General features: G+C 39.3%; 12 protein-coding genes and 1 long non-coding RNA gene across 34 annotated transcripts; 6 read left to right on the forward strand and 7 right to left on the reverse strand.

Annotated features, from left to right (window-relative positions):
• Window positions 1-1,155: 1,155 nt before the first annotated feature.
• Window positions 1,156-6,415, reverse strand: si:dkey-191g9.7 (uncharacterized). The gene is made up of 2 exons (XM_067527726.1): window positions 5,799-6,415; window positions 1,156-3,769 (listed from the first exon to the last, which is right to left on the reverse strand). Exon 2 carries the CDS (start codon window positions 3,759-3,761, stop codon window positions 2,274-2,276), a length of 1,488 nt encoding a protein of 495 aa, XP_067383827.1. The 5' UTR covers window positions 3,762-3,769; window positions 5,799-6,415; the 3' UTR covers window positions 1,156-2,273.
• An 8,343-nt stretch (window positions 6,416-14,758) lies between these two features.
• Window positions 14,759-20,149, reverse strand: LOC137139904 (MAD2L1-binding protein-like). 5 transcript variants are annotated; one of them, XM_067527826.1, is made up of 4 exons: window positions 19,675-20,149; window positions 19,498-19,536; window positions 15,734-16,002; window positions 14,759-15,629 (listed from the first exon to the last, which is right to left on the reverse strand). In XM_067527826.1, exons 3-4 carry the CDS (start codon window positions 15,947-15,949, stop codon window positions 15,102-15,104), a joined length of 744 nt encoding a protein of 247 aa, XP_067383927.1. In that variant the 5' UTR covers window positions 15,950-16,002; window positions 19,498-19,536; window positions 19,675-20,149; the 3' UTR covers window positions 14,759-15,101. The 5 variants fall into 5 exon arrangements, with proteins under 5 accessions (XP_067383927.1, XP_067383899.1, XP_067383918.1 ...); XM_067527798.1 differs by having other exon boundaries at window positions 19,468-19,536; XM_067527817.1 differs by having other exon boundaries at window positions 19,464-19,536.
• A 1,090-nt stretch (window positions 20,150-21,239) lies between these two features.
• ndst2a (N-deacetylase/N-sulfotransferase (heparan glucosaminyl) 2a) lies at window positions 21,240-57,977 on the reverse strand. Of its 5 annotated transcripts, none has more exons than XM_067527757.1 (16): window positions 57,956-57,977; window positions 43,860-43,912; window positions 36,339-36,388; window positions 34,154-35,788; window positions 32,077-32,164; window positions 30,438-30,592; window positions 29,862-30,047; window positions 27,815-27,943; window positions 26,748-26,930; window positions 26,211-26,307; window positions 25,997-26,120; window positions 25,077-25,251; window positions 24,803-24,973; window positions 23,166-23,275; window positions 22,937-23,039; window positions 21,240-22,223 (listed from the first exon to the last, which is right to left on the reverse strand). In XM_067527757.1, the coding sequence occupies exons 4-16, from the start codon at window positions 35,213-35,215 to the stop codon at window positions 22,098-22,100; spliced, it is 2,709 nt and encodes a 902-aa protein (XP_067383858.1). In that variant the 5' UTR covers window positions 35,216-35,788; window positions 36,339-36,388; window positions 43,860-43,912; window positions 57,956-57,977; the 3' UTR covers window positions 21,240-22,097. The 5 variants fall into 5 exon arrangements, with proteins under 5 accessions (XP_067383858.1, XP_067383839.1, XP_067383848.1 ...); XM_067527738.1 differs by lacking the exon at window positions 57,956-57,977 and adding an exon at window positions 57,661-57,949; XM_067527747.1 differs by lacking the exon at window positions 57,956-57,977 and adding an exon at window positions 48,192-48,267.
• Window positions 57,978-62,901: 4,924 nt separating this feature from the next.
• On the reverse strand, window positions 62,902-101,563 carry zswim8 (zinc finger, SWIM-type containing 8). Of its 6 annotated transcripts, XM_067527872.1 has the most exons (29): window positions 100,636-101,562; window positions 99,872-100,286; window positions 88,378-88,531; window positions 86,630-86,724; window positions 85,522-85,694; window positions 83,024-83,131; window positions 82,799-82,880; window positions 81,920-82,040; window positions 81,448-81,649; window positions 79,006-79,181; window positions 78,066-78,844; window positions 77,530-77,954; window positions 76,395-76,526; window positions 75,997-76,176; window positions 75,610-75,793; window positions 75,246-75,353; window positions 74,230-74,354; window positions 73,693-74,011; window positions 73,289-73,444; window positions 70,322-70,544; window positions 69,759-70,048; window positions 69,386-69,609; window positions 68,468-68,530; window positions 67,418-67,915; window positions 66,841-67,018; window positions 66,542-66,715; window positions 66,324-66,443; window positions 65,710-65,888; window positions 62,902-63,826 (listed from the first exon to the last, which is right to left on the reverse strand). In XM_067527872.1, the coding sequence occupies exons 2-29, from the start codon at window positions 100,047-100,049 to the stop codon at window positions 63,623-63,625; spliced, it is 5,850 nt and encodes a 1,949-aa protein (XP_067383973.1). In that variant the 5' UTR covers window positions 100,050-100,286; window positions 100,636-101,562; the 3' UTR covers window positions 62,902-63,622. The 6 variants fall into 6 exon arrangements, with proteins under 6 accessions (XP_067383973.1, XP_067383949.1, XP_067383941.1 ...); XM_067527848.1 differs by having other exon boundaries at window positions 75,246-75,344; window positions 77,530-78,844; XM_067527840.1 differs by having other exon boundaries at window positions 77,530-78,844.
• LOC137139953 (uncharacterized) lies at window positions 101,554-106,571 on the forward strand. The gene is made up of 3 exons (XR_010916412.1): window positions 101,554-101,693; window positions 102,564-102,675; window positions 106,443-106,571. It is a non-coding gene; the product is annotated as an uncharacterized lncRNA (long non-coding RNA).
• Window positions 102,908-122,780, reverse strand: si:ch211-51a6.2 (neurotrypsin). Its single transcript, XM_067527898.1, has 14 exons — window positions 122,524-122,780; window positions 118,814-118,853; window positions 115,656-115,898; window positions 115,181-115,319; window positions 113,281-113,459; window positions 112,659-112,806; window positions 111,018-111,193; window positions 110,408-110,549; window positions 109,622-109,836; window positions 109,389-109,530; window positions 108,560-108,838; window positions 108,121-108,243; window positions 106,883-107,163; window positions 102,908-106,717 (listed from the first exon to the last, which is right to left on the reverse strand). The coding sequence occupies exons 1-14, from the start codon at window positions 122,593-122,595 to the stop codon at window positions 106,398-106,400; spliced, it is 2,499 nt and encodes an 832-aa protein (XP_067383999.1). The 5' UTR covers window positions 122,596-122,780; the 3' UTR covers window positions 102,908-106,397.
• A 3,613-nt stretch (window positions 122,781-126,393) lies between these two features.
• Window positions 126,394-128,439, reverse strand: chchd1 (coiled-coil-helix-coiled-coil-helix domain containing 1). The gene is made up of 3 exons (XM_067527920.1): window positions 128,123-128,439; window positions 126,964-127,082; window positions 126,394-126,879 (listed from the first exon to the last, which is right to left on the reverse strand). Exons 1-3 carry the CDS (start codon window positions 128,259-128,261, stop codon window positions 126,769-126,771), a joined length of 369 nt encoding a protein of 122 aa, XP_067384021.1. The 5' UTR covers window positions 128,262-128,439; the 3' UTR covers window positions 126,394-126,768.
• A 15,921-nt stretch (window positions 128,440-144,360) lies between these two features.
• Window positions 144,361-160,990, forward strand: si:dkey-191g9.5 (rap1 GTPase-GDP dissociation stimulator 1-B). Of its 6 annotated transcripts, XR_010916413.1 has the most exons (15): window positions 144,361-144,618; window positions 147,772-147,876; window positions 148,753-148,875; window positions 149,199-149,324; window positions 149,537-149,665; window positions 150,214-150,339; window positions 150,602-150,745; window positions 150,881-151,012; window positions 151,621-151,755; window positions 152,072-152,197; window positions 152,500-152,639; window positions 152,779-152,905; window positions 154,165-154,293; window positions 154,776-155,890; window positions 158,427-158,563. XR_010916413.1 is itself a non-coding variant. In XM_067527946.1 (14 exons), the coding sequence occupies exons 1-14, from the start codon at window positions 144,606-144,608 to the stop codon at window positions 158,552-158,554; spliced, it is 1,626 nt and encodes a 541-aa protein (XP_067384047.1). In that variant the 5' UTR covers window positions 144,362-144,605; the 3' UTR covers window positions 158,555-160,990. The 6 variants fall into 6 exon arrangements, 5 of the variants coding, with proteins under 5 accessions (XP_067384073.1, XP_067384047.1, XP_067384064.1 ...); XM_067527946.1 differs by lacking the exon at window positions 154,776-155,890 and having other exon boundaries at window positions 144,362-144,618; window positions 148,753-148,818; window positions 158,427-160,990; XM_067527933.1 differs by lacking the exon at window positions 154,776-155,890 and having other exon boundaries at window positions 144,363-144,618; window positions 158,427-160,990.
• Window positions 160,991-162,326: 1,336 nt separating this feature from the next.
• Window positions 162,327-173,037, forward strand: galm (galactose mutarotase). Of its 2 annotated transcripts, none has more exons than XM_067527996.1 (9): window positions 162,327-162,474; window positions 162,854-163,047; window positions 163,369-163,523; window positions 166,192-166,305; window positions 166,462-166,554; window positions 167,528-167,609; window positions 169,959-170,109; window positions 170,411-170,585; window positions 170,712-173,037. In XM_067527996.1, exons 2-9 carry the CDS (start codon window positions 162,861-162,863, stop codon window positions 170,787-170,789), a joined length of 1,035 nt encoding a protein of 344 aa, XP_067384097.1. In that variant the 5' UTR covers window positions 162,327-162,474; window positions 162,854-162,860; the 3' UTR covers window positions 170,790-173,037. The 2 variants fall into 2 exon arrangements, with proteins under 2 accessions (XP_067384097.1, XP_067384088.1); XM_067527987.1 differs by lacking the exon at window positions 162,327-162,474 and adding an exon at window positions 162,492-162,734.
• Window positions 173,038-178,251: 5,214 nt separating this feature from the next.
• LOC137140002 (heterogeneous nuclear ribonucleoprotein L-like) lies at window positions 178,252-231,656 on the forward strand. Of its 2 annotated transcripts, XM_067528007.1 has the most exons (14): window positions 178,252-178,718; window positions 205,559-205,677; window positions 207,657-207,766; window positions 207,855-207,982; window positions 208,533-208,618; window positions 208,716-208,812; window positions 215,528-215,600; window positions 222,659-222,730; window positions 223,223-223,440; window positions 224,199-224,320; window positions 224,613-224,814; window positions 226,062-226,119; window positions 226,356-226,454; window positions 228,740-231,656. In XM_067528007.1, the coding sequence occupies exons 1-14, from the start codon at window positions 178,491-178,493 to the stop codon at window positions 228,793-228,795; spliced, it is 1,668 nt and encodes a 555-aa protein (XP_067384108.1). In that variant the 5' UTR covers window positions 178,252-178,490; the 3' UTR covers window positions 228,796-231,656. The 2 variants fall into 2 exon arrangements, with proteins under 2 accessions (XP_067384108.1, XP_067384115.1); XM_067528014.1 differs by lacking the exon at window positions 226,062-226,119.
• Window positions 231,657-232,467: 811 nt separating this feature from the next.
• Window positions 232,468-238,636, forward strand: cdk1 (cyclin dependent kinase 1). Its single transcript, XM_067528040.1, has 8 exons — window positions 232,468-232,596; window positions 233,107-233,149; window positions 233,388-233,544; window positions 234,066-234,189; window positions 234,993-235,163; window positions 235,283-235,446; window positions 235,863-236,004; window positions 237,986-238,636. The coding sequence occupies exons 2-8, from the start codon at window positions 233,113-233,115 to the stop codon at window positions 238,100-238,102; spliced, it is 912 nt and encodes a 303-aa protein (XP_067384141.1). The 5' UTR covers window positions 232,468-232,596; window positions 233,107-233,112; the 3' UTR covers window positions 238,103-238,636.
• Window positions 238,637-240,395: 1,759 nt separating this feature from the next.
• Window positions 240,396-249,792, reverse strand: ctu2 (cytosolic thiouridylase subunit 2 homolog (S. pombe)). The gene is made up of 16 exons (XM_067528027.1): window positions 249,417-249,792; window positions 248,663-248,737; window positions 246,959-247,037; window positions 246,737-246,796; window positions 245,633-245,693; window positions 245,410-245,519; window positions 245,019-245,260; window positions 244,732-244,867; window positions 244,505-244,636; window positions 243,492-243,583; window positions 243,299-243,396; window positions 242,897-242,986; window positions 242,455-242,563; window positions 241,082-241,148; window positions 240,805-240,863; window positions 240,396-240,611 (listed from the first exon to the last, which is right to left on the reverse strand). The coding sequence occupies exons 1-16, from the start codon at window positions 249,470-249,472 to the stop codon at window positions 240,551-240,553; spliced, it is 1,527 nt and encodes a 508-aa protein (XP_067384128.1). The 5' UTR covers window positions 249,473-249,792; the 3' UTR covers window positions 240,396-240,550.
• Window positions 249,793-251,599: 1,807 nt separating this feature from the next.
• On the forward strand, window positions 251,600-262,617 carry LOC137140061 (E3 ubiquitin-protein ligase RNF166). 2 transcript variants are annotated; one of them, XR_010916423.1, is made up of 7 exons: window positions 251,600-252,090; window positions 256,539-256,695; window positions 257,657-257,769; window positions 258,258-258,372; window positions 259,482-259,589; window positions 260,365-260,819; window positions 261,838-262,617. XR_010916423.1 is itself a non-coding variant. In XM_067528138.1 (6 exons), exons 1-6 carry the CDS (start codon window positions 251,900-251,902, stop codon window positions 260,428-260,430), a joined length of 750 nt encoding a protein of 249 aa, XP_067384239.1. In that variant the 5' UTR covers window positions 251,600-251,899; the 3' UTR covers window positions 260,431-262,617. The 2 variants fall into 2 exon arrangements, 1 of the variants encoding a protein (XP_067384239.1); XM_067528138.1 differs by having other exon boundaries at window positions 260,365-262,617.
• The last annotated feature ends 5,839 nt before the right edge of the window (window positions 262,618-268,456 follow it).

Below are 268,456 nucleotides of genomic sequence, written 5' to 3' on the forward strand. Positions count from 1 at the left end.
TGCAAGGTGCTCACCTAACCCACCAGGAGCAACTTGGGGTTCAGTGTCTTGCTTAAGGACACTTCGACATGTAGCCAGGAACAGGGATCGAGCCACTGGCTCTGTGGTCCATGGACGACGGACTGCCTTACCAACTCTTTCTGATCTGCTTTATTTGGGTGCATGTTTCAGGTTATTTCTGTTTTTAGTCTGCCCTGTGATATGAACTTCTGACTATTAATTTGTATACAACCTGGTATTGGTGCCCTTCTTTAGGTTAGTGTTTTAACCGGTTTTGCATCTGCTCTTTTGTCTGTGCCCTGCAGTTCTTGGTTATCCGCACCCAGGCTCAAGTTCAGCTGCTTTATTCTACTCCTGCCTTGAGTTTAGTTTTTCCCAACATTTGTATTATTTTAAGGGCAAGTGTTTATTTTTTTAATAAATCTGATTAAATCTCACACTCCCATTCTTTGGATTGCCTGCCTTGCCCACACCATTAACTAGTTTATGTATTTGTACATTCTGAGCTTTACATTCCAGCTAGTGTTATTTCCCTTAGTCATGTGATGTCTGGATTTTTTTTTCCTCTCTAGCTTCATGTTTTCTTTTGTTTTTCTATAGTCCTTTTTACGATTCTAGAGTCTGTCTGCTTCACCCTTGTAAAGTTATTTTTGTAGCCGTTTCTAGATTCTAGTTTAGTCCCTATAAGGAGTTTTTTATTTTGTCATTTCCCTAGGGTCTCATATCACATTCCCCCTCAATGTCTTTGTTGAGTCTGTCCTTATACAGTTGATGCCTCCCATGACTCAGACTCATTGCACAGACCTGGTACCAGTGCAGAGATATTCACTTACAATCAGTCAGAAAAGGTCAATTACTTCTGGTTGACTGGTAAGTTTCCTATTTACTGTAATTTAATAGGACTAAAATAACCCCTAAGTAACTATAGGGCTGGAGTGGACAGATTTAGAATATCAGGTTAATATTCAGTTTAAATTTCCCAAAGCTGTATAATGTGGCCATAAGGAGAAACGTGCAAAGATGAAAGAAAGATATGCTAAATCTGTAGAGTTGAGCCTAAATCATGTTTCTGAAAATCAGTCCTGTGTAATTATAAAAATGTGTCCATCACTCACTCATTAAAAGACTATAATCTTGTTTTTATTGTAAGAACAGATACAGTATTTATCCTGGAGCCGTCAAGATCTGGCAAATGACTAATCTATGTTTATTGATGAAGATGAGCTCATTCTACTTTTACTTTTCATGTAGCATTATCAAAGAACTTTCAGGCAATTTAGGCAATATCATGCCACTGAGTTGCAATTTAATGTTTAATATCAGCGCATAGTTATGGCTTGTAGGTCACATACTACCTACTGGCATAGCTATTATGAGTGAGATGCTTGGAAAGTGTAAACTTGTGGTAGTAATTTTTACATGTACCAAAATGAATTTGGGAGGGTAATTTAGACTTTAATGTTATTGTGCCTAAACATGTAAAATGATATTGTGATGCATAATTTTATTGGACAATAGCCTTCTGGGTTTGCCATCACAAACGACCAAAGCGACTTACTTCATGTGCAGCGGGTACCTAATATCTATGGTGCTGATAACAACAGAAAGCTGCAATAACATCTGAAAATTTCAGTGCAAACTATTAAATTTCAGAGGAGACTGTGTATGAATGATTTGCTGTTGATTTGATGAATATTTATAAAAAAAACTCTGTGCCAGTACCAAACATTCCATAGGGGCTCACGGAGGGGAAGCTGGTGTTGGGCCCAATCACTGGAAAAGGGTTGAGGTGAGGAGTCATTTTATTGACATTTTACATCTATGTTTTTTTCACGGTGTTACATTTTTTTTTTTCACTTCACACATTTGTAGCTTTACAAGGGTTCTTGTTAGTGCAGGACTGCTGTAAGAGATTGCTTTGCACTAGTGGATGTGCTGTGTGCAGCTTTAGGATCTGTATGGAGTAGCGCTCTGAGAACACTGGCAGTGACAGCTGGATTCATGTTTTCAACCATTGAAATACTGAACCATAGACAACACATGATGGAATAAAAATCTGTTATTAGCATTTGATTTGTTTCATTTTCTGCACTTTTCTTTTGATGCACATTTTTTATAATTATAACACATTGTTTCTTATGACCCTTTTAGATGGCCACAAATTTTCCTTAGTTCTTCTGGTCATTATTATTTGTGGCTGAGGCTTTGAGTAGCCACAGTGGCTACTGAACACAGTGTTCAGGTTCTGTCCCTTGTACTAGTTGGCTTTTCAGTCAGTCGACAGCTGTTGTGGTGCGAGCGCAGCAGGCTGGGGTTCGGATGGAGCCCATTATCCTGCTCCTCCTTCTCGGACAGCTGGGGTTCCCACTCTGATGGGAGGTGTTGGTGTTCTGGCGTGACACTTTGGCTGTGCGGCTTGCTGTCTCCTTGATCTGCAGCTCCAGGTGTCTTTGAATAGCAAGACCCAGCTCCTCAGGGTCCACTGAGGCCCCATACACTTCCCATGTCATCCCTTCTGCATCCCACTTCACCTCCTTCACTGGGGACTTGGGAGCACCGCCAGGTTTCTTGTCTCCATCGCTGTCAGTATTAGTTTGGGCCCAGGACATCTCCTCTGCTAGACAGATCTGAGGATACACATGAGGTGTGTCACTTTGTCCAGTCTGCACACCTACATCCCTCAGCTCTTTGTGGGCTGTCATCGTCCCCATGTCCCGGGTTGTGGTTCCGACATGGACGACAGGACTGCTGCAGCACTCACCTCCACTAAAGTGTTTCGGAGTTTGCTGCCCAGCAGTAGGCAATGAGCTCATCAAACAGCCGCTGAGGTTGCAGCATCGCAGCAGGTGTTTGCCATCCAGGCCTGTCTCACTGACAGAGGAGATGAGCCGAGGCAGGGTGAGGTGGTTGGTCGCTGTAGAAGGTGCCACTGGCTCTACACCTGCCAGGCGTGGCAGCAGCTGGGACGGGGCTGGAATGGGCTGGGGATGGCAGTAAGCAGCAAATGTGTCTTCAAAGTTGGCATGATGGAAGTAGGACCCATAGCAGAGTAGCTTGTCACATTTAACAGGAAGAAATTGCTTTTGTTCCCCACCCTCTGGTTTAACTGCTCTCTTGGGGGACAAGCTACAGAGGCACCTGCTCTGAGGCTGCTGTGCTCCACTGTCTCCACTGCTGGCCCCACAGCACACAGTGGTTAAAATGTTGCACTGCTGCAGCTGCATGGGTTGCTTGCAGGCTAACATGGAGTGACCCTCAGCCTCTTGAATGCTCTTATCTCCTTCATGGTGAGCAAGTCCGTAAGCCTCGCTGTCAGAAGCGTGGGTGTGCACTTCCTGTTTACTTAAAGGTGAGATGTCTGAGTGACTCCTATGAGCAGGCCTTATACTCTGCGCAGTCCTGCCACACTGAGACAGGCCATCGGTGGCATTCATGACTGGCTTGTGGTAATCTGATGTCTCAACCAGACTCTGGGAGCAGTTTGAAGACTTGCAGGGTGCACAGTGTTCAGATGAGCTTTGTGTCTTTTCACCAGCGTCTCCCCGAGCCCCCTGACTGCTGCAGTTCACTTCTTTGGTAGGTGGAGATGTTGAATGCTCTTGACAGATCTCAGCGACAGCCTCTTTTGGCCCCGTTTGGCCTCCAGTCACTGTGGAGGTTTTAGGGGGGTCAAAGTGTGACTGAGCAGTGAGGGTAGACTCCAAAGAAACTGTTTTGCCCAGTGGGAGCAGCTCTAACACATGACACCCAGCCTCCTCCATGGAAAACCCTTAAAAAGAGAGAAAAACATAGACTGTGTATGTTTCACAATCAATCACCTCAGAGACAACAAACACAGAACACAGATAATCTTGTAAAGAGACAGGTATTTATTTGCAGGCTGTAAACAGGCTATGTGACAAGCTGAATTTCACTTTACACCTTGTAAAGTAGTTTAATAATACAATATTTTATATCCCAAGACGTTTTGTGTGGTTACTGTATAAACATTAATACTGATATGTCATCTAATGATGACCCTTTATATTATACATTACATATACTAGAACCAGTCTCACACAATCAGTAAAAACTATAAACTGATCTTTCTGCTAAATATGAACTCTACTCTTATGCCTCCAAGACTGCTAATAAGCCAACAGTGCATTTACACAACTTTATTTCACAGGTTAAATTGTAAAAAAACTAATCCAATTACAGTTAATGGACATAGATATGATCATTTATAATGAGGGTATATAATCAGATCCAGCGCTGCAAATTAAGATAAGCAGTGAATCTTTATTGGACATCTGCATTCATGTCATTTAATGGACTTTCTTGCCCAAATCAGTTTCATTTTACGAAAAAAACACAATAGTAATCAAGTGTTTGTTAGTGTATTTTAATAGTGATAACTGCCAAACAAAAAACTCCTCCTTTTAAACCACAATGATGCTAACTGCAAAATCTGTAAGGCATAACGTGCAGGTGGTTCAATCAGATCTTCAGGATAAAAACAAGGCAGCGTCACAGAAGAGAGAGCCCAAAAGTTATAACGAGCAGTTATTCACATAACCGGTCGAGGCAGATGGCCGTCCACCCTGAGCCTGGTTCTGCTGGAGGTTTCTTCCGTTAAAGGGAGTTTTTCCTCTCCACTGTTGCCTATGGCTTGCTCCAGGGGGAATTGTTGGGTTCTCTTTATATATCTTTATAATCTTGACTTTATTCTGCAAAGTGCCCTGAGATGACTTTGTTGTGAATTGGCGCTATATAAATAAAGTTGAATTGAATTGAATTGAACATAAGTGAACAAAATCATAACCCATCACCAAAGTCATGGGTCACCATCAAATTTCATCTATGGTGACAACTTCTGGCCCAAGACATTATGAATGTTGTTAATATCTCTGTAAAATATCTAAATGTTGATGTATTTGTTTATTGCAGTTAGTTCTTCAGAAAATCTGATTATTTAAATATATTTGATGTTGGAAGGGTAAATGACATTGGAAATTAACTCAACTTTATTTCCACTGACGTTTGTATAAATTGAATTGCAATACTTCTAACTTGTTCCTTTTTAAAAAAAATTAAATGTTCCAAAGCAGACTACTGGATTGTGTGTGTATTTATGCTAAGCTAGGCTAACTGCATGCAGCTCTGTACATTCAGGTCATGTGGGCATTCATGTTGTAGTCCAACATGTAGGTTGCTATGTGATTATTTGAACTTACTAATAATAATAATGGACATATATGAGAAGTGCTAAGAAAAGCAGGATTGTGTGGCTTTAAATGTGGCTCCCAGAATGGGATTGTAAAAATAGCTGCTGGGTGCTGATGATCATGTGGAGAGCTGACTGGGTCCACGTTACATCAGGAGAACGTGGGGCATATTCAAGTGCCATGAATGGAGTCAGAGGAATCAAATGGCAACAAGTCAGTGTTTGTTAACAGTGGCAGGTCTAATGGGGTCTTCCTGCACCCATTGTCTCTGACACTTCAATCATGGTTTTAGGATCTTTCTTTAAAACACGTGGAACCATCATAATTTGAACTTCGTAGCTGCAAATTTGGACTGACAGAAATCTGGCATGTGTAGATAACAGGCGAGGTTCTGACTCATTTAAGGAAGCAACGTGAAATGTCTCTTGGTGCTACAAGACTTTCTGGTGACACTCCTTTGTACCTCTTACCACAATCACATCCACATCCCTGAACAGCACACACACTCTCAGGCGCATCATGAATTGCATTTCAACTTGGTGTGTTGCTCAGGAGTAAAGAGGATTTGAACATTTTCATCCAGCTGCTTACCTTTCCAGTGATCTCCTCGCTGATCAGGCTCTACCCTCCCCTTCTTTCCTCTCCCTTTAGGATGGATCGGGTGATGGGCACAGTTCCTTAGAAAGCCTCCATGCTACTTCTCCTCCTCCTCACATCCACAGGTGACCTCTCCCTCTCTCTTTATCTTTAACTCCGCTCCATTCACTCTGCTGCCTGCCTGCCTACTCCTCTCTCTTCCTCCTTTGTCTCAGCAAACCTCCCTCCCAGCTTTGCACAAGATGGAGGAGACCTTAAGATAATCCTCTCCTACATCTGATTACAAATGTGAGGATGCAATCTTCAAATCCCTGCTCTTTAATGGAGATTCGAGCCGGTTAGCGGTCAGCTTATCCAGCTGTGGTGGGAGACGGATGGAGGGGGAGGGGGAATGATAATGAGAGGAGATAGTCAGGCAACCAGCGTCATTGTTGCTCCACCTGGGATGAGGGGAGCAGAGCTGTTGCATGAATGAGTATGTCCACAGCAGAGAAAATAAAGGGAACATCCCCTGTTCCTTCTTCTACGACTCCTTTTTTCCACTCCTTGGTTACTGTTTTACACTCATCTTCACTCTCTTGCTCAAGTACCCTCCCACCACCACCAGCCCACTCGCCATCACTATCACAGTTGCTATGGCAACAGCAATACTCAATGGGCCTGTGTGTTTTCCTCTTTAGGCACAGCAAGAAGACAGACAGCCATAACATATCAGCTGTGGACTGGGTTGACTCTGCACATGCACTCATGGATTCCTTACATCGATCAAACTGTGGACGACACAAGTGTTCGCCTACATTTCTGTGAAGTCACAGACTGGTTTGTGAGGAAGCGTTATGAAGCCTATCACCAGATGCTAAACTCGAGCAGAGACATAGTTGTGTTTCAATTTCTCTTTATTGCCTTAGAATTCGTATTCTGAGTTCAGAGCCACTTTTAAATTATAGAAAGTGAGAGAGGTTTTCTTGGATCAGAATTTTGTGCCCATTAGATGAGCAGTAGCTTCAGCCTTGTTCCTTATCGTGTGAAGGATAAGAAAATCTCAGCTGAAATCTTTTTACGGCATCATTCAGTTCTAATATGCAAATATATAATAATATAATATATTTTTTAGAGTTCAAATTGTATTTATTTGCATGTATAAATCTGCTTGTTACAGAGAAACTGGTTTGTAGTTTATGCAAAACTACAATCATTGTGGTTGTGGTTGAAGATAAATTGTGAGAAGGCTTAGTAACACTTGCAGAATGCACATGGTTAACATGTGTGTTAATTGCACAGAAAGGAAATAATCTATTACAGTTTATACTGTAAGATCCTGGTAATACCACAGAAAGAGATAAGGCCTCATTTACAGCAAATTTTCATTTTACGTACTGAGCAAAGTGCAAGAATGTCTGTAACAATGTACTCAGTACTGAACTGTACAGTGAGACAGGAGGAGTCTGTTACCAGGTATGTTTAGAGTAAATTATTAACTCATTGTAGCCATGATCAATAACTATGCAAGGAAAGTAATTTATTTAAAAGTACTATTCTAATTTCTAGATAGTAAATAATTAAAATTGGACTGTGACCAACATAAACCTTGGATAACTACAGTTGTCACTTTAAATGACGCTGTCACTTTATTCTAGCTATTTATTTTTTTTATTTATTCATTACCTACAACATTCTATAATTTTTTTCATGTAATTCCCAGGGAACTACTCAGTAATTTGTAGTCTGTAAATTAAAGGGTTTAACTCTACCATGCAAAGAAAAAAAACATATATAAACAAATGACGGAAACCCTGCACCCTTCTCTGAGCCTGAGCTCCATTAAGAAAGACAGCGATGAAGTGGAAAACTGTCGTACAGTGCATCCAGAAAGTAATCCCAGCGCTTATCTTTTTCCACATTTTGTTTGTTACAGCCTTATTTCAAAATGTATTAAATTCCACAAACAACGCCCCATAATGACAACATGAAAGAAGTTTGTTTAAAATCTTTGCAACTGTATTAAAAAAAAAAAAAAAAAAAAAAAAATCACATTTACATAAGTATTCACCCCCTTTGCTTAATACTTTGTTGAAGCACCTTTAGCAACACTTACAGCCTCAAGTTATTTTGAGTATGATGCTACTTGGCATACAATTTTCCCTCTCAAGCTCCATCAGGTTGGCTGGGGAGCGCCGGTGCACACTCATTTTCAGATCTCTCCAGAGTCAGACCAGATTCAAAGTCTGGGCTCTGGCTGCTCTGGAAGCTCTGGAACATGTTTTCTCTGTACATTGCTGCATTTATCTTTCATTCAATCCTGACTAATCTCCTTGTTTCTGCTGCTTAAAAAAATCCCCACAGCATGATGCTTCCACCACCATCTTTTACAGTAGGGATGGTATTGGCCAGGTGGTGAGCGGGACCTGGTTTCCTCCAGACACAACACTTGGCATTTAGGGCAAAGAGTTTAATCTTTCTTTCATTAGACCAGAGAATTTTGTTTCTCATGGTCTGAGAGTCCTTTAGGTGGGCTGTCATGTGACTTTAACTAAGAGCTGGTTTCCATCTGGTCACTCTACCATGGAGGCCTGATTGGTGGAGTGCTGCAGAGATGGTTGTTCTTTTGAAAGGTTCTTCTTTCTCCACAGAGAAATGCTGGAGCTCTTTTAGAGTGACCTGATCACCTCCCTGACTAAGGCCCTTCTCTCCTGATTGCACAGTTTGGACGGCCGGGCGGCCCGGAAGAGACCTGGTGTTTTCCAACTTTCTCAATTTACGTATGATGGAGGCCGATGTGCTCATTGGGACCATTAATTCTGCGGAAATGTTTCTGCACCCTTCCCCAGATTTGTGCCTCGATACAATTATGTCTCGGAGGTCTACAGACAATTAGTTGGATTTCATGGCTGAGTTTGTGCTTTGAAATGCAATGTCAACTTTGGGACCTTTATATCGACAGGTGTATGCTTTTCCTAATCACCTCTAATCAACTGAATTTCCCAAAGGTGGACTGATCAGTGGAAACAGGATGTAGCAGAGCTCAATTTTGGGTGTCATGGCAAAGGTCATGAATACTTATGTAGATGCTAAATAAATTTACAAAGATTTCAAGCCAACTTCTTTCATCTTGTCATTATGGGGTATTGTTAGTAGAATTGTGAGGAAAATTGTATCCCTTTTGGAATAAGGCTGTAACATAACAAAATGTTGAAAAGGTTAAGTGCTAGGAATATTTTCTGGATGCACTGTATGATCTGGCAAATCAGTATCTGAAATTCTGTTTGCAAATCATGCACGCTGTGTCCACTAGACAAAAGAGGAGAGGAACCATTTGACGTGTTAACAATGGACACTTGGACAAATGGAGAAATGTCATAATGCACACAGCTCCTTTGATGCTGAATGATAAATTGAGGATTTGGAGCAATATGGTGCCATCCAGATGACTGTTTTCCAGCGAAGGTCTTCACAGTACATTCAGCCAAACTACATTGTGCATGTATTACAACAGCACGGCTCAGTAGCAAAGACGTCTAATAAGTTAGATTTACATACAACTGCACACAAAACATGTACTGTAGCACACAATCCACCCATCCATTGTTGGAACTGCTTATCCTGTTCACAATGGGGCTGGAGTCTGTGATGGAAAATCAAGTATGATTCAATGATTTCATTTTACTCTTAGCATTTTACCTAGTTATAATGGGAACTTGTACTCACTGTCCTTTTGAACTGTTGTTCAAACTTTGTCTCATATACATGTTTTGTTTTGAAGTGTTTGCAGAACAGCTCCAAGGTCAGTTATTGTCTAACAGCAGACCATCCCACACTGGTGACCCATAGTGACCCATAATCACTCCATGCTCACAGGGGCTTATCAAAGTGCTGAAGAGGGAAAAGGTTACCATAAAAGGAGAAAAGGGGCTGGGAGCAGTAGCCTGAGGGCGGAGAATGTTCTGTCCACCAACAGAAAGATATAAAACTAATGTATGAAGTTTAGAACTGCATAGGATGGAGACTTGAAACTCTGTCAATGTGCTTCTCTCTTGCAAGATAATAAAACCCTAAAAGACGTCCTGGATGTTGAAGCTTCTTTACTGATTACACTTGAGGTGTCTAAGACCAGAAATTGTCTTTTTTTTTCATGACATTTTGGCGTGCAGGATTTGAAAGTGGTCACCGAAGGAGCCAGAGTGAACGGTGGTTTGCATGCATCCCGGAAAAGACAACAAACTCCAGTCTCGACCTCCCCTGAAAGAATCAGTGTAGAGAAGGTGAACTGAACACAGCGGCTCCTATGGTGACTGCCGCCAGATTCACGAACTAAAAATAAAAACTGTTCAACATGGATACTGGGGGAGTTGTAAAGATGTTCCTAAATTAATTTTGTTGAGCTCAAGTTGCCATTCTTCGTTGAATTAATCTGAATAATCGGGCGACTGTTAATCAATTGGAGAGTATAAAGGACATTGACAGCTAAGATTAATTTGCTCAGCAACTCCTAGTTAGCTGGGGAGTATAAAGGTCAACAGTCAAGTTGGATGAAGGGGCCAACAAATAAAGCTAGTGTATTGGGAGCTTTAAAAAGATACCCTCACCCTCGTACAGATATCTGCGTTGAAGGCCATGCACAGACTTCCATGGGAAACCAGGGAAGTAAGGGGTCTTGGACCCTGCAGGGTCTGATTTTTTACATTATGAAAACCAAGTATGGTGACTTATATTAGGGGAAAAAGGCACCAAGTGAATTCTTAGTCTCTATTTGCCTTGTCTAACTTGTCTGAGATTGTCATTCTCAAGACCCGGTCACAGGTTATTACAGGGCAGAGTAGTTTAACAGAGAAGAGTCACTGTTCATTTGAACAGGACGGGTCCAAAAGTAGAATTACCAGTTTTGGCATTGCCTTACTGGAAGTATGGCAGGAAGTGCGGACACTCAGACTGAGCGCTAGGAATTGAGTGACAGTGAGAGAATGGAGAAAAGAGAGGGCAAACAGACAGCAGAGAAAATAGTTGATAACTCCAAATGTAAAGTTTATGAAAATGTATGGTGACAAAAGTCTTAAATGTTTGATAAGTATTTTGGCTTTCTTCAGGGAGGTTGCTTGAATAAAAATAAGCTAACAAAATTAGAGGAAAAATTGTTAAATCATGTGGTTGTCTGCCCACACGGGGACATCTCCAGGTTGCACCAAGTTCTTAGGTGATTAACACATAAAAGGGAAAAGCTGGAGGTAACAGCCTGGGGAGGGGGTAAAGAGTATGCTGCCCAGCCACAGGAGGATATAAAATCATGTTTGACATGTTAAGACTTTAGAACTCCACTGGATGGGGACTTGAGTCTGTAAGTGCACTTCTCTCTTGCAAGAAAATAAAACCCTGGAGAGAAAGTATAAGGGCAACATCCAAGTTGGACGCAAGGAGCCAACAAATAGCGCAAGTTTGTCATTCTCAAGACCCAGTCACAGGTTATTACAGGGCTGAGTAGTTCACAGAGAAAATTCGCTGTCCGTTTGAACGGGACAGTTCCCAAGGTAGAATTAGGGGCTTTGGCATTGCCTTAATGGAAGTGTGGCAAGAAATGCGCACACTAGGACTAAGCCCTAAGAACAGAGTGACAGTGAGAGAATGGAGGACAAGAGAAAATAATGAATTATTCCAAATGTTGAGATTATGACAAGTATGGTGACAAAAGAAATGTTTAAAAATTTGGACTGAGGATTTTGGCTTCCCTCGAGGAGGTTCCTTTAGTAAAAACCAAATTGTTAAAAGAAACATTGTTAAGAAAAGAAAAGAAACTGAAGTTTAAAAAGAGTGTGTCACAGAAAGATATACAGAGGTGTGACTTGCATAAAGATGTTTGAGTATGTAGAAAATAGGAAGTAGAGAATAGAAAAGGAGTAAAAGAAAGGAAGTAGGGGCACAAAACATATTGATAGAGGTGCAAGTAGAAAGAAGATGTTTAGCTCAAGGTGCGGATTTTGTAGCTCATTGAAGAACGAAGTAAGATGAAGATGGAAACAGTAAAGAGTCTAGGTTCTAGATGTGTTTTTGAACTATTCACAAATCTGGAGCACTCTGAACAAAGAGAGTTCAAGGAATCTGATAATGATCATATTCTTTAACATAATAATGTTGTTGCATAGCTTGATATAAACGTTTATCTAACACTGACTTAGTTTCAGCAGGAACCTTGAATGTGGATGCTGTAGCTAAGAAAGCTGCACAACAGGAAGTGACACATACACACACTCACATGTTGAATAGACACAGAAGTTTGATCATCGCTTACTGCTATGAAATGGTTTTCTATTGCAGAAGATAGGGAACTTTGGAAAAAGAGGTAACATATTCCAAAATGAATTTTTGATCTCTGCGTTCGTAGAAACTTATGAAGTTGATACACAGGTTAAACAATTTAATAAAGCAACAATAGTTCACCAAAGAGTGTATATTATATGCACAGAAATATTCTCAGTACTGAGATATTGTCTTCTGTTATGACTGACATGTAGTCATATACAAACTAAGGTTTCTTCAGTTGTTTTAAGTAATATGAGACTAAAACCAGAAATTTAGGTTGGGGATTCTCCAAATTTTGGGAATAGGAAATTTCTGACATCCATTACTGTGAAAATGACACGTTGCAGTAATGCCAGACGTTGTCTTCTGCTTTGTTTCAAATACATGAGCAGGTGAAGGACATTCTTCCTATTCCAGCTGAAGATGATGTCTAGGAGGTGGAACGGAACCTTCTAAATGATGCACACAAACCACAAAGCAGTGAAAGACATGGGTACACGCCACCCACTGTAAGAAGGTGCCAGAGCCTGTGGATGACTTCTCTCCGACTGTGCATGACACTCACTGGAGGGCAGGAGCTTTGAGGGAATCGGGGAGCCAGGAGAACACTCAGTAATTTACTCACACTTATGGTTCAAGGAGGATGAGTGCGATTGGGTGAGCCTTCACTCTGAGTCCCCAAGCCGTGGAGAAGGAGATAATTGAGTGAAAGTGAAGCAACAGTGGAGAAGAGATTAAACTTTTCGTGTACAACTTAATACTGTGGAAGTGCCACAGTACACTAGTCGCATGAAACATGCCCTTAATGAATTTCATAGCCAAAAGAGTGACAAATTCATCTTGTGTGATGTGTGCAGCTGCCAGACCTTTTTCAGCTGGCAGTTCCAGTGCCCTTCAACAGCTCACAATGTTACAACCAACTATTACGTTCAAATGTATTCCAGGACGAAGAGAACAAATGTTACAACACGTGACTGGTGTGATTGGGAGATGCTTCATGCGGCTGCACAATTAGACCTGGCAGAACAGGATGGACCTAGACATGCTCCTTGCTGAAGGTGTTTGTGTGATGTTTGGAGACTCATGTTGTACTTTCACTCCTAATAACACTGCCCCTGATGGAAGTATCACCAGAGCTCTAGAGGGTCTCAGGTCTCTCAGGAAAAAGCTTGTCCTAAACTCTGGTGTAAATACTGGTTGGACTGATTGGATTGACCAGGTGTTTGGTAAATGGAAACCTTTTATACTGTCTCTGCTAACGTCTATGCTTGCTGTGCTAGCAATCCTTGTATTTTGCGGATGTTCTACTATCCCATGTATAACAGGTCTAATCACGCCAGCTACAGAAAGTTGCTGAGTCATCAGATTGCGTTTACTGACATAAAATGTGTTGAGAAGAGTATTCTCCTCCTACAATCAGATGTTAATTCATATACAGATTCTAGTGATGAAGATCCCTGTATATAAATATGCTTGAAGTCTTTCCTACTTTATGCTTAGCTCTATATCCCAGTGATGTTTATGTCACGCAAAAACAGCAATGCTAGAATTTCTAATACGACATTATGATGATGTATATTGAATCTCTGTGAATTTGTACATCTGATGTTTACCGTTTTATGTCTTATGATTAAATTGTAATCAAAAGGGGGGAATTGTGATGTAAAATCAGTTGGTGCATGCTCCTTGCTAAGAAAGAAGGTGTTTGTGTGATGTTTGGAGACTCATGTTGTACTTTCATTCCTAATAATACTGCACCTGATGGAAGTGTCACCAGAGCCCTAGAGGGTCTTCCTTTGCATGACACTCTGGTGTGGTGACTGGTTGGATTGACTTGATTTCTGCATTTTACAGGTGTTGTCTCATCCCATGTGTAAGAGGTTTAATTATGTGAATCACAAAGTGCTATGACTCATCAGATGATGTTGACCTGTACACAGATTCTAGGGATGAAGATCACTATGTGTAAATATGCTATATAGTTTCTAATCTCTGTTTAGCTCTGTACCTCAGTGATGTCTATGTTACACAAAAACAGCGCCTGGATTTCGAATACATTATAAGGATGTACATTGAATCTTTATGAATTTGTACATCTGATGTACAAATGTACATTAACTTTATTCTGTAAAGTGCCCTGAGATTACTTGTCAAGTGGCGCTATATAAATAAAGTTGAATTGATTACTTCTGTTGTGTTTCTTGTGATTAAAATGTAAAGGAGGGAATTTACTTTTTATTTATTCTTGTAATGACCAAAATTTTTAATTTTGTTTTTTCTTTCTTAGGACAGCTATTTATGTGCCCACTGGACTGGCAGCCTTCCCTGCAGAGCTGATGCACTGCCCTAAATCATGGACACACATTAGGTACAGAAACATCTGCTCCTACTCTTTCATTGCTGTGGTCACTTTGCAGCATTTGAGGAGCCCCAGCTTCTAGCAAGCGCTATTTTTCAGTTTGTCAAAAAAGTGGATAAGTTGCTGTTTGGTGCTTTCTCAAACAGGTTCCAGCTAACACTTTATTTATTCAGTTATTGTTTTGGTTTTATTATTGAGCTTGTGTGATTTTGATTAATCATTCCAAACTGGACACATACAAATATCCCTATGATTGTGATCCCTTACACACTACTATAATCCATTTACCCACAAAACTGAGGCACTCAATCATAAACACAAGTTTAATAAATGTTGTAAACAGATGAAACTGGCACTCAACAGTATCTACAGATTGAGTTAAAAACAATGTAATGCATCAATCCTTTCAAGTTATGTTCATTAAAAATATATTGCACAATTATTATGTGTGGTGTTCTGTGTGTTTCTTTATACACTTGTGATGCAAAAAAGATTTAAAACTACACTATATATTAAAACAGATCAAGAACAAACAAAAAAGGATACTCATAATTCATTAAATATATAGAGCTCAGTACAGAATCCACTTTAGACAATTAAAAAAAATAAATAAATAAAAAAAAGAAAACATCAGACTGGACATTTCTGGGTCAGTTCTTGAAGCCCTTAATAGTTATGGGTGCCTGGAACCACACATAATCCTGCCAGTCTGAGCACTCTGCTCTTGGCTCCTTACTTGCACTGGGATCAGTAGACAGATTAATAATTTGCTTCATTACATGAGGTGGCACTTTAAATTGTAGTTTAGGGCGGAACCAACCTACATTGCAATACCTGTGAGCCAGCACTAAGACTGTGGTGGGCATTATACAAACAGGTCCGTTGTCAGACAAAAGATCTGCCACAAAAAGTGTGCGGAAAAGTTGCCGTAAACACGATGATACGCGTAGAGACTCATCACCACCAGCCAAAACCAAATTTTCCATGTTGATCTCATACAGTTCTTTTGGCAGGACAAGGGAGCCACCCATTAGCACCAACATACGGGGAACCCTGCTAAGACAAAATATCACCTCGAGCTGCCGCAGCACCTCCTCTATATCTTGAAGGGTCTGCTGACACTTCCACCAGTCCATGTCTGGAGACTGCACTGGTCTTCGACTCACTATGCTTTTATCCTGAAAAGCAATCCACCCCCATATTATAACATATTATATGTTAATTCATCTCAGATCTACATTTCTTCATTTATGAACACTGGATGAGCGACTTTTCTATTCACCTGCATTGAAGCTTGCTGCTTCTTCTGGGAGTACACCAGCTGGTCATACGTCATTGGTAGCTGCTGTCTCTGGTAGAGAATGCATTTGAGGAGCTCACTTACAAAGCAGCAGCAGCCTTCCTGAGTTACAGTGCCAGAGAAGACCACATTTACACGGCCCTCTTCCTGTGCTCTTCTCACCACCTCAGCGTCACTGACCATTGTGTGACTAGTCATATTGGAATCTTCCTGACGTCTCGGACTAGAAGTGTCCCCTTCTTGGGAATTATCTGTCCAAATAAGCAACAGAATGTCATTAGGGTGAGCAGTGTATCTGTCCTCTCCTTTTAGCGTGTTAATCAAATCTAGCAAGACCAGTGATCTAATGAAGCCATTATCCCCATTTAAAGTTTGCATAATGCTTAGCCTTTAGAAGTATAGTAGAGTGTTATAAGAGATTATATAGAAGTACAGTATTCTTACAAAAGTGGTGCTAATACGGGAAACTTTATCTAATTCCGGGGTGAATGTTTTGTAGTTGAAAGATAAGCACAGACTCTGAATTCAATTAAGTCAGCAAGTAATTGGAGCATGTGATTGAAAAGAACTAAAGTATGAAAACAGCTGATTAAGTGTTGATGACCTTTTGATTAGGCTAATAGTTTATTAATATTCCTGGTGAAATGAGGTGGAGACTTAAAGTATAAATATGTACCTAAGTACAAAACTTCAGTAAATATGCTTTTCACAGCTGCTGCTCCTCGGTATCACGAATGCCTTAAATAACGTTGTTGAGGCGATGGTTTAACAATTATTCACTAAAGATATCGTTGTATGACGAACATTGTACATGTATTGTATTTGTTTCTCAACTTAGAAGCTATCGGATGGCTAATTACATAGCACTCGCTTCTCAAAGTATGGCTACATCCACAGTACACGGTAAGTAACCGTGTGCCTCCACAGCTACACACTGAACCTTTCACCTTTACCTTGTTATCGTCCTCACTATGTTGTATTCAGTCCTTTTGCTTCAGTTACTGTCTCTCTTGTATTTCACGTCTGACCCTTTCGATATCGGAGCTGAACTGCACCTACTCGTAAAACCGACCGTTGGTATACATCGTTTCCTTGACAACTGGTCAACGTATAAGGGCAAACATCAAAGCCACTGACGTCACTAATGACATCACCAGTACCCCAATACGTAGCCTGGATGATGTGAAGGTATATGTAGAAACTTCTAGACACATAGATTATGAGCAAAGTTGTGGCCTGTCTTAACAACAATCTCAGAAATTTGCTTCCCACTGTCAATATGAAATATAAAGTTTAGGTGCTTGGCCAGGATCAGCCCACTGTTTTTGTCGCACCTGTGTTTTTGCTTTAACGCTGGACTGGATGTTCATCCACACTAATTATTCATAATACACTCATAAATGTTTCTGTTTGAGCAGCACATGTTTACATGTGTGCTTTCTGAACCTCTCTAGGATTTGACAGCCTTGCAGTTGAATTTACCTGACGTGTTTCGTGTGATTAAAATGTAATCAAAAGGAGGGAATTGTGATGGAAAATCAAGTACTAATAATACTGGGGGAGTTGTAAAGAAGTTCCTAAATTAATTTTGTTGAGCTCAAGTTGCCATTCTTCGTTGAATTAATCTGAATAATCGGGCGGCTGTTAATCAATTGGAGAGTATAAAGGACATCGAAAGCTAAGATTAATTGAAATTTAGTATGTGGAGTTTTTACTATGACAACTGATGTTTGGGCCCCGTGACCGCTATAAACCCAAACCTCCCTTTCAGGCACTACAGACTGCACCACGGCTGCCCCAGAAACATCCCTCTTCTAGTTAGCAGGGACCTTGATGGGCTTCTTTGCCTGAGGCTCTTGCAGAACCTAGGATCACCACTGCCTGCCTATGAGAGACCTCGGACTTACCAACCACTTCCCGAGTTTGTTTAAGGAATTTAAACAAACTAAAATGTTGATAAAGGAAAACCTCAAACATCAACAGTGTTGTTTTTTTTGCCTTCCTCTACATATTTGTTTGTTTTATATATTACTTGTGCATTTCAGAATTAAAAACAGTTTACTAGTGAAATTTCAGCCTGAATTTAGACACACACTGTGCATATTTACTGAGCTGCCCAGACCTTCTCTCCGAGAGCAGTTTTACTGTATAGGCGACAGTGAGAAACCTTTGGAGGAACACAATTTGAAACACTGCATGTTGCACGACACGTATTAGGGCAAAACAGTGCGTGTGGCCAATGGAGGACTGGTGGCGTTATCCAAACAGCACTTGTCTCTTGCTTTTCTCTGTGCCCATTGACTGAATCTGCCAATTAACATGGCCAAAAATACTTTGCACCCATGACATTCTGTCAGAAAATGCAACCCTTCTTTGAGAAAATTGTTCCGAATGCAAATGTTTTGGTATTCGCGTTCTTTTTGTTTGCAATAGAAAAACATTAAAACACAAAAGCAAAGTCAAACTTGATAAAAATTCACACAGATCTCAAAGATGAACCAGACAAAATTATTGGCACCTTGTCAAAATTCTAAGAAATAATTTCTTGGAGCATGTGTGATTCCCCTGTACTTTGTATTTAGACACACCTGTGGTCAGTAACAGGTGTGGGCAATATAGTAATAAGTTAAAATGGAGAAAAGCTTACTCAACCTTTGTGATGTGTGTCACACTGAGCATGGAAAAAGGAAAGACGTGTAAAGAGGTGTTTATGGATTTGAGAGAAATTGTAAAAAACATGGACAGTCTCACAGCTATAAGTCCCTCTCCAGAGATCTTAATGTTCCTGTGTCCACTGTTATCAAGAGGTTTACAGACCTAGGCACTGTAGCCACTTTCCTGGACGTGGACAGAAGAGCAAAATTAATGACAAATTACAACAAAGGATTGTTCGAAAACCTTGATTAACTTCCAAACAAATTTAAGTTGATCTGCAGACACAGGGTACAACAGTGTCAGCTCGCACTACCCAACGCCATCTGAATGAAAAGGGCTGCTATGGTAGGAGACCCAGGAGGAAACCACTGCTGACACAAAACCACAATCCTTCTGGGAGATGGTACTTTGGACAGATGAGACAGTTTTGAGGTTGCTTTGCTGCTTCCGGCACTGGATGCCTCAACTGTGTGAACATTATCATGAAGTCTGATGATTACCAAAACATTTTGGGGCGCAACATAGTGGCCAGTGTCAGAAAGCTGCGTCTCATGGGTCTTCCAGCAGGACAATGACCTGAAACACACTTCAAAAAGCAGGCTATTCATGGCTACAGGAGGCGATTGATTTCAATTATTTTTTTCCAAAGAGGATGCTACCAAATATTAAGTTAAGGGTGCCAATCTTTTTTTGGGTTCTGTGTGGAATTTTATCAGATTTGACTTTTCTTCTGTTTTTTTGGTGTTGTGTTGTTCCAGTGCAAATAAAAGATGGCAACTGCAAAAGCAGGTTGCATTTTCTGACAGAATTGCAAGGGTGCTGATATTTTTTTATGGCTGTATGTAAATATATCAGTATTTGAAGCATTTTTCACGACCCATTTTTGTGACAGGCCTCTGTGAACATGTGTTTCGTGTGTGGGTGTCTAACAGCTGTGCAGATTAAGACAAAGATTATCTTGGAGCCGCTCCGTGCGTTTCTGTAAAATGTTATTTGATTTCAGTCCATGTTTGTTTTTGGTGATGCAAAAGACCTCATAGAGCTGATTTATACAAACCCACAAATGGACATTTAGCAGGCTGTTGACTGACCACAAGAAGGAGCAGTTTTACACACACCAACCTAAATGCCTGTAAATAGAAAATAAGTAACAGCAGTGTCAACATATAGAAATTGCAGATGTGTTGCATTTTTTTCCCTTTCATTTGTCATTTACAAATATTTGAATTAATAAACACACATACGTAAAAAAATAAATAAATACTTACCAGCGTAGATGTTGAGAACAGCACAAGGCTGCAGGTGCCAAAACACTACTTCACCTAGGGTTTCTCAACCCTTCCTCTTTGTAATCCCCACTGAAGCCCGTTCATGTTCAGTGGCATTAATCACAGTCCATTGTGGACTCCACTTAACGTTCTTTTGTGAAATCCATTTTCTGTTCAACTGCATGTGGTTTAGATGACTTTTCTAAAGCTTGACAGTACATTCACATAAACAGCATTAGGGTGAGTGACATATAAAAACACACTATAACCATCATTTTGAACCTCTCTATGTGTTTATTAGAGATCCAGTGTCTGCCTTATTGACATTTATACAAAACAAACAGAAACAAGACAGCAGCTTCTGATTTGTCTCTGTACTGGCTCTTATGTCTGTTCTCTCTGTCCTCCGATGGAGAGAAGTGCAAATGTGCGGATGTTGTGTGTTTAGCTTTCTTTGTTGGACACATGGTGGGCTTTTCACTTTTCTCTGGGTGAAGCACTCTGACTCCAACCCCCCCCCCCAGTAAATCAGACAAAATGGTGACAACACTTTCTGAATGATGACAACACAAAAGCACATATAGACCAAATAATGCTGTTATTATTCTTCTGTTCAAGAGTTCACTAGTTTTTAATAAGTCAGTTCTATTTAGTTTTCCATGATTCTGAAAGGGCCTTTGCACAATTTCAAATGTCAGATGATCTCACCAGTGTTATCTCATTAGGTTTCAAAGAGAAATGTAAAGATAGAATTTTCTGTTTTACCTTGACCCACAGTGGTGACTAACGTGCGATTCACAAACTCCACTAAAGGTGGTACAAATTTGTAGCAGTTTCTTTGTGCACCAGACTGTAAGTAAAGACAAGAACATGTCCTGTACAACAGTTATGTACTAAACTGTAATATTTTGACACAGAATTGTAACATCAGTCTTTGCCTGTATCTTTGTGGAATAGTGTACCACATTTCTCAGCCCTTCAGCCAATTTTGCCCAGTGACCATTTGTGGTACTGCAATGAAAAATTCACCTGTTGACTGCGAAGCATTTTCTCCTTTGACTATAATGTGAAATACTGACAGGACACCTCCAACAATAAACAAGGTTGGTTCAAACTCTTTTTAATACAAATTTTTAATTTACAGAGCTTTAAATCTGTAAAACCTTTCCACTGCTCAGAGAAGTAACTTTTAGTTATACTGTCAAGTCTACGTGCAAAGATGGGGCTGGGGCAAAAACATGAGTGGGCTTGTGCACTTGACTGAGTATCCAGGTGTTCTAATACATGCACAGTTCCTTTATTTTACAGCAGCATCCTGTGTGCTGCTGTAGAGACTGGTCCACAGTTCTGCCCACAGTGTGAACAAAAGTGTGAACACATGGATAATGGCTCTTGAAACTCTGTATGTTATACACAGCTGAAGTTAAACTTGAAGTTTGACATTCTGGTATGGGAGTATGAAATCTTATAGAGGATAAGATATGTATCAATTTCAGTAATCTGGTTTAAAAAAAAAAAAAAAAAAAGTCCTTTAACACAACCTTTAAACTATGTGGTTCGCTACATTTGCTTCAAAGCAATCTTGGGGACTTGGCTGCCATGGAAACTGTGTGTCATCATTCAGAAATAATTTTTATTATAATAAGCTGCTTATTGACAGGATGTTAGTGTGGTGCCCAGGCTTAAAACCAACCTGGGCTTTAGCCAGGTGTCAAATTTAAACACATGATATTTACACTGACCTGTCATCATATTAAATACATTTAAAATGTCTGTCACTGCAGTACAAAGACAGGAAAAATGAACCCCAGTGGCTGGCTGTTGTGTGCATGTGTCTAACAGAGAACTCTGGACCATATCCTGCTCTGTGTTGCCTGTAATCTCTGCTTCAGGCTGCTGGCCATTCAGTTTCCCACCTTCCCCCCCGAATGAAATTGGACTGCTTCACAAAGATTTTTGTGGGGAGATAAGATGTGTGTGCTTCTTGTGTTTGTGTGTTCGTGCAGTGTAGTCCTGTATCCAGTCATACACATCGGCACCCTCTCTTCCTGTGAGTTTCTCCTCTCAAGTTAAGGCGGTCTGACCCGTTCAGACTTGTGTGTACAGTGCCATCCTGCCACCCCACCCCCGTCCAATACACACTGATAGATGATGAAGGCTTGCCCAGTGCTCGTGGGCAACAAATCAGGAGTCCGCTGGGTTCATACTTTAACAGGTACCAACACATTTAGATATCATGTCATCTTCAGTTTGCCATGGAACAAGAGCACCAATAACATCAGCTAAAAGCTCGTAGCTCTTTTAGTGTGTGCTGCTGTTGATTCCAGATTAGGTAGTCCAATCTAATCCAGAGCCAAGTTTGGCTCATCCACAGACTACCATCTGGGCCTCTCTGTGTTGCGCACGCCAGTCCGCTTGTAGCCTCAGCTCCAGCTGGTGCTCTGGAGTTCTAGGCGGAGCCAGGATGGCAGTGGTTGGCCCAACCGATTCAGCAGACGAAGTAGCTCCATGTTGTGCTCTCGGTAGTACTCTGTCAGAAAGGCACGTGACTGCATGTGCACAAGTACACACCCACACCCACACACACACACACACACACACACACACACGAAAGGTCAGTAATCAGGAGAAGTAGATATAATAAATCATGTTTTCATTGCTATAATATTCTGTCTACAAAAAAATTTTATTTTAAAGAATAACTGTTTGAAACTGTTTTTATTGTTAATCTCTGTGGCTCTTGGACTTTACCATGTGGGTTTCTACTTGTTCATTCAGAACACCTTGGAAATATGTGGCTTCAGCTGCTCTCTGTAGTTTTTAAATGAGCTGTTACTCCATCAGAAGATAAGTGCATTTGTAGAACTATTTTTAACTGGGGATTATACATTTTTATTACTCTACTGCTGTAGGCACATAGTGTGGCTTAGACCAGGTCAATAATACTTGTATATTTTATTACAAATCCTATTTTCCAAAAACACACAGTGTAGTAAGTGTAAATAAATAGAGAATGCAGCTCAAAGACTGGCTTATCACACTACACAGGTTTATGACTTCACCAATATCCAATTCTCAATGTTTTGCTGCCAATACCAAAATTGTATTTGTAAGCTAGTGATGACACTGTGCTTTAAAATTTTAGCTATTAATTTGGAGAAATTGAAGTTAGTATTGCTGAAACAACTGAAGCCTGAAAAGAGGTTGCACATGCTACTCACAAAGTAAATCATAGTAACGACAATGCGAGGTGTACATGTACCTCAGGAGTCATCTCTGGGTACTTTCTGCCTTTACTCTTCCCCAGACATTTGGCTCGACCTCCTTCCATCCGCTGACACCAGAAACCTTTGCTGTCATCGTAGCTGTAGACACATCATTTCACAGCACAATAAAACACATGTTGCACATGCAATATGGAAACACTTTGCAAGGTGTATTTATACACCGTACATAATTGTGCTTGAAAACTCTGTGAGTGAGTTACTAACATTAGAGCCTGGGTGTAGTTAAAGACTGGAGTGATACTGAGAAATCTCTGGATCCCGTCCATCACCAGTGCTGGGTTGGTCCGCAGCAGGGCTCCATCCACAATGTGAAGCTAAAACATATACATTCGTACACACACACACACACACACACGAGAATGAGAAGGGTAGAGAGGAAACAAAATAGGTAGGGCTTATGTAGCCCTTCATAACTTCAGGGTTGTGAAAATGTACTTATCAATATTTTTTATTAACCGGCCTCTGAAAAATTACCTCAGGTAATCATGTTTAACACAGTTTGACGTTTCATAAGCATTTCTTACCCAAAAAAAAGAAACAAATTTAGTATCAGTTCAGCAGCATCCCAGGTTGGAATCTGGATCAGGACCTTTTCTGCATGTCATGCCCTCTCTCTCCCTTTATGTTTCCTTGTGTGTTCTTCACATGCAGTCATTGATTAAAAGCAAAAATGCCAAAATCTAAAAGATTCAATTTAATCCAAAACTGTGTTCTGAAACATTTAAAATGTGGGTGATCTAATACATAAGTTGTTGTATGTTGTTTAATGCATAAAGGTTTAAATGCCATGAAATGAAAGCTAATATTCCAACATTTTATCTCATAATCAATCTTTTGATCTTACATTCAAATGTCTCCTCCAGTCTACAACAGAAACCAAAAAAATGGCCTTGACAATACGTTTTGGGAGGACTGTATAATAAACTGACACCAAACTGGAACTGGGGTTTAAAGCACTACAGAACCAACATTCTAACGGATCCCTGCCCAGTTTCACCTGTGTTAAGTGTCTCTTTTCTCATATTAGCAGTCTGTGAGTCTGCTTGTGAGCAAGACAGAGGGACAGAGGCAAGAAAAGGCATCTTTCTGACTGACAACCCAACATTATTGGAAAACCATAAATCTCATGCAGGATAAGCAACAACAATTGGCAATGTTTTTTAATCTTATTTATTTGGGTTTTTTTTTTTTTATGTTTTTCCTAGCACCTGCAGGGGTGTGGAAAGTCTGAAAGCTCACACTGACAAGAAGACTTTTTAAAGAGATGTTTTTGGGCACAAGGGGAGAAAAAAAATAGACTTGAAACAGTAAAGTGTTCGTTTGTGTTTTCAGGGGTGGTACATATTTAACGTGCATACCTGATAATCAATGTTTAATACAATGAAAATCTATATGCTTTGTGTAATGTCAGACATGAAAAATGTGTGTAAAAATACTTTCTATGTGATTTGGTTGTAAGTTTTATTTTGATAAAAGCTTTTACATTTAGCATACAAAATTATGGGTCAGCAGTTGGATCCCTGTTTATCAGTCTATGTGTCAATGGTTTCCTGGGCAAGACAATGAACCCAAGTTTCTCTAAAAATTTTAAGACATTTGCATTAAAAGCCTCTGTTAAATTGTGAAAGTTTACACACACAGTTGAACTTCAAATGAGAATTGTAGCACTTTTTTGTCATGTAAAGTACTACTAATAATACAACATTAATAAACCATTTTCCATTCATCTCTTATAATTGACACATTGTATAAAATATTTGGATGGACAGCACTTGTTGGCCATGAAAGTGATGAAGAATGTCTGGATTATACCAGTGTCCCATTGCAGCAGTGGGTCTTACCTGGTTTGGCTGGTAATATTGTAGCCAGTGCCCCAGGTGAGTAGCATAAACTCCAGGATTAAGGCAGCGTCTCTGAAGGGCTAGCAAGTCTTTGGGGGCAGAGGGGACCGCTGTCACCACTTCATGGAAAGTGTTGTTGAGGGCTGCAGGGTCCTGGTGGGCCCTCTGGTGCTGTAGTCACCAATCAAGTTTAACATTAAAGCTAGTTTTACTACGAAACAAAAGTTAAAAAATCTATATAGTTTGAATTTGCAGATTGGTTATTGTTTCTCACCTGGTACCAGGAGTAAGCCCTGTCAGATGGGTTAATGAGCACTGCCAAGATTTTAGCTCTGGGCAGCAGGGCAGCAGTTCTCTTTGGAGCTACCTCTGTGTCAAAGTAGTTGGCACTTTTTTCAAACATGAAATCTGTGCTGACATTGGAAGGGAATGGGAAGAAGTCCATGTACCTGCAAACACCGGGAAAAAAGAAAGAACAAAAAGTACTGATTACATCATGCCTAAAAGATGTGAGTACGATCCCCAAATCATTTAATTTTTTTGTGGTTTGATTGTTATAATTGAGATGATTTGTGACACGTGGCAAAATCTTTTTTTATGACAGAGTAAAAACACATCTCTACAAAGTGATCAACACCAAGTAGAAATATATATGAAATATATGATTGAAGAGTAGGTTCTGACACAGTGAAGTCAGAATGTAGTTAAGTTGGAGCCTGCTCTCTGCCATTTTCCAGTTAATCCATTTTTTCATTTACTTGTGAATACTTTTGATGAGTCACATGTAGGTTTATTCCCGATTTAGTGTTCGGGCAAAATACCTACGTCTAACTGCAAACAGATATCCCTCTACCACAGCTCAGGAAGGCAACACAAAGAAGGCACTGTAACAAAACATCTAGAACTTTGAACCATGGATTTTGTACTCTGTCTTTTACAGTGTAGCTGTGTTAAAACACAGCTAGTATGAGGAGGACAAAGGAACTACTATTAACATCAATGTACATGTGAGAATTTTATTAGGATACACCTGAGGGTTAAAGAAAATCTGAAAATATTATTTAACCTGAATTAATCTCAGGAAGACACATTTTAAATAGCAGAAAACACAACAACAGCTGTGTTCTGAGTGTGACTAAGCATCAGGGATATTGTTAAGACCATGTACTTTGTGTGTGGTAATCCAGTCTTTACCAGTCAATCCCGTTGTTGTAATTTCCCCCACTGAAGAACTGAATCTCCTCAAAGGTATTGGGACTGGGGAAGGAGCAGGTGATTGCTGGGTGGAGGCTCAGGAATGAATGAAGTGCTGTAGTGCCTTTGAGTAAAGAAAATATATTTTATTGAACAGAATTACTATATAAAGAGAAATATACATTTTTAAATGCAAGTAGAAAAAGGGCGGCACCTGTTTTCTGTGGTCCAATGACGAGGAACTTAGGGAGTCGGTCACAAGTCTTTTCTTTAGACCAAATGTCTTTGTGCCGTTTATCGTGACAAGGATTCTGAAAAATTATTGAGTTTATGACATGAAACAAACACATTTAACACTCATTTCAATATTTTAATCCTGAACGTGGTCAGACACTTAAAAGACATCTCCCTAAAGCTCTTAATATAAAAGGCAGCTAAAGAGAAAAAATATTTTAAATAAAATCAAAACTAAACAAAACTGTAGTTTCTGCTTTCAACAGGAGAGACAATATTTTGGCTTCTGGTTAAGTTAATAAATAATTATGATGTAAATAACATCTGACTAAGAAGATTTAGTTCAAACCAATTTTATAACTATTGTTTTAAAAAATTTAATTTTTCGCTTTCTTCATTAAAAAAATTAAAATAAATAAATAAATAAACAAATAAACAAATCAATCAATCAATCAATCAATCAATCAATCAATCAATCAATCACAAAATGAGATGTGAAATGAATCCATCAACCCACCTGCCAGAGTGGGTCCCTCTCCTCAGGGAATATCTGGAAGTACTTCTCAGCGAGCTGAACCGGGGGCAAGGTCTGCAGCTGGAGGTTGGTCCAACACTGTACAAACTTCACCAAAGACTCAAAGGTGTACAGACCCAGACGGTCATTGCCATAGTTAGACAGGTGAGTCATGAAGATACTGATCTGGAATGAGAGGGAACAATGTACAAAGAAGTTAAGAAGCCGCTGTCCTAAAGCTTAAACCAGTAGGACATGCCAAGTCTAAATCAGAATAGGTAATGACCAAAAACAAGTTCAATGTGATGAACAAAAGAGTAATGTCGTTTATCTAGATTAACAACAAATGAAGAAACTGAGCAGCATCATCTAAATAAACGTCTTGTTCAAAAACATATAGAGGCCGCTCACAGCATGAGGAAAAACATGACAAAAGACTATATTCGATGCCCCCTTGTTTAGCATTTATAAGCATGATTGCACAATTTTTAAAAGTGGTTAAGCAGAACTGTTGTTTAGTTTTTGTATCTCGAATCAGTTACTGAATTTGCCAGTTGAGTTCTCTTTAGGTTTACTGTTTATGTTATGAGACTTACTGAAACTAGGAATTAAAATCAACAAAAAGAACAAAACAAAACAATTGACCAGAGTGTTAAGTGGCATCCTTAATGTTCACAACCTGCAGCTACAACCCGACGATGAGATCAGATGGTTTAAGCAGGGAATACGTCTCACTCTTTCATTTATTTAGATGAGTTACAGAGTGATTGCCTCATACCTCTAATAGACAATCTTTGATCTCATTTTTACCTTCCTGGTACTAAAGTGTTTTACACTGCTTGTCATTCTCAATCACACACACTCACACACCAATGAGGGAGCTGCTATACAGCTGGCCTACACTCACTGGGAGCAAGAAAGGTGGGGTTCAGTGTCTTGCTCAAGGACATTTTGACATGTGACTGAAGGAACCAGGAATCAGACATTACATAATATGAATTACAGCTAAAAATAATCTCATACTCTCATAATCTCAATCGTACATTTCTATCCAACAAGGGGGTTCTTACCGGGTTTAGGAGGACAGTGAGGAAGAGCTCCCCTCCTCTGATGCTCTTGTCTAGCTCTTTTGAGCCTCCTGGGTATTCGTTATAGAAGATTGTATGGGTAAACAGACCACAGGTCTGCCTGGGCAACACCTATAACACACAAGAAGATCATCCGTGTTAGACATGTTTATTCATTTGTGCATATGTGGTCTCTCTCTTATTAAATGAATTGTAACTCTTATCACTACTTCTGTATTAGATCAGGACACAACAGCAGAGACAATGTACACTTCTAAATCCCCAACAGCCCTAAGTGTTTTAAATTTTTCAATAAAACGAAACGACAGTATGTCTATGCAAGTAATGCACAAGGATTAAACGACTAGATTTTAAGATTTTGCAGGTATAAAACTTAAAAGAGTTGCCGTTCGTTGAAAATTAGATTTGATACAGAAAAAACAGATCCTACTCCAAACACAACAGATTCACACTAAAAAATGCATCCCTTAGAAACAACCTACAACAGGAAAGAAAAAGTTTAAAAACACCTACACATTTTTGTAAAAATTTTTTTTATATGAAATGTAAATGCATCACAAAAAAACCCCATCAAAAGAGAAAAAAATAAAAAATGAAGTAAGGTTTATTTATAAGTACTTAATAACTGCCTGACCAAGCTGTAGCACTTTATTGATCAGTTTGTGTGTGGATGCTCTTAAATTGATACTCTATGTTCATCCCAGATGTTAAAACATATTGAAATAAGTTCATGTTCAGTAAACTAATAACATTTGTTTATTTGTAAGATGTTTTCCTCAATAGTGTGACCTGTCATTTTCACTTTAAATTAGACGTGAAAATTGCCAAACAAAAGCAGCTTTCCTCAGAAACCTGTTTGTATTGAGAAATGAAGGTTATTCTCTACAATATATATTCAAGGTTTCTTTCAAAAGGTGTAAACTATAACCTTTAGAGCCGTGCTGCAACTGGATCCAACCAGGACAGAAGACACAGTTGAATGACCCTCGTAAGTAGTTGTCTTCTTGGGCAGATGTGCGCTAATTGGTTGTACCATTGAACAGCAGAGAAACCAGTGTGCACAGACACTGTGTGTAGGAGACTCATGTCAACTGGCCTCATGGGCAACTTGCTCCCCATGGCTTTGGTTTAGAGTGTAAATATACAATAATGCCTTTAAACTACTGTCTGCCTTCCATATTTTAAAATACTTCTCTTCTTCTGGCTGAAAAATGGTTACATCATTAGGAGTTAAGATAATATAATCTGGGAGAGCTGTGGAAAATCAGATTGAACATGATTACAAGCTCCATAGTGTGAGCAATGAGATGACATTATCTGAACTGAAGATTCTGCCACTATAGTTTTACTCCACTACAATTCAGAAGAAAATGTGCTTTTATACGTCATTTGTTTTACTGAGTTACTAATTACTTCAGGTAATTAAAAACATAATTAACAAATGCTGACTTATTATAATGAGCAGCTGTTGGCACAAAGTGACAAACCAGCTGAGGTATCACAGATCTTGGAATATATTTGGTAATCTAAATGACTTTTCATATTTGAATGTTAGTATTTGCACTTTTATTTCACTGTTGGATGTGAGGCTTTCTATCACATCTGGTATATTTGTAGTTTACCTCCACAGTTGAGCAGTAAATATAAAAGCCGCCATAATCACTACCAGTTCCACCCACTGGGAGATGCTGCAGGACAATGAGTTTATTCTTTGTGCAAAAAAGACTTAATCTGCAATCTAGTCTGTGCACCCTACCGAATGTGTAGGTTTATCTCCACCTACCTAAGTACTATGAATTTGTATTTATTATGTGATATGGTACAGTGTTTGAAGTTTATGTGCTGTCCTGCTGACACAGAACTGAGCCGTGTATCTATGGAATTTGTTTTTAGTACAGCAGAGACTTTGTGTGATGATTTAAGCAAAGTCATGTTTTATTATTCAGCTCACTGTTGAGTTTTGTGAAGAAGCATTTTACCAAGGAAAATGTACTGCAACGCAAGCACCAATAAACAACCATCAGCTAACCTGGATCCCATTGTGGATAAAGCCACGGCGGTATCGAGCTGGCCTCAGATGGGGATATTCCTCTGTGCTGGTCACCTTGATCCCCCACACAGACTTCCAGGCCTCATAGAGCTGGCTGTGAACTGGGTAAACCCCAGAGTGGTGTGGAGCTACTGCATAGCCCATATCTGTTGGGATGCCATGCTCCTGCAGGGAGCAAGATGTGGAGAGAGAACTGAATAAAGGGAAATGCGTAGGTAGCAGAAAAAGGCCAGAGAGGTAAAGAAGCAGATACCACTCATATACAGGCGTACAGTACTACATAAATACCAGAAACTAACTAACTGTCACTTTACCATTGCTGTGTCTATTAATGTCTTTACCACAACATCGACATGAGAAAAGAGAGGTTCTTACACTAGCTCTACAGTGCCATGCATTACTACTTTTTTATCCACACTGCAATCCTTTTGCTGCACACTTCTGTTGACTAATACAGCCACAATGCTACATCTATCCATTCTCTCCAGCCATCCATGGTAATAGACACGTCACATAGCTACACACTGACGCTGATCATGTCCTAATGCTGCTAACCTGAGCAAAGATCTTGTTGAGCCTCATCTGCTCAGCCAAGACGCTGACATTGTGAAAAAGGTGAGGCTGCATATGGCTCCACATGTGAGGAAACCACCAGAAGTCCATCCTGTGTTGAAGTAGCATGTCATCTCCCTGATCCTCCTCGTCAGTACCTGTGAACACACACACACACACACACACACACACACACAAAGTAGAAACCCAATTAATGTGGCCTGAACCACACTATACACAGTTAGAAGCCTTCTGTGATCTGTCAAGTTCCAGTTTTTTGTGACTTTGAGCATTATGCCCTGAAAGAAACCTGTCAGGCAATAAAAAATGTACCGAAAAGACAGCTATTACCTAATCAGTTAAGGTGCTGAGTGTCAGCTATGATTAGACTGAGGTGTAAATGCGAATGAAGGAAAAAAAAAATTGTTAAAAGCTACACTATGTAATCCTTTTCATTTTTTAGTAGAAATATGCTCTAAAATATATTTTTTTGTGGCTGCTACCTAAGGCCACTTTGAACCAGACTGACTGAACTGCCAGACAGCAATGCAGAGGCATTAGCCTTGTTTCAGAGGAACCTAGCTGCGCCTGGAAAGCGTATCAAAGCAGTCGGCAGATTATAGAGACAGTGACAAATTGTTGCTGTCAAGACTCCAACAGCGTTTACAGGCTTGATAGAAGTCACAGAAAAACCTACATCCTGATTTATTAAAATGCAGATAATGATTTAATAAAATGTTATCAGTCACCAATTCATTGGTCATGTACTCAATCTAAAGATGTTTTAATAATGTAATTCAGTTTGATACAGTAGACCATTATCATCCTATAAAGACAAGATGATATGTTTAAACAAGTTATTTAGCAGCTAGTTATTATTGATTTGTTAAGGGATAGATCTAACTGTAGCTATGGGGTCTGTAAGACTATTGACATCAAATGCTCCGAACTGCACACAAGTTTAGTTTTTATTCTTTGATACACTTTTTTACAACAAGGAGGTTTTCTATATTTTTAAAACCCTTTTCCAGAGCCTTGAAAAAACCCAAAATCAAAAGGCAGAAACATTTTTGGGTCATGTGACAAGTGAGGGCTGGCTGATCATGAACACTTAACTTCTTAAGTTTTTCAGGGAGCCTTGTCCTTTTAACAAATCAGAGAAGGCCACAGTCAGGCACAGGGGCTAACAGCTGTCAGTCAATTCTGGTCTACTACCCCTCTTGCACTGAGGCTTTAAGCTTTTATTAGCTCCAGGAAGACTGGGTGATGTCATTGATATTTTTAGGTTTTGTGTGGCAAACACTTGTTGGAAATGTCTATCTGCTGCTGCTCACAGAGGAATGTGATTAGTTATTTAGCCTTATGTATATTGTTCCACTGGGCAAATCTAGTAATAAAAACTCATGTAATATTATTATTGCTCTGGTTTAAATGGATCATTTGTACTAGAGCTGCACAATTATAGGCTTGGTTGGATAGGTTTCTTCAGACACTGTTTAAATTCAACATGTTTTACTTTTAACACAACAATTGATAAAGACTGTTGTGTCAAAGGTGAAGCAACAGATGATGACCCTCAAATGTAGAAAGAATGCTACCAAAGGAAAATTGTCTTGGTTCAGTTATATAATATATAGCTTACCTGTGTGATAGAACTTTCCAGAAAATCCCAAGTTGAAGGTGAAATTAGGAACCAGTCCTCTCAGCTTGTTTTGAGTGTTTAGCAATGCCTGTAACCGGACGGAAAAGGTACAATTTCAGTTATCCCATGATTTCTTTCAAGATTTAGATTATAATTACTATTCAAAAGCATGACACACCCAACCTATAGCTTAGATGTTACAACTCTGAAATGTAAACTAAAAAACACTTATGAATATGTTCAGAAATATGTACCTAAAAATACAGGACATGATTTAAAAAAACAAACAAACAAAAAAAAAACACTTCAAGGCATCTCCTCAACAAACATTTCTTTAGTGACGACTTATTTCCCATAGCTTCGCAAAAACCAACATAAGCATATAATGCGTGAGTGGCAGTGCAGATTCATCACAAGACAAGTCAGTTATATTTATACCTATGGGATACTTTGTTTCCAATTGATCTGGCCTGGGTCACTCGACAATGGGAGCAATTCTTTCTGCCTAGTGTTGGTGTAGGCATCATACTTCATAGTGCCACAATTTGTCAGATCATTTTTAATTGCAGCAATTAATTTAAAAGGCTTACAGACAAGCTACCAGAGTGACATACAGCTCGCACTTGCCTGATTAAATATCCTTACATTTTATAGTATGAGTCATGGTTTCCTACATCACTCTCTTTCTCACTCTCTCTCTCTCTCACACACACACACACACACACACACACACACACACAGTTTTGCAAAACTAATGGTCAAAGTTAAATTCTGGCGGAGACTTAAACTTGCTCTCTACTGGTTGCCATTAAAGTTCCTTAATTTTGTAGTATGACATAGTGAAATAAGTGGTTGACAAAAGAGCTTCACTACTCAGCTGTAATGAAGCTGTAGTAAGTATGGTTTATATAGTTTGGACACTTGAAAGAGAAAGCAAATACATTTAGGACAATTAAAGAAATAAAACTGTTGTAACATAGTAATGCAGCTACTTTTGGTTAGCTAGTTGTACCACATTGATCATTATCTTGTTGGTTTCAGTGTAAAACACATCTAAATTCAACACACACGAAAAAGAGACAGCAGTGTTTTCTGTCACTATACAGATAAAAATCTGTGCATCAGGCTTCCAAAATATGACTGTGGATTAGAAATTAGGTTAGTCTTCTGCTGCATGTATATGTGGATTTCGGGTAACACGCTTTCTTAAGTGCATGTAGATGCTGTTCCCCATTTAGCTGAGAAAACTGATTTCTTCCTGTACCATGGTTATTTGAGTGCATGTAAACATAGGAGAGTGGATTAATTTAGAGTCTCATACCATTGCTAGCTTAAAGTGGCACATATAGCTTTTGAGTCCATAGGAGTGATCTGTATGGACTAAACACTGGCACGGTTAGTTAGTTGCACCCTGTGGGTGCAGGCCAGCTGCAAAGAAGATACCCCCATTGGTGGGCAAGTATGTTTGATTGTGAGTGTTAATGAGTAAAATGAAAAGCAGTGTGAAGCATTTTGTAGAAAAGCGCTATGCAAGAGCCCTCATTTCACTCATCTGGACACATCAGAGTTGATCCTTTAGCTACGTTCAGTGTGTCAGATAAACACAACCTGAACGTCTTTTACAACAACATGAATATATGTCTATGTCTCACAATAAAATATCAGTCCCTCTAGGATTTTTAAGCAATTAATTAACACCGGGGATTATTTAAGTATTTCTGATTTGATCGATTTAGTGATCATTGAAGCCTAAAATTCCTGATAACTTTTAAAAGAATTGTAATATATGTTTTAAATTTTTAACTATAGTTTAAATTGCAAGGCCGTGCAGAAATTATGGTGGACTGGATGAATTAACTATTGCCATTACAAAATGCAAATTACTGGAGGACTGACTTATTTATTGTGAGAGACTATAAAGTTGACTACTACTACTACTACTACTACTACTACTACTACTACTACTACTACTACTACTACTACTACTACTACTACTACTACTACTACTACTACTACTACTACTACTACTACTACTACTACTACTACTACTACTACTACTACTACTACACTGACTTACCTCCACATCTGAAACCTTCATACGGGTTCCCTCTTTGCCAACAAATATATCATCCACATCCACCAGCATGTAGCGGTCCAATGACAAACACAGTCTCTTCCCTGTCAGGTAGGCAATGGCATCAACAAACACCAGCTTGTGAAGCCAGTAGTTGAGGTTATTTCCAAAGAGAACTCTCTGAATGCCATCATGGAGCCCCAAATCCTGGACTACTGTAGCATGAAGGGTCCGCAGAGGGCTGGGTCCAAAATGTGACAGTGCCTCAGAGGACTTAGTGCTGGCAAGTAGTACTGGTTCATAGGTAGAATGATTGGACTGGAAAATAGTCCAGTCATCACCCGGTAAAGGGCCCTGCTCCACCTGGTTGGGCTTGGTGATGTACAGTAGAGGAGCATTGGGGTTAATACGATAGTCCCTGAGTCCCAGGTGTGAGTGTAGAAAGAGTGGGAAACCTTTTAGCTGTGCACTGAGAAGGGAGTTTTCATTAGTTTTAAAGAAGCCAATGACACCTACTCCATATTCAGTACAGTACTTATCCAGCAGGTCGCGGTTCCATGCGTCCAGATTAACGTATTTTAACACATTTTCATAGATGATCAGTGTGTAGCGTCCACGGTTACGTTCCGTCAATGTGGGCATATCGCCTTTACCAGGAGCAATCTCTGTATGGTAGTGGAAGCGGCTAGACTCTAATATAGCTACAATCTCCTGGCCAAGCTGGGAGTAGATGCTCTCTACAAACACCAGAACCACAGGCTCTGTCTTTGAATTGTCCACTGCTTTCACCTGCCGCAGTCGGCCCTGGCGCAAGGGAAGAAAAAGTGGTGCCCTCTGCACAGCTGCAGCCCCTGTGCTAACTCCTGGTGACATCCCCCCTCCTTCACCACAGTCACTGAAGGGCAATGGGGGGGCTTCCTTGATTTTTGGGCTGTTGGAGACATAATAAGCTAGGAAGGCCATTGACAGCAAGCAGAAGATGATCAGTGCCAGAATGAGGCGGTGAAGCTCCAGCTGGCGGACTCCTCGCAATAGCTTCAACATGCCTGAGCCTGCACCTACCATGGCGGTGGAGGGGATAGGCAGGCCTGGACAGCAAGCAGCAATGCTGAACAGCAAAGGAGAGCAGAGAGGTGGAGTTGGGATAAGAGAAGGGGAAAGCAGAGGAGGAAGATCGAGCAGTAGATACTGGCACTGAGCTCTGCTGTGGAAAAGCCATTTACACTAGGTCACCATGGCCAGCATTATCCATTACCTGCTTTACACTTTGAGCTCTGCAGTGCAAAAAACACTCAGATAAATGAGTGTAAAGAGGAAAGGACAGATGATTATTTGAAGGATGGAATGTCAGATACCAGGGGACTGAAGTTGGAAAAATAGGCGGATTAAAAGCGCCAATACAGTTAGTCTTGGAGGACCAGTTGGGGCCTGAATATCTGGTCTAAACTTCAACTGCAGCAGTCTGCTTCTTGATCTGTTCTTTCTTTCAAACAGATTTGCAGGGGTCTTTATGTGGACATGTCCCTTTCTAGATGGCTGTGTGGCCTCTCAGCAGTGGGTATGTCTGTGCAGGTAGTCTGTGCCTTGGGGTAAAACCCCTTCAGGCCATCTAGTCTAAACATCCCAGAAATAAGACACCTAGAGGACAAGGACAGAAGACAGTAGGGATAAGTGTAATGTGACGGGAGAAAGTAAGGACAAGAATGGGAGAAAAAAATAACTTTTAAATCAGTATTCCTTTCCTAGCTTTTCTAAACAATTGAAATGTATAATTCTTATACAGCAGTGATTGAAAAAGATACTTTGAGAATGTCGTCTGTTAAATAATTCAACTAAAGGAAAGCATTTTTTCTTTGTAGAAAACTGATTGTGATTATTAGACTATATCTAGTCTCTAAGTCCCCAAACAGGCTTTAATTTACTTACACGTTTCTGATTATGTCTCCTGAAAATTCTAAGACAATTCTCAGAGAACTAAGCCCAGAAGCACATATTAACAGTATTTGCCGTATTTGTTTATTACTGTGGTCAAGGAATTGTCCTGTGTTTTAATAAATTAATCGCTTCCTGGAGGACTGAGACAAATAACTTCCTGTGGTGCATAAAAACTCTGAGTATGTTCAGTAGAGAGATGCGTCAGCTCAGGTGGGCTGCAATTCCATAAAGCATGTGTCGGGTTTTGTCTCACCTGGAAAAACCTTGCAGATGTTAAAATCTTCGTATCCAAAGTTGAAAGACCTTGCAGGAGACAGAAAGAAAAATGAAAAGGAGAGAAGGAGAAAAAGAGAAATATAAACCTTTACTAAACTGTATTCGTTAATATAATAACAAGGCTTTTTATTTTGAAGAGCAAAATTTATACAGGTAAAGCAATACATACACTTTCAATATGGTCTGGGGAAATTATATTATTAGCTCTTTTGGAATAATGTAAAAATGCCTGAATTGCAAATTTTAGACTGAGTCTTCCTCTGCTGTCACTCAAATGCCAACACCAGCAGTTTTTTTTCTGAATTACTGACAATAAAGGAAGCCATTGCCTTTTCCTTGGAGATGCCTGCACCTGCACAATTTTGCCAATCAACAAGCTTGAATAATGTTTTTTCAGGGAGTCTAAAATAATAAAATAAATGAAAACCCTTTTTCTCTTTTCTATCGTAAAAGAATTTCAAGCCCAATATGTAGTTACATTGATTGGTTGTTGTTGTACAGCTGCGCCTAGTGTTATTCTTGCCCCATTTATTTCAGACGACAGTGCTTCAGTTCTTGTATGGACCCAGAAATGAACAGAATGAAACATACAACTCATGGACAAACAAATGCAAAGGAGTAAAGCTAATGAGCCATACAATGAAGTTGTGGGAAAGGGGAATAGATGCTGGGCTAAGGGCAGAGGTGAGCATTTGTCATCAGCAATGGTTTCATGCCTAGAAAGAGTACGCTGCATTTAGTCATTTAGCAGACGCTTTTATCCAAAGCAATTTACAAGTAAGGTACAAGGCAAGCAAAAATCTAAATCAAGGAGAAAACATCAAAGCACAGTTTTATCAGTGTTTACATTTTATGAGATACAAGTGCAAGAAAGAGCAGAAAGGAAGTTTTTTTTTTTTTTTTTTTTTTTTTAATAATAGAAAAAATTTAAATTGGGAGCGAGTTTGCTGAGCATGCAGAGTTGGTAGCTCATTACACCATTGTGGAATCACTGAGCTGAAGTTTTGCTTGATGTCTTCTGTGCTGTGCTGGGACCACCAGACCTCATTTATTGGCAGAATGCAGTGGACGCAGTGGCAGGGATTGTAAACCCAAATGAGCGAGTTGAGGTAAGCAGAAGCTGTTGAGACAATCACCCTATAAGCGAGAGACAGAGCTTTGAACCTTATGTGACCAGCTAAAGGAAACCTCTGAAAATGAGGCGTGCTGCCGTATTTTGAGGGTTTGATTGTGCATACCATTAACAGGGCATTGCAGTAATCAAGATAAGATATGACCAGAGCCTGTAAAATGAGTTGGGTTGTATATTCTGTGAGGTAGGGTCTGATCTTTCTGATGTTGTAGAGGGCAAATCTGCATGCTCTGAGGGTATGTGTTCATTAAAGCTCAATTGGTCATTGATGATGACCCCAAGATTTCCTGCTGATGCTCTGATGGTCTGGCTGGAAAGACAAGAACTCTCTTGGAAAGGTTGAGCTGAAGATGTGTCTCTTTCATCCAGACAGAGATGTCTGAGAGACAGAAATGTTTGATGAGACAGTGGAGTCGTCTAGTGAAAAGGATAGGAAGAGCTGTGTGAGATCAGCATAGCAGTGATAGGAAAGGCCATGTGAGTGGATGATAGAACCCAGGGATGTGGTATAGATGGAAAAAAACAAGGAGGACCAAGAACTGAACCCTGCAGCACACCAGTAGAGAGGCTATGAGCGTGAGAAACATGCCCCTGCCAGGATACCTTTAAGGTTCATCCCGATAGGTAAGTGCGAAGCCAGGCTATAGCTAATCTAGAGATGCCCAAGATATAGAGTGTGAACAAGAGGATCTGATGGTCAACAGTGTATCAGGCTGCAAAGAGATCGAGAAGGACAGAAGACTGACCTGCGGCTTTTGCAGCTCGAAGAGATTCCACGACAGTCAGAAGTGCCATTTCTGTGAAGTGACTCCTCTTGAAGCCAGACTGGTTCACATCGAGGAGGTTGTTCTTGGAAAGAAAGTCTGAAAGTTGCGTGAAGACTGCTCATTCCATTGTCTTGGCCAGAAATGGAAGAAGAGAGATGGGTCTGTAACTCTCCACAAGGCAGGGATAAAGAGAAGGCATCTTAAGCAGTGGGGTAATCTGCGCCTGCTTGAATGAGGTCGGAAAAGTGCCTTTTGTGAGATGTTTTGATGATTCATGTAATAGCTGGCATTAATGCAGGTGCAACTGTTTGAAGGAAAGTGGAAGGGATCGGATCCAGAGAGCAGGTGGTCAGATGGTTAGAGAGGAGCAGGGTGCATAGGTCTTTCTCAATCAGAGTTGAAAATAAGGAGAGCGATGCAGCGTTGGAAGAAGTTAGCAGGATGTCATCATCTGGAGGAGGATAGTGTAAGCCATCACGGATCCAGCCGGTGATCCACGGATTAGAAGCTGAGGAACGAGCAAGTCTAGAAGATATGGGGCAGAGACTATATACACAATAACAGTGTATTGCAGAGGCTGTCCATGGCTGCATCTGTATCGTGGCGGAGGACTCAGAGGTGGAGGTGGGCCTCCAGCAAAGATCAGCTCTGTGCCCCTACTTGTTTGCTCTGGTGATGGACAGGCTGACAGATGAGATTAAACAGGAACCTCCATGGACTATGATGTTCGCAAATGACATTATGATCTGTACTGAGTGCAAGGAGCAGGTGGAGGAAAATAAAGAGAGGGAGGTTTGCTCTGGAAAGCAGATGAATTAAGGTTAGCCACAGCAAGACACAATTTGTGTATAAATGAGAGGGACCCAAGTGGAACTGGCAGGTTCCTTTAGAGCAAAAGTGGGTGTGGAAAAGAGGTGAAGAGGCGTGTGCAAGCAGCTTGGAACGGGTGGAGAAAGGTGCTAGGTGTGTTTTGTAATGAAAATAAATAATATCAGTGAGTATGAAAGGAAAGGTGTTCAAGACAGTGGTGAGAGCAGCGATGTTGTTCGGCTTAGAGACAGTGGCACTGAAGAAAAGACAGGAGAGCAGCTAGAGGTAGCAGAGCTTAAGATGGTTCTCTTAAGATTAGGTTCTCTTTGGGAGTGATGAGGATGGATAGTGTCCTGAACGAGTACAACAGGGGGACAGCTCATGTTAGAGGTTTTGTAAATAAAGTCAGAGAAGCCATACTGATGTTCAGAGGAGAAACTGAATATATTGGTATAAAGACAATGAGGTGTTTTTTTTAGGTTTTATTGGTGTTCTTAATATTCTTGTTTTTTTGTTCAGTGCTAAAGCTAATGTTAGCTTTACTGTAACATTATAAGGGATACATTAATTATATAGCAAATACAACACGAAATAGTAAATTGTCTTCACTTAAAGTGCTTTTCACCCATTTTCATTCACAATCGCACAGACAGACATACACACACACAGTTGCTATGCAGCTGGCCAACACTCACCAGGAGCAACTAAGTTGTGGTTCAGTGTCTTGCTCATGGACACTTCAACATGTGACCGGAAAAGCCAGGGGTCGAACAAACAACTGTGGGATGGATGGACAGACGTCCACTCTGCACCAAAGTTGCCCCTTACTAGCCTTCATTTATTAAAAAAAAAACAAAAAAACAAAAAAACAAGGCCTCCTCATTTGTCCCACTTTGTAATGTTTCGGTCTGAAAATACAATTTAGTTTCGCTGTGGTTGTCTGTCATGTTGAATGTAGCTGATTTGGTCAGATACCACCCAGATTTTCCCATTTCACTTGGGGGTTACCAAGAGGGTTGTTTCTATTGCTTGCTACAAAAAGCAATAATTGCATATAGTTTAGTGTTTAGCAGTGATGTCCATTTGTATACAAATATGTAAGTATATACTTGGCTGGCTTCTCCCCTATTGCTATTTGTTTTTGACTATTTTGAATTACAACAGTAGTTATTAGAGAATATTACTAAATATTAATAATCAATATTATACAATAATTTTATACAAACAATGCCTAAAAACTCATTATTTAGTGTTTCAAAAAAAGGTTCTAACCTCTTCCCAAACATCTCAGTTTTAACATCTGATATGTTGTTTATGTTCTACTGTGAATAAAATATGGGTTGATGAGATTTGCAAATCACGGCATTCTGTTTTTATTTATGTTTTCACATCCTTCCAACTTTTTTGGAATTGAGGTTGTACACCGATTAATAGAAAGATCTCTACAAAGATCTGAAAAACATAAAAAGAAAAAAGTGATTAGAAAACTACTAGTTCCCTTAAGGTCAGCATTTTGTTTATCATATTATTTAAAACCATTTGTGCGTAAGCTTTGGCTGAATGCTTGGGGTCATGGATTTCCCTATATTTAGTTGCATTCAGTTAGCCTTCTTGCATACTCAAGCCCAGATTTTTGAATAATATGCTAATACCTATAAAACCTTAACTGGTTAAGGACCCAGGCAACAGTTGTTGTGTGTACAGTCTTTCCCATCTCAGGTGTTAAAGTTTTTACCTTTTTCAGACTAATCATAAGTGTCTTAGCAGACATTTTCTATTAATCAGTGTCAAAAAGCCAAATTAAATTGACCAGTATTCAATGTGGTAAAAACAAATAGATGGTGAGAACTTCAGAGGGTGTTGATTAATTTAAATACATTAAAAATAATTAATATTGAACTTGACATATAAGCAAAACTCTAATTTTCTATTTTTATCAATTCTAAATAAACATTAAAAGCAGCAGTGCTATAGGGTACATTGCTTGCTAGGGTCTCACCCCAAATACTTGTTTGAGTCAAAGCAAGTATTGGGGTGGTTACTGCAGAGCTGAATAATAATTATGTCCAGCCTTGGTATGTAAGAAGATTCTCTCCCACACAGCTTCCACACACTACCTACAAGACCAAGTAGTGTGTTTTAATACACACTCTGCTATTCCCCATCTGAGGCCTGTGAGTGCTGCATAATGAAATGCCAGTTGGAGACAGACAGATGGGTTGAAGGTGAGATAGATGAGGGGGAGGAACAGATAATAAATGGAGTGCATGAGGCTGGAGGAGCAGTGTGGTCATAATGAGCATCTGCTGTTTAATGGATTATTGACTAGAGCTGAACACTCCTCAGGGATCCACAAAGAACAGCCTGAAGAAGCAACACTGGGAAACCAGCACAAAACTAGCAGAGTGGACATGAATACCCAGACTTTTACGGCACCAGGCCATTAGTTACAGCAGAATCAATTGTGGTGCTGACCAAAATGGGTAGATTGTATGGAGAGAATTATGTCTTTTTAAATGGGTTGCACCCTGGTGGCTTAATGGTGACATGCCACATTACAATAAAATTTTGGGTTCACGTCGCACTGGTGACCATAGCTTCATGTCTTCTCCTTTTTTATGGGTAGCTCTTTGCCTAGCATTACAAAATTAATGCCAAAAAATATATATATTATAACACTGGTTATCTGCCCATCAGTTTCAGACAATACTGTATGTTTGTTTTAAGAGTGGAAAAAAAACCAAACAGATCTGAAAATCAAGATGTCAGAAGGAAATTAGTTACAGTGCTTAAGTGGTCTTCACCACGTCAGCTTCATCTCTGCATGCAGTCAAAGTTTCAGCTTTAAATGGGGAGTCAGAGCTTTGAACATTGCATTGGCTTCCAGTAGCTGCCTGCGTAGAGTTTTAAACAGTGGGGTCACGTGTTCTTTTTAGCTGATCAAAATGAGACCTGCTGCTGCATTTTAGATCAGCTGGAAGGCTTTGCAGAACAAGCTTTGATGACTATGGGGCCACACAGAGAGCTACACATCCTACACTTATCTGACAGTAATGAGATACATGTTATAAAGGTTGACGTTCATTGGCCAAGTGTCAGGTGGTGCAGAAAAACCTAAGTTGGAGCAGTATTAAGTGTACTGTACTAAAAGGGCTTAAAAATTATATTATTTATTTAGTTATTTATAACAATCTTATAAAATGTTTAAAAACTAAGAATTATTTAATTATCCACTGTGGTTAAGATCATTATCTCTGCATAACTTAAAAAAAAACCCTACTCTTATTTAATCACTTATTTGATGTATCTCTAGTGAGGATTTATGGAAGCCAAAAACGACTACAGATGCAGAATCTTTTTATGCTATTTTAGGGATAATAGGATACTTCTGTCCATTTCTCGGGAAAACAAATCAGTTTTATCACGATAACATAGCACAGCATTATCAAAATTGTGGCTTCCATAGATAACAACTAACGCCTAATCCTTCAAAGTCTGTGTCAGAAATAAATTGTAATTTTGCTATGGTTCAACAGTCAATATAGACCATTTAATTTTCCACATTAATGTGTACATGTTTTACTGTAGTTTGTAAGATATTAAGTCTCCTAAGATAAACAGCACTCCCCTGGTCTTTTTTCAGTCTCCCACATAACTATGGTGCATAAAGAACAGCACGGGCCAGGTCCAACTTAAAGGGCAATTCTCATTCTGACACTTCTTATTCACCCATTCGCACTCACAATCACAATCACACGCACACTCATACACCGATGGGGGAGCTGCTGTGCAGCTGGCCAACACTCACCGGGAGCAACTAAGTTGACGTTCAGTGTCTTGCTCAAGGAGATTTCGATATGTGACTGGAGGAGCCGGGGAAAGAACCAACAACTGCAAGATTGGTGGACAACCGCTCTACCTTCCTGCACCAAATTCACTTGCGTAAGTGCAAGCGAATACCCAAAAGGTGCCTTAACTGTAAGCTGAGAAAATAATTCTCTCTGCATATCAAAATAATTTGTGATCAAAATGTCTGTAAACCATTACCAGAATAAATCATCAATTGCTGAAAAACAAGAACTGCAAAGTAGGCTGTGGAAGCATGAAGACAAAAACAAATTTAAAATAAAAATGCCCTTTTAGTTAGACCTAGTACCCGGTGCTCTTTTCAGCCACGACATTGCCTGTGTGCACATGATGAATAGTATGAATAGTGCAGCTCTCTTTTTAGCATCTGTAGGCTTTAGGTACTGTGGTCATAAGAGGGTAGCTGTCAACTAGGGAAATACTAAGTCACAGCATGGGAGGACAGCTGATAGGATATCCAAAGAATAAAGGCAAAGGATTCAGGACAAATCTATGTTTAACGATCCACTGATACCAGTATCGGATATCAAGTTTGATATTAGGTTTGTGTACTTCTGCTCAAAAAAATTACACAAATGCACTGATATCACTTTATAGCAACATTATGTTAGCATCGCATAAATTAAGCAGATCGGAGGAGGAGGAGAAATTTGAACAGTTTAATAGATTCATTTAATAGATATTTAAAGAAGAAAACTAACAAGCTGGAAGCGCATTCCAAACGTTCCAAGACACATCACTTTTTGACTGCATAGTTTGTGGATACATTACTTTAGATCAACACATGAACAAATCATGCACACAACTGTTATTTATGAACCACAATGTATGATTAGAGCAACATACGGTGTTTGGCCCTGTTCATGTCAGCAAACTATGTAAAAAAAAAATTAAAATAAAACACCAAAGTGCATTGACTCACTTGGATCGACCTTCCCTCCACTGTCATGAGATCTTCAACATTTCTGGGAACATCTGAAAAAGGAAAAGGACACACCACATTGAAGAACCAGTAGGAAAAACTGTTTTTTTCTGAGGGCTGTGAAAAAGTAAGTCAACAGTAAGCAATTGGCCAATGTCAGACTTTCAGTTAGTGTCTGTCTCTAGTCTGACCTCTATTGGCAGCTTTTCAGCTAATTCAGCATTTTTGAATTACTGCCTATGAAAAAGACCACTCAGTTTAGCAAATCAGTCCTCTTGCATGACCTGACCTTATACAGTCATGGCCAACAATATTGGCACCCTTGGAATTTTGTCAGAAAATGCTATCCTTCTCTCAGAACTATGTTGTTGTTGCAAACGTTTTGGTACTCACGATTATTATTATTTTTTTGTTGTTTGCATTGGGATACCTTCCAATACATTGGAATTGGAAGAAAAGTAAAATCTGGTACAATTCCACACTGAACCAAAAAAAGGAACAGGACAATACTTAATATTTGGCGCCCCCTTTAGAACAAATAACTGAAATCAATCGCTTCCTGTAACCATGAATGAGTTTCTTACACCTCTCCACTGGAATTATGAACCACTCTTCTTTTGCAAACTGCTCTAGGTCATTCAGATTTGAAGGATGCCTTCTCCCAAATGTTGTTTCGAGATCTCTCCACAGGTGTTCTATGGGATTCAAATCTGGACTCATTGTTAGCTATGGAGTGCTTTTTGAAGTGTGTTTAGGGTCATTGTCCTGCTGGAAGACCTATGATCTGTGGTGGAAACGCAGCTTTCTGACACTGGCTACTACATTGCGCCACAAAATTTTTTGGTAATCATCAGACTTCATGATAACGTTCACACAGTCAAGGCATCCAGTGCCAGAAACAACAAAGCACCCCAAAACATCTTTTGGGGTTGCTGTGTCCCGCTTTTGGGGAAGCAGGACACAGAGGACAGAAGAGAGTAGACAGGAGTACAGGGAGATGCAGTGTAAGGTGAAGGTAGAGGTGGCAATGGCCAAACAAAGAGCATATGAGGACTTGTATGCTAGGTTGGACACTAAAGAGGGAGAGGTGGATTTGTACATGTTGGCCAGACAAAGAGATACAGATGGTAAGGATGTGCAGCAGGTTAGGGTGATTAAAGATAAGGATGGAAAGGACAGCTGCCAGGAGTGTGATGAGAGTTGATGATTGAGCAAAATAAAAGGGATGGAAGAGTAGAAGAGGTGACTGGTGTGGAGCAAGAAGTTGCAAAGTAAGAGTGAAGTGAGAAGGGCATTGAAGAGAATGAAGAGTGTAAAGGCAGTTGGTCCTGATGATATAGTTGTGGAGGTATGGAAGTGTCTAGAAGAAGTGGCAGTAGAGTTTCTGACTAGTTTGTAATAGGATCTTGAGAGATAATAAGAGAGTGGGAGGATGCCCAAGGAATGGAGGAGAAGTGTACTGGTGCCCATTTTTAAGAATAATGGAGAGGAGGAATAAGGCTGATGAGTCATACAATGAAGTTGTGGGATAGAGTAGTGGAAGCTCGGCTAAGGTCAGAGGTGAGCATTTGTGAGCAGCCATATGGTTTCCTGCCTAAAAGAGTTCAACAGATGGAGAAGTACAGAGAGGGTCATAGTGAGTTGCATTGTGTCTTCGTAGATTTAGAGAAAGCGTATGACAGGGTGCAGAGAGAGGAGCTGTGGTATTGTATGAGGACGTCTGGAGCGGCAGAGAAGTATGTTAGAGTGGTGCAGGACATGTATGAGAGCTGTAAGACAGTGGTGAGGTGCTGTACGTGTGACAGAGGAGTTCAAGGTGGAGGTGGGTCTGCATCAAGGATCGGCTTTGAGCCCCTTCTTGTTTGCTCTGGAGATCGACAGGCTGACAGATGAGGTTAGACAGGAATCCTCGGGGATTATGATGTTTGCAGATGACATTGTGATTTGCAGTGAGAGCAGGGACCAGGTGGAGGAAAATCTAGAGATGGAGGTCTGCTCTGGAAAACAGAGGAATGAAGCTTGGCTGCATCAAGACAGAATACATGTGTGTCAATGAGAGGGACCCAGGTGGAACAGTGAGGTTACAGGGAGCAGAGGTGAAGAAGGTGTAGGACTTTAAGTACTTAGGGTCAACGGTTCAGAGCAACGTAGTGTGGAAAAGAGGCGAGTGCAAGCAGGTTGGAAAGGGTGGTTAAAAAAAGTGTCAGACGTGTTGTGTGATAAAAGAGTATCAGCGAGAAATAAAGGACAGTGGCACTGAAGAAAAGACAGGAGGCAGAGCTGGAAGTAGCAGAGAGTTTCTCTTTGGGAGTGACGAGGATGGGCAGGATCAGGAACAAGAACATCAGAGGGACAGCTCATGTTAGATGTTTTGGAGATAAAGTGAGAGAAGCCAGATTGAGGTGGTTTGGACATGTTTAGATGGCCTCAGGGGTAAGGTCACTCCTGACCACATCCTAGAACCGCCACTGCTAATTTATCCTTCCTCAGTCATGTAAGTTTCATGTTAGTAATAATGCTGCCGATAGCAATATATTTAAGTAACAAAACTAAGAACTTCCTTTAAAGAAAAGTTCAACATGACAGAAACTCTTCAGAGGAAGTTACATGCTGAAAATAAAAATGTAATGTCAGCTCTTAACACACACATCCAATCTGTTTGCCACACAGAAAAACCTTTACGCCTGTAAGACTATGGTAAGATCACAACGTTACACAAGATTATTTAATTATAGTAATTAATTACAGCTGTGCACAAGAAGTGCACCTCTCCTGTCAATCTGGAAACAAACTCTGATGCCATTTGTTACAAGTGAGGAAAATACAGTATATTATTATTTTGACTTAGTAAGTCATTATTTTAGTAGTAGTAATAGTATTTCATTCTGACAACATCCTGACCTTTTTTTATTCTTAAAAAAAAAAAAAAAAAAAAAAAAAAAAAAAAAAAAAAAAAAAAAAAAAAAACACCTCAGGATGTGGTCAGAATTCCATATATACACAGACAGACAACCATTCAGACTCACACCAGTGAGCAATTTAATCTGTGAGGAGGAAACTCAAAGGAAACCCACGCAAGCACAGGGAACATGCAAACTTCACATAGAAAGGCAGCAGCCAGCCAGGGATTCGAAATTGGAACCTTCTAGCTGTGATGCAGCAGAGCTGACCACTGCACCACCATGCTGCCCTATGAACAACAATGTGGATTTATGATACATTAATTATTACTTAGCATTACTGGATGCTTTCTGCAACAGCAATAATCATCTGTGTGAAACAGATGTATACAGTTACATAGATTAAACAATGCTTTAATGCAAAGATTTAGCACCAATATATTTTAGCAATCGGTTAACTCAAGTTTTTTGAGGAATCTTTCAGACCTTTTATGTAGCTGAAGCCAACACCTACACCTCCATAGGGTAACCCTTACCAATTTTCACACGTTGCATTATACACGTAGGTTTGTGTAATCTGCATTCAAAAATGTATATATGACCATGTTAAGATCTCAAATTCTGAGAAGTCACTGTACAAATCAAGAAATGGTTTAACTAAAGATCCACTAAAGATCTAACTCTAAAATTCCTGGAATAAATTAGAACTTTGCAAGTGTTGATGGGCAATTGTTTCTCTCTTATTACTACATGAGACTGAGCTATCTGGTATATTATCTCATTTTACTCTGACATAACGCAGATCTTTAAATGTTTATTTAAATCCATGAAGGTTCACTGTCATCCAGATGTAGTAATCTGGAGGCTGAGTCCTGTAAAATGGACTTTCTTCTTCTTGGCTGGAAATGTTTCGCAACTCATCCTAGTAACTTCTTCGTCTGACTGAAGGCTTTGGAAACATTTTGCTTCTCATCCAAGTAGCTTCTTCATTCTGACTGAAGAGGATATTCTGTGAGTCAGACTCTGCATTTGAAAAGTAACTAAAGCTGTCTAACGAAAGAGTACAATATTTCCTCAAGTTGAGTGAAATGGAAATACTTCAAAACTGTAGTTAAGTGTTTCAGCTGATTTGTGTGCTTAGTTCCATCACTGCAAAACACAAAGGCTTTAATGTGTGGAAGAACAGATGTTCAAAACAGTGTGTATGGAAACCCGCTGAGAGAGGAACTGCCTAAAATGTATTCTAGTGGAAGCATAAAATAACCTGCTGAAATTAATTTACAAAAATTATATTTCTAAGCAGAAAAATTTTAATACAATTCCAAAATTATTATAAATCATTAATTATTTTAATTTGTCATATATTAAAATCATTAAAATTTACTACAACAAATAGTTATCTATGCTGTAAAAAAAAAAAGTGATCCCCTACCCAACGAGTAGAGTGGATATGTAGGTATACTCTGCTTCCTGAGCAGCTGAAACAATTTTCTGTAAGTAATGGACATTCCTGATATCCTAAAAAACAAAAAAGAATAGAGGACAAAATAGAGATCATATAATGAAGAGGAACTGCTACTCCTACTCAACAGGGCAACTTGAGATTTTGAACTTCCTCTTAAAAATATCATTATATAAAAGCTATTCTAAAATAACTTACTTCATTATTTTCAAGTTAAAACAACAACCAAAGCACCAGTTTCATAAAATGAGAGAAAACATTCTTCCAAACTGCACCAACAAGACATCACACAGTGCAGTTAGGAAAATAAAAAGCAAATGGTTTGCACTTATATATTGCTTTTCTAGCTATTGGCACCCAAAGCGCGTTATACTGCTTCTCATTTATTCATTTGCACTCACTCACACACACACACACACACACACACACACACACACAGAGGAGTTGCTATGCAGCTGGCCAACACTCACCAGGAGCAACCAAGGTGGGGTTCAGTGTCTTGCTCAAGGACACTACAACATGTGACTAGAGAAGCCGGGGATCAAACCACGACTCCTGGATTGGTGGACGACCGCTCTACCTTCTTGCACCACAGTCAAAGAAGAAGGAGGAGAAAAACATGACAGTGCAGCAAATAAACTTGACAGAATGCAGTGTTTCCCATACATTAGTACAAGCATGGCGGCCAGCTATGCCAACGAGACCCCCCCTCCATGCTTACATGATAGGCACATTTTTTTTTAAATTATATCTAGTTATTGGACATTAATAACCAAGACGATTCTTTTTAATCTTTTTAATGTCTCGCAGGTAAGTACGAAGGGATGCGAGAGCTGTTATTAATATATTAATGTGCCCAAATTTCAATGCCTGTCCTACATCCACTTTTTTATTTGAAGAATGAGAACTAGCTGTTCCAAAGAGATACGTTGTTGACTTACTAAAGGTCATCTGATTTATCTGTTGCTCTCCTTAAACACACCATTTCATTGTCCACTCCTCTCCAGCTCAGTGAGAGCCAGAGTAGTGGTGAAGTGACTTGAGCCCCTTTCAGACATGCACTGGAACTCAGACATTTTCCAGAATTTCTGTGTGGTGGGTGTATGTACGAACGCAAATGCACAAGTCTGTTGCCCCTGACATTACTCGAATTTTACCCAGCCCCCAGGGCAAAGTCCAGATTATCTCCAAACAAGCTCATTTGTAAATAGAGGTCGTAATACTTCATTATGAGAATTTACTATGTGTGAATGGCGAATGGTGTTGATGGCAACCATTTCCTGCAACTGCCAAGAGACCAGACAAATACAAACACCAGAAGGTGAAGAATTCATTAATTCAACCCCACAACAATGTCGAACTGGAAGGACAATGAAATTTGTGAATTTCTGTCGGTACAGGCAGAACTGGAAATTGTCAAAATATACAAGGAACGGCATGAGATTCTGTGGTATTCCACAGCTTTGCTTTTGCGTCAGTTCTGCCCAAAGTCTTTTCTGATTGTTAAATGGTAAATGGTCTGCAATTCTATAGCGCTTTTCTAGCCCTTAGCACTCAAAGCGCTTTACACTGTTACTTTCTAAAATATGAACAAACATGGTCACAAATCCAGACAACCCTGCAGGAAGGGTTTGTATGAGCACAACTGAAGTGCACATTTCTCATCAGCTCCTCCATGGCCTCTTTGGTCTGCAGGTGTGTGTATGCACATGACCTGAAACTGGATTCCTGTGATGTTTACAATGCAGAGAAGGGCCATTAGGTCTGACTGTGTGATTTTGTGCTGTTAAACCAAGTCCACACATAAACAAAAATAAATTATATTGTTTAAGCTTGAACCTAATGTATCAGACTACCCATGGTAAGTTCCAGTTTGTTAGTCTCATAAATGTATTTTTCCAAAGCAATATTCATGAAAAAGGCATGGTTATAAATGTTCATAACTGGCCGGATTGACAGGAACTCTCTTTCTGGGATGTATATGTCATTAGCATAAAAAGCCTGTTAGAAGAGGAACATCCCAGAAGGCTTTATTTGAGGTCGCCAGTGAGACATACAGGAGAAATTGTTTGCATGCAATAAACACATCTTATTAATATTCACTTTTTTACTTGGCCCTAACATGGAATTTACCAATCAAAGGTGCTGCATGAGAAATAAATACCACTTTTTTTGTGTGTAAGCACACAAAACCTCTATTATCCTCTTGCCATCAGGCCTGAAAAATTTCTAGGGAAAACACTGTAATGCATTAAATTAACATGACAGACTGCGTTTTTGGCAGCCTAAGATGGCCTCCCCGTGTGATCCAAAAAAAAGTCTTGTAGAAGAAGAATTGGTTAAGGCCAGTGTAGCACAACTGATCACAAAACTTCCACTAATAATGTCACTCTAACATGAGGTTTAAAATGTACAGCTTCCCAAAGCTGGGGAGATTTCTGAGAAAACAGTTATACTGGGGGAAAAGGGCTGAGTAAAGCCTCTCTCACAAACTATTTGTTGCAGCCTACCTGTCTTGTCTTAACACGTTCTAACACACCTTCTGTCCCACTACACCCTCCAGCTACACAGTTCTCAGACACCCTGATAACGCCCTGAAACCAATGTTTCAGTAGAAACACACACAGCAACAGCTTACCAACAGCTGAAATCAGATCCAACTACAAAAAAATAAAACAAAAATAAAAAAATGTTATCACATTCTGATTGAACTACACCTAAAGACAATGTTACATTCTGACTGGCAGAAAAGTGTGCAATATATCAGAGAAGCTCCAATGCCCTTGCTTCTCATATGAAAGTAGAAAAACAGTATTTATCATTTATAAAGAATACTAAAACACACTGCCAACAGGTTATTTCTTGACCTAATACAAGGTGCTATGTCCTAAGATGAAATCTTTACTTTTATCTATTCACTTTTTGATCTTAAACTCAAATGTCTTCACTGTACATCAAAAATAAATTAATTGCCCTTGATGTTCCAATACTTTTGCAGGGGACTGTATGTAGAGGTGGTGTTACAGAACCTTTGCTGTGATTTTGTCTATGGCAATCTTTAGGTTAACTGTCACAAGAGGGCAAGCCTGCTCACGTCATCAGTGAGATGGAAGGCTGAACAGCGTTTGTAACAAACCCCAATAACTGACAGCTCATAAAGAGATCAGTGAGTGAAGACCTATTTTGTGCCCTAAACTGGAAAAACTGCACAAAACTGGGGAGTAGATCATATCCATCATGCCCAATCAAAAACCCAGGGTTCCATGAATGTAATTTTTCATATTATAGGGCTGTGATATTAACAAAATTTCATATTGAGACAGTTAATTTCATTTCAATTTTAGATATCACAACAGTGCATATTATCTGTTGATTAAATAACCAGTCAAGAAGGATGACAAAAACAACAATACAGACTTGGCAATAGGTACTTGATCAGATTTGGTTATTTTTCTCCTTAAAATCCTAGTGCAAATGTTACACATGACAGTAAAAAGTCTGCAGCTTTTCAGTAAAAAGCTATATCCCTGCACTGTGTGATTAGGTAAAGCAGCTGGCTGACACAGTAACATTATGGTGCCTACTGTTTACCGTAGCTACAAACTTGTTTGTTTTGGTTTATGCGGCTTTGACTGATTTTGTAATTGTCAAAAACACCAGTGGTTGGAGACGTTTTACTTATGTATTAAAAAGTACCATAGTGTAGAAAAATAGAATTAGGATCAAATTATACTTAAAGCAGCCTACACTGATACATTTTCACTCAAAATAGTTTTATTAGTTTAAACACTTTTGTATCTTTGTTTGTATCACAAATTACCTAAGTACCTAAAGATGCTTTTTTTTAAGCACATTTGAGAACAAAATAAGTGTAAATCAACTTTGCATATTAAAGTTTACTTCAATCTGCAGCATTCTACTGATTCGTTATTGCACAAATGCAAGTCCTCGCAGGCCTTCTGCAGTACTATCCAAAGGTCTGCTGTGCTGGTTGCCTTCCCGAACTCTTTGGTCCTACTCCGACGCCTGCTTGATGGGGTTCAAATCTGGTGCTTAAGCTTACCATGCCATCATTAATAGTGTTACAGCCGCTACTTTCTTCTCCAGATAATTCTTACACAACCAGGAAGAACATTTTGTGAGCATCCCCATTTGAATTTCTGGAAAAAGTGATCAGCAGAATCCCACAGATGTATCAGAAAGTTAGTTCGGAAACTGAAGAGTAAGATGCGAATTTGGTTTGACCGTTATTCTTTGTTCAAATATGCTTAAACTTAAATTAGTAAGTGCTGCATTTGTCATCTTTTAATTGAATAAAACTATGAAAAGATAATAGAAATACAAAAGTCTGTAGCGGTTTCTAAACTTTTTCTTTCCAGTGTATATTCTGATTTCTGTTTCTGACCTTTTACTCACAAGACAGGTGTTATCCCTGACCAATGACTCAGTTTCTGTCATCGGGTGACTGTAAAGCTCTGCTAAACTACAGAGTAGGAGGAAGCTCAAACCCTTGGGAACATACATAATAAATGCTGTCTATCACGAAATACCCCTCTGGCCTCTAAAAAGAGCAGAATTGACTCAAATGCTGGTCTGAGCTAAATCGCAACTTTACACAATTTATTGAATGTAAATTAAATGAAAGTCTGTTTGGTCACATAATATTTTCCAGGCGCTTAAGTTTACCCATCTGTGCCCAGTCTTTGTCCGACTTTTGTTTCCAACTCAAGAGCGTGTAAACCATGTTTTGTTTTTAATGGCAGCGCTAAAAAAAGAAATTGTACCAGGAGGTTTACAACATTTTGCCATTTATCTAAACTTCAACTGTATTTTCTTTTTCACTTTGCTGTAGTATGTAATTATTTAATGTCATTTTCTATAATCAGATTTCACTTGAGAGACATTAATACTAAGGCAATAAAGCACACAAACGGGCTTTGGCAGTGTCACACAGTGTGTCACTGCAAGTGATCTGGTTGAGAGATACACCAGCACATGGGGAGAAGACTCCTCACATCCAGAAACACAAGGAAATATGGCCAAACATATGAACACAACTGATTATTCTGCATATGGTCCCACACGTATATTTACCAACATAAACATGTATTTGTTACAACAGATACATGAAACAACAGTTGTTTCCCACTTAACTGACTAGTGAACTTGATCCAAATACTGGAGGTCCTGATTCAAAGATATTAACATTGTTTTAAATTTATAATGAATAAAAATAGTAATTGTAGGAAAAACACCTTTAATCCCGGTTACTTAGAGAAATCAACTGTCAGGTAACTGGGGAACAGTATTTACATGCACTTAAGAAACTTGTGTTTTAATGCAGCAGCAGAGCAATCTGATTTCTTCTCCTGACTTTTTTTGGAAGCCTGGCACAACTAACTGTAAAGTGACAGAAAGCACTGCTTTTGTACTTTTCTTTCCTTCTTTCTTTCTGATTGTGTTGATGTTTTAACACAGTGACAGTGCAGAGGGAGAGACAGCAAAAGAGAGAAGAGAGAGACCCACAACTGAACAACCCTTGCAGTGGAAAGCAGCCCATTTAGACGTCTAAAAGGCACTTGTGTTTTTGTCTGTCAGACTTTTGACAGACTCGGTTTTAAAAACGAAGTAGCATTATTCCTGTAATAATCCTTCACTCAGCTACTTCTTTCTGTCTGCAGCTTTTTGTTAAGAAAACTGGTTTCCCTAATCACCTGCACTGATTTTGGAAACCAGCTTTCTGGTTTACATGGTAGTTTTCTATTCTGAGAAAGACGATTGTGACCTGGTTACTTGTCCATGTAAATGCACTTTATATCAAAGAGTGAATTATTTTCTCTCACAATCTTTGTAGCAGACAGAGAGCACTTCAACCACTTAATCACTGAATTAATGCTCATCTGTGGCAGCTAAAATGACCTGTTGCTGACAATGTTTGTCTTTTTTAACAAATAAGTGCTGTGATCAGCTACTGGCTGAATATTCTGTACACTGCCAGTCCCTAATAATAAACAGCAGCAGCGATCAGCAATTTTATGCATCTACACCACAATTCAAACTTTTGTATGCACAAAACTACTTACATTTGTTTATTGTGATATGTGTAATAATTTACCTTATTTTGGCCTGACACCTATCAGTTACAAATACCATTTGCTGTATTCTAATAGGGTAAATGTGCAGCAGCGATGACACGTATACAGCACAGGTAAATTTATGTTTCAAAAATGATTCCTCAGTTCATCATTGTTATTGTGTGATGTTTTTCTTTAGTAAAAAAATGATTTAATTGCTGTGCCCTTTGTTAGCCATTTAATTTCTATAGCAGTTTGTTATGTGTAAATCCTTTTAGAAACAGATAAAGCTGCTCATCTAGTATTTAAATAAGTTTTTATTTTAATTTCATAAGCCAAAAGTTTACAATTGCATTTTTGCAGCTAAAGTTGTGTCTTTTTACTGTATAACATAATAAGTGTATATTATGTATAACATAACTAAGGTATTCAACATTTTACAGTTTCAGAATACACACATCTTGTTTGTTTGCAGTGATCTGTAAAACCAGTTGGCTTGTGTTTTTAAAATTTAATTTGAAACTTTTGAATCTGAAACGTGAATTTCTCAAAGATGTTTAACCCTAATTATTTCCTTTTCAAATCCAGAAATTTTTATATTGTTGGCAAAGAATTCAAGTAGTTCCACTTTCCACAGGACAGGGTTTTAATAGCCTCACTGGCATATGCCACCATCTCCCTGTGAAAACCACCCCAGGAGTCTCCCTCTTAATTGTGCTGGGCTATCTCAGACATCAATGAAAACCTCTCCGAACAGAAGTGGGCCTGGGCCTACAGCTCAGAACTAAATGGGGTCTCCACTCACCAGTCAGTCATCACAAATGGGAAATCATTTTTTTTTGTAGACACCTCATTGCCAAAGTGCCACTTGAGGTTTTACTCATCACTAGAATTCTACCGGGAAACCAATCATTAGAGTCAAAACAGCTACTTTATAATATACTCAGAAAATACCAACAGACACCTTCATGCTAAGCAGAAAGCATGGTGGTGATTTAAGAAAGTATTTGTGGTCATGCCACATGAATTGATTTTCGAATGAACCAATTTCTTTTTTTTTAATGAATCAAAATTGCAGTCCTTATAATTACTGCCCAAACTGATGTGAGTCACTATAATTCCACTGGAGATGCTGCATGTGTGCAGTTTACTGACAACAATGCAAAGAAAGGTCAAATTGGAGCATGTGGGCCAACATTTGGTAAAAATAGAGGGATCACAACGTTTGGGGTGAAAAAAATTTTGAACCCAGTAAAGCAGTGTATCTAAGGGATGTGTTGATAAATGATTATTGACAACTAACCAATAGAGAATAGACACAATCCAATGTTCAATGTAAAAAAAAATAAAAATAAAAATAAGCATCACAAATCAAACAGAGTAACAATTATTAGGTTCTGAACTGAAATGAATCTGAGATAATGTTAATGTCAAGCCCTATTGATATTTTAACAACTACTGGCCAGACTGGCATGGAATTTATTCCAATAGTCATTATTCACAGTGAATAATTCCCAATGATTTTGGTAAAGCGGGTGACTTTTCCCAGTGCTGTTATCATGTTATATTTTCCCAAAGGCCAATAATAAGTCTATGACAAAGTATCTGTAAATGAGCAAATGGGAATAATATTGATTTTTTTTTGTTGTTCTTGAACAAAAGGCTGTACTAAGATGCATGCAAGTTCTCTCAAATTTCTGACAAAATCCCAGATCATGTCAAATCCCTAAAATAATGTTAAAGTTTTTAAGGTTTTCCATTTAGACCTTAGACAGCACTACATTTTACCACACACATACACAGTGTGTGTTCACACGTGCATACATGCGTGTGCATGCACTTCAGGTACCAGTAAGGTGATAAAACATAATTTCGAAGTTCAGTTTGAAACAAAACTTTATCCTTTCCCAAAGGCAAACTCCAGAATTATGCTCGTCACGTTCAAAATAATCCAACAGGACTATTGCTTGAATATGGGGGACTGAATATATTGGTTGTAAGAAAATGTTTCACAGCTATATTCAGAAGCTTTTGTCACAGGCAGAAATTTGCTATGTCGCAAAGTTAAAACATGCACATCCAAATGCATCAGGTAATTGTAAAATCTACACACCACTTGCTGAGTATAGGCGCATCCCAACATAACAGTTTGAGTTTTACTTTTTTTGCATATTGTCTCTTCTTTTGTATCTGTACTTCTCTGTCTAGCTGGTTAAATGTCTTTGAAGGTAACAGTAAATTAAGTTTCCATACGAGCAAAGATCAGAATTCAACCCTGGTTGGGCAGGGGGGTTGCCTGACTGACAAACAATCCAGAATAATCCTCACTAGGCAAGCAAAGTTCACTGGCACACAGGACAAATTTGGCCATAATGGCAATTTAAATGAGGTAACATTTGATCAAACATAGTTTCAAGCCAAGTATATACTGTCAGTACACAACTCAATCATACTTCATCCTGCCTGGATGTAGAGAAGATGATGCTAATAGAGTTTTTTTCTGATCCACAAAACAGCTTTTATTTTGAGGGATCATTTCACATAAAATAAATTTTCAGTTATTTTACAATAATACACTATAATTACATCTGGCTTCATTTAGTGATTGTTTTCACTAAACAGCTGTGCAGAGTTGTAAACCAAAGCTAAACAACCAGTCTCTGTAAGATCTGAGATCTAGAGCTATATATATATATATATATAATATTGTGTGAAAAAAGAAGCAATATAGCAGTGACTGTAGTGGGAAACTACAGATCAAAAATCCAACCTGGAGCCCGAAACCCGAACAAACAGCCTCCAAACTAAATAACATTAGAAACCAAAACACCATCTCAGATTTACAATTTAATTGATAAAAACATACTGATCCATACGTTAAACCCAACCCTGCATCGTAAAAGCACATGCACATCTTCCAGCCATCATACCAAAGTGATGGTGCAGAAAAAAACAATACCTGAAATTAAGCACAAAAGAAACTAGGCGAAACTTTATTCCGACCACTAGCAGCCCGGCGTGAATTCCAGCTAGCATGCTAACTGCTAGCTCTACGGCAACTCTGTGTCGTTAATGTTAGCATGCTAATGCGAGCTTTTGGTGGTTCTGGGCAATATATTTCAATCTGTACGTATGAACAAACCCCTTAACTAAACTTTCTTCGCATTCCACCCACTCTATAATGCTGAAGATGTCCATGTTGTCCATCCGTTAAGAAAGAATCTCCGGTCAAAGCCAGTCTGGTAACCACTGGGATAACGCTACAGCTATCCTAGCTAACGAGGATGCAACAGCTACTCAGAGAGCGGTTTCACCATTGAGACAGTTTCATATCAAACGTGATTTGAAAGTGCATTTGCTCTTACCAGTACCAGCTCCGAACAGCCAGCAATCCGACAAAATCAAGCATTACAAGCCTCAGTACATAAGAGTTAAAGTGAACTTCAGCGCGTCGCTATTCATTCCGCCATCTTGGTTTGCTGAAACCGTGGACTCAACCAAATCTGGAAGACCGGAGAGGGTTTACAATTTAACCCCCAAATTATTTGTCTAACGTTTGTTGTCGCAGGTCAAAGTCCAAAAGGAAAACTGTGGATTCCCTGCTGTAAGGGAAAACTTTAAGGAACGACTGTAGTTATGTTGCTGCACATCTTCTCTTACCTCTTACTACTGATGTATAACCCTTAAAGGCATTACGAGGTTTGAAGTTCAAACCTCGCGTGTTTTTGAAACCTTTCAAATATGAAGAAAAACGATTGTTTAACCAAATCTGAATGATCATTAAAAGGAAAAACCAATAAACCATACAAATGACAGTCCTCTGCTTATGTTAATTATTTTGAGTCATAAATGATAAATATGAGGATATCACTTATCAGTTTATAGGTAGATCCAACTTGTCCAATATGTTAGGTAAAAATGTCAAAAAAAAAAAGACAAAAATCTTCTACATAGAGATGCAAAACATCAAAAAAAGAGGTGAAAAATTATCATTGCAATATATGAAAAAGAACTACAAAAATACACAGGACTACAAAGAGGCAAACATGACCACTTAAGAGTCACAAAATTAACATAAAGAAGTTGTTTGTACTTTTGTTGTGTCTGTTTATAGTCTGAACTCATATTATTGGCTGAGTGGAAATTAGCTTATTCTAACATTTGGGAGGGACATGCATGATCAATTTAGGAGCATTCCTGCTTGAATTTCTGGAAAAACTGATTAGTAGAATCAGTTATTGCTGCAAGTAAAGTCTGGCATACAAATTGCAATTGATCATTATTCTCAAATATGCCTACAATTTAAAATTTGTTTATTTTTGTAATCCCTTTCAATGAATACAATGAATAAAATAAAAAATACAAAAATAATAATAAAACAGTAAAACTACAAACCTTAATCTTGCATCATAATATGACAACTAATTATTTTTGTCTGTAGAGACTAAAGTGCTGAGGCAGCGTAGGGGGTGCAAAGTTCACAGTGAAGTCCTGGATCTACATGCAGCTGCTGTCTCTAAGGTACATGGTTCTCCAATCACAGAATTTGACTGCTGCTCGTTAACACTGGCCTTGCTCCCTGGAACCCATTAAACTGCCTCATGCTCAGATTAATGTGACTGATTCTCACAGAAATACTGAAGTGATAATGCATCCATCAGCTGCACAGCTAGAGCTAGAAGCCCTGCTGTGCATGACAGTCTAACTTAGAAGTATGCAAGAATTGTTCTGTGGGCTGGAGGCTTGGAGGTGACAGGTACTGTAGTTGTTGACATGACGTGTTGAAACTGATAGAAATGTTATTGGTAATGTTAAAGTCCATCTACATGTCTGACTTAGTTGGACAGACAGTGTTATCTAATGTAAAGAGAGGGAGCAGAGGGAGAACATTCTTAGGTCCTCAAACGCACTTGGTTGTAAAACAGGGAACTTGAACTCGTTACACTCACTATCCACTGGACATCAAAGTTTTCGACTTGAAGACATTTTATGTTTAATTAGACATCCTACTGTGTACTTTTACTGTACTGTTAATTCCAAGTGTAGCTTTCTGAATGTCCTGATTGTGGAAGCTGAGAATGAGACCAAAACACGATCTCTGATTGTTCTAATTTCTTCTATTTGCTTTCTGCCTCATCCACCACCTATGACGCATGATCCTCTTCCACTTCTATTCTTTCCCTCCATTGCTGACTTCCCAAACCAGCTCACATGTCACTTGCATTTTGAGCGGGTTTTTATCCCACTTGTTTATGAGCTTCAACCCCAATCACAGACTGGTCGTTTGTGTGTACCAGGGATCATTCTGTCAAAACACTACACACAATTCACACAACCCCACATACTCAAGTAGCGGAACACCTCAGATAATTTGCTAAATAAAAAACAAGAAATTAGATCAGGTGACCCGATACAACATGAGACAGATTTCCATTAAATCTAAGCTACATGATGACCTAATCAAAAAGCCAAGGTTGCTAGAGATATGAAGCTAAGTACATTTACACTGTCATTTACCAATACATTCTAACCCATTCCCTAGCTGTAATGGCATAATAACAACCTAATCATAACTGACACACTTGCTCTGTGATGAGTTAAGGGATTTCACTGTAAAACTAAATGGATTGTTCGGGAGGCCTAAACCTACAGTATACAGTCAGCCAAGTGAAATAGGCTGAACTCTACACACACACAGGTGTTTTTTTATTTGGGTAAGATCTATCCTGTGTGTGTTCCTCTGCAAATCGAAAGGAATTCTCTAAACAATAAATAAATGGAAAACACTCAGGAAGACATCAGTTCAATGAACAATTGGTTGCCCCTAGACACAGTAAGCTAGTGAATTCATGTTCTTCTTCAACACATTATTAAACATTTTCTTAAAACCCGTATTTTTGACTAATCAGCAAGTTTTTCCACTTACTTTATATAATATGAGCCATGTTAAAGTGTTTAATTAATAGATACGAAATGTTTGGTGGAAATTCCTTGGATGTGTCTGGTTTCTCATCTTTGTTCTCAAATTGCTTCTACATCTCTACTTCCTCGGTGCCGACGGCCCCCCTTTCCTGCTGCGTGGTTGGGGAGTGCAGAAAATTCTCATCTTGGCTGCAAATGCTTTAAGCATTCTTAATGTATGCTTCGCCACAGCACTGACTCTGATTGGAGGAATAATTCTATTTACAGGCTTTTCAGAGGCTTCAAGAATGGAGGTGGCAGAATTTATAATTTCTTTCATCTTGACATTCAGTTTTATCAGTTCTTGTCCGCTGAAACATAGGACATCCATAGCTTCAACAAAGTCTGAATAAAGTTCCCAATTTTGGACTGAAATATTTGAACTACTATTAATTATACCTTAAGTATCATTAATAGCTTGATTTTTAACTATTACATACACTCAATGGCCACTTTATTAGGATTACCTGTACAATCTAATGCAATTCAATACAATGTCTCTGCCATGAATTCTACTTTTACACTGTTACATCACTTTTTAATTTGAAACTGTCAGAAAAGTGAAAATTAGGGGCGGATGTAGCTCAGTTGGTATTGCAGTATTCCACAGACCACAGGGTCAGTGGTTTGATCCCCAGTCCCGGCTACATGTTGAAGTATCCTTGGGCAAGACACTGAATCCCAAGTTGCTCCCGTTCTTAGACATACGGAAATATGGAAAACATTTGAAGTGACCAGTGTGATGTGAAGACGGCCTGGTGATATGCTAAGTGATCCTGCTGCTCCCTCTTGTGGTCACTGCTTTGAGCATGCCTGCAGACAGCCTCAGGACCAGAATGTGGTTTGACTTCTTGACCTCTGTGGAAAACAAATTTAGACCTCCTACTGAAGCCCACACATCACAGCAGGTTAGTGTTTTGAATTAGCTTTATTAAGTAAAACTCTACACTTTTAGTATTGCTTTTATCTTTTTTTTCCTTTTCACTCTAAATTAGAACATTTTGCAGTCAGCACATATAGAACTTTTCCATCAAGCTACACTTTGAGGAGTACAAAAATATCGCAGTACATTTTCTGCTAAGTCACCTTCACCTGGGAGGTCCAGAGCCATAGCAGCTGCCTAGACAGATGGAACATCAACATGTCTTAAAGTAACAGCACCATGGTCTATTAGCTAACCTTGCTGACTAAACACTCTCCTGTGTGATTTCTGACAGGTGTCGATGAGCGTTTGGACTCCTCATACAACTCAGTGAAGCAGGGGTTTCCCCTACCACACCAGTGTCTTATTCCAGAGCTAATGTGTTTCAAAGTCATGGTCTCTGAAGGTGTTAAGACTAGTGAGCTGCCCTGTCCCCTGTAATACGTTCTACAGAGCAGTCACTGTAGCTGCAGTGACTGCTCTGTACAAAGTGAATTCTGGGACACTTGAGATCTCAAAGAGCCTCCGAATTGATGCAGATGCAGTGAATATATAATTACACATTTACAGTTTTGAAATGTGAGCTTTGAAGATGTCCAAACAACAACACAGCCACTGGCTTCTCCTTAGTGTGATTGTCCTACATGCTCACCATTTAAAATAAACATTTGCCAAAGTAACCATCTTTTCTCACTTGTAAAACCAAACCATAATCACAAGCTATAAAGCTATAGAGGAATACCCTCATCTGAGATTGTCAGAAGAGTGTCAATGTTAGCAGTTGGGACAAAATGGAGGGGCTCTTGGCCGCATCTAAACCAAGGGCCATTAAACTAGTATTTAACTAGTATCTAGTATTTGTTGCACCAGAGTAATGACCTAAAAACATAACCGGTAAGGTAAGCATTGCAGCATGTTTTGGTTTTACAAGAAGAGTGAAGACTGATCAGTATAGCTAATGTACCACCTGTAATGTCTGGTTTGCTCTACTGTGTCCAATAAAGAGCACAGCACTGCACTGCAGAGCCTCCAAATGGACACAAGGACACAAAAAATGTGTTCCACAGCCATAAGAAAATGTTCTGAGATCCAGAAATGCTTTTCAAGGTTCTGGTACTTTTCTTCTTCAGGAACTATGCCTGGGGTAAAGGTCCCTTGTCTGCATTGTGACTTGCAATTCCACAGCAGGTCAAAAGCCTCATGAAGATTAAGCCAGTTGCTGCCAGCTGACGTATCAAAAGCACAATGGTTGTTGAGTTTTTCCCGTCACTGTATTTTATGTATGTAAAACCAATGCAGTTACAAATAAACTTTGTGCAGTAAATCCCCACTCAGTGATACTGGGTGCTGCATGCCCTTTTCCAATAGTTCCCGTACCCACAGAAAGCACTACTCCCTTACCAGATACTTTGAGGGTAGAAGTTTGGCCCTGGAACAAAATATGTTCCTCTGGTCGAAACGTGGGTAAAAGGAACTATGTTCCTGGTCCCTGGAAAAGCTCCTGTGGTGGAAATGATTCATGAGTCACCTTTAGAGGCTCAGAAAAAATAGATATCAAACATGTAAAATGATACCCAGCTCTACTCACAAGACATAACAAAAGACTGATCCAGCTATTCTGACATTGAGTAAGGTGGAAGAGGACTTTTTAGCTGTACCTGGCCCAGCAGCGCTTATATGGACTCTGGTTTCAGTCTGGAGCTGTGTTTTGTCACAATAACAGCACCTTCAACACTTTTATTTCCGTCCCATTCTGATCTGCATACATGTCATATTCTATACAAAGTATCAAAAAAGCATAAACAAAATGGTGAAAAATCCTCACCTGTACTGATAATGTTATTCCTTTAACTTCTCTCATTGCAAATCTATTTCTTCTCCCAAATTTCAAAAATTCAGAGCTTTTGCTGAACGAGGCTGCCCAGCACCTACCACTGAGGGCAGGAATGCTGCAGCATGAATAACTCTCACTTAGTGGTTTTATTCAAAATAAAACTAAGAAACACTGGAAATGAAGGGAGGATGGAAGGTCAGAGATCCCCGTCAATGTCTTCAGTTAGGGGAAATGGAAGAGACGAGTTAGATGCAGAAAAGGAGTACACTTTAATTCCACAGTTACACAAACAGGAGCCATGATAAAACAAGAATGAGGAGTCAGTCTAAAAGGTAGGAGAGGAAGGAGGTGACCTGGCTTCTCCTAGAAGCTCTGCCTGGACGAACACATAAAAAAATGGAAGTCTCTGTCGGGCATGGTTACGGGAGCTGATCGTACTGCCGGTGTGTTGTGTTTCACAATCCACACAGCAAGTAGCCGGATCCCTAACAGAACCAAACAGCGTGAATGCGGCTGGCCCAGTGTAGTGGCAGTAGCAATGCTGGAGGCAGAGTGAGTGCTGGATGGGACTCCTCAAGCTGGGCCCAGCCGCCCTCCCGCAGGCTACTGCTCAGGGGGAAAAAGTTGCCATCTCTAGGGAGATGCGCTGCCAAAGCTCCTTGGTCTGCTTGCCTCTCTTCAGGTTCTGTAGCACATCATTAAATTGCATCATACCCACGGGCGTCAAGCAGAAAGCACCTCGAGCACTGCGGATGATGTTGACAAAGTCATCATAGTCAGCAGGCGTCAGGTGGATGAGCCGGTGGTGGATGTACTGCAGAGAAAGAGAGGACAGTATGAGTCTTAAAGCAGCCAAACATTTACATTGACAACAGACATTAAACATTAGACATCAGACAATAAAGTCAATAAAGATGTATTCGCCCATTCATTCAAGGTGCAAACTATGGGTGTTGGTATGGGTAATGGAGGTTATTATAAATATCTTGAAACAGAGCAAATATAAATTTGACTCAATAAATCCTAATGAGATTAAACAGGGGGCTTCTGAATGTGTCACACAAATTCTGTTCCTGCCCTCCATGAAATAAGCATGTACATGAACTAGACTTTAGGAATAAACCAGCATGTAAATTGCTTGCTTTGTTACAGGTTCTACCAGTTGAGTAACAATGCCCCCATTAGCCATTCTAATGTGGCTTTGATGGAAATTGATCAAATTATGACAAGAATTATTTCTGCTTTTACATAACCCTGTCTTTACTAATGTAATTCCCACTTCACTTGCTTTGGCAAGACCTCCATGAATCCCCTAGAGGTGGTTCAAAATCCTGCAGCCAAACTCCTGACAAAAGTCTTTCAAAAGGCCTCATGTCACACATTCTGATTTCTTTATCCAATTGCTTATCCTGTTAAGGGTTTTGAGGATGCTGCAAACTTTCCTAGCTGTGATTGGGCAAATGTCAGGGTTAGAGTCAACACAGGAATATGACGATAAAAAAAACTGCGTAAATTGAAGAACAAAGCATAGCAGGTCTCCAAAAAGTGATTCTACCAAAATTTAAAGTTTGACCACGTGGCGGAAAATCTTGCAAATGGTAAAATTTGACAGTGAAGCAGGCTTTGAATAACCACCCAAAAGACAGATGCTACCTGCAGGCATCTTTGCACCTGTTGGTGCGTCCAGTAAAAAAATATACAACAATACAACAATATATAAAAAGTGCAAAATAGTTTAAGCAAGATGTATTTGGATCATTTAGCATTAAATCCTTTATTTGCAGAATTATTAACTATTATTAAAAAAGGTCATGTAGGAAGATGGTAAATGGTCTGCACTTATATATAGCGCTTTTCTACCTATTGGCACTCAAAGCGTATTAGACTCTTTCTCATTCACCCATTCGCACTCACAATCACAAAAACACTCACACACCGATGGGGGAGCTGCTATGCAGCTGACCAACACTCACCGGGAGCAACTAAGTTGGGGTTCAGTGTCTTGCTCAAGGACACTTCGACATGTGACCAGAGGAGCCGGGGATCAAACCAGCAACTGGGGGATTGGTGGATGACCGCTCTACCTTCCTGCTCCACAGTCACCACTAGAATTCAGTCCACCCCACCCACGATAGACAGGCTTCCAGTCTATCTCAGGGCCAGCACAGAGAGACATACACAGACAGACAACCATTCACACTCACATTCACACCTACAGGCAAATTAGAGTCAGTAACCTAACATGCATGTCCTTGGACTGCGGGAGGAAAACCAGAAAAAGCCAGGGTTGACATTTAAAACAGACCCACTTGCTTAGATGTGCTTTTGTATACAGTTTAGCACTTCTTAGCATGTTTTAGAGTATGTTGAGTGACCTGTGGTTCTGCTGACTGGATACTGTACAATCCCATACTGTTACTGTGGGCCAGACGGCCACCAAAATGTCAATATGCACAAAATTCTGACTACTCACAGCTCTAAAGTAAGACATCTGTGCAGAGTAGTTCTGGTGGGTCAGAAAAAGTGTGTAATGCAAAGACGTCATGTGAAAAACCTGAGTGTGACAGAACACCTATTCAGGCCAACCACACATGACTCAACTCCTGGGAAGCTGGAATTATAGTTTTACTAATAATTGTCCATCTACCCCAGTGTGAATGCAGGTCGAGCTGCAGCATGGGTTGAGCTCTGTGGTACCTGCAGGTAGGCCTGTTGGCAGCGCTGGACTAGCTGGTGGAAAGCAGGTGTTCGAAGGTGAGCGTGGATGTGTGCAGGGTTCAGCCTCTGCAGAGCCTCCATGATGATCTCCTGCAGGACGAATGGACTGAGGACACCTTTTGCTGCTCCAACACAGAACTGATACACATAATTGACTCCTGATAGGATGGACAGGCAAAAAGAAGAAGGAGGAGGAACATGATGTGATATGTGACTACATAAAAGAGGGTGTACTTTCTATTTGCCAGTTCAGATTTAAATTGAGATTTAAGAAAAATTCTTAAGTGTGTCAATACAAAGAACAACCAACTTTAGTTTTGCTTCAGTGGGGTGGAAAAGAAAATTACAGAAAAGTTCTCTATGTGTACTGTATGTGGGCTTTGCTTCATTGTCATTAGTTTGGTGAAGGTGACTTCCTCTGATTTAAATAGATTCAAGGAATCCTGCTGTGTATTGTCAGCCTCCACCATTAAAATGTTACTTACTCACCCTATTATGTACTCTCATCAAGTTAGCCAGATCAGCCATACTCAGTTATGTACCAGGTGGTTCCAAATTCCATAATCGATGTATGTATGTATGTGCAGGCTCACCTAGCCTTGCAGCCAGTCCCAGCAGCCATTTGACATCCTCAGTGTAAGGTGGGCTCCTGGAGAAGTTGTTGGGATGGTCATTGTGAGCCCTCCTGCCTAGCATTTCCAATGCCAACATCCCTTCAGAGAAACAACAAAGATCACATTTGTTTAGTTAAGCTGCTGAACTATCTGCACAGGGGTTAAAGGAAAATCTAATACAAGGTCAGACTCCTCACCAACTCTGTAGGCAGAATGCAGATAGTGCAAGCCCTGCTGACTGATTGGTTGGCTGTGCTGCTCATCCTCTGCTGGGAAAGGAGTGTTGACTAATGAGCCAGGTTGGGAGGACAGGGAGGGCAGAGTTGCTCCCTGTATGGCCTGGATTGTGGGGCCCGAGTGGACGCTGCCAACTGTAAAGAATGACAAGCACAGCCTACTGTTTAGACTAATGCACATTAACCTATGCCATGGTACTAGAACATTAAAATTTGGTGTGTTTAGTCACAGACAACAGACACTATCACACAGTCCTGACCTGCTACAGTTGTGCTGAGGGGCAAACCAGTCTCTGTATGGTAAGGATGGACGGTGATCTGAGTCATGGATGGTACAGGAACACCAGGAAAAGTCACAGCTGTGGCTGCCATAGGTGGCTGTGGGCCAGCAGCCACTGAGAAAGGGTACTGGGCTCCAATAAAAGCTGGGTGCATTCCCTGAGGACACACACACACACACTCACAGATTGAGTGAGCTGCACTCATAAAAATATGTTTAAATAAAGTGTGAGAATATTTGTGTAGCACAAACTAACAGATATAAAGATTCATCAGTGGAGTGTACGTCCACGTCGCCCACTGACTCTGACCTTTTTCTTTTACTGACAAAAACATTATTAAACTGTCATAGTTGGACGTTCTGTGGATACAGTTTCTTTCGTGTGAGGATTTCTGTTATATTATACTAAATTGAATCAGCTTGGGTCTCAATTGACTGACTGTTGGTCAGACTAGACAACTGAAGATGTATCAGTGAGAAAGTCGCTTAGCTACTTCTATATAAAAATAAAATTCCACAAAAACAAAAATGGTGTTAGTATAAAGCAGAGTTCTGACCTGTGGATATGCAGCACCAGACACTGGAAAGACAGTGGGTCGGGGAACATGCTGCAAAGGGTGTCCCAAGTACTGGGGGGTGCAGACGGTGGGGAGGTGGGCCTGAATGGTGGTGTAGGGGTGGAGGCCCTGGCTGTGAGGGTGAGCCATGGCCTGCCCAGGTATGGCGTGGGACTGATAAATGGTGGAGCCCACAGAGATGACAGGTACAACGGCTGCTGCAGTGACTGAGGCTGTCACTGCTGCCACCCCTGGAGTCTCCATGTTGGCTCCACTTTCAAGAACACCACAGCTAGACTCTGGGGGCCTCCTGCCTGAACCTCCGTTGGCTCCACAACGGCCAGAGGTCTCCCGCTGCTGACCTGAGCCACCACCCACTGACTGCTCATACAACCAGTACCACTGGTGAGCCACCTCAAACAGAACCTCAGGGTACACACCTCCACCCTTGGCTGCTTCCTCTACTGCCATGCAGGCCTTCTCCAGCATCATATTGTCCTGAAGGGAGAGAATGTATAATGAGTGAAGAGGAGATCACTATGGATCATTTATTTACTGCAGTAAATCCTATGTAGTCTTCTTCACTAGTGTCTTTATCAGCAGGTTTCTGAAAGCTAAACATCTCCACCAAGTACCAGATATATACTATTTCCTGACCCTCAGATACAAGTACCTGTCAGAGATACACACTGAATTCTTAGCAATTTTCTAATTTTTATTCCCAAATAAGAATAGGGTTTCATACTAATTTTTACAGTATCAATGCATTGGTACCAGCTGTACTTTCTCCTTCCCTTTTAGTCAACAGCTTGACTTTTTGACCAGACTGTAACTACTTTCCTACAAGTTAGTCACCAATATTTCTCAGAAAAAGTTACTTTATGTAGCTGTGCAAATTTAGAAGTCTGCTGAAGCTGACACAGCCACGTTTCAGTTAATAGGAAAATATACTGACTATGGTCAGAAGTAAATTAACTTAGATGCTGTTGAGCTTAATGCATCGCAAACTTTTCACTGCAAAAGCACCTACAAATAAAACATTTTTAGCACCTTCTTCCAATTTGCAGAGGGCTGCCTGGCACCGCCTGGATGTCTCCAAGGGGAGCCTGGCCCCTACTTAGAAAACCATGTCAGTATTCTAATATTAACTTTACTTAATATCTGAGATTAGAAAATTACAGAGATAATTGTTATTTTTAAAACAACTGATTTAAAGGAAATAAAAAGTATTAAAATAAAAGTAGAGACAAGCTATAGAGAATTGACCTGCAACACAACACAATCACAGCTTTTTTTACAAGGTGCACAAAGAAACTATGAGGCGAGCTCAAAAGTGGCTAAAAATCAGGGCTGTGCACAGCCTTGTTATTTTAATCATTTAATAAAATTTAAATCATTTAGGCCATCGACTTTGTTGTTTTCCCCCTGAATATTGTTTTTTTTTTTGGGCAGTATGGTGCTGGAGTGGTTAGTACTGTGGCGTCACAACTAGAAAGTCCCCACATTGAATCCCCAGCCGGTGCAGGCCTTTCTGTATGGAGTTTTCGTGTTCTCTCTGCGCACTATGAGGGATTACTCCAGGGACCCCAACTTCCTCCCACACTCCAACAACATGCATGTTAGGTTAATTAGTGACTCTAAATTGCCAGTAGGTGTGAATGGTTATCTGTCTGTGTTGTCCCTATTATAGACTGGTGACCTCTCCTGTTTGTTACTCAACCAATGACAGCTGGGATACGCTCCAGCCCCCCTGCAACCTTGAACACGATAAGTGTATAAGATAATGGATGGATTGATGGATCGATGTCAGAATTGAGATATTATTAATATAATTTAATGTATTTAATGAAGTTAGAAATTCCAGTATTAAGACATTTCTACAGAGTACTAACAAACACAGCTGTAATCCAGTTAACAACAGTCTGCTTGATCAGTTAGCTGTAAAAAAATCCAAAGTACCAACAGTACCTGCTCTTTGCACTGCACCAGGGCTCTCTGGATTTCATTGGGATTAAGGGCATGAGCATGAGGCAAGCAACTCAGGGCCAGCTCTGCTGCTGCCCGAACCATGTTGGGGTCCCGAGCCCGTGACGCTCGGTCTGCCAGGGACGCCACCTCTGGGGGGGTAAGATGACCATCCCAACACTCCACCAAAATGTTAAGGGCAGCGCTGCCTATCTCCATGGCCTGGCCTGAAAGATGGAGGGACAATAAAGTTAAGTAGGTAGGTGAAGAGGTGATGGCAGGAAAGCCAAAACAAACAACCCCCCCCCACAACACACACAATTAGAAAATGTGAGTATTCTTGGTTTTCTTCTTTCCCACATACACTCCTGCTCACCCGTGATCCAAGACACATGGGAGGAGTAGGTCCTAGACAGCCAGTTGGGTGAGACAAAGTTGTGGAGGCCAAGAGCATACAAGCCAATCTCAAAGGCACACAAGTGTAGGTTTCTGTGGGGCCCCTGGTGGCCCCCACTGGCTGAGGGCTGGGTGAAAATGGAGGTGGAGGAGTTCCCTCCAGCTTTGATCAGCACTGTCTTGGCCAGCTCAAAGTAAAAATGGGCTGCTGCCTCTGATGGCTGGTTGGGCACATGAGGGGCGTGGCACTCTGGTCGCCGTCCCTTGTACCTGAAACAGGGATATGTGAGATTTGTTAATCTGCCACGTTAGGATAGTAAATGCTCACCTGTAAGTTAAAACCTATTTTACAAATCAAATTAAACTGAGTTCCATCCAGCAGATCCATTCCATCCAGCTGATAACTGTTGAACTGTTGTCAACCTTTTTTTGAATACATTTTTAAAATGTCATGCATTAATATAAGTGGCCATCTTAGTGATCGAGCAATTCTTTTTTCAAATTTTTTTTTATTTATTGGTGACTTGAGGAGTGTGCGTTTACCTGCTGGTGTCAGTGCTCTTTGCTCTGGCCCCTCCCCCAGCCCTGCGAGAGCCACTGGAGGAGGAGGAGCCCAGTGAATCAGATGAAGAACTGCTGATGCTGTCACTGTCCTGGCCCCGCCCCCACGATGTGGCTGCCCAACCACCCCGCAGGGGTCTCCGGCTGAGGGTGGGGGAACTGTCTGATGTGGTCTCAGGGGCACTGCTGTCAATACTTGCCATGCCTGTCACATCAGATAAAACTTCACTGTTACAAGTTTGACTTCTGACGTGGTTGTTTCATTACATTGTTTCATCATATTTTTGGCTACGACCTCTATGTACCATTTCAGAAATACTAAATACATCAATTAGCCACAACATTAATACCAATTTGTGGTTTTAATATAAAACTATTTTATATTTTTTTTTTATAAAAATATGAACTAATAAATTATGCCATTATAGGTTAACCACCTATCAGCACATCACATGCTTAAAATTCAGTGCCTTGCAAAGTTATTCATACCCCTTGAAATTTTCCACATTTTGTCACAATACAACCACAAACGGTAATGTATTTTATTGTGATAGACCAAAACAAAGTGGTACATAATTGTGAAGCAAAAGGCAACTGATAAATGGTTTTCAAAATGTTTTACAAATTAATATCTGAAAAGTGTGGCGTACATTTGTATTCAGCCCCCCAGTCGATACCTTTGTAGAACCACCTTTTGCTGCAATGACAGCTGCATGTCTTTTGGGGTATGTCTCTTCCAGCTTTGTACATCTAAAGAGTGAAGTTTTTGCCTATTCTTCTTTAAAAATAGCTCAAGCTCTATTCTGATTTGAAAGAACAGCATCTGAACAGCAATTTTCAAGTCTTGCCACAGATTCTCAATTGGATTTATGTCTGGGCTTTGGGTCATTCTAAAACAGGAATATGCTTTGCTCTATGCCATTCCATTGTAGCTCTTGCTGTAGGGTCATTGTCTTGCTGCAAGGTGAAACTCCTCCCCATTCTTAAGTGTTTTGCAGATTCTATCACGGTTTCTTCTCAGATTGCCCTGTATTTGGCTCCATCCCATCAACTCACTTCACATTCATTTGCCACTTTGTGTTGTCCATCACATAAAATCACAATACAATTAATTTACATTTGTGGTTATAATGTGACGAAATGTAAAACGTTCAAGGGGTTTGAATACTTTTGCAAGATGCTGTATGCTCTGCTTTTACTAAAAGTGATATTTGACTCTTTATTACTTACTTTACATGTTTTGCCATAATTACCATTATCAACTTACTTAAAAATACATATGTTTTGTACGTTGAGTAAAATGTAGTAGTTAATCTGGTTAGTATTTGTACTTAAGTAAAAATCTGAAGTAGTAATTCTAGTGGAGTTTCCAGTTTAGAAATAACATTATTAAAACCACCAGCAGTATTGTTGTGGCTAATCTGTATATATTACCCTATATACAATTAAAAAAAAATCGTCATTGCCTGCTTGATAATGTGAGTTTACATTTCCTTTTAAAAGAATTACAAGGGAAATTTTAAATCCAATGATATGAGAATTTCTGCTTTTATTTGAAGCGATTCAAACCTGGATCTATTTAACAACATAGAACATAATGTAAGAATTTTTTATCATTTGTCCCACGTTATCCTTAATAAAGGATATAAGGAATAAAGGATCAACTGGGTAATGTGTGTCCTATGAGATCGATTATTCAATACATGCCACTAAATGACTACTCTTTGTGTTAGCCTTGGCTTTTATCTGTGAATACTGTACTTTTTGTTAAAAAACATAAATCAAGAAATTTTGAATCGGAGAAAAGAAGGTAAACAAAACAAACAAACAAAAAAATAGGAGATGTTGTACTAACACTGGTCATAGCCAAGACAATTTGTCTTGACAAGAAAGGTAATCACTGGTTTACTGGCCAATATACACAGGACCCATTAGCAAAAGAAAACCGGTAATCATGGAAGCAGTGTTAGAGCTGCGAAGAAAAACCCAAAAACAACAGTCAGTGACTTCACCTACAAAATCAAATGAAGTAGAGTGAATGTATGACAATCCACTATTTGAAAAGAGAGCAGAAATGCAGAGGCCATAATCACAATATACAAAGCTCTCATTAGCAGTAAAGGTTGCTTGACATTTTCTGCATTCCCTTGGTCTTTGGATGGACAGGAAATGGAATTTGTAGAGATGTACAGAAATTAGCTAAAGATTTTCCAGAAAAAATTTTATGGAATGATGAGAACAAACATACAATTTTACCAAGGAGGGGAAGGTCAAAGTGTGGAGAATAAAAGAATTTGGTCATAATCCAAACTATAAATTAATCTGTAAATTAGGATGGAGGTGGTGTCATGGCTTGTGCTGCATGGCTGGTGCTGCATGGCTGCTTCTGGAACAGGTTTACTGACCTTTGTTGATGATGATAACTCATAATGGTAACAGCAGAATGAATACAGAGGTGCACACAAATGTTTTGTCTGTTAAAATACTCAGCCCAACAGAACAAGTATTTTAGCAGCTAAAGCGAAAATTAAAAGTGGAAAGCCCACAAAACAACAAAAGGCTGCAGTAGAAGCTTGGAAAAGTAAATCAAAACAGAAAACATATAATTTGGTGATGCCACTTAGTCACAGGCTTAATATAGTCACTGCAAACAAATGATTTGCAACAAAATATTAAGTTATTTTGTTCTGGTTTACCTTAAACTTAACCATCTGTTCTTAAAGCTTTGGTCATTTAATATTTGGGTCATCTTATACCAAAGGTGTTAAAACATCTGATCTGGGTAAATCTGGGTTGAAACACCATGAAATGAAAGCTGGAATTCTGTATTTTCATCTCACAGCCATCTTTTGATTTTAAACTCAAATAGATTCCCTGAACAAGGGTAAGTACTGGTTCTAATGAATTTACAGATCAATAAAAACATAAATGTATTGCTAAAATGTGTACCGGTGTGCTTTTTCTTCTGCCGAACAGGTGAGCCCCAGCAGCGTTGGCTGTACCCACAGCGTGCCCCCAGCGCTAGCCGACTGGGCACTGTGGCCTCCAGCTTATATGGAGCAGCTTCATTCTGCTGGTCAGTTGATGAAGAAGGGCCATCTGACACTAGCAGACAGTGACAGGACAGAAAAGGTATAAAAATCTGGGTCAAATATTACACCATTACAAAACAGTGATCTCGTAACTGACTCTATGGTTTCAAAGAGTAAACATGCATCTTAGGGAATCTTTTTCCATTACATATTCACTATACATTAATAACAGCTATTTTAAAGCAGGTAACTGCTGTACATGCTTTACAACATACAAAACATAGCACAGAGATGGGGGTCGCGGGGGAGGGGGGTTCTTACCATGCTCTCTGGTGTCAGCAGTATTCTCCTCTGTACTGTTCTGCACTGGGTTCAGTTCAGTCTGATGAGCCACCAATTCACCAGTCAGTGCGACAGCAGGGGAAGTAGTGGATGAAGAGCCTGCCACTGTAGTCACAGATGAAGATGAGGGGGCATGTTTGGAGACACCCCCTGTGGCCCCGCTAATCCCACTGTGGCTGGTGGCAGTGTGTTTGGATGGGCTGCGCTGGCTGCCACCTGCTGGCTTGCTGGAGTAAAAAGAGCTGAGAGTCTGGGGCTTGTGGGTCTGACTCTCTCTGTCCAACAACTTATCCAGTATCTTGAGATGGGAGAAGGTAAACATAGGATAGAAATAACACAGGTTGGAAGAGAGACTAATGAAAACAATATAGAAAGTCTGTCAGAGAAGGAGAAACATCTGTTCCAAAACTACTATACATATCTGGAAACTCACCCAAGTAGCTCCTTCAGTCTCACTAAAGGAAAAAAGAAAAAGTTGCCATTTTCTTATCTAATGATTGAAGAAGAGATGGGTACCTTCTTGAGCTTGCTCTGGTCATCTTTATAGGTGATCATGAGAGCCAGAGCCAGGTCACCCTTCACCCGTCTAGTTCCTTCACAGAGCAAAGGATGCTCAGCCTCACTGACGGTGGTCTTCATACCTGCAGTAACACAGTGGGTAGAGCCAATGAGAAGCATTATATCAAGGAGGAGAGACAGCACAGACAGAGACAAGGGAGGTGACAAAAGGGGGGAGAAGAGGGATGAAGAAACGGAGTGAGTAAGTAAGTACATTTTATTTTAAAAGCAAAATTTTAGATCAGACTTCACTAAGTGTATCATAATTTAAAAAAATAAAATACAAACAAAAAAACACAACAGGAACTGGATATCAATAGAGACTATCACTATTCAAAGGCAAGTTCAAATAGACATGTCTTTAGATGCTTTTTAAAAATGTCTACCAGGTTCAGCTATTAAGTCCACGAAAGAGAATTTCATAGTCTCCTTTATATTGACTCTGGACAAAGGATCAGCCAACAAAGCCTGAACAGAGGAACTTAGTGACAGAAGGTTACAGTAGATCTCTAATGTACACAGGTGTCTGACCAGAACTCTAAAAGTAACGACAAGAATCTTAAATTGAATTCCGAATATCACTGGGAGCCAGTGTAAAGAGATCAGAAGCAGCTACTAAGATGAGACCACAGATCTTAATTAAATGAAAAAAACAAAAACATAAATGAGTCAACTCTTTGAGAAACCAAAGGCTTTTCTGCATCTTTTTAATAATTATTAAATTAGAAATTAAATAAAATCAGCCATCCAGTTTTTCAACCCATTAACACAGTCATCTAGAATATATAGTTTTGCCATACTTTTAAAGATTAAAAACATGCCTAATTTAAATATAATAATTTAAAACTCATTTGTTTAAGTAGAACCATGTACAACGCAAAACCTTCATAACTAAAAACGCACATAAATGGTCATCAACTGAAATCGATAAAGGGAGAATTTAATCCAGGAGAAAATGAAGGACAGATATTTACCAAGTGCAGCAACAGCAGCCTCAAAGCCCAGCTCTTCGTCACCAGGCATCTCATTGTTACGGTTGCGACTTGGTGGACGAGAACCTGTTGGGGACACAACTGCACAAACAATATTGAGAAAAAGGGAAAGGGATGTTAATTCTTGACGTTCCCATTTAAATCTCAAATTAGATCAGTGGCACCAGCATTAAATCCTAAAATAAGAGTCATTCTGAGTTGTCAGCCAGTATACTCCGAAAAATGGCAAAAAGTGGCAACTACTGTCCTCAATATCCATAAAGAAAAGTACTGATTTCAAAACGTATTACTAGACAACAAAAAATCTTTACTTAAACATGGCGATCAAAAAAATATTGGTGTTTACCTGGGGTACACAGCACATCAAAGATGAAGCTGGCTAACATGAGAGGAAGCACGGGCCTGTAGTCACAGAAGTTTCCATCTCTGAGCTGCTCAGCTCTCTCTCTGATAGTTGACATCTCCACCAAGCCCAGGGGAATCTTCTTCAACAGAGCCACCACCTCTGACTCCTGGTATGCAAGCTTCACCTAGTCAGTCCACACACAGTCAGTTTCTGTAGATGTTCTCCACATTCTAAAAATATGTATGCTTATTACTTAGACACTATGGAGTTTATACAAGGAAAAGGAGAAAATCCTAAAATGACATTTCCCTGCATTTCACCTTATATGATTTTTCAAGTACCTGTGCATACAAATTGTGCATGTATGTTTGTGTGAGAGTGAGACACCTCCAGAGCTTTGGTAGATGCTGGTGGTCTCTGAAGTTCCAGGGAAAACATGCCAGTGCTGAAGGCTAGGTTGTGGAGCTCCAGTCGTTCACTGAGGACAGTAAGGAGGAATGCAGCTTTTGACAGCGTGTTAGTGGCTACCTGTGTCTGACGGCTCGTTGATACCTTGCTCTTCTTACCCTAAATTCAGGAACCATGTAAATAACATCAGGATGTTAGACTATATTTTATTGAAAAGAAGATTAATACCCGTTCCTTCTTAAGTTTATACTCTTTACACATTAGTGCAAAAACAATGGTAATTTAGGGTGTAAAAAGCTAATTCAGACTGCGCAACAGAAAAACAAAAAAGTCAGGGGATACAGGAGAACGCATCGAACATTTGACTCCTGAGCTACCTTTGTCTGGGGCTGCTCCACTTTCAGGTCTGGAGGGTTGGCTAAGAGGTCTTTGGCCAACTCCACGGCCAGCCGACACGCCTCATTACTGTAGCCATGAGCGTAGAGAGCCTCAGCACATGCAAATAGCACCTGCACACACAGCAACAGTATTTTGTTCCAAAACAGTCCAATCTTAAGTTACTTTTTGCCCCAATATTGTTTAGTAGAGATATGGTTCATATTTTGTCTTAATATGGAGAGGTGGTATCAATGCCTCCCATGAAAACAAGCTCACAGCAGAGCATTAGTAGCAGTGCAGACAAATGTCCTTCTAAAGATCGTTGAGGCAATGAGAGAGGGTCAAATCCTGTGCTTATCATGCCGATGTGATACATCTATTAGATACTACAGGCTTTGACAAAGCATTGAAAAACACTGGGTGAATTCATTTCAAGTCTCATATTGGAGCTTTAAGTCCCATATTCTGTTTATTTTTGGAACATTTTTGTATTGTAAATTTTGTCAATCCTTTCTATTACCTAAAGTAACATTTTTACACCTGACCTTCGTTGTAAAGAAATTGTAAACAATTCAATTCATTGCATTGAACTCAATTATTTAAAACACTTGACAAAATGAAAGCACTCTAAATCCAAACTGGCACATTCACATTGCCAGTGTTTTGGACCAAGTTTCAATCACTGCAGTGACTGCAGGCCTCACTTGTTAATTGTACCAAAGAATGCTTGGACATGTAAGCAAGAAGATCAGATGTCCTATATTCTATATCAGTCTGGATTGTACCAGTAATGAATGTTAGTAATACAGATGCATTATGTATTATGCAGATGCTTGTTCTGTTGGTAGGCTCATGCGAGATACCCAAGAAATGGCATTTATGGTAACACATGATTGTCCATGTGTATTTGCATATATCACACATTTTTGTCATTACAATATGGCACAGTCCTAGTGTGGAAACATGGAAAAATGTCTGCATAATGGATAATGTGAACTAATAGAGTCAGCTGACAGGACACAGTACCCTACATATAATTTCATTCAAATGCAAAGTTTAAGTATGAGTTTGATTTATTCGACTCATGACATCCCTAGCTGTGAACAATGCAACAATATTTTCTCCTCTCTTTACCTCCATGCGCCCTTCCTGCTCCAGCGGTTTGATCCCTGCAAAGACATCTGGCTCCTCCTCCTGGTGGTTGTCAGTCAGCTGTCTGTCTGCTCCCTCCTCTGAGGGAGCACTCAGGTAGTATGCCTGATAGTCATCCTCGCCCACAGCTTCTCCTCCTTCTCCTGCAGATCCAACTGCTGCCTCTGCTCCTTGGTTAGGTGGTCCAGCCGCAACTGCTGCTCCAGAAGACAACACCTCTCTATCGCCCCGCAGTGGTTTGCCACATGTCTGAGTGGCACCTGATCTTGCTGTAGGGGCGGAGGTGGAAGGTTGGTTGCTGCCAGGTGAGTCTACATCTCCATCTCTCTTCTGGCTAGAATCACCCTCTAACTCCGCTTCCATTTTCTCTGGAGTGCATGGCATGTCCATAAGAACCAGCACCCTCTCTTTGGGAGGGAAGCAAGGCGGAACAGGTTCTGATACAGGAAGTGCAGCCGAGGAATGATTGACACGCTTTGTTTCAAACATTTTGCTCCCTCCACTGCCACTGTACTTACGTGAGTCTCGGAGTAGTGGACTTGGGGAGGGCAGCATCTCTGGTGGTGGGGGAAGAAACTCAAAAGTGTTGCTGGCCTCAGCCCCCAAAGCCAGACTGCAGCCATCATCCAAGCTAAGCTCAGCCAGGTCTGGCTCCAGGGAGCTGTCCTCACTGCTCGTCCGCCGCTTAGCACTGGCATGTTTACCACTTCCTAACCCTCCACTTCCTCCTGGACCTCCTACAGATGCCCCTTTCCCACTTCCCTGTGTCAGCTTCAGCTTTCCTCCAGAGGAAGAGCCTGGCCCTTTGTACATGCACTTACCTCCTCCATCTTCAAGGGACAGGGAGACACTCCCCCCCACACGGACCAGCATCCCCCCCCCACCACTGATTGTCAGACCCTTTCTTTTAGTCAGAATGGTCTCCTTGGGTCGCACTGCCACCTCCTGTTGCAGAGAGTGACCATTTCCTTTTCCTTTATAATCTCCCCCAGCTCCACCTTCAGCTCTCCCTCCTCCCCCTGGTTCAGGTGATTCCCCAGCCATTCCTGCAGCAGCTTTGACTCCTCTTTGGTGCTGTACTGCCCGGGACCAGCAGAATGTAGCACTCTTCTTGTCAGCACTGCAGTAGGTAATGCCATCGAGCGGGTAGGCCACCTCCCAGTTGAAGAAGCAGGACTCCACAGCAGGTTTGAAGCCCTGAAACAATTTATCCAGGGACTTGCGATGTTGTCCGCGTTTCACTATCTCTATAACTTTCAGATGCCACTGCTTCAGCTGGCCTGCCAGTTCCAGACGCCTGAAAAAGAGGATACACAGTCCTTACTGTACTACCCAATTTGTATTTACAACTATCTTAAATGCGTTGTGAAATGCAATCATATGTAAAGTTCCCATGGGATTTATTATACTTCATTACCAAATACTGTGACAGTACATGTTTTTTGTCAGTGGTCTGACCTGCATGGGCTCATGGTGGGGTCAAGCACTGCCAGCCTCCAGAGCACCACCATCTCATCACACATGCTGGCACAGGCATGAGCCGCCACCTCCGACTGGCCATTGCTGCGCCCTGTGTGACCACTGGCACTGCTGTGGGAAGCTGATGTCCGAACACTGTACCACCAGCTAATGATCTGAACACAAAGGTAGATGACTTAGTAAGAGGTGAGTGTGTGAGACATTGAGGGTAGCATGCAGTAAACAGCAGAATAAGTACCCAAACTTTCAATATTAAAAGGTTCACATTTTAGGGGTGGGGAACATAAATCATCCAGTTATCCATACTCAAGTTTATAATGAGCTCTGATTTGGGCCAGATCAATAGGTAACACAGATCTTTGTCACTTATTTGTTTCTATTAATTATTTGACCCTTTTCTTTGATATATTTCTCAACATTGAAAGCTTGTTTTCAGTTTATAGCACAAATGTGAAATCTGTTGATAAATATTTTCTCATTTCTCAAAGTTAAATATCAGCTGCCAACATTTACTTTTCGACTGTTACTAACTAAAGGGTTTTTAAGTAAATAGTCAGAAGTCAGATTTTTTGAAGCAGATCTCTCCTGAGTAACACGTAATAAAGCATGAAAATTTAAGATTTCTACAAAAACCTCTATGAGGCACATGTTTAAACAAATCTGGACTAGACTTGTTCAATCACGTTTTCAAAAGCTTCTACTTCAAAAGCAGTGAAAACACTTTGTGTTTCTCAGTAACTCAGTCAGATCGATGCCCAGACGCATCACATTCTTAGTGACATACATTTCGGAACATGTACTTAGTATTCTAACTTGACTTAAGTATTTAAGGGTTTACTCAAATTGACTTGTAGTGGAGAATCATTAAATACAACGGAATAATGGCGAAAAGGTTAGGCAAGAGCAAAAATGATTCAGAATGCAGGGTATACCATCAAGAGGTGGTGGCGGTATTCCAAGAATACAATCTGCGAAACTATGAAACCTGTCACAAAGACAAGTATGATAACTTGCAAGGCCAAATGTGAGCAGACAAACTCTCAAAGCTAAAAAGTGGACTGTTAGTTCAGAAGAATACATTTGTTCGCCAAGCTCAGCTGAACCAGTCATCCGTTCAGGCCAACATTCTGGTTGCTCAACTGATAGCAAGCAGCGGTAAACTTTTCACTGATGGAGAGTATGTCAAGAAATGTTTGAATGCTGTCGCGAAAGAAATGTGTCCTGAGAAGAAAGAAGTCTTTAATGCCGTGAGTCTGTCGGCGAGTACAATCACCAGACACATTGAAGATATTGGGGGTAATGTATATGCCCAGCTCCAGCAGAAGACGAAAAACACAGCGCAGCTGCTCATTTTTATTCGTGGAGTTAGTGCAAACTTTGAGATGTGCGAGGAGCTGGCAGCCCTCCAAAGTCTCAAAGGGACTACAACGGGGGAGGATATTTTCGGCAAAGTATGCCAAACCATGAAAGAGTTGGACCTGGACTGCTCAAAGCTTGCCAGCATCACGACTGACGGGGCTCCTAGTATGGTGGGCGCATCTCGGGGTCCAATAAGAAGCATGAACCAGGAGATGGAAGAACGGGGTCTCACCGCTGCACTGCAAAGGCAGTGGACTTGTAGCCGACTTGTAGCCTTTGCAGCACAGTGCTTGCTGATGAATTACCATCAAGCACTGTGCTGCAAAGTGTTGAAGTGGGATTCTGTCATGAAGGTTGTGGTGTCATGCATAAAATTCATCAGAGCAAAGGGACTTAAACACAGGCAGTTCCAACAATTCCTGTCTGAACTGGAGTCTGCACACGGTGATGTGCTGTACTACACAGAGGTCCGATGGTTGAGCCGGGGCAGAGTTTTGAGGGGTTTTTACGAGCTGCTACCCGAAATTAACGCATTTCTTCATTCAAAAGACAAAACGGTCCCAGAGCTGATCGACCCAGAATGGAAATGGCACCTCGCATTTTTAACAGACGTGACAGAAATGCTGAACAGCCTTACCTTCCAGGGGAAACTCATTTGCGACATATATTCTCACATAAAAGCACAAACTTGCGCTGCTTTTGGAACAAGTGAAAAAGCACAACTTCATCCATCTCCCTACTACCCAAAACCTCTCTGCAGAGAACCCAGCGATCCCGTTCCCAGCTGAAAAGTGTGTGGAAGCACTCAAAATGCTGAAGGAGGAATTCGGTTATTAATTTCATTAATAGTGTTATTATTTTTTTCCTGACTTTTTTCTGTGAAGATCCCGAAAAGGGTTATTAATATTTGGTTATGTGTGGCTTTCTAGAAAACAATAAATGTTTACGTTTAGGTACCCCTGCGATCGTCACACAAACTGACCCCGGCCCCCATCAGAGAAGGGAAAAGTTATGTGCCCCTCACAGGAAAAAGTTTAGGGACCCCCGATCTAGAGGGTGTACCTGTTCATAGGTGAGGCACTGCTCAGTGAGAATTTCAAGCAGAGGGGCTGCGTTGCTGTCTCGCCTCTTGAACATCTCCCTGACGATAGACAGAAGGTTCCAGATGCCTTCTGGCTCTCTGCCCCTCAGAGGTCGCAGCAGACAGGCCCACTCAGCAGCGGCTGGGGGCTCAGTGGACGACAGGTACATGGAGTTTACGTCACTGTGAACAACAGAGAAAACTCATGAAGAAAGACAATAAAGAAAAGCTAGTAAAAGTAAAACTGAGGTAAAGTAAAACTATATTGTGCTAATTAAAATAAAGAAATATGTATATATTGTAATATGTATATCGGCATATCTATGGTTTGTGGAGCTGAACACTAGGATGGAGAGCAAGAGGGTAAAGAAAAGTGTTTGCGTAGAGGACAGAAGTTTGGAATTGAAGGCTAAAGCCTTTGAGAAATGTGTTAGTGACAGACAGGCAGTGTACCTGAAGACAACTGGTGAAGGCCCACAGAACTTGTGCAAAGTCTTTTTGATGTTGTCACTGAGGGTCGACTCATCTAAATACCAGGTGCTCTGGTCAGATGCTGAGGGACCAGCTGTCGGGTCTACACACAAACACACACACAAGTTTAGAAATTGGCATTTTTATTTAGGGATTATCCTGCGACACAGTACAGCAGTTGGATAAACTGTAGAGGATGCTGTTAGTTGTGCTATTCTCACTACTGGAAACGTTTTTACGACTGAAACCGGGAAACATCTTTTCTGTGTGCATAAGTGTATAAGAGCCAGGCTGTGTGCCTAACCTCTCCCTCTCCTATGCACTGCCCTCTCTTCTCACTAAGGCTTTCTGTGCTAGACCATCAGCCACCCTGGGATCACTCTCTTTTCTCTCTCCTAACTTGTTAGAGCCTCATTCTAGATCATTTGGATGTGGATCTTTGTCCTTCTTGAATCTGAGTTACTCCCTACCATTACCCCTCCTGTGTGGTTATTTATGTTCTCATTTTGATTTTATCACATGATTGCAGGGTCTTAGGACAGGGGGTGTCAAACAGTGTACAGCCTTTAAAGCTATTGGGCTATATAAATAAAACTTAATATAGATTCATTAGATATAGAAATATTTTCATTTCTTCAATTACAGAATTTGTATGCATGTAAACGTATATGGATAATGAGTCTTGTCCAAACAATCACTGTCATCTAGCTGTAGAAAGAGGTCATAAACGAGGATGACCTCAACACAGATTTCAGATAAGAGTTTGAATTAAACTATCAAAAATCAGTATATAATATGACAGGTCAATAACATTGTCTCACCGTGTGTTAGGAATAATCTGTGTCATAACTACTACTGTACCTGGAGCTCCACACACTGTGTTTATGGCAGTAGACTGAGAGGACAGCAGTTCATCCAGTAACCGCTGGGCTGTTGGTAAGATCTGGAGGTACAAAACTGAATTATTACTAAACTTGCTTTGCTAGATAAATGACATATCCATAAAAAATGTATACACTTGTATGTTTCTTAGCAGTTGGTTAGTTAGTAGAGAACAAGAACTACGGTTCATGGCACAAACATTACCTGTTGGGGCAGCTCACTGATGAGGTACTGGGCAAACTTTTGGAGCTGGTCCCTCTGGAGCCTGGACAAAGACTCAGAAACTGGAGCCCTTAGACACACAGCAGATGCCTAGACACACAAACACACAAAAATAAGATTAATCTTAGGGATCGACTGTGGGAAGGGTGAGCAGCACCAAGTTCCTGGGTGTGCACATCACAAGACCTCTCTTGGACCGACAACACTGCAGCACTGGCCAAAAAAATAAATAATAAAATCACAGCAGCGTCTATACTTCCTCCGCAAACTGAGAAGAGCCACAGCTCTGCCTTCAGTCATGTACACCTTCTACAGAGGCACCATTCAGAGCATTCTAACGAGCTGCATCACTGTGTGGTATGGGGCCTGCAACGCCTCCTGTCGGAAGACTCTACAACGCATAGCGAGAGCAGCTGAGAAGATCATCGGTGTCTCTCTCCCATCCCCCAAGGACATTTATGGAACCCGCCTCACCCGCAAAGCCCTCTGCATTGCAGGTGATCCCACTCACCCGTCACATAGCTTCTTCAGTCTGCTGCCATCAGGAAGGAGACTATGGAGCCTACAGGCAAGGACCAGCAGGTTGAAGGACAGCTTCATTCATCAGGCTGTCAGGAAGGTGAACTCGCTTTTGAACTAAAATCTTTTTACCTGCACTGTTGTACAGTTGTACACTACACTGGTTGCACTCCATCTGTCATGTGCCTTGTGCCACTTTATTTGACCTAATTTTACTTTATTTTTATTATCATTACTTTTTACATGACCTTACTGTATTTTATATTTCATTTGATCGAAATTTTTAGGCTCTACTGTTAGTATTATCTGTATGCACCATGGGTCCGAGAGTAGAACAATTTCAATTCTCTGTATGTATGTACTGTACATGTGGAAGAACCGACAATAAAACTTGACTTGACTTGACTTTAGGTCTGTGCGTATTATTTGAAACAGTAAGTTAAATGCTCTGAAGTACATCATAATCTGTGTACTACACTATATCCCAGGGTCCGGTTAGCTAAAGGGGCAACCTGATTTTACTGTCCATTATAACAACATTATTATTATTATTATTAACAGGATATTATTTAATACAAATTAAAGATAAATACATTCCCATTTCAAAAGGGACAGGTCTTAATTTTTACTAAAACGGTTTGCATGCAGCAAAATCAGATATGCAAATAACACTGGTGAATAAATATGTTCAAAAGATTTGCGTCCCGAAAAAACTTGCTGTGATTATGATAAACTCTATGAAGCTGAATGTAATTTCAGAAGGACTGCCTCATGTAGGAATCCTGAGAAATAAGAAATTACATTTTAATCATTAACATGTTTATTAATGTGTTATGTTATATATAATGGATATTTTTCTATTGGATATTGGCAAGGCATTTGTAGTGTCGCAAACCCTACTATGACAACTACAACAGCAAATCTGTAACTGGGTTAGGCCTAGTTTTTATGTTGTGAGTTACCTTTACACCTTGCAGTAGCATAGCATACACCCAGCATGTCAAACCTGTGCAAGTTCCACATTATGCAACCACTTCTGTCTGCATGTCTGGACATATGAATTACACAAATCATCACACAACACAATCAAAATTTTGTAAACCTGAATTAAGACAAAATAATACAAAAACAGAAGACAAAAAAGGTGATAGGTCAAATTAAACCCAATTTTGTGATTAGCAGCTCAAAATCTATAAGATATACACAGTGTTCCTAAAGCAAATTCTTTGTTGTTCAATGTATAATTTAAAATGAACTCAATTTCTGAGTTCATGCAGAGATTTCCACTAAAGAATGATATCTGTTTTTAAAGCTGCGCTGCTTGCGGGCCTGAAAATCATGACCATTCAATATTGGTTTTCCTTACCTGACCTGTAGCTAATCGGCCTCATTAGCTGTGTGATTTTCCACTAGATGTTTGTTAGCATTACCCAACTTTTTCAGTTTTCTGTCCAAACGTTTTTGAAATGTGCAAATGTTTTCAAAACAATAACATTTCTCAGTTTCAGCGTTTGATGTTGCCCTTACACTATTTACAATTAAATATAGGTTTTACATTTGCAAATCACTGTTTTTCTTATGCAGCTTCCCAGCTTATACAAAATAGGGTTGCATCTTAATTTGTCTGAACAAGACAGCAAAACCTCATGCTACATAATTTATATTAGTGATATATTAAAAAAATTAATTTTGTGTAGATATTTACAAGACTGACTAATGATGTCATCTAATGTCAGACTAATCATCGTGTCTCCATACATTCCTCAGCATCTAATGATATTGATGTTGTCCCCGATACACACTTTTATCCAAAGCAACTTAGAAGTAAGCAATACACATCAAGAGCAGTTGATGGATGGCTGCTCTATCAATGGAACCAAAGGTGCTGATAAAATGAGATGATTGGATTTGATAAATATATAGTATAAGTCAAAACAATACCTCAGTATAGACAAACTTACATTGTGGATCCTGAAGAGACAGAGGGCCACCACATGGGCACACCATTTGGCCCCAGCTCCACATGTGCAGCTGCAGGAAGTGATGCGGCAGCGATCAAACATGACCGCCACATTGTAGGCCCCCTTGGACTGACTGGTCTGGCTGGACACTACTGTAGCACTGAGATGGAAGCCTAGTAGGAGACAGGAAGCCACAGAGATTGACAAATACAATAGACAACATAATAGGTAGAGGTTTGACAAAGAAACAAAAACACTTTGAGTCTGTATATTTAATTATTGGTAATTTCTTACCATAAGTTGAATTAAAGTCTAGATCAGGGATGTCAAACTCAAATTCACAGTGGGCCAAAATATAAAACTGACATAAAGTCATGGACCGAATTGAACATTTATTGAAAAATTAACTACAACTGATATGTAATGTTCAACCTTTTTCATATGGAAACAAACTTTAGTTTTGCTTGAACACAGGATTTGGAACAACCAGAGCTTGATATTACAAACACATATTAAATTTGAAATAAAAGACACATCAGTGGTGTTCATTTCTTATTTAAATAAATAAAATAAATTATGTCTCTCACTGTATCAAGTTCCTTTTTGAAGTGGATCTTTTTCAAAACCAACAAGAAAACAACCAAAATTTATAATTTAATTCAATAAAAATCCAACTTTTCGACTATTAACAGTTCATGCAAAGAAAAAGAGCATAAAGAAAGATGGATTGAAGGTGTTCATCACTGAGTCGACTCCTGCGAGGTGTTTTGTTCAACTTCATAATAGAGAACAGTTGCTCACATAGATATGCGCTGCCGAACATAGAGAGCATTTGAGCAGCTTGGGTAGGTAATTGGGGCATTGTTTCGGGGAGGAAACATGGAAACTGTGCAGCACCAACCGAGTCATACTTTGATTTGAGCGTGTCACAAGCCAGCTGTAATGCACATTTGATATGATCTCGTGGGCCAAATTTGGCCTGAGTTTGACATATGTGGTCTAGATGATTAGCATTAGCTAAAAAAAATGTAAACACTTATATTGTAAAACAGGACTGAAATCTGTCTCTCTAGGCCTATGTATGTGTAAGAGTGATGAGGCAACCCACCAATCTGTAAGGGGTCTTTAACAGCTCTGATCCTGTAGAGCTGCTCTCCACGTTGGAATTCATCTGGACTACCATTAGCAAGACAGGAATATAACCTGCAGGAAGTACAGAGACAGATGGAGGGACATAAACCACAGACAATGGATAGGATAGGAAAGACAGGGGAAAAGTAAGTCAAAGGAAATTATTTTTCTTCAAAAATATAAGATGATGAATAGCCTTGTTCTACCTTTAGCTCTCTGAAACATCAACATTCTAAGCATTTCAAAGCCATGTACACTTTTAAAAACAGGTTCCTGTTTAGCAAAAGACTCATCTGAAAAAACAAACAAAAAAAACACCACTGTAAATATTAGCATTAGAATATCTCAGTTTTATGAAATAAAAAAGAATAATAATTTTAGTGTTTTTTTTTAAGTTCATTCTTCCAAATGTTAGAAGATAAACCTAATTGTATTTGTTAAAGAATTCACACATATTAGGACTGGAGCAGCAGATTGTGATTCAATAAATTCAGAAAATCCTAACTTTGCCTCTTGCATCATAGTTGACATTTAGACACTATAAATATAATACATGTAGAAATATTTACTACAGCTACAATCCAAACATTAAGAACCTCATGTAGATCTACATGTTGACACTAACATCTCCGTTTGGAGATTCAAAATTGGTTTCATGCACAGTATTGCAAAAAGAATAAAAGATCAGTACTGATGGCTTTACAGGAAAAGTTCTGACAATGGGTGTAGCCCCAAGGCTGTGTGGTAAATGATAAATGGTTTTCTACCCTATTATAACCCAAAGCACTTTACAGTTGTTTCTCATTCACCTATTCACTCACTCACTCACTCACTAACTGACTAACTGTCTCACACACACCCACACACCACTTAATCTATTATTAACTATGTAAACAATATTATTACTCCAACACAGACTTAACTCACTGTTATGCAAATATTACAACTTTTTATGTTAAAGAGTATAGTCTCTCCTTATTGGTCTTTAGACATCTCTTTGGAACCACAAGCTTGTATTAAATGGCTGATTCTGCAAAATGGTACTTTTACCAAATTTGCATCCCTCAGCCAATGATACACATAATATGGCTGAAATTGTTCGATCTATAAATATCTGAAATTCCTGGAAATTGGGTTAGATAGCTATGTCTGTTAAACCTCATGTGGAACAACTGGCACATGATCTGAAGATGTGCCCTTTGTTTCATTACGTGACATAAATAGCCTACTCATTCTAAATCTACTCATCATAGTAAATAATAAAGATCATATAAAAATATTTACTTATTTTAAACCATTCTAGAATGAAACTTTGTTTACAGGCTGAAGCGGTTACTGAACTAGCAAAGAAAGCGTCGGAAGCCAAAGCATGATATTGACTGACATGGTAGAGTAACATTTGTAAATGGTTTAATACAAATATGAGTCTGCACTAGAAGGGTTATGCAGGGATAATTGGAAACCATGGCTGGCTCTTAAAGACAGGAAAAGTCAATACAACCTAAACTACAAGCTAACCATAGCATGTGCGGACTGTATGTTATCCATGTTGCAAGACATGTCTCCTCCGTCAGCATTATGACAAAAATCAATTTTTAATATTTATTGATTTAGAATCAGAGACATGAATTCTAATGCTAATGTGAATGGATTTTTTCACCCTCCCCTAACCAACATACCACTAATCAGAGGTGAAGAAAAAAAAAATCTAGCTATCATTCTCACCTGATGTCCTCCTCATTTTCTGGGAAGCTCCAGTAGGCGATTCGAAGCTGGAGCTGTTCTGGCACAGGGGGGTAAACCTTCTCCACGACCTCAAATGGGATGTGGAACGCTACCTGCTTGGCTGATAACTCCACCAGAGGAATAACCTGACCATCTGAGGAGTAGGAAAAGAATTGGATCAGTCAGCCAAAAAGCAGAATACTTAAGTTATCATGTACATTTACTGTATGTTCATTAATTTAGTGTCATTTTTAAAGCTGTAGAATGAATGAGCTTCGTTAACCTGACAGGAAAAATTAAAACGGTAATAAACAGTATTTCATCATCTCTGCTTCACACGTTTGGTCTGGGACAGCTCTTAAGCTCTTATTATTATTATCAGTGATGGCTAAGTCAGGGCGCAAAACTCTTTTTGCAATTTTCCCAAAACATTTCAAAATCCTACTTTTACCTGTCCCAGATATAATAATAACAGTCCTAAACTAAGTACCATTTTATTTTTTTTTACATAAAAGAAAAATGTCTAATATGTAGTTTTTAAGCCTGCATAATCAGTTACTCACCATGAAAGTTCTGCTACTTATTCCCTGTTCTTGTCTAAATAAAAACTCTACAATATGATCAATTTCAGTGTCATCACTATTTGGTTAATACCTGCATCACAGCAAAACTGCACTGTAAATTTCACCCCTTTGATTGACATAGAATTTTTAAATAAACATTGGTTCGGGGTGACTGTGGTGCACCTATCCCACAGTTGTTGGTTCGATCTCTAGCTCCTCTGGTCACATGTTGAAGTGTCCTTGACCAGGACACTGAACCTCAAGTTAGTTTCTCCCGGTGAGTGTAGGCCAGCTGTGTGTGATTGTGAGTGTGAATGGTTGAATGTAAAGCGCTTTGAGTGCCAATAGGTAGAAAAGCGCTATATAAGTGCAGAACATTTACTGAAAAAAACAATCTTTTCATTATCACCTTTATGAGGGAGGATTTACTGTAGGACCATTGGATTAGACAGACTGAGCCCAATAAATCTACAACAGCGAAGTCACCACATAGACTCAGTAATACCTCCCTTAATCAAATAGAAACTGGTTTTAGTTTAATTAGAATTAACATGAAATCAGTCCCAATCACTGATCCCTGTGGTCCTCTGTCTGCTACAGATGGGGACTCACTGCTGACAGTTAAGGCTGCTACAGGGTGCTGCCTGGATTGGGAGGGTGTAAGCTGCTGTCTCTGTGTCTGTTAGAACTTGGGGCAGATCAGGTAAGAGAAAGTGCATTAAGTCCATTCAGCTTTACCAAACGTACAACTTTAGCTCTATGTACGCTAACATATTTGTAACAATTAGTGATTAGCAGACAAGCTTCTTGTGGTGAACAAATGAGAGTGGATGTACTTTGCAGTGCTGCAACTATTGCTTATTAAAATTTTTTATTGTTATATTACTTTTTAGTAATTTAATCTCTTTCGTTGTTAACTCGCAGTGTTTTTCTCACCTGTAACGATAGGAGCAATGTTGTTGTCCGGTCAATTGAGGAGTAAGCCTGACTTTACCTGATCTCATTTTTCCTAATCATGCAAGCAAAGAAAAGAAGCTCTTCCACAATTTGGAGAGGACACAGGTGTTGACTGTTCGCCACTTCTCAGCGCCATTTCAGTGTTATTTGAAAGTTGTTTGATTGTCTAATGTGCTCTAGGAGCCGGTTTTCTTAACTTTACACAAAGCGGCTATCAATTTGTTGTTTTGACTTTTACATCGTTCTAGTATTGGCCGCTACAAGCTATAATCTATCTCAATCGCCGCTGTCTGCATGCTCTGCTGTGCCATTTCCTTGGTGTCGCCTCTGTTTTGGGGGCTGTTGGCAGTGAACCTACTTCTGTGGTCTTTCTCTGCGTGCACCGAGGCTGCCCAGTTGTGTGCACATGGACTACGGCTACCGCTTTACACGGGGACCACATCATATCCACCTGGCGCTATGCTCCAGTATTCTCCATGGCAGCTGCTGAAGCTCAACAACAACAGCCTCCCATCAAACACTGTAGTCATTAAACAACTGGGACTCCTCCATCAACCCCGCTTCGCTAATAGAAGGTCCGGCCGATGGTCTGTTTACAAAAAGATCCACTCGCTCTGTCGCAGCTCGATTACATCATCACGGCATCGTCACCAAGGAGACTGAAAACAATGCTTAGCCATCGACCAGGCAAAACATGAACCCTGGAGTGGACATCAGGAATCATGGATTGGTCTGGAGTGTTCTTCGTCCTTTGCCCAAAAGTAACTACACTAAACTTGAACTTTTTAATGTCCCTAACAAATAAATCCTGTTTGATCTACAATTATATTTTGGAGAAGGGGATTGAGATCTGTCTGACTGATACCACGCATAAACCTGAGGCTTACAAAAAGTCCTGACACCTGGATATACCAATCTTGAAAAAGCATGCACCACTTGTTTCGGTGGGGGTCTAGCCATAATCCCCTCTCCCTATTTTTTTCCTAAATGCCCCACTATATCTTAAAGAACTCCTCACACCAATTGTAAATAAAACACCTTCGCTCCACAAATAGATGCCGTCTCTGCCCCTCCAGGACCAAACTCCACACAATGGGGAACTGAGTTTTCTCAGCAGCCGCTCCATGGCTCTGGAATGCCCTGCCTGAGAACTTGAGGGCACCCCAGAATGTGGATTGTTTAAAAAAAAAAAAAGTTAATGACTTTTCTGTTCAGAAAAGCATATTAATAGGACTGCCACTTTCTTTAAATTGCTTTGTTTTGTTTTTTTGTTTTATTCTTATTTTTAAATCTGCTTATGTAGCACTGAGATTTGCCCACAAATAAAAAGTGCTCTATAAAATAAAATAAAATAATAATAATAATAATAATAATAATTATTATTAAGTTGCTCCCCATGTATATTTTCATAATCATATTTTTCCATCTTGTCCTGTGAAATCAGAACTCAGTTTTATATTTTTGTCCTCTAAACTATTTAAAGCAAAATGCATGCACGGTAAGGTAATTTTCTTCTTTCTTTCACAAAGTACAAAGTGTATTTGTAAAGTACAAATAGTGTATAAAGTATGTGGTGTGACCTTCTCTTGCACGTAGCATGTCCTGATATCTCTTGGACCAAAAACAGGAGTGGATTGAAGACCAAGAAAAGTGTCGACACCTGACGAGAAGTTCTTCCAATCTCTCAAAGAAGAAACTTTGAAAAAGTCCTGCATGGACCAGGCTCAGCATCTTGCAACTTCACCTGGATGCCAAAGTAACCCTTCCACAGTCGGAAAAAGCTTGATCAGGTATGTTCTTTTTGGAAGGACAGCGGCCAGTTAACCACTTACGCAAGGGGAAAAGGGATGAAAGCCTGAGATATACCACTTTTTGGAGAGATCAATGGAAAAGAGTATTATGGAGTCATGAACCAAAGTTCGACATTTTTGGGTCCAATAGTTTTCTGACTGTTGTGGTTGAGTGTTGCGTTTCCGCTAGTTGTGTATATTGTCTTTTTTTTATACATTTTTTTATACATTTTTTATTGTCATATATATATATATATATATATATATATATATATATATATATATATATATATATATATATATATATATATATATATATATATATATATATATATATATATATATATATATATATATATATACACACACACACACACACACACACCTCCAAAAAGTTTAGACTTGACTATTACAGAGGCTGTTTGGAACCACCTAGTGGACAGAGAATAAGTTTAATGACAGCTTAAATAAAAACAAAAAGTCTTGGAAGTGCTGAAGGATGTAATATAATAATGGTACATAATATAATGTACCAGAGTCATAAAATATTAGGAAATGGTAAATGGTCTACTTATATAGCATTTTAGAGTGATGCTTTGCATTTACCCAAGTATTCATACACATACACAGACACACATGGCTGTCATGCAAGGTGCTCGCCTGACCCACCAGCAACTTGGGGTTTAGTGTCTTGCTGAAGGACAGTTTGACATGTAGCCAGGAGGAACCAGGTGTCAAATCCACTGACCCTGTAGTTTATAGATGACTGTGCTACCAACTGAGCTACAGAATTACTTAAGAAAACTTCAAGGCCATCTTCCCAAATGAATTCAAGTCCAAAGTGCAAAGAAATGTCACATTAATACTGGCTTTTATGTTTTGAAGCGGCTTTGTTCTGAAAAATATTTTTAAATACTGTGTGCATATTTCCTGGTTACGTCTTAACCATGAGAGCAAGAAAAAAACATTGATCATCATTGCAACCACTAGTGGCTCAAGACTTTTGAACAGTACTGCATTTCCCTGATCTTATCTGTAGTCCCATACTCAGGTGCTTAAATCATAAATACGTTGGCTCATACTGTCTAAAGTTTTACAACAATGAGGTGTGGCAGACAGCTACAGTGTTGATAAGGTATAAAACATTACACATACAAAAAGTATAAAGGAATCTAATCAAACTATATATGTATGTGTGTCCATAAAAGAAAGGTCCGCATCCGAACAACAACAAGTGTCCTATTATGCACACAGTGGTTTGCCACTGAGAGTAGAAAAAAAAAAAAGTTGCATCTCAGATTACAGACTTCATTTCCAAGCCACTACTTTGTGCTGCTGTTTACCATATATGGAGGAAAGTGCTCCGCTCTTATAATGCCATCCTTGGGGTTAATGCTCAGGGGCTCATGTTTACAGGACATGGGAAACTCATCAGCATCATTCATATTGTGTGCAAGTAAATCAGTCAGCTAAGCTATACTGTGACAAAACAAAACTCACAAGCTTAAAACCTGGTGCTTGCTTTAAGAGCATTAGGTGAAAAATGAGGTTTGCTTTGACAGGTATTGTTTAACAAAAATGGCCATTGGAAACTTTTTAGATAATCCAACAATACAAAATGGAAATCTGTATTTGTATCACAATATTTAGCCTTGCAAAATATTGTTTGAACTTAAAATCAGTTACCAGTGTCCAGCAGAGATGCTGTTGAGTGTGTATACATGACCAGGAAGCATATGTATGTGGGGCTGCTGAAGACATAGCTAAAAAGGGCCACACTGAAAGAGTTCTCCATAAACTTAAAAGATAACTAATTTCCCAGGTGCTTCATGGTAACCATCATGTTTTTGTTTTTGTTAAACCCCTCCAAAAAATGCAAATAACAAGGTACGGACTAGAGTCAATGCAGGTTTGTCTCAAAAAACACTTTATGGTTAGAACTCCATGTGATTTAATGAAATGTAATATATGTACGTGCAGGCAAGCAAAACAATTGCTTGTTTTGTTTTTTGAGAAATTAACTAAAGTAAATGGTCTGCACTTATATAGCGCTTTTCTACATATTGGCACTCAAAGCGCTTTACACTGCTTCTTATTCACCCATTCACACACACATTCATACACCGATGGGGGAGCTGCTATGCAGCTGGCCAACACTCACCGGGAGAAGCTAAGTTGGGGTTCAGTGTCTTGCTCAAGGACACTTCGACATATGACCGGAGGAGCCGGGGATTGAACCAACAACTGTGAGATTGGTGGACAACCGCTCTACCTTCCTGCGCCACAGTCGCAGCACATCAACACCACGAATGATCATAATGTGCAAACTATTTTGATAGAGACACTTTTTGCACATCATTTGTGAAAGCAAAACAAACATCTGAGCTTCTTATTCTCAAATAATCACAACATAATTATTTAACATTATTTAACATAACAATTCTAAGAACTGGGGACTTTCAATGAGTCACAGTAGAGTTGAACAGTACCTTTACAAGTTATGAAACCCTACATACCAGTGGCACCAGCTGCTGAGTTTAATAAAAAACTGTTTTCATAAAAATATTTTATAAAAAATATATCATAAACAAAGAAATGCTGATGTTTCCAATGAATGCTGTTGTTTCATTATGGGTTAACCAACTGTCCGCACATAAAGTGGATAAAATGAGCTCCAATATTACCCAAAGTGATACAATTACAATTATCAGTATTGTTTAAAAAACATTGTTTTCTTAGTGAACTTGTTGAACTTCTTTCTTTTGGATATAGTTTGGGTAGTGCGTGTAAATAAATTCCATTAAACATCCCTTTGGAAATTGCCTCCACATGACATAACTTCAGTTTCAGGAAATTCGAGTTCAGATTATATCATCTTATCACTCATACTAAGGAGTTTGTGCTCATAGTCAACCTGCTATTCCAAAGCTCCCCCAAATGACATCAACTCATAAAGGTGAAAAAGAAATATTTGTCTGCTTTTAGCTGAAAAACTCCTCCAGATGACATCACCTGGAGTAGTTTTGCAGCTAAAAGCAGACAAATATTAGGATACAGGGAAGCCAGAGGGAACTTTAAAAGCATTAATGTACATTTAAGCCCTAAATTAAAGCCATAGAAAGCAAATTGTAAACCGCTGAAGTCGCCCTTTAAGTAAAATCTAGACAATCTGCTTTTTACGTTTTACTTAAGTGCTTTTTTTTTAGACCAATACTTGCATTTTTACATGAGTATTGAAATTGAATTTGTGTACTTCTATCACCTCTTCACACAGTGTATCACATCTTGCTGTGTAGCTGCAGACTGTTAAGAGTGGCCACACTGACCCTTGTCCTTCGCTAAATAAAACATCATGAGTAAGACGTCAAGGTCTGTGGTAAATTTGTGGTAAGTAACCTCTCTAGATCACTGCGTCAAAAAAAATAAGCTTTCTACACTTTCCTGACTTTTATTAATTTGTGTGTGTGTGTGTCCGTGTCTACTGCTGTTTATTTTTTTTTTCTCATCATCATTCTATTCACTTTTTTCCCCACTAATGGCAGGAATAAAATGATGAATGGCTTCCTTTTGTGCAACAACTCAAAAATGCAAAATAACTCTTTAGGGTACATCTATCTTCAGTGTTTTGAAATTGTTGTGAAATTGTACACCTTTAAAATAACCTCAATTATGACATTACTTACTTTAACTCTGCAAAATCATCTATTTAAAAGGAAAGAAAAGTTTGCAATCAACATGTGGCTGTTCTGTACATTACAGACACAGAAATCTAGAAAGTGTAACCATCTGACAACAAAAGGCTAAGACCTGAAAACAGAGTGACTGGGTAGTAACAGTTCATGCAGCCTTCCTCTGATTGGCTGTTGCAGGTGAATGACAGCCAGCTGTCAACCAACCAGCTTCAAGCTAAAAGGGAAGCTGCTACAACAGCTGTTCCTTTGTAGCTGCCCAGAAGACCTAAGGACTCATTGACTCTTTACCATGAATCCCTAGCTCTCTTACTGCCCTCCTCATTTCCTCCCTCTGTCTGTTTCTTTTCACAGGGTGCACTCCATTAATATGCCCATGAAGACCTGTGGAGCACCATGTGGGGCATTCTATGGACAATTTAAAAGCTCGGGGAAAAAAAGGTTTGCACAGATCTACAAAGCCATCCACAGTTGTAGATGATTTTTAATTGATTTGTTTTTAGGGTCTGTAGGTTAAAATAAATTAATAAACAATAGAGCAAACCACAAGTGACCTATTGGACAGGCTGACTAGCTGTTTTTATTTCTTCTTCTTCTATTGTAAACACACACTATCCTTTGCTTAGTCTTATTCCTGTCGGTGGGAAAGGAGTTAACCCATTCTTGTCAAATGAAGAGTATGGTGGGCTCTTATTTGTGGGCTCTGTCCTTTCTCAGACAGGGCAGCATGGTGGCAGCGCTTAGCACACCCCTTATGAATGAATGTGCTTGCCTTTATACATATTCTCTCCCACATTAGAAAACTACACAGATGATTTCAAATGACCAAAGGTGTGAACATGAGCTTGAATTGCTATCTGCCTGCCTGTATTAACCATGTATCACTCATAAGAACAAAAAGGCTACAATGGATAAATGCATGAAATCCCTTCTTAATTACATGTAAGGCTATCAGGTGATAAGGTCACCTGTTGGGTTTTAGCGATGGTGTGATTGTAAACTTGAGTTTTTTTTCTTTTTAATAAAAGCTCTTTTTCTTTGGTTTTGTTTTTTTGTTTAAATCAACCACTAATCTATAGTAGTGTTCATTTGTATATGTTTAGAGGCCAGCAATAGATGGACCTATTCTAGTGTAATGGACATATATAGTATAAGAATGTTTTTCGCACATTCCTGTGCAAAAACAGTTTCAACTGAAACCAACGTTATTATTAACTGTAAAATGTCATGGTCTATGCATATTGTCGTAATTATTCTTTCATAACTAAAATACAGTTCTCTGGTACAACTTTAACCACAATCAGTCAACTTCACATTGTGGTTTTTGCCCTGATACAGTGTTGTGGGACACACACTTTTTGTATATAATCAATTATGTTTTCCACAGTTGGAAACATAAAGCAAAGAAGCTTCACCTGTATACAATTTGAAGCATAGCATAGCTAGTGACACAGCCTCCAACAATAGGTTGTAGTGAAAATCCATACAGTGACCTGTTCCATTGACCATTCCTCCACACATCCCACTAGACATTTTGTACATAAATATGTGATTGAATGGCTGAGTTACTATATTGTCATCAGTGTTTCATACTTACAGGCCAAATGCTTTTTGCAAAGGACAATGTGCTTGGTCTCCAAGTACGCATGCACCTTGTGCAACAACCAATTATTATAAAGTATATTACTATAAATTATATAATAAAACTCACTCCGTCTACTGCAGCACACAGAAAGGTTACTATAAGAATCCCTTCTTCAGATTATCACTACTATACTATATATATCACTACTTTAAATCACTACTTGATATGTAGACATTGTAAAGCATGTGTGTTACATTTTATGTGGTTTAAATGTTCTTGGTCTAAATATGTTGGTTATCTTATTACTGGTGTGGTTTCAAAACAGCTGAAAAGGAAGTGGCTGAGTTGAGGTTCCCTTTTGAATAATTAGCTAATCATGAACAGAAATCCACATAGCAGCGCAATACAGAGTTTTAAAAACCAAAACACATGCACCAAGCCTGGGAGATAATTGTGATACTTTACAGGACTGCACGGAGTTTAGTGCCACCTTTTACAGTGCTCTGGATTAGAGATACACCTGAGTGTTAATACCTTATGGCCAAAGGGTCTATGAGGCAATAAAATGTTAGCCATTATCCATGTTTATCCCTTTCCTCCTTTTTTCTTATGCAGAAATCATGAAACAATTATCCACAATTATTTTACCTGTCTTGATAAAAAAAAAAAAAGTGAATATAACTGCCGTACACTTTATTTAACAGGCAAATCTCATAAACAGATCAACTCTGATACAAAGTGTAGCAACTGAAAGATAATTCAATAGTGTGTTACTTTGTTTTTGGTCCTTTCGGCTTATCCTGTGAGTGCATGTCGATTTGGCACAGTTTTTACACTGGATGCCCTTTCTGATGCAACCCTCCCCAATTTCTACCGGGCTTGAACCGGCATTGCACAGGTGGGGATGGGAATGGGCTGTTGGAGGTTTAGTGTCTTGCCCAGAGATACTTCAACATATAGCTGGGACCGGGGATCAAACCACTGAACCTGAAGACGCCTGCCTTACCAACTGAGTACAGCCACCCCTACAGATAAGTCAGCAGTGTAAACCCAAGATATGGACATTTGCATTTTTTTGTAAGTTGAGGACTTTTAAACATTGCACATAGAGAAACATTAAAAACGATAAGCAGCCACGGTGGTGTTAAACAAGGAACTGCAGATGACAGGTGCTTAATGCAGTTTGGGTAAATCCTAAACATGTCAAGATATCCCCCTCTCAAACCGAAGATGAACCGTTCTTCGAAGAACCGAAGATGGTGTACAACGTGGGTTTGCTTAGTGTTTAACGACTCATTCAAAATTAACAGCCCACACCCAGCTCCACAATGTTACAGAGACTTACAAACCACTGAACTTCCTTAATTACATCGAATAAGCACTAGAAAAAGTCAAAAGATAAAGGTTTCAGTTCCACCTCTTTGTATGTCCATATGCATGTGTCCACTTAATTGCACACTTGCTTCGGACCCCCCCCACCACCCCTTCTTTTTAGTGAGTTGGTTAAAGTATATTTAAGTGTTAAGCTCATTTACTTTCCTGCTAACAACAGCAGTTCAACAAAGCTTGAATAAGTGATGTCTTTATCAGTTAATACAATGCCAGAAAATTATTTTTTCCCAGATCCTAAGCTCTTCAAATGTGTCATAGTCAGATGTGTACAGTGTAAAACGTGAGCCACCAACAAGGGTCAAAATAGTGCAAGAAGTGTAGGACATACTGCAACAACTAGGGCAACAGACCATGCCAATATTTGCTGCCAGCGATCACCACCTTGGAATATCAATGCCCTTAGAAGCAACCAAAGTTGTATACTGTGTATACATGTCTTTTTTTTTTTTTTTTTTAAACACACCAGGATGGGCTGTTGGGGGTTCAGTGTCTTGCCCAGAGATACTTTGTCATGTGGTCGGGAAGAAAGGGGTGCGAACCTCCGAGCCTATGGTCGGTAGGTGGCCACTCTAGTCTCTCTGCAGGGTCTACTAGTAATAAGAAAAATAGTTTTTTTTATTATAAAATGTTTGATGGCAAGCCATTCACATAACATTTAATGATCTGGAATCTATTCAAAATTATTTAAAATCATGTGGGCAAAAAAAAGACATTAAGCACAATTAAGAGGAGCTTTGGAAGAAGTGTAGAGTTTAACAGTTCAAAGTAAACGTTTATTCTGGCTAAACTCTTATCCTGAGAGTTTACATGAAATGCTACATATAAAAGATGCTAGTAGCAGTCAGTTGACAGCACTGGCTACAGTTCCTATAGCACAGGGATTGTTGATGAGTTTAGTTAGCAAGGAGTTGGTACAGTCTCTGGAGAATAACCACAAAGAGAAACATAGTAAGGTAAGTGATCCACACACACACACACACACACACACAGTATGCTGAGTGACTGACCTACCAGAACACTTCCCCAACATTATAAAGCAGCAATGAATAAATTACAAAGTGCAAGTGTTCATCCAAAAGGTCCCAAGTATTGCACTATAGTCATTTGTCAAAAGACAACCTTTTGTTATGCCTTTTGTTAAACCAACCAAAAGTTAATCTGTCCTGCTGCCCAATGATAAACCAAACTAAGTGGTGGAGATGGAGAGCTGGACTTGTTATTATTGACTGAACTGCAAAGCCAGTGTTTGGGGAAAAGAATCACTGAAGTAAGAAGCTTTTTCTGTTGTATCACTCACACATCTAATCTAACACATCTAATCTATACTTAGATGTGTTATCTATACTTTCAAACTAACTGCCTAGAATATGATTGGTTTCCAGCAACAAGTAATACTGTTGACGTCTTCTTACTCAAGTGCAAATAACTCCAGCAAAGCTTTTCACGCTGATCATGGTAATTCAATGAAGTATCCAGAGGGAATGGAAGTATGTGAGTGTATGTGTGTCCTCCTCTAACCTTTAATCTTGACAGTAGGAGAGTTGGGTCCGGCGGACTGCTTCCTCCATCCCCTCCAGTTCTGACAGAGGCTCTCGGCCTCTGAGATGAAGGAGCACAGAGAGTCTTCCTCGAACCGGTCCGAGTCTTCGAAGGAGAACCTCTCTCCATCCTCCCACTCGGCGAACATCAGTTCCATTACATCCACTTTTTAAAAGCTTCGGAGTCCCACGGACTTCGATTCGAGGCCACAGCCTTTCCTCAGTCTAAAAATGAAGTGGAAACCGGGCGAACAGTGTGCAACACCCGAGGAGAATCGAGAGTCTCAAGACTGGGGGAGGGGAGGCCACTGGCAACCAAAACACAGCTGAGAGGCTTACCGCTGGGCCCTCAAACCCAGAAAGTCTTTACACGGCTGGGGTCTCTTCAAAGTAGTCTGCAGGAAAATACATACGGCAGAAATACAATTAACAAGTGTCTAAACGTAACTTCTGTGTTTCACATGGGGTTCTTATGTAAGCAGATAAAACTGGTTATTTAGCTCGAATAACTACATGCTGTCGGGCTGACTTGTGGCTCCCTTCACAGAATATTAGTCTGAACGCACGGTACTCTCCGACTATTTGACGGTTTGTCGCCCAGTGCTGCCGCTGTGAGGACAAATGAGCCACACTCACCAGCTAAGTATTGTTACTGTCAGACAGACTTAAGACCAACGTTACACAACGTGAAAAGTAAAAAGATTCCACTCACTATGCAGCTAAGAACACGTACACACAATGTACCTTTGCAACAAGCCGTGCTTCGAGGAAGCGATGTGATTAAATCTTCAAGAAGACGTGAAGTTGTTTTCCCTTCATCTCAACGTCCTGTTCGGCCGCTCAGCTGGGCTACGCTGGATATCTAGATTATCTATTGTAGCGGTACACCAGTCTCGAAGTGTTTAAGCTGCCTCACAGCCAAGTGTTTGAAACGGGGCGTTGTCAAAGACACTCGCTGTGTATTTATGGCCAAAATGCACTCTTTGTTCTAGGTTTAGTATGATAGTTGCACTGTTATAATGCTGGGCTACTTAAACAAATGGCGTTCAACGATAGCCGATGTTAGCTTGAAGGCTAACTGTGCTAATAACTGAATCTCTAGATAACACAAACACCTGTCATTAGCTGCAGACGACAATATTGAGGTTACATTTGGTTGTCAGGTCGACGACAGGTTTGTTAAGCTCGGTTTACTTTCTTCTAGCTCCGTCTGCTTCGGTCCTACTTTGCTTTAGCTAACTATATGTCCTAGCACTGGAAGGCTAATGTTAAGTTGACGTTAAGCTCCGATCGGCTAACTTCAGCTAGCTTGGATAGCTGTTTGTTTACATTGACTGGTGATGTTACACACCGTTGGTACTGAGAGGACTACATTCTTGTTTTATCAACTATCTTATGACTTACACACGGTTTATATTTCGATATTAATCCCCACTTCTAGCTCAGTATTTCCCGTTCTTTGTATTACTATTTGAGCCTTGTGTTTGAGGTTAAAAGCTGATGTCTTCCTCAGTCAGATCTAGTACAGAGATTATCCCTAGTCCTTAACATATTTTCCTTTCCGACTGACACCGGTTGTCCTGGCGCCTTAAAATCGTCTGTGCCTCCAAATGACACCCTGATTCCCAGTTGATTTCCCGTGTCCCTCAATCCAGGATCTATCAAAGTGTATCAATCTGCCGGGGGAAGATGGCTCACCTCTCCTGCAGCTCCTCCTCCATCAGCTGATCACAACTTCCGGCTGCCACCTCTACGGAGGCAGCGCTTCATATGGTCTAGGATAATGAACTCACCTTCGCAGGGTATGTTGCAGTTTTTCTTATTTGCTTAGATACTTGTGTCCATACTGAATGTCATTTTCAAAGCAATTAGAACATCAAAAGCTCACTGCCAAAAATGACATATTCTGTTTGCAAAACTTTCTCACTCTAACAAATAAATAAAAACATGCAACAAAAGCAATTTTTCCCTTAAACAACACAACGTTTGGTCAAACTTTTACACTCTTTCAATATGTCACGACACAGTAAAAAACAAAATCTAAAAGTTTTCAATATCCCAATAAACCATGGTGATTTTTTTCTCTTTTATCTTATCGTTAGTTATAGTCATGCTGCTATAGGCTTAGACTGCTGGGGGACGCACCCCCCGATGCACTGAGCTCCTTTCCTCCTCTTGTCCCTCTCTCCTCTCCTCTTACCCCCCAATTGTCACCAATGTATGACATTAACTTTGTGTGTTTTCTCCTGTAGTTGTCCATTCTTTCTCCGTCTCCCTCTCTGTCACTTTCTGCAGGTGTCCCCGGGCTTTGGAGCTGTGTGTTTTCCACTGTGCAGCTTCTGGTTAAACCAACCTGCTCAATGTTTTGTTCATGCTTTTGGTTGCTCTATTCTTTTCTCTCCTTACTTTCTACTCAACCCAACCGGTCAAGGCAGATGGCCACCCACCCTGAGCCTGGTTCTGCTGGAGGTTTCTTCAATTAAAGGGAGTTTTCTTCACTGTTGCCTAGGACTTGCTCAAGGGGGAATTGTTGGGTTTTCTCTATACATCTTTATAGTCTTGACTTTATTCTGTAAAGTGCCTTGAGATGAGTTTGTTGTGAATTGGTGCTATATAAATAGAGTTGAATTAATTTGAATTTTATTCATGGCAAATACATCTGTGTTCTCCAGAGAATTCCACCTGGGGAAATCAGGTTTCCTTAATCCTCTACCCAGATTTCAGCAACTAGCTTGACATGACAGGAGAATTCATGGCTCAAGTCAGCCCAAGAGTTGAGGAGTGGTATGTATCTCAGTTATGACTTTCCTACTTCTATAGAAGGGGATGAATAAAAAGCTGCACTAATGGGATTACTGGCCTTTTAATGGACAGTGTTTGTTTACTTTTTAATTATAGATAAACTACAAAGTTTTGTAATAAAGAAACATATCAGTCAATATAAAACGTGGGTCAATATTTTCCATAGTTTTAGAAATCAGATGAACCAAACACTTAGACAAATATGTAGATGAGATTCTGGATTCAGGCATTAGGCCTACAATTATTCATTGTTGGTTTTAATGTATTTATTGTCAACAGTAACAGTCCTAAAGGTGTACCTGTCAATCCTGCTAAATTATGTTTTCTGTAAAATATGTAATCCACATAAATTCCAGCTATTTTCAACTGATATTCATATTTTCTAATATTAGTCTCATTACAGCTTCACATATTTCAGATACAATTTTTACTATATCTACAATATGAACATGGTAGCAGGACTGTACAAATGGATTTTGTAATTTAGTCTTTAAAATTCATTCAATTTAAAACTGTACATTAAAATTTTTAGATCCCCCACTTTATTCACTTATAAACATAGTGTTTATAGATTTACAAGTTTATAAGTTTTCTTCAACTAGAAGTAAAACGTTTTTTAACAACATGTATTTTTAACACCGATTGTCTATTATCACTGTTGTAAATAAACATGGTTTGTGGTGGTGGTTTTACTCATAATAACACTTTGGAAAGGTACAGTGCTGTTTTCTTTTTTTTAAAACAGTTTTTTTGGTGTTGGAACATATGGATGCAAAAATAACATAATACACTCAGATGAGATTAGCAAAACCAAAAATATAAACACTTAAGGTGGTGCATCAATTAATTTCAACAACCAGTCAGAGTATTTTCTGCCCATAATAACTGTTAGAGATTTAAAATAGAGCTCTAATGTTTGCAAGGTTAGGGACAACGCCAGCACATGTAGATAAGAAAGATTCATAGAATTCATAGTGACTAGGTCACAGAGCTAGTCTCCGCCATCTTGAGCTGCAGAATCCCTCCATTTCTATGACTGTGTTTACTCTAATACATCACAGAAGTCGACCATCTCCCAATTAAATATAAAAACTATTTTTTCAAAAATTATTACATATTCATCACTGGAAAATTCTTCTGACATACAGAGTTTAATTAACAGCACAACACACCCACAAACATACACTATTTTATTTGTAATGCTTTATATTTGTTACTTTTTCTTCCATCTCCTTCAATCTGTGTTTAAATACTTAAAAAATATTAATAATAGCAGCTTTAAAAAAATGTTATTCACAAAAGTAAATCCAAATTGAAACAGTACTAACACATTGTTGTGCAGATTTTAAAGTATGTAAGCTATAACTTTGTTATATGTAGATGGTACCACTTACAGTAATTTCTTTCTTGTAAGGGCTTTGAATCATCAGGAAGAGTCGAGGGACATTAGTAAGAACTTAACATTAACAAAGAACAAAGTACAATCATATTAGGGCATAAAACCGATGACAGCGGGAATAGTGCTGTAGAAATGTACAGTACATTATTCTGAAATCACCATCTAAAGCCTTGTAGGGTTGATGTTGTTTTTACATTTTCGTAGACCGTGGATGCAACATCATGGCAAAATTTAGTAAGTGATCGTGGACATTTATTGAATTATTTCAGCAATGTGAACAAAATACCTCAACTTTGAAAAGAGACTAGCCAGCTAGTTTCCACTAGGCAAAGATCATTCAATATGCATAGTATAACTTCTCTAGTCTCATTGTGTAAAATTTCTATTTTCAAATGAACAAAAGTTAAATAAATACAGCTCAACATCAACATGGATTTTTTTTCGGAAAATAAATAAAAATGATAAAATAAAATTGCATTGGCCAAAGCACAAATACAAATTATACCTTCTTTTAAAGATTAGTTTCACACACATAGCAAACTATGTGCAACATAGGCATGTTGTAGGCATATAGGCATATAATAAAAGTAATAATACTGATGACACATATGTACAAGTACAATGACAAGCTGTAACTGGATTTGTAGGTCTGCCACTATATCATATTCAGTTTAATTTGCACTGTATGCTCTCATAAACATATTGGAGATGATTAACCCGCTAGGGAACTCTTCTATATGCTTCCCCATTTACAATGTGTACAGTATTCCAGATCAAATATATATATTTTTTTATCTAAGCACAATATCAGCTTAAATTATTCTAAATCTGTATTTTGACATCTTTCTCTAATCATTGAAAAAGATTAACACCCACCTTAAGACCCTTATAAGTTCACAATATACAAATCAGAGTTTTGCCAATTGCCAAACAGTGAACCTGAGTCTCTCTCACACTCATGGGGTCTAAGGCCCCAGGGTAGGTACTTGTTTGACTGATTGGTAATTCAGTTCTTCATCTTTGGTTATAACCAACTCTAAACCTTGTTTCAAGAGCTTATCAATCAACTTTTACCTTCCTGGCACATTCACTGTCATTATGTTACAGCAAACAGTGTAGCTGGCAAAAATGATTTGATCATTATTAGAAAAATAATAAAAATAAATCATGAGTGATCTTTATTCCTGATATGGTATATGGCATAGGTTGGCATTGTTTTCTTACTGGCTCTGGCCTGCATAAAGCTTTCATTCACATGTGAGCGAGAGAGACAGTATAGAACTACTACTTGTGCCCTAAATTCCCAGGTTAGATCTATATTGGTCCACTTGGTTCCTAGTAGTCAAATAAAATTTTCTCTCTATTGATGTAAACACCTGATCCAGCTAATCAGCAGTGGGTAGGGCAGGGTTTGTTGGAAAACAAGCACAGGTGGGGTCCTTGATGACCAGGATTGTGGATTTAGAAACTCTGCACTAGAAGACGGCTTCTTAGAGGCCAAACCACACAGTGTAACAATCTCCACCCACAAGCTGCTGCTGCTTCACACAAAGAGCTTTACACAGGCAAACAAGTTCAAGTGTCTAACAAGCAAATCGTATTTATGTCCAAACATGACCTGAGCCTGACATAGTTAACAGTGTCAGGTGTTTTTATTTTTCTAGTACATTTATTTACCCAGAAGCAACAAAGCCACTACAGGCTCAGTGTTTCAGTGTTTAATGGCACTTTAAATAAGAAGAAAGAAGAAACATGGATTCAAAAATCGTTTTTTAGCTCTAAATATTTATCTAATAATTATTTATCTAAGCTATGTGACCGATCCCACCCAAATCCAAACAGGATTTTAAAATTTCTGTCTGAACCTGTGGGTACCAAAGGGTCCCGGTAGGCTCAGTTCAGGTATCCATCCTCTAAGGCAATCTACTGCAAGGGTGGTACTGTGAAGCAGTACAATACTGTTGCTATAGCATTTATGTACTATTTGTGTGTTGGAACACCGGAAGCAATGAAAGATGAAGCAGTCATGGCACCAGTTAGATAAAGACGTACAACAAACAGGCAGATATTGTAGGTTGGATGAATTTCTGTGGGACTTAATCAGTATACAGTATATACATAGGTTTTTACAGGTTTTTTGAAGTAATGCTGGAGGAGAAACAAAAGATCTAGAGAGCACAGTGTAAGGGCGCAGGAGGGGCGTCACAGAAGCATTGGTCAATAGGGTTAATCTTTCCAGCAAACATGCTGTAAAGCTATGTAATAACCCAGAACAGCCACTTCTGCTAAGTGTTACTCTCTGTCATTAGTTCTTGTAAGGTTTGTTAATGATCTTGTTAATCCATACCAGGAACCTGCTAACACGAGTGTACACCCCAGGAAAGGAGGGATTACCACACCCGTGACCCCAGGAGATGATTCCTGTTAGCACCCACTGCCCCCCCTCCCCCTGGCAAACCAGTGGACCCCCACTGTCACCCTGGCAACTGTCCACACGGTGGCCCTCCGACAGGCTCCCAGCACACAGCATGCGACTGGTGAAGTGGTTTCCATATCGCTTCTTACACTTCCAGGCAGGAAGCAGGGGGACCCAGGCCTGAAGCAGAGTCCGGGAGTAGTCAGAGTCTGATAATAGGAGACAGAATATTAAAAGTCTCAGTAATAATAATATAAAATCAAATTTCTATATGAGTGTCGTGCCAAGCCATGTTTTATAACTGGGCTGACAGAAATCACAATTCATAAATCTGTTCCTCTTTCCTGGGCTTGATAGGAGCAAATTTTTTTTACCTGTGATGCCCCAGCCAGTTATCATGCAGGCAGCAGGCCTCTTCTCCCACCTGTTTCTTGGCTCTGGCAGACACACCGCACCTGTGTGAGGGTTGAATGCCACACAGTTGCCCTCTGTGCCTTTGAGCCGCATCAGGGCGATGTCATACTCCCAGCCCTGACTGTGATACTTTCCGTGTACAATAATGCGTTCAGGTGACAAGGTGCGTTCAAAGTCATCCTGCTCCTCAGTGTGGTAGTCACCCAGGCGTAACACGTAGCGGGATGGCTCTCTGCCAAATCTAGCAGACGAACGAAAAATTGGAAATGGTGGACAGAAAGGGACAGACTTATCCATTTGTGAGACTCTGATTCAACTTTTACTTCATGCAAACCTCAGTATAAATGTCTATAGCGACATCTGTGACACACAGACAAAACTCTCCGGCTCTAAATCTGCATGCTGTACTCACTAAAGTGAATCCAGAGTTGTTAGTCAAATCAAATGGTCTTGTAACCTCACCACAGGCATAAAGTCACTGATAAAGCTCCAGTATTACCTATTTATTCCATTCTCCTTCTCATGGCTTTCATTTAGCACCCGTAATAGAAACTATAGAACAAGTTTCATTTTATATATGTCCCTGCTGTTAGTTTGTTACTTGAAGTTTTGTCTTTGTAAGTATCAGCACTGCGAGGTTTACAGTATTTCACACACATGATGGTTATATGGAGTATTTGGAGCTGTTTTTACTTATACAAAGGCTTATAAAAGGCTTCTACAAATTATTAAATTAATGGGTCTAAATGCTCAAAATTTCATTTTTTTATATGAATTATGAATTTTGTTAAATCGATGATCAAACTAAAATTCACAAGAAGGTAAAATTTGCAAAAAGTGAAAGGGATTGAATACTTTCTAAAGTAACTGTAATCTATCCTCAAAGAAATGAAATATACCAAATGAAAACAAAAATACAGGAGCAATATAATACAATATATCCAACAATTTTCACATTTTTAGTAGCGATTCAAAATGTTCTGTATAGTTATTAACAATCGCAATAAGAAATTGATAAATTGGATTGAATTGGGTAGTTACAATCAAAAACAAAGTCATTAGGTAAAAAACTTGAATTCAAATTTTTACTTTATTGCTAGTACAAAGTTGTAAAAAGACTACTGAGGTACACACTTTTTTTTCATTGTTTCTTATCGCTAATGGTCAGCGGTGACCCATAGGTGGTGCTGTCTCCTACCTTTTGAAGCAGTGGGCAGCAGTGACAATCCAGCAGGGGTTCACGAGCGATGCTCCACACAGAGGATGATTGCCTTTAGACTGAGACCTGAGCCACAAAGACACCTGCCAGGGCCACTCACCCCTAAAATCACATACACACAAACCAGACTTTGGCTGTCAGGGTGCTGCAGCTCAAAAAACTGTGGAACAGAAGGTCTGGACAACTGCACCAACACATGTGTCTGTCTGTAGCTGAGAGGATGCTCATTGGCATAATGTATTCGCTAGCATTACAAGTTACGTCTCACAGCAATAAAAAGGCTTCCACCAAACTTCCTACTGTAATAACACCTGATGATGTTTGTGGACATTTAAAAAGATGGTGACTCATATTCATGCCTGACATGTGAATTTAAATACATTTGTTTGGGGCCATAGGGCTGTGTGTGATTGCTAACCTAAAGGATTTATCTCCTCCTATGATTCTACGTCGACGACGCTGGTTATTGAGGCTCAGGCCACAGGTCTGCATTGCCATGGCACCATCTCCCACAGGATCCAGGGTGTAATCACAGATGACGCCTGCATCTTCACTGTGGTGACAGTCATGGGCATCTTGACCCTTGGCTAGGCACTGGCCTAAAGACGTCTCGGTGCCCATGCATTGCACATTGTCTAAATGGATGGGCCCTCGACCCTCTCCAAAGTATGCCATGGATCGCGCTTTAGCTGTGCCGCTGAGAGGACACACACAAACACACACACAACATCATTATTAGGTGTCATTTTTATTATAAGTGTTCCTTGTTGTTCTATAAACTTACTTATATGCTTTATTTTCATGGGCACATTTTATTTAAGTTTGTCCAAGTGGAACTAATATTACTGAGATTTTATTTCTAACTTTTTACACTGCTCATTACTGGAAAGAGTAACATTATTGGCTATGGTGCAACACTTAAAATTTAGGAAGCTATAGAAAATAACTACTGCAAACACAAAAAAAGAGACTGACGATACTGCATTCATCCCAAATGAATCCCAAAGGCACTGTAAAAAAATGTGTTCCAGTGTGTCATTATACAACATTCAACATTCTCACTGGCTGCCATTGACACCAGAAACATTTCAGTATTTGCATTAGGAAAGCATTTACGTCTGCATAGCTCATACAGTCTAAAGTATAAAGGAGTCCTAAGAGTTTACAAAATGATTATTCCTTTTCTTTTATGGCCCTTTATGAGCTTTCTAATGCTAAAATGACAGAGAAGGTGTAATCATACTAACGTGAATCCTAACTGTCTGCAAACTACAGCTGCATTAATGTCATTCCAGCCATCATCACACACACTTCCCCACTGGCCATTAATGAAGACCTCCACTCTACCCTCCTTCCTGGTCTCTCCAGCAACCAGACGCACCAGTGGGCCTGTAAACCAGAATTCCAGAAAAAAAACATGTCAACATCGTCTACTTGACATTAGAATTCTTCCTTCAATAGCACTACTATGTTCACTTACCATCAGGAGGTAAGAGGCTTAGTATCTCATCGGTATCACCTCCCTTCTCACAGCGGACACATATGTCCTCACTGTGGGAGCAGTCATGTTGGCCCCAGTCAGAGTGGGTGCAGTTCAGTAAACTGGTCTCAGTTCCCCGACACTGTACCTCGTCCAACAGGATCGGCCCTCGTCCTTCTTCATACACAGTAGCAGGAGCAACCTCCGCTTGGCCCCTGCAAACATAAATATAAAATACATCTTTCTGCACAGACAGTGGTAAAGAACAACACCACTGAATTATGGTGAACGTGATCAACGCCGTGCCCATCTATATTTACTGTAGACAGCTGATTTATCTCTAACAGAAGAAGTTAGATAAATTCTTACATTGCAGATTTTTTTTTTTAGAATTTGAGGGCTACAACTTAGATTCTATGGACTTAAGGCCACATATATACTTCTGACTCTTGGTGTCATACGTGTCCTCATCCATTTATGTTTGCATCTTATTCCCTACCATGTAAGACATAAGGGAAAAATGCATGATAGGATTTATGCTACACGCCCAAAATGAATTGAAAGGTATGGGGAGAGAAGAGCATTGAGCTAGCCTGAATTCATCAGAATGAGGAACCAGAAATGAGACTTTATTTTACTAAATAGATGACGTAGTGCTGATATACAGTAATGGCACATAATTGTTCTTACTTCAGACTGATTTGTCCTATGATTTCATAGGTTAGTACACAAGCTCAGAAGGCACAAAGGTGATGTGACTTGAATGAACTGCAACGGTGCACTGACCTGAAGCCAAGCTGTCTACAGACTACTTGGGCGTTGAGCTCACTCCAGTTGTCATCACACACAGTGCCCCATTCTCCACGGTAGTAAATTTCAACGCGACCCTCCCAGTGACTGTCTGTTCCCACCAGTCGGACTGCACCATCTGCACCAACGCAGAAAAACCCCAGAACTGTTAATAGTTATCATAATCAAAGACCGTGTATTTTGATGTAGTGTATTATTTAGTACTTTGAAGGTCACAATGACACATCTGGGGTGATTCTCAGTATCACAAACATAAAGCATATAAGTACTAAGTCATCCAGAGGCAAAATGACAGGTGGTTCAGTCAATTAGAAACTGAAAAATGACCAATTCAATCAATCTGTAATGTTGTCTTCTCATCTAGGGGCTGTGATACACCAAGCTTATGTAAAAGAACTACACCAACTGCGGCATTTCACCTTTTCTCTAGTCTAACAGGTGGTACTTGAACACACCGAAAGAAAACCAAAGGTAACAGTATAATTTCATATACAATAAAAAGTCATTCTTTGGCATCATATTGGTTTAACTAAAAGTAAACTGCTATCCACAGTAATGAGCTGTGCTGTTCCTTGCTGGCTCTGACCTGTGTATGGGTTGCAGGATACCCCTGCATCCTTGCTGTGATCACAGTTGTGTTGCTCCCAGATATGTGGACATTCAGCTAGTGAGAGTTCATTGCCTGTACACTGAACCTCATCCAGCAAGATGGTGCCCAACCCCTGGCCAAAGTGGGCCCCTGTCCATGCCTTGGCAATGCCCCTGTTGTTCAGAACAAATATTACCTTAGATGTCAAATGTCAGATATTTAAATGATTTAAAAACAGTAGGAGAATATGTGTAAAGGTGTGTTATTTCTTGACGTTGAGCATCAAAATGACTGGCTATACTGTAGCTTTAACAGGATATGGAGGTATAGACAAATATATAAACATTTTATATCATATCTAAACAAATTATGAGATGTCAAACATTTATGAACAGTAAGATATTTCAGCCTATTTGTAAAAGGAGACATTATGTTTTATTTTAATTTTGTGAATAACGCTTTCCATAAAACACATGCATTATACAATGATTTTAGCAGTGCTATGGAGAAAATTCTATTAATCTCAAAGGCCCAATTTAAAAAGCCTCTTACATTATAAAAATATTTAGGACAAGTCTATGTTCTTGCATAAGGCCCGTTGTTAACTGTATTGGATTTGTATTTATTCCTGACTTCATCATAAGTAAATGAAAACCATGTTAAAGACAATAACTGCATTAAAAATATTAGCTTTTTGTTTTTAATTAGAAAATTAATATTTTTTTACAGTAAAACATTTTACATGCTAAATGCAACAAATTTAATCCCGGCATACACAGTCTTCCAAAGGGCATCCCAGATTTTGCAGACCGCAATTACAGTATTATGTTTTTTAAGGCCGAAGTCACCAATTTTAAAGGACACCTTCACTGATTTTGAACTAGTTTGGGTAGTACGTGCACATAAATGCTATTAAACTTCCCATTGACTTTCATAAATCAAACTATCTATTTACTTGTAGGTGGAAAATGCCTCCAGATGACATCACTTGGAGGAACCTTCAGTTCGGATGATGTCATCTTGTTACTGTGTAATTATGGTCAATCTGCTTTTTGAGAGCTCCCCCCGATGACATCATCTGAACTCCGAATGATGAAGAACTCCCCCGGGTGTTGTCATTTGGAGGCTTTTTTTTTAGATAGAAGTAGAGAAATATTTGAATATAGGGAAGTCAGAGGAAAATGTAAACGCATTAATGTACATTTGTGGCCTAAACTAAAGCCATAGAGAGCAAGTTTAAAGTGGGTGAAGTCTCCTATTGCTTCCTATTGTTCTAGTTTGTAAACTATTGATGGTATTAAACTTTCCTCTTCCTTCCTCATAATATAATATTACTCAGTTTCTAGCTAAAAATCGTTTGGAGTTTCCAGGTGAGGTGACATCATCTGGAGTAGCCACCATATTAGGAGCAGGCAGATCAGACACTGTTGTCTAAACACCACACACCACAAAGACAAAATGTGGCTTTTCTATCTACTCATAGAAGATTAACAATTATAATGTTATGATGAATCCCCACATTGTGTTCATGATAAAAGTTTGAGTAAATTAAGTGTATCTCTGTGCCTTGGCTGCCGTGTGGCTTGGCTGCCACACGGCAGTTTGATCCTGACAAGTTCTGTGAGTATCGATTCTTACCCCAGTCCTAACTGTCGGCAGACCACCTCAGCATCAGTGTCATCCCACTGTTTGCCGCAAATGGTTCCCCATCTGCCACCATGGTAAACCTCCACACGACCCTCAAAGTCCTCCAGGCCTCCCACCAGCCTCAAATGTAGGCCAGTGCCTGAAAAACAAAAGGTAAAAGAACAGCTGAGCCTCTTATTGCCGATCTTGAATGACCCTGGTTCCATCAAGCAGATTGGTTACAAATTCATTCTGCAGCATGACAACAATCCCAAATATCGAGCCAGCATCATAAAAAATGTCTTCATAGACAAGAAGAACAATGAATCATGCAACACATTTTGTGGCCCTGATCTTTGCGATTACAGAAAGAAAAAAATAACCTAAATCCAGAGAAGAACCCTTGCAAGTTCTTCAAGATGCAGGAACAACCTAAAAACCCTGTTGCTGAAAAAAGCAAACTTTGGAAATTGTTAGTTCAAATGTGTCTTCACAGCAAATAAATATTTATTTTATTTTCTATTAATATTTTTATGATGTAATGGTGATGGGCAGCACAGTGGTGGAGTGATTGTTGCTGCTGCCTCACCTTTATGATGCCTTTATGTCATCTGTGGTGACACCCTGGTCTCACCTTCAGGTTCAGCACAAACCACCCCTGCTTCGTTGCCATGGCTGCAGTCGCTGATGATAAACTTCCTGCTACGGCACTCCATTAGGGAGTTCTCATTACCACGGCAACCCAGGCGCTCATAGTGGAAGATCCCGGATCCTGGGCCAAAGTAGGAATGCTGCAGGGCTGTACCAAACTCACTGCATGGGATGGTAGATACACATTGATGGAAATTAAAAAATTCCTAAGCTCTTTGTGTTTGATGTGTGTCATCATGTGTTTAATGACAAGTCTGATGGAGGATCCACTAACAAATATAGTCTGATCATATGATGCTGTTCTGGGGTTTTGATTTAGAGTTCAGCATGAGATTTTATTATCCAGAATCAGTCTATATAAGGATTTTAAATATTTAGATTGGTTAATTTTATAGTCTTCACTTGTGGTTCACTGCACCATTATGTTGATGAAAAAAATTATTTCTCTTTTTGCTGTTTTAAAATAAGAGGATGCAAGTTTTTGGACCGAACTTTACAAGCTGCTCAAGTGAAATCACTTTTCTTTTTCTATTATTATAAATACTGAGTGTATTTTAAACATATTTATGACATTTTAGTTGAATAAGGTCGTTCAGATTCCTTTAAATCCATTACAACAAAACAGCCCAGGCTGCCTTTTGCCAGATTGGAAGCTTCCAACATTACATTTGCATTAATCATAAGCCCACACTCTGAGGTGTGGTTCTGTAAGGTAGAGTCTGATGTTTGTGAAGGTTGTCAAGTCTTCCAGGTTTGATTATCCGAAGGTTGAATAATGTCAACTGGACTTTTTTCTTCTTGGTTGGAGACGTTTTGCTACTCATCCAAGCAGCTTGTTTACTCTGAGGGAAAGTTGTCAAGGGACACAGCCCTTTAGAGCAGCCCTGTTTCTCACCTGGTCTGAATGGACTCATTAGGTGTCTCCTTGGTGCATGTGTGAAGTTGTTTTAATCTCCCTGAGGATGGATGAAAGGGAAGCATGAAAAATGTGTGGTGGGAGTGGGTGGTCGGACCACAGGTACTCATTAGTATGTGGGTTTCCTGTAGATTTATATTTCTAGGTTGCCACAGGTCCCCTTGTTATAGTCCAGGAAAGCCAGTCTGTTGTCCTCTGTGTCCTCCCTGTTGAACTTGATGTTACTGTCCAATGCATTTGGCCTGTACTTCCTAAATCCTGATCTTCACCCAGGTGTCATGTACATATTTGAACCAGCAGGTTGTGCCATTCCCAGGAAAGAGCTAAGTGTTTTCTTTTCCACTTCCTTCATGTACAGGTTGTTAAAAATATGTGACGCTGGAGAACCCATGTCACAGCCATATTTCTGTCTGTAGTTGAATTTCTGACATTCAGACACAAGTCCAGGAGGGAGATGGTTGGATCTGGGTTGAGGTTGCTTCTGATGTTCAGTATGTCACCAACTTCTAATCTTCTCCTAACAATCATTAGGGCATCTGTGGTGGGGATACTGGTGAAGAGGGATGTTACATCAAAGGATCCCATCAGAATGATGACCCTGGCTGCAAACTCTTCTGAGCATTGTATGGAAAGATGGTAGCCAAGTACTTGATGCAATGTTATACGTATGTGAGTGCTGCTGATTGGTGGTCTGAAGGGGCTCCATACTTGTATATCTTGGGGAGTTAATATATGTGAAAGCCTGCTGATGCACAGCTGAGACTGTTAGAATGTTAGATAGAATGTTTCAGAACAGTATAATCTTGTCTTAGGTTAAAGTTAGGAGCTTATCCTCAGGTTTCCCTGGTTTAATGTTACAGTGGGAGCAACTTCAACACCACTCAATCTTCAGATGTGGGATTCGTAATTTTTAATAACATCCATCCCTAAGCCCTTTTTTGTTTCAGTCATACCGATCTTCCCTTACCCCAGTCTGAGCTGTCTGCATATGACGCTGGCATCCCGGTTTGTCCAGTGCGTGTCACATACTGCCCCCCACTGGCCATTCATGTAGACCTCTAGACGCCCACTGTTACCTGATGAGCCACCCACCAATCTAGCTGCACCTGGACACACAGAAAACATTCCACATATGAAGCTGTTAGAAAACATGAGAGAATACTTTAGGATACTTAATATTAATTTGGTGCCTTTAATAATTAGTGCACTGGGAATCAGTGAACTGAAATGACAGCAGATTGTACAGTATCTGGCAGGTGTTATGTAGCCAGAACACACGTACAAGCAGCTGTGCCAAGAAGTATCTGAATTTGGTCATAGTAAGTTAGGGCAAGGAACGTGTACAAAAAGTTACTTACAGCTGCATTGGCAGTGTGTCTGCACCTTCTCCAGTTACAACCAAAACCCCTTCTAAATATCCCTCAAAGCCCCCCTTAGCTCACCCTGGTGGCAGTCACAATAGGCCCAGCTAATGGCACCAGAACTCTGCCTGAAGAAGCACCAGGGGTTGACCTCTTGGTCCGGGTTCCTGCAGAAATTGTGGTCCCCAAGGCCTCGGCCCGGGTACTGTCGCATGTATTCTGGGAAGTCTGTCCACTTAAGGCAGGGGGAGCCTGAATCTGTGCGGGAAACTGAGCCATTATAGTAGCCCAAGTCTGAGAAGCCTTCTGAACAGGGTAGTGGAGCTGCAGACACACACCATCACTCCGTCAGGCATATTAACACAACACCGAAACAATCATGTCTTTCATATTAAACATTTTACTAAATAAGTAAAAGTAGTTTTCACCAAAACTTTTTACCGAAACTGTTTAGCATCTAATCTCAATTGATGCTCATCCTGTTACTGTTGATTGAAGACAAAGAGAGCAGCTATAGCTGCAGAAGTTGTCCAGTGTAGGTTTGTGAGTGTCTTTGTGTGTGGGCTGCTTTGCTGAATGATACACTCTGTGACAAATGCAGATGTAAAGTAATTTGTAATTTGTAATTTGTAATTTGCATGTGTGTGGGTGATCAGCTGGCTCTGAGTAGCACTGTGGAGCCAACCACTGTTCAAATCTGTGAAACGTTGCATTCCAGTAAAGAAGAAGGCAAAAGATATCCAATGTGTTTCTGTATCACTTGGTAAAAGCAGAAACAGAAGAAAATGTCTCTTGGTACACATGGGACAGACATTCTTCATCTCTCATATTCAATGTAAAGATTAAGGTTAAGGTCAGGGGCTTCTAAAAAAAAAACATAATCTTAGATCCTGCTGATATCACTTAGGGAGATGCAGGGAACACAGACACAATCCATCACTAGCTTCAGCAACATGGTTGTCCATGTCTGAACCAGTAGCATAAAGGATAAAACAACCACTGGACACAAAGTGGACACGTTATTGACTCCTTTTGCCATTTCAAAATAGGACCATGCAATCTTTTGTACCCAACTCTATAATTGTGTTCTTTTATCATTTCAGGCCTTGTACCTGGGATCATATTCTAATGGTTTGTCAGTCTCGTCCACAAAGTCCTGTTGATAAGATTATTGTAAACTTAAAAAAACATTACATATCTTCAGTCTTCTGTGTTGTCTCTTAGGCAAATGAGCATGCATGTTGTTTGCCTCACTGTCTCTCTCTTCTCTTACCTGCCTCTGTATCCCTGCATCTTCCTGCTCTCTCTCTCTCTCCCATCAGTTCATATTTGCCCTTGAATTTCTCTCTTTCTGCAAATCTGGTCTAAGAACAGAGGGTGTTATATGCCGTACAGATTTTATGGTCTTGTGATATGGTAATAAGCTTTACTGCAGGACATTTACACTTGTAACAGAGTGGCCTACATTGTGGTATTTTTACTTATGCTTTTTTTTACTACTGCATCTCTATGATGCTGGTTGGTTAGTGAACATCTTCAAAAATCTTCCTTGTAAAAATTATTGGTTTTAATAGAGTAGGGAGACAGTTTAAAAGGGTAGTTAACAGTCCACTACATAAGCCAAGAGCTCACCTGAGCTGGGGATTAAACAAAAAACAAATGTTTTCACAGTTTTATAACTTTATCAGTCGGATCGCTGATTTTAAAGCAGCGTTTAAAACTCTTCCGCAGGTTATGGAAGCCTGGAGTAACTGGTAAAAACAAGTTCTATGATGCTGAACGTGAGTTGTGGGCAGATGGTGCTGTAACATGATAATGCTGTGGCCTAAATCCAGGGAAGACACCAAAGGGCAACCAGAAGCAGTGTCAGCTGTAAGACTGATCTATAAAGATGCTTCCTAGGGAGATTCACAAACACAAGAGCGAGCCTGATCTACTCAGTTACTCAGCATTGATGAATTTGGTCCCTGCCAACACTAGTGCTGAGCATAAACAGCTCAAAAGTCAACTCATTCATTTTGTACTGGAAGTGTTTGACAGGTACAAAGTCTGTGCGCCTTTCAGGTAGTTTACAGGGACTTCATGTCTTTCACTGTGACTGTGAGAAGTCTGCTGCTGGCAGTAGGAGGACAATAGCAATAGCACTCTAACACATTACAGACATGCCATGGCAAGAGGGAAGAGCAGGCAGCTTATGAGAAAGAAAGGGCTGGGATAAAAAGGTGGGAAGAAAAGGTTGACTGTAAGCTGCAAACTAGATGAAAACATCCACACAAGACCTCCCACCTGAACCACCATGAGCAACTTGGGGTTCTGTGTCTTGCCCAAAAGCACTTTGGCACGTAGACAGGAGGAGCAGGGAATCAAACTGCTGAGCTTGCGATTTTTGGATGACTGCTCTTCTTCATGAGCCACAAATAGAGGTTCTGTCAATGCCTGTATCCTGCCTAACGTCTGCCTTAGCTCCAGCATAATTCCTACAGCTACTAGAGGGCATGCTAACAACAAAACGGGTGTTTAGACTCTCACTGGACTTAATAAAACTTAGAGAAAGACTGTTGTATCGTTTATTGGAGTAAAAGTTAACTTCAGGCACAACATGTTTAATTACCTTTAAACAAATATTCCATCAACCCAAAGTGCTTTTGTTGCCTAACCCCACACAGAACTGTGGTGTGAAAGTCCTGTGCTTTGTTTGGCCACCATGCACTGTTTTCCAGAACACATGGATGTTATTTTGTTAGCTGAGGACTTTGGGAGAAAGAATATTAGTAATGCCTAGAGGGAGGATAAGAGGGAACTTGTGAATTACTTCATGTGAGCCTAAGGTGGACAGAACAAAGGCCATAAATGTCTAGTGTTCAGTTATAAAAACACATTAAGGGACACTTTGGTAAGCAGGAAGAGATTTACAGTCAGATGCATAAATATCATTCCAGTTTGTATTAGGACTAACTAATTCAACTGAATGTTTGTTGCAGCTGTATTCCAAAGGGAAATTTGGTAATCAGCTGGTTTCTTAAGGGAACAAGGACTTAAAATGATCCGACAAAATGGTTGCATTCTTTAAAAGTATCTAAGGAATTTGGGCCAAAGGCTGCCGATGGTTTGTCAGGTTCACCTTGATGAAAAATGCAGTTTAGCCATTTATTAGTAATGAGACCACACAATTCAATACGGTTCAAGTACGTTTCCCTCCAAACAGACACACACTAATAAAAATTAAGGTTGACCCCTACCTGCACTCTGCACTATATTCAAGTATCTACCCTCGGAGGCCTGTGGAAGAAACACAACATTATGGAACAAAGCAAGGAACACATGTCATTTCCACTGTTTTCATGCAACAGACCTGATTTTCATCCTAGGTACTAAACACCCTGGAGAACATATGTCTAGAATTTCCTTGCTGTTGTGCAACAGATTTTCCTCAGCTATCACTGGGAACCAGTTTCAGGTAACAGGGTGATATGTGCTAAATAATTTCCCTCCTGAAGTTGAGTCTCCTGTGTTCTTATTCCTGAACTTTCCTGGTGTTGAATATGCATGTGAAGGAGACAAACTCGTACGGAGACGGAGTTGATATTTATTATCTGGGGCTGGTTTGTGGGGGTCTATCTGAGTTCATTTAAAATTGACTGAAATTGAAGTTGACACTTTTCTTAAACATCATTTATCAAAAAATGAAAAAAAAAGGCCTTTCACAAGGTTTAGTAGTAGAAGTGTTACTGATACTAATAATCAGTATTTATTCCACCACTGCTTCTCTTGTAGGACATTCTGCCTGTGCAGCATGGTGGTGTGGTGGTGGAGTGGTTACTGCTGCTGCCTCACAGCTAGAAGGTCCCTGGTTTAAATCCACTGGCCAACTGAACTCTTTCTGTGTGGAGTTAGCATGTTCTCCCTGTGCTTGTGAGGGTTTTCTCAGGGTACTTCAGTTTCCTTCCACAGTCCAATGGAATACATGTCAGCTTAATTTGGGACTCCTAATTGAATGTAGGTGTGAATGTGATTGTGACTGGTTGTCTGGGTAAGTCTCTCTGTGTTGGCCCTGTCCAAGGTGTACCCCACCCCTCACCCAGTGACAGCTGGTATAGGCTCCAGACCTCCGTGACCCTGAACAAGATAAGTGGATACAGATGATGGCTGGGACATTCTGCCTGTTGCTTGGGACCAAAGGGCCCTCATAGCAGAACATGAAAGTCTTGATTTTATTTCTTGTGGTAAACATTTCAGTAACCTGTTTTGCATTCTCAGAGCTTTCAGAAACCTTCTAAAAAAAAGGAGAATACGGTGGACAGGAGGTTTTTAGGTTGATCAGGTTAGCTTGTTTTATATTATTTAGACTAAACCTTGGTTCAATTGGTTCTACTTCCTCTTAAACAGTTCGAACCAGACTTACCTGAAACCTGTTTCACTGTGGTGTTTCACTTTAGATCCTAATCAGTGGTGAGCTGATTTATCAAACAATACGAGTGGACTTTGACCTGCAGATGATATAATGCAAACTGACCAACCACCAATGAAAGGACAAAGAGACACTGTGTAGTGTTTGAACTTTTTTGGTTTTGTTGCCAGTGTTTCTGTCCTAAATGTCTTCTAGGTTGCAGGCTGGAGTCTACCTGTACAGTTGTTCCTTCTCTAGGCGTCTTCTGTGGTTTTTTCCTCCGGAGTAAAAACAGACTAAGTGATGTCTTTGACTTGTGTGTGTATGTGTGTCTCTCTCTCTTTGTCTCACTGACTCAGACTGTAAGCATTAGGAATTGTTCCCTTATATTTCCTTCGTCTTCCTTCCCTGATATTCTGCAAATAAATTAAAACCAGTTTTTAAAAAGCTGCTACTTTATTTGCAGCGATAACACATTTATATATTTTGGGCAGATTGACATGTTTTAGTTCAGGTTTTAAATAAGGTTGTTCTTCCTCTTTGTCTGTAATGACCCTGCTCCATTAGAGAGAATGATGAAGGTGTAGATCAGCTGCATGTCAAACGCCCTTTAGGAGCTTGCCAGGATCGGCGCTCGCCCAATTCTTTTTTCCTATTTACATGCTTCACTGAAGGCTACCTCATCAGTTTCCATTTTTATGTAGAACTCAGTCAATTCAACCCTGACCCTGCAAACTCTAATCAGGATGCTGCTCATCTGTTTAAGTGGATTTCACTCATTTCTTTCAGCGTAATGCTAATAGGACAAGAAGACCAATCACTGGTTCAGACTGGTTCAGTTTTGATGCATTGTCCCCTTTTTGGTAATACAGTACTTGTTCTATCATGTGTTTCTCATTTTAGAAACATTCCAAAGATTAGAATTTCCATGTCTGCAAAGAATCTGGTTCTTCATGTGTTCATCTCCAGATGCTTTGATTTTTATCAGATTCCCTGCTCTGCCACAAGTTACATTTCTGACCTTTTATTGACTGTCTGGCTCCTTGTCAGCTTTAGGTGCCTTGTTCCAAGATCTAGACTCAAACTTAAAGGCTACAGGGCCTTCTCAGCCAACCTGCTCTTAATCTATTTATGTTGTTTACTACATTCTGTTTGACTGTAAAGTGTCTTAAAAGTGCTGTGAAGATAGAGTTTGTTTCATTTCTCCTGCGTCTTGGACCTGTCTGGGCGCTTAAAGTGCTCGGGTTGGACAATGCACGAGTTCCAGCCCTGTCACTGTCTTTCCCACACTGTGGGACTACGTTTAAAATGGGGATAATGTCTTACATTGACACCTAACACGTTAAAGCCAAAAGTCAGCACTTTTAAACCCCTTACAGGCTGCACAGTATATGCATAGACCAGCAGCTCCTGGTATGTATGTTTGTATGAATAGATTTCTTTCTGAACACGTATAGGACTTAACAGAACGACTTATGAGTTTACTTATGAGATAGATTATCTATTTATCACAAGTTAAAAACTAATTCATTTAATTATCTTAATTTTTTCCCCTTGTCTCCTGTTCAGTGAGGAGATGTGTAAGTGTGACTCACTGTTTCGTCTGATGCAAGGAAAACCCCACAGTTAATTCCCTGATTCGGAATAGGTTTATTGAGTTTGTTTGTGCACAGTGTAGGTTGTTGAGTCTGCTGATCACACTGCTCAGAGGAGCAGAATCAACAGAATGTGGAGCTCCAAAACAATCCTGTCTGGTTAAAAACCCTATTTAGAGGCTGAGCACGGCACCAGAATATGTTCATTTCTTCTACGTATCTTATGTAATGAAAACATATCGTCAATATGTTGCCATCTGAGACTCTGGCTATATATTATATTTAAAAGCAAACTTAACTGAGTAAGGACATATGGAGTAAAGGGTAAGGTGATAAAACAGTTACAAGCTGCCTTCCCCCATTTTTTACATTCCTGCTAAGACTGTAGCTCTTGGTTGTCAGAGGCTCCGGGCTCTACTTTACACATCAACTTCATAAACATTACACTTGGACAGCGGGTGATATTTAAATATATATCATAGTGTTTTTCTATGTAAATCTGTTCATGTGGCTGTGTAAGGATCTGATGTAGGAACCCACTGTTCTGTAATATTTTACATGTCTTATAGTATCCTGGAAATGAGCATGAGTATAAAATCTAGGATTTTAGACCTACCAGATAACAGACTGCATGTAAAACAGACTAATAGTGATGGGTTCAGGGGGACCTGTTGACATGATGCCTCTGGACATCAGCATCTTCTCATTAACACACCTCACTAAACTGAAATTGATCTGAATCAGAGAAAACCATATCACTTTTAATATATACCTAATATCACTTTTAGGAAAATTTCCTGGATTGTTATTATGACACTCCAGCAATCTAATAACGATTTCAGCTCCAGGTTCACTAGATAGACTGGGCGGAGACTAAAGTTAATGTACTTTACACAGAAACGTGACACAGCCTGGTCTAAAGGAGCCACAGTAAACATTGCCTTTATATAGACTGCAGAATGCTTACCTCTGCACAGACAAACCGAGCCAGTAAGACGCAGCAGGGGACGAACCAGGGTAGGATTTTTATCTGGTCCATCCTGCTGATTGAACCATCTCCTCCACACTTTCCACACACAAGTACTCTTTCACCACCTCACCCCGTCTTCTGATAATCTCTCCTGTCCGAGTGATAAGACATTGTCGGGAAAACACCCTGTGCTGCGCTCTCAAGCCAACTCCACACAGCCGCCGCCCCTGAGCGCAATGACGCTACTGGCGCGGAGAGGACATACCGGCAACTCTCTCTCTCTCTCTCTCTCTCTCTTTCTCTCTCTCTCTCTCTCTCTCTCTCTCTATCTCACTCACACATACACACGTTGCCCCAATGTTTCAGTGGTGTTCCACATTTAACTCAAAGGTGTTAATCCCTTAAACTTGCCTGACAGGCCTGTCATAAATACATCATCCTCGACACTTTATACCCAAACAGTCTCTCTGATGCTGCCAGATAAAATATAGGCTAATGTGCTGCCAGAGTGCAGAAAAACCCGAAGGTCCCTGAAGACTACATTAACAGAGCAGAGCTTTCAACAGCAGGAGGAGAAAGAGATCAACACAATGAGGCTGCACCCACTGAACTAATGCTGGAAAAAGCTAGAAGAACTAGCCAGGTGAAATGCACTGTAACTTGTTGTCCAAACTTAAAAAGTACTGTACATTCATACTTTAGTTGCTTTAGATTTGTTAGTTTTTTTAAACTTCTGAGGTAGTAAATTTCCTAATTTAAACCACATAAACCTCATTGTTGCTTCTTTAAATTACATTAGTTATATTTTTTAGCATCCAGCAAAATGGGAGTTAAAGATTCTAAATGAGATTACTCTATTTTAAAAGTAAGGTTAAATCTAAAGTGTTCATTCATACAGCTCACAGTTTCTAATTAAAAGACTTCAAAATAGAACATCTTGTGTTTAGTGATTCTGACAATAGAAATTTTAGTTAGAGTTAGCTTGAAATTATAAAATGTATTCAATTCCTTTTTGTAATGGTTGGTTCGATAAAGCTAAAAGATAATCAGTCATCAGGGATTTTTCTGTAGGATGATTTGCATCCAGTGCCAACCATCAGTGCCACAGCACAAAATACAACCCCAATTGCAAAAAAGTTGGACGTGTAAAACGTACATAAAAACAGATTGCAATGATTTAAGAATCTCATCAAACCACATTTTATTCACAGTAGAACATAAACAATAGATTACATGTTAAAACTGAGGAAGTTTAACATTTTATCAAAAATATCATTTTAATTTTGATGCCAGGAACACATCTCAAAAAAGTTGGAAGAGTGGCAACAAAAGGCTGTAAAAGTAATTGTCACTAATAAAAAACAAAGGGAAAAACAAACGTATTAGGTTAATTGGCAACAGGTGAGTAACTGGGTATAAAAGGTGCAGAGCCTCTCAAATGTAAAGATGGGCAGAGGTTCACCAATCTTGGCGACAAACGTTGCCAAGATTGGTGAATTTGGGACAGTTGTGGAACAATTTTAGAAAAACCATCCTCAATGTAAAATTGTGAATACTTTGAAGATCCCACCATCTACAATATATAATATCATCAACAGATTCAGAGAATTAGGATTAGAATCTCTGTGCGCAAGTGACAAGGCCGAAGGTCAAAACTGGATGTGCAAGATTTTCGGAGTCCTCAGGCAGCACTGCATTAAAAACAGGCATCATTGTCTCCTTGACATCACTGCATGAGCACAGGAACACTTGCAGAAATGAATGTATGTGAACACGATTTGCCATGCAAGCCACAAATTTTAGTTAAATCTGTATCAAGCAAAGTTACCGGTAATGGCAACAGAAGTTGCCATTAAGATTAGAATTGTTTCATTAACAGGAAGAGGTTTTATTTATTAGATCATATTTCAGCACCAGGCGCTGTCCATACCCTGTTGCATTGACTCACAAAGTTCACTCTCCATATGAGGGAACTGGTTGGGTCCATGTAACATCTGGGTTTCAGGTTGTTTTGACAAAGCCGGTGTAACTGTAAGTCTTATACTATGTTCCAGTACATTACATATGTGTCAGTACAGAAGCTGTTTTAATATATCATACTTGCAACAACAAAGCCTTTCCTCTCTTTACTCCTCTGGCAAACCTCAGACCACATTTGACACCCCCCAGATAACAGCCTACTGCCTTTTGTAATAACGACCAAATCTAAATCTTTTTCAGTTTGGTAAACAAATGCAAAGTGACTAATTGCTGCTGGCTGTGGAAGAATTTCCTCTGGAGTCTAGACATTTGGGAGGAAGTGATAAGCAGGGTGGGAAAATGGTTTTCTATAATGACGGGCAGATAAACTGGGACACAACAACAATACTACATGGAACAACTGTTGTGCAGGAAGGTTGAGCGGTTGTCCACCAATCTCGCAGTTGCTGCTTCAAGTGTCTGCTTCAATCTGAACTGAAAGCTGGTTCCAGAGGAGAGGAACTAGCTAAAAGCTCTGATGCCATTCTACCTTTGGAAATCCATAAGTAGGCCTGCATTTTGAGATCAAATTGCTCTATTGTGATGAGGTCTTTTAGATATAATGGAGCTTGAGTGTTTAGACCTTTGTATGTAAGAAGCAGGGTTTTAAATTCTATTTTAGATTTTATGGGAAGCAAATGGAGATAAGCTAGTGAAGGCGAAATATGATCTCTTGCTAATTCCAGTCAGCACACTTAGTGTAACATATTGGATTAACTGTATGATTTTTAGAGAGTTATCTCAGTTTATTTATTAGAGCTGAGGCTCAGAAAAGGAGGCAGTGTTCCTGGATCTTATTAGTATATTGTTTCTTGGCATGGGACACTTTGGGATGCAGCAGTGAATGAGTTCGCCACTAATTTAGAGAGATGTTCCTGAGCTCATGCATAATCATGTCAGTTTTTAATGCAGTGCTGTTCAAAGATAATGACCATTCAATATTGGATTTTGGCCTTGTCTCTTGCATGATTGAACCACAGATGATGAATTCGTTGAATTCTTTCCAATTGTACCTTGACAAATGTTATTACATTACATTATTATACCTAGAAAAAGCATTTCAAAAAAGAAAATGGACTGTGAAGCAGAAGAAATCTAATCTTTTAAAATGCTACAAATTTGAAAAAATATCGTTTAAAGGCTTTTATTTTCAAAGTGTGTTTCCTGTCTCTTTCTCTGTGTGTGTTCACTGTAGGTAGACTTCTACACAAACTCAATTTACCATTTAAATGCTAAGAATTTAAAAAACATTTTTTTAAAGGCTTTTATTGTGCAAGTGTGTTTCCTGTGAATGTGTGTGTGTGTGTGTGTGTGTGTTTGTTCTGGTGTGTCCACTTTAGGCAGATTTCACCACAAAGTAATTTTACTATTTAATTGTTGTTTAAATGTACTATTTAATCTTTCTCCTTCTCTGTCCCTTTCTGTAGGTGTCCCTGGGCTTTGAAGCTGTGTTTTCCAGTGTGCAGTTACTGGTCCTACAAACCTGCCCGATGTTTTGTTGCTTTTCTTCTTTTCTCTCTTCACTTTCCACTCACCCCAACCAGTCAAGGCAGACGGCCGCCCACCCTGAGCCTGCTTCTGCTGGAGGGTTTCTTCCGTTAAAGGGAGTTTCTCCTCTCAACTGTTGCCTAGGGCTTGTTCAAGGGGGAAAATGTTGGTGGGAATGTGTAGCAGAGTAGCATGTCATAGATGGACGAATGCTGAGATTATGGTGTATAGTAAAAATCCTGTTTTTTTTCTCCGTAGACTGTATAATTAGGAAACAGTGCACATAAACTATACAGCCCTAAAGCACACTAACTTTTGTCACTTTTCATTATGAACAGACAATGACATGAAATAAGGAAATGGATCAATAATAATTTTATTTTAAAAAGTTTAAATCCATTCAGGAATCCAACAATCTCAGCTCACAGCCAGGAGCCATGATACCCAAGAAGAACAATTATCTACTGATAACATCTCAGCACTCCATGAGACCACTCTGCTAAATTGAATTAAGTTTTGTCTTTTCATCAGAGCCTAATTGGGACATGATGACAATTCTATTTCAAAGCATAAGACAATTTCTGGTGAACACAAAGCTGTACAATTACATACAACAATACGAATATGAAAGCAGTGCAGTGTGTTCAAATCGGACACTTTAGAATCCTGCTCCTTGCTTTATTTTCAGTCCATTGGCCTCTTTTCAACCTTCACATTTCAAGTCTGCTTCCATTCCTAGATCTCAGTCCGCAGGTTAGGGTATCTCTTCAGCAGGGTTGTGGCATGTTTTGGGTGCAGACGTCCTCCTTGGAGGTTGCTTTGCTCAGATTTATTCTTAATAGCAGCCTGTGAAAGAGATACATGATTTGCCTTTCAATAACTTTTATGCTTATTAAAATGACGATAAATTAAGTGTGTGTGGGATCCTACCTGAGCTTTCTCAACACAAGTGTAGAAAGTTTTCATCTCATTAGAACACAGACCATCCACAAAGTTGTTCTGCTTCCAACAGGCCATGAGAAGTGACATCTCTGTGACACAGGTGGCCTCTGTGGAGAGAAAGGTTTACATGGATTTACAGCTTCTACCATTAGGTGTGTTAGTAAAAGCCTGGAAGATTAAAGCACTGGCTGATTTTACTGTATCTAATTAATGGCTATGATTGGCATTCACTCCTCACACCTCGGGGGTTGCAGGGTAGAACTACCAGTGGGCTGGGCCCTTCCTGTGTGGAGTTTGCAGCTTCCCCTACCTGCATGGGTACCAAGTTTATCAGGCTCCAAAAATAATTGAATTGCCTGAAAATGAATGTCTATCACACTCCGTCAGCCCTGTGATGGATGTACCTCGCCTGTCTCCCATTGCCAGCTGGAACATGTGACCCTCTCCTTGGAATAATTATGACGAGCAGAGCTCTTAGACTCTCCCACCTTAAACAGTTTATTGTAAGCAGAGTCTTCCAGTAGTCTGAGCCAGTAAAGGTAATTTCATTATTAGGACAGTGTCAGTTAGTTAGTTTCAACTCTGATAATGAACTATATGGTCATCTATCTGGCTTTTGCAATGAAATGTATGAAAGGCCCACATGTACTGGTTTTAAATGTCATTACTGTGAATAAATATTGTTGTACAATGCTATCGAGACAGATACAGGGAAAGTTCTAATTTATTGAAACTTCATTTCAACTTCAACACGCATTTATTAACCACAGAAAACAACCAGCCAAAATTACTTGTAAATACACACAGTATATAATTAATATAGTTAATCACTGCAAAGGACAAAGCAGCAGACAATTTATGAAGGAGCGGATTAAACTAAGATCAGAGCACTGGGACTTTTTTTTTAGCCAGATGTTGTTACATGTACAAATAAACATCAACACCTATCATCATAATATCACATGACTTTCTAAAATGTGCTAATACTGCCCGAACCAGATTACTATCAAATCAAGTCCCCCATGGTGTTGGTGTGACTCCGTGTGGACACTGTGGACCAACTGCATGTTGGGTCCGTGCCTCTGTGGCTGACCTTTAAAGGGCTTCTAGGCTATGTATACATACAGAGCGAAGGACGTCTTTTTACCTCCTTTCTTGAGTTTGCGGTTAGCTACAGTATCTCTCAGAGCCAGGGGCCTGTTGGGTTTCAGTACAGGTTTTCCGTCCTGTTTGCTGATCAACCTTCTGACCTTCTCCAGGAAGACGATGCCTCCCTGCGCTGCCATGTCAACCACAAGTCCTCACCTGCTCCTCAGGAGTTCTGAGCTCTTAGCCCAGCGGAGATGTGTGACAAACTATTCTCACAGATAGAACGACGAGAGAAAACAACGAGCTTTACTTTATTGTCTCACCCCCTCACCGAACTGCTCCGTGCAGCGCCATGTTTTGTCGTAAGACCCGATTAAGTGTCGTAAAAAGCCATGCTGCAGTTGAGCAGCCACTGTCACATTTAGGTGCTGTCGTAATTTTCATAACTCATTCAAGAAATCATTCCATGTCATAAACAGTAACAAGAGCACATATAGCTACATTCAAATGCATTATTACTAAATAAAGACCCTTTGAATATTCGTATTCATAGTTATTTAGTGAAGGTTTTTTTAAATAAAGGTTGATTTTATGCACTTAATGTTCTGCCCGATGATTAATCCATAATAATATGTATAATGTATTAGTTGCTTGTATTTTTTAAGATACTAGTAAATATATGTGGGAAAAAATGTAGTGGAGTAAGAGTAAAATAATTCCCTCAATTGTTGTACAGTAAATCTGTTTTTAAATACAGTACTTAAGTAAACGTATTTACCACCTCTGAAGGCAACATGTCTAAATTGTATCAAAATGTGACTGAGATCCAAATGTGAATGTAGAAATTTTATTTGAGATGCCATTGTTTTTCACGGACATTAAATTTGTATTTACAAGGCTAAACACAGCCTAAAGAATCCAACAGGGAATATATGGACAAGACACTGAAACCACTGTATTAGCAGTCTCATCTATGCTAAATTAAATATATATGAAATATGAAGTGTTCTTGGAAATAAAAATGTCTAAACAGTGTAAGATCAACAGCTTTCGGCTTGTCCCTTCAGGGGTCGCCACAGTGGAACGTGTTGTGCACGTTGATTTGGCATGAGTTTTTACTCTGGATGCCTTTGCTGCTGCAACCGTCCCATTTTTGTTCGCGTTCGAGACCAGCAACAGGCTTTTGGTGGCTGGATGGGGCCACACCTTGTGGAGTAGGATTCAAGACCATAGCCTTCTGCATCCCAACCTAATGCTGTACCACAGATCCACCAGCCCCCCCCCCCAAACAATGTGTAAACAGTCTATGTAGCCAGATTTACAAAATGACATGAATGCTTCCAAAGAGAGGGAAGATATTTGTAAAGCTGATGCCAAAAGTAGAACAGTGGTTTTATTAGAGCTCAAATGATGCTATATCTTTTTCAGATAACTCCTGCTGTTGCATACTGTTACTTTAGTATGAGCTTGTGTGTAGCAGTGATGTAAAGAGATTATCTGCTGCCCCAGAACTAGGGCGGCAGACAGAGTCAGGTCATAAAACTTTGTGTGGTCTGAACAATTGAAAGAAACAGTAGAAGTAGCTTTGTAAGGTAACTGAGGAGATATATAAAGAGTAAGAGCAGGTGAAACTGATTAATGATAATTAGCGAAGCAAAATGAACGCGAAGAAACCAAAACAGGAAGTGACTGCAAAATAACCACTTGAAGGAGGAAGAAAAATTAGCAATCCTGACAGTTGTGTACAGTTTGCAGTGCAATGGGCTGTGTGTTCTTCTTATTTTTGGCCTACAGCTACATGACATTGAAGGAGAATGCAGGGCAAGTTGTAACACCATCCTGTTTCTGAGGGCATGTTCAGTGTGGATGCAGCATAAGAGATGGGAGCAGATCACTATGGTGTCAGTTAGTTCCTGACTGTGTCTGTATATGGTTTTCTGCAGCGCGAGTAATGAACAGTTCCTCTTCTCAGAAATCAGCTTAATACATGTTCAGACAGAGTTTCGGAAAAAAAAAGTAAAAGTTCTTTCACACCATGATATCTGTTGGAGGATTCCATTTTGTGAGCAATTTGGTCTATTTACCTGTGCCTGCCACGGTAGATAGAATGGGTTACCTCGATATGACTTACCAGTCATAATCAAAAAGGTAAAGCAGCACTTCTCTATGGTGACACTTTTTAGAATCAGGACAGACAAAACACAACCTCCAACTTACCCACAGAAAGGCAGGGGAATCCTCACAAGATGGCACCCATGTCCCCAACTGTTAACTTGTTGTGACGTAAATATTACATTTGACATTGACTACGCTGACTTACTTTATACCCTAACCTTAACAATAACCCATAACCCCTAAACTAAGTCATTATCCTAAAGGTCAATGATTACCATGGTGGGGACCAGCATGTGGTCTCTCATTTGAAAAAGGTTTGTCACCTTTACTTTTTCCACTAGTGAGCGTTTGCACAATCCTTCCACGGTCTACTTGGAAACTGTATTTCTGTATGTCTTTAACCAAGATGGAATATGCTGCACTGGGAGGTGTCTAGGCTTTATTAGCAATACTTTAATGTTGGCTGCAGCTTTTATTTTTAAATGCTCAGCAAAATTGGGAAGAAGGCACAAGCCTGAGTTCAACTTTTAACACTACACTGAAGACCACTGACACACACAAACACACAGACACACTCGAAACCAACTCTTCTTCATCTCTGATAAATGATGAAATTATGCTGACAGTGTTTGACATTCTTTAAGAAGTGCTGATGAAGCCGTTTAACTTTTTCTCTGACAAAACACAATGTAATTATTAATACAAGAAAAGGTGATGCATTGGTAAATATGATCCTGTCCCAACTTTTGAAACATGTTGCTGGCTTCCAATTTTAAAAAAGCAAACATTTTCAATTAACTCAAATTTCTTAATTTCAACATTTGATATGTTCAATTTTATTATTAGCAATCAAAAATATGTTCCATTCTTTTTATTTACACAACTTTTTGGAAATTAACTCTGTATGTAGTCATCTGGGAAAAAAACTAATATATATATATATATATATATATATATATATATATAGTTTTATAATATAATTAATTCTTAAGTAAAACATATTCCCTGATTATTTGAGAAGATTATCACATTACTGAGTTTTTTCTCCCCAAAATATCAGAGGTTTGTCACTCTCAGTCCTTGCTGTTGAGACAGGTTTAAACACATTCAAGGTATGTCTGTATAATTATGACAGAGTTTTGATCATCTTCAACAAGGAAAATTGTTCTGTCTACCAGTCACCACAGAAAGAATATCCTACCCTCACTGCAGAGCATTAAACACAAGGAGACAGACACAGCTCAGAGCATGTTGTGGGTTTCCCGTTGTAACAAGCGAGGCGGTAAATCAATCATGTCATTTCAGATGGGAATGCTGGCTGACTGGACTCAAAAAAACCAAATATGCACAGTGACTTAGCGTCATGGAATAGCAAATTATCACTGTAGGTCCAAAACAATTAATATCAACTATACAATAGCGGAATACACATAGATTACAATAAATATTCAGATATTACCTTCTTTACAGTAAATTAGCAGAAACGCCATTCTTTTCTATATGGCACTTATGTTTAATAAAAGCTTAACATTCCCCACATTTTCTTCAGGCACTTTGCTTTCAAATATGTATTTTCTTTGACTTAGCTTATTTTGCAAACTCCTCCAAATGATGTCATCTGGAACAAACAAGCACAGGTGCAAATGATATACTACTACTATTGATAAAAAAAAAAAAGTTAGTGTAATGTTAATGAGAACCTGGACTAAATGCAAATCGACTAAATGTAAAATTTTGTTTTATTTAAATCCATAAGTTTTATTTGGTTTCTTTTTATTTGTCTGCATTTTTCCACGGTAGTCTTCTTCTTTTCCTTTCGGCTGCTCCCTTTCAGGTGTCGCCACAGGGAATCATGTGCCTCCATCTAACTCTATCCTCTGCATCTTCTTCACTTACACCAACTAACTTCATGTCCTCCCTCACTACATCCATAAATCTCTTCTTTGGTTTTCCTCTAGACCTCCTGCCTGCAAGCTCCAACCTCAGCATCCTCACTTCTCTCTTACTAATCTTTGCTACTTCCTGCTCCACACCAGTCACCTCTTCTACTCTTCGTTCCCTTTCATTTTCCTCATTCATCAACTCTTCAAAGTTCTCCTTCCATCTTCCCATCACACTCCTGGCACCTGTCAATACATTTCCATCCTTATCTTTAATCCCACTAACCTGCTGCACATCCTTCCCATCTCTATCTCTTTGTCTGGCCAACCTGTACAAATCCACCTCTCCCTCCTTAGTGTCCAACCTAACATACAAGTCCTCATATGCTCTTTGTTTGGCCTTTGCCACCTCTATCTTCACCTTACGCTGTATCTCCCTGTACTGCTGTCTTCTCACTTCAGTCCTCTCAATGTCCCACTACTTCTTAGCTAACCTCTTTCTCTGTATACACTCCTGAACTTCCTTGTTCCACCACCAAGTCTCCTTGTCCGCTTTCCTCTTTCCAGATGACACACCGAGTACCCTCCTACCTGTCTCCCTGATCACATTAGCTGTAGTGGTACAGTCATCTGGAAGCACCTCCAAACCACCCAGATTCTGTCTCAGCTCCTCCCTGAAAACTACACAGCATTCTTCCTTTTTCAACTTCCACCACTTCGTCCTCTGCTCTGCCTTAGTCCTCTTCATCTTCCTCACCACCAGCATCATTTTACACACCACCATCCTGTGTTGTCTGGCTACACTCTCCCCTAACAACACTTTACAGTCACTGATCTCTTTCAGATTACAACGTCTACACAAGATGTCGTCTACCTGAGTGCTTCTACCTCCGCTGTTGTACGTCACCCTATGTTCCTGCCTCTTCTGGAAGAAAGTGTTTACTACAGCCATTTCCATCCTCTTTGCAAAGTCAACCACCATCTGACCTTCTGCGTTCCTGTCCTGAACACCAAACCTGCCCATCACAGTCTCATCACCTCTGTTCCCTTCACCTACATGTCCATTGAAATCTGCACCAATCACCACTCTCTCACCTCTGGGAATGCTCTGCATCACTTCATCTAACTCACTCCAGAATTTCTCCTTCTCTTCTAACTCGCATCCTACCTGTGGGGCATAACCACTCACAACATTGAACATCACCCCTTCAACTTCCAGCTTCAGACTCATCAACCTGTCTGATACTCTTTTCACCTCTAGAACATTCCTCACAAAATCCTCTTTCAATATAACTCCTACTCCATTTCTCTTCCTATCTGAACCATGGTAAAACAACTTAAACCCTGCTCCTAAGCTTCTAGCCTTGCTACCTTTCCACCTGGTCTCCTCGACACACAGTATATCCACCATCCTTCTCTGCATCATGTCGATCAACTCCCTATCCTTCCCTGTCATAGTACCAACATTCAAAGTCCCTACTGTCAGTCCTACATTCTTAGCTTTCCTCTTCTCTCTCTGCCTACGAACACAACTTCCTCCTCTTCTTCTTCGTCTTCGACCAACAGTAGTCCAATTTCCACCGGTACCCTGTAGGTCAACAGCACCGGTGGCGGTCGTTGTTAACCCGGGCCCCGACCGATCCGGTATGAAAGTCATTGTCACGATTCGCATGTTTGATTTGGCATGTGTTTTACGTCGGATGCCCTTCCTGCCACAACCCTCTGCATTTATCCAGACTTGGGACTGGCACAAGAAGACACTGGCTTGTGCCCCCTTGCGGTTGGATTCATTTTTCCACGGTAGTATTTACATATAATGCTTGAGTCTAGATTCTCTCTCTGTCTGTTGCTTTTGCATTTCAAAGGCAGTTGGGCACAGAAAGACCTGCATAAAGGAATGAAATAAGAAAACTTTCTTAGGAAAATCAATCTTTTTTTTAGTATTTCAACAGTTTATCTCAAAAAAAGGTGTAGAGAACAGCAGGGTTGTTCTCTTTAGTAAAATCACCATGTTATATTAGGAGATGTATTTTTGTAGTTCATTGTGTAGTGACTGACTAAAAGAGATAAAAGTTTAACTAAAAGTTGTTTTGTTGGGGGGAAAATGGCTTCTGTCTCAGCCTGTCTGTTCACTGATTTGAAAATGTGACACAGTCAAGAAAACTTTGTGGAGCCTCTGCAGATTAGGCCACAGATTCTCAGTTTTGTACATAGCAACACAGATGGGACATCTTTCATAAAGATTTAACAAATTTTGAGCAATGGGTTTCACACGGGTATATGTCAGTGCTGCTCTACATTAAGCCTCAGCCTGGAGAGGACTATGTTCTCCAGTATGGTCATAGAGTTTGAATCTTCTTATGTAGACACTCTTTCTGAACAAGCCAAGCCCCTTACAGCCCCACACAGACTGCTGCCCCTTGAGCTCCTATAATTCTATAATGCACAGGAGTGTCCAAGATGCTGTCTGTGGTGCAGTTCTGGGTGAGAACACTCTCTTCATGATGAATACAATAAACAGCTGTTGGTCTGATGCAGTAGATTTAAAAGTGCATCAGAATAAATCCTTCAAAATGACCAGGCAATAGGAAAAATAATGCCAGTGTTGAAATTTCAGAATGAAGTAATAAGTTAACAGCTTACAGCTTTTTTTTCCGCAGCAGTAAATCAGGTTATTTACAAACCCTCTGTATGTATGAAAGCAGTATTGGAATTGACAGTGCCACTATCAAAGTAGGGTATAAATGAAATGTGTCTAACATACTTCTCTGCCACTCCAGACGTCCTCATACAATACCACAGCTCCTCTCTCTGCTCCCTGTTATATGCTTTCTCTAAATCTACGAAGACACAATGCAACTCACTATGACCCTCTCTGTACTTCACAGGGAAGTCTCTGTCCATCAGCATCCTCAAAGCAAATACTGCATCTGTTGTACTCTTTCTAGGTATGAAACCATATTGCTGCTCACAAATGCTCACCTCTGCCCTTAGCCTAGCGTCCACTAGTACAACTCTCTAATGCCATATTGTCATTTATGTTGTGTTTCTACAGCAGCCAACACCTACGGATGCTGGTAGGTTGAGTAATTTGTTTGTTAGGAACTACGCTTAGCTGGCAGTTTGTGAAAGCCGTTGGTAGATACATGTGGTTAGAATTACTGCAGTGAATCCTCCTTCATGAATATGATTATGGTCCATTTTTGTTTATATTGTCCAGCAGTTTCAACTGCGTGACAACTTATTGGTATAACAGTCTAATTCAGTCCCAGTTTTACTGCCAACTGAGTGTATTTGATACAACACTAAAGCATAAGTGTTTTTTATAAAACAATGTTGCTTTCATAGCTTCTCAGTTTACCCACCAAAACTCAGAGTGCAAGCGCAGAGATCCAGAAGTAATATTTTTGCAAGTGTTCAGCAGCATCTGAGTGAGAGGAGGGTTTAGAGGGAGCACAGGAAAGCACACAAACAATTTTGTGCGGGATCCCAGTGGATCTGAGTGTAACCAGGGACATTTTGAGTGTGAGGGACAGGTGTTAAGGAAAGAAATTACAAAATTTGAACACAGAATCATTAATCATTATGAAAAAACATGCTCTTGATAATATAGGAGAATTATTTAATAAAAAGCTGTAAATGACATGAACAATAAGCCTATAGCTGACGCTCTAAGTAATTTTCCATTGGGAGAAGTAATGTATTATCAGTGCAACTGACACTTAGAGCCTCCCAGCTTCTGGATTTTAAAACCGACCCCAACAGGTTCCACCTCTAAGCCTATTATGGCTTTATTTTCACATGTGGTGACAGAAGCCATACATGTAGGTCCAAAAAATGCTTTGAAATAATTTAGTTTCACTGAAGGATAGAAGTTAATTTTTGTCAAAGTCTCCACAAACAGAAATCAACCGAAGCAAAATTTGGCCAAGGTACATATTCTGACATTTATTTGATCCGTACAGTTAATTACTTGTAATTGCTTTAGATTATGGTGAAATAACTGCAAAATAAAGACATGCAGTTTTCTTATATTTACTGAATGGAAAATTGCAATTTTATTTCTTTTTTCCTTTCAAGTTCAGGGTCACCATAATGGATAATTTACCCGTATGTTGATTTGGCACAGTTTTTATGCCAGATACCCTTCCTGACGCAACCCTCCCCTAATTCTCCTGGGCTTGGAACCAGCACTGCACAGCTGGGGATGGGCTGTTAAGGGTTGAAATCCTAATGTATCATATGCACAGAACCCTGTTTTCTCAGCATTTTAATTGCTTTGAAAGCTTTTCATTCAACAAGATGCTTAACTATGGACTCTCATCTAAATTAGAGACCTAAAACAAACTATACCAGAATTGGTCACTTCAGATTATTTAGAACAGAATGACCTCATCTGCACTTTGAGTAGATGCATTAATTAATGCTTTTGAGATCACCTCCTTAACCCTAAAGTGAATAACATAGACGGTGAAAAGTCAAAAGGCAATAAAACGACATGCAAGTGTCACTTTCAACAGCTTTCGGCTTGCAGGGGTCGACACAGCAGAACATGTTCCACACGTTGATTTGGCATGTGTTTTTACATCGGATGCCCTTCCTGCCGCAACCCTGCAATTTTATCACATTATTGCATTATGTTTTTCACATTTTTGGAAATAACAACGGTGTGTTTTTGTGAAATACGCAAATCAATAATGAGATTAATTTGGCAAAACTGTATTTTGCCACCACACCACCACTGCTTTTTAGATGATAATACATAATAGTATACACTTATTTCAATGCTGAATCATGAGACCATAATGTTTCTATCTAAAAGTATAGATTATTAAATGCATGTTTTTTTTTATAATGCCCTAAAGGTTTATGTATTGCATTGCTAGACTGGTGAATAATAAAAAAGAAAATCATGTTGGGGTCTACTGAACTAATTTCTATCAACCCTTTTGTCAAACAAGAATAAAGTTAACGTAATTAGAATTTATTATGTCCACAGAACAAATGGTAAACATGTAGCCTGTGAATTCATTCTTTAAGTCAATGTAATTTGATTTCATTAAGGTGAATGACCTTATATTCTGTTGATCAGTCAATGCAATAAGTTCTTTGCTTCTTTGCTTTTAAATAACATTTAATTCAACCTGCTGAGGAAATTACATCAAGTAGTCAATGTTTTATTGTTTCAAGTGTAAATAGTTACTGATTTATTATGAGTCTCCCATGTGGGCTGACTATGTGAGTCATCTTTACTAAGAGAGCGAGCTCCTTTAAGAAGAGCTCCTTTCTGTGTTTAAGTGTCTTTGTGTTTGTGAGGGTTTGTTTGGTTGCCTATTTTTTAGACATGGATAATTAATGGGTGCACTGGGTTAGAGTAAAGCAACAGCTGGTATAGTGTAGAAAGGGCTAGTTTGTGTGTGCATTGGGGGTTGAATTAGATTCACCTTCCCCTGCTGAGTGCTGACCCAAAACCCTTGCACATTCAAACTGAGCATACTTTGTCGCTTAATGTGAAGCAAATCTAAATCTATTAATCTAATTCAGTTTTTAAATGCAAAGCTAATAGTGTATATTGACAGTAAATACAAAGTTAATATTTAGAAGTAAGTGTTGATATAAATTTATGATGTAAATTGTATTAAAAATGGAATATTTCGAGTAACAGAGCTTGAGGTTATGGTATTTAAAGGGAAATAAGGGAACACAGCAGACAGCTCCTGGTGCTGAAACAGGAAACTTAAAGGAGAATTGTTGAGGAGATTTTAAGACAAAGGAACCGGACGTCCAAAATTGTAAACTCACTTATGTCTTTTAGGACTCATAATTTCACTCAATTGGTTTAGGAGCTGTCCAACCGACTGTCAGGGGTGTACTGTGCGTCATGTAGCTGCCAGCTTTAATGTGTGGAGTAAGTATTATGTATTTATATTATTCAAAAGTTTGAATAATTGGGTTTGTAAAGATATACACTTTAAACAATTTATCTATAAAGAATAAATCACATTGTCACAGTAATTTCAAGAGAAGAGGCCAAAAATATTTTATTCCAACTTTATGGGCAACAGTAAAATAATTCAATACATTTATTCAACAATCATTTGGTCACTTTGATTGATCAGCTCTCTATCAGGAGTCTGACAACTCTAATTAAGTGCTTAGTTAAATTAATGAAGTCCCCTTTAAAGGAATAGTTTTACATGTGAGAGAATATTTCAATTCATTATAAAGGCAAATAAGAAATAAAAACATATCTTATGTCTCTGTGTTATAGTTATGATGTAGCAATCTTAGCTTATCATAAAGTCTGGAAGCAAGGGGAGATTTGCAAAATCTATGTATGTATCCAATATGTTAAAGCTACAGTAAGTGACTTTACGTAACTAAATTATATTTTAACAGACATACAGCAAAAGATTTGTGACTCAGACTCAATGAACAGTTGAGCAGTGCAGAGTTCTCCCTTTACAGGGTTTTGACTGGGGTTTACCTTTCTTAACCAATCAGAAAGGGTCAGTTATTTCTGTTTGTCTGGTTTTATAGCTTCCTGAAATTATATGATATGACTAAAATCTGCAGGGCTGGATGGAATTTGGTGGAGTGTTGTGGATTGATTTAAAGTCGCAAGCTATGACGCACTGACTCATTATTTGGCTGCTTTTCCTTCCATGTAGGCCACTTTTCCCTTTGTATATTTCTCTCCTTGTCACTGTTTTCACTCGGAATGCAGGTTTTTCACACCTCTGTTCCACGAAGGCCCATCCTACTCTGCCATTGATTGACTGCCATTCTTACCTTGACCAATTTCAGTCCTAATGCCTCAACTGATGGCCAATCAGAGGCAAGTACGATTTCCCTGATGCTGAGAAAGAGTCGCCGGTCAAAATGTAATAAAACAGAATAAAAACTCAATGATATGTCCAAATAAACCTTAATCAGACAGAAATAATTTCAGTAAAACTGAAATGTTATTGGGCAAGTGTTGCGCAGGAAGGTAGAGTGGTTGTCAACCAATCTTGCAGTCGTTGGTTCAATCCCTGGCTCCCTGTCTTTCTCCTTCTCTGTCTCCCTCTCTCTGTCCCTTTCTGCAGGCATCCCCCGCTTTGGAGCTGTGCGTCTTCCAGTGTGCAGCTACTGGTCCTACCATCCTGCCAATGTTGTGTCGTTGCTTTTGTTCCTCTTTTCTTTTCTCTCTCCACTTTACACTCAGCCCAACCGGTCAAGGCAGATTGCCGCCCACCCTGACCCTGGTTCTGCTGGAGGTTTCTTCAATTAAAGGGAGTTTTTTCCTCTCCATTGTTGCTTGCTCAAGGGGTAAATTGTTGGGTTCTCTCTATACATCTTTATAGTATTGACTTTATTCTGTAAAGTGCCTTGACATGAGTTTGTTGTGAATTATAAATAAAGTTGAATTGAATTGGTGCCGACGAAGCCGAAAGGAGGTGAAGGACAGTGTGGTGGGAAAGCATTAGACTGTCTGAGGCTGTCTGACAAACTGAATTGATTATCCAGAACAAGCCATTAGCTAATGAAGTGCGTGTCTATGTCTGGAGAATACCAGTGTTTTTCTCAGAGAACTCACTATCCACCAACACACCCGAAACCATCTACATTCAAGTTTACACACAAAAAGCCATAAGGAGTCACAAACAGTGGCATTGATGTGGCATAAAAATCATAGCATTTATGTCAAACACCTTCCTTCATGTTTAGATAATGAAAAACAAGGTGGTTCTTGAAATCCAGTGCATTAGTCTGAACAATGCTCCTGAATACTGATGACTACCTGTTTGTGGCTATGACTTCCCAAATTGCTTCTCTTAGGCATTGAATAAAAACACTTTGGCATTTGATATTTTGGCAGACACTCACGTCTTTAGAGAAATTTTCATAATTAGTTTACTTTCCAAGAATTAGATAATGAGATCAGTTTTGTGGGTGTGTGTTAAAGTACAGAACTGGAGTCAAATGAAGATCTGTGCTAACCAGCTTCATACCAACGCTTTTTCCACATAAAAATCTATTGGGCTCATCATCTTACTGTTTTCTTGTGCACCTTCACGACCCCCAGACAGGATGATTTAAATGACCACCTGATGTTTTTCTTTGTGAGGCAAAGACTTAAGTTGAGTATTACGTTTGTGTACTTATACTACTTATAGGTTCACAGTGGTGCTGGAGCCCATCACAGCTGTCAGTGGGAAAGAGTGGGGGTCAACAGTAAATTCAGCTTTTGGTTTGAAACCAAAGGACCATTAACCCAGAGTGTTTAGGCAGTCTAACCGTGCCAGCTAAATGCATCTGGATGTTGAAAAGTCTCAATAAAAAATCACTTCCACTCCTCATCCCCATCACTGCGCAACACCTGAAAATGCATTCAAATGGAATGAAAATATGTGGAATTCCCGTTTAAGACATGTCTCTTCATTCCATTATACTAAGCGGATCAAAAGTTTATTTTTCTAAATCGACCCACATTGTCTATGGGCTGAAGAGGTCCTTTGAGACATTACTCTGTCAGCCCATAAAGTTCACTTATGGAACCTGAGTACAATTAGATTGTCTGCAGTAATAATTTTGTTAGCTGGAGGGCAGCACACAAGGAATGTCTGACGTTTCCTGCCTTAGGTTATCAGAGTATGTTTGAACTGTCAACTAAATGTTTGCCATTCATTACATTTTCCAACTCCAGTCTGGGTCAGAAACTAAGCAGGGTTACAAAGGTTACACACTAGCTCCACAGTTGCTTTAGTGCTCTGTCTTCATTCATAAGTTGTTTAATTTGAGATTGGTCCATGTGGAAATGTGGACACATGCTGCTGCTACAGACTAAAGAAGCCTTTGAGCAGCCTGTTAAACAGACACACACTAAAACCAACACTTAATTGTTTTTGAATGCTTTTGTAAAGTAGTATTATAAAGGAGTAATGGGGGGTCAGGATATCAGCTTTCACAAGGTAATAAGTGTGAAAGCATTTTATTTTATTTGCTTTATACATAGTTAGTTATAATACAACAACATATTTTAATGGTCTAATGTTTTCTATACCAGGGTGGTAACTACTACTCATAGTCTCGACATTTACAATTTGTGATACTTGTAGTTTTCTGGAGTATTTCCATTTGAGCTACTTTTACTTCTACTGCACTATGATTAAAATTTTGTACTTTATAAAGATAAAGATTGTTAATACAAAGTCTAATTAGATACCACTACATTAGATACCAGATTATTAAATAATGACATATTCTCATGGATTAGGCACCTGTTTGTACATAAAGTGGTTAAAATCAGATTGAACTTTTTAAGTTTTAGTAGTGCCACTTCTTGGATATATTTCCTAAGGTGAAACGTGTTGCTTTATTCGAATCTTTTCAGATTAAAACTTTTAAAATGCTTAGTCGACAGCATTGGGGTGTGTGGGGTGGGATGTGGCTTCATCAGATGACTTCACCTGTTAAGATTCCTTACTTCGTTACCTTATGTTTCCTCAATGCAGTAAACAGGAGCTGCAAAGTTACATCATGCCTTGAGACCTGCAGATGATGAAACTGCATGTAACCCTAGCTTTCAGGTGGGGGTAGGGTTTTGAGGTGGTGCTGGCACCATGCAGGGCAGAAAGGTGCAGGTACTCCCCCTGCAGGACAAAGAACAGGCCAAAGCTGTGGTGTTTCCCTCCCTGACAATAAGCAATGCTTTAAAACTTGACTGTGACGTTGTGAATTAATATGTGTAATTTGATTCAGCACTTGTTATCAGCTACTGTGAAAAAATGAGAAGTGTGGTGGTGGCATCAAATTGAAATTAGGAAATAAAATGATTTGCAAATCTTTGCCACCTTCTTGTTTTTTTAATATTTCACAGAGTTGAAATGTTCTGAGAAGCTGCTTCTTGAGATCAAACATTAACAGAAAAATGTAAAATTTTGTGTAGTGAGACAGAATGTTGGACTTTAAATGAACAGCTGCAGCTCCAGTGGTGCTTTAGAGCCTCTGAGTTGCTGTTGGTGGTAATTCCTCTGTAGACGTTCCAATTTAGCTTAATCATTCAGTCATGGGGCAGCAACACAGTGACTGTTTTTACATGCAGTGAGCAGGTTAGTCATTGAAACCAGATTTTAACTGTATAGGGACAGAAAATGCTTTTTTTTTTTTTGCAGCACTAGAAGATGAAAAGAGAGGGAGGGGGACACACCATCACACCATCACTGATCTGTCCTGAACTTTTAACACAGTGATAAAAAATCTTAAGTAAGAATTAAAATGGTGAGTGTGGTTTTCAAAAGACTACTGTTTTGTAGTCTGAACCAGTGAAGATCCTCATAAAAACAATGGACTGCAAGCAGTTCGTTCTCACTGGAGTAACTACTGCAGTTGTCTCCCTCTCCCCTCCTTCTACCAGCACTGAATGTTCTTCCCAACCATTCATTTACTGGCTTTTGTTTTGACACATCGTGACATTTTCCTGTCACAACCGCCCAGCAGGGTGAGGTGTGTGTTTATATCACCACTCACTGCTTTGTGTCCCAGCTTCAGCTACTCTCTCTGCAGCCGATAATCGACTGATGAGCTTTGAAAAGATTAAAAGCTTATTAAGGTGGAGGGAGAGGAGGCAGCTTGTACAGCGGGGAGACAGAGAGAGGCTAGTGAAGAGAATGGAGAGTTCCACTGGGAAGGAAAGAAACTGTTACAGATGCGTATAAATAACAGTAACAAATGTTTACAATAATAACACATATTTAAACAGGCTACTGCACAGTAGCCTGTTTATTTTTCAATAAATTAAAAAAAAATATTTCATGGAGTTTTGCTTGTAATATCTCACCCATAGTAGGTTTGGCACAGTGGTGGCTAATTAAATTCCCGTAAGACAGGTACATGTAGGAGTGTGGGAAAAAGCAGTCCTTGTCTCCCCCCTCATCAACTGTTGCTACTGATAGTTTTATATGAATACACTGGATAATTATGAATATTTACCTGCTGCGGGCACTTCAACAACAACATGATGGTCACCTAAATCACTGAGATTAATCCTCTGTGGAACATGAAGGTACCACATTTCATCCATCCCATAACTGGTGCAAACATTATTCAAAATCTGACAGATCACTCTTCTTGTCCAGATTGAGAATTCATTTATAAACTTCTATCACTTCTAGTCCAGCTGATGAGCTAATTCTGTCTGTACCTTAGTGATAAATGCACTTTCACTAGAAACACAGCACCAGTCAGTCTGAAAGAAATATTTTCCTGAGTGCGACGGATGCTTCAGGCATTATAACACCATTAAACAGTGTGTTATCCGCCTTTTAAATAAGGCAATCTATCTTTGTACATGATTTAGGTAATGTAAACATCTCTCTCATACACACAAAACTGTCCTCATCCTCAAACTGTAAACACACATACACACTGTCCTGTTTCATTTCATTGAAACGGTTTTCACAATGCAATATATTTTCATTTGGATTATTATGTTCGCATGTATTGTCAGTGATTTACATTTCAAAGTGTAACGGTTAGTGTATATTAAGAGAGAAGGGATGATAATAAAAAGGATTTTATATGAACAAAAGGGCAAACAAACAGAAATTCACTCCAGGAGAAAAGGAAAAAAACGCATGTCCTAACAACTGACTGAACAAACAATAAATAAGGATAAATTACACCAAAAAAACAAACCACATCACTCCAAAGGGTAAGACAAGTATAAATAAACAATTAAATTAAATGCTTAACTAAAACTGAAAGACAGCCAAAAATGAAATACTGAACAAAGTGTCTAAACTGAAAACGACTCACAGTGACATCAGAGAACCAAACAGTGGCTGAACAGAAACAGACTAACAAACAGATTAACAAAACTCACACTGAACAAGGAGATGAATACAGTTCAGACCAAAGGAAGAACTAGGAACGATGTGTTGCGAGAGCTGGATAAAATAAAGAGGGAAACAGGGAAACAGGCGAAATAAAACGGAGATTAACGAGGTGAATGAAGAAACCAAAAAGACTAACAGGAAGAGTGGCTAAGGTGCTACAAAATAAAAGTCCGGGGCAGGAAGTAGAGTGAGAAATGAGAACAAAAAATAAAGAAATAAATCCACGACCATGACAAATAGAACATTTCACATCTTTACATTTTCCTGTCTGTTGTCATTTTCGTATTGAAGACGTCCAAACGCCGAAGCTTACTTGAATTTGTGAATTAAGACAAAGTGAGAGTATAAAAGTAACGTGGGAACAGAGAGAGAATACGATGAACGCAATCGCAGTGATAACAGGGAGGGAGGGGCAGAGAGAGAGAGAGAGAGAGAGAGAGATGGATCATGGAATTGAAGCAATGAGAGTAAGGAGAAGAGAGAAACAGACTGACAGAAAGATAGAGTGGAGCTGGGGTGCACCTGTCTTTAAGAACAGAGGGTACCTCCTCTGCTAGCTACACACACGCACACGCAATACACATTTTCACACAAGGATACACGCACGTACAGTGCTAGCAACCAGAGGCAGGGACTAAGCCAGCAGATAACCTGCCGATCAGCAGCCATGACAGACACCGGTGAGTTACTGCATATAACATGTCCTAGTGTGTGTGTGTGTGTGTGTGTATGTGTGTGTGTGTGTCCATTTGATTGATGATGTATAATACCAGCTATGGTTATGAGATGTTAGGTATGTGTGTTTGCATGTGTATGAGGTCATTATATCAGTAGATAGATAGATTTAACACTGCATACAATATTTTAAGCCTTTTTGGTGCAAGGCGTGAAGTTGCACCATTCCTCAATGTGACACTCAGACCAGACAATCCCAGGAACACAGAGCTGTTTGTCTCACTGGTTAGTAACAGTGAAGTGTTCAGCTTGACAGTCAAGGGACAGACATTATTTAGTGGCCAGTAGATGTCATGTATTACAACCATAGCATGAACGTACAGGCAGCGCTGTAACTGTGTGTTTCAAAGAAGAAGGTGAATGGACGCTTCTTTGGCTGAACATAGGAAACATAGGAAGCTTTACAATGAGGGGATTTATGTCCAGACTGCTGTCTTGGATTAGATTAAAGACTTGTTCCTGATATTGTATCCACTCCCTGCATATGTATGTGTTGCATATGTATAAACACGAAGCATAGTTTGAGCAGCTGTAATTAGCCCTCTGGGGACTCCCTCCGTAATCTGTTGCACTGATTAGTAAAATGCTCTCCTGATCTCTTGTCAAACACACATAAACACATGGAAACACATAAACTCATGCACATGGTCACTCTCTTTTACACAAACGCTCACGTAGTCTCACACAGGAGGACATGGGGTTAGATTCATACAGCCTCAGGCTATTTTCAATTGACTTACACAGGATTATCTGAGGAGATTACCATCTGCAGTACTCTCCTTACTGTGTGTGTGTGTGTGTGTGTGTGTGTGGTGTTTTTCTTTTTTCCTTGTGTGTAGTGACTCAGTTTGTATGTGTATTTGTTGATGGAGCTACTACTAAAGCTTGTACTCCCTATATAGGTTAAAGTAGAAGGAATCATTCTATTTAACCAAACAAGAATGTCAACAATAACCAGCTACACAAAACCTCCGATTCCTTTCATTGATAATGTTATTCCTGCTCTAGGTTTCTGCCCATTGCTATGCTAACGTGTAGTTAAGGTGAGAGACTTGTTGATGGTGTCATTACTTGTACTGAAAAGGCAAATGTTAAGCAGTTGAATATGCTACATCCATCTAAAGGCCCAACCTTTAGATGGTCACATTTCTAGTATATAATCTAGCTATGAGTATAAACTCACAATTTTTCAAATCTGTCTTAAAAATAGTTAGGTGCCAACATTAACTCTGAAACATGTTTTTCTGGCTGTAAGCATTGTTTCTATTCACCCCACCATTTTAAACACTTATCCTGTTCAGGCTTATTGGAGCTAGAGCCTATCTCAGCCATCACAGGGAGACACTCACAGACACACAACCATTCACACTCAGATCCACTTGTAGTTGTGTCATCAGAGTCATCAATTAACCTAACATGCATGTCATTTTGTTTGCGGGAGGGAACCAATGCAAGCATGGGGAGAACATGCAAACTCCCCACAGAAAGATGGATTCGAAATGGTGCATTCAAGATGTGAGTCAGCAGCAATAACCACTGCTCCACCGAGCTGCCCGCCTATTTAGCCCAGTAATGGATAAATCCTTTCCCGAGTCCTTTACAATGAAAGTGATGGGGGTCAACATTCACCATCTTTGTTCTGTGCAAAAATATGTTTCAATGTGTATCTGAAGCGAATATTTTTGTATGAAATTTCTCCTAGGATGGGCACAGGAAAAATTTTAATATTGTTCAAAAGTAACAGAACTGTGTACTAGAAAAGCTCCATATCATCATACTCAGATATCCTGAATACATTTTTGCACAGACAGAAGACTGTGGAGTCCTTCACTTACTTTACATAGGAAGAATGTTTTGGAAGGATCTCAGCAAGTTAAACCTTTTTCATTGTACATATGGGCACATGACTGTTCCAAGACACAATTTTGTGAACTTGTCCTTTAATTCACAACAGATTTTATGGTAATCCATCTATTCCTTTTTAAGATACGCTGTCCTTTTTCACCCCATGTTTGTCAAATAAAACTCCTAAGTGGACGGTAGGTTTAGGGGAAAGATCATACCAATTGTATCCTCACCAGTTTTTGCTGCTATAGACTTAGAGATATTAAGCAAAACTTTTGCATTGAAGAACCTCACATTCACCTATTAGTTGTTCTTTAAATGTCTTAATGTCATGCTGTGTTATGTAGGTATAAATATAAAATATGGAATACATTTGGCATACTTTCATCTGTAGTAAAACATTTATACTAAACTATGCAGTAGATAATAGCTTTGGAGTCTGATCTGTAAGTGTTTGTTGATCTGTTCGCAAAGCAAACTAAACATCTGGGAGTATGAGTTTTCTTATATTTGCCGACATGCTATAGTCCAGTTATTGTGATCCAGCATCACAACTTTCTTCACATTTGGTCTTTTGTTAATGTCCTATAGTGTCATATACTATAGGACATTCAGCATCAGTGAGGATCTGTTGTACAAGATTAAACTGCCTCTCTTCCTCGCAACATGAGCAGTGTTTTAATTAAGCACAATTTGCTGTTGTCGACAGATGGTACTGTATCCCCAGAACACAGTAAGACACAAAGAATTGGGAATGAGTCAGGCTTTATGTAGCCTGTCATAATCAATTCAGATTGAACATAAAAACAAAGTAACTGGCCCTGAAAAACAGATCCTGTAGATCACCGTCGACACTTCCACTCTATGACCTTAGAAAATTTGATGGTATCCTACAGTCTGACCAAATGGAGGTGATACAGTGATTTGCTGAGACACTTGAGTCACATTTATCAGAACATTGTTTCAGTCAGTCTGGACACTATGGCCAACAAAATTACTATCACTATTGGGATAGCAGTCACTATCCCAATATTGTTTTTATGCAGATGTGCAGCACAAACACTGTAGGCCCCTCATTCAGTTGATACATTAATGCCAGCACTTCATGCTGCCTCATCTTCATGTGATCGATTGGTTGATTTAATTAAGGGGTTATGTGTTTGCTGAAGTGGAAAAAAGGAAAACCTTTGGGCTTGGCATATTCACATCCTGCTGGTTTATGGTGTGTGTGTGTGTGCGTGTGTTTCTTCCAGACTCTCTGAGTGAGGCACTGAAGGCTATCAGTGTGAGCACAGAGCTGATTGAGGAGGAGCTCAAACCTCATTTGGACACAGTGTTGGCTGCTCTACTGGAAAAGAGTAAGGAATATCACCTGCGCTTACATACCCACACACAAACACACACACATGCACAAAACACAACATCAGATGTCTTATCAGTGTTGTGCCACTCTGTGCCAACAGAACAGCTTCATTGCAGAACAGCTTTACTATAGATTCTACAGGTCTCTGAAACTCTGCTGGAAGAATAAAACACTATTCATTCAAAAAGAAATCTCCTCATTTGGTTGGTCCAACATCTGCCTTAGGTGTTTACTCTAAGAGCAGTGGCTTTAAACCAATTAACATTATGTTTCCTCTCGTGTTTGTTCACGTTTTTCCTTTAATTTGTCATCTATCTCATCTATCCATCTGCTCTGGCTCTTCCCAGCTTTACTCACTAAACAGTAAACCAATACACATTACTCAGGTTTTCGTCCCAGTATGGGATTGGGTGGAGGGTTATGAAAATGATGTCCTCTGCAGCTCAGCGTTTCCATCTGTATACATTTATAAATATCTATGCTTCTATTGACACTTGACAGCATCATTATTATTGAGCTGCAGTGCCTTTACAATAACAGAAGTTAAGAGGCCAGTAAGTGTCTTTTTTTTAAAAAAAACTCTGAATCACAACTCAGAGCTTTATTGTGCATACTAATATGCCACACAGTGCAGTGTAACAAAGCTTTATTCATCCTGAAAAATAATGATATTTAAACCCTGGATAGAGTCATCTACACCTGCTCAACCTCATTCATCAATTCATTCATTATTATCCAGAGTAGGGTCCTGATGGCAGAATAAGGAATGATTCCTTCCAGTGATTCCTTATTCTAAAAGATATTTTACAGCGGCCTGGACAGATTTGTTGTGATCCTAGAAAAGATGACGAGTGGAATTGTGTTTTCACAGAGAAAGATGCTGCTGTTGAGATTGCCAGAAGTGGGATTCTACCAACACTGGCTCAGGCCTTACAGAGTAAGACATGGCTTAGCTGTCAGGTGGCTCTGGTGGTGGCAGAGATGGCCCGAGAAGGTAGGACATTTGTTAATAGTTGTAATGTTGTTTGAGAATAGAACCAAGGTCAGACTTGTTTGTAAAGTCTTAGAGGCAAAATAATGATTTGATACTGAACTTCTTGAAGAAAATTATACTCTTCTCAAGATTTTTGATCCTTGCATTACACACTCAAACTACTCAAATTTGGCACTGCACCACAGTACAGTTTTGGGTGTTGGCACAGGTACAACAGAGGTCCAAGGTCTGAGACAGGGGATTATTTATACTTTTCCTTAAGACAACATTTAAAGAAATATCAGACTTCACAAGGTTAAATCATATTATTGTATGTGCTTTAGCTGCGGTCAGGGAGCTGTGCATTGAGGCCGGCCTGGTGAAGGTGCTGGTCCCCCATCTGAACAGCAACAACCAGGAGGTGCTGCTGAACACTGGAAGAGCCATTGGACGCATCTGCTTTGACAACTGTGAGTGAGTGTGGCAGTGCTGGCTGAGTCAGTACAGTTTACTGATGGAGAACCGTCTTGACATTTACATGACGCTATCTTTAAGGTTTATCAGTCAGTGAACTAATCAGACCTTAAAGTTAAAAACACCCAACCAAACAACCAAGATAATTCTGTCACTTTATTCTAGACCATCTCCACCCTCTGACTCTCTCTCTGTTTCATCCACCCAGCATACCAACAGGAACAGTTAGTCCAGAGTGGTGTAATCCCCAGACTGGTGTCCATAATGAGGGAGTATCCAGAGAATGACCCACTGGTTAACGTGTGCCTGCTGGCTCTCTGTAACCTGGCTGACATGGGTGATTATTTTATTAGTGTAAACTAGTTATTTGTTACTAATTAGCTGTGATCTAAAACACATTGTCTCAGTATTTATGTCCTCACAGCTACAGTGTGTCCCTTATGACTGCTGGTGATGTCTGTTGCATTTATGTGTTCTCCATGTGCTCTCCTGGGTTTCCCTCTTATCATAGCTCAAATAAAACACAGATTCAACACTGTGCACCAAAGCTCCTACCCACCTATCACTTACGCCTGTCTGTGATGATGCAATGTATATGTTTTGTCAGTGTCAAAAGAAATCAGAGGAAAACCAAAAGAAATTCAAACAGATCTAATGTAAGTCATTGATGGCACCAGGTTACAGCAGCAGTGTTTATCCCAAAAGAAGGGAGACCCACTCTTGTTATATATTTTAGGTGAAACCTTATCAAGCAGAAAATGGGAAGCTCACCCTTTCAAAAAGCTGCTGTGTCAAATTAGTAGTCAGTTAATTTCACTCTCAGTCTAGTCCGTATAATAGTTTTCTCCAATGCTGCCTTTGGTTATACTCTGCTGTGTTTTTCAGGCTCGGCAAGGGAAGCCCTGACAGACTTGAATGTGGCAGAGGTACTGACATTTCAGCTAAGAAGGGCACCTGATGCTGAACGGCGACACGTCATCCTGGAAATACTGAGCTCACTGGGGGAAAGCGGTAAGAGCAGCAGGGTGCTTCAAGAAGGAGTCTTGGAAAGAGGAAAGAAAGCGCCTAGTGCTGAATCTCTGCTTTCATTAGGCAAAACTTGACATTTTCTCTTTGATCACTTTTTAAACCTCTCCAGTGCTGAGGCATCACATATTATTCATTCATACTGTGCATGTGTGTGTGTGTGTGCGAGTGCGTGTGTGTGTGGCTGCCCTTGAGTCCAGTTAACTGTGCTTATCCCGGAGCCTAATTGTTTGCTCTGTACGACCAGATACACTAAAGCTGCAGTTTGCAGAGTCAGGCGTACCAGAGGCTTTATCAGAAATGATTCGGGGTCTTCGAGGAGGTTCTGACCCCCACGACCTCTGCAGCATTAAGATTGCCTCCAACCTCATTGTGTCCCTGCTTTTAGGAGGTGAGCGAGGCTAGGTCAGACTTTGGGAGCAGTGTTGCTTAGCTCACAATATGCAGAAAATCATGTTTACATTCCCATAAGTTATTCTAATTTGCAATAATCTTTTTAAAATTATTGTATGTGTTTTTGTGTTAGATGAATCCATGCAGAAGTGTTTTGGTGAAGGATCAGGACTGGTCTATCAGGATGTTCTTTCCTGGCTACAGAGCTCCAACACCCAGCTGCAGCTGTCTGGAGCCCTTGCCATAGCCAACTTCGCCAGGAACGGTGATATGCGTGAATGAACGAATGATCACATTACTCAGTGTGTGCTCAGAATGCAACTAAGCCGTTAGCTGATGACTTGTCTTCAATATAGCAACTTTAAAAAGCGAGGATATGTCTGCCTTTTGTTTACAACTTGTTTTTGTTGTCCCCAGGTGGCCCAAAGAGGCCTAAAGATGTAATTTCTTCTTAATGGAATGTTTTTTTCAAAGTCACCACTAAGGCTCAGTTTGGACATGTTATTGAGTCTTTGCGACAAAAAAATGCATTTGTCTATGAATAGTTAAACATGTCAAACATTTCTGGTTCTGTGCATCTGTTGATACATGTGAAAAACTTATTTTAACATTAATTAAAAGCAACCCAACGCAAATCTGGGGTTGTTTTAGCAGGATAATGTGTCCAAGCTTAAAGGAACCAAGTAGGCAGCATTAGCATCTCTAAAATTCCCCTCTGTAAAATACAGCTCAGTAGCCCCTGATACATTAACACTTGGTGCGTGTGAGTCATGGGATTACATGTGTATAATCTGAAGTAGCATACTGAGGAAGTATCATACTGATGTAACAGAGTACTCAGAAATCTGTGTTGTTCTGCTGTGTTTCTTTCAGACAGTAACTGTGTGAAGATGTTGGACCTCGGGGTGGTTCCTTACATCCTCACTTTGTTGGAGCAGCATGTTGATGAAGGAGATGTGTCTGTTCAACACGCAGGATTGAGCGCGCTCAGAAATCTGGCCATTCCTGGTACTGATCAAAGCAATACAGCAGAGTTAGGCATTTCATTGGCCAAACATCAAAGGTTTACTTAAAGGGAAATCAAGAAACAACACACTGAGTCATCTTCAGAAACCTACTAACACTACTCTGATAGGTTTAAGGTCAGAGAAATACATGATATGGAAATGGTTGTTAGCTTTTAAAACGAATGTTACCATTATTCAGACTGGTGTTGGTGCCATAATTGTGCTGAATGTGTGTTAACCTATAAAGCATATAAGCAGTACACATACAAATATACACCCTAAGGGAATTGGATCAGTGAGACATCTGTGTCTTTCAGCCACTAACAAAGTGAGGATGCTGGAGGATGGGGTGACTGAAAGGATAAAGACCCTGCTGCGCTCTGACATGCCACCAGTTCAGTTCAAACTGCTTGGTGCACTGCGTATGATGGTGGATGGACAAGGTGAGCATAACTGCTAATGTCAAATCCTTCGAAATTAATTAAGTTTAGACTAGTCCCAGTCAGTTAACACAATAATCAGGATAGGTTTCCTTTCTATACACAAGAATTAGTTCCATCTAATGCTCTTGGATTTACACCAGATCCAACACGGGATTTCATTCATTCATTCATTTATTTATTTTATGTAACAGAAACACATGACTCCAACTAAACTGTAATTTTTACTGGAGGAGAATTGAACTTTTGTAAGAGTGACAACTAGAAGCCATATTTCTTTATTTATTATGTTCTCTGTGCATCAGAGGAGACAGCCTTAGTGCTGGGGAAAGATTCTGTTCTTCTGTCTCGGGTTATGGAGTGGTGTGAAGCCAAAGACCATGCAGGAGTCAGAGGAGAAGCCAGTCGACTATTGGCTGCCCTCATCAGACACAGCCGCAGCTCAGTGAGTCAGTTTAAACTGAAACTGTGTATTTCTTGTTGTTATTTACAGCCACTTAATTGGATTTTAACAGGACAGTATCTCTGCTGCTTATGCAGAAACACACACGCTGACCACAAATTATGGCCTATGTCCCTGCCAGGAAGTTGTCCAAGCTGTAGCCAAAGCAGACGGGGTTCGGCACCTTATCTCAATGGCAACGAGTGAACATGTCATCATGCAGAATGAGGCCCTGGTTGCCCTGGCAATAGCATCTGCAATCGACATAGGTAAAGTGATTTCAAAGACTATGCTGATCTTTTACATAACCTACCGACTTACAAGGGAACCCCAGATTCAGTTCTCATGCTTTTAAGGAAGCATCAACATGGTGACCCCCCTTAAATGTATTGATTTAGAGCATCAGTTCACGTTGTCAGAAATTATTATTTTGCGGTGGGGGTGGCACCAACTTTAAATCACAACACTTTTAGTAAAATGTTTTCAGGAACTGAGCTTGTCCACAACTACCAACATATGCTGTTTTCCCTGCCAACGTAACAATTCCTACTCTAAATCCTAAAGGGGGGAAGTGTGCTCACTCCTAAATTTAGACAGAGGATCACAGGATCTACAGGACCCAGGATCATAGTTAGAATTGTTGGTTGTTTGGGACTGATCTGAGAGGCTTAATTCTCTGGTTTCATCAGGAAACAGTAAATATACACTGATGTGACCACCTGTGCAATTTAATACAATCCAATACAGTGGCTCTGCCATGAATTCTACTCTTACAAGGTTATATTTTCTCCGTTTCTAAGTTGAAACTGTCAGAAATGTGATATTTATACTATTTGTTTAATATTGAGGTCAAAGTGGTTAAGGAAGTCGCACTGGAGTGCATTTTAAGAAGATGTGGTTTTAATGTTTTATAAAATCTGTATAAAATGAGTGAGGTATATTGCATTTAATTGCACAGGTGGTCCTACTGTTATGCCTGATCTGTGTATATGTTAAAAGGTACAAAGAAATCAGACTGGTGATTATGTTCAAAATGGCATTAATAACTGTTGTGGTAGCATATTGTGTTTTTATTTATGTAGAGCTGTGATGTAGCCTCTTGGTAAACCACAAACATTACTACATTTAGGCTTATGGTTGTAACAGTGTAATTGACAAACAGTTGATGACAAAACAGTTAATATTAGGAAGTGTGTTGTCATCGAGGGGGAAGGAAAGATGAGCTGCTGTGTGTGAATTGTGATCAGCACCACAGTGGCTGGAAAGCTCCACCTGAGGCTAACCCTGGGTTATTATGGGCTCACTATAAATAGACACAGTGAAACACGTACAATCCCCACTGGGTCGAATGTCCCATTATTGTAATGGGTGAAGCAGAAAGCAAAGAACCACCGTACACAAATGAAGAAAGCATGCATGCACTAAAACATAAGTAATCTGCTTTCTCATAGCTTTAATCTTTCAAATCTAAAAAAGGTTTTATACGTGTGTGTGTGTGTGTGTGTGTGTGTTGTTTTTTTACATGCAGAGTCTATGCAGGAACCATTTAGGGGAGCAGAGCTGTTGCCCACGCTTAAGAAGATGTTGGAGGATCCTGTCGGTGCTGTCGAAGTCAAGTTCAGTGCTTTAGGTCTCATCTGCAGCCTGGCTAACTCTGGTATGTGTTCCACTGAGTAGCACAATTAGGCATCTGGAATAAATTCTAAGGCCATCATATCAGAAATAGTGTATCTGATAAAAAAAACAAAAAGAAGTGGATATTTGGTCTATTATTGGTGGTAGTTTCAGCTTAGTAATCACCGAGCGTTCACACCTTTGACCTAACAAAGGCACAGAAGTTAGGTTGGTTTCAACGAGAGGTCGGTTTCGGCTGTAGCCAATTTAAGACCATATATAAGGCACCTGTTGGGCTGGAGTTAGCCCTTGTGTTCAGCCCTCCTTGTGTGAAGACCGACGGTGTAAAGACGAGTGAGTCTACCTACACGAGTCCAACGAGTGAGGACATTAGGTAGTTTATTTCTAACTTCTTTTACTTCTTCTGTTTCTTTACTTTGCTTCACATTAACCCTTTCTACTCCGGAAAGCCTTTTTTCTTTGTTATACCATGTGTTTTCAGCAGATCCCTGTTCTCCTCCGCAGACGCAGGACATGGCGTCCTACTAGAAGACGACATGTTTCTTACCTGCACATTCTCACCCAGACCACTTTGTCACCAGCCTCTTTTTCTCTTGCCCTGTGGAACTGCCAGTCTGCAGTGAACAAGGCCGACTTCATTCCAGCTTTCGCTACACAGTCAGCTGTTCACCTGCTTGCACTTACAGAAACCTGGATCATGCCAGAGAAAGCGGCCACCCCAGCTGCACTCTACGCCAATTTTTCATTCTTTCACACTCCTCGCTCATCAGGTCGGGGAGGTGGGAATGAACTTTTCATTAATGATACCCGGAAGTTTTTCGCGACAGCACCACTCAGCAATCTGTCATCTCTGGAATATCATGCCGTTGGAATCACAGCACCGATTGCAGTCCAGGTGATTGTGATATATCGACCACCGCGCCAGCTGGGGAACTTCTGCGATGAACTGGACATGTTGCTGTCCCACTTCCTGGAAGATGGCACTCCTCTCATCGTCATGGGAGACCTACATGCAACTGACGTGTTTGCTCTTCTAAACACGTTTGACCTGAGTCTGGTCTCTACTCCTCCGATCCACAAAGCTGGCAACAACCTCGACCTCACCACGCAACGCACAACGCACCACGCTCAGGAGTGCTGAGAGGAAGTGGCGCAAATCCAAGACTCAATCTGCCCTTGCTGAGTATCAGGATCTGATTGGACCTTTTTCTCGCAGTGTCAACAGGGCAAAGCTCGATTACTACCAGGATAAGCTCAGCAACACGTCGGACACCATCAGCTCACAGTTCTCTCCTCCGGATGATGACTAATGCCAGCTATTTCGCAAGTCATCAACACATCTCTCAAAACAGGGACTTTTCCAACCTCTTTCAAGCAGGCCTTGATTACCCCACTGCTCAAGAAGCCTTCTCTTGAGCCCTCTGTAGTGGAGAACTACCGACCTGTCTCCCTCCTTCCTTTTCTGGCCAAGACAATGGAATGAGCAGTCTTCAACCAACTCTCAGACTTCTTTTCCTAGAACAACTTCCTCGTCAACCAGTCTGGCTACAAGAGGGGTCACTCCACAGAAAAGGCACGCCTGACTGTTGTGGAATATCTTCGAGCTGCAAAAGCCCCAGGTCAGTCTTCTGTCTTAATTCTGTTTGATCTATCGTCAGCCTTTGACACTTTGAACCATCACACCTCTTGTCTACATTCTCTGACTTAGGCATCTCTGGATAAGCCCTAGACTAGCTTCGTTCTTACCCATCGGGACGAACCTTCAAGGTATCCTGGCGGTGGCATCTTTCTCACTCTCATAGCCTCTCTACCAGTGTGCCACAGGGCTCAGTTCTTGGTCCTCTTCTTTTTTCTATCTATACTTCATCCCATCATTCAATCACATGGTCTTTCCTATCACTGCTACGCTGATGACACACAGCTCTTCCTGTCATTTCCACCGGACAACTCCAATGTCTCATCACGCATCTCTGCCTGTCTAAATGGTAAATGGTCTGCACTGCACTTATATAGCGCTTTTCTACCTATTGGCACTCAAAGCGCTTTACACTGCTTCTTATTCACCCATTCGCACACACACTCATACACCGATGGGGGAGCTGCTATGCAGCTGGCCAACACTCACCTAAGTTGTTGTTCAGTGTCTTGCTCAAGGACACTTCGACATGTGACCAGAGAAGCTGGGGATTGAACCAACAACTGTGAGATTGGTGGACAACCGCTCTACCTTCCTGCACCACAGTCACCCCTACAGTGATTGTTCCCACTAAATCGTCCAAAAATCTGGGAGTCATCATCGATGACCAACTCAACTTTAAGGACCACATCTCCTCAGTCTCTAGGGCTTGCAGATTTGCTCTCTACAACATTGGAAAGATCAGACCCTACATCACGGAATATACAACCCAGCTCATTGTACAGGCGCTGGTCACATCTCGTCTCGATTACTGCAATGCTTTGTTGATGGGGTTACCGATATCCACAATCAAACCCTTGCAGATGATCCAAAACGCAGCAGCTCATTTAATTTTTAATCAGCCAAAAAAGACGCATGTCACACTACTCCTCAGATCTCTACACTGGCTTCCTGTAGCTGCTCGCATCAGGTTCAAAGCTCTGTCTCTTGCCCACAGGGTGGTTACCTCGAAGACACCAAGCAAAACGTTTTAGCGCAATGATCCCGCTATGGTGGAACGAGCTACCACACTCTGTACGCTCAGCAGTCTCTCTCCCAATATTCAAAAAACTGCTGAAAACAGATCTCTTCCGCATCTTCCTATGCACTTAAATCTCTAAAAAAAAAAAATTTATATATATATATATATATATATATATATATATATATATATATATATATATATATATTACTTTCCGCTCTTTTTCGCACTTGGATCTCGTGAACTGTGAACACTTTACACATTTACTTTCACATTACTTACTTTACTTACACAGAATTATTTAACATATTAACAGTACTCAAAATGAGCCAGTATGTAGTTATACTCTTTGGTGTGTTGTACTAAGTTTGGCCTGTCTACTGAGATCTGCGTTCAGAGGAGCCCACACAGCTAAAGTGAAACCCCCGACTAATGGTCTATTTTCAGACATAAAGCTGCTGAGTTCATGGTAAAATGTGTCTTTAAAGGGGGATCATTGAAAGTTTGTTTCAAATTCACTCTGCCATGTCAAAATCAGTAAAACAATATAATGATTGGCCTCCAAACATTTCTTGAACCTGGTGTTGCCTACTTTTCTCTGTGCCATGCGCTCAGAAAAGCAAAGCAAGTTTTTGGTGTTACTGCACTTAGAGCTGGGACTGCTCACTGCTGATTCACACATTCATATGATTAATTTAATTACTTTTTTTCTCCTCTTCTTCTGATGGAGTCAGCCACATGCACTAGTGATGTGCTGAGGTTTATACTATATAATAGTATATAACCCAATTTAAATTCTCTATAATAGAAATATTAACCGGTGTGTTGCAGCATATACTGTATAACTCTGAACACAGTTTGGATTAATACACTCTCCACTTTGCTTGCCTCCCTAAACGTCTCAGGCCAGAGGTATATATACTAAACAGCTAAACTCACTGACAATGTGTTAGGATGCTATGGTACTGTAGCTGTAGCTGGAATCATTTGAAGTCTTTTAAGTCCCCAGATAGAAGAAACAGATCTTAAACATCTACTCAAACCCTGAATATGGAAGTCAGTTTCTGAGCTGACTCTTCAGATTAATCTTCCCTGACAACTGACTGAATCTAAAATAGAGCTCTGGATGAAGTCCTGTCATAGTCTGTAAAACAATATAAATGAAGAGTCACTGACATCCTGAATAACCATTTGACTCACAGACGTCTGGGTAAATTAAAGTGACAAGCAAGCTGCAGCAACCATAATGCATTTAAACTTTGATTTGTAGTAAAATCTTTAGAGAGATGTTAGGACTTGCTGAAGTGTCTGTGGAGCCAACATCCAGACACCATTACAAGGAGTGAAGTGAAAGACGTGGTAGCAGTGGTTACAGCAGTCATAAGGTCCACTGCTACTGTTTTTGTCAAATTATAGTGGGAGTGGGTAAATCTCATCTGCACGTTTCAACACTGCCTCTTACTTGTCTCTCTTCTTTTTTTACCCCTGACTTCTCCAGGTGAGATGAAGGAGGATCTGAACTCTGTGAACATGAGGGAAAGCCTCAGTAAACTGGTGGATCACAGCAGCAGTAAGCTCGCCTCACAGGCCCAATCCGTGCAGGCCATTCTCAGTGGCACCAGCTAAACCAGCACACTGCAGCAGTGACTAAGGATCCCGTCTGCTGTACAAATTTTTCCAGCTTGTTCAATTATGTATTTTATTTCAAACAATCTTAATGCACACACTCTGCTAAATAATGAATTGGCTTCTAAACATGTCATCTGTTTACTGGCCGAACTTACTGAGTAAAGACAGGGAAAAACTGATTTCCAGTTCTTATGGAAAAATGGGGCTAAAGAGATAATAAATCGGGTGTGGGTTTCAGCCAAAAGAAAGTTTAGAGAAGCGATTCAACCAGGAGAATTCCCTAACCGATTATGAGGCTTGTTATGAGCAAGTTGTCTTTGTGCTGCAAGCTGACTGCATGTGGACGAAAAAATGTTCACAAACTGACTAATATCTGAGTGCTGTACATGACAACTATGGTAACAATGTGACAAGGAGACATTAAACTTCATTAAATAATAGGATTTACATAAAATAGTAAAAGCAATCAGATATAACTGTCTCCTTTTATTACATTAGAAGCGATATACTTTCTGCAGTGTTTGAGTTGTGAAAATTGTTTGACTTAAAATATCTCAAATGAATTTTTAATTTAAAGACTCCGTTTGTGAATATAACGGCTGGCTAAGACTGGTGATAGAAAACTGAATGTGCCGTGCTTTGGGTTTTCTGTCTCCCTATGTGGTGTGTGATTTGTTTGACCAAAGACCATTTCCAGAATCTTTAATGTAGTACATAACCATCCCACCAATCACCATGGAAGCACTTTAAAGAAGATAATCCTGTCTGTACATCACCACTGCCATTTGCAATAATAGAGTCCAACAAAGCTATTAACAAGCAATAAACCCGCATGGCACGGTCTCATATCATGGCCCACTGGAACTTTTCTCTCTCAAAGGGTTCTGAGCTTCCTTGTTAAGAATTGTACTGCACATAATTTGGGGATGTGAGTGTTTGTATCAGGTTTCTGTGCTAGCACATGTAGATAAACATGATAGGAAAGGTGTTCTTAGCATCTGTTTTTGTCAAACTGGAGTAATGTGATGTTGGAGTTGTGTTGTATGTGGTGGATGGTCGCACTCTAAAGGTCAGACAACTCCAGGTGACTGTATGAACACAGAATTCACAGCGTAAGAGAGAGAAAACCCTGCTCATTGATGATGTAGCACTATATCTGTTTAAACTGGGTTTGGCTGAACTGAATTGCAGATACTCACAGACTTTGACTTTTTTAGAACCTTTAGTGACAATAAGTGATAAGCAGGGGGGTTAATTGGGAGCAGGTCTTTCTCTACCGTCGGTGATGAAGCAGTTATGGTTGTAACTTGACTCACACGTTGCTGAGCTTAGCCATTTTTGACCTAATATGAATTCAACATAAATTTATGGCACCAATTGTAGGATTTTATTTCGGATGCTGGCATTTAAATTAACTGCTAAAAAACGAAATGGAAAGGTCAAACCTGAAGTTGTATTCACATTATACTAGAAGAACCCAGCTGATGTGTTGCAAGAGCACAATAGTCTATGTCCTAATGCTTAGCATTAATTCTTACTAATTTCTGAATGTTACAACTTGTCATAATTTGTTGTGATGACTTTAACGATGACCAACAGGCCACAGTTAAAGTGTATCTGCGAATTGTGCTTTTTGCAGAAAGGGTTTTTATTTTGATCTCAGTGTGCTCTTGATTTCCTGTTACATAGTTACATTATTTATATAAGAGCAACACAGCAGCAGTTTCACTTTGACTGTTTACTGTTGGTGATCTAGAACTGTATGAGCTAAACGATACGGTATTTGGGTGTGGTTACAGGTGTAAAAGAGCACACTTTCAGATCACTGATGCTGGATGTGGTTTTAACTGAAGGTTTTACTAGAATCAAACACTTTTCTTATCAGCCTAATTTTAAATAGCACTTTTATTTACCTTCCATCTTCAATCCCAGCACAAGCATTAGCTTTTACTTTGTGTCTGCACTTAATACAGCTCAATGCCAGATCAACAACCTGTCAGCAACTCACGGCCACATACCCAAGTAATTGTGCACATAATGTGAATACAGTGTAACCACGGTGAAGCAGGGAATTGCCTGTTGTGTGAACCTGGCAGAGAAATCCTGAAGCACAATGCGAAGAAGTCACTGCACATCATGTTGAACTGCAAGTTGTATATAGAGTAAACAGTAAGTCTAATACAAATGTGTTCTAAAAAAGTGCGTGTATTTATAGTTGGGGAATCTTAGTGACAGGGTGAGCATGTGTGTTCTATATGACATAAAGTGAATAATGTGTCAGTGGACATATAAGGCAACAATTCTGCTGTTTCACGCAATGTCTGTACTGACACTTGTTCTTGTGATCTGTATTTTTCTCCCCAAACAGGGCATTTTTGACATTTTCAAAGGTTTGTTGTGCAGGGCTGTGCAGAATAAAGTTCTGCAAATGTCTTACTGCAAATAATGTGTTGTTTTTTCTGTTCTCAAATCTTAAATTGGATATAGACGTTTATTTATTTTTCATTCTCACCAGAATTGAAAACAACATCATTAAAGGGGCAACCGGCAAACTACACACAAGTGAGACCATTAATTTAAAGTAACTTTTATGTCTCAGTGGTTTTTTTAAATATCATCATGCCCAGAAGAAAACTGTATTAGGCTTTTTAAACTTAGAGTTATATTTAGACAGACTTTGTCATTCAAAAGTGTACACAGAACAAAATTTTGTTTCAAGGGCTCAACACAAAATGTAAATATACAAGATGTTTAAACACTTCCATCACTACTACAGAGGACAATTAAATCATATCCGCAGTATTTTTTGCCACAGGATTTGAGAATTGTATAAACCTGCCTGTGGCAATTTAACATTCCCTCAGTTACCGGAGAAGAACACAGCCTCAGTACTTACTCAATACTCCGAACTGAAAGTGCAAGCATTTGTCCAAAAACACTCCACTTCAACTTCTTTATTAAAATCAAGGTACATGTATTTTATGTATAGTTGAAAGCTATTTTAAACACTTACATTTGATGCTGTTGATAAACTAAACATGCATGTCTGGTCCAGATTTCTTCCACAAACTTTCAAAATTGAAAAATGTAGCAAAGAAGCAATCCATCCATCCATTATCTGTAACTATATCCTATCCAGGGTCGTGAGGGGCTGGAGCCTATTCCAGCCGCTTAGGTAAGACAGGTACAACACAGAGAGACATACACAAACAGTCATTCACAGGTCATTTTAGAGTCACCAATTAACCTAACATGCATGTCTTTAGACTGTGGGAGTAAACCAGAGTACCTGGAGGAAACATTCACAAGCACTGGGAGAACATACAAACTCCACACATGAAGGCCACAGCCAGCTGGGGATACAAACTGTGGACCTTTTAGCTGTGAGGCAGCACTAACCACTTCAGCATCATGCTGCCATTTGCTATCATTCATTAAAAGATCTTTGCTGTGTTACTGTAGAGAGCTTGTGTTAGAAACAACAGCAGCAAGCAAGTTCAAATTATTTGAATGTAACAGAGTACAAGTATTTTTTTTCTCTGAATTTTATTAAATTTTAATTTAAAGTAAATGAACATAATATTGACATCATCTGTAAAAGGTACAATATACAAGTACAATATACAAGTTTAAATATGTTAATAAATATTGCAAATATTGCGCAGTGGTCGCTTTTGGTGGCTGGGTGGGGCCGCGCCTGGTGGGTTGGGGTCTTCTGTATTCAAACACACTGCTCTACCACTCTGTCACGAGGCCCCCCTTAAAGTACAGATGCCTCAAAGCTCTATTTTTTTCGTTTACAGCCTGTAAGGCTTAACTGAGGGAAAATCTTCGCCCGCTATTTAAACGCGTCATTTAAGAAGGAAGTCTGACGGAAACAGAGAACGTCAATGTCTAATAACTGACAGTTTGTTAAGGTAAGAGACATAAGAACGAATAGTTGGATCTAGAAGGACATATCTTTGTCATAGATACTAATTGTAACATAAACACATTAGTGGTCGGTGACAATGTTTCCAAACGTTCTGTATTAGAGGGGAAACGTAAACGTAGGCAGAGGTTTAGATGTTAGGACCCGGTTTGACAAAGCTGGTTTAAATAATTCGAGGCCAAAATATTCCTGGTAACTTTAATGCTGATCATAGGATTTAGGAGTTTGCGATTGCAAGTACATGAGGTCAGATTGGTGTATAAATCTTACTTTACTGTCACAATGCATTTTACTTTTTAATGTTTATTTTGACAAAAACAGCATTTTACCATGATGTGCTGTTGTGTATTGACCTTGTTAAAAAGGGCCAAAATGACTGAAGTGAGCCATCAGCAGTGGGGAGAGGTGCCTGGCCAGGGCAGCGTGGACCTGTTTGCCCTAGAGTCCTCCAAGGTGCGGGTGGAGGTTCTCACCCTAGGTGCCATAATCAGGTCTGTGTGCAGCAGAGGGAAGGATGGCCAGATGGTGGACATAGTCCTGGGTTATGATAATCTAGAAGGTAGGGACCAAATACAGCTGCCCACATGCTGCCCTAGACTGCATATAATTATTCAATTATTCCAAAAGTTTACTGATCTTGTAGTTGCAGTTAAGGTATAAATATTGTAAGTATGATTTCCGAAAGTTGCATAATGTGGCTTAAAATGGCTTTAATACAGGTTGTTCAATTGTGAATTATTTCTTTTGTGTGTTTCACAGTGAAGTTGGTGCATTCTGTCATGTTAGAACAATTGTGTTCTTGTAGTTATTTTTAAAAATTTCATTGATACATTTCAGTCAGCACTTTAATTACCTGTGTTGTTTTACATTGTGTTGTCAGGTTATGTATCAGATAAGCGCTATTTAGGAGCTGTGGTGGGCCGTGTGGCCAACAGGATCGCGCGGGGACGCTTTGTAGTGGAGGAAAAAGTGTACCAACTAGATATCAACAATGGGCCTAATGCACTACATGGAGGACTGCAGGGATTTAATAAGGTGAGACTTCGTGTAGAATCCGAATGGAAAAATTACTATTTGATTTCCCAGTTTGTAGTTATATTGCTACCACCCAGTTACAGGCAAACAAAAAGTCAGCAAACTCTTTAGAATTTTCTCTTTTCATATCTCTTTTTACTTCAGAATAAATGTGAACTAAATCATTAAAAGGAAGCAAGTAAAGAATGAGAATATTTGGTTAGTCAATTTATAATTGTGCAAACATGATCCAGTCTTAAATGACTTATGTAAATTTCTCCCTAGTCCTTCAGGATCCAGACAGACTCTCTACAGATGATCCTGTGCTGCGCAATAATTTGTGTTTGCAAGGGCTGTCCTCCGCCATCATGCATGGACTGTGCATGTGCCAGAATAGCAGTCTAGGGGCTTGCACTTCTTTCACTTTTTAATGTTAGTAAGACAAATAAAAACAAAACAAAAAAGGAGGAGATTCTTCTCACTATTGCTACTCTCCATAGTTTCCATCATGCTTCTTATTCTGCACGAGTGCTATGTGTCCATATTCCCAATTGTGGTATACTGTAAATTGAAGGGGTAAAGGGTAAGTGGCTGCTAAATGTATGAACCAAACTTTACAAAACAGCTTCAACTCCAGGATGTTTTTAGTTTCCCTGTATGAACTACCTGCTACAGGTCCTTCCACAGCAAATCTACAGAATGAAGGTTTATCTCATTTGTATGATTTGGTTCTCTTTATCCAGGTTTAGGGCTTGGATGATAATTTGATCTTGTTTAAGGTTGTATTTATGTAGACACAGATACAAAGTGTTCAAATGCCCCCACATCCTAATGTGACCTTTCATTCTGTCAGGTTTGACAGAGGCATGAAAGTCTGTCCTTAATAATGAACCTGGAATTTTCTTTTATTAGTTTCCACACATAAACTACATAAACACAGTAGGCAAAATGCGAATCTGTCCAGACAGGTCATACTGTTATGCCAGACTTTGTGAACCTGATGCATACAGCAGCTAGTCAACATTTTCTCCATAATACCCATAATCCCATTGAATTGTTGGGCTGTTGGCTGTGCTGTGTGTTTGCTCTCACTGAGCTATAACTCTTTGCTGTGTTGCAACGACATTGTTCTCAGTTTCCCAAAGTCCAAAACTTAAGACCTTCCAACTGTGTACACAGCACATACACATCATATACTGTAGACATTCTTCTAGGTCTATAATCTGCTCTCAGAGACATTTTAATCAAGACCTCTAATGTTAACCATTTATGGTGATGCTAAAGAAAGATAATAGGTTATTTAAATATGACATATGCCACAAAGACATAATCTCTAATACATACATAATAGCACAGATTCACACAAATTCAAATGATCAAACACTGATGAGTATTGTTCTGTTTTCAAAGCAGAAGTCTGTTGATTCGCCCTGAAAGCTAAACAGTACTCATTGTGTAGCATTATGCATTACTGAGAGTTCGTTAAGTTTCTTATCAGCTAACATGCACACACACACACACACACACACACACACACACACACACACACACATAGTTTCTGCACTTAGTATGAGGTAGGGGTGTGACTGTATGTGCATGTGCTTGCTTGGTGTGTGTGTTTGTGCAATTGTGCTTCCTGTGCATGTTTCTTCTTGTGTCAGATGTGTAGTGGCTTCTCTTTATTAATCTCATTTAGATCAAGCTCCCGTGAGAAGAAAACAAACATACTGTTATTGTTGCACTGCCTCAGTGCTCACTAAAACACGATAAGCTTGGACAAAAGAGACAGATTGCTTGCTTGTTTTCAATATTCCTCTCAGCTTTATATTTAAATATAACTATGTATTTTAAATGGTGAATGTCATTTGAAATCCAAATAGTATCATTGATAATTATTGATGGCAACTGAAATGAGGAATTTATTTCTAACATTTTACATGCATTAACTACACACAACTTTTGCAGACAAGATAGAGAACCTACCAAACTAAGAGTTTCAGAAAATATATATATCTTGTTTATGATTTAATTCCCACACAGCACACTGTCATGAAGAGCTCCCCATTGGGTGGAAAATACAGTATCTGCACTACTTGTTCTGTGCAGAAATACATGCTGGAGTTTCAGCAAAATTCACTCTTTGTATTACTGCATCTCCATGGTTGCTAAGTTAGGGCAATGCAGTGAATGAATGCAGGTGTGGAATAGTTCCACTTGATTCAGCTTGGACTGATGAATTCTCATGGATGATGCTGGTAATGTTTTAATTGTCTTTAATTTACTGCAAGCTTACACCATCGTTTTACCACATGTAGCCATTGTATATTTACATCTTGTCTGTACTGTCTATTTAGAATTCTACCTGTTTATATTAAAACCAAAAAAGACGTGGGTTTAGGATCAAATGATGGATATGAGACACAAATTCAGAATTTTAGCTTTTATTAGTATGACATTTACACCTACATATGTTAAACACCATAGACCACAACATCAATAACATGCAGTCAAACTGATATTTATGTGGGCAAACATTTTGGAACAGATAGATTTAAAGTAAAATAAAGTAAAGAATTCATACTTGTGAGGTTTACTTCACAAGGTCTTAGTCAAAGGATTTCTTCATGCTGTTCCAGAGCAGACTGTACGTACTGCATAGTAATACTGTATGTATGTGTTGCCTCTTCAGGCAATCTGGCTTGCTACAGAAGTGAAAGATGGTGTACAGCTGAGTCTAACCAGTCCAGATGGAGACCAGGGCTATCCTGGAGAGGTTCAGGTCTCTGTCACCTACACACTACAGGTAAACACGTGTGGCCATAACTTTACAGCTCTGTTGCTGATCAACTTCAAAGAGTCACAGATAAAACTGAGCAGCCCAGGGTGAAAATGGACTTTATTGTCAGCTGTATAGTTGATAATGTAGTTGTCAGTTAAGTAAGGTTTGACTTGTGTTTAGGGGGAAACTCTTACTGCTGAATACCAAGCGTGTTCTACCAAAACAACCCCCATCAACCTGACAAACCACTCCTACTTCAATCTAGCAGGACAGGTAAGGGCACACAAACAGCTGCATGATCACCCAATATGTGAGAGCTGTCCATTATTTTTATAGAAGACCAAAAGCAACTATGAATGTATTATACTGAAAGAATCTACAGTCTGTTAATGCTGTATAACTACAAACCTATTCAAATACATTAGAGTCTTTCCATTAAATGAGGTCACGTTGCTGCATTACAGTTAACCTCTGTAGTTTATCTAATAGCTCTGCAACTGCAGTTTTATGTCTCCATGTCAGACTGGTTCAACTGGGTTGTCCATCCCATTCTTGTGAACCTGATATCTCAGAAACACCTTCATTGAAGATTTAAACAAATCCCTACTGCTAAAGGATGAACTGATTAGATTTAGTCAAAGGTCAAGGTCACTGTGTGTGTCCATCCCACTTTTGCAAATGTGTTATTTCAAGAACGTCCATTAGTCCAATTATATTCTAGTCAGAGTTAGAATATCAGTCCGGACAGACGTGCATGTAAACTGCAAATTAACTACTTAGTAGTGATTATAGTTGTTTCAGCTAGAAGGCAGAGGATAGTGTTTTGCTAGTTTGAAAAACTGAGACATAAGATTAAATGAAACAATCACACTATAAGACAGTTCAGAAATTATTACAATCTATTATTAACAACATAAGTATATTGGAGTTAACTTGATAATGGCACCTAGCCGAATTGTTGTCGCATTCCAATTAGAAAATTATGATAGTGACTTGAAAAGTGTTGAACAAACAAGAAGAAAAACAATTGTTTACATTGGCAGTTTAAAGACCCTGCAAGACACTTGACACTGATACTGAACAAGTCTTCTCACTTTTCCATCCCTCTCTGTTTTGATAACATTTTAAAGACATTTTGGCTGTTTAAGTAGTTAAGGGTTAGAATTAGGTTTAGGTTTAAGTTAAAGGGTTAGTGGTTGTGAGGGTTAATAATGCCATGACAAAACGTGTGTGTTTCTGTGTGCAGTCTGCAGCCAATATCTATGATCATCTAGTGTCCATCAGTGCTCAGTCCTTCCTCCCAGTTGATGATACATCGATTCCTAAAGGTACAATATTCACGTCACATGTTTGTTGGCGACAAAATTAGATGGAAGAAACGATAGGAGGTGATTTATTTAATTTGACTTTGAAGTATTTGTTCATAAGCTGGCCCAGTAGTACCACCTGTGTGCAGAATGGGAAACGTTAAATTTGATTGTACTGACACTAAACAAAGCAACAGAGACCTGGTAAAGATGTATTAGCTGTAGATGTTTTCTATAAAAAGTGTAACTATGTAAAATTAGACTTTAATCTTTAATTTCACATGATGTTATAAGTATGGAAAAAATACAGCTATCCAGCTTCTACAACAAGGGTTCTCAATCCAGGTCCTTAAGGACCCTTGCTGTGGTTATTTTCCAACTAACCCTGCAGTACCATTGCTGACTACCTGGGTGACTACAATAGGTGTGTTCACTCACAAGCTGGAAGATACCAATTTACTTTGTCTTCCCCCACTCTACCCTTAATGTAAGATTACATCTTCCAGTTTCCAATTGAGTGAACACACCTGATCCAGGCAGTCAGCTGTGGGTAGTGGAAAACCAGCCCAGCAGGGGTCTTTAAGGACCAGGATTGGGAACCACTGCTCTACAAGAAGTTTAAAATCAGCTCAGAAACTGTGAGGTTCCTTTCCGCACTTCTTTTCTGTCATTAAAAACAGCTCTGCCGGTACAACAACTTCATTACACCAGCTGCAAGTACAGCAGCAGTTCAAACAGTCCAGCGTGTTTTATAAGCACGTATCTGTAAATCTGTTACACAGGCTATTCTCAGAGGTCGGGTCCTGTTGGCTTTCTTAAAATTTAAAACAACATGTGGTACAGCCCTCACTTACTCACCACTGAATCAGTTTCTACTGTGCTTTGTACATTGTTTTGTTTTGTTTTTTTTTTGATGTTGTTCTTTCGGCTTATCCTGTGAGTTCAGGGTCGCCACAGCGGATCATTGTCCGCATGTTGATTTGGCAGAGTTTTTACGCCGGATGCCCTTCCTGACGCAACCAAACTCAATTTCTACCGGGCTTGGACCAGCACTGCACAGCTGTGGAGGGGAATGGGCTGTTAGGGGTTCAGTGTCTTGTCCAGAGACACTTCTTTGTACAGTACAAATCTTAATTATTGTGTATGCTTGTCATTGTAGCACTTTAAAAGCAGAAGTGTGGAAGCATGAACAGTTTTATGTGGGAGTGTGTTTCTTCATGCTCTGTCAAACCTTCCCATTACTCTGCAATTAGCTTTGGTTTCCCATGGAGACAGAGGAATTAATGACTGTTTATTTATATCTCAGAATCTGTTACAATGGAAATCCACTTCAGTGGCTAAATGAGAGACTTGATATGGAGTCGGTTCTGTGTCATGCACAGTTAAAATTAGTGGTCTCTACTAGAAACCTGACCAGTTGATCCAACCTATTCTTCCAGTCTGTGCTTTCTCTCTGTTAAATCCCCAACAGAAGGTTAGTAGAGAGATTAGACAGTAATGTTGCATTGCATTTATTTGTTCTGTGTTTGCCCGCTGTGCAGATTAAAACTGTTTTCACCACTCTAAGTTTCTTCAAAGTGTTTTACATTGAGGACACTCCCGTGGTGTTTTAGTGTGCTCAGAAAAAAAAAAAAAGCTTCTGCAAAAAGATAATCTAAACTGCTCAGTTATACAGTGAAGTAATGCGCTTTCACCATCACTTCACACTTGTGTGCAATTGCATGGATGAGTTGCAATCTTGAACACCGAAAGACTTAAAACATATTTCATTACATACACATTAGTATATGTAGTTGTTCAACTATGTCAGTCAGTCGCTTCAGAATAGATATGGACGGTGTAATTATTGTGTAGTTTTTGTGTGACCATAAGGTTGAGGCTGGAAGAAGGATTTTGAGTCCTAGTAAACAGTAGAGGAAGAAATGTACATTAGATTTGTGGTCAAAAGTCAAGTTCAGTGTGTCCTCATGTCTGTCCCAACCTTTTCAGCACAATATATTATAAACATCTGCAGTTCATTTTATTACATTTGACTAAAACATACATTTGGACTCATGGATAAACTGATTAGAATATGAGTCTGGACAGATGTGCATGTACACTACAACTTGACTGGTTGGAAGAGGAAAAGCATTGATTCTAGTTTTCTGTCCAGAAAGAGGATATTGTAGGGTTTTTTAATTTCTCATAATGTGAACCAGTCATTAGTCGCTATCACATGTTGATCACGTTACCTTTCTGAAAAACGGTGTCACTAAAGAAACTATAATTGTGTTCACACTGACAGTTTAACAATATGTGTACTTTTAGTGCCATTTGACCCATGTTTCTCAATCATCATCCTATAAATAACCAATAATCTGACCAAAGGAGAGATCAGAGCTGTGGAGGGCACACCCTTTGACCTTAGAAAGCCTGTTCTCATTGGCCCACGGCTGAAAGAACTTGAGGGTCCAGGGTTTGATCACAACTTCTGTCTTTCTTCGCCTGGAGATGCATACACAGAGAGACATGCAGCCAGGTTTGTTGCTTTTTCTTATGCATGGCAGATGTACAAGCGTTACAGTACACACATTCACACGCATCCTCCATACATATCTGAATTGTTTTATATATACAAATATATTATATAAATACAGAAATACACATTTAGGAAAAGACTAAATGTAATAATCAGATGATGTTTCCTAACATTTCACACTTTACTTTATCAGTTCTCACGCAGTGGCAGGCATGATTCTTATTTCTGTTACAGTGCATTCTAATTGTCACACATTTGTCTATAGTAACGTCTAACAGCCAAACCTCTTGATTCACTTCAGAGTATGTCACCCACCCAGTGGACGTATCCTAGAGGTGACTACCACCCAACCAGGAGTCCAGTTCTACACTGCCAACTTCCTGGATGGCTCTATAAAAGGAAAGGGGGGGTCTAAGTATGGGAAACATAGCTCCTTCTGTTTGGAGACTCAGAACTGGCCTGATGCTGTCAACCAGGTACGATGATGATAATTCTGAAGCTGTTAGATTTTCATAGGTTTCCATTACTAAACAAAAGGTGAAACCTTAGTGTGTGTGTGTGTGTGTGTGTGTCTGTGTGTTTTTGTGTGTGTCCATGTCCAGGCTTCATTCCCAGACTGTCTCCTGCGTCCTGGCGAGGACTACAAGCATATCACTCGTTTCACCTTCACAACCATCTGATGTGACTCCTACCAACAATGGGACACAAAGGAATAAAATCTGTATTATCTGTATTTTGAAGTAGAAATCCATGTAATACCTATGGGTTTTCTCAGTACAAAGCACAGATAAAAATACAGCACAGGATAACTTCTAGACTGTGTTTTCGACTGACTTTGCTCACACAACCTGATTATTGTCATTTCTTCAAATGTGTTGATTTTAGTATCAGGTTTGTCCCTGCTCACTGAAGGATAGTAATTGTAATTGAAGTGTTATTTCTGATTAATCAGAAGCCAAAGTTGTACATTACAGTATAAGATTTTACTGTGTGTACTGTGTGTTTTACTGTGTGTGATTCTTGTGTGCTCAACATCTTTACAAAGGCTGAACTATTCCTAGAACATTAAGGGGGGAGGCGGGTTTGGATGAGAGGGCAGCCTACTACCCTACCAAGTGATGTGCTGTTGCTACAGCAACCACCCTTCCATCACTCAGAGAGCTGAGCTGTCAAGAAATGTGACATTGCCCCGGAGATGCAGGAAAAAAACAGAACAACAACTACAAAAAAGAAATAACCTCAAACAGTGGTTCTTTGTGAGAAGCAGTCAGGGTGTCATGAAACTGTTTCATGCAGGATGTAGTGGAAGCTCTGATTCACACCAGTTACAGTTTCACAGATGCAGGGGGAGGTACAGTTAAAACAGCAGCCTCTCAGTATAACTGGATTATTACCACCATGACTGTTATGTTGTTTCGTTTTAAATCCCACAGGGTTCACTATTTTGAAACAACTGAGGTACCCAAATGAGGATTGAAACAGGTTTAGTTGTTATAATCATTCCTCATTGTCATACTGACCTGTAAAGTGCACTTTAATTGAAAGTGTTTGAGTGGTTGACAATACCCACAATCTCAAGGCTCAGCTGCTGGAAGTGGATATCTTTATCTTTTTAGTTTACAGTTCCCTTTTTGCAACTGTGGGCTGCAGTAGTGGGAAAATAAGAAAACAAGTTCAGAGTTAATAGATTTCATAATAACTTGGCTATGTAAGTCCCTAAGTCAGTACATTCTACTGTGATTAACAAGAGATCTTTTTTATTCTTACTGAAATCTATACCGAGCTTAAAATCTACTAAAACATTAGACAAACTAGAAAACAATCTGTGCACACAGGCAGTGCTGGCTGAAGCTGTGGATGTGTCTACTGTAGCTGTACTGTGACTATGCTTCTGCTCCTGTTAACATCAGCCAAGAAAGCATCATGATGATTAAAATGTGCTGTTTTTCTTTTATGTAAAGTGGTGCTAGAATGAGATAAAGACAGCACCTTCAGTTCAGTCAGGAGAGACACGAGCAGAGGGTATGAGGAGAACAAGAATGTCCCCCCAGTGGACTGTGAACACTGGAGGTGGTGGTGAAACGAAGAATTAAAGATGTGGATGTGATGGGCCCATCAAACCCATCAGGGAGGCTGATTTGATAAAAACTGATGTGGAAGAAGGTTGCACAACTCCAATGCCAAACTGACAGTTCACAGCACAAAGAGGAACAGGCTTAAAATTGAACAACAACAGGATGATTGGCTCACAGAGATCATTGCAGAAACCTTAAACACTATAATGTTTTACAGTCACTATCATACAAATAATAAAGTACAGTCATGATTACAACCAGAATCAGTGACAGTGTCATCCTAAAGTCATGAGCACAGTTCACACAATGAAGCTGCTTTGCAAACATTATTTTAAAAGAGAGTGTGTGACTGTTTTTGAAATAGCTGTGTTTGTGTGTTCTGCTCCTTGTCAGGAAGCAACAACAGAAAGTAAGGAGGAAGTGGAACTGTACATCATATCACACTTTGTGTGTGTGCATGTGTTCTTGCTTGCATGTGTTTGTGTGTGAAACAGAGAGGGCAAAACCAAGAGAATGAGCAGGTTGTGCTTTGATGGAGAGTATTCACAAGACAATAACACGTCATTATGTGCAGATTGTGTCCAAACAGGGTTGAATAGCAAGGCTGATCCATTGTTTTTTTTTTCTTGCACATTGAAGACATTTGAGCTGAAGATTAAACAATGGATATGAGATGAAACTTCAGAATTTATTTAATTGTATTTACACAATGGTACATTAACAAGATGGAAGAGAAGAGCTTTTGTATCAGATCACACACATTTTATTTCTTCCAGAAGTATCGAAACATGTGACTGTGAGATGTTTCTTGATATCCAGTTGATGGTCCAAACAATAAAGAGGTCTGAATGAATTCTTTTGGTTTTAGGCTTGGGTCAGAGTGTGGATGTGTTCAATCTTTTGATCGTAAACCCAAATATCTTCACTGTAAAGCAAAAACAAATGAATGCTGTTCCATTACTTTGAGGAGGAAGTAACTGTCACTGCCAGTCCCCAAGCCATCTGCTCCTTACTGTGTCTTAATAATGCATGCATGATTATTGAATTACAGTGCTGGTGCACTCTATGAGGATAGAAAATCATGTGACTGCCTCTTTTGTCCGTGCTAAAAATCTAGATGTATCAAAAGAACAACAAAAAGTTGTTGAGAAGGAAAGAAGTGAAGACAGGGAAGAGAGCCTGCATCAGTGAGCAGGAAACTGATGGGGTGATGAGTGGGAGACAGGACCTGGCTTGCAGCTCCAAGCTCTACTGGACTAAAGGATATGTGTGAATCATATGAAACTGCACTGGTTGTTTTTTTTATTTTTATCTATCTATCTATCTATCTATCTATCTATCTTACATTATAAAGCAGAGCAAAATTTGATGCATCGATTAAACAGAGATCACCCTAAATATAAAGTTAATCTCCAATTGATAAATTGTTCAGTCCTTGATTTCATCTTTATTTCTTTATTTTAAGGACAAGGGGCAGTCTGTCGGTGAAACATGGTCAGTCCTCCCAAATACAATGTCTGTGTGGAGGAAAAATGTGTTAAGAAGAACTGAACAGTTTCATTCATAGTGATGGTCATTAAAAACATAAAGTTGCTGTCTGTAATGCCATGTAACAAAAGTCCCTAATAACAATTAAGAGCTTTCAGTATAATATGGACTATTATTAGAGCGATCCACTCCACCCATTATTAATGTGTGTGTGTTTGTGTGACAGTATTAAGTAAAGGGATCATTTGAAAAGTCTCATCTTTCAGTTGTAGTCTTATCCAACATGCCGAGCTGCCTGAAAGTTGATCTCAATCACAGCCAGTGTGAAAACAGGCTGCATGGGACAGACCAGACATAGAGGAAGATTAATTGTGATTGCACGGTGAGAGGGGGAGGAACAGGAAATGACTCTGCTCTATTGCATTATTCTTTTTGTGACCTAATTCCGCAGCAGGCACATACACAAGCATATAATACAACACACATACAGAGGCTGTGCAGAGGCTGTGACCTTGTGACACAGTCACAAGTTTGAAACACTGACCGACTTGTAGCAAGCCCACAAGAATACTGCAGTGGTTGTGTGAAAATATGTTTTGACAGGGGCAGAATTTAAAAATATGCTTACAGGTGTCTAATCCCAAACTGAAAGCAATAGTGTGTTAGTCCATCTCGCAGAACTTAATGAATTCTCTACCCTCTCAGGGGTACTCATCATTTAAAGCTATCATCTATATCAGCAATCATCTGGCATCTTAGTAAATATCTGTAGCAGCATGGCTTGGCATGTGGGACTGAGTAAAGATGAGACTGTGAAACTGTGTATTTATAGTAATGAGAAAAAAGTTCCTAAACCATATGAAACCCATTTGTTCTCTTTTTTTCCTCAGGATTATTTCCTGTTGATCCATTACTACATTATGATACTGGTGTACCTGAGTGTCCATAGCCCACACAAAACTTCCTTTAAAATTATTCTGGCAGCGGGTCAGTGGGACCTTTTGTCGAGGGCGCAGATACATACTAACCAGATTTGCTCTTCTAGATTAGCTTGAGGATGCCGCTTGCTCTGCTGGTGACTTCACCAGAGATTTCTACCAACCATGTCAGCAGGGTTATAGCTCTTTCACAGTTTCTTCAGTTACTCACGCTTCTAATGATATAGCAAAAAAAAAAAAAAAGAACAAGAAGCTAAAAATAAATACCTAATATTTTCCGTTCCCATCCTCTCTGCTGACTCTGGAATAGAGTGTATTAAATTCTCAGTGACTATACACAACTAAGTTTTTGTAGATCATTTTACCTCTGTGGGTGTAATAACTTATTCAATAGGTAAAATGCATCAATGTGGCAATGACTCATCTTGGAAGTAACCAAAGATCACAGGAAAAACACAGGATAGAAATTACATTATAACATCGTTGTGATGATCTGGTCCTTCAAATTCCTTCCTGGTTTGGACTTTTATTTTGTATCCCTTTTACCGACTTCCGGTTCCCACTTCACTCCTCCACCACTCATCACCGTTCTCAATTGGTTCCACCTGTTCCCCTGCCTATTTAGACTCTGCTCTCCTCTCAGTTCCCCATCAGACTCTCGTCTTTGCTATTCATGTAACACCCTGTCTACTGGTTTTTCATGCTCATGATATTTCGAGGTCTGGGATTTGGTTGCTATGTTGTTTTTTTATTTAAACTCTGTCGCACTGTTTTTCGTACTGTTGTTAGCTGAAAGTTACCCGGTTTATTTTTGATCTCGATTCCCCATTTGCTCTTTGTACGCACGTTCACTTTATAGTCTGTCCTTCGACGCATTTTGGATTATTTGTTTGTACTACTTTATATCCGCCTGATCAGTGCCCACCTTTAAGTTTGTTTTACTTTTTGTCTTGTTTCTATTTAGCCTCCGCAGTTATTTTGGCTCCGCCTTGTATTTAGTTCTCCTAGTTTGTTTCCTTTGTAAATTGTAAATATCTCTTTGGTCAGAGTCACCGTTTTTGCGTCCTTGTTGGAGTGAATATAATTTCCCATCTTACCTCTTTTGATATCCCGTGTTCTGTAACAAGTTAGTTTCCACCGTCATATGTTGTGTTCATGTTCTGGCACTTTAGTTTGTTGTTTCGTTCATCGAGTTTGTTCTGTATTCACTGCTTATCAGCCTAGTCTCTGCTTATTTGTTATCCCTCCCCTTTTTGTGCAGTTAAAAAATAAAGTTCACTTTACATCCCTCTCACTGTTACTTTTGGGTCCATAAACAATTCTAGCTAAAATGCTATCTATCCCAGAAGAACATTAAAGCTAATCTGAATTGTGCCGCAACACTCAAAATGATCCCCCAAATTCCCCCTCACATCTCACGTGGTTGCCTGTGGCTAAGGAAGTAAGAATAAGGCGAAGTAGTCGGACATCAAAAATTTTGAGCTGAACTAGCAATTGTATGTAGGGGTTGATTAGTATTTCAAATTGGTTATTTTATCCGCATTGATTATTGGATAACCTTTTTGTCTTTGCTCCGGTTGTCTCATGTTAGACTTCCCAGATCCCTGGCTCCTCTGGTCACATCTCCAAGTGTCCTTGAGCAAGATATTAAACCCCAACTTGGTTGCTCCTAGTAAGTGTTGGCCAGCTGCAATAGCAGCTCCCCCAGCGGTGTGTGTGTCTCTTGTTAGACTTAGTTTTGAAGATCTGAAATAAGTTGGAGATATAGAGGCACAGAAGAAATCCAGTAGGTCCAGTATTTTACACACCAGTGTAGCTTTCCTTGTCAGCAAAAATCTGAAGCTTGCTTCACTTTCTCAAGTTGCAATCTGATGGCCTTCTTTAGGATGTACCTAAAATTCAGGAATGTGGTCCACCACTAACCTGCGGTTGTGCTCCCACAAGTAGATTTCCTCCATTCCAGCCTCTCATAGCAAAATGCACTCTGCCATTATTCCTCCATCAATTATCTGGAACCGCTTATCCTGTTAGGGTCACGGGAGGATGGAACCTATCCCAGCTGTCGTAGGGTGAGAAGCGGGGTAGACCCTAACAGGTCTCCAGTCCATCCCAGGGCAAATACAGAGAGACAAATAGACAACCCTTCACACCTACAGGCACTTTTTTTTTGAGTCACAAATTAACCTAATATGCATGTCTTTGGACTGTGGGAAGAAACCAGAGTGCTTGGAGGAAACCCACATGAGCAGTTGGGGAACATGTAAACTCCATACAGAAAGCCAGCTGTTGGTCTGGGACACCCACCTCCTTCTACCTGTGAGGTGGCAGTACTGCCAATATCCCTTAATTCAAAACTATTAAATTATATTGTAAACCAATATGAATACAAAAAAGGAGAGCATTATAGTAAACACTACTGCCTGTTAAAAAATGTGAAATAGTCTGTTTTACGCAGAGAAAGACATGACCTCTTTAGAAATGTTCTGCCAATAATTAAATCATCTCTGCATTCATTAGAGGTAAACCAGTTTAAACCTATTCCAGACAGATTGACATGCACTCTCTATCTATTGAAAAGATGCTGGTGTTCCAGCACTCAGGTGAAGTAGCACCACAAATGAACACTTCTTGGTATCAAGATTTGTTCTGGTAGAGAGACATCCATGCTGCTGCTCCACCACCTGGAGATGTTCTGGAATTTACGCCAAAGAGTGACCCTGCAGCAAACCTAATGTAATTGGCAGAGCTGCAACATGCAGCGATACCCTACAGGTAATCACACCTGTGCTTCCATCCCTTGTGGTGAGCAGGAGATATTATGTAAGAGATTAACCTTTTTAATAAATGTGTTGGCCTTTAAGGGAAACACCACCCCACATAAAGGTGAGTTTTTGAAATGAGCTTGGTGGCATCTTTTACAGTACAGATGTTGAGGTTAGTTATAGTAATTTGAGGATCCAACATATTTTGAGTAACATTCTTTTTTAATAATGTGTTTCTTATACAGTTAAAAAAGCAAACTAAAACAAGTGTGTGTATTTGGCATGTTGTAATTAAATCAAAAAAACATGTTGAAAAGAAAAGTACTTTCATTTGTGTATAATAAATTATTTGTAAAAAAAAAATGGATATAAAAAATGTTCTACAGTAATTAACAAAAAATTAAAGGAAGAGCTGCATTCTAGTCTGAAAGAAAGAGAAAAAGAAAGTCTGGGAAACATTTAAATGCAAATAAATTATTTCTCTTGTGATTTAATATTAACATGGCACTGGATATTCAAACAAGGACTGTGTTCAAACAGCCAGGGGCTGGGTTGGTATCCATGGTAAAGCCTATTTACTATTGGCTACTTTTGAGAAATGAAGCTAGATATAATAGACGACCGAGAGAAGTGTCCCTTTAATAATGCAGCAAATAAATTGTCACACGGACGCTCGCTGTATTATTTTCCTATTCTGCAATTTTAAGTGCGCTTCTTCTGTTTTTATCTGGCCCACCATTCCCCTTTTTGCGCACTCCTCTGCAGAGCGTGGAGATCTGTTTGGTGACGCATTGACACCGACCAATCAGATACCGTGTTTCCAAGGCGCAGGACCAGATTGACCAATTGGAGAGCACAGGGCGGGATGTGGCAGTTTCCTCACACCTCCACACAGAAAATCAGTGGTGTAGGAGAGCGACACAGAGGCAGACAGGGACCGAGAGTGGAACTACGAGACGTGCAAAGGGACAGATAAAAAGTGAGACGCTGACAGAGACAACGAAGCTGCTTGACGACGAGACTTTTCAGGATCCTTGCTGTTAATATGGATGTGTCAGTTTAACGTGTGAGCTCCAGACACGGTCCCGTTCCCCAACAGGTCCACCGCAGCCGCGAGCATGTCGACGCTAGAAGCAGCCAGCCAGAGAGAGGAAGGGGAGTACGGAAGGGCGGCAAAGCGGCTAAAAACGGAGGAGAGGGAGACCGAGGCGGAGGAGAGAGAGGAGGGGGAAGAGGAGCTGGAAGAGGGGGAGGATTCAGACTCCGGTTCGCTGCCCGGTAACGGAGAGTCTGCGGAGGACAACCGGGCCCGGTGGAGCGCGAGCCAATACGGAGCAGGACGGAGGGTAAGGAGAGCAAAACGTTATCTAACGATACTCTGCAGCGCAGCATCAATCACCTCCGCGTGCCTTGCGCGTGCCCGCTCGTTTGCTGCTGCTTTTTACTCAGTGTGTAGACATCTCCTACCTGTCACACACACGCATGTTTGTTTTCAGCCCAAATGCGGACTTGACTGGAGACTTACTGTAACATTAACCAAAAACATTAGGTGAATACCGTTACACCGACCCTTTAACATAAGCCTTACCTTCTCCAAACCTTTCAACCAAGTCGTCACTCGAAATTTCACTGATGTAACGTTACGTAGTGTTACTGGTATTTGGTTCTCACGAGCACCCTATTGGTCATTACAAGCAGGATGTAGGTTACATTATCAGGCTACATTTTAACAACAAGTAACATGCAGCGGTTAATGCATTAACTTGTCAGGGCTAAACCAGAGTGTCTGTCTGGAGGAACTTCATTTCTCACGTTTTTCTCTGGAGAAACTCAATACAATAGATTACCAGATACTCCATCCATCCATCCATCCATCCATCCAACTGCTTATCGTGTTCAGAGTTGTGGGGGAGCTGGAGCCTATCCTAGCCGTCATTGGGCTGGGGTCATGGCTGCTTGAATGGTCATATTGGAAGTATAGTTGCTAGCATAGCATAAGCCATCACTGTTTTTCTGCTAGGTTCTTCCCTTGTTGTCATAGGTAACACTGAATTCATAGCACTTCTATAAAGGGGACCTGACTTGCCATTTTCAAGAGTTTTCTGCCATTAGCAGCAGTCTTCTTTACTCGCTCACCAACTACCCATAACCTTTTCTTCTAAGTTCTGACTCCTTCAGAAGGGTCATAGTGTAGTAGTCCATAGTCTCTTTCTTGTACATTCACTCAGGGTTTGAGGACAATTTGCAATATTACTTCTATTTCTAAATTATGTCTTTAAAAGATATTCAGTGACTTGGAAATGCTCTTGTATTCATTCCGATTTCTGCTTTTCAGTAATCTTTAAACATTGTTGATTGGTGTGTTTTTTTTCATGGTATAGGTGTTGGACAGTTAATAACCGGATCTTCCAGATAAAGGTGTTTTATACTACCTTAATTTAAACTAACTGCACTCACATGATACACATTTAACTGACCGTTTCACTTTAGAAATTGCACAATTGATGATTTGAGCAAAACAAATAGGGTGAATATTTGTGCAATCACATGTTTTATGTTTAATATTATTATTTTTTACCATTAGTTTGTAGAGGTATGTTTTCACTTTGACATGAAAAAATCTTGGTTTGGTTATTTTGATTAGAAAATACAAATTAAATTGACCACAATTCAATGTCGAAGGAAAATTCTATAAAAGGCATAAACGTTTTATACTTTTTTAGGTATTCTATGGGCTTTCTTTATGAAATGTTTGTCAGTTAAACATGGAACTGGAGTCAAGAAGCAGAGGGAAACATCTTGTTGTCATTTGCCAGAGTGTTGTATTTTTCCCAAATGTGATTTTATTACAATTAATAATATATATTTTTTATTTATTGTTTCGTTATTTATGTATTTATGCATTATGCATGTATTTATTCTTTATTTTATTACAAACAGCTGTTTTGCACAAAGTCCGTTTTTAGCATTTCCTTGATTCAAGCAGCAAAAGGCTCAGTAAAAAACGTTGGGAACCAGTGTAATTGGTCTAAGTAGTTAATAATGTTTTGCCTCAAGCGTGTAAGAATATGTGTTAGAATGACATATCTTGCCATTTCCAGACACTTTCATAAAGGCACACAAAGACATAGTTAATCTGGAAGCATACACTACTGTAAGTCAGTGTAGTAGTACTTGAGATTAATCTTTGTCTCGTGAGCAGTTGTAAGACTTTTTTAAAAGTATCTGTCTCCTCTTGAAATCGGCCACATTTTTACTCAATCTTGTCTTCGTGTCAGGCAGGGCAGACTCTAGATTTGTTTTCAAGACCACAACTGTGGCAAGATTATGTCCTGCTTCAAATGCAGCTAATTACTTCACTTATTTCTTATTAGAAATTAATGACTGTCATATGACAGTCATTAATATATGTCATATGATGTCATAATTATTGGACCTGCTCCCTATTAAATGGTTTTGTAATTGAATGACTAACACAACTGCAGTTAGGCTATTTAGGTTTTGACTTCTTTGGAATCTATTAAACATCTTATGCTGGTTTAAAACATAAGTGGGGATGGTCAGACATGTTTTAAAGCTGACATTTAACTGACAATATTTTACATATAATTACTTGTTTGTTAAAAAACAAAAAGTTGAAGAAAAAACAAAATATTGAAGACTTGAGTATTGAATGATTGTTTCAAACCCAGAAAAGCGTTTTTCAATGTCTACAAATATGCAAAAACTGGTAGGTCATACAGATAAGTCGCAGGGGGTAGAGCGGTCATCCATCAATCCCACAGTTGTTGGTTTCGATTTACGGCTCCTCCAGTCACATGTCGAAGTGTCCTTGAGCAAAATACTGAACTCCAACTTACTTGCTCCTGGTAAGTGCTGCATAGCAGCTCCCTCACCGGTGTGTGTGTGAGTGTGTGTGTGATTTTGAGTGCGAATGGGCGAATGAGAAGCAGTTGAAAGTACTTTGAGTACCAATAGGTAGAAATGCGCTATATAAGTACAGACCATTTACCATTTGGTCCACTTGGTCTTGTCTCGGTCTCAGTACACTAAGGGATTGGTCACGGTTAAGGTGGCCTTGACTATAACACTGCTGTAAGTCTGACTTTGCAAGTAGGAAATTCTGACTTATCAGAATCTTTTTAAGATATTTCATATACACATACACATGTTGCTCATTGTTGTGTATTTGTGAAGATTTATAAAATAGAGATTGTGTTATTCATTATATATCATCAGTATGGGAAGAAGGGAATGGTCAGAAGACATCAGTTAGGATGATTGTTCTGTTGCTGGGTTGGATGCTATACAGAGACTTATCCTACACCAATCAGCCACAACATTAACACATATACCACCTATATTTAAATTAGAACTTGTAATAGAGATTTTCTTAGAGCAATACTTGCACTTTTACTTGAGTATTAAAATCAACAACCTCTGCACAAAATGTATCACATTTTGTTGTATGTGGAACTATGTGGGACAGACTGTTCAGAGCCGCCATGCTGACACTTTAATTCTTCCTGACATTGGTGTATCTTTATATTGGTTCTATCAGTTCTATTAGCTCAGCAGTATATTCTGTTCTATGTGTTTAGCCTGTTTGACAATAATATTTCTCATACTGGCGCCCACATAGGTGATGATTTCCAGTTATTAATGTAGGCACTGTATGACTAAAGCTGAACATTTAATAATTTTTAAATCAAAACGCTACTATTAAAAAAAGGCAGCCATCACTATCCAAATACCACCAACAAATTGTTCAAGTGATCTATAGGGAAATATATACATCTAAAGGCCAGTATAGAGTGTGTGTGTTTGTAAGAAGCAATCTGGATTGGGGTTAAGATTGATTTGGTGTGATGGGGCAAACTAACTACGCAAATGCCTACACAAAGTCGTGCCCTCACATAGCCTGCATTTATTTGGAGCATTTGTTGTGCATGTCATCAGATATTAACAATGCGCTTTTCATGAGATCCAATCCCACGTATTGCTGGTGGGGCAATATCATACAATCCATCAAACTAATCCAGTGTTAATGTCCAGTCATTTAACATCCATCGAAACACTATCAAGTCACTATTGTTGTCAGCCTTACATGTTGTTTGTGCTTATAGGTGACCAATTTTATGCTTGTCTGTGTTTTCTGCTTAATAATATCAAGCATATTCCAGCAGCTGTCAGATGTGCTGGGGAATTTTCAGTTTTCAAGAAGGAATCCAGAGAATCGCTGATTTATAAAAATGGAAAGGATTGATTCCCTCTGTTTTCCTAAAAACTACCTGGATTGCAATAGGTTTAAATTAATTAGCAGATGGCAAGATAAATGGGGTTTGTTTTACAGTGAAAATGGGGATAGTGGTAATATAAGAAATTTGGTCCTTTGTTCTTTGTCCTTTTGCTCTAGAGAAACAGGGTGTCTCCTTACCATAACAGGTGTAACAGCAGAGGTGGAAAAAAACTCCGTCCACAGGTTTTATTGATCAAATTACGTCAAGGGTCACTGTGCAGAGTGCCTTAGCGATGACGTTTTTTGTAGGCCAACCCGGAAGTTAACATGTCCCTGGTTCCTTCGATAAAAGGTCAAATGGAATTTTTTATTGGTGTTTGGATTATTGCGTAAAATAAGCTCTGTGACAAACAGAAGTTTATGATACTTACATGCTTTATTCAGCAAAAAAGAAGTAAAAAGCTATTGTTAGGCTATAGACAAACTACACCATGGTTGTTAGTAATTAGATTTTGCACACTTACCTCTTTTACAAAAGACTTGTACTATTCCTATACTGACCTCGACTGATAAAGTTTGCGAGTTATACACTCAAGGCTTTAAAAACAGATTACTGAGTAGATGACTGCATGTTTACAGTGCCTCCAGAAAGTATTCAGTGGTTAACTTTTTCCACATTTGGTTATGCAACAGCCTATTTCCAAAATATATTAAATTCATTATTTTACTCAAAATTCTCCTAAGAGTACTCTGTATGATTACAGAGTACTCAGAGTACAGAGATTACATTTGATGTCTCTGTAGATTCATTTAGCCATTTGTTCGCAGCTACAAGAACCATAAGTGCAAACATTGTACTGGTTTCCTGGGTTTTGGACTCTTTCTTTTGCACGTAATTGGGTGTCCAGGTGAGAAGGCAGTTTTGTAGTCAATGTAGAGAAGTGTGAAAGCCCCTACACTAATGTCCATCTTTCATGAGATGTTTATGTATAGCACTTTCCTATATAATCATAGTCCTTTACAGCAAGTCTGTCACTGGTTGCAGAGTTTAGGGTACCTCATAACATCTGTCACAACACTCATATATTGCATATTGCAATCAACCATACATCACCTATATCGGAGTAACAAGATATAGGTGATGGGATAGGGAAAAATTCAGTTCAGCAGTTTCAGCCACAACCTTTTTGCTGTGATGCAACAGTGCTACAAAACAACACTATTGTGTCACCCAAGTCGCAGTGTCAGATTAAAATATTCATATAACAAACACAAAAAAAACATTGGTTTTCAGTTTTATTCCAGGTTTTACTGTGTATGTAGACGTGCATTACAAACAGATTTTCATTTTGCAGTCAATAAGATCTTGTTCCCTTGGCATCCCATCAGTTTCCATTCCAAGACCGTATACTTTGTCAATCTTTGCTGAAGAAATGTTTTTTATGTTATAAAAATCGTTTAGATGTACATGTTAAGAGAGTACCTTATGGAACAATATACAATTTGTAACTTATATTTATGTGATTACAACTAAAATAATATTTGTTTGGCTGAATTTTAATATCAGTATTCAAGCATATTTATTCACCTGCATTTTATATTTAGAGTAAACAGCCTTCACTTCTCCTTTGTCAAGAAAATAGGTCATAAAAGACTGCCCAAGTATTTTTAAATGATTTTTAAAATCAGTGATCTTTATCTTGAATGATGTTTTTTTTTTTTTTTTTTCACGGTTGAGTTGTCATTTATGGCAACCCCATGAAATGTGGAACTAACAAAGGATGATAGAAGTGAAACCCTGATGAAATTTATTGTGAGCTTGTAAGATTAATCAGCTGCCAAGTGATCTCATACCGTAATTTGTCATGCAATAGGTGCAATTTTTTTCCCTTTTTGTATTTCATTTGGCATGTGTAATTTGAAAGGTCAGTAAATTATGCTTTTGCCCCCGACTTCATCGGGTGCCTTGATCACGTATCTGTTTTTATGTTCAGATCCAGTTAATTTCAGTGTAGTGGACTGAAGCACTTCCTTCATCCCTGTTTCAGTTTCAGTTATTGCTGCATCTTCAGTAAACAAGCATTTGCTGTATATCAGTGTTACAATCTGTAGGGAAGCAGCAACACCTCAGGTGAGGCAATTTTAAAAAGTATGTTTTTGCCATTTAGTTAATGAAATTAATGAAGGGGGGGGTTTCCACCACATAATATCACCAAACCTGGATCTTTGTGGTATGTCCCGTGATCTGAACTTGTTTTCCCACTTTCCAAAACCTTATCCAACTTTAGTCCTGTCTTTGGGGCAGCCACTAACAACTACCTGTTGACTATTTTACCAGTTAATTTGTCTAAATGATATATTTACCGGTGAGAGTTGTCCAGTTGCAAAGCAGCTCCCCCCATCGGTGTGTGAGTGTGTGTGTGATTGTGAGTGAATAAGAAGTAGTGTAAAGCACTTTCAGTGCCAGTAGGTAGAAAAGCGCTACATAAGTGCCGACCATTTACCATTGACTCAGTAGGGGTGTGAAGATACACTTCATGAGACAAGATCATATACAATATTGGGTTCAGTATTTTAACTCTAAAAGATATATTCAGTGACAAAATATGACTTTATTTGACTGAATGTCACAAAATACAAAACAGTGCAGGTGCATTTTGACATGTTATAACTAATCACACAAATGATGACACTCCGTCATGCTGCCTGCTATGTATGACCCCTAGTATTTAGAATTCAAATGCATATCTAAAAGGGTCTTCTGTGTGTTTATTGTCTCTGACAGGAGGTGTATGTGTGAATGCAAATGTCCGAGTAAGATGCTGCTGACATTATCCGGACTTTATCCTCCCAGCCCCCTAGTACAATGTCCATATTATGTGCGTGAGGTCATGTGTGCAGCATGCTGCTCTGTCCCAAATCGTTAGGAGTATTACAAGCGAGCAAGTAGTTGTGTTGATGACGTTTCTATCACTCGACTGCAATTGTTGTTGAGTGATATAACTTTTTTTTTATTAGATTCATGGCTTATGCGCTGTTAACAAAACATTGTTTCCCACAACTTAAATTTCTATCCTGTTGTGCCTCCTCTGCGTGGTGATCTAGCTCTGAAATTGTTGCGTTTCACACGTGAGGACTTGTCTGACTTGGGCTATCACCTGCTGTGTGTTACATGTGTGAAACTCTACTCATGACAATGCCTGAGGCTGAATTCTCCTAGCATTGTCTGGAGTTTATATGTGAAACAGGCATTACTAAATTTTTAGGTAGATCCATTCAGTGCCGACATAATGTAATATTTTTTCACATGAGCCATCTGGTCAAAATCTGAATGGTTAGGCTGCACCTAACAATTATTAGTTTGTCGATTAATGTATTGATTGTTTTTTTCAATACTTTTTTCCTATTGGGCTGTTTTTCATTTTATAATTAATATATAATAATATATAATATACAATAATAATAAAATAACAAATTTACTAAAAATATAACATTTAAATTCATCATTCATTTATATTTCAATATTATTCCTACCCTCAAAAATAGGCTGATTTTAACTGGTAATCTGTCTTTTACATACTAATATAAAGTCTCTCCACAATATAATGAATCAATCAATATGACTTGTTGAAAATATATAATCATATTATAAGGAGATTTCTAGATCACTTCGTAGTCACAATTATATACTTATCTTTAGTCTATTCAGTATTTAAAAGTGCAGCAGTGAAATGCTGACATTTTGCTTTGCTTTAAGAGAAATAAACCACTTCCAACTTTAACCTGTTTCTGTACCTACATCTGTAGAGCTGGAAGGTGAGGAATCAAGAGCATAACATATGGTTATACCAGTTAGATCAGAATCTGATATTAGGATTGATTAATTAGCCAACACTTACATGCTATGAAAGAGTTTTGTTTTTTTTTAATGATTATTATTTTGTACACCAAAATCACTGTATATCAGTGAGGAATGGCTACATAACAAAATCTCCTGTCTGCAGCACAAAAAACAGCCTCTTAACTTGAATCAACTCCACTGAGTCTGAACACAAATTGAACATTATCACCTTTATGAAGGAGGATTTACTGCAGGACTGTTGGATTAGACTGACTTAGTTTGAGTCCAATAAATTTAAATCAATTTTATTTATCCATATCTACAACAGTAAAGTCACCAAATAGACTCAATGATGTGTCCTTAATGAAATGGAAACTGTTTGATGAAGTTAAACAAGATTGAACATGAAATCAGTCCCTATCACTGATCCCTTGCTGCTTATGGAGACTCACTGCTGACAGTTACAGTTGCTACACGGTCCTGCCTGGTTTGGGACTGACTGTCTCAGAGTCCACCAGAACCTGAGGCACATTAGTTTGAACAGTTAGTGCATTAAGTGCAGCATATCCACCTTTTTCTAATTTCCAGCTTTAGGTGGATGTAAGCTAATGTGTTCATAGCAGTTAGCAATTAATCAACAAGATTGTTGTGGGGAACACAATAAAAGGTACATGGAGAACTGTGGGCACAGCTGAAATGATTGCTTTTCTGGTCGTTTCTGATCTATTAATGAATGTTTGGATAATTTCCTCTCATAGATTGTTAATTTGCTGAGCATTTTTATGCGGGTACCCGACTAAGCAGTGATGATGTCCGGTTGAGTTAAGGAGTAATGTTGACTTTACCTGAGCTGTCTGATCCCTCTGCTGCAGACAGGGACACTTGGCTGAGCTCCGTCCTCGCTCAGACTCAAAGGGAAGAAGCTGCCTCCACAGGTTTATTGTCATATTCACCAATCTCCGTGGGCTCTTTAAGAATTCATATCCGGTGATTTCAGAATACAGATATTTATATTTTTGTGCTCTAGTTAACTTTAAAAACTATATCTATCTATCTATCCCTGTGAGCTCATTTTATTTATTGTCCCAAAATTGTTAATTTCTAGCCCAACTTGCAACGCGTCAACTCGTTTTCTAAATCTAAATATTTTTGTAATCGATCACATCAGTGCGTGACCACTTACATTTAAGCGGAGTTGACACAGATCTAACAAACTTTTAACTTTTTTACAGTTTGTTTATTAGTTTATTTGTGATAATTTACATAATTTTTACAGTCAAAGAGTGGTACAAATACAGGTTGCTGTCTTAGTTCATTATAAAATAAAAAAGTTGAGGTTCTTTCAACTGTAGCAGAGTTTTGTCTTTCAGGAGGGAGAGGTTTAAAGGCTGTGTTTTTGTGTTTTTTAATGCACCTTTCAGTTTTGTTTTAACCAGACATAGCATCAATCAGTGCTAAACAATCAGCTACTGTCATTCTACTGCATGAATGTACACTTCTAAACAGATATTTTGCCACATTCACACAGTATAGTAGATTTAAATGGCAGCTGCAGCTCATGTCTGTAAATATTGGTGAAGGACACGTGATTTAAGTTACGTCAATATGACAAAACAGGATGAACGCTATGTAGTGCGGATCAACGTGATTATTGCTTCATGGAGTTATGGTTAACAGGTAGAACAATATCAAATGAATGGTCTTTGGTGGACACTTTAAGATTAAACATGCTGCCTGCAGTGTAACCTGACTTTAACAAATTTGTGGCAGGGTGAGACAGAAATCAATTCAATACCTTTCGGCTTAGCCCTTCAGGGTTTGCCACAGTTGAACCTGTTCCACATGTAGGATTTGGCATGAGTTTTTACACAGGGGCCACAGCTGGTCTGGTGGGATCAATGTTGGAGAAACACTACAGACAGTCACTATTTTTCACTTGCCCGATTGGGCAACTGCATGCAACTGCACTTGTCCAATCACTTTTTAGCTGCCTAAGTCAAGTGGGCAAGCAGGCATGTGTTAATGTCAAGGCCTGAGTATGGACCTTAACAAAATAACAAAAAAATCTGTCCCCCAACAGTTGCATGTCTTGCATGTCATGCTGCTTACCCATTTGTCACCGGTATGAGGCATTCTTAAAAATTACATTTTAGTTGCATTCATATCTTTATCAACAACTATTTCAACTTTTACTGTGCATTAAACATTACTGTTGAGCTCATGTGTTAGCTGCTTTCATCTTATTTTCTTTAAATGAATAGTTCAAATGTTTTCATTTCATTTTAAGCAGCATTTCGATTTCAGCAGAATTACCCCTCAGTACAGTGATCAATGTTTAATCAACATATGCTTCATTATTGCTAACACGTACCAGATATCTCAACTTTGCACTGAAAATGCTAGCTGATTGAAAATGAGGAACTGGCTTTTCACTCCCCTCTTGAGTGTGGCTGTTACTATTAACAGTTTTTAGTATAGCCTTCGTGACACAAACAAATAATTTGCTTTATGCTTCATTAGATAGTTATAGATGTTTTCACTGACCATAGATAAAGCTTTTTTAAAGTATCGTACCTACTGTCAAACAAGGAGAAGTTGTGTACTTCGGTGGTTTTGCTGCATGTAGCACTTGGTGCCTTGAATTAAATGGTTTGCTAAAGAATCATTACATTAAGGACCCTATCATTTTGGCCCATGCCTTTTTCATTTGTTGTATTACTTAAAATATTCACCTGTATCAAATGTTAAAAGTCTTATGTCAAAATGTCTCATTTTTATTAAGTAATAATCAATGGATAATAATGGATGCCTATTACTGTACTTTTGACCCTTATTTTGTTTGATTTTTTGTGGAAGGGTACCAACAATTAATCCATAAGTCAAGAGAGGGCTGGACAAAATATATTTGATTAATTTGCATCTTTGTTTTTGAAAAAATGCCTAAGCCAAAAAAAGTCAACATTAGTTTTTTCACTGCTATCACTCAAGCAGAAAGCCAAATTGTACTGTGAAGTTATGACAGCTGTCATTGTAACAATTAATTAATAGCAAAGAAAGGTAGTCATGCTTACTTTTTGAAATGAAAATGTCCGACATCCCACCAAATCCCTCTATTTCTTGGCTTTGTGTATGGGCTTTACATTAAAAGAAATTCATAGAAGTCATAGCATTAACCACCTGTTAGGAACTATTAGTGTGTGACGGTGTACTGCTGTGCCATTGTATCCAGGCCATTACAGAGTGTGAGTCACCATGTTCCAACACTACAGGCCTTAGTGTTGCCACTGAGTAGGGCTTTTTTTTAATTATTGTTGCAAAACTGCAATGTTTGCAATATGTAAAAAGTGAACTTTTCTAGAGATATTTTATTATTAATTTTGCATACATGGCCTTGGTTGGCCTTGGCCCATAGTTTTATCCCATTTTTATATCATGTTTTGTCTTAAGTTTATGTATTAAAAAAATCACCTAAAATCGCAAATCATCCACTACATCGAAATGTAATTTTTTTGCCTCTAACGCCCAATGATGTGTCAAAGACATTAGATAGGCTCTAGATGGAGATGAATCTGTTTTGTTTATGCAGATATGTGCAGAGATATATAACTAACAGTGTTGGTTATTTCACAGAGAAGTGATCAGTGGTAGGATGTAACTTATACATCTGGCTATCATTGTCAACTCCACTGTTAGTTCACAGTTTCCCTTCTCCATGTCTCACCAATACAGGATGCAGGGGTATGAGAGTGCTACATTCACCCACACATAAGAGTCCTGAGTGAACGTTATCACCTTGCTGTGTATTTTCACATACTCAACTACGCATCAACACACAAGCACACACTTAGTTACACACACATTACCTGATCATTAAAGGGTATTTAAGAAGATGGATTGGCTTGTTATAGATTTATCCAACTTTTAATGTCAGACAGTCAGACAGTTGCACTAAAATATAGCTATCCTCCTGCAAAGTGTGCAGTTTACCTTTTAAACTGAACGATGATAAAGAACACAAGAAAGTGAATTTTTTTAAAACACTTAACTTTACAAGTATTAAACTATTATCTTTAATAAATCAATTTAATTAAGTGTATTTCTTTCAATAATAAACATTACAACTTCATTGAAGCATAAATGAAATTCTTTTTATCATTCCATAGTGAATATAAGATGCCAGTTTCCATGCATGCTCAGAATCAATACTAAATGACAAATCAATAACTCAATAAATATGTCAGGTGGAATATATCAGGTGGTTCAATCCCCGGTTGAACCCGGTTAAAGTGTCTTTGGGCAAGACACTGAACCATAATAGCCCTTTCCCATCCCCACCTGTGCAGTGCCATTCCAAGCCCGGTCAGGAAGGGCATCCGGCGTAAAAACTGTGCCAAATCAACATGCAGACAATTATGCACTGTGGCAACCCTGAACTCATGTGATAAGCTGAAAGGACAAAATAAATAAATAAATAAAAATCCATCAGAGAAGTAAAAGAAAGTAGTAAGTAAAAGAAGTATAGAGGTAATGTTATGTTTTTTTTCTCTGATGGATTTGCACTTACCCACTGATCATCCATAACATTAATACTACTAGTCCTAATAATATCATGGAGGACGAGGCATGGCAGCATGGCTACTGTGTACAGAGGTAGTAGAAGTACACAAACTCAATACAAAAGTAAAGGTACTCCATTAAAAAGGGGTTAACCCATAATGATAATTCAGCATCTTTTTGTTCATAATATTTTTATTAAAACCCTATCATATTTTTATGAAACAAATCACCATATGGTGTTAATGTTGTATCTGATTAGTGTAATTTAGCCCATATTTTAATACAATTTGCACCATTCCATGCATTAAATGCTCTCTCTCAGTAGCTGGTTAAGAATGAATGTAAATGTTCTAATATCATTCTACCATAGAAAATTAAAGGCCTCTAATAGAAGAATGCCATGTTTTTCTTCCAACAACCTGAGCATATTACAACATTTTCTTGAAAAAGATCTTTTCATAAAAAAAATACCTACACAGATCCTCTAAAATATCTGTTTATTATTATTTTGTATTACAAAAAGCTATCTTGACATTCTGTATACATTACAAAATCCCATATCTCAGATCCAAAATAAAATTGACACTATTATGTAAAGTGCCTTGAGATGACTTTGTTGTGAAATGGCAATATATAAATAAAGTTGAATTAAATTAAACAAATCTTAATAAAAAAGCTTTTTAAGAAAACACATTTCCCTATTAGCAACTGATTGTGAATAATCAAATTTATACAAAAAACAGCTTTTACTAAATGAGCCTTTTTAGCAAACGTCAGTGTGGGAGACTTTGAGCTTTCTCACTTTCTCAATTTCAGCTAGTGTTGACACTGCATTTACTTCCCTTTCACTAACATTTTCTGAGAGATACCTTTTGGTTAAAGTTTCTCTGTAGCTGTTTTCTGTTAGTTCTAAATAATAGTTTGTGAAGGCTTATAGACAAAGGTGTAGTAGTTTATGGTGTCCCTGAATTCATGACATTTGCAGCTTATATTTATTTGCACTTCTTGCATGTGACCAGATCTCTAACGTGGAAAGTTTCACCTTGTCAATTCTGCTAGTAGAATATTTCTGTAGCACAATGTAATGAAAAATGTTTTAGTGCTGAGATTGTAAAGTGCCAGCCAATTTTGGACTATTTGAATTTTTACAGACTGTAATTCTTCACAACAAAAATTTGTGCTGTCTTTTATTTTGAACCTGAGGTATATTGTTAATAATTATTACCATTAGATTATTTGGTATAGCTTTACATGTCAATTCTGATCAGACGTCCTGAACAAACACTCCCATTCGATTTGTTTTTAAGTACCCAGTAATTTCAGTTAACTTTGAACAGATTACTTTTTGTAAATTGTAATGATTTCTATTTTATTGATAATTTTAATGATCTACATTATTTCGACCAAACACGGTCATAAAGTTATTATTTATCAAGACCAATTCAAGAGTCAAAGAACTTTATTGATCCCACAGGGAAATTGTGTTGCTTTGGTACAGCTGCTCTCCTGATCTTTTCCACCCCTCTGCTTTTTACCAGCTTGGCGACTTCTTGCTGTTTTCATTCTTAATTGATCGGGGACGTATAAAGTCTGAACTAAACTTAAATTCCCGGTCTGCTGCAGCCAGATCAGCTGTTCCCAACTGTAAACAAATGCTTGGAACAGCTGCTGCGCTGGTCAAAGCTTGAAACAATAAAAGTTCACAGATGATACAAAAAATAAAATTAAACTCCTTCCTACCACATGGTTAGAAAGCTGGGTACTTTACTATACTAAGAAATGGGAAGAATAGGTTAAGGAATAGAGAATAGAATAGGGATGAATAAAGTTTAAAGAAATATAAATGGTAAATGGTCTGCACCTATATAGAGCTTTTCTACCTATTGCTACTCAAAGCGTTTTACACTGTTTCTCATTCACTCTTCACACACACACACCGATTGAGGAGCTGCCATGCTGCTGGTTTACTCTTACCGATGCAATTAAGTTGGGGTTCAGTGTCTTGCTCAAGCACACATGTGACTGGAGGAGCCGCGGATTAAACCAACCCTTGGATTGGTGGAAGACTGCTCTACCTCCTGCACCACATTCACACCAAAAGAAGAAGAGCAACCGCAACAGGCTGCGACTTAGCTCACTGACAGCTTTCCATTTCACATATTTTAGTAACTTAAGAAATTTCAGTTCGACATATGTGGCTCACCAAGCTATCTTAAACTTATTAGGGATGTTCTTTCAAGCTGCCCTTAAGTTTATCTAAATTTATCAGAGCAACAAGTCAAATGTCTATTCTTTGAATGTAGTTTCATGCCGTTTTCATAGCTAAGTAGTCCTTTGAACATGGTTTTAAGATTTGCTTGTTAATCCTGGATGACATTATCTTAAATAACAGTGTGTTCTTCATTTGAAATAAAGGCAATCCCAGTAGAAAGTTGAAACCGTTTAATATTAAAAATAGATGAGGACTGGAGCCACAGGATAATTTCAGTTTGGTGTTTTATTAACTCGCCTTGATGCTCAGTGGGAGGAGATATATAGTGCCACAGTGGGAATGCCAGTCCAACTACACACTGCAAACTTTGTGCCAAAAATAAATGCATGTGTGTTTTACCACCCACCTGCTAATAAAAAGTTCTGCTCAGTGCCATTTTTTTCTATTTTGTTTTGGGTCAGATCTTTCATGAAATCATAACATCTTCCTTAACATCTCATAACAATGCTTTCCACTTCTGTTTTATGTAATCTGCCAGTTGATGTTTAGGCAGATTTTCTGGTTACATTTTGTGTATCATCTGTGGTTATGTGCACATCAAAAGTGTTGTTTTGATTCATTAGTTAGAGTTCTTTCTCAAAATCAAGACTGAAGACTAAAAAACAGTGTCTACATCCATTAAACTTTAGCTTACTCTTTACTGATAACTCACTCAGAACCGTCCATGCCTATCCCATCTCTCCATGTCTCCATAAAAAACACCAGGTAACCAGGGCAACAGCTGCACACTCCAGCTACTATTATTGAACATGGTAAAAGTAACACATGGAGTTCCAGTTTTAATTATAACAGGCAAACATTAGGGATGTCCTTACCCGATACGAACTATTGGTCTCACCACTGATCTAGGTCTTTAGTAATATTAGCTAAAATACAGCCTATCGAGTTCTGATCCATATTTAGGTTTTCTGTCATGCATTTGAGCATATGATTAGTCCGAGGGGGCAACACTTGCGAAACACTATTGACCAATGCTCCCTGAATGCATTCCTACTGATGGCCTGCTCACACTAAAATCCAATAAATCGCTTTTCTCAACACAGCATCAGACAGACTTGCTAAGACAAGTCAGGCTTATTCTGATCTGATCATGATTATCCTACTGAAGCGCTGACAGCAAGATGGAATGATTAGATGAAACAGCAGAACAAGGAAAAGCTTATTTATCAAAAACAGTGTGGTAAGTTTATAGTTAGTTTTTCATTTTTAACCAGTTCTGATGCTGCTTTTCATGGTTAAAATGACCAACATGGTTCCAGCATTATTAATGGACATGTTGCATGAGGAACTTATTGGTTAATGAAGTCTTTTTTATTGTCCTCTCATGTTTCAGTCAAATTCTCCTGCTTATTCTTCTCATTTATCTAAATAATTCAAGATAATAAAATGTCATTTTTAAATTTTTTGTATTTTTAGATCCTAAAAATAGTGTGTCAGGTCATGTCAGTTGGCAGATACACATACAGTTATGAACATTTGCTGTATCAGTCGATACCTAATACTAAAGATATCAGATTGGTATCAGATCCAAAACATTGTTTAGAGTAAAAATGTATTTCTTTATTGTACATAAATTTCTATGATGGCATTTAATGGCTGGTGGTTGTGGAACATTCTATGGAAAACAAAACAACAGTAGTGAAGAAGGGAAAAAGTGTTTGTTTAAAATCATCAGAAATCCAATCAAGAAAACTAAGAATTGATCACAAAACAGCATGTATGTGTTGATGGTTGTTACAGTGTGTAAGCTTCCTTTTAAAAAGGTACCGTTAGTGTGACCGTGAGTCAGCACTGTATGGTGTAATTTTTGTTTCCTTCCTAGCAGCATCAATTACAACACCAAATGTTGCACAACTACTCAAACTCATGGTTTGTTATTGAAGAGAAACAACATATCAGTTCTGTAAACTAAGTGCAAACTAGGAGCAGTTTTAGTGTTTTTGTGTGAGCTGATAACTAAGAACATGATTTCATGTCAGGTTGAGAACAGTGAGAAGATGGCGGCTGTTCAGTGGGTGTTTTGTAGCTGCAGCAGAGAGGGAGAGATGATATTTCCAGACTGCCCTGCTGTGTTGAATAGAGTCAGCCCTTTTGTAGAAACTGTGTTACAAACAATCATACACCCTATGTGATCATTGCATTATTTATATAATACACTTAAAGATGTAGAAATGTATATTGTTATGAGAGAAATGTCTCCTCTAAAGTTACTGCCTATTTAGTTTTTAAAAGCAGTACATTCAATAGTCCTATCCCTAAAGTATGTCGCAGATTAGCATGAATGTCAGACATCTGGACACAGAAAGTGTCTAACCTTCTCTTAAAGAGAAAGAAGCATTAGTTACCTTCTCTAGTGGAAATTCTGTTTCACTGAACACAACCATCAGTGATGACACACAAGATTTTAAGGGCGTTTTTTTCTCTTTAAAAATTTGTCTGGTTTTAAATCAAAGCATAGTAAAAAGTGCATTATCAAAAAATTAATAATTATATTCTCTTGGCCAGAGATGCCAGGGATTTAGTTCTCTTGGTGCTTTAAGATTTCACTGTTGCCAATGATACAGTGGATAATAGAATCCTCTTGTCACGCTGTGGAGTAGTAACTGGGAATTCAAGGTACTGTTCTAATTGGTTTAGGTCATTTTTTTACTAAGTTTTGCTGTTGAAATTGGTGCTTGTTCCTCCCCTTCTATCCCTTTCTCCTGTGGTGTCACCTAAGGGTCAGTTTTTGGTCCAGTCATGTTTTTGTTGTACATGCTTCCTCTGGGGTAAATAAATTTGGCTTCTCTTGCTATTGCCACAGAGATATGTTTCAAATATATTTACCTTTAAAGGCAATGAGAGGCATGTCACTACATTGCATTACATTGTTCGACTGAGATAATTTGACCTTGCTTAACTTTTTACATTCTAGTGAAGTGTGTTGTTTGGTAACTCAGCTTCCATAACTGCCTTTGATAAGGATCTTGGCCTACTGACTCCATACTTCAAGGGGGGATATTTGATAGTGATTTGAGATTTTATAAGCAGATCAACTCAGTTGCAAAGTCGAGCTTTCTATAGCTAAGGTAGTTTCCCTTAAGTCTTTGTTCATTTATTTGGAATAAAAACCTGCATATTGTTGTTTCTCCAATGACGACACTCCATATCTACACTCCCCTCCAAAAGTATTGGAACAGTGAGGAATATTTATTAATAATATTTATGTTTACTGTAGCTTTAAAACATTTGGGTTTTACAGCATAAGATGAATATAAGACAAGAGATTAACATTTCAGCTTTTATTTCCAGGTATTTACATCTGGATCTGTTATACAACTTAGAAGATTGCACCTGTTTGTCTAAACCCACATATTTGTTATGTGAGCAAATGTATTGGAACAGATAGACTTAAAATAGATTAAAGCGAATAAGACTTAATATTAAAAAAATTATGCAAATCCCTTGCAATAACTGCATGAAGCCTGTGACCCATTGACTTAAACAAACATTTGCCTTCTTCTTTTGTGATTTTTTTGGTGAAACCAACAGACAAAATGTTTCTATAGACTACTGAGCTCATTTTGCTGCTGCCATCATGTTTTACATCATCAATGAAGATTAATGAGCTCATCCCAGAAGAAGCCATGCAAGCCCAAGCCATGTGTTTCACAGATGAGCTTACATGTTTGGGATCATCAGCAGATCCTTTCTTATTTGTAACCTTAGCTTTTCCATCACTTTAGAAAGGGTTAATCTTTGTCTCATCAGTCCATAAAGGCTCATGTCTTTACTTTTTGGCAAATTCCAGCCTGGCCTTCATATTCTTCTGGCTAATGAAGGATTTGCATCGTCTGGTGTAGACTCTTTAGTTCTGTTTATAGTCTTCTGTGAACAGTAGATTGTGATACCTCACTCCTGCCATATGGAGGTTGTTTCTTTACAGCTCTCACAATGTTTCTGTTATCATCCAAATGGTTGTACTGGCTATGGCCAATGTTTGTTCAACGGCTCTAATTGATTTTCCATCTTCTCTCAGCTTCAAATTTGGTCTGTTTCTCTCTCTGGTTTTCATGTTGTTACACCTCTTAACTATAAATGCAATTTGAACAGGCAAAAACCAAATCTGAAAATGAGCGTAGACATTCAGTGCTATTTATTGTTTGAATAATCATTGTCAAAACACACCTCAGTCACATGTTTCAATCATTTTGCTCATATAAAAAATGGGTGGTAAACTAAAATGTAATATCATCTAAGTTGTGTATCAGATCCAGGTGTAAATGCCCTGAAATAAAAAATGAAATGTTGATCTCTTGTCTCATATTCCTCTTTTGATGTCAAACCCAAATAGTTTCAGTCTACAGAAAAAATATAGGAATTGGCCTCACTGTTCCAATACTTTTGGAGGGGAGTGTATCTGTGGTTTCAAACCAAACATTTCTAGGGACCTACCCAGGAGTGCATACTATCAAGGGCCTTTTTTTGTTTGAATTTGCACCCCTAGTAGCAATGCTGCAGTGGCAAAAGCTGGCAAATGGCTAGTATGCATTTATGTATTTCTGTATTGAATAAGTCTGTAGACTTTTGTAATATGCAATGAAACAACTTGTCAACTTAACTTTAAAAAAAATTTGCAGTAATGTGTTGCTGAGATGACCGTAATCTCATGTTGAATACTGGATTCCACAATGCTGACATGTAAAAACATTACAGATTTTATATGGAAAAATAAATTAAAATTATTTGGATAAACTGAACACATCTTCTAAATCTAACTGGGTATTTCCTAACATAGAAATAAAGTGTCATAACAGCTATGTTTGCCCATTCATTGCCGAACGAAAGGAAGGTGCGCTTCCTATCTGCATTAGATGCAACTGGAGCTGTTGCACAGCAGCCGAGCTGAGGGAGGACGTTGAAAAGAGATGAACTTTATGCAACTATGCTCTGTCACAGTTCAGCTACAGTTGGTCAAGAGTATTTTGTTCATGGTTGACTGCAAGGTGCCCCCCTCCACCATTATGCATGACAGTAGGTATGAGGTATTGCCAAATTTTGACTTTTGCATCTTGTGGTTTTAGATAAATATTTGCGAAACTCAGTCATGCTTTTGAGTTCTTTTTAGATAGATGACACTTTCTCCTTCCAAACCGTACTTGTTTAGTTGTTTTTTTTAATTGTTATGTCATAACATTTAACTTGCTCAGTAAGGCCTGTAGGGGTCTGATATGTAAGTGTTTGGTCTCTTTGTCACTCCTGGAAAGATTGGTAACTGTCTTGAAAACTTTCCAGTTGTGAATAATCTTTCTCACTGCAGAAAGTTAACCTCCAAATTGCTTGGAAATGGTTTAACTCTATCTGGATAGAGCTGCGGCGACAACAAGACCATAGCTTGTGTCCTTCCCTCTTGGCATTGTGTTAACGCGGCTCTGAATGCTCCAGACCTGCCAAACTGCTTTTATGGAGCTCTGCACATCTGCTGATGATCATTTCATTAAGGATTGATGATTAGTAGCAACTGGCTGCAGCTTTCCCATGGCATGATGAAAAAAGGTTTTCTGAGGTTGTATTTGCCTACTAAGACCTGCTATAATCAGATGATTTTTATTATGTTTTAACAGTAAAATAAAAAAATTAAAGAAGGGGTACTAACTTTTGCAAAAGACTATATGTAAATAATGTACTCAGTACAACACACCGCCAGAACTGCACCTTTACCAGAGGGCAGCTATGTGTGAAAACACCATAGCTGTATGTGTGAACGATGGGTGTACAAATATGAGATGCAAAGTATTTGCCTGTAGCTGGGCTCTGGCAAAGCTGTAGTTTTGGGATACTGTTGTGCCATTTCTTTTGTGGCAGTAGATTGTTTCGAAAAGTTGTTTGACCTGCTAAGTTACATAAGGTGCTAAACACACACATTGTTTATAGATTGTGAAACTTTTTGAAACCTTTTCCTCTTTTTAGTTTAGTTATAATTACTACTTCACAGGTAGTAAACTGACTCACTAACTCACCTTTTGTTTTCACTTGAATCAAAGGGCTCCTGACTGGTTGTGTATAAATCAGGTCACAGTATTTGTTCTAATGCTTGTTTAATGTACATGTGTTGTGGTGTTAATGCACATAATTATTGTGATCTGCCGACTTGGCGTTCACAATAATTATGGCGATCTTGGCGACTGTGGCGCATGAAGGTAGAGCGGTTGTCCACCAATCTCACAGTTGTTGGTTCAATCCACGGCTCCTCCGGTCACATGTCGAAGTGTCCTTGAGCAAGACACTGAACCCCAACTTAGTTGCTCCTGGTGAGTGTTGGCCAGCTGCATAGCAGCTCCCCCATCGGTGTGTGTGTGATTGTGTGTGTGAATGGGTGAAAAAGAAGCAGTGTAAAGTGCTTTGAGTGCCAATAGGTAGAAAAGCGCTATATAAGTGCAGTGCAGACCATTTGATCTTGAGTAGTGTATATGTTTGATAAACATTACACTAGGTTTGCAGTGTCAATTTTTGCGAAGGCATAGTTCTAATCTGTGCCTGCAGGTGGTATTTAGAAATCATAAAATAAAATAAAAACTGCTGTCTGAGTGGCATTGGACATGGCATCTGTTTTTCAACCAGAGCTCACAAAACTTACTCTGGACACTAATCATAGCCCTTATATTGATTAATGAACAGGGCACAGCTAAAAACAGTTGGATCTGGATGTAAGGAGTTGAGATGGAGAAAAGGGGGATTAAAGGTTTCTAAGATTTATCAATATTATGTGTACATGCAGAAGCAATGCTAGTGTGGGGCGACTGTGGGGCAGGAAGGTTGTCCACCAAGCGGTTGTCCACCAATCTCGCATTTGTCGGTTCAATCCCTGGCTCCTCCAGTCACATGTTGAAGAGTCCTTGAGCAAGACACTGAACCCCAACTTACTTGCTCCCAGTGAGTGTTGGCCTCCATCGGTGTTTGAATGTGATTGTGAGGGTGAATGGGTGAATAAGAAGCAGTGTAAAGCGCTTTGAGTGGTAGAAAAGCGCTATATAAGTGCAGACCATTTAACATTTTAGTATATTTAATATAGTGAAACTAGCAGCCTGTTTAACAGAGGCATGTTACTCTCGTGCGTTGTTTTTCATCTCAAAAAATTCAAACGACCCATCCGCACGTATAAATAGATTAAAAGGAACATCAACGTGAAAACGCCAAAGAGGGACAATAGGGGATGGGATAGACTATGCAAGGAAAACAAGATAAGCAGGAGAAAACGGGTTTACAGTTTAAAATAGGAAGAATCTACCAGGAGATAAGCAAGATAAAATAAGAAAATATTGTGAGGATGTCTTGATTCCTATGTCCTATTTTAAGTCCTGAATAATGAATACATAACTGTAAACAAAAACAGCCTTATTGTGTTGATGCACAGGTTTTACCAGCACTGCTGTTCCTTTGTGACTACTGATTTCCTGCTTGCCTTCTTTTTACAATATTCAAGCTGAAACAGTGGGAGACTTCGATCTACTTCAAACCTTCACTTTACTTGTAGAACTCCCCCAGTAACTTAAAGATTCACTTAAACTTAAAGACTAGCTCTTCACATTATATTAGCACCAGGAAAAAGGGTACACTGGTAAAGAATACTGTACACTTAGTGGAAGCTTTATTATTTACATCTTTCTAATATTTGGGCCCAAGCCCGGAACAGCTTGAAATGCTTGTGGCATAGATTTAACAAACTAAAAGATTTCAAAGAGACTGTACTTAATTTTGATATGAATGTATCATACAGTGGCTGTAGGTTTTTTGGCTCCACATTTTATGCTGTAACTCTTTGTTTCCACCACTATGGTGCTCTGACTTTGTGGCATGGTTCATAAGTTGAGAGATTGTGGCTATACCCTTAAGTGAGGGGTTTTATGTTGAGCACACACCAGACACTCTGCAACATATCGGTTAATTTCAGCACTACTCGATGACAAGTAAGTTGTAGGAGAGCCCCAGTTATAGCGCTTGAGATTGACGTGTGGCTGGAACAAACAGCAAATTCACAGGGAAGTTGCTAGGGACAGGGCGTGGCTAATGTCCTCAGCTCCTACCACCCTTCACCTGGGTGGCTGGGGTTGCAGAGCCTTTTAAATGTCTTTTAAATGTTTGACCTGGTGAGAGTGCTTCAGGGTTGTCATTTTTAAACCTAGTAGGTAGGCAATGTTTAGGTTAAACATGGAAAAAAAACACACCCTGCCTAGCTTGGTGTGAGTTAATTTTTTCTGGCAAAACAAATACTTAAGAGTTTTCTGATCAGGCCAAATCACAAATGTTTTTTATTTGCCTTCAGCCACTATTGCAAAGCCAATGTAATGGCTTGTAGGTCACTGTTGCCAAAATCATAGTTATGTTAAGAAGGTGATAACTTGAGGGAAATCCGATTCAGAAAACTGTTAACTGTCAGACACAGTTAAAAACACTTAACTAGGAATTTCTCTTGGTGTCAGTTGCAAACACATAATCTAAAATAGAAAGTTAAAATGCAAAGGTGTGACACAAAAAATATAAGGTATGTACACAAGGATAATATAAAATAAAAAAATAAATTGAGAAGCTATATATAGAAAAAGTGAGTGTGCAATGGGAGGTAGTACAACTTCGTAAAAGTGACTGTGGTGGTTATCTAGGGGGGATTTGGGCAGAATTCAGGCTGACTGCAATAGTCAACTGTTTTTGTGGCATGAAGTCACAGAAAGATTTTGTTTCTGGGACGAGAGGGCCAGCTGCGATCCTGGCTGCCTGTTTCCAGTACAGCTCCTGGAGAGATGGCCTTAGCTGCAGCAAACCAGACTGTGATGGAGGATGTGAGAATGGATTTGATGAAGTTCACTGACATCCTCACAGGAAGTACAGCCTCGTCTGAGCCTTCTTGGTGAGGGAGCTGATTTTCTGGTTCCACTTGAGCTCTTGGGTAATGGTGGTGCCCAGGAAGTGGAACGACTCGACAGATGTCACCAGAGTGTTGCAGAGGATGACAGGACTGGAATTGAGTCCTTCCTGAAATCCTGAAATCCACTATCATCTCCACTGTCTTGTGTTGAGCGCCAGGTTGTTCATTCTGCACTATGACACCAGTAGGTCCATCTCATTCCTTTAGGTCATCTTTTCTCCATTAGGGATGAGGCCAATCATGGTGGTTTCATCTGCAAATTTCAAGAATATGACAGACTAATGAAAGATGTGCAGTTGTTGGTACACATGGAGTGCATACAGTGCACCCAGAAAGTATTCACAACCTTGAAGCACCTTTAGCACCAATTACAGCCTCACGTCTTTTTGATTATGTTGCTACAAGCTTGGCACACCTATTTTTGGTCAGTTTCTCCCATTCTTCTTTGCAGTACCTTTGAAGCTCCATCAGGTTGAATGGGGAGCCTTGGTGCACAGCCATTTTCAGATCTCTCCATAGATGTTCAATTGGGTTCAAGTCTGGGCTGTGGCTGTACTATTCAATGACATTCACAAAGTAGTCCCGTAGTCACTCCTTTGTTATCTTGGCTGTGTGCTTAGGGTCTTGGTCCTGTTGAAAGATGAACCGTCACCCCAGTCTGAGTTCCAGAGCGCTGTGGAACAGCTTTTTATCATGACATTTATACAAAGTGTCATGTCTGGAGGAAAGGCCGAAGAGTTCAATCTTTGTTTCATCAGACCGTAGAATTTTGTTGCTCATGGTCTTAGAGTTCTTAGAATCCTGAGTAGTGGTTTCCATCTGGCCACTCTACCATACATGTCTGATTGGTGGAGTGCTGCAGAGATGGTTATTCTTCTGGATGGTTCTCGTCTCTTCATAGAGAAATAATGGAGCTCTTTCAGTGTGACCATCGGGTTTGTGGTCATTTCCCTGAGCCCTTCTCTCTCGATCGCAGTTTGGCTGGCCGGCCTTCTCTAGGAGGAGTCCTGGTTCCAAACTTCTTACATTTATGGATAAAGGAGGCCACTCTACTCATTAGGACCTTAAATGCTGCAGTCATTGTTCTATACAACATCCTGGTATAGGATCCTGTGGATTCCAGATTCTGGAGAATGAAGTGGAGGGCCATGCTTACAGTGTCGTCTACAGAACTTTTGGCTCTGTAGGGGAACTGTTGTGGGTCCAGAAGGGGGTCTGTAATGTCCTTGAGGTGGGAGAAGAGGAGGAGCTCAAAAAACTTCATGAACACAGAAGTCAGAGGTCTGTAATCATTAACTCCCGCAATCCTCGCCTTTTTAGGGGCTGGTATGATGGTTGAGGCTGGCACATGGCAGGTCTCCAGAAAGGTGTTAAAAATGTCTGTGAACACTGGAGACAACTCCCTTATTGATAGGCAGAGGTGTGAGGGGCGGTCGGGAGGGGGTGAAGCTGTGTGGGTGATACAGGTGTGGCAGTGGAGGAGGTTTTGCTGCTGGTCATTGGCTGATGGGGGGTATCAGATCGGTCCAATTGTCTTTCAAAGTTGACTCATTTAAGCTGTTGGCCAGGTGCCGGTAATTTAAAAAGTGGTGGGGAGAGCTGTAGTCTTGTAGTTCTCGATTGACTTAAGCCTTTTCCAGACAGAGGCAGAGTCGTTGGGTAGTTGCGTAGTCATTGAGAATTGCTTTTCCATTCTTTCACCATGCGCATTTAGTTCTGCTCACCTCCTTGCTAAATCTGTACTTACGTAGCCTCTCTGTTTTTTCTTTGTCTCCACGTCTGAATGCAGCCTCTTTCTCAGACCTCAGCTGTCTAAGTTTAACTGTGAACTAGGGTTTGCCATTGTTATAACTCACCCTGGTGCTTTTTGGAATAATACTGTCCTCAAAGAGGTTAATGTAGGATGTCACATTGTAAGTGTACTCAGCCTTCTTTTATGGTCCACTTTGATGTCCTCACACCATGTTTTCAGTGTTTTAATTTCTGCATGTATGCTGGAATCCAATCCACCATGATGTGGTTGAACTGGCACAGTGCAGCGCGAGGATGGGTACTATAGTACCGCTGATGGTGGTGTAGCAGTGGTCAAGGACATCCCCCTCTCCAAGTTCCCCTTTATCACATTAAAGTTATTGGGATAAAATGGCACCCAAAATCAGAACCATTCACCTCAACAAGAAATTGTTGCTGGGATCAGGTATGATGAGGATTGGTGCAGAGATGAATCTTGGCGGTTTTGGTCTCCACAGTCCCTTTTAAACAGGGTTTTGCATGACATTATCCATTGGAGCACTACACCCACACAGTTGTAGTTCCAGATTAAGGGTCTGGGGTTGGCTATTCAAAGAATTGCATGTGTCTTTTTGGGATCCATGGCAATGCTGCCTGCAGAGGTGATGCAGGAATGGTCTCTAGATTGGTCTCCAAGTTGGTCTCCTGAAGTTTATAACAGCTTCAGGACCTCTTCATGTCTCTCTGGATGTCCTCCAGGCGAACATAGGCATGTTTTGAATTTATGAAATATCAACCCAGTCGTTGTGATTCCTGGTTGTTCTTTTTGAACAGGAACAACCAGCTGAAGTGTGTTTGTAGCGGAGGCCAAGCTTGAGACTAACATTTGTATCTTTCTTCATCATTTTTAGGTTGTACCATGTCTAAAAAACATTTTCAACCCCAGAAATGTGCTGGTAACTGTCATTCTACCCCTTACAGAAGCTGATCTCGGTAGTTTATACTGTCATTAAAACTAAACAATATCCCTGAATCTTGCTACTTTTTCTCTTCTTGTCATAAGTGAGCCTGTCACTTGCTTTCGGGGACTTCATGAAAGTAGGGTGAGTAGGTTGTCAGCATGTTAGGGAGGTTTTGCGGGACAGTACAGAACATCTTATCTTACGTCAACATCTTATAAATAAGTATCAGAAATGTATTTTTTTATTTTTAGGCTTTATTTTGGCTGATAACGATCCTTTAATATATGCATGGATAGGCATAAATACTATATAATTTCTATAATAATTTCGACTTATCTAGTGAAAAGACTTGTTGATAATATTAGCCAGCTGACATCTCAGTGAGTTGCACATTTTACCCACTTACATTAGTTCAGTGTTTCACAGCCAGAAAAACACTGATATGTACCATCACATCCTTCACTGTTACATAAACAAAATGTAGTCTAATGTTCACCTGGCTACTGATCCAGAGCAGGCATTCAGACAGAAAACTGCACTGCATTGAAAAACAGATACTGCTGAGGCCAAATGTATGTGCTTTACATGTGTTTTTATTTGATTGGCATTGGAGCCCATTTGCTGCATGTCATCACATTGCATTGTTGCTAAATATGTAACTTTGGTTCTCTGGGTATTGCAGGATAATGGCGAAGACTCCCATCGCATCTCTCCCAGTCCTGTGGTCCATGTGAGGGGTCTGTGCGAGGCTGTGGTGGAAGCAGACCTGATAGATGCCCTGGAAAAGTTTGGGGCCATATGGTGAGACATCAATGATATTTGTGTGTTTGTGCACGTGCACTGTGTGTGTGTGAGTGTGTTTGTGTGTGAGAGAGAGAGAGAGAGAGAGAGACAAGACAGACTGAGTGTGTAAGTGAAGCTAACCTGGCTATTGATACAGGTCTCCTTTACATAATGTGTCTTTACTTGTGTGTATCTCCAAACCTCCAAATCCTGTTTTTTGGTTGTTGGTGTCTAAATGATCGCTTAAATGGTAAATGGTCGCTTATATGGTGTCTGTAAGAGATACACCTTAGATTGCAAGAACTTTATTCATCCTACAGGGGAAAATGCTTTGCCTTGTTCTAGCTGCTTTCTCTTCAACAACACATGAAAAGGGTAGGATTCACACCAAGGAAAAGATCCACATCAACACAAATACAAAAACAGAAGAGTAAAATAAAGAACATAATACTATCTGCTTTTATTAGCCAATAAATGTAATCTTATTGTTTTTGTAGTCGTTTCTGTAGAGATGGAAAAGGTACAAGAATCTTAATGAATAGGTGACATACTACAAAAAATAAATACAAATCAAGCCCAACAAACTTGCCCTATACCACCAATTTCCCTTTTGGGGCTACAGTCTATAAAGCATAACACATTATCTGTCCTTAAACCCTTATAGTGGAAGAAAATGCTCAATAAAGCCTTCAGTGACAAAAAAGGGAAGAAACCTTGTTGAGAGAGAGTTGAGGTCTTAAAACAAAACAATTGAGTAATCAAATCTGAATGCAACAAAAAAAAGAATCAGCAGTTGTAGTGATTTTAGATAAAAAATTCTCAGCTCCTGCAGTAGTCAATAGTTACCTAACTGTTGTTAAACTGTTTGGGTTGGGTCAGACTAAAGACTAGCATCTCGGGTTTTGACATTTATCTTGATTTTGCAGCAGGAAATTCTGTGACATCCAGTTTTTTACTGCAGAGAAGTTTGCCTCTAATATGATAACTTAACTACAGTCATCTGTCTTTAATGGCAAATACATGTGAGTATAATTGTCATTACAAAGAAAATGAGTTATATGACACTGAAATTTGACTGAGAGGTGAGAGATACGGAGAGAAAGGTTAGAAGGCCAAGAGTGGTGCCCTAAGGTGGTCCTTAGTTTACGTCACAGAATAATATATTATATTATAAAACACACTGTACTCTTTCGAACACAGTATATACAGTGAAAGATTTTCCAGGTAATTGCGGAGTGCAGTTAGTATATGTTGAGCGTTGCGCGTTGGGCTGAGATAAAAGAGAGTAAAACAAGCACATGGTGGAATCTGTGTTTCTTTTGCTATATTAAATAGAAGACAAATTAGAATGACCTGAAGGCAGAATAAGTTTTAAAAATACTACTGTTGCAATGAAAACTTACTGTATATACTGTATTCAGCAAGAAAAATCACAAAAACTAAATAAAAAAAATCTCTTTTCAATATTTAAATTAGAGGACATATTTATGGGGGGATGCATGATGTAAAAATGAAAGCATGAAGTCACAAAGGCCAAGTGATCTAGTGAAATAAACTCCAGTGAGCTTCAGTGTAAAGATAGTTACATATACTAAATATTTAAAAGAAACATTTGTGATACTGCAGTTTCCACTCTAAATGACTCCTTCTCCATTATTTACACTCTCTGCATGATGCAATATTTATTAACCTCCCATCCACCTGAATGAAGTTGCATGGAAAAGCGTACTCGTAACGACACAAATGCTTTTTTTCCCTTTTGCAATAATTTGACAGTTTTTTAAGAAATTTACACTAACATTGTTTCATTCCATTTGAAATCATTATTTTCTTTATGTTGTTATTGGCTTCTAAGTAGATTGCAACACAAAAACAACCGGCATGTATGCAGATCTGTTGAGAATTAACTATTGAACGTCCATCAGCTGTTCTAAGATATTGCCGAATTGTTCAGGAGCTGCAGTAAGCTATCTGTGTGTGTATATTTCCCACCTCAGTTATGTGATGATGATGCCATTCAAGCGTCAGGCCCTGGTGGAGTTCTCTGCAGTGGAGAGTGCTGACCGCTGTGTTTCCTCTGGAGCCAAGGAACCTGTGTACATTGCAGGTTTGATTCCCATGCCCTATTGTTAAGACTTCTGTTGACATTAATTAGTTACACATCCTCATATGTGTTTCATCCGTGTCTCCATTAGGCCAACAGGCGTACTTTAATTATTCTACATCCAAGAGAATCACTCGGCCGACTAATGCTGACAATCCTAACAGTGGCAATAAAGTTCTCCTGCTGTCCATTCAGAACCCCCTCTACCCTATAACCACGGTAAACTCACTCTCACACACACACACACACACACACACACACACACACACACACACACACACATTTGTCTTTCCATAGTTGGGATGTTATTTACTGACATAATGTTTTACAGCCATCTACTCTATCCGTTCGCATATATGCCACCATATATATGGTGGCATATAACACTATATACTATCTTTCCATCTGCCGGCCACTCCATTTCAAACAAACTACTGTGTTTTTTAGAGATGTTTTTTATATCTCATTCTACCATCCACCACTAGATCTCTGTCTGTTTCTATACTAGTTTTCTTATGTAATTTTGTATCCAAATGACTATCAAGGAACTTGTCTGTCTAAATGTTTTGCTGTTTAACCACTACAAAGTAGAAAAGTGGTTTAGGACGCCTGTTATAAAAGTTTTTTTTGGTTTATATGATAAATTATATTTGAAAAATGCGCAGTAGCCTAAGGTCTGTGTTGCACATATGTTAGGACACACTGCATCATTAGACATGTTTAGATTGATGAATGCTGAATTTCTTTCTTGTTTTCCATTTTGGTCCAGGATGTTCTGTACACAGTGTGCAACCCCATTGGCAGTGTTCTAAGGATCGTTATCTTTAAACGAAATGGAATCCAGGCCATGGTTGAGTATCCTTACTGAATGCAGGAATGTGTGTGTCTTCACGTGCTTTTTGTATCTGTATGTGGGAATATGCAGTGTTTCTCCTTAACACTGCTCTTTCAGATTTGAGTCAGTTCAGTGTGCTCAGAAGGCAAAAGCAGCACTGAATGGAGCCGACATCTATGCAGGCTGCTGTACACTCAAGATTGAATATGCAAGGGTAAGGGACACAAAATACATCAGCAGCTACGAGCCGAGTTTCCTTCAGGAAATCACGTAATTAAATTAAACTATAGATTCTGTAATACCTGTGAACACTGCATTAACCCCCTGGAGTCTAGGGTATATCTGGTCATTTTTTAATTTACCTTTACATTTCACCATACCAGTAGTAGGTGTACTTTTTTCAGCACAACCTCACCTGTGTGACAGTTATTATTTCATTTTGAAATACTGTTATAACACATAGGAAGTATTTTTGCTGAGTTTGACATCAGCAGATTTGCCACGGGGGAGTTTGGGTTCGAGAAATACAAAAAACTTGGCCTATCAACACCATTCATAAGAGCTTTGTCTTTCTGCTACATCATCTGCAATTTTTAAAATCAAACATTATGGACATGTTTCAAATGATCAGGTAAAACTGACACACCTATCAGCCACATTACCACCTGTGGTCTTAAGAATGTTGTGGATGGCATGGGTCAGCATGACCACTCAGAGCAGTCTGCAGCTACATAGCCCTATGCACAGCAAAATGTGATACAGTGTGCAGAGGTGGTAGAAGTACGCTAACTCAGTACTCAGTACACAAGTAAAAATATTAACCTAAAAAAATTCTACTCAAGTACTACTTCACGTCTTTTACTCAAGGAAAAGACGTGAACATTTTACTTTAACTACAAAAATAAGTACTCCACTGAGAAAATGCATTTTAAACATTACATATTGTGGTAAATATGGCAAAACATGTACTGTAACTATCACTGTTGGTTAAGGTGGAGCTAGTTTCAGATGATACATCAGCGTTTATTAGTTCATAATATTTACAGTGCATCCAGAAAGTAGAGTAGCAGCCCTTGTATAGAGCAGCTAACTGTTGGAGGCAGCAAAGTTAAGGCTAAGCTAAGGCTAGGCTAGCTTGACTAAGCTTGGCTAAATGGCCATTTTGGTTGCTAGCAGGCTACAATGGAGGTGAACTTCCAAAATGGAAGGCGGAAGAAAGAACAATCGTGCCCCATACACCGCACAAAAAAACTAACTGGAGCATATAAAAACATCTAGAATCATTCTAACGCAATTACACACATTCAATACTTTAAACACAAAAAACTATTTGCATATCTCTACCCATAATGGCTCGCTATGATAGTCCACTAGCTAGTTGGCTAGCCGGGACATTACAGTATTTACAGGGCTTAACTTATCTGAGCGATCGAGAGAGAAGGGCCTTAGTCAGGCAGGTCGCCAAGAACCCGATGGTCACTCTGAAAGAGTGGAGAGGGGAGAACCTTCCAGAAGAACAAACATTTCTGCAGCACTCCACCAATCAGGGCTGTATGGTAGCCAGACGGAAACCACTCCTAAGTAAACAGCCTACCTGAAGGACTCTAAGAGCATGAGAAACAAAATCCTATGGTCTGATGAAACAAAGATTGAGCTCTTTGGCCTGAATGCAAGGTGTCATGTCTGGAGCAAACCAGGTACCGCCGCAGTAACTGGGTTAGCATGGGTACCACTGGGTACATGGACTACCACGTACCAGGTACCCACGACCCTGGGCACACAGCCAAGATAATAAAGGAATGTCTATGGGACAACTTTGTGAATGTCTTTGAGTGGCACTGCCAGGGCCCAGTCTTGACCCTGATTGAACATCTCTGTAGAGATCTGAAAATGGCTGTGCACCAAGGCTCCCCATTTAACCTGATGGAGCTTGAGAGGTACTGCAAAGAAGAATGAGAAAAAACGCCCCAAAATAGCTGTGGCATCCTGTAGCATCATACTCAAAAAGACTTGAGGCTGTAATTGGTGCTAAAGGTGGTTCAACAAAGTATTAAGTATGTGTTTTGTTCGCTTTTTGGGGGAAAAAATAATGAATTTCATCCACTGTAGAATAAGGCTGTAACAACAAAATGTGGAAAAAATTAAGTGCTGTGAATACTTTCCGGATGCCTCACAGCCATTCTGTTTGTAATTTGCATGTTTTTCCCTGTTACTCCAGTTTCGTCCCACAGTCCAAAAACATGCTTGTTACTTTAATTGAGGACTCTAAATTGCCCTTAGGTGTGAATGGTGGTCTGTCTGTGTACCCTGGATGTACCCTGCCTTTTGCCCCATGACAGCTGGGGTTCGGCACCCCGCGACCCTAAACAAGTTTAGCGGTTACAGATAATAGATGAATGGATGGTTCATAAGGGGGCAGTATAGCCACATTATTCAGTTTTTTCTATGAAAGAGATTCAGTTTAGCCAAGGTCCTTGTTCTTTAGCTGGAAAAAGACCAATATGGTGTACAACATCCTGCTCTGAATGTGGAAGAGCGCTCACTATTATCGGTGTTTAGTGTGGAGTTTAGTAAGATGCTCATTTTCAAACCGATATTTTCAGGAACTAATCAAATGAGCCACAATGGTGTAATATGAACGTTGGGTTACTTGACATAATCCTTGGTTCTTTGATAACAGAGTGAGGTGTTTCGCTATGGGATTCACCTTGGCGTGACCAACTACGGAAGCTCCAATGACACCATATCTGTCAGTGACATACAGGTCAAGCCATGCTCCGGGCTCCACCCTCCTTTTATTATCACTGTCGACCGTCCCTCATAACTCATCCTAGCCAGATTTCTTTCTATGCCATGCAAGGAGGGACAAATGGTGAAACTCTTCACTCTGTTATCAAAGAACCAGGGATTATATCAAGTAACCCAATGTTCTTTTTATGACATTCGGTCTGTGTTTCACTATTGGAGATATAGCCCACTCTCATATTGCATAAGATCTCCCAAACCATACATACATACATACAGCCATGGTCTGGAGACAAACTTTACACTGGACCCTGTGCTTCCAGGACTGTGTTAGGCATAGATGGTCCATGTGGGGAGTAGCACAACATGCTGATGCACAGATGACCTGAACCAAGACGCACTTAAATAGGGCCCGAGAAGTGGCCGTGGTCCTGGTGGAATGAGCCCTCGGCCCCATTGGAGGTTCAACTCCCCTGCACCTGTATGCCATAGATGTGGCCTCCACAATCCAATGAGACAGTCCCTGTTGAGAAACTGGCTTGGCCCTGGAGTGGTCCATGAGACAAACAGCTGGTCTGTTTTCCTAAAGCCTGCTGTCCTACCCACATAAACATCCAAGGAGTGCACAGGGCATAAAGTGTTAAGTTTTTGTGCCTCCTCTGATGGGGGAGCCAACAGCTCCACAGTGGGACACCGGTATGACGGAATTACTTCTTTAGGCACAAAGACTAGATTGGGCCGCAGACACACTTAGCCTGTCCTGGGGCCCATTCTAGATATGAAGGGCAGATGGACAGAGCTCGCAAATCAATCACCTGCTTAGTGGTGGTCAATGCTAATGTCAGCGCAGTTTTAATAGAAAGAAATTTCAAACCCACACTGTCAAAGGGCTCAAAACTGTGGTGAGAGAGGGCATCCAAAATCACTGTTAGGTCCCACAGTGGGACAAGCGGCCTAGAAAATGGAAGCTTGCGATGAGCACCTCGATGAGCACCTCCCTAAAATAACAACCCAGGGAATGCTGCCCCGCTGGTTTGTCACCAAAACCCACATGACAAGCAGAGATGGTTGCCAAATAGACATTAATTGTGGAGAAAGCCTTCCCCTTCTCCAACAAATCCTGAAGGAAGCACAGCACATCCACCACTGAACCCTCAAAAGAAATGGTGTTCCTGGCATCGCACCACTCTTCAAAATCCCACAATTTACCACTCTGAAGGGACCGGGTTCAGGCGGCTCTAGCATGTTGAATGGTGTCAATGACCTCGGGAAACAGGCCCACTGCATTCACTGACACTGATTCCCCCTTGCATGTGCCAGGCACAGAGAGGCACCTGGTCTAGGTGAGGATGATAGATTTCCCCCCAAGCGTGGAACAGGAGGTCCCTTCTTACCGGAAGGGGCTAAGGTTCGTCTGCTAACAGCAGAATTATTTCTAAAATCCAGTGCTTGAATGGCCAATGGGGAGCTATTAAAAGTATTGACAGGCCCTGTTCCATCACATTGGCTAGTGTCGGGAGAATCAAACTGAGAGGTGGGAAAGCATACAGTAGGATGTTTGGCCATGGGAATACGAGAGCATCCATCCCCAGTGGGGCGTTCATGTCTGATAGGACAGTGGACATTGAGTGTTTTCTAGTGAGGCAAAGAGATCTACGGACGCCTGTCCGAATCTCTGCCAAATCTGGTCAACCACCTGTGGGTGAAGCCTTAATTCCCCACATAAGTCATTCCTTCTGGACAACAAGTGGACCATACGCCATTCACTGCTCTGCCCGTCAGAGTCGCACCCCACCCTGTCCACGATGCATCCCTTGAAAGAGTAATCCTGGTTAGCACCCCCCCAAGTGCACCCTTGACGGCGGGACAGTAGGGTCTTTCCGTGGGCAGATTATCTGTGTGTGGGATAAATGGCAATGTGAAAATATGTGTCAGAGAAATCGACTGTTGTCGAGGCAAGGCTAGGTTGCCCATTTCTGCTTTCCGTCCCTCTGGTGGCATGGACTGTTTCTAGCTGCTACTGAAGCAAATGAGTGTTGCCCCACAGTCTCTGGTTAGGCTGCTGACCAGCTGCATGCCTTTGTGCCCTAACAACACTTGGTCTATCTCTGGCTGCAGCAGCCGCAGCAGCAGAACGAGCCCTGGGCATCTGTGCGGGGGCAATGTGTGGGTTTCCATGGTAAGCAAAGATCAAAAGCTTTACCCTCTTATTTCCTGAGGGTGCTGGTTTCCGGCATCTTTTCCAAAGCTGGACCAAAAAGGTCCTTTTGTGGGATCATAATAGGCATCCATAATGTCTGCCTTCTGGACATAACTTAAACCTGAAAGGTTTCGCTAGAGAGCTCTCTCACCTGAGACCGCCAGCCCCATCACTCGACCAGAGCCCTGGACAGCCCCCCTGGAGTAGCGTGATACCAGGTCATTTATGATGCAGATCACATTCCAAAGAGCAGGGTTAGGAGACCCTGAGTCCAGTTGGTGACCCATACCAGGACCCAAATCCTGGGTCCTCCAGGATTTCTGCCTGGTATGCCGACAGCAGTGTAACTGCATTAAAAGAGCACATGGACTGGGCTGCACATTTGTAGATTCTCTGGAAAATGGAAGCAGTAACACGATCCATTATGCTAGGCAGAGAAATGTCATCATATCTGCCCAGCTTGTCTTAGCTCGTGGATGATGGGTGTCTGTCGTGACCGTAGAGGTGGCTGATGACAGGCATGGGTCCTGGCTCTTAGCCACTGCTACCCTCAGCCTCCATTCTAAAATATTTTCTGGCATCACAACACAGTGTGGGCACACCTTCAGGTCCGCCTGCGAGGCCTGGGTGTTTTTAGCGCCCATGCATACTATGCACAAGAGGTGAGGTTCCTTACCTGAAATAAAAGAGCTGCATGATGCGGATCACGGGTAGGATGCTGCCTCTTTAGCCTTGGGCTCTAACCCTTTGGATGGGGTTGTTACCGTAGATCGAACCAAATTCACAGAGGATGAGTGACTGTGTGAGAACACATTAACTTTAGGCTCATCACAACACGTTAGCCTCTGAAGCAATGGCACCGGAGTTTATTGCGAGCCTACCGCAGTCGTTAGTGTTAGCTCGCCATAACATGGCGATGGAGATTAAGCTAACATGCTATTGCTAGCAAGAGTTGTTAGCTCGTGGTCACATGTTAGCCTGAGTTACACTGGTACACAGGAACGGATCGGCCTGATGCGACAAAAGTGTAACACTAAGTTCTTCTTGCAAAGGACTTACACAGCGTATTCCAGGTTGAAGCTGAAAACAACTTCATTCAACTCGACCTGTCTGTCACAGACAGAAGTGGTGTCATTGGAGATTCCGTAGCTGGTCATGCCAAGGCAAATCCCATAGTGAAACACCAAGCGAATGTTAACCATAATTTTTACAAGAAGATACAAGAACACAGCTAATTATGTTGTGTCACTGAATATATTAAAGGATAAATTAATTAATTAATATTTTTCTACAATCAACCTACAAACACCAACAATATATTGGCTCTACTCATGTTTTGTGTTGTGAGTCTGTAATCTTATTCATCTGTGATTTAGATCTCCATGTTTGGTTGAAAACATTTTTAACAATTTCTCCACCATGTATGTTGGAATGAATCTTTGTTGATATTAAATTTGCAAATCAGGTGTTCGACATAGATCTGTTATCTAAACAGCTACATTTTTATTTATAGTATTAATCCATTTACACCCAAGAACCCTGAAGGGTGTGGATGTGGGCAAATGTCGTGTCTGTGTTTTTGAAAATGGAGTAGACTTCTTTTCCAACATGTAAAACAGGCTTTCATTATATGAGATCAAAAACAGACCTTAGGTTTACATTGGCCAAATTTAGATCATCCCTGCAGTGTAACAAATCTCCATAATAGCACTTACAGTAAAATGGTATGTGGCTGAATATATAGCGCTTTTATCCAAAGCGCTTTACAATGTTGCTTCTTATTCACACAAACGGTTGTGGCTGCCATGCAAGGACAGGAGGAACTGGGAATTGAACCACTGACCCGGTGGTCAGTGGACGGCTTCCTTAACATCAGAGCTAAAGCCGCCCTAAAATGACAATATAACGCAGTATAATGCATAAAGTGAATTTTTTTTTCTATTTTGTGGGTAATAAATGTTATCTTTTATCTCTGTGTCAACAGCCAACGCGTTTGAACGTGATTAAAAATGACAACGAGAGCTGGGACTACACTAAACCATACCTGGTCAGACGAGGTAAGACACACACTATCTGTCTCTGTCTCTTTGCTTCTATTGGTTCTGTACTAACACAAGTTAAAGACTACTGGACTGTTTTACAGTACAGGAGGTCCTATAACATTGAAGGTAGGACTCTGGTTTCACTGAGAATTTTCTGTAGTGTAAATTTCCCTCCACTGCAGTCTACCTTGATTCATGTTACACCACTAGATAAAAATGGTTTTTGAGTCCACATCTTCAGTCTTTATGGGTCAGTTTCCAGCTGTGGATTACGATGTAGTCATAAAGCGTTTGGATCATAGACCTCCATCACACCAAGACTCCTCTGCCTCCTGTTGCTCCATCTCCAATCTAAACACTCTCACACCAGCTAATCACCGGCCTCTCACAAGCCTGCACCTCCGCTTACCACGGGGAGAGAGAAACATTAAGGGAGAGAGAACAGAGAAAGAGGGATGGACGTCAGGCTGACCATGCACAGCAGCTTTCTTCCATCTTCACCTTCTTCAACCCAGCAAAAAGAGAGAGGGAGAAAAAGAGATGGATCTTACTCCTGCTGACCACCATGCAGCTGCTGCTTCAACATGCCCAGGATGCCTCAACCCCACCTCTGTCAGCAGGACACCAATAGCACTTCCTTCTTTATGTTTTCTCCACCATGTGTTTTTAATTTCCTCCTCTGTCTAAAGCAGTAGTAACGCATGGGCTTATGTCTGGTCCACACAGTGCTTTTATTTCCCCAATAGATGAAAATTCCCTGTAGGTCCTATACTGGGCTTTTGTTCAGATTTCACTGCAAATTATGATTAAAAGTTCTTTCAAGTTAACAAAAACTGTATAGACCAGACATAATGTTTATAATTAGTGGTGCAACTATTTGAGTCACAGTATAAAAATCTGACTCAATCTCTGTCACTTTGTCACTTCACTCAGAATAAGGCTGTCACAATATCCGTTTTTCTATAGAACATAATGCAGAAGGATTGCTATGTAAAGATACAGAAGATAAAATAGATGGTTCATAAAATCCGGTTCAAATGTCTTCAAGATGGGTTGAATTTAGGTTGGGGTTAGGGCAAGGGACTCGAAAATGTGTTATGTTAAGAAGGACATATCTCAGACATAAAACATATTAATTCCCAGTAAGTAATAGAATCTGTAAAACCAACATTCCAAGTTGTATCTTTGTTGTTTCTAACTTTGATCTTTTTACTAGGTAGATGAAGGAAGGCTAGTTGTCCATTCATGCTGTGGATTATTGCCATGACTTTACATTTACTTTGATTCACAGTTTAGTTCTCATGACGAGTAGAGACACTGAAAATACAAGCTCACTTTGTTGTCTTTATTAAAGTATTCAAACTAGTTCTACAGAATAAATAAAGGGCACGTTTTAAAGCCAGTATATCGTGACACCCCTAATCTGAATCCCCTGATTGCAGTAGCTGTACATTCAGGCATGTGCATAGATGATGCTTTCACATACTTTTTTTTGGTGTATCAGGAGTGTATCAGTACTTTGTTAAAAACAAGACCACCAGTTCTTCTGTGACCAGTGACAATTTATGTTATCTATGCACAGTCCAAAGTACAGTAAACTACTATAATACTACATTCTTTATACTGTATGTAATTGTTTTCAGTAATGAGAATAATGTTGGAGTCAGTTCATTGTTAATGTAACTTCCTGAATTGATTGAATTAACAATTTTAATATAATTCATCTTTGGTATCAAAGTATCTTTGACACCTACAGCTCAATTTTTTTAAGAAATCTGGTGTTTAGCAGCTAAAGCCCTGTTTCTAGCGCTGAGTCCAAAGACAGGGATAATGCTCAGTCTGGGTTTCTAACCAGCACAAATCCAAAGCAGGATGCATAACAACTACTTCTGGTATAACAATGTAATTTATTCTGTAATTCTTACACTCTTCCTCCATGCAACTGCAAACACTGTATTTATTTAGCTTTTGAGAGAGCCCGCACGAGAGAGACAGAGAGGCCTTAGGCGGCTTTGAGTCTAAATGACTCATCAAATGATTGATACTATAGCTTTGTGAACTGGTTCCAACTCTGGTTAAGTTTCAAAAATAAATTCTGTTTTAAAATGTTAAATGCTTTCAATTGAGGCACATTGCAAAGACAATGACGGGGCCAAATTCTTAATTATTTCTTTTGAAATTTTTGTCAGACACATGGTATTTGGTATATCTTCTCCAAACCAGACAGTTTGGAGAATTTTATGTTTCATTCAAGTGGTTTAAAGGGAGTTTTACCATAGACATCTACAGTTTGATTTAGCCTTAAAGAGAAGAAACTACCTATTTTTACCATAGCATTTTTATCCTGGTGTTGTGGAGAACTACTATATGTAACTATATAAAAAGATAGTAGACAACCTTTAGTGTCCAGAAGTGTTTTAAAAATGATTTAATCTATTAAGTGAGTGTTCATTCTCAGCTGCAGTAATTTGCTCTGGTTTGTTTCGGTGCTTGCTCTGGTTTGTTTTGGGAGTTCACAGTCCTAAACAGGGATGTTGTAATCTAAGTTATCTAGCTTGTTTTAGTGAGTGAACTATGAGTATTTAGGAACTGGCGTGAGACACCAGTGGTGTTCAGGCCTAAATAGTGTCCATAGCTCATACTGAAAACACCAGCTATATTTTCTAGCTAGATTATCTGCCATGAGAAATTTTGAATTATTAAAGAGCAAATTACCAGTGTTAATCAGAAAAGGTCAGCTACAATTAGATCGTAGCCATCTTAGATGATTTTACTAATTTGTCAAGCTATCCCTGCTGTGTTAGCTGTGTGTAAATTTCAGCAGTCCAGATGCAACAAAAATTTAGACAGTTTAGACAAGAGTCAGTCATTATTTAACCAGATAACTGGCTAAAAGGCAGTGAATGTTTGTGCTTAGAAATCAACATTAGATAATAATATGGTCTGAGTGTCTGCCTTTACCAACATACTAAGTAGGTAAGTAGAATATATAGCTGGTGTTTATCTCTTACTTTCTTACTATCGTTCTGTTGTTCCTCCTAATGTAGTATAATGTAGTGGTAAGCATTTGCCTTTGCTCTCCCACAAAGTTGCGGCTCTGCCAGCATGACAAATGCATTCACACAGTCCTTAAGTTATTTGTGTCAGACTGTATCTAATAGAAATTGTGAAGTCACTTGGAGTTGAAGATCTCCATATTCAGACAGGAAAAACATTTCATAGTATAAAGTTAAAAATCTAAAATCTTCTTTAGAACCTGCTTAGATATCCCACTCTGAACATACGGTTCTACTCTGAGTGTTGTTTCCCATGTTGAAAGCAATGCACTAAAAGATCAGCTGGAGTCTGCAGCGTTAGAATGGATCTAAATGTTGACCTGGTTTTACAAATTAAAAAAAAAAAAATTAATAAACCCATACTGTAGTTGACTAGAGTAGTTGCTATCCATTTACCCCAAACAGTGTGTTCTAGTAATCTGTGCCTAAATATGGCACGATGGAGAACTGAACTTCATATTATACCCTGCTGTTGTCAACCAAATGAAGCCTTTTGTCTATTTAATTGTCATCTCAGTGTAACTACATTGTGTAGCATTTAACAGCAGTTTTGTCTCATTTTGCCACTTCAATTTCATAGATGATGAAATAGTCACATTACATAAAGAAAGGGATCTGTGGTGTCAGTCCAGATGGCCATCCTTCTGCCTGGATTGTCTCTAGGACTTCTGACTTTTCCCTGTTGCTGTATCTCTTCTTTCAAATGGGTGTATGCATGCACTCTTGAGGTCTAGTAGTGATATGGGGGGTTAACTCAGTTGCTAATATAAAAGTTGGTGTCATTTCAGTGTGCCTCTAATATAGTGCATATCTTGTATGTTATACATATCCTTGAGTATGCTGTCCTTTCACTCTGTTTGGATGGCTCACTGGGCTGTATTTTCATGGCAGTGGAACAACAAGCACAGCCAGCACTCTAGCTGTAATTTCCTGTCCTTGAGAGAGCTGCATTGTGCATCTGTGTGGTATTTTGGTTTCCAGCAGAGAGTGCACTGTGAGGGTTTAATAAAGAAGGCAGCACAAAGCAAACTGTTGATATTTTGAAGAAACTTTGTTTCCAAACTCAGTTTTTTTTTTTTTTTTTTGGGAACAGTTATGCTTTATAGACAGTCTGCTGATTTTATCAACAAACATAATAAATGTGGAGTAATATTTCAAGCATAACTTCTTTATAAGAGCTGGTATGATGGAGACTCTGACATCACCCCAGGTGTACACAAGAATAAACCCTTTAAATAACCCACAATTGCACAGGGACTGACTGTGTCGCATATAGCTGTAATGGAGATGCTGGAGGTGAACGCTCCCACTCTTGGCAATGCTTGTGATATCAGTGGATTGGCTGTGGCACTTCTTAGAAGCCTCCAAGAAGTGTCTCTCTGCTCCGTTAAAAATATGTGGCCACACTTTTTATGAGAAGCCATTTCTAGAAAATTGAAAACTAAATAAGTTCAAACCAAAAATTAGGAGGTGGTTTCCTCCTTTCACCTCTTTCTGTAGCCTTTCAGGTAGAAGGGGAAGGATTTTCTTGTTGCTAATGGACACTATGCAAAATAATTCAGGATAAACATATAAAACAAATCAGATTTATTTTGTTAATAACTAAAACACATAATAAGATGTGAGGTGCAGAAGAATTAAAACAAATAGTGTTCTAGTATTGTTATTTATTTATTTATTTATTAAATTATTCAGTATTTATTAAACCCATACTCTCTGCCTTTGGCTGCAAATTCGTGGCCCCATGTGTTCAGATTGTGCTGCTCTGAACCATCCACCCAACAATATGATTCCTGGATAAGTGTCTTCATAAGATCTATAAAACAATTCTCATCATGATTAGGATCATCATTTGTTTCAGAGCAATGAGAGCAATGATCAACCTGGCTGGGAGTTTATTAATCATTTCAACCATTGATCTGAAGTCACCTGTTTACACATACCTGACCTAAACAACTAAACTGTGGGAGACACTCACAAAGTCCATGCTCTGAAGACCTTACTGCTCTGTGCTTGTCGTTGCGCTTGCACCATGAAAATATTGCCCAGCGTGTAATTGTGTTTGAAAGCCACAGTGATGATGGTGATGTTTTGTTATTATGATGGTAATGTAATGCAGGTTGATGTTCTTTCGTGCTGTGGGAGAAAAAAGAAAAGCTTGATGCCTCACAGGTACTGTCTCTTTAATACCTCTGTTTATATAAATTCCACTGTATCATTACACCTGCTCCTCTAAATAAAACCACTTTAAACTGCTTTTTTCTTATTCGGTCACTTGCAATGCAATGAAGTTTTATTGTTCTTTACATTCATTACTCATGATGTTTTGGAGAAATTAATGCATTTTGAGATTAAAATAGTTTTGGCATTTTAACCTCAGTAACTGATGTCAGAACTGAGGCAGAAATCTCTTTCATGATCTACCACGTACATTATGAGTTATTAAACAAGGCCAAGTCTGTCCGGTATAGAATTTTAGTTGTCGCCTTTATTATTTGTGTATTTTTGCATGTTGCAAAGGGACAAGGAGATCAACATCTGAACTGCTAAGGCCCCCTGTACCTTTGCTAGTGCACTTTTGACTGTGCACTCAAACCTCTGGCAAAGTCTACTCAATGTTTGAATTGTAGTTAAGATATTTACATGTGTTGTCTATAGAATTGGTTCATTTCCAAGTAATGGTGGACAGCTCTGTCATCATATTTTGCTAAAACATCAAAGTTTACCTTCTTATGTTATGATTCAACCTTTATCTGGATTTTGTGCGATTATACTATTATTTGTCTAGGTTTTTCTAGTTTTATGTATGTAACAAAAGAAACAAATGTATTTTTTGACACCTGGGAAAACATCCTGATCGTTAAAGATACTGTAGGTTCAATCTTCAAAAACAAGCAGTCATTCAGACTGTCAGTCAAGCTGTAAACAAACCCCCAGGTTACACACATTTATTAAAAAAAAACAAAAGTGAGTGGAAAGGGACTTGCAAACTGTGTTTTTATCATCTAACCCAAAATGTTTATTTTAGACTTGTCTGAGACTAACGACCATCTAACAGTCCCTCCAAGATTTCACTGATCTTTTGTGGATGGTTGTGGCCTAAAATGCCTGATTTCTCTAAACTTGCAATGCACGGTAGAGAATATCTCCAGAGAGAATAAACCTATCTGTTCTGAGTATTCTAAGTAAAACAAACACATCCATGCACGCACATATACACACACTGGCACACCACTATTACTCTAGTTAATACTCTAGTTACCCCTGACCATGCTTTTTTAAATCTAACTTGCTTTGATTGTTTTATCACCAAGGCTGGATGCAACAGCCTCTACCACAGTGATTTGTCTTGTCTGCATGTTTAAGCCATTTCCCAGTTGTGTTTTGTGGTAGAAATGTATCAGTCCATAAATTTTGTTTATGTTCCACAACAATGTAAACAGTGCAAAACAGTTTAAACCTGCTTGCAGAACATCAGGGAATTACCTTGTATAGTCTTTACCAGTAACTTTTGCAGTTATCCAAACTCTACTGTACGTTCTGTGAGTGTCCTGCATATCAATGCCTGCAAAATATATAAAGTAGCCCAGAAATCAGATTTTTCTTGTCTTCTTGTCCAAAGTAGAACTCCCATTTGTGTTTATGCACAGGCTTTACTTTAAGAAAGTAACACCACATAGCTTAACAAAATCTCAGCAGCATCTCTGATGTGCTGCATGAGAGGCATTCAGGGACAGTACAAAGTGTAGGTAAATTTGCTCAAAATTGCAGAGTTGTGCAGAATTCATGGGGATTAGTGGAATTAAATTAAATGAAGTGGAATGTTAAATGATACAGTTGCAATATATTGAATTCCTGGAAGGACCGATGTTGTAAAGAGACTGTTTCATACAGAATATTTTGTGCCCTTCTGGATTTAATCCATGTTTCTGTCTGCTGTGATGTTTTCTGAAGTATTGAAAATTTGTGGAAAGTCTACATACTTTGAAAACTGCAATGTAATGATGTGTTTTTCAGATCGTGGGAAGGGAAGACAGCGACAGGCCATTTTAGGAGAACACCCTTCATCCTACAGTGAGAATGGCTATGGTAAGACACACACAGACACACATTATTTCCAGAACTTCAAGAGATTGGAGGCTGACCCTAACTCTAACCTTATCCACTTTGTGCCAAACCCTCACACTAACATAATCGTAAACTTACCTTAGTCTTAAACCAAGTAATCACTGTAAAATTTTATGATCTAATGGTTAAAGATCAACTTGTCCATATGAAAAAAAGCCATGTCCCCACAAGTGTATTCAGATTTAAGCATAATGAGAGTAATATCTGCCACTCAGACAGACACACACACACACACACACACACACACACTTCTTCTTTTCCTTTCAGCTGTTCCCTTTCAGGCATCACCACACCGAATCATGAGCACACACACTCTGATAAATGACCTCAGAGGTGAAACTGTCCTACACACATTCACAGATATCCACACGGACATTCAGTCATGTGTAATGGTCAGTTAAAGTTTTCAAACTGAACTCATAATTTCCGCTCCTGCTGTCTCTGCCTCCTCAGGGCCACCTTGCCCCCTGCTGCCTCTGCCCGGCAACAGCAGGTACAAGCTCAGCTCAGTGGACACTCCAGACATGGTGTCCTACCCTCTGCCCCAGTCATCCTCCTCATACTCTGGCCACGCACCTAGCTCTGTCGCCATGGTGAGTGGCCTCCATCCATCCAAGATGAACTGCAACCGTATCTTCAATCTCTTCTGCCTCTATGGCAACATCGAGAAGGTAGGCATATTCTTTAAGTAGGCATTTGGAGGGTGTTGCTGTTTTTGTTTTGTACAAGGAAGTGAACAGCAGGAAATGGGCTTTCAATTTTTTTTTTCAAATTAAGATGTTCAGAGCTGGCTCCTCCAAGTGATGCAACAGTCCAAATGGGGTGGGGTCATCCTTAGTAGCACTCAGCATTATCACTTAGGTCATTATTACATCTTACCAAAAAATACGACAAATACTAGGTATAGGAGTGCTTAAATCTGGACTTCAAGTGCAGATTATCCCTGCTACATATGTTTCACTTCAGGTTACTATTTCAGTTAAGTTCCACTGCAGAGCAGCTGCTCTATACTCAGCTGCTTTATCACCTTACAGGAGTGTTATATTTACAAACCCAAGGTCCATGGGTTCAGATCAGAATTGATTCAGACCAGAACAAAGAGCTAGTTGTAAAAACCCCAATGCCTCTAATTCACCCATCTCTACTCCCAATAATGTTTTAAAGAATGATCATTTTAGAGACTCATTTTTTAAAGTATACAACCTTTTGCACCTTTCCACCCGCAATAATGTGGGTACTGCGAGGCAGCTAAAAAAAAGTGCAGGGGTTGAACTGAGAAAATTGTTACTATGGTGAACTGATTACAGAAGTAAAACCTGTTCCAATCTTCATGTGGGGATTTGAATATTGTTTTAAAGAATCATGAGCAATGAGTGTGTTACTGCTGTATGAGAAAAGGTCTATATTACATTTACATGTGTGGTTGTAGGTGAAGTTTATGAAGAGTGTCCCTGGTACAGCTTTGGTTGAGATGGGAGATGAGTATGCTGTGGACAGAGCGATAACACACCTCAACAGCATTAAAGTGTTTGGCAAGAGACTCAACGTCTGGTGAGAAGTAGACCAGCACAAATACACATCTTCATATTCAGTATCTTGTAATACTGTAATATTTTTGGAATTTCACACAGTTCACCAGGCTCTACATGTCATAAAGTCAAATATAACATCAGTAATAAATATCTCTAACTTATATGCGTCACAGTAATCTGACATGCAAGAGAAAAAATTAGTGTTAGTATCTGACAAACTAGACTGGGCATGCAAAGCAGAATTGACCTGAGTATAAATATACTGTATACGGTACATACAACAGACACCTGTGTTGTTGTGTTTTGTGCAGTGTTTCCAAGCAGCATGCAGTGATCCCCAGTCAGGTGTTTGAGTTAGAGGATGGTAGCAGCAGCTATAAGGACTTTGCTATGACCAGGAACAACCGCTTCAGCAGCGCTGGACAGGCCTCCAAAAACATAATCCAGCCTCCATCTGCAGTGTTACACTATTACAACGTTCCTCCATGTATATCCCAGGACCATTTACTAAGGGTATGGTGCTGATTTGCCAATCAATAGTTGGGTGCAGTATTTGTGTATGTTTTCTTAACTGCTTATTGATTGTGTTTACATGCGCTTAATTAACCAGGATATTCTGAGAAATCAGCTTTCTGCTTTTGTCCTAATTGGGGAACAGTGTTTACATGCATTGAAATTTCACTTTACTTTCAATGGCTCTAGTTTTGGGAGCACATGTCTTATGCTCCCTATATCAAAATATCTCTCTGCTTCTACCTGAAAACTCCTCCAGATTACATCATTGAGAGTGGTTTTACAATTTAGATACTGCTCACACTACAGAGGAACTAGTCTTTGGCTTCGTCCTCTTACAGGACACTAACAAGTGACATCATCTGAACACTTGATGAAACTCTAAATGATGTCATCTGGAGGTGTTTTGTTTTAGCTAAAAGTATAGAGATATTTTAATATAAGGACAACAGTGCATTTTAAAAGCATTAATCTACACGTACTCCCCAAACTACAACCATAGGAAGCAAGTTATAAATTGGTGAAGTTTGAATTTAAGAAATCTGGTTATTGGAAATTTGCTTGTACATGCAGCAGCACAGTAATTCTGTTCACAGTAGTTCTGACCTATTTTGAAAGCCTGACACACAGTAACTGTACAGTGACAGAAAAGGCTGCTTTCTGACTTTTTGTCTGTGTTGGTGTCGCAGCAGTGACATGGGCAGAGGAAAGAAACAAAAGGCGAGGCACACACAGCTGATCCACATTTCAGAAACTGTGTGGGGTAGAGTGATGGTATTTAGACTTCTATGATGTCTGAATTTAATTTTTTTTAGACTTCTACAAGGCAGTTTATGTAAATTGTTTTATTATTTATTACTTTAGATGGACCCAGTTAATGATCTTTTCTTTCATTCAGCATTTAGCTCAGCTGAGTGTTCCTGTCTGCACTCTTTTGTTATGCACATGTGCAATTGGAGAAAACTAATTAGAAACCTGGTTATGCGTATACATGGCAAACAAATCAGCGTTCTCGGACAGAAATCTACCTGGGGAAATATGAGTCCCTCATTCCTTACCCCATTTTATAAAACCAACATAAGAAATCTGCTTTCCAGAGAAAGCTGACTGTAACCTGGTTATTTAATTCCATGGAAACACACTAAATGAGGAGAGCTGGACACTAGTCTGTGTCCAGATCATATGATATGAGGACTTGGATTTTACCTAACGCAGCTTTACTCATACATTATCTGCTGGTTTGGCAGCTGTGTAAGGAGCATGATGTGCCTGGCTTTGTCAAATTCAAGATGTTTGATGCCAAACGTAAGTAAAACTCAAATATATTAGTCATAATTTCTTGTCCTCATTATTTTATAAATCAGCCAGGGAAACAATAGATTCTTTCACTACTTTGTGTAAACTGATTGATATAAAAGTGATTTAAGTTCATAAATTACATATTTTTCATTCTCTAAGTTTTCTTCCCTGTTTTGTGTTATGTTGTGACTGTTGTGTTATGTGTGACTGTTCTAATCTCACATTGTGTATCTTTCTTTCAGCCTCCTCAAAGACCATCTCTGGTCTGTTGGAGTTTGACAGCAAGACAGAAGCTGTGGAAGTTCTTACTGTTCTCAACCATTATCAGATCAGGATACCCAGTAAGTCTGTCTGAAAAACCCTCCTGTCCTGTAAACACTGTTACATGTTTGTTAAATGACTGTTTACATGAAATTAAGTAACTGGGGTACTCAGAGAAATCAGCTTTCGTGTGCAATGGGGGATAAATGTTTACATGCACTCAACAAAACTGGTTACTGGAAATCTGCAAATGGATGCAGTTGGACGTATGGAAGTATGGCAGTTTTTAACTGTATATTGATGGAAAATGCAAACGCTGCTTTCTGGCTTTTCTTTTCTGTGTGTGTGTGTGTGTGTGTTTGTGTGTGTGTGTATGCGTGTGTGTCGCAGCAGAGTGAAAAAGCAGGGGGGAGAAAGAGAGAAAAGAGAGGGGACACACAAAGCTGATCTATCCAACACAGAAATTGTCAGTATTTTAAAAATCTGAGGGGAAAGTGACTAATTAAACTTCTAGTGGCACTTTGTGTACATTTATGTAAAAATGAGGAGGTATTGCCCCATTAATGATCTCTCCTTTCATTCCTTCTTTCACTCAGCTGTGTGTTCCTATCTGCAGCCTTTTGTTAAGCACATGTGCAGTTAGACAAACCTGATTAGATAACTGGTTATGCATATACATGACAGAGAACTTGCCGTACTTTAACAGACCTGGGGAAGCCAGGTTTTCCTAATCCTTCACCTCAATTTCGGAAACCAGCTTTTCTGTTTACAAACACTTAAGAAATCAGCTTTCCTGGGAAAGTCGACTGTAACCTGGTTACTTAAGTCCATGTAAACGCAATTAATGTCTACTCTGTTAAGATATCATGCATAATACTGTATTTACACATGAAGTAAAAATGCATGTACATTATAACTAATATGCACTTTAAGCACTTATTTATCTCCTTTCCATAATGCTTGTTTCAGTAAATTTAAAATTGTTTTGCACTTTGCAAGTTCTCAACATTACAAGCAGTATATGTACAAAAGATAAATGCATGGATACAGTTATCTAAACAGATACTGGGTGACTAGCTTTATCTCTAGTAGTACTAATAGCTCAATATACTAAGTAGAGTGGTATTTATTCAAGAGCATTTGAAAAGAGTGTTTGAGTGTTTTATATTTGAGGCTGTAGAAAATCAGATAATTATATAACTATTAATATTTTACATAAATTTATGTATCAACAAATATGTTCATTGTAATTTAAAGGTCAATATTTAAAACATTGGCCTTCAAATTATTTCTTTAGTTTTTTCACAAGATCAAGTTGAGAGCAGACAGGAAGGGCGAGGGGATACCTCATGCTTAGCACACCTAACATTTGGTTAAATGTCCCTTTTACACTGCAGCAGACACTAGCATTCCATTTTGGTAGCCATCAGCTAGCTTTTGACAGAATTCTGTTTGGATCTTTACCAACCCTTCTTGGCAGAATTGGAAAAGTTCAAATAAATTTGTTGGTTTTATGGCATTGGTTATATGATTTTAAACATGGCCCACTTATTATGCATGGGACTGAGGTCAGGACTTTGACAATGTCATTCCAAAGGCTTGTTCTGTCAGTTCCACAACCAGCTTTTTCATTATCTATAAGATAAACTAAAACCTTTTAACATTTTGAGAAGGGGTTTCGAAAGTCAACACTCTCACGTTTCTTAGATGGCAGCAGTAACCAGTTCATGGTTACTGCTTGGTGTCATGGTGGTTCTTGGGATGTTCCTGACTATATGAACTAGTGCAGTTGTTTAGAAATGCCCTCTTCCTCAAAGCGGTTAGTGTTTGTCAATCCAATGATGTAATCAAACACACCCTGTTTATGTTGGCACAGGAAAGCCACGAGATGTAGTCAGTCTTGATCACATTGTACATCTTTGTTTTATGTCAGAAAACCCCAAATGATTTCATCCCTGTGTACTAACTTTTGGGTTTAAAGAAATAATTATAAGCCCAATTTTGCCATGCCAGTCATTTGCATGAGGAGAGTATGTAAACATTTGACTTGATCATAACATGTAATACTACAAACAGGATTACACTAACTACTGTAACTAATTGTAATAGTTAATCTTAAATGGATAAACATGATTTGAACAAATAGAAACGACGAAATATAATAGAGCCAATATATAAGTTATTATAAATTTAGAATAGAAAGGTTAGCACAAATGCAAAATAGTATACTATAAAGTTAGATTGCTTTCCTTATCATAAAATGGGGCAAGCATGTATGAGGAGGTAAAATGAATATCTCATCTAGGTGTTTATTCATACTTGTTCCAGCTGTACTTAGCTTCAGTGTGGCTCTGTGTGGTTTCAGATGGGTCCAACCCATACACCCTGAAGCTGTGTTTCTCCACCTCATCTCACCTATAAAGAGCTGCAGACCACAAGAAGAGCCTGCTGCTGAGCGAGATGACCTCTCTGACCCAAGAAGAGGACAGGGACCGTGACAGACATACAAGTGGAGGAGAGATAAACACAGAGGAAAGCGGAATGAGGCAGAAATATACCTTTAAAGGAGATACAGAAGATGGAAAGAAAAATTTAAGGGACAGTCAGTGTCTACCGACTGATCATCTAATAGAAATCCCATTATCCCAACATCCATTTGCAGCTCAACAAGCTGACAGACTAGACACTGAAAGATTCTAACAGCCAATTCACATAAGCCTTTCTACTGTAGGCGCATTGGTGATGTCCATCACTTACACTTCCATTATATAAAATTTGACTCTGTGACATGCATCACAGACATCCCAGCATTTTTTATTCCCATATCTCCAAACCCAGCTGTTTAAAATCACACAAATCTCCTGCTACTTACAGTGGTTGTTGCAAAATGTTCAAACATGGATCAAGTTCCTGGTGTCACCTTGAGATTGCTAGTATTACTGGGCCCCGCCATTTGTAGCGGTTAGGGTAAATACATAACAAATCCTTATAGAAAGACATTGCTGATTTCTTCCTGCTGAGCCCACAAACGCTACTTTGCATCATCAGTTTCTGCTGTGCATCTGGAGAAAACATTATGTCCTTAAAACTCTAACAGGAGCAGGAACTGCTAACAGACAGACAGAGCCACTGAGAGGAATTGGTGTGGATTTTATGGCATTAGCATTTCACCTCTTGCTTTCTATGTGGATTTCCACTAATGATGGGTTTTAATTGTCATGTAAACTGAAGGAGGGTATGATTTTAACACTTCATGAACAACAAGGCCTAAGGACAGAGGTGCCCCTCCACAGTTTGGTCAAACAGCAAGAAAGAGGGGAAGAGTCTCTCTGGCAGATTTTGGACATGGGACATTCCCCCATTTCCAGCATAATGCCTGAGTTTTCAGCCAGCACTTTTGTGTATGTCATAGTACCATGGTACATAAAGGCAATATTTCCATATACATTAATGTTTCCCAGAGGACTCCTGATGTTTGTGTTACTTCTCTTAGCCCCATTTTCAGCTTTGTCACCAAATCTATATATAAGAAGCGTCAAATTCTGATGCCATGAAAATGACACATGAACACATTCAATCTGCAAAGAGGTTAACACATGACAATCAGTCAAAGTCAAAAATTTGGAAAAAATGTATAAACTGACTGTGTCAGTTCACTTTAGTCAGACTAACATCCTGAGATTGGGGTGATTGAAGGTCAGCTGCAGTAAAATAATTTCTCCATAGTGATCTACATGTGTAAATGTTGGGTTTTCACAAGTATAATAAATAAATTATGGCTTCTCTTAATATATGTTAATATATGTTAATTATCAGTGTAAATCAGTAGGATATAAGAGTTATAAAGAGCAGAAAAGCATGGGTTGTGAAGACTTTATTGGCTGTACTGGACACACTCAAAGAAGACCCAATCTTCTACCAAGGTTTGAGCATCCATTGCAGTTGTATAATTTTTGTCCAAAACAGGAACCTTGCTGATGTTGCTTAAGGTCTGCTGTGCTCAATATTACAGTTGAGTCTGCATTTCAAACAAAAATTAAGGTTTGAAGCAGTCCTGTTTATCCTTTTCAAACTGAAAGTAAAATTAGACACATGCACTGCTGTTTACCCTGAAGACCAGTATGTCAAAGTAGAACCAGGGAAACTAGGCTCATGTTACCTCCAAATTCATTGTATGTATCAATTTCATTTTTGTCATACTTTTAATTCAGTGTCATGCCTGTTCATGTTCAACATTTTTATTATTGTTTAAATATATAAATATTAGTTTATGTTGGTTTAATTGTTTTATTATTTTCTTTTTGTAGTCTAGTGCTAATATTTAGTGTAGATATTTGCGTTGGATATGTGAATAAACATGCTTCCTGAAAACTGGAAGATGAAAAGCCTATGGCATGGATGGATTACTGAGTGAGCCTGAGGGGACCCCAAAGATCCAGAACCTCCTAGATGAAGAACTCTATATGACTTTACTGTTAATATTTCTAGTTTGAACATTACAGAGCTTAGATAAATACAAAATTAAAAAGACATGCATAACAACCACAAACTACCACAACTATATTTGATGCATCATTTTAGGGGACTTGTATGGGAGAGGTAAAGAAGAGTGAGTGCCCAGGGACCCGTTCCCTCATAATCCATCCATGTCCACACACAGAGTGGATGACTGCACATGCTGAGCTACTTTAGGGCCAATTGTTTAGTGAAGCACAGTAACAAAAATCATGTTTCTTTTCAACCCTGTATCCGAAATTGAACATGCAGAATTTTGCTGTACAGTATACCAGGATCCCTTAAACTTGTGAAAAAAGGCATGCTTTTTGTAAATATTATGTAAATAAGGCAAACTTGTGAACAACTTCAACAGATGAATCCCACTTAGTCTGCTGTTAACTTATTGCTGATTTAGACGTTGTGCAATAATTTTATTGAATGGGTACTGAGAGGTTTGTATGTCTCTTACAGAACTTGAATCTTACTGTAAGTCCAAGAAGGTTTTATTTATTCCTGAGTTTTCTAAGCCTCCAAACAGGTTTAATAAATGAGCGCTGTTGTTAATCACAGCACTAAGAGCATGAGACGGATCCACAGGTATTTTATAATTTCGAGGCTGTAAAGGTTCAGTGTTTATGATCTGTAGTCTGACAAAATACATAGGACTATATTGTTCCAATAATTTAAGATTTTCTGTGGTTGTAACTAATATGTAGGAACTTAGGTGTTCAGACTGAATAAAGTCAGGTTTGAGGCTGTTAGGTCAGCCGAACTCAGCTCAACTCTGCGGTCTCCCACTTGTTTTCATTTATTGCTTCGAAGCTGCTGGTTAGTTTACAAAAGTAAATACCTTTTTTCCCTACATTAGAGGTCACACTTACCAAAAACCTAAACAATGTGGAATTTTTACTTCTTAAAAATATTTTCACTTATCAGAAATGTCTTTGTGAATTCATTGCTGTATTTTATGGAGTCTGGAGTGTACCACTGTTACCAGAAGCACATTTACTCGAGTACTGCACTGAAGTATATATTTGAAATACTTGTAGTTTACTTTAGTTTTAGTTACTTTTACTTGTACACAATGTAGAAAAAAATGTGGTAATTTTTACCCCACTACTGAAATTTTAATTTTCCCATCATTAAACCAATAGTATTGTCAGCACATTGTTTTTTTAATAATTGATTTTTCAGTGTATAAAATGTCAGAAAATTTTAACGTCTTCAGCATTATTTTTAATTAACCAGTTGGTCACTTAAGATCTACCTGGGAGAATAATGAAACAAGATATAATAACAAGAATTCTTCCCAAAAATCCAGCAAAACTACCTGAAATGTTCTATTTCAATAGGACATGTTGTATTTAGCAGGGAGAAACTGAAAGAGCAAATCTTAACTCTGAATGGAAAAAATACATACATTGTACATGTACATTAAAATTAGAAATAATATTAAAAAAAATCGATAAACTGGAAGAAGGCGTTACCTGCCTTTAATGCGAAACTCGGGGCATTGACGAATCCGTTCTAAGTGTCCGCCTTCTCTCCCGTCATGCCCAAAGGACCGCCTCCTCTGTTCTCTGATTGGCGGTTTTGAAATGCATCTGGTGAGTTGATTGGTCAGTTTTGAACCGCTTCTGTACTGCGGTTAATTCAAATGAGTCAGAATTCTACCGGTAGTCTGTGCACAAAGAATACGCACTGTAGAATTTGAGGAACATTCAGGTAAATATTATTTCATATTATACAGGTGAAAGTATGAATTGTATCATCTGCCATGTATAGTTTAAAACCTTTACAAAAAGAACATGTATCAAATCTTGATCCGTTTAAAATTTAATTAGGTGCTAGTCTCTATGAACTAGCATTAGCTAACGATAACCTTAGCGTGACTTATCTTGCTTGCTAATATGAAAAAACCGTCTAGTTTGAAGTTTAGCTCATGTTAGGATACTTATACTTGCTAAACTAAAAAGCATTAAAAAAAGAACTTTACTACAGAGTGAGCTATTGCTATTACAATGTTAGTTAAATTAGCAGTTAGTTTACATCATAACGTGTATTACTGTTAACCTAGCTTCACAGCCATATTTTATGTTGTAACGTTAACGTTAGTCAACGTTAGTTTATAATAATGTGATTAAGTTAGCTAAAACCAATCTTGTGTAATTAATGGAGGAATTTAAGCTGTAACGTTATTCTTTTAGCATAACAGCATGTTTGTTTGTTTTTCAGACAATAATGGAGGACTACTTGAAAATAGAAAAAATTGGGGAAGGTTCGTCATGAATAACTTCTAATATGATTTCGACTAAGCTAAAATACTAAATATGTTGTACTGCTGAAGTTTTTGCAGGTTTGGGCTACATGTACGTTAAAAGTGTACATATACATGAACGCTTTCCTTTTTTTAGCATCGTACTATGATTATTTTTTTATGTCTGAAGCTTGTTGAATGATAGACTGGCACTTTTTATTATGACTACAATAACCTTCTAAGCTTGTTGCTGTTACAGGTACCTATGGTGTAGTGTATAAGGGCAGGCACAAGGCCACAGGGCAGGTCGTGGCTATGAAGAAGATCCGCCTGGAGAGTGAGGAGGAGGGGGTTCCTAGCACTGCTGTCAGAGAGGTCTCTCTGCTTCAGGAGCTGAAGCATCCCAATGTTGTACGGTATGCTCATTTTCTGTAGATTACAATGTGTAATACGGAAAAGATATTCAGTCTGCACGTTCTGTCAAGTTTAAGGATTTGCATTATTATTTTTATTTTATGTGAAAGCTTCTGATTATGGTTATGTTAAACTGTAAACATTTATTGGTTTTGTTTCTTTTTAAACAAAAACCTAACAGAATATTTGTGTTTGGTTTGAATTTTGTTCAAGTTTAGGAAGGTCCATATAATAGGCCTGCAGCTTTTTGACCTCTCCAGTCACACATATTCTATTTTTTTTTTTGTATCTTTTTTTTTTTTCCTGTGTTTTTGCTGCTTTTTATGTGGAAATAGTCTAGTTTGATCACTCTGCACAGGGATAGTTACCAGATGATGTTTTCATTGTTCTTAATAGCAGCTGCCTATAGTTTAAACATTTAGTCAAACCTTTCACACACACTATGTGGGGGAAAAGATAAAAATTTAGAGACCTTTAAACATGAAACCAGTATGAACTTAGTCAGTTTTTGTTTTTATCCCAGACTCCTAGATGTTCTGATGCAGGAGTCTCGTCTCTACCTCATCTTTGAGTTTCTGTCCATGGACCTGAAGAAGTACCTCGACTCCATTCCCTCTGGCCAGTACATGGACCCAATGTTGGTCAAGGTAAGTGTGTTTTTTGTTTAATGAACTCTCAGAAGCCCACTTAATGGATCCTAATCCTCTTTTGGTGACAGTTGCATATTGGCAATGCATCTTTCTTTCAAAGCGGTCTGTGCACTGAAATAATACATTTATTTATTTGTTATTATTTTTATTTATGTTTTACTTCAACATATAGCCGGGACCGGGGTTAGAACCACTGCCCCTGTAGTTGGTGGATGACTGCCTTACAAACTAAGCTAAAGCCGCCCCTTCCCAATTATAATAGATAATGCATATGAACTGTTAAATTTGCCAGTAGTAAATCTTGAAGTATTCCAAAGCAGGTAGTTGATAACAGGTAATTATATATTATATATTTGAGTCCCCATCACAAAGAACAGATTAAACTAAAGTTAGAATAATTTATGTTTAAAGTTATTATAATCAAAATTATCTGTCAAAACAATACTGGAGCCACTTATTTTGGACCCTCAAACTTTTCCCAACTGAAGAAGATGTGACTGTATCAGTATTAACCAACTACTCTGCCAACAGTCTTGGGTTTGATTCCTGAACAGGGCTGTGTGGAGATTGCATGTCTCCCCGTTTCCTTCCGGTATTCCATTTTCCCCTCACGAAAAACAAACCACAAAAAAACCCAAACATGTTCGTTAAGGGCCAGACCATAGTGCCAGCACACTCAGTCACAGTGCCTCAGGACTAACCATCCATCTGATCATCAGATGCAATTTTAATGCACACATTGTATGTATGATGACAAACCACTCACTTACATTTATTTTCTTCTTGCACCACCTGTTTAGAGCTACCTTTATCAGATCTTGGAGGGGATTTACTTCTGCCACTGTCGTCGAGTTCTCCACCGGGACCTGAAACCCCAGAACCTCTTGATTGACAACAAGGGAGTTATCAAACTGGCAGATTTTGGCTTAGCTCGAGCATTTGGTGTTCCCGTTCGGGTCTACACCCATGAGGTGAGACTCTATTTACGTGCCACTTCATTAAACTTACATTGACAGTGTGGACACGATGGCAACATTTGATTAATATGAAGCCAAGCTGAATAATTCTGCCTTCCCTCTCATGTCCTAAGGTTGTTACTCTTTGGTACCGGGCTCCAGAGGTCCTCCTGGGTTCACCCCGATATTCAACGCCCGTTGACGTTTGGAGCACTGGGACCATCTTTGCTGAACTTGCCACTAAGAAGCCTCTGTTCCATGGAGACTCAGAGATAGACCAGCTCTTTAGAATCTTCAGGTAGACCAAAACATGATGCCTATAGTGCCTATAACAGTTTTTAACCTCCTTTTGAAGTATTCTTTATTTGTTCATTTAGCCACGTTAAATCATGATTTCTTTTCATTTGGGTTATTTGATGTTAAAGGATTTTCATGTCAAAGTGAAAACCGATCTCTACAAAGCAATGCAAGCTAATTACAAATATAAAACAAAAAGTAATTGCATACCAAAACACTCCTTTTAAAGTAATTTGTCTAATTCACCACAGTGTTAGTCTTAGTTTCAGAGGTCACACATAATATAGTTGCCTTTAGTGACCTCCCTCACTACTCTTTCTTTAGTTCCTGAAGTTTTTGATACCCTACGGTCATCCCTGTAGTTTAACTGTCCGCGCTTACAGACCCCTTTTTGAACCCTCTGTTTGTTTTTTCTAGGACTCTGGGAACCCCAAACAATGACGTGTGGCCTGATGTAGAGAGCTTACCTGACTACAAGAACACCTTCCCTAAATGGAAGTCTGGGAACCTTTCATCAATGGTGAAAAACCTGGATAAGAATGGCCTGGACCTGCTAGCGGTAAGATCAAATTTTGACGTTGGGGCATATTTGCTGATACAAACAGTTTTATTCACACTGTCAGTGTTGACAATTCTGTAACATCTACTGAACTAAGGTGATATAAACAGCATTCAAAACAGATTCCTCATATGAAAAACAAAATGCAGGATATTAATATTTTTGTTTACACATGAATTGCAGATTTTCTGTCTGCTTCAGAGCATCCTGTGTGTCCTTCAAGATTGTCAGCAACGGGTTATCTGATAATTGGTAGAAACTGAACAATTCACACCTAAACGGTCTTTGAAAGTCTTAGTTTTCAGGTGCATCTCCACAACTAGTTAGACCAGCAGTGTCTGCCAGTTTATCCTATCAATGTATTGTACAGTTAAGCTGATAATGATTTTACATTCTAGTAAGTAATACTAGAAACACAAGAATTTAGTATTTGTATCAAACTCAATATTGGCAAGTACTCAAAGGTAAGTACTTGTAGTTCATCTCGGGAAAAAGATTAGGAAATTCTTCCTCATTCTTGTCATGTATTTTTAATAATATCTAAACATATGAGCAAACGGCTGCCACCATCTCGTATAGTTACTGTGGTTACAGGTGGTGATCTCATTTGTCATAGTAGAAAAGTGTTTGTACCAAGGCTGAGCTAAGCTGACCCAGGAGCAAGATTCCCTCACATTTGAGTTAAGTAGCAAACATTTAGAGGGAGATTTGGTTGGTTGGTTGACTGCTGACATTAAATCTTTTTTTTTTTTTTTTTTTGACCGCTGCACAATAATGTTACACCTGCAGCACTAAAGGTTGAATTATCTTACCTTCATGTATGTTGGGAATTTGCTTGCTTTTCTTAGTTTGTACCAGCTAAGTAAGATTGTTCTTACTAATATTACTGCAGCAGGTTAAGCCGCTAAATCAAATCTCTTTTAAACTAGAGAATTTAGATGGTGAAAGCTTTTACTAATCAGGAGCTAGAATTTGTTTCTATAGATGCTGCCAACCACTTAAAAAAAGGGTTTATACAGGGTGGTTAAAATTCAGATTGATTAGGTTTTGTTTTTACATGTCATCCAAGAATTCCAGCTGGAACATGAGAACAAGTAGCACAAAATATTGTAAATGCTCTGCTTGTATAGCGCTTTTATCCAAAGCGCTTTACAATGTAGCTTCTTATTCAACCTTTCTAACACACACACACACACACACAAAGCAGTGTCTCCCATGTAAGGTGCTCATCTCAACAACTGGAAACAACTTAGTGTGTCAACTAAGTGTCTTGCCTAAGGACATTTCGATATTTAGTCAGATACAGAGAGTCGAACAACTGCCTTACCAACTGAGCTATTATTTTAGAAGACTTTTATCCCCTCATCGTTGCCACTGAAATGGGAATTAAAATTGTTTATTTTTAAGTTTTGTATATCAGTTACTTATGAGTAGGAAAAACTCAGTGAGCAGTAACTGTTCATTTTTGATTGTTGAGGTCTTCTCAATTGTTTGCATGTGTGCGCACGATTTTGAGTTTGTACAGTTTAATAGAAAAATGGTCATCCAGTAGTAATCCATTTGTGTCACAAGGACAGCCTCTGGGTCATTTGAAGAAGTCTGTACTAGTACACTTCTATGTGAAAACAACCAAATACAAAATGAACTCTAGTGTGAAAAGTGCATACTGTATTTGGAAAACTCACATTTCCACTTTTTATGTGCACGAGCGCCGGTCCCAAGCCTGGTAAAATTGGGAAGGGTTGTGTCAGGAAGGGCATCCAGCGTTAAAACCAAATCAACATGTGGCCAAATGATCCACTGGGGCGACCCTGAACTTGCAGGATAAGCTTAAAGGACAAAAAAGAGGGACTTTCAAATACATTGCTGAATAATTGAAACAGGCTCATTTAGTCCTTCATGCTGTCCTCAATGTAAAAGATTATTAATGGATATTAGCACACTTATAAGTTTATTTTTTTGTCTTGTATCTCTGCTGTAGAAAATGTTGACCTACAATCCTCCGAAGAGAATCTCTGCACGGGAGGCCATGACTCACCCATACTTTGATGACCTGGACAAATCCACCCTGCCTGCAGCCACCATCACCAAAAACTAAAACACATAGTGACTTAAAGGACATCTTCACTGATTTTGAATTTGCTTCATTTGGTTCTAGTTTGGATAGTTCATGTAAATAAATTTAATTTTAAACTTCCTTATATTAAAATGTCTCTCTACTTCTAGCTGAAAAACACAGACAGATGATGTCACCTGGAGGAACCTTCAGTTAAGATTGTCATCTTGTTGCTCACACTATAGAGTTTGTAATTGCAGTCAACCTGCTTTTCTCCTTCAGATGACATCTGAACTCCCAATGATGTCATCTGGAGGCTTTTTCCAGCTAGAAGCAGACAAATATTGCTATAGAAAAGTTAGAGGGAAGTTTAAAAGCAATGTGCATTTACACCCTACCCTAATGCAAATTAAAATTGGTGAATTTGCACTTAACACATTTATAACCAGTGTGAATTGTCTGTAAATACTTGTGTGTCTGTGTGGAAGAGACAGAAATTCATTGTAGAAATTTTAAAGTTTTGTCTTTCAGCAATGTCTTTTTCAATAAAACTGCACTTTCTGCTGTTCTCATCAGTCTGACCGTCCTGTTTTTGGTTTGTCATGTGCTCACCTGACTTTGTACGCACAGGGCATCTGAACACACAAAACTGGACCATTTTGATTACATTTTGATGTTTTAAATGATCAGTCCATTTCTGGGACACCAGAGGTACTGAAACTGACTGGTCTTTGAAACAAATTTGAGTTTAAGCATGTAGTTCCAACAGATCCTTGTATCATGTAATACATTTTTGTTCAAGCCTGGACCACAAAACTAGTTACCATAAACACATCAAAAGGCTTTAACTAAATACATTCTTTACTGTCAGCATGTTTCAGATAGTAAAATGTCTCTGCAGTGCAGGACATGTTTTGGACACCTTTTGAAGGGAAGCAACAGACATCAAGCCCATCAGACAAACTCTTCTCTAATAGGCCTGTGGAGGCTGCAGGTTAGGCAGCAGTCGTCTTTTCCTTTCAGCTGTTCCCTTTCAGGTGTCGCCACAGTGAATCATGTGCCTCCATCTAACCCTGTCCTCTGCGTCCTCTTCTCTCACACCAACTAACTTCATGTCCTCTCTCACTACATCCATAAATCTCCTCTTTGGTCTTCCTCTAGACCTCCTGCCTGGCAGCTCCAACCTCAACAAGCTTCCACTACTCTTTCCCACAACTTCATTGTGTGACTCATCAGCTTTATTCCTCTGTAGCTGCCACAGCTCTGCACATCTCCCTTGTTCTTAAAAATGGGCATCAGTACACTTCTCCTCCAGTCCTCAGCATCCTCTCACTCTCCAAGATCTTGTTAAACAAACTAGTCAGAAACTCTACTGCCACCTCTCCTAGACACTTCCATACCTCCACAGATATGTCATCAGGGACCAACTGCCTTTCCACTCTTCATCCTCTTCAACATCCTCCTCACTTCACTCTTACTAATCTTTGCTACTTCCTGCTCCACACCAGTCACCTCTTCTACTCTTCATTCGCTTTCATTTTCCTCATTCATCAACTCTTCAAAGTTCTCTTTCCATCTTCCCATCACACTCCTGGCACCTGTCAATACATTTCCATCCTTATCTTTAATCCCACTAACCTGCTGCACATCCTTCCCACCACTCTCTCTTTGTCTCGCCAACCTGTACAAATCCACCTCTCCCTCTTTAGTATCCAACCTAACATACAAGTCCTCATATGCTCTTTGTTTGGCCTTTGCCACCTCTATCTTCACCTTACGCTGTATCTCCCTGTACTCCTGTCTACTCTCTTCAGTCCTCTCAGTGTCCCACTTCTTCTTAGCTAACCTCTTTCTCTGTATACACTCCTGAACTTCCTCGTTCCACCACCAAGTCTCCTTGTCCGCTTTCCTCTTTCCAGATGACACACCGAGTACCCTCCTACCTGTCTCCCTGATCACATTAGCTGTAGTTGTCCAGTTACCTGGAAGCACCTCCAAACCACCCAGAGTCTGTCTGTGTTCCTCCCTGAAAACTACACAACATTCTTCCATTTTACACACCATCATCTTGTGTTGGTAGCACTGTTTTGTTTTTGTGAGGCATAAAACAATGTATACATGGCTTAATGCCAAGCTTAAGCTAATAGGAACTAATCTAACAAGCTGAAGCACAGCTTTAAATAAGTAAGCTTTTTTACAAGTTTTCCAACTTGAAATTGTTACATTATGTTGCCGACAAGAAATATCTAACCTTTAATATTAACCTTAATATTACAAAACAGAAGATGTTAACATTGGAAAATGAGAAGATAATATATTGAGAAAAACCTTCAAATGGAAATAAGGAAAACACTTTAATATTTTCAGTTTCTAAAATGTTCAGCTGAATGTGTTACAGTTTTTATAGCTGGATGTAGGATTAAATGACCATAAATATGATGTACATTCTTTTTGCTGGATGTGAACAGGTGAACTGTGCAGGTTCTCCCTCTAATCCTCTTCATCCCCATCATCCAACAGGAACTCACCAATCTCCTCCTTCATCTGAGACCTACACAACACAACATAACTTTAGCTCCAATCAGGATAGCACTTGAAGATTTGTGTCTTTATGTGATTATAAGCTCTTTTTTGTTTGAGTTTAATGAAGTAAGTAGTCCTTTTTGAAACGACTGTCTTATGGTTAATGTAAACCCGTTCTTGGACTCAATCAACAGCGATCTTAAGAGGAAAAACCTCCCCACCTCCTGTGCCGCCTCTGGGCCTCAGACAGGATGTACCGAGGGAGATGTTCCACTGATGACTAAAAGGAAAACAAAGATACAGAGAAAGTAAGAAAGTCGTCCACACGATCACAACCTTTGCATCACTGCTCCTGACATGGTCTAACAAATTAAGAAACAAAACATTTTTACACTATATAAAAACCTTTTATGCTTGTGATTTATTAGGACACAAATAATTATTAAGCACAAATGTGTACATTGCATTTGAAATGCAACCTAAACTGTTTTCACTTACGATGTCTTTGATGGTCAGCTGACAGCTGTAACACAACAAGCTCCTCAGATCGCTCATCTCTGCTCCACTGTAATAAAAATTATCAGTGACTCTCACAAAAGTAGAGTCTTAACATGATGACAGTTTACTAGTCTGAGTTGGTCTTAACCTAAATAAGCTGTGTAAAGGTTTCCTGAAGCATCACTCAAAGAACCAGGAGATGAGCAAAGGATCACAGCAGCAAACAGATATGAGCTGGGAAATTTCTACTATAGCAGTTTTTTAATAAATATCAGAATAAATACCAATACCGAATATTTAAGAGGTTCTAACATTATGTCTACTGTATAACGCTATTTTCAAAAGAATTGGAATATATGAAATGTAAATAAAAAGAATGCAATAATTTGTCAATTATACATATTAAACATAATTCAACATATTTTTGATTGTAAATAACACAGACATATCAAATGTAGACACTGAGGCATTCACTTATTTATTGAAAGATATTTGGTCATTTTAAATTTGATGTGCAACAGGTTTAAGAAAAGTTGGGACAGGGGCATGTTTACCACTGTGTTCCATCACATCTTTGGTTTGGGAGAAGACAAGTTGTTATTTTAGGTTTTGAAATTAAATTTTTTTCCCCCTTCTTGCTGGATGTGAAACATCAGCTGCTTAATTGTTTGTGATGTTTTCAGTGGCTGACAGCTCTGGACTACAAGCAAGTTAAGTTTAACACCCAGACTCTTACTACTGAGCACTGCCCTTAGAATATGTGTAGAATATAGTTTGGCATTGTGTTGCCAAAAAAAAAATATCAAGACCTTCACTGAAAAATAAGTCATCTCTATGTCAGCATATCTTGTCCAAACCTCTATATATCATTCAGCCATTAATGGTTCTACAGAAACTATACACGAATACAAAAATACAGGTATAATATCCTTTTTATGTTGAGAAACATTATTTATAAGTTTTGCTTTTTCTCCACACAGTCATGAACAAAGTTATAACATACAAACTTATTCCTAAAATATCCATCCATGATATGACCTGTTGTCATTTAAAGGAGTGTTTTTATATAGCATTAAACAACTTCAGTCCAGTCTTTGTTGACTCTGTCCCAACTATTTGAAACATCCTGCTGGCATCAAATTCAATTCAACCAAAACTAAACATAATAGCTCAGTTTCAACATTTGATATGTTGTCTTTGTATTATTATTAACTGTAGGTTCTACCTGATTTGCAAACCTCTGTTTGCAAATCACTGATAATTTTCAACTTTTATTTACATCTTTATCTTTCTCTTGCACAATGTTTCAACTTTTCTGGAAATAGGGTAGTAGATGATAACACGAGTTGTCAAATAAACCACTGAGTACTTACTTGGCAAAAGAACAGCAACCTCCACCTCTCTCTACTCTCCCACAGTCTTCTCTTCCTCCAGAGGAACAGCACTGCCCGGTGGGAGCAACAGGTTCTGGCTCCACTGGGGCTTTAAAGGAAATACATTTTATTAACACCTAAAAACTGAGCGTAGAGATGTTTACTGCACTGCCTGTGGTACACTGTATTTTTCTACTGCAGAATTCAGTTGGCAAACACACCTAGAAAAGGGCTGTGACCACTGCTGCAGAGAGTTTTATGGCATCTTCATAGCTGTGCCACTGTTAGCAGTTCACAAATTGACAGGCTAAATATCAAAGGACAGAGGAGGCTTGGTTCTGTTTGTCCCCAAACTATCTTCATATACTATTTGGAAAAATGCCAAAGATTACATGAGCATAGACAGAAAAGGGCACAAGTAGATGTGAAACCTGTGCAATACCTAGCTTTTGTGTTAGGATCTTTGCTGATGAAGATGTGTTCTTGGAGAGCTGCTCTGAGATCAGTGTGGCCTGGAAGGCTGAAGCTTTCCCTGAAACAGAAGAGGAATAAAGGGAATGGGGGGGTGGGAAAAGTCACACTAGATTAATTGAACACTGACCATAGCGTCATGGTAGAAAAACCAAAGACATGATTGCAGACTTTAGGAGAGGAGAAGGTGGGAAATGGTACTGAATTCACGTGTCTTGGTTTTAGTCGTCTCCACAAATCATGACATCACTGTTGGCTCACATGCAGATTTTAGTGGAAAATAAAAATTAAGGGAAACTAAAGTCTTTTTTCGGAGTCAGTTTTGGAGCTCAGATTAAAGTTTCTAAAAGCTAATAAGCTACACAGCACTCACCAACAACTGTATCCAGGGTGCACATACAGAGAAGACATCTGTCACTGTGATCAGCTGCAGAGGAGCTCCTACATGCTGTCTGCAGCTTCTCACTGGTCCTGCAAGACACACAGCAGGAGGTGTTAATGACCAGGTGGTGTGTTTCTCAACTGAAGGTGTGTGTGTGTGTGTGTCACATTTGATTCCTGCTGACCTGTAGATGGTGCTAACAGTGGAGGGGAAGTCTGCCTGAAGTCTGATGATAAAGGACTCTGTGAGACGCTGGACACTGGCCTTGTCTGGCATCTGTGGGGCACACACACAATCACACACCCTGTCACATACCCACCACTTTGGTGATGGGCATATGTTGTTGAACCACTGTTACGACTCAGTCAGCAGGTGGTAGGATCGTACGACTATAAATTTATAAATACACAGGCTCAAATCTGAGCCTGAAAGAAAGAAATCTTTGCAAACAAGTATTAAGTTCATTTTTGGTGCTGAGAGGTATTTATATTTTTGTAGATTATGTCTACATTGGATGGATGTCACCTACTTCTCACACTCGTTGTAAGAAATGTTTTATGACCATTTGAGTAAAAAAAAAAAAAAAAAAAATGGTACGACCTTTATTCATTTATTATTTATTTATTTTATAGAAGACCAAGTACATTATTAGGGGTCTCCTACAGTAAACAAACAATTTCATTATTAACAATATACAGTTTTTATGTTATTAATTTTGGGTTTTAATTTGACTGTAAAACCTTTTTAGGGCCTAATCAGAGAGAATGTGTTTTAGAAGTCAGTGTTTATGTAATGGTTTTCAATGAGAGTGAAGCGATTTGTGTGCTGTTTTGTCAGCAGTGACCTGAACACAAAAGAGCTAAATTCTGACCACCCAACGTCACCAGAGTTTATATCATTGTCCAATCAGATGAACTGAGAGACCTGATAATTGACAGATTACTAAACTGTCCCAACTCATCCTGGCATAAACCAAGTAACCATCATTAATGAAGTTCTGACAGTATGTGCAATAACCACACGGAGGGATTTTCTTTATTCCATTTTAACATTTATACTACTACATAGTTTTATTGTTGTGGCTGATCAGTGCATAGTGATGTCACAGCATTGACACCACCTGGTGGTATTAATGTTATCACTGATGGGTATAGCTTGATGGGTTAAGTCACATTTACTGTTACTGGCTGATCTTACCTTAGTGTCCAGGCTTGGTATGAGCACAGAGGGCACGTGGAACAGATGGTTGTAGTAAGCTATTTCTTTGGCTGAGTAGTCCCTCATTGGTCTCACTGATATTACGTCACCATATCTGGAGTCTGAGAAACCCTGTTAACACAAACAGTTTGATCACACAGCGAACAGCATGAAATAAAGAAACATTCTGAGCTTGTGAATGCAGTGTTTTCCGTGCTAAAACCCACCGTGTCCCGAGCCAGGTGTGCTCCTCTGCCCAGTGATATACTAGTTAGTAGTTTGACAGCCAGTCTAGTGCAGTTGTCTCCCAGCATCAGTTTGCTATAGCCTTTGGTACGAGCTGTGTGCACCAGCAGGTGCTGCCTTTGAAGAGAGCATTATTTTACATTACCACTGTTATCTACTGGGCTCCCTTTGTATCTGAACACTTGGTCCTGACCCTGAAGTGTCATTTTGAAAAAGACCAAATAATACTCCTACAAAACACATCAATTGGATACCTGCCGCTTCTGACCTTAATGTGCTGAGCAGGTCTTGTCTGGCTGTTAGGGTTTTAGCAGAAAGGATCAGTTGCTGCAGGATCTGTGTGTTGGCCTCCGGAACCTCAGGAATGGAGGTCTGCCCCTGATCCTGTGGTGTCAGACAGCTGCTGCGGTTACTCTGGATGAAGTGATCCACAGCTGCTTTGTAGGTGCTGCTTGGTTTCTCTGAGGGTGATAGGGCAGACTCCAAAACTGAACTGGGAAGGTCCAGAACCTGAGGAGGAGAGAGGGACACAATCATTTATATGGTATAACATTTTAGGCCACAATGTGCATGTTAGAAAGAGGCATTAGACTCTGGAAAGTCTATTTACTGGATTTCATTCTATGTGCTGAACAGACCCCTCCTGCATCCTCACTGACCTGTTCCAGAGGGATGATGTAGAAGGGAAAACCAGTAGCTCTGAACAAAGCCTGCAGCTCAGCTAGCGTCCTCTGCCGCTCTTCCACAGGTTGACCCACAGCACCACCCTCTGAGATGAACCATACACACAATTAGTTGAAAAATCCCTTAATTATTTAAGAAACGACAAATTCTGAAAGTGGTTGCACTGGGTGACATAGTGATGCTCTTCATTTCATTTACCATCAATGTGGACAATACCAGGTATGAATCTCAACTTCTTGTGAGCATTCTGACTTATACCCTGGGAGGAGGAAGAAGAAGTTGTTAACATTTTCAACTGCAATGAAAATAAAGAAGAGAGATCTTTTGGCCACAGGGTTATTAGTTTTCAAGCATTTAACCATTTCAACTATTACATAACTGAATGTAAAAAAAAAAACAACAGGGCCAGGATTTTGGTAATTTGCTTCTGTTGAAGCTTCTGTTGAGACTGTTGAAGAATGACCAAAATGACACAGGACTAACTAAAAAAAAAGTAACCAAAAATTAGGAGACAAAATAAAACAAAACAATTAAAAATACAGTAAGTGACTGAAAACAGACAAAATTAGAGCAAAACGAGACAGATGACAACATATAATGTGACAGTCTCCTTTGTAGTGATTTTATTTCTTATGATGAAGTATGATGGTCCCATATAGGAGGAATGTAGAGCTTTTTACTTGTCTGTGCCCAGGGGCATATTTTTCCATAACTCGTCCATATCTGCTGACACTGATGTTTTAGATTTTTAGACTTGAGGTTTTTGTTCTTATTGGTGACTACATGGCAATGCATAAGCAAGACTGAACTAAATCTAAGATTTTCTTATGGCTAAAATTAAAAGTTGATACTTTAAGCTACAATGTGCAACTCTGGCTAGCAGTAGCATGAGACTGCTCTTCTACACTCTGCTACACTCTGCACCTCCTTTCAGGTATTAGTCATTGTCAAATTACATCAATAAAAATTTACTAATCAAGCAGAAATGGGTAAGCAAACTCAAAAACCTTTAGAAGTGAATATTTCTGAACAGGAGGCATCAAAGCAAGTTGCAACAAAAAATGTGTTTTGGACTTATGTGTAGAAGTTTTCATTCTTAAGTGATCCACAGTCCACACAGAACATTTAAGTGGAAATCAGGTATTTGTTTTTGGAAAGAGTTCACTAATGAACAGATGTGATTAAACATCAGTGATTTGTAAGTTGTGTTGGAACCATGAACCAAACACTTGTACACACTATCAAATTAGGGTTTCAGGTGACTACACAGAGACAGATGGACTGATAGAAAAACTGGCAAACCTCTTGTACTTGATAGAGCATTGAAAAGGAAGAAGGACCTCCAGATACAGCCAGCAGCACCTGCAACCAGGGAAGACACTCTCAGTAACAGAACTACTGCAACTAATCCACAAAAAAAGTCATGCAGTAAAGTAAATTCTGTCAAGTGTTGCTAGGCCAAAACATGTGTTATTATTCAGAGATTATGCAATTAATATATGAAATAAAGCACACTGAGCTCACCGTCTCTCCAGGGAAAATCACCCTGTTTTTGCCCAGCATGGCTCTGAACTTGTGAATGAAGTAATCTTTGAAACAACCCCTGAACCAGAAGTAGAAAAAAGATTTGAGAAAAGTCATAATACAATTCATAATACAATTCTTTAAAAAAAATGTTTTCATCCACGAACAGGAAACAGGCAGCGCTTATGACCGATACATCTACAGAACTACAGTTGTCTTTTTGTCTATCTTTGTCACTACAGATATTACCATGAAATAAGTTGAAACAGGTAGTTTTGTATTTTATAGGTCTGGTTCATGTTTATTACAAAGAAACTACTAGCAGTGTTTACTGCGGCACTTTGTTTTTATATATTACTCATCTGTTTTTAGCCTATTGTTATCCAGATATAGCTATTGCTTATCAAGCTATTATCTAATTTTTACTTTAGTAATTACCATAAGATTATGTTGATTAAGAATTGTTTTTATTAATAAAACAATCCTGTTACATACTTATTACTGAAATATTATCCATATCACCTATTATTACCTAGATATTACACATATTACCTTTATTTTTCCGAAATATTACCTAACAATTAGTGGGCCTGGTGCCTCAATGATAGGCATACAGAACTCCACAGGTTCGAATCCTACCCATACTAGCTGTGGCCCTGCCCAGCCATCAAGGGTGTCCTTGGTGCTGGTCCTCGGCCCGGACAAAATAGGAAGGTTGCGACAGGAAGGGCATCTGGTGTAAAAACACGTGCCAAACCGTGCGGAACACCTTTCGCTGTGGCGACCCCGGAAGGGACAAGCCGAAAGCCATTGATCTTGATCTGAATTTTTTTTACTTCAAAATTACTGAGCTGTTAAATAAATTGCTACCATAATTTTGTAATTTTACTATTGCTATTATTATAATTACTGCGTATATGCAGTCTCTTCCTCTGTGTAACACCAGTGCACTGGTGTGGGATGGTCCACAATACCTGACAAAAATGACTTTTGTAAGTTAGTGTATTTTAACATCAGCCTAGCCTCGTGTTCAATGTTATCCTGGGAGAACTGGTTTCAGCTGCTCTGCTCTCTACAAATGGAAAAAGCTACAGAAAACTCTGAAACTCAAAGTGATCACTTTTCCTAATGTAAAACTGTTTAGTGTGTGTGAAGTTTCTGTGTCTGTACATTCTTATTCTTATCCTCAGTTCTCTGTTTATAAAGAGATCACAATGATGCCCGTTTTCTGATCCTGTGTCAGTTTTCCATTTTCATGAACAACTGTGAGGTTATGTTCCTCCTTTATTACAGAAACTTACTTCTTACAGAAACACTTTTTAGTTACTATTTATTGCCTTTTTTGTTATTTTTAAGCTCCTGTCAGTGAAACTCAAACGTTCCTGTGCAGATGTTTCTCAATGAAACCTTTGAGCTCCACAATAGGCATCAGGTATGACCTCTTTTTTCCAATGTTTTTATTGTTTATTGTGCATTAATAGTTGAATTTATTTAGCTATAGCTTAACAGTATCTAAAAGCTGAGTAAAAACAAAGTACAGAAAATCTTTCAGATTTTATTTTTTCTTTACCCCTGCGTAGTGAACATGCTTTTTAATAATAGTGCATCTATTGTCGCCAGAATTATCTCTATTTCCTGCAAAAAGTAAGAATATTTGAAGTGATGCAAGCAGTTAAGACCTTGAGGCTCAAGCGTTTTGCTTACCTGCAGTATGCATCTCCTGCTCTGATGACCACAGCTGCACTTGCCTCTTTGCATTTGACACATTTCTTGGAAACACTGAGAAAACAGAGGAATTTCAGACATCTTAAAAACCCATGTGTTTTCATTGTTAACATAGATGTGTACTGGAACATCACAGTGGTTAGATGGTTTTTAATAATAGACTAGAATAACTGCACACTGTTCTTATTGGTTTTTATTTGATTAATTAAAATTATAACACTATAAACTCTGCAAAAGTGAAGAGGTGTGAAGACTTTCTGAAATTACTCTTTATCAAGTCACATAAAAGTTTTCTAACAATTTTTAGAGGTGAACAACAATGTGAGCGATATATCATGTTTATTTTGAAGCATTTGATATAATATTTCAATGAATAAATTAGGCTATTAACAAAGTGTTATTATCTAGTCTAAATTAAGTGGGGGCACTCTCCAGGAGATATGGTTGCAGACTGTATTTTTTATACATTTTTAACAACATGAAAGGTAATAAAGAACAAATTTAAATAATCAAATTAAAAACTTTTAAACGGAGAATTGAAACGGCATAATTACTTTTCTGAACAATATTTGTGTAAATTATCTGAGTGGTTATAATAGTAGTAGGCTAATCCTTAGGTACATCAGCATAGGAGGAATATGTAGGAACAGCTGATCTCACTAAAAAGTTACTGGGTAATGACCTTTCACAAGTCATAGAGTCTACACCTGGTTGGGTCACACTGAGGTCCTACCTGCGCAACTCGGTGCTTTCCAGTTCATTACGATAGTCTTCTAACACCTGGCACATTGGGAGGAGGGCTGACAAGCCAAAGGTCTTGGTCTACGTGGTCTAGTTTTCTTAAGAAAAGTCTTTCAATAATGTGTATATCTAACTTTAAAACCAGCAAAATGTCGCCCAGTGAGATTCCAGTTGCAGATACTTTCCACTAAAAATTAGGTCCTGAAATAAATGTGATACCTACAATCTCGCCTTTGTCTGAAATGTCACCAACGGCTATAGGCTGCGCTGTAATATGGGTCAATGTTATGTTTAAACTTTTTTCCCTGCAAAAAGCATGTCTGCTATTGTCTCCTGTCTCGTAATTCCGGGTCTTTTTGATGACGTAGACATTCCCTTCCTCATCTGGCTTCTTCTTCTTCTTCTTCCTCTTCTTCTTCTTCCTGTTTGAAGACGCATCCACAATACCGTGTTACTGTCACCAACAGGTACGGAGTAGGGATCGATGATAAAACTCAAAGCCTTCACTAACCGATATGCTAATACCTCTGACTCTTTTCCTGCTCAAACTTTATGATGATGACGAAACCGATTGAAAGCTGAAAAGATCTCTTTTTAAAAATTATTGATACATTTGTTGATAATCCATAGTGAACAGTATGACGACAACCATGAGATAATTGTACGCTTTGTACACAGAAATATTGAAAGGAATATGTTTTAGGAAACATCAATCAGGTTTTTTTTTTTTAAATGAACAGGGAAAAATAAAATAGACAAACAAATAAGTAAATTAATAATCACAACAGGTAAATTCCCTGAACCATAATCAGAATTTACACTGGTTCTTACAGTTTTTCTCACACTCACTTGATTTTGACTGACACACTAGATTGTGTTTCTAAAATGTTATACAAAATGTACACAAAATACATTTTAACTTTATGCATAACATTACACAAAGCAGGTAAGAATATATAGGAAGAAAATACCTATGTAAGTGCACAGTGTGCAGCTTATTGCAAGCAGTTTCCAGCAGTGAAGAGACTCAGAGGCTCAGTTACAATCAGCTGGATCTGCGCAACAACTTCCACATCCAAACAATCAGTCTGTGGCAGACGCATCATCTCAATCAGCCTCAGCCTCAGTTCTCAGCTGACATTTTACCAAACAACCATCCCATCCTTACTTTCCCAGCATCCTCTCTGTAGTCCTCTTTCTCTGTCTCCCACATCTTTACTCTCTCCCCTTGCCTCGCGTTGGACAACACTCCCTCCACCTGCTGGACCACTGCCTGAGATTATAATTGTATTGTATCTTATATTCATTTGGAAACTACGAATTTAGAAGCCTTCCTTACTGAATGTTCAGTTTCATACTTTTGGGAAATGTATATCCTTTAAAATAAAGAGAAATTTCTCCTTGATCACTATAAATAGGATATATAGTATAAAATATTATATAAATATTATAATAATTATAAATAGTTAAAATGTTATTATTCTTTACATTTAAGGTGGTTTCATATGTTTTGACAGAATTTATACCAGTTGCAACCAGGGAGACTATTCCTAAAAAGGAAGGAGTTTCTATCCCTCCCCAACACTTTATTATTATTTGTTTATGACTATTTAGTGTTTAAAATGGTTGATGAGTTACATATTTTACATTTCTGGCACGGAACAAACACCTTAGAAACAAACTGTTACCTACTTATAAAACGATTTGAGTTTAAAACCTTTGAAATCATTTTCCAAATATGCCACCATACTTTGGTGTGCCCCATTTTCGCCATGCGAATTAAAAAAATTCTAGCTCTTCCCTGAATCCAGTTACATAAAAGAGAGATTTTGATGTGATTTCATTTTATGTACATTTAATTTGATGAATGTGTTTTAATCCGTTTATATAATCCATAAGATTATAATCCATAAGAGGTTACTGTTTCCCCTGTTGAACCTCCATTAAACTTAATAAATTGCGGTAACGCAAAGTTCTCAGGTTTTACGCAGGACTTTTGGTCTGGTCGGCCTAATGTACAGCTCTGAGTGGTGCTCTGGGATTGTAGTTCCTTATGAAGAACAGGGTCACTGCCAATAAGAATGCAGTCGGACTACAACGTCCATAAAGCAGAGCGCGTGTAGGGTTTTTTTGTTGTATTTCATTCAGCGCTAATCTGACATTCACGTGGATGTAGCATTTGAGCTCCTCCATGAGTTTATAGCTTTGCGGTTTTTATTCAGGTCATCTGCGTAGCTTCCCGCTGACATTCGTCAACGTGCCCTGCTCCCAATGTTTACTTCTCCGGCATGTCTTCTCCGGCCATGGAAAAGTGATGATTTGCGTTCCTGAAGATAATTTATTCATAATTTGAAAAAAGGGACAATGTTTGTACGATATATATTCAACTTGTTTTACGGATAATGCACCAGCTAGCAGCGGTTTGAATAGTCGAGCAGCGAGCTGTTGTCGACAATTGCAGATCTTCTCGGCTCCATGATGGCGATGTTTCGGAGCTTTGTCTCAGCGAGCAGCCAGCTCCGCCAGCAGCAGCAGCAGCAGCAACAGCAGAGCAGCAGCTCAGGCTCACTGGCAGCCACGGCCGAGGGCATCGAGAGCCAGTTCTCCTGTCCAATCTGCCTGGAGGTCTACCATAAACCCGTCAGCATCGCCACCTGTGCTCACACGTAAAGTAGCTACTTCTGCTTTGGATGCGTGTGATTGTGCGTGGATGTGCATTTGGTCGCAGTGGCATATGGTGCTTTATGTCAAAGAGGAGAGCCCCGTTTTTATTTTAAGGTTTTTTTTTATATACTGTCTAAGTTCTGACCCAGGGACTTCATTAGCGTTACACTGTTTGTCAGCATTTAAAACATCTGGTTGCAGCTGCACCAGGCAACGATATTCTCATGCACCTCCGAGTGATGTCTATTGCCTCTCTAGTAGTTATGATTATCAGGTCATAAACAGTGTACAAAGTTTCACCTGTTAGGTATACATCTTCTAATTATTTATTTAGAACTATGTTATTTAGAACTAAAGCTATTTACAACTTTGCAGTTATGAAGTTATTGTAAGTTTTTAATCTCCAGTCAGTGTTTTTCATCAATAAATATATCAGATGCCCCAATACTGTTAGACACAATCACAGTGTTGCTTATCAGAAAGAGCAGGAAGCTTTAATCTTACATTGACAAATGTCCTGTTTGGTTCATGACCTCACAGTTCTGGCTAACTCTTGGTTATTTTTGAGATTTCTATACAAAGTAATATTCATGACATTCTATTATCACACATTTGGAAGTCAAATATTAGTGCCTTAAAATCCCGCAGTGGTTGCGCAAACATGAGAAATCATCATACACTCTAAAATTTCTTATTTTTGTGCTATTACAATTTAGGGAATAAAATAACTTTAATTTACAATAACTTTTCTAGCTGACACAGCCTACCCCTACCTGACATGAGCTGTGGTTTTGAGCACTTTCAGAATAAAACCAATGTTTCTGCACTCTAGAATGTATTTACACCCTTTTTACTTTTTGCACACTTTGATTGATTTTGAAACATTATTAAACATTTATTGACACACCCCTACTGACATAGTCGACCTCCAGGCAGATCGGAATACACTCATTTTTAATCCACTTTGCAGTTTCAAAAGTTATTAATATTCCCAGGAGCACAGTGGCCTTAATACTCTTCAAATAAAATGGAAGAAGTCTGAAACCATCAGACATCTTCCTACAGTTGGTCATCCAACCAAACTGAGTAATCAGAAAAGAAGGGCCTTGTCACGGAACATACTAAGAACTTGAGAGGTTTACTGCATAGATGGGAGTTCCTGTCAGAAGGGCAAACAACTCAGTAACTCCCCATCAGACCAGAAGTTGTTAGACAGCAGCTATAGTCCACTTGGAGTTTGCCAAACACACAGACAACGATTTTTATAATCTGATGAGACAAAAAGGTTACTTTTCTTGACTAAACTTCAAGCATCTGGACAGAATTCACATGGACAGGGAGATTAATTAAAACTGAGGGAATACTGAATAAAGTGTGTGGATAGTATTGTAAATGAGATATGTCAGTTTAATTTTAATACTATTGCAAAATAATTTAAAAATATGTTTCCACTTTGTCATTATGGGTTACTGTGTATAGATTAATGAAAACTTTGCCATCGTATATATTAATTTATTCAGTTTCAAATTGCATTTACAATGCAGTAGAATGTGCTAAAGTGAAGGGCTGTAAAAACTTCTCAAAGGTCCTTCGTACCAATCCAGGAGGATACACATCATGAAAACTATCAAGGAACAACGTCTTTATGGCTGAGACTGGTCAGCCTGTGGTCGTGACAGCAACCTAAAAAATGTCATAAAATACAGCAAAGCGAGCTGGTGAGAAAAGCCTCTTCTAAATAAGTGCTACAATATGTCTAGTTTCTGCTTTGCAAAACAAAAAAAAGTGGAATCTGGTATCATGTGGCAAATGTTTTTTATGGTCAGGTGAGACCGAGATTGAACTTTCCTGACTCCAATTGCTTTGTTTCATGAAACCCAATTGCAGAACACTTACCAAACACAACTGTTGTGAAACCTGATTGTGGGGATATATTATGTTGGGTAGTTGGTCTGCACTGAAGGGAAAACGATGCTGCTAGGTAGACCCCAACTCCTGTGGAATACCTGCCGGCCACTGAAAGCTGAAGTGTGGCAGGTATTCACCTTCTTCACCTTTCAGCATCAAAATGTATAAAAAAACCCCACAAGATTGTGTTGTTTTAATGAAAGAAAAAAATAATAGTGACTCTAATTATCACATACGTGTTCCTGTGTAAATGAATTAGGAACAATATTAGGTACAGTTACAACTACTACTACAGTGAGATCATTATTTTATTACAGCTAGCAAAAATAGACAAGTTACCAAAACATCATGGTCATAATGGTGTTGCCTCCCATCTTGACGGAAGCCTGTGTCCAATTCCCACTGCCTCAGGCCTGGTAGTGGCCTGAGGCTTCTCACTGATAGTGGCATTATGTGGCCCAGAGGTAGCACCTGTTATTCTGAAGCCCTTCACATGTCTCTCCAGCTGACAGCAGTGCGCATAAAGGAAATTGGCAAAAATTGATCAAATAAAATAAACAGTGTCAGCAGCATGGAGACAAATTTGTAACTAGGTAGGAGGTCCCCAGTTTGAAGCCAGGCTGGCAGGGTCATCTGGTTCCTTACTGTGTAGAGGCTACACATTATCCCCATGGATGTGTTGGTGTCTTTTCTGTATTCCTCCCACAGTGACATGAAGTTGACTGGTGACTCTAAATTGCCTGTAGTGTGAATTGTCTGTCTGTCTCTATATACTGTATGTCTTTGTGTTGGCCCTGTGAGTGGCAGCTAACTTGTCCAGGGTGTACGTCGCCTTTTGGCAAATGACAACTGGACTTGGTTCCAGCACCTCCGCAACCCTTAACAGGATTACAGTTTAGATTATGGATGGAGGGAAGTTGTCAACAATGCATGTTGGAAATGATCCCATACCTTTTATTTTATTTTTATTGAAATATAGAAATGAGTTAGCTAGAGAAGTGCATTTCTAAGTTCTCCGTCAGAACAATAAAGAGCAGACCAGACATCAAATAGTCTCAGTTCTATTTCTAGTTAAAGGCAAAATGCAGCTATTTTTACTCCTCTGTTGTTGATGGGAATGGATGAAACTTCAGGAAACACTGACACTAATGCAGAATACTGGCATTTCAGTCACAACCTACTTCAGTGCATAACGGTTTGTGAGCCCTCTAGAATTTTCCCTATTTCTGCATAGTCCTCAATTTAAATAACAGAACTCAATTAAACAAAGAAGACCTAAAATTGATACATTTCTTGTGCTTTAACCATTTTTAGGTAGAATGACTTGTCTACTTAGTGTTGTTGTCTTGCTTCATGACCCACTAGCTTCTGTTAACAGATGAACAGTTATCATTATTTATAAAGGACTCTCCTGGTCCACAGGCAGCAAAGCAAGTCCAAATCATGATATCAGCACCTCAATATTTCAGAGATATGAGAAGGTTTTTATGCTGGAATGCAGAATTTGATCATCAACAAATGTAACGTTTCTAATTCCACACAGAAGTTCTTTTTGAGTCTCATCCATCCACTGAACATTCTTCCATCAGTCTTCTGGTTTATCCACATGGTCCTGAGCAAACATTTTTATTTTGGACAGTAGTAGTAAAAGGTCTGCACTGGGGAGGGTAACAGCTGTTGTAATTCATCTCCATTGTGGTGATGATCTGCCTGACAGTCGACTGGTGGAGTCTAAAATCTTTAGAAATTCTTTTTGAACCCCTTTCCAGGGTGTTGAGCATCAACAATTTTACTACTAAGGTCTTCAGAAATGCCCTTTGTTAGACCCATGACACACTTTTACAAACCTGTGTTGTCAAGATCTGACTTACAAGTGAGGAACTAGATTTCTGTACTTTAAATACGGCAGAACCTCAGACACATCCCATCTACTGGAACAATTGCCTCCTATAAATTGATAATTTTGTAAATAAAGGGTTCAAAAACTAGTGTGTGTTGTACTGTATCTCTCAAGCAACTTTAAATAAATTCAGCAGCTGCAGTGCAGTGTTTCTGACTTCTAAAATGAAGATTTCTGAACATTGTAGAATGCTAATTTCATATTATGTCATGTCAGAGTCATGTCAAAATGGCAGACATAAAAATGGTAACTAAGAGGGAAAAAGTCCATAACAAAATTTACTGGTTAATTAGATTGATAGTGCATGAAAGTTTGGATTTAAAAAGGACAGCTAGAGTCTGAGAAACATTTTAATAAATTGCTACTGTATATATTTGCAGACTATTTAATGTAGTGCAGAACCAGCAAAGCAAAATAGTGATGTAACCAACAACACTCCGTGGTCACTTGAGCACTTTATCCGGGGAACTGTGAGGGGTGGAGATGGCCCAACATTGAGGACAAATCCCCTTACCAGATGTAGTGGGGGTTCAGTCTGAGGTGCCCCCTGGTGCCAGTGGAGTAAATCAGGATGGGGAAAGAACAGCGCTTATTTCAAACTTGTTAATGTAACCTTTGCTCTCCTGCTGTCTGCTGTTCTAGGTTCTGTGGGGAGTGTCTACATCCATGTCTCCAGGTGACCTCACCCCTATGCCCTCTCTGTCGGGTGCCCTTTGACCCCAAGAAGGTAGAGCGTTCCTCCAGCGTGGAGAAGCAGCTGGCCTCATACAAAGCACCCTGCAGGGGCTGTAGCAAGAAGGTAGATGCTAACCCTTCATTACCCACGTTAGGGTGAAAAAAGATTGAGGGGCGCTGCTGCTCAGTTAGTAAGGCAGACGTCCGTGGTTTGATCCCTGGTCCCGGCTATATTTGAATTATAAATAGAAAATGGGGAGGGTTGCGTCAGGAAGTGCAATCGGTGTAAAAACTGTGCCAAATCAATATGCGGACAGTGATCCCCTGTTAACCAGATATTTACCTGATGATAATATGGTAATGTATAAGATATTAGGGTGTGTCTCTCTGAGTGTGTGAGACCCTCTATGAAGACACGTAAGTAACTCTAAACAGTCTACTTTATTTGGTCCATTTAAGTGGATGTAGTAAAAGCCAATATTAGGGCTGTGTTATATTTGCAAGTCACATATATAGTCAGGATTCCTCCCTATGATAAAAATGCATCATATCACAAAATTAACAGTATAGCTGTATGATTATATGCTATGTGATGTACCTAGAAACACAACGGATTCAACAAATCAAATGTGAATTAAACAGCTGTGATTTGCAAGTTGTTTTAGAAACTTGAACCAGTACTGTGTGGGCACAACTCTCAAGATGAAAAATATTGTTGAAATGTAAGGTCACTTACATCTCTAAAACACTGTAAAATATCGTGATATAGTTTCAGGACTATAACATCAACCCCCAGCCCCTAACCCCTAGAAAACTAGTTGTGCTTTGCCTCTGCAGTGGCAAAAAATGCCAAGGTAAGTTCTGCTCCAGCTGTGTAGCCCTGTTTACAATATACATAGAGCTATTAAAATCACATGATTTAAAATGCAATGCCTGCAAAAAGTTTGTTAACAGTCATCCTTAATTAAACATCTAAGAGCAGAATGTGGCATGAACTGCTTTGGAGTCCCTGGAACACCTTCAGCATTATTCTTGTTTAGTTGTTAATGACATGCAGTCCGAACAGTGTGTGTGTCTGTTGTCAGGTGGCTCTGGTAAAGATGAGGTCCCACATCGCTTCCTGTTCTAAAGTACAGGAGCAGATAGCCAACTGTCCCAAGTTTGTTCCTGTGGTTCCCACCTCTCAACCTATACCAAGGTACACACACTCCGACCACATCAGTGATTAGCTGCAGAAACAACATACAGCCAGTATGTTGTTTTTGTTCACATGAATTTTCATGTACGTTGACATGTACAATTCTCATTAGTCAAAGCTACAGGATTACTATCAAACCCTTAGTAGAGGTGGAAGTTGTTGTATTTAAGCTAAGTGATCATTTCGTCTTTGCGTGTCTAGTGCAGAAATAGAGATTCCTTTATATTAAATGGGCAGAAAACCCCAGTGTCAAGTTTGAGTTTAAGAAAAACAGAAAGGCTAGTTTGAGGCTAGTTAAATCTGTGACCTAAGCTGTTTACAGCCAGAACAGATTTTATAGGTTAACATTCCATATAAACATAATGATACACTAGATGTCAGCACCTACTATATAAAATACACCACTAGTTAGGAGAGCTGGATTGCGAGGACAAGGTTGTGATATGTTTTATATATGTTTATGTCTGTGTGTTTCATCCCATATGTAGCAATATTCCAAACCGGTCAACATTTGTGTGTCCCTTCTGTGGGGCTAGAAATTTGGACCAGCAGGAACTGGTGAAGCACTGTATGGAAAACCACCGTAATGACCCTAATAAAGTGGTAAGAGATATATTTCTAATAAACAGAATAACTTGTGTCTTTAATAACTGATCTAGTGATACTAGATAAACAGAAGTGTCCCAGTCTGTCCCAGAGATGACCATTTTTACCGCATGAACTTTTTAAGGAACCCAGACATCGTCGTCAGGACCTTTTATCTGTATTTTGACTACATGAACCCAGGTCCAGCATGTTTGCTCCTGCCACCTCAAAGATTGTTTCTACTGAGGTGACAGTGATAATGAATCAAACTATAAATAATCAGAACCAATGAACAGGCCTCCTGACTACTCTTTGAAATCCAGTGGTTTTGAAGATCACACAGTTATGAAACCCACTTTTATAACCCTATTTCCAAAATGTTTCGATGCTGTGTTAAAAAGGGGAGAGAGTACAATGATATTTAAATAATTTTAAATGTATATTTGATTGCAAATAGTACAAAGACAACATATAAAAGCTTGCAACTGATAAATATATAATTGTTTTTAATTTTAAGTCAGGGGTGGTGTGAGATTTAAGGTATTGAACATGTGTTTACCCTTATTCCCAGCCCTCTAAAACTCTAAAAAAAACTAATTTACAAAGTGGAGTCTATTAGTCAGTCCTACGTTTAACAGATACAACTGATGATTTTGTTATTGTTAACAAATCTCACAAAGAGCTAGATCCAACAATGAATTGTGTGTGAATGCAGAACCTGATTAAGCTTATTAATCTGTCCCATAAGGCGTCATTGTCATTGAAAAGATATTACAAACTCATCAGCGAGTCACACGGCTGCCTTGAGTGACATATTCCTTCCATATAAAAAATATGGGAAAGTTTATTTATAATCAGCTTCCCAGGTTACCACAAATGCTTTAAGCTCCTGTGACTATGGTTGACTTTTTCATTTCACTGTTTAGTTCCCTCGATCTAGTGACTGTGTACACTCTGAATGTCTTTTGAAAACTCAGATTTAGGACCTAATAAGCCCCCAACGTTGACACTCTTATGGTAGTTTTAGCTGGATAGCAAACAAAATCATTATGTTGAATTCAGTGCCTGATAACAGGTGTATGAATGTGAATGTGAGTTAATGATAACTGAGTTGCTTGTATTTCCAGGTATGTCCAGTGTGTTCAGCCATGCCGTGGGGAGACCCCAGCTATAAGAGCTCCAATTTCCTCCAGCACCTACTCCACAGACACAAGTTCTCTTATGACACCTTTGTTGTGAGTCCAATATGTTATTTTATTTTCCTCCTTTAAATGAATGTGCGTAAATTATACTGCATGGAAGTCAAATAATTATTTCACAATGCTAAAAGAACCGATTTCTCTTACTTCCTCTTGGATGGTATCTCTCTATATGTAGATTCATTTTTGTTCAAGTTTTACAAGTTTTAGTTAAAATAACACTATAAGCTGTGCTCAAGTTCAACAACTTACAGTAATTGTTCATCTGTAATAGATGTGGCTATGGCTCAAGTTTACTTTATTCAAAGCAAAGACTACCTTTCTGAGTGTCAAATCATGGGGCTATGCATGGTTTTTCAACTCACTAAAAACTGGATCAGTTTGTAATGGGCTCACTGTTGATCAGGCCAGAAGTAAGTGGCCACACTCACACAAGGTAAGTACATCAAGCCTCGTTCACTGACAGTTAGAAAAATTACTTCGTCACAGATACAGAATTTAAAAGCAAGACCTCAGTCAGCAAAATTCTGTGAAAAATAGAAGTAGTGGTGGTGGTCTCAGAGGATGAGTAGCTGTCTTTAAAAGGCCAAATGTTTTCAGTAAACTCCTTTTATTCTTGGTACAAGATCTGTATGTTTCAATATACAGGTTATGACTAAATTGACTATAGTAAAAAGAAAAAAACAAAAAAGAAAGAAAAGGAAAATCTAACACTGACGGTACATTGATTTTGTATGGCAGCACAAGTTTTTAAAGGAGGCTGATGTGTGTTTTCAGTAACTAGCAGCTGTTGTGTGTTGGGTTTTGCCAGGACTACAGTATTGATGAAGAAGCTGCACTGCAGGCAGCTCTGGCACTGTCACTGGCTGAAAACTGACATCATGAGTAACCAACTCCACCGTAACTGCTCACCTCCATCCCTGTGCACTGCTGTCGTTCCTCCCTGGCTTGCAGTGTATCAACCAGCCAGGGGGACACACCTGAACCACCCAGGTTCACAGTCTCTACAGAGACCCACATCACAGAGAACTTTAGCCGGCTTTGGATTAACCTCTCTTCCTTTTCACACGTCTGGATGTTTTCCTAGTGTAGCAGTGTAGCCAGTCTGCTACCAGACAGAGGGCAGTTTGTATCTTCACGGCTTCTTTTGGACAGAATGATTTGCAGCCAAAGCATCATGTGGGTTTGGAATGGATCCTGTAACTAGATGGGATATGTCAAGCTGTCTGCACCCAAAACAACACCATCACATGTTGACTTAAACAAGTATGGACTTCAACTTCCACATTACACTACCACGAAAGTGAGTTTGAAACATCCTAAAGCGTGTGGACTCATTAGCCAAATTGTTGCTTCAGGTATTTGACCATTGACCACTTGCTACGAAGCCCTGACAGTTCATACTAACTGTAGTGAGCTGGGGCCACAGGCTACCGTGACCAAGTTTGAAAAGGATAAATTCACTTTACCTAGTTAAGAAGCAAATAAAACTATACAACAATGAATCAGTAGCTCCTCTATTCAACTTCTTCAGAGCTGCTCTGTAGAACATATTTTGCACCATAGTCATAATAGTTCTAAAAGCAGCGTTTGCAGCCATATTGAGCAGAGCACATAAGTTTCCTCTCTGTTGACTGAACTCTCACCATGGTAGCACCTGCAGTTACATAGTTTTTGACACCTAATGACTTGAACAGTGCCAGTATTGTCAGAAAGTTAGAGCTATGTTCTGAATATGACTAGCAATATATTACACAGCGCTTGAATTTGCTGTAGAGAGGTTATATTTTGATTTGATCTAATTTCATTGCACACAAAATTGGAATTCATTAAATTAACCACTCGAAATAAAAAGGCAGGGAGCTCAATATTTTTATTGAGCCCATTACTAGTTACACCTCTATGTAACTAAAGGCCTCTGAAGCCTGATTTACACTTTTATACTTCCCACTTGATGGAAAGTAATTTTTTTCTTATACCCATGTCTAAGAGGATCTGTATGATGTGTCTGTGTCTCAATATCCAGTGTAGTAGAAACAGAACCACATTTACTCTCACCGTCGGTTTTGAACAATATCTGCCCCTTCCCTAGTTCCTCTTCCAATCAACAGGCACTTTCAGACCTAAGGAGGTTTTTCTAGTTCTTAGAACTGTGTGTCCCCTCTGCATGAAATAAGCAGGATACCAGTGCTTGGAATGCTGTGTTCATAGCATTTTTATGCATTGTGTTTCATTTTAAAGGATAAAATCTACTGTCAGAGTCACAATATTTTTATTGTTACAGACCTCAGTCAGTGGACTGCAGCAGTTGGCGGCACAACCTGATCCTTTATCAGGATCTCAGACTAGCTGGGATTCATCAGTAAAGTGACCCCCTTGTGCCAAACATGGCAAAGGTGAAGTTTTCTGGGACAGAAATTTGACCTCCAGACCTGTGGGACTGTTAAGAACTCTGCCATTTCCTGTCATGTTGAACTATTTAAAATTAGTTTGATGGTGTCAATTCTGACATGGCTTAACCCAAGGGAAGCTTCGCAGGCTGTGCCTCCTCATTACTGTCCATCCCAGCTTCCCTGAAGACAACAGAGGGGATGGACTTCAGATGCAGCACAAAGAAGGAAGCATCATGTGTCATGTCCACTCAGAGTTTAGAATTCCAATAACATCATCATTGTGAATTTCACAGTACATCAACATTTACGATAGCATCCCATTCGCTGTCACACCAGAAGCAAAGTCATGGTTTCTATTTTTTTATTCATGTGCGTATTTGCACTTGTCAGTATTTTTTTGTACCGGAGCAATCTAGATATTAGCCAGAAAAGAATCAGAAAGGATGGAACTCTTGCTACAAGGAATATTTTTATGATGCATCTGCCAAGATAGATGATTATAAAAGAAGATATATTTTTGGAAAATCTTTCTGTTTCAAACCACAACCTTTTGAGGAAACTGAAGTTGATTTACAAACTTGAACTGGTGTTAATACCTGCACAGATGCGCGCGTGCACACACACACATACACATACACACACACACACACACACACACACACACACACACACACACACACAAGAAACATGTTGAGGATTAGAGAGAATGGAACTGATTTAATGCAGCTATTTCCTAAAGCTTGACCAACAGATGGCAGCCCTCCTCCAGAGATGCAGAGCCATACTGAAGTTAACGCACACACATGCACACATGGAAATCGTGCTTGCCATAGAGGCAGGATTTGAAAACAGAACAGAACATAACTTTTTACAATAGGATTCATTCATCATTTGCACTTTAATCCATTTAGTTTTTAAGTATTAGCTAGAAGTCCTTTTTGTATAATCTTAACTTTAGTTTCATGATTTTAGATCACATTTCACTTTATAGTTAAAAAAAAAAGGTTGTCTTGAAAAACGTAAAAGCTGTCAGGGGTTATTATGAATCTTTAATAGGATCTTTTCCTTTAGCTTTGTTTGTATGACAAAAAGTCAAATATTTGTTGTCAGGCTACTTTATTCAAAGTCACAGTATGTGCCATGTTTTTCTTCCAGTTTATATATTTTTGGTCAAAATAATTAGAAGTGATAGCTGTGGGTGCATAGCTGACATGCACCCACAGGAAGAATGAGTTCTACAGATTAAGCCATGTGAAGGTGGGAGAGATTCCCTCATTTATCTCCTAATCATTCATTAGCCATTGTTTGAAGACAGCTGAATAATTACAGGAATGGTAGCGTGAGCGATTGACAGTACACAGTCACGTCCGTATATATTTAGACAGTACCACAATTTTCATTATTTTATACCAACACAGTGGATTTGAATGACACCATTTAAGATGTCAAGTACAAACAGTCTTTTTTAATTAAAAGGTTTGGTTGAGAGTATTGGATGAACTTTAATTCCTCAATGACGATTTGAATGCTGGAATTGGCATGAATGTGGCAAAATGTCAGTGTGCTCTCAGAACTGGTGTGTTCAGCCAAAATAAGAATCTGACTTTTTATTGTATTAATCCCACACATTAGACTGCCTGAGTAAACTAGGAACATGTGCATGTGTATTCTCCTGCTCATGTTGATGTGTTTTTTTTGTGTGTGTGTGTGTGTAATTTTCACTGTTAGGGAAAATAATGGCATTCTTAAATCTCTGCAGGAGCTGCCCCAACTTTTCCGCACAGTGAAAAGTCTCTCAAAAAAAATCTGGAACTCTACAGCTGAGATATTTTTATATTTGAATATGTTTCAACCTCCTTGCCTCATACAAGAGCAATGATTTTCTGCTTTTTTTTATTGATGTTATAATTGCAGTCTTTTATAAATGTTTGTTGACATAATTTGTTTACCTCTGTAGCAGAAACCGTTGATTCTTTTGTTACATTCCATGTTTATCTGGTTTGCTCTGACTTTTTCAGTTGAACACATTTATCTGAAAAATGTAAATAATCACTGTATTCTTTGTTTTTGTGGTGTTACATTTAATATTTTGTGCAAGTCTTACACTGCTCGTCACTGATAATGTTTTAAGGCAGCCTTGCAGCTAACAGTAGCTCAGCGGTCTCTAACACAGACACACAGAAAAGCAAAAGTGTGTTAGATTGTAGACCACTGCTTTGTACATGGACCACAAATACTTTCCTACATGAAAAATCCATGAGAACTGTCTGGCTCCTAAGGATTAAAGGAGTGGTTCAGGATTTTTAGATGTCATACTTGTTCCTCCAAACCAGCCTAGTAGCAACCTGCTACATAGCAAACAAGCATCCTAAGTTGGAGCTTACTGACACGGTCTGATTTAGTCTTAGTTTGGTCAATTCGCTTGTTTTCTCATCGTCTGTGCTCCACTCAGTATGATAAATTGGGTCTGATAATAAGAGTTACATGGAGGGATGGTATGAATCTTGCATGAGACTGTCAGGATGTATCGCTCACTAAGGGCTCAGCAAGGAAATGATGACTGAGGAGGCATGAAGAGGGAAATTAATATTATAAATTCTGTAACTTTGGATGATGGTTCCTGCTTCACTTGTCTCACTCAAACCTGGGAAAGGTGTAGTATGTGGCTGGAAATGAATTCACTCTGCTCCGACCAGCCACTTTAGGTATTAGTCTTATTACACGGCAATGTTTAAAAAGCAGAGGTAACTGGCCTCACCTTGCTAAGGGAATAACTCAGCACTTCTGCCAGGATGTTGAATGAGTCTTTGTCCCAGAGTCTTTTGACAGCACCTCTCTACATTAATTATGTTTATTAAAAATGTTTTCACTACAACCAAATATTAGCACAGTATAGTTACACAGTATAGCTTTAAAGGAAGGATTTTTGCACAGAACAGGGTTTGTCAATGATGTTACACTCCAAACAATGCTATATATGGGTGTCGTGGAGAGGAACAGGGTGTGGGGCATGTGAGGACTGTGTTGTCAAATGAAAAATCGAACCTGTCAGCATGGTCAGTTATTACCACTATGCTAATGCTACTTTCTGCTAACAGATACTATGTTTAGTCTGTTAATTGCATCATCCAAATTGTTAAAGATATGTGGAAGATAGTGGAAGACCTCAAGCTGAAGGATGTCACTCTTAGAACAGTAGCCTGCTTAAAACACAGGGTGTCAGCTACTGACTGGACCCAGATGCAGCGAGTTTCTTGTAAGATGACATGACACTACAAGGCCTAATGTGAACAGTCTAAGCTGCCAGTGTTTAAGGGGCATTCCACACACTTACACATAAGCTCAGTTTACCTGTCATGGTGAGTCCTACCCAGTGTTTGAATTCAGCTGTTTACTATCTCCCTTGGCTCTCGAGGAGCTTTGTTAAATTTTACATAACCTTCATGATGCCATCAGAGTTATCTTAACTTGACTCCAAGACTATCAATTTCTAACATTAAACTGTGTTACAAACTAGGGACACGGGTTCTTCTTGTTTGCCCCATTAGAATCGTGTAAGAAAGAGATGCTGTCAAGTTGAATAATGGGAAATGTAGGCTGCATTGTTTTCAGAGCTTGACTAAAACTGTGTTTTGCTTTTTGAGCAAAATAATATTTAAAGGTTTGTTCAATTGAAATAAGGAATTGTAAATGTAGTGTTTGTGGGGAAAGACATCTAAATCCAAAGTCAGTGTGATTTAATATGCATTCTTCTTTAAACATAGTAATAATACCAATAAGAAGTGCTTACAGAAACACTGCTGCTGGATATGATTTGGGTTTTAACAAAACTATTAGAATTTTTGGTAGCATCTTTTCTTTTCCCCTTAAATAAAAATGAAAATCACTGAACATGTGCTTGTATTTTTATTACATTATATGTGGTCTAAACAGGCAGAAATGGCTTTACTGCAAAGATGTTGCCATCATTTAAATAGATGTCAAAAGCTTAATGCTGCACTGTAAACTTTGGGTGACCTGGACCTTTAATAGTTAGGTACAAGGGGTTAATTTGTGCATAGACATCACATACACATACACACTCTGGTAGTTGTGGTGGAAAAAGTGGCGGGGGTGTAATGGCTTGGTTTGGCATAGTTGGAAATGTTAGCATGCAGCACCTGTTGCACACTCAGTTAGCTGCTCAGATATATCCGGCTCCATTTCTGCTGTTTGTCTCCACACTGCCACCACCACAAAATCATGCCATTCCTTTCTCACCTCACCTATATAAAACTGCTATTACACACACATGTTGAGGATTAAAGTTAATTTTACATTTTGCTTGCTCTGCAACAAAGAAACATACAGTTTTTTTTACTATATGCACATCCACATGAACCTCATTGTTGCATAAGTGTGTACCTGGAGTTTTATTTGTGTTTTCTGCATGCTACAAATGTGTGAGAGAAAATCTGCAAACATTTTAGTGTGACCTTGTGGCCTAAGGTTTTTTTTTTAAATTTCAGAGTAACAGGAGCATACACCAAATGCTGGAGCGATTTGTACGTACAGAATAGTTTATAGTTGCTATAGCAAGTAACACGTGTACAGTATACAGAACAAAATCCAGGTCTCTGCTGTGTGTTTGCTCTGTATATGGTGCAAGATACAGTATATGGTTGGAAGGTCTGAGAGATGTTTGATACTAAACGTGTCTGCAAACATTGTGTGTAATATGTTTTCCCTCCAGTTTCTTTAGTTTGGTCAGGTGATGTGAGAATGTGGAAAAGGATTTTTCTTTACCAGACAGTTGAAACTAGTCCAAACTATACAAAACCACAACCTAACAACAACCCTGTAGACCTTAAAGCATGGTTAAAAATCTTGTAGTTCAGTTTAGGCAACTAATTGCATTTGGTTAGGGTAGATAGGGCCAGATCAGCAAGTGAAGTGCTAAGAACACTAATTTTCCTTCCATCACCATGGGGAATATCATCTCTCTCGCTCTCTCTCACTCTCAGTGATCGAGGACCAGTCCAGACTCTTTTTTTATCTAGATTTTTTTCCAGCTGGTGAGGGTAGACAGGCAACTGAAAGATTTGCACTCCAAACAGCATCTTCAGCTGTACGTTGCTCCACCCACACTGTGTGGAACATACCGACATATTCTGATTGCCAGAGTTCCCCAACCTAACACATACACATGTTTCTTACTACATCTGCTGGCCTAATATTGCCTCCTAATAATAGTGCTCATGTCTTGACTACAGCTAAATCCAGCAGATCTGTCTTGTCTTACTGACACAGTGTGAGATGGAAAGCTGCCCTCGTGCCTAATATAACAGCTCTCTTTGTATTTATAGGCCTGCAGGGAGTCAGAATAGCATGTGTGTGTATTGAAAATGAAGCTGGCTGACTGGTTGGAGATATTTAGACCTTGTTCCACAGACAGTTACTATTCATAGCATTCCATTACATCAGAACCAAGCCATTCTGGTGGGCAAACAACAGGTGCCCACACTACAGGTGTAGGGCAGGGCACGTGTTTGTAGCATTGTGACAGCAAGTATCTTTGCTGCTGGTGGAAAAACGTGGATCATCTTTTTATTAAACTACACATTGTGGGCCAAGAAGATATATGTGCTGCAACTGTGCTAGTGAACCGATCATTTCAGTGGTACGTCCAGGTTTATGAAACCTTCAGAACTGTATCTGTTTCATACAGTATATATGCAGACCTGACCTAAAACACAAAATTTAAACACAGGGCTTTAAACTATATGAAGGAAACACAACTAAAACTAAATACACAAAAACATTGCAATTCATCACCAAAATGATCAAAGGGGAAATTAGAGTCAGATGTTTAGAGTCCGAAATTAAGAGTCAGGTGTTGAATCCAGTGATTCAACATCCAGTGATTCAACACCTGTCTCTAATTTCGCCTTTTGGTGATTAATTGCAATGATTTTGTCTATTTTGTTTCTCTTCTTCAAATAAGGCAGAACTTCCCACACTTCATCACATTGTCATGGGATGATAATCACAGTGTGGGAACTTCTGCCTTATTTGAAGACGGGAAGTCTGGTTCTTCACTATCAAAGTTTGGTCTTGTTAACACAGGTTTGTAGGAATGTGTCATAGGTCCAACAAAGGAATGTTCGGAAGACCTTATGGTTGACTGTAAGGCAGATCATGCGCAAATTGAGACAATTCATCGACACTGTTGCTCGGAGTGGTCGACCAACAAAGTTCAAACCAGCAGAAAGTTGTATATTGGTTTGTGACTTTACGAGAAACCCCAGGGCAATTTTGAGGGAACTAAAGGTTTTCTTTGCTGTGGCTAATACAAATGTTAATGAGTCTGGCATCAGGAGAACATTGAACAACAATAGTGAACATGGCACAACTGCAAGAAGACCATTGCTGCCTGTCTACAGCAAGTTCAAGACCATGTGGATAAACCAGAGGACTGATGTAAGAATGTTGAACAGATCTTGTCATTTATGTAAAACATAGAGGTGCGGG

This window comes from Channa argus, chromosome 1, assembly GCF_033026475.1.
Source record: "Channa argus isolate prfri chromosome 1, Channa argus male v1.0, whole genome shotgun sequence".
Lineage (NCBI taxonomy): Eukaryota > Metazoa > Chordata > Actinopteri > Anabantiformes > Channidae > Channa > Channa argus.

Bases quoted from the DNA above. Each gene is read 5' to 3' on its own strand.
- si:dkey-191g9.7 (XM_067527726.1), bottom strand. From the start codon at position 3,761: ATGGAGGAGGCTGGGTGTCATGTGTTAGAGCTGCTCCCACTGGGCAAA.
- LOC137139904 (XM_067527788.1), bottom strand. From the start codon at position 16,129: ATGCAAACTTTAAATGGGGATAATGGCTTCATTAGATCACTGGTCTTG. The intron at 15,630-15,733 runs GTGAATAGAAAA...ATTGCTTTTCAG, and splicing joins AGCAGCAAGCTTCAATGCAG to GATAAAAGCATAGTGAGTCG.
- si:dkey-191g9.5 (XM_067527933.1), top strand. The intron at 147,877-148,752 runs GTAAGGAATATC...GTGTTTTCACAG, and splicing joins GGCTGCTCTACTGGAAAAGA to AGAAAGATGCTGCTGTTGAG. The intron at 154,294-158,426 runs GTATGTGTTCCA...TGACTTCTCCAG, and splicing joins CTGCAGCCTGGCTAACTCTG to GTGAGATGAAGGAGGATCTG.
- LOC137140002 (XM_067528007.1), top strand. From the start codon at position 178,491: ATGTCGACGCTAGAAGCAGCCAGCCAGAGAGAGGAAGGGGAGTACGGA. The intron at 207,983-208,532 runs GTAAACTCACTC...ATTTTGGTCCAG, and splicing joins CCCTCTACCCTATAACCACG to GATGTTCTGTACACAGTGTG. The intron at 226,120-226,355 runs GTAAGTAAAACT...TCTTTCTTTCAG, and splicing joins CAAGATGTTTGATGCCAAAC to CCTCCTCAAAGACCATCTCT.
- si:ch211-51a6.2 (XM_067527898.1), bottom strand. From the start codon at position 122,595: ATGGACCAGATAAAAATCCTACCCTGGTTCGTCCCCTGCTGCGTCTTA. The intron at 118,854-122,523 runs GTAAGCATTCTG...TTTCTTCCACAG, and splicing joins CTCGGTTTGTCTGTGCAGAG to GCCTCCGAGGGTAGATACTT. The intron at 109,837-110,407 runs GTCAGTGCACCG...TTATGTTTGCAG, and splicing joins TGTAGACAGCTTGGCTTCAG to GGGCCAAGCGGAGGTTGCTC.
- ctu2 (XM_067528027.1), bottom strand. From the start codon at position 249,472: ATGTGCCAGGTGTTAGAAGACTATCGTAATGAACTGGAAAGCACCGAG. The intron at 247,038-248,662 runs GTAAGCAAAACG...CTTCTGGTTCAG, and splicing joins GCAGGAGATGCATACTGCAG to GGGTTGTTTCAAAGATTACT. The intron at 244,637-244,731 runs GTGGGTTTTAGC...TTGTGTTAACAG, and splicing joins CACACCTGGCTCGGGACACG to GGTTTCTCAGACTCCAGATA.
- LOC137140061 (XM_067528138.1), top strand. From the start codon at position 251,900: ATGATGGCGATGTTTCGGAGCTTTGTCTCAGCGAGCAGCCAGCTCCGC. The intron at 256,696-257,656 runs GTAGATGCTAAC...GTCTGTTGTCAG, and splicing joins GCAGGGGCTGTAGCAAGAAG to GTGGCTCTGGTAAAGATGAG. The intron at 257,770-258,257 runs GTACACACACTC...TCCCATATGTAG, and splicing joins ACCTCTCAACCTATACCAAG to CAATATTCCAAACCGGTCAA.
- chchd1 (XM_067527920.1), bottom strand. From the start codon at position 128,261: ATGGCAGCGCAGGGAGGCATCGTCTTCCTGGAGAAGGTCAGAAGGTTG. The intron at 127,083-128,122 runs GTAAAAAGACGT...TTCTCTCCACAG, and splicing joins CCGCAAACTCAAGAAAGGAG to AGGCCACCTGTGTCACAGAG. The intron at 126,880-126,963 runs GTAGGATCCCAC...TCTCTTTCACAG, and splicing joins CTTGTGTTGAGAAAGCTCAG to GCTGCTATTAAGAATAAATC.
- cdk1 (XM_067528040.1), top strand. From the start codon at position 233,113: ATGGAGGACTACTTGAAAATAGAAAAAATTGGGGAAG. The intron at 233,545-234,065 runs GTATGCTCATTT...TTTTTATCCCAG, and splicing joins AAGCATCCCAATGTTGTACG to ACTCCTAGATGTTCTGATGC. The intron at 236,005-237,985 runs GTAAGATCAAAT...TCTCTGCTGTAG, and splicing joins ATGGCCTGGACCTGCTAGCG to AAAATGTTGACCTACAATCC.
- zswim8 (XM_067527840.1), bottom strand. From the start codon at position 100,049: ATGGAACTGATGTTCGCCGAGTGGGAGGATGGAGAGAGGTTCTCCTTC. The intron at 82,881-83,023 runs GTAATGTTTGTG...TTGTACCTCCAG, and splicing joins TCAGTGAGCTGCCCCAACAG to ATCTTACCAACAGCCCAGCG. The intron at 82,041-82,798 runs GTACAGTAGTAG...GTTTGTGTGTAG, and splicing joins CACAGTGTGTGGAGCTCCAG to ACCCGACAGCTGGTCCCTCA.
- ndst2a (XM_067527757.1), bottom strand. From the start codon at position 35,215: ATGGTAGGTGCAGGCTCAGGCATGTTGAAGCTATTGCGAGGAGTCCGC. The intron at 32,165-34,153 runs GTAAGTCAGTGT...GTCCGGTTACAG, and splicing joins TGAAGGTTTCAGATGTGGAG to GCATTGCTAAACACTCAAAA. The intron at 23,040-23,165 runs GTTAGTAACTCA...ATGTGTCTACAG, and splicing joins AACTACACCCAGGCTCTAAT to CTACGATGACAGCAAAGGTT.
- galm (XM_067527987.1), top strand. The intron at 163,524-166,191 runs GTGAGACTTCGT...TTGCCTCTTCAG, and splicing joins GACTGCAGGGATTTAATAAG to GCAATCTGGCTTGCTACAGA. The intron at 166,555-167,527 runs GTAAGGGCACAC...TTCTGTGTGCAG, and splicing joins ACTTCAATCTAGCAGGACAG to TCTGCAGCCAATATCTATGA.